A 242820-nucleotide genomic window follows, 5' to 3' on the forward strand; every position below is an offset into this window, starting at 1 on the left:
AACCACAATTGAGCCCAAAATTTCTGTTGCTAAGTGATAGATTAGTTAAGTGAGTTTCTTTCTTTCTTGCCAGAGTTGTTAACTGAATCACTGCAGTTATTAAGTTAGTAACACGGTTAAGTGAATATTGCTTTCCCATTGACTTTGCTTATCAGAGGGCTGCAAACACCACTCTTCGATTCTTACTATGTTACAGAGCCCCTGACTATGACATTACCCATGCAAATATGTTAACCTCACTGCCAACATGGGCTACCTCTTACCCATATCCTCTCATCTTCCTGGGTGACCTAAATCTACCTCTCATTAACTGGATAACTAATGAATGTACAACTGATCCAATCCATACTACATTATACAACGCTGTTACAAACCTAGGTCTTGAACAACTTGTAACTTACAATACAAGACTCAACAATTGCCTTGACCTCATCTTCTGCAACAACCCAAACTCAATTTATGGACTACAAATTAAAGAACCTTTTTCCAACAGTGACCACTGCATGATTGACTTTCGTCTCAATATATGTCCTTACTTAAATTGTCATAACAATAGTATTCCTAACTACAACTTCAAAAAAGCCAACTATGACCTTATAAACAACAATTTCTCATTCCTGGACTGACAAAATCTGTTCGCAACCTGTACAACTGCTGAAGACCATTATAGAGTTTTCCTACTTGAAATCAATAGAGTCATTAACCTATACATATCACAAACAACCACCAAGATCAGGAAAAGCAAACTACCCATATCAATAAAAAAGCTTCAATCAAAAAAAAATCCCTCTGGAAAAGAAACAAAAAAGGCTATATAGCAAACTTCAAAAACCGCTACAGGAATATATGCAACCAAATAAAAACTGAACGCACAAGTTATCACACCAAGCAAGAAGAGGATCTTCTGCGCACAAATTCCAATCGTGCCTTTTATAATTTTGTCAACAATAAACTTAAAGACTCAAGATCCATCCCACCACTAAAAGATTCTAACAGCAAAGAATGCAATGACGAAACAGTTAAAGCAAACCTCTTCAACATATTCTTTGGCTCAGTTTTTGTTAATAGCGATGACTCATATCCGACATTCCCAAAACGTACCAGCAACGAGTATGACGACTTAATACATATAGATTTCACAGAAAATAATGTTGGAAAAGCTCTTCATAACTTGAAACCATCGCTATCTATTGGACCCGATGGACTATGTGCATACTTCTTAAAAAAACTTTCCACTAATATAGCAGAACCCCTAAGCATAATCTTTGATAAAGCTTTCACTACCAGTTCCCTTCCTAAACTTTGGTCACTAGCCACAGTTATCCCAATCTTCAAAAAAGGTGACCCCAGCTTAGTCGAAAATTACAGACCAATCTCTCTGTGCTGCGTCACCTGCAAAGTCATGGAATCAATTATCAACCAATCCATCACCTCACACTTAGAAACAAACAACCTACTCTCTAATAAACAATTTGGTTTCAGGAAAAAATTATCATGCAACTTACAACTTCTCCACTGTAAAAACATATGGACTACAAATCTTGATCAAGGCAAAACAATAGATGCAATCTACATAGACTTCTGCAAGCTTTTGACTCAGTAGTACATGATAAACTTCTCCTAAAACTAAAATCCTATGGCATTTCAGGACCCCTTCACAATTGGATATCTGCTTTTCTGTCTAACAGACAACAAGTGGTCAAAATTGGCAATGCTCTATCAAATCCTGTTCCTGTCAAGAGTGACGTTCCTCAAGGCAGCGTTCTTGGACCAACGCTCTTCATACTATACATTAATGATCTTTGTGACCATATCTCAAGTAATTGTGTTCTCTTTGCTGATGATGTCAAACTATTTAACACCACAGACAATACATCTACCATTCAAAAAGACCTTGATCATCTAACCGCTTGGTCTAAAACTTGGCAACTCCAAATCTCAACCAGCAAATGCTCAGTCTTACATATTGGAAAAAAGAACCCAAACACTAAGTACATACTTGATGGACATTACCTTGCAGATGACACCCATCCTGTTAAAGACCTTGGAGTTTTCATGTCAAATGATCTAAGTGCCAAAGCCCACTGCAACTACATAGCAAAAAAAGCTCTAAGAGTTGTAAACCTAATCTTGCGCAGCTTCTTTTCCAAAAACACTACACTACTAACCAGAGCATATAAAACATTTGCTAGACCAATTCTAGAATACAGCTCACCTGTCTGGAACCCTCATCACATTTCTGACATCAGTACAATTGAACGTGTCCAGAAATATTTTACAAGAAGAGTTCTCCACTCCTCTGAAAACAACAAAATACCTTATCCCACCAGACTTGGAATCCTAGGCTTAGAAAACTTGGAACTTCGTCGCCTTCGACAAGACCTAAGTTTAACTCATAGAATCATCTACTGCAATGTCCTTCCTGTTAAAGACTACTTCAGCTTTAATTGCAATAATACAAGAGCAACCAATAGATTTAAACTTAATGTTAACCGCTTTAATCTAGATTGCAGAAAATATGACTTCTGTAACAGAATCATCAGTGCTTGGAACACTTTACCTGACTCTTGGTCTCTTCCCATAATCCCAAAAGCTTTAACCAAAAACTTTCTAATATTGATCTCACCCCATTCCTAAGAGGACCATAAGGGGCGTGCAAAGAGCACAAACGTGCCTACCGTTCCTGTCCTATTGTTTTTCTTTTCTTGTTCATATATATATATATATATATATATATATATATATATATATATATATATATATATATATATATATATATATATATATATATATATATATATATATATATATATATATATATATATATATATATATATTGTTGTGACAAAATAAATGAATAAATAAATAAATAATAAAAGGTGATCACATGACCCTGAGACACTGCAACTATCATAAATATAAATCAGTTGCCAAGCGTCCAAATTTTGATCACGTGACTATGAGGATGCTGCAATGGTCATAAGTGTGAAAAACAGTCGTAAGTCACTTTTTTCAGTGCCACTATAACTTCAAACATTAACCAAATGAATGATTGTAAGTCGAGGATTACCTATATTTATGTTCTAAAAACCCTAAAAGACTTTTCTAAATAATCTAAGAAAGTGTGAAGAAGTTAGAATGACCCCCTGATCTATTTATTGATAATAACATCAAATTTTTAAAAAAGCCAACTATTGGTTAAATACTGTTACGAAAATAATAGGATTGGAATGAGGCCTCTGGTGGCTCAACAGACTAATGCAGTCTGTTATTAACAGCAGCTGCCTGCAATTACTGCAGGTTCAAGTCCCACCAATCAAAGGGAACATTAGGACAGGAACGGTAGGCACTCCGGTGCTCTTATGCACACCCCTTCATCATTTGCAGTGATGAAGTTCTGTCTATCAATGTTTTGAATGAATAACTGATGAGTTCTAAACAAAAACAATTGATGAATCCAATTTATGCTTTCTATTCTTACTTTTTTCTCCTTGTATTCCTAGGAGCGAAGCAATTCGCTCCCTTTTCATTTTGAGATGAAATGAATAAATACTGAAATAAATATTATGGAGATTAACAACAAATCCCAGTGAGATAACTGAAGTTCAGTTTGAGGCTGGACAGAAAAAAAACCCCATATTTTCAAAATTACAGGCAGTATCTGCTGCAAAAACATTTTGAATAGTTGGCTATGATCCATCAAGGAAATTTATAAGTTTTAATGCTGTACCAAAAGGTTTGTTTCTGTATGGTGTATGCATAGATAGGGGAAAGAATAAAACAACCAAGAACCTGGTGACTCCGGGCCCATTTGTGCCAAGTCATTGATAAACAAATCTCATCTGTGTTGCCAATAAAAACAAATAAGGGAGAAAGCATTTCATCCTTTCCATATGTTAAATAGAAAACAATGGAAAAGATAAGGACAAGAACACAAACACAAAGTTGTCTTTACACACAAAGTGTTTAACAGATTTTTTAAAAAAGACTGCAGTTGGGCAGATATACTGAGGACTTTTTCCAAGAATCTTTCCAATATGAACTTACATATATGTTTAGCTAAATCTGTAAAAACAAACAACAGTTCAGTAAGTTTAATTTATCTCAGTCTTGATGAAAAGTTAAATACACAAAAGTTTACATTTAGAGAAAGAAACTGAACAATATATGTGTTCAGTTCCAAGTGGGGAGAAAGACACTGGAAAGATGGAGGCTGATTGGAAAGATGGTTTTATTGATGGACAGGACCACATAGGTTTTAGGTCCCGGGCAGCTGAACATATGGAGGAGAGAGAAAGAGGTATTTATATCCTCTCTTGGACCTTGCCCTTGAGCTTCCTGTTCCTGTGCAAGAAATGTTTTCTATTGGTTGTAGTCAGACTCCCATGTGGTGTCATGTTTGTCTGAATCAAGTTTGGTGGAACCTTGGACTGATGTAATGTCCTCAGGTGATTTCGCAATGCAGTGAGCCCTGCTGTTAGATGGGTAGGGGGCTAATCCTATTATGTCCTAAGGTCCCATCACCCTGGAGCTGGAGGACTTTTGTCTTGTGGATAGGCTGGCCCAGCCTTAATGTGCACCAAATATCTGCTGGGGGCAGGGAGCTGCAGGAAACTGCTTAGTCTTTAAAAATATGTTTATCATTTTCTCATCCAGATTCTGCCTTTTTAATATTTCCTAGAATATTTCATTCTTCTAGGAGAGGGGTGGGAGCTAACCTTCTACATATAACATTCCCAATGCCCATTATATCTAGTATATAAACAGATGTAGGCCTTTTTGCTGTTTAGTTATAGATTCTTGTCTCATATTGGCTAGCACAGGGGTCCCCAACCCCTGGGCTGCAGCTTGTTCGGAACTGGGCCGCAGAAGCAGTGGGCAAGTGTGCACAGCTCCACTTGCACAAGCAGTGGGCAAGCACACGCACAAAGCTCCATTTGTGTGAACAGTGGGTGCACATGCCCCCCACTTGTGCAAATGGAGCTGCATAACACATACACTCACCCCTGCAGAACCATTCCCTTTCCCCCCCACCCCACATGGTCCCCAAAGTCAAAAAGGTTGGAGACCACTGGGCTAGCATGATCCAAAGGAAGTTAAACACATTTTGTATTTTTATAGGCAGTATAATTCTGTTTTTATGTTCTTTTATTCCTTAGCTGTGTGCAATCAAGAACATCAAGAACTTACAATGCTTGTACAACAGTTCTGCTTCTCCCTTTTAAATTTTGATCTTTCATATATACCCCCTTTCTATAATAGAATAGAATAGAAATAATAATAATATGGTTATTATTTTCAGTTAAAGTGAAAAAGTGAATTTTCGCCATTTGAGAGGTAGTAGATTACAGAGAACATTCTCTCATTGCAGAAACTAAAGTATTTCCTTGATTTCCTTATAGTTTCCACACCAACCCAGGAATAATCTTGGGAGGCAATTGGGGATTTTCACAGTAAAGCATGGTGCTATGGTAGATATTCTCTTCCAAGATGTGAAGCATTCTCAGAAACCCTATCTCGGTGGCCTCTGTCTGATTTAGAGGATGAACATTGCCTTGCCCTTTGAACTTTAACTAACAATCGACTATCAAAACTGTTCAGATTTCTTTGAACATACACTGAATTTATGGTATATATGTATCCTCAAGGGCCTATGCAGTGGTGAAATCTAAAAATTATTGCTACCGGTTCTGTGGGTGTGGCTTGGTGATCATGTGTCTGGGTGGGCGTGGCCAACTTGACGTCATATACATCATTCACTGTTAGAGCCAGGAACTGCATATTCTGAAGCACATTCTGACCTTCTGAAGTCCCTAATGCTTTGAGTTTCCTTCCGCCACCTGGCTTGACTGCCCAAGCGAATCTCGGAGCCTTCTCTTGCCCCGCTCTCCATCCTGGAGGGCCATGCATCCCCTCCACCAATCCTCCATACAAACTGCTCACCTTGTTTCTTCAAAGGTGATCCAAAGATGGGAAGGGATGCTTCAAAAAAAGCTGCCTTCTACCCGTGTCTTCTGTACTGGCTTCGCAGGGCTTGGGGCTCCAAAGCAGCCCACTGGATTCCCACCCACCCACCTGCCTGCTCTATTTGACCGCCGGCACCACTCAAGGAACTCGGCCCATGGAGTCCAGCGCTCCAGGAGAAGGAGGCTCAGCCACATCACTGCTTACCGATGGCGAAGAAGCAGTGAGAGGGGCGGAAGCCTCCCATGCAGGGAGAAGGCCAGGCCCGGCCGTGCCACCACAGAGCCTGCAGTGCTTTCCCTTCAGCCTGGGTGGCAGCACTTACCCAGGCAGGCCAGTATGGGTATCCCTTCATCTTGGTGCTCTCTTACCTGCCACCGCTGTTCTTGCCGCCCTCCCTCTCCACCTGGCTGCAGATATCCACTTTCCCAAAGCAACCTCCCGAAGCAACCCCACCAACATTCACTTTCGTTTTGTGGTGGGAGAAGGAAAAAAGTGAACAGCGGCAGCATGGCAGTGCTCCGGGAGGGCAGGCAGGACCCTAGCAGAGGAAAGGCAAGCGGGCAGCAGTTGGCCAAAGGCCCCATGGAAGCTGAGTGTGCCAGGCCCAAAAGGTGAGCAAGCCTCTGAGGAGCCAAATGCAGCAGGTCTCCCTCCCCCCACCCACACCAACATTGGTCTTACCTTCTTGATCCTCTGCCAATGTATTCAGCATGCCCAATGGAGCCAGTGTGTTGGTAAGGCTGACAGTGGGCAGCCCTTGGTGGAGATGCAGCCGCTGCTTCAGGGCTGAGAGGGACGGTGGCACTGCAGTGGTGCTCCAGAAGGGCAGGTGGATGTCCTGGCCCCGGGGCTGCTGCACGTGTCCTGGGGCAGCACAGCAGCAGCATCTCCACCAAGGGCCGCCCACCCACCCACTGGCCAGGCTGAGCTGGACACCAACCTCAGAAGGCAAGTGAGCATGGCAGACTGCCAGGAAGGCAGCATGGAAGGCAGGCAAGCATGGCAGGGCTGTAGGGAAGGGAGTAGGCTGCTAGCTCCCTTCCCCATAGCACTGGCATGCTTGCCTGCCTTCCACATGGCCTTTTGCTTGCCTGCCTTTGCAAACTGGCCACAGGGATGCTGGGAAGGCCACGTGGAAGGCAGGGAAGCATGGCAGGACTGCAGGCTGCAGCCCAGTTCAGAGGCGTGGCCAGCCAGCGATTGCTACTCGTTCGGCGAACCAGCCCCAATATCCGCTACTGGTTCTCCCAAACTGGTTCAAACCAGTAGCATTTCACCCCTGAGCCTATGGCTATTAGTTGGCTCCAACCTGAGGATTTAAGAAGAGCCAAGAGGTTAGATTTACTCAGATAGGTACAACTAGGCTGAAGGTTAAATTAACTATATCCAATCAGTTGGATTGTGGGAATGGAACATCAAATGTATAAATATACCTCTATAACTGAATGGTGCTATTGCTCCCCTGGTAAAATAAAAAATGGACTCTTTAATTAAAAAAAATAAATCAAGGATGAGCTTTTAGAAATTAATACATAGAAAACACTAATATAAACAATGTAATCAAAGAAAGTTTCTTTCAAATTGGAAGAGGGATAATTTAAAATCATACTTATAGACCCGTTCTTCCAAGGAATCCCCAGTAAAAGTGAATTGCGATACTAGCCAGGCTGTACCTTCTGACATAAACTAATCTGCCTGGTTCTGGAGTACCTAGTCCTTACATAAAGGAACATCACTTCAGCACAGCTCTAGGAAAACAAAAAGTATGAAGCATTGTTTGCCCAGGATCTATAACTTAGTAAACCTTGTGCCAATCCTAAAACAAAAGAGATAGATGGCTATATACCTGTATAGTATTTCCTGTGGAGAAGGTTTTGTGGTTAATGAAACAAATGAAGCTGATCTCTGGATTTAAAAAATGGAGCTAACTGGGGAAAAGAGAAAAGGCAATAATGAGAGAAAGAGACAAAGAGTGGTAGATACCATGATTCTCCAAAACTAAAACCACCTCGAAAACAAGTCCCACCTGATTTTTTGCGGTGGGCCTCGTATAAGCTCTACCCTGAAAATAAGTCTGGGGGATGGGCGTGGCCAGCACAAGAGCTGGCCCCTTGGCACAGCAGAAATACAGGTAAGTCTGAGTGTAGAGGTAGAGACGGGGTGGGGGGGGAGAGGACAGACGATCCAGACATACTGCATGGCTGCCTGATTTCCAGGTGGCTTGCATGGTGGCTCTGGCAGCAGGCGGAGGCAGAGGCATGGGGGATGGGGGAGGCAGGTGATCCTGACACCCTGTGTAGGTGCTTGCTTGGTGTGGCCACAGGTAAGCCGTGAGATGGTGGGACAGAGTGGGTGGTACATCACCTCTGCCTCTGCCTGGCTCTGCTGTGCACTTTTCGCTCAGAGGAAGATGAAGCTTTGTCTGCTTGCAAAGGGGACACTTTGAAATAGAGCTAATCACTCCATTTCAAACCAAATGGGGTGTTTGGGAATGGAGCAAATCATTCCATTCTTGTGCACCATAGGCAACCAAACACCTTTTGCTTGAATGGAGAAATGATGGACACTCAAAAGCTTTGTCTGCTTGCAAAGGGGATAGTTTGAAAGGGAGCAATTAATCCCCTTTGCAGGCGGACAAAGCTTTGTCTCCCCCTGGGCAAAAAGTGTTTGGGCAGCTACCAGTGGACACCCTTACCATCCCACAGTCTGTTTGCCCGTGGCCTCAATTGGGGCCAAGCTCTTGGCACGCCCCCACCTCCCCCACGAAGAGCCCCCACAAGGTACCGCAGCTGAGAAGTGTCCCAGCAGCAGCTGGGCCAGCAGGCAGGACAGGTGGAGGCCAAGACATGCCAAGAGCTTGGCCCATTGCAGCCGCAGGCAAGCAGACAGTGAGTGGGATGGAGGGTGGGGCCAGCAGGAGCTGAACTCCCATTCCTGTCAGCCCCTGTACTTGCTGCCTCCTGCACTTAAAAAAAATGGGACTCAACTCCTTGAACCTTTTATATTTCAACATGGCTTTTATGTTGACAAAAGTAAACAATATGTAAGAAGTGCAATGGAAGGACTTTAATATTTAGAAGATTTATATGAAAGGATCATTCCTAAAGTGGATTAAATTACAAATACATCTGGAAAATTTGCTGAAATTTGTCACTACCCAGTTCCAGTTTCCTATATAACGTAATTAAATATGATTTTGTGTGTGTGTGTATTATTTCTATACATCTATATTGTGGATAGCTATATATGGCTCACATTTACACTGCTGGTTAAATTGTATCTCTAAAGGAGCATCTTAACCATAACTGAAAATTATAGTTATTCACACATTCCAAACCTATACTGGAAAGCTACTTTATAGTTAATTCCATTTTCTACCTGTGGCTGCAAAGCAGAACTGGAACAACCAAAAAGCAAGGCTGCCTCAACCACAGTATCATCTCCTTTCTCTTCCTTGATCCTCCCACCCTTGAATTAGGGAATAACAGGGTTGGAAGAGACCTTGGAGGTCTTGTAGTCCAACTACCTGCTTAAGTAGGAGACCTTTTACCCTTCAAGACAAGTGGCTGTCCGGTCTCTTCTTAAAAGCTTCCAATAAGAAGTACCCACAACTTCTGAAGGCAAGCTGTCTGACTGATTAAATGTTCTCATTAATAGGAAATTTCTCCTTAGTTCTAGGTTGCTTCTCCATGCTTAGTTTCCATCCATTGCTTCTTGTCTTGCCTTCTGGTGCTTTAGAACATAGGTTGACCCGCTTCTTTTTGGCAGCCCTTCAAATATTGGACTACTGCTATCATGTTGGCCCTAGTTCTTCTTTTCACTAGACTAGACAAATCCAATTCCTGCAACCATTCTTCATGTTTTAGCCTTCATCTTGCCCCTAATCATGTTTGTTGCTCTTTTCTACACTCTTTCCAAAGTCTCAAAATCATTTTATATTGTGGTGACCAAAACTGGATATGGTATTTCAAGTGTGGTCCTACCAAGGCCTTATTAAGTGGTACTAATACTTCATGTGATCTTTATTCACATGAAGCATTGCATTGGCTTTTTTGGCAGCTGCAGCACACTGCTATTCATATTTAAGTGATTGTCCTCTAGGACTCCAAGATCTCTCTAACAGTTATTTCTATTGATTCAAGTTTCACCCAATCTGTACCTGTACATTTGTTTTTTCTTGCCTAAGTATAAAACCTTACTTTTTTCTACATTGAATTTCATTTTGTTAGATAGGGCCCGGTGTTCAAGTCTGTCAAGATCCACCTGGATCTTGAGCCTATTTTCTGAGGTGTTGGCTATTCCTGCCAGTTCAATGTCATTTGCAAATTTGATGAATTCCCTTTCTATTATCCCATCTAAATTGTTTGGGTACCTTGTGGTACCCCACTGTTTACTTCCTTCCCTATAGCTGTAGTTTGTAGTCCATGCACAAGGGGGGATTCCTCCAACTGATTCGCAAAGACTCCAACTCTTGAATAGCCATCAAAGAGTTTATGAGATAATCTGGTGATGAACCAAAGGGGCAAATGGCTTCTTCATGCTTAGTATTGAACTTTGCTCAGCATATTGTGCAAACGTAACTTTTGTTTGGTAAGGTATACTGCCATCTACAGTCTCACAAATGATTTTTTTTATCCTTGCAAGGATTTACTTTACCTATTTTTTTTTTTGTTTACATTTATATCCCGCCCTTCTCCGAAGACTCAGGGCGGCTTACAGTGTATAAGGCAATAGTCTCATTCTATTTGTATATTTTTTACAAAGTCAACTTATTGCCCCCCCAACAATCTGGGTCCTCATTTTACCTACCTTATAAAGGATGGAAGGCTGAGTCAACCTTGGGCCGGGCTTGAACCTGCAGTAATTGCAGGCTCTGTGTTCTAATAACAGGCTTCTTTACCAGCCTGAGCTATCCTGGCCTTTCTAGGACAGATAGCCTTCAGTAGAGGTATTCTTGAACTTGGGACTCTTTCACAATACTAAGCTGGATCATTGCCCCAGAGAGATAACTTTGTCAGGTTAGTTGCTGAATCTTTTGTGTGCTATTTATGCCACCTGCATCTCCCTTGGTTGATTAATGGAATGCCCAAAGGGCAAATTTCTTGCAAAAATGATTGGGACTAGGAATGTAACATGAATATTTTCAGGAAAGTGCAAAGGAAATGTTTATTAGTGGCACACAGCTTTTTGTCACTAGTTCATTTCTATTTTTAATAAAGTTTTTTATTTTATAACATATAAAAATTCCATTTTCAATTAAACAGTATGTTGTCTGGGTACAAGTAGTTTTAGAAAATAATAATCAAAATGTTTACAAAAATGTTCATTACATTGATATTAGTTCTATAATAATAATAATAATAATAATAATAATAATAATAATAATAATAATAATAATAATAATAATAATAATAATAATAATAATAATAATTGTTATTAACAATAACTGGGAGCTGTGCCTAAAGACCTAGGCAAGCACTTAAAAGCAATTGGCACTGACAAGATCACCATTGGTCAGCTGCAGAAGGCCACCTTACTGGGATCTGCTCGCATAATTCACCGATACATCACACAGTCCTAAATGCTTGGGAAGTGTTCGACTAGTGATCTGTGATATGAAATCCAGCATAATTATCTCGTTTGCTGTGTATGTCATTTTGTGTAAATAAAATAATAATAATATTTGTTTATCCATTTTAACAAACTTCCCTTGTTTTATTAATCCTTTTCTTATATTTCCATATTTCTAACTTCTGTTTTTGTCAGCTAACCATTGATAAAATAAATCCCATGTCAAAAAGTATTTAGTTTCTTTTTTTTCCTTAAATGTAAATGTGAATCTATCCAGTTCTGCACATTCTAGTATTTTTTTAATCACATTTTCATCTGTAGGGACCTCTTCACTTTTCCATTGTTGTGTGAATATAATTCTGGCTGCAGTTAATACATGTAAAATCAGACATGCATTCCCTTTATTGTACTTATCCAGTAAAATGCCCAACAAAAATATTTCTGGTTTCAAATCAATATGTTTTACCATTTTTCGAACCATGTATGAATTTTTGTCCAACGTTTTTTTTTTGCTTTTGGGCATGTCCACCACATATGATGGTATGAACCAGGTGTCTGCTGACATTTCCAACATTTTGTGCACATATCTTTGCTATCCCACAATTTACTATCCCACAATTTATGCCATTTATCTAACTCTATTGTATATCTAAAAATTTTAGCCCATACTATCATTGTCTCCTTTACTTGCTCATCTTCCATCTTGATACTTAATAAATGGTTATATATTTTCTTTATTAGTTTTTTATCTCTTCCTGTTAAAATCTGATCTAATTCTGTTAATTCTTTATAAAAAACATACATTTTAGCATCCTTCTTATATCGAGATTTTATCTAGTTTTGTGGCCACCATGTTACGCCAATCCCTTGACTACTCAGTTCTTGTTTACTTCGAGTTCCTCCTTTTCATTCAAAATGTCTTTGTATAGTGTAATATTTTCCATATTGATAACATTTGGATGAATCAGTGCCTCCATTGTGGAAAGCCAGACTGGTATTTTCAAATAGTATTCTTCTTTAATTTTTACCAATACTGATAATAATGCATTTCTAATATAATGACTCACTGGAGAAGAGCCTAATGCTGGGAAAGACTGAGGGCAAAAGAAAAAGGGGACGACAGAGAATGAGGTGGCTGGATGGAGTCACTGAAGCAGTAGCGTGAGCTTAAATGGACTCCAGAGGATGGTAGAGGACAGGGAGGCCTGAAGAACATTGTCCATGGGGTTGGAATGGACATGACTTCGCAACTAACAATATAATGTCTTTGGAAATAACCATATTTTCCCCATATCATAAAAAGGCATGCCAACCGCCCTGAGTCCTTCGGGAGAAGGGCGGTATAGAAATATAAATAAATAAATAAATAAATAAACCCAGTTGGAGATCATGTCCCTCCAAAATCAGTAATCTTTTGTGCCTCAAACAAATCCATTCTGTCACCCATGTAAATACCGAGGCTGATAATACAATTCCCAATCTGGCAACCCAACGTCCCCACCCGCACCCCACCATTTTTAGAATTTTGCAGCATTTTCAAACTTATCCTTGCTTATTTCCCTTGCCAAATATATCTTAATATTATTTTATTTAATTCTTCAAAGTATTTTTTTCCAGCTTTATCGGTATTGTTTGAAATAAATATAATAATCACGGTACGTGCACTTCCAACCTGATAAGGAAGGTAAGTAGATTTCACTCCTGCTTTTAAGCGATCAAATATCTGTGTTTGTGTGAGAGAGCATGAGAAAGAGAAAGAGAAAGAGAAATGACAGAGGGGAGTAACAAGAATTGCAGGCAAGGCTGTTTGGAAGGCTTTTCTCTCTATTGTTTCTCTCTCTGTCTCTGTCTCTCTCTCTCTCTCTCCGTTTCCCTCTCCCTCCCTCCCCCCTCCCTCTCTGTGTCTCTCTCACACACAGACAATTGATCAGAAACAGTGGAAGGCAACCAGGTAAGGGGACTGACCCTCCCCCGCCTCCAGCTTGGCACCTGCTCAAGGTGGCACCCTGAGGCACGGGGGCACCCCAGCACCCCGAGGCACATAATCAACAATAATTCAAATATTACATCACCATTTCCACAGTCCTCAATCAATTTCCCACTTTTAAAAAGTATTATCAAAAATCAAACCACCACAAGATTCCCTTTTCTTTTTCCCCTCCTATTCTCAGTCTCCAAGCAGCTTCACACTCTCTGCCTTTGTAATTTAAAGAAGTTTATATGTTAGTCCCAAAGTTCTTCAAAAAATGTTCCCTTCTTCTCTTGATAAATTTGTAATACATAGGCCCACCAAAACCCAAAGTTCAGCCACAAAGGCTCATAAATCACCAGAAGGAGAGCTCAGGAGGTCTTCCACTTGATCTATAAATAGGTCCCTGCTATTTCCCAGCTTTTATTTATTTGTCTGTTTGGCTTCCATATAAATTCAAACAGCTACACTGTTTAAAAAATTGCAATGTTTCACTCTCCTTTGCTGCTATCCAGTTTAACAATTTGCTGGTGCAGGTATTATTTGTAGCAAACAGGCTAATCAGCAGTCATTCAAGGACAGTTCATTTCACTTACTTTCACTTCTCAATGTCTTTCTCCATCTGTAGATGTCGCTGTTGCATTTCTCTCCTTTTTCTCTCTTATTAACTTATAGTATATTTTCCAGTCCAAAACTTCTTAAGAGTTCCAGAGGTCAAAATTTCATATTCCAGAAAATTTTCCACTTAATCAATATTATAGTTGAAATAACCAGTCCAACTTTCCTAGCTTTAAGCTTCTTTCTCTCTCTCGGAGAGTTCTCTATTCCCTCTTTCTGGATCTATAGATAGCTCTCAAGCTTGCTAACTGCTCTTCTTGGGGGGGGGGGTGGAAAACAAACACTTCCACCTCCTTCTCTTTGAGTCCCACTTTCTTCCAGGCTAGCTTTAAGGGGGCAGATGTCTCAACAGAAGTTGGAAAAATCTCACCCAGATCAGCCACACAGTTCCTCAATCTTTTATGGTTGTTTCATTGGTTGGCTGTCACAGCCTTGAGAGCTTTCTCCAGATCAAACACTGAGTTTGTGGTGTCCTTTTGATCAACAGAGTGTCCTCTCTGTTTTCATCACCCCTCCAGAGTGACTTGGGTCCTTCGGAACCTCCTAGCAGGTAGAATTTGGCGTGTTTCCATGGAGCCCCATGAAAGCACACCGTCTCACCACAACATCATCCCCATCTCCCTGCTTTTTGTCACTATTTCTAAATTATCTTGGATAAGACCAATTGACTTTAACTTAAATTTTTGAGTGATTCCGCACCCCATAATACTCACTGTAATATACTCCAGTTGCATCTTCAGGATGGTTCCATCCTTAGCTTATTTTCCTGGAAAGTCAAACTCAGGTTTGCTCCTAACTTTTCTAAGATCCTTTCACATCAGGGGTGAAATCCAGCAGATTCTGAAAGGTTCTGGAGAACTGGTAGCGGAAACTTTGAGTAGTTAGGAGAACTGGCAAATACCACCTCTGGCTGGCCCCAGAGTGGGGAGGGAATGGAGATTTTGCAATATCCTTCCCCTGGAATGGGGTGGGAATGGAGATTTTGCAGTATCCTTCCCCTGCTATGACCACCAAGCCACACACACAGAACTAGTAGTAAAAAACATTGGATTTCACCACTGCTTCACATTACTTGCTTTTAATCTCCCAATGCTTGCACCATAATTACTTGGTGATTGGCTTAGCCTTAGAAACAGGCAGGCAGGCAGGCATGAGTTCATCCATCCATCCTGAAAAAAATCCAGGTGACCAGGAGAAGACAGCAAAAGGATACAGAAAACTATTGTCAACCAGGTATCTTTCAGATTTTTGCAGTTCAAATACATTAACTCTTCCCTTTTTATTGCACATTTTTAGATACGGGGTGAAGAGTGGTACATGAGTCCTTTCATTGCTAATAGATTCTCTCTGAGAAATTTGCTTTGCAGTTCTAAGTACTGTAAGCCCCTGAACATGCTTTATCCAAATATTTAACTTTAACTTAGTGTGATTATTAGTGCTTTTGGTGACAAAAATAGAAAGCATGTAAATTAACATATATACATGTAAAGAAAGGGCTGCCTAATTATGGTTGTCACTAATTCTATTTATTTTTGTTTTGGACCTATTTCAGAGATGCAGGGAAAGGTGATGATAAAATAAAGGGTGCAAAGAAACTGAATTTAGAGAAGTTTTGCTGGATGGGAATGGACTATGGCACAGGTGTCAAACTCAACGTCATGTTGCCGTCACATGACATTTCATGATGTTTTTTCTCTTCATGGAGCTGGAGTGGGCATGGCCTGCATGTGACACATCAGGCCCAACAGTTTGACACCTCTGGACTATGACAAAAGAGAACAGGTTTAGCGTAGGGAGATGGGGGATGGACAGTGAGAGCAGGGGAAAGAAGAAAATTAAAGACTATGATTGTATGATTCAGACAAAAACTTTGCATGGGACTGTGGTAATTATTATTGTTGCTACCCTTGGGAAATGAAAAAAATGTAGGAGAAAAACTGCATTGTTGGTAACTTCTAAGATGATAATGGGAGGAATGTAAAGGGACTCCATAATTAGGATCAGGGTGGGAGGTTTTCTCATGCTCCCATCATTCTCAGAACTGAGATGTCATTTTACTTAAAGTGACCAGATTTCAGCGATGGCAAAGCAGGACACCATTGATGGGGGGGGCTGCGCATGCACGCTGAGTCTTGCCACCTGCCTGAAGGCGGAGGAGCGGCTGCTGCTTCTCCGCTCTTCCAGGCAGGCTCGGCTCTCCTCGGCTCTCCTCTCGGCTCTTCTCTTCCTCTTGGGTGAAGTCAAGTGGCATCTCTCCTCCCTCTCGCGCCCCCTTCTCCACCACTCCCCCTTCTCCGCCGCCTCCTCTTGCGTTGCTGCCTCCCATTTTCAGAATGGGAGTGAAACAAAAAAAAATCGGGACTTTTTGGAATTGCTGCGGGATGTGGGATGAATTATTAAAAAGCGGGACTGTCCAGCCAAAAGCGGGACGTCTGGTCACTATAATTTTACTGTTGTTTTTTCTTGTAATTGTTCTTGTATTCCTTTCCAAAGTTATCTTTGCCTGCTCTATACCTCACCACCCACCATCAGAATCAGTGTTTTGTCCTATAGACAAATATGTAGACAATTGCAGACTTACTATTACTACTATAGTACAATTACTATCATTGTGCTGTTGCAGTATAAATTCCTATTGTGAAGTATTCATACAGAAAGATAAGAACAGTTTGTGGGGTCTTTTTTTTTTTTAATTTGCATTTTTATCCCACCCTTCTCCGAAGACTCAGGGCGGCTTACACTATGTTAGCAATAGTCTTCATCCTATTTGTATATTTATATACAAAGTCAACTTATTGCCCCCAACAATCTGGGTCCTCATTAAAGGTCATCCATCCAAACCCTGACAAATGAATTATTGCATTTTAATTCATTCTAGCAGATTTTCTGGTTGTCTCCCTGTTCCAAAACTGAGAGGGTCTAACCTAATGAGGCATGAGGGATTCAGCTTCCTACAGTGGATGGATTGTAACCTCCAAGAAATATTTCTTCCTCAAACAGATCTTCATTGAATATATGGTAGTTTATTTCAACTGGGAGAAACAATCTGAATAGAATACACATGCATACAGTTTATGTAGTCCACTCATGTATGCAGTGTTCTGGAATTCTCCTAATCTCTCTTTTAATTTCTTGGCTGCAGTCCCCATCTGCGGTGATCTTGGAGCCCAGGAAAACAAAATCTGTCACTACCCCATTATTCAACAAATAATAACTAAAAATGAACAACAGAATCAGAAAATAGAAATCAGAATAAACAGAGAAAAAAGTAGAAGAGATGGACAATAGACTTAAACAGGCAGATAAAAATCTTGAGAGAACAGTAATTACATTGGAGATGGCTAAAGCTGAATACTTCTTAAGGTTCTAGAACATCAAGGAAGAAAAAGGGGGAAACCTCACAGAGATAATGGCAGAACTGTTAGCGAATGCCCTGAAGGTGTATAAGCAGGAGATGCTTGCTGGGTTGAATGAAATATTCAGAGTATATACAAGATATGCGCCAAGGAACAAACTTCCTAGAGAGGTACATGTGAGATTTACTAAGAAGGCAATAAGAGCGGAGATACTTCAAAGAGTAAGAGATGAACCACTGAAATATGAAGGGAGAGAAATATAGTCCTGAAGCAGATCCCTAGAAGAGTAAGAGACACAAGAAAACAGTACCAATTTTTGACAAGACAACTAATTAAACATGAAGTAAATTTGAGATGGCTGATACCTGAGGGAATACTGCTGACCTAGATGGAACAAAGACATAGACCGGACTCTATTGGGAAAGCAAAGCAATTTTATGACCAGCAGTTTGGGTCATATGAGGAAAAAAGAAAAAGAGAGGAAATAGATGGTAAAAACAAGAGGAAGCATCAGGAGGGGGAAATGCACAACAAAAAGAAGACGAAAGAGAATGAGAGGATAGAGCAGAGCAAGAAGGTGCAAGGATAAAAGAACAAAGAGAAATAAGAGCAACTAGAACAACAAGACCCATCTACAAGTAAAGCTATGGAAGAAGAAATAAAACTGCTGTCAATCAACATAAATGGATTGAATTCTCCTATGAAAAAAACTTTTAATAAAATAGGAAAACTAAAGTTAGATTTAATTTGTCCTCAAGAGGTCCACATCAAAAAACAACAGAATAAATTATTGGAATACCCTAAAATTGGGAGTGACTGCAAAGTTGAATCCTTTGGAAAGGACATACAAACACCCATGAAAACCTCAGAAAACAAATATTGCACCTCTACGGGGAGGAAATCCACCATCTGACCAGGACCTATGAAAAACTAGAAGTCCAAAGAACTTCCATTTTATGTGACCTCGCATTCCTACGAAACTGCCAAGATCAAAATTTAATCCCCACATGCTTCCAATTGAAATTCCACTCCAACTCTGCAGCCACCAAACACATCCTAAAAAGAACAGAATTGGCCTTAATCAGAAATGAACTTCACACAAAAAGATTCCTCCTAGATCAAATCAACAAAGATCTCTTCACACTTCACCTCAAACTCAGCAACAAGATCCACCCAGCACTTTGGGACAAATCCAAACAACTCGCCATCCGGAGAGTCGAAACACAGACCATCCTCAAGACAGACACACACACCAACAAACTCCAAATACTACAAGAACGCCACAAACAAACCCCTCCCCCCCTCACAGCCACACATGAAACAAACAGTGCATAACATCTCAGATAGGATCCTCACCAAAGCTGAAACCGATGTCTTTCCAAAGATTCAACTTTGCAGTCACTCCCAAATACATCCCCACTGAAACCATTATATGCGGAGTTGAAACCAGCCTGACCAAAATCAACCCCGATGATGCTAACAAAATCAGACTCGAAATCTCCAGCATCCTCTGCACCAGCAAGCCACCCAAAAGCAACTTACCCAAAGAGGAACAGACAGCACTACTTAACCTGAAAAAAGACACAGCATAATAATCCTACCAGCAGACAAGGGCAACGCCATGGTGGTTATGAACACATCTGACTACCAAACCAAATCAACCAACCTACTCCAAGACCCTGCATACAAGCCCCTAAACACAGACCCCACCACCTACCTAGAAAAAACCACTAGATCCAAAATAAAAGCCTCCCCCATCAGCGAAAAAATCCAACAAAGAATCATTCCCAAAGAGAAATCATCCAGATGCCCTAAGTTCTATGGTCTCCCCAAGATACACAAAGAAGGAACCCCACTTAGACCCATAGTCAGTTCCATAGGCTCATCTCTACAAAACCTAGCCAAATTTCTTGCCAAACAACTACAGCCCTATGCAGAATCCATCACCTCACACGTAAAAAACTCATTCCAGTTCATAGAGATCATAAAGAAACAAAACTTACAGCCCAGTGACCTACTCGTGAACTTTGATGTCATATCCCTCTTCACCCAAGTGCCAATCAAAGAAGCCTTGACAGCTATCCAAAACAAATATAACCCCCCTCAAGCACATCCTAGATCTGACCAACCACTGCCTATCCAACACATACTTCATCTATAATGGACAAAATTACAAACAAATAGAAGGAGCACCCATGGGATCACCCCTCTCACCTGTCATTGCAAACCTCTACATGGAACACTTTGAAACCCAAGCTCTAGAAAAATCTGATCACAAACCCAAACTCTGGCTCAGATACGTAGAGGACACCTTCATAATCTGGCCACACGGGAAAGAAAAACTGGACAACTTCCTCACACACCTCAATAGCCTGCACCCCAAAATACAGTTCACCATGGAAACAGAAGTTAACAACCAACTTCCCTTCCTGGATGTCTTAGTCTACAGGAAACCCAATGGCTCCATAGGACACACCATCTACCAGAAGAAAACACACACAAACCGCTATCTGCACGCACTCTCACACCACCACCCAGCACAGATCAACTCCGTAGCCAAGACACTCATCTCCAGAACAAAATGCTTAGCTGACGAACAACACCTAAAAACCGAACTACATACTCTCACTAACGTACTAACATCCAATGGATTCCAAAGAAATACGATTACCAAGCTAATCCAAAAAGAACCCCCCACTAAAATCCAAGACAGAGAACAAGAAAACGGCACAGCCCTCCTCCCATATATAAAAGGCACCACAGACAGAATCAGCAAGATCCTCCACAAACACAACATCAAGACAGCATTCTGCACAAACCGAAAAATATCCACCATCCTAAGAAACCCCAAAGACAAAATTGAGTTAGAAAATCGAGTATATGAAATCCCATGCACCGTCTGCCCCACCACATACATTGGACAAACCAACAGAAGAATAAGTGCACGCATTGAAGAACACAAGAATTCAATCAAAATAGAGGAACCAACTTCTTCCTTGGTCCAACACCTTAAAGTCACAGGACATGATATTGACTTTAAAAAGACCAGAACTATCGCCAAAACTGAACACTTTAACAACAGAATAATCAGAAAAGCCATCGAGATAGAAAAACGCCCACACAGCATGAACAAACGAGATGATACCTCCCACCTACCAGCCATTTGGGAACCTGCCCTTATTGACAAACGAGTCCCTAACATGAGGAATGACACCAGACCCATACTCACGAGGTCCACACAGGATGTCACCACCGCACATCCACCCAGAAAGCAGACCCAAACCCACACTGATCATGAAGCACGACCAAGGACCCGAAGCCAGCCCACAGCTGCAACATTAGCCATTTCAAACCCCTCCAATCTATACATGCAGCAGACTGACACCCACTATGAAGATGTAGCACGACCACGAAGCCAAACAACAGCTATGCAGCTCACCAGCTCAAATTGACCTGCAACACAGACTAAACTGAGCACAACCAAGCCCCCACCCAAACAAGACACACCCCCATCCAATCAGAGCACAAACAACCCCTCATCCAATCAGAGCACAGCCAAGCTCCCACCAGATCAATTCAAACCCCCACTAGCAGTTAAAAGGAAGAAACAGCTGCGATCACACATTGCTCCCAGAAGCACGAAGCTGAAGCCTGAAGATGATGAATGAGACTTCGTCGAAACGTCACCAAGACACTTCCAATTTTACACGGGAGAAAACCCGAACAACCAAAGACCTACATACAAACACCTGTGAAAACCTCAGAATATATATATATAATAATAATATATAATATTATTATTACATGTTATAAAATAAAAATAAAATAAAATAAAAAACTGGGGGGGGGAATGCAAATTGCACTTTTATGCGATCCATTTATATTCCTTTTGCAGAGATCTGGTAACCCAAATAGTCCAACTCAGGGAGATCACTTTATCAAAAAGCTCATGTTTGCAAAGTTGCTCAAAGAACCCTGGATGTGAGTCTCATGCAAAGATGGGTCTCCTAAAAAGTCAATATAGCATCCAAGTACATCACAACATATCCAAAGTATCAGAAAAACATTTCATTCATGAATCTGGAGTAGACCATGCCACAATTAACACAATCAAAAGGCATGTCTGTATTCAATTTGCCACAACTGTTTTCAGAGGCGGTTAAATGTTTGTGTGAATCACATTTTAAAAAAAGTTTTTATTTTATTTTTTTTAAATATAAACATTCCATCTTCTCTTAAACAATGTCAACTGAGTACAAATATCTCTGTGCAATAACCTTCAGAATTTACAAGGAGAAACCAGAAGCATCATGGTGAGACCGGCTGGAAAAATAGCAGGCTCCAATGGGCTCTGCGAAAATCCAGCTGGACAAACCATTGTCGGGGGGTCTTCGGACCGAAACCATCCTGTAGGGATGGTGAAGAAGGAGAGGCATCTCGGACAATCAAGAGGAACAGGCAAGTTCCTCAATAGGTCAGAGACAGCTCTTCAGACTGGTGGCAGGAGTGTGGCCATTTTAAAATGACCTCTCTGAAGCTGGGGCAACTGGACTAAGTTTTTGTGCAGGAGCAGTGTTTGAACGGAATGCTGGAACCAAGTGAGTGATTGGCCAACTCACAGGTAAAAGAAAACTTTGAATTCAGACATTAAAAGGTGTCCTGGAGCTGAAATTAGCAGTTAATTGGCATTTGGGAAATTCCATGGAGGGAGAAGGACAAAGTGGAGGCTAAAACATTAAAGCCCAAGAAGATTTTTGCTCTTACAATTGGATTTGGAGAAATTAAAAATAATAAAAGAAAAGAACCTGTGGAAAAGTATTTATTATGTGGATTTAAAATATTTTTTGACAGTTTTGACAATTAGTTGCTTTGAGTGTATTGTGGATTTGAGAGAGCCATTGTCAGATATGCCTCCTTTCAGTACTCAAGAAAGAAAAATCCCGACTCCATTTTCATAGAGAAAAGTACTTTTACTGAGGATGAACTGAATGCAATCAAAAAAAAGCAAGGTCTGAGGTAATAGGCGCGAAAATTACATATAGGAAACATCCCCAAAGCCCTCCCCCCAAGGGTCCAGTCTGGATTATCCAATCCACATTCTCCAGGGGGTCATGTGGGGTGCAGCTTCAGATGGCCCCATCCTTCTGGAATGCCTGGATGGTTGACCTTGACTGGTTATCAGCACGCCTCCCAGCTGCAGAGAAAACACTGAGGGAAAATTCCTTCAACTTTAAAACATCTCCACCAGCTCGCTTCCCCCCTCCTCCATAACCAAGGCAACTCCCCCCTCCCCCCATTACAATGGCAGCCGTAGCAAGCAAAGCAATCAATCAATAAGAAGCGGAGATTGACATTCGGCCCTCCTGCAGAAGACATGCTAGTCCTACAAAGAAAACAGAATAAAAGGGGAAAATAGAATTTACACAAGCAGGTGAAAATTGCACATTTTCATAGAATAGAATAGAAAAGATTTTTTATTGGCCAAGTGTGATTGGACACACAAGGAATTTGTCTTGGTGCATATGCTCTCAGTGTACATAAAAGAAAAGATACGTTCATCAAGGTACAACATTTACAACACAATTGATGGTCAATATATCAATATAAATCATAAGGATTGCCAGCAACAAGTTATAGTCATACAGTCATAAGTGGAAAGAGATTGGTGATGGGAACTATGAGACGATTAATAGTAGTGCAGATTCAGTAAATAGTTTGACAGTGTTGATGGAATTATTTGTTTAGCAGAGTGATGGCCTTCGGGAAAAAACTGTTCTTGTGTCTAGTTGTTCTGGTGTGCTGTGCTCTATAGTGTCGTTTTGAGGGTAGGAGTTGAAACAGTTTATGTCCAGGATGCGAGGGGTCTGTAAATATTTTCACGGCCCTCTTCTTGATTCGTGCAGTATACAGATCCTCAATGGAAGGCAGGTTGGTAGCAATTATTTTTTCTGCAGTTCTAATTATCCTCTGAAGTCTGTGTCTTTCTTGTTGGGTTGCAGGTGCAAATGACAGACTCAATAATTCCTCTGTAGAACTGAATCAGCAGCTCCTTGGGCAGTTTGAACTTACTGAGTTGGCGCAGAAAGAACATTCTTTGTTGTCCTTTTTTAATGATGTTTTTGATGTTAGCTGTCCATTTTAGATCTTGCGATATGATAGAACCTAGAAATTTGAAGGTTTCTACTGTTGATACTGTGTTGTCTAGTATTGTGAGAGGTGGAAGTATGGAAGGGTTTCTCCTAAAGTCTACCACCATTTCTACGGTTTTGAGTGTGTTCAGTTCCAAATTGTTTTGGTTGCACCACAAGGCTAGTCGTTCGACCTCTCATCTATATGCGGATTCGTCATTGTCTCGAATGAGACCAATCACTGTTGTGTCATCTGCGAACTTCAGTAGCTTAACAGATGGATCATTGGAGATGCAGTCATTGGTATACAGAGAGAAGAGAAGTGGGGAGAGCACACAGCCTTGGGGGGGCCCTGTGCTAATTGTACAAGTATTTGATGTGATCTTGCTTAGCTTCACCTGCTGCTTCCTGTTTGTTAGGAAGCTTGTGATCCACTTACAAGTCTGTTCCGGTACCTGTAGCTGGTTTAGCTTAGTTAGAAGAATGTCTGGAATGATGGTATTGAATGCTGAACTAAAGTCTACAAAAAGGACCCTTGCATAGGTCTTTGGAGACTCAAGATGTTGTAGGATGTAGTGCAGAGCCATATTAACAGCATCATCTGTTGATCTATTTGCTCGGTATGCAAATTGCAAGGGGTCTAACAGCGGATCCGTGATGGTTTTCAAGTAGGAAAGCACTAGCCTTTCAAAGGTTTTCATGACTACAGATGTTAAAGCAACTGGTCTGTAGTCATTCAGTTCCTTGATGGTGGGCTTCTTCGGCACTGGGATGATGGTAGAGCGTTTGAAGCAAGAAGGAACATAACACATCTCTAGTGATTTATTGAAAATATGGGTGAAGATGGGGCCCAATTGGTCAGCACAGACTTTTAAGCAAGAAGGAGTTATCTTGTCTGGGCCTGGAGCTTTTCCTGGCTTTTGTCTGTGAAATAGGTCCTGCACTTCCTTTTCTGTGATCACTAGGGGTTGTGAACCCAATGAAATGGGGTCAGTTGTAGGAGGCTTGGCTGTTGTTGGTGTGTCTGAGATGGGGGTTGTGGAGATAGGTGGCTGTAGTTTCCTTTCAAACCTGCAGTAAAACTCATTCAGGTCATCTGCCAGTTGTTGATTACCTTCAGCCTGGGAAGGAGGTTTGCCATAGCCGGTGATATTTTTAAGAGTTTTCCACATGTTTGCTGGTTCATTTGCTGAAAACTGATTCTTTAGCTTTTCAGAGTAGCTTTTTTTTTTGCTGCTCTGATCTCCCTTGTTAGTGCATTTCTGGCCTGATTGTACAGCATTTTATCACCTTTTCTGTAGGCTTCCTCTTTGGAATGTCGTAGCTGCTTAAGTTTAGGTGTAAACCAAGGTTTGTTGTTACTGTATATTCGCAAGTTCCTTGTAGGTACACATAGGTCTTCACAGAAGCTGACATATGATGTTACAGTATCTGTGAGTTCATCCAGGTCTGCAGAGGTATCTTTAAAAATATTCCAATCAGTGCAGTCAAAACATTCCTGTAGCTTTAATTTTGATTCCTCCGTCCAGGTCTTCACTGATTTAATTATTGGTTTTGTGGCTTTAAGTCTTTGCCTGTAAGCAGGTACAAGGTGAATCATGCAATGATCAGAGTGTCCTACAGCTGCACGGTAAAGACCGATAAGTATCTTTTAGTGTTGTGTAGCAATGGTCTAGAGTATTCTTGCCTCTGGTGGGACAATTGACATGCTGAAAGTATTTTGGTAGCTCTTTCCTTAAGTTTGTTTAGATCTCCCAAAACAATGGCCAGTGAATCAGGGTGTTTGGCTTCAGCCTCCATGATTTGGTCAGCTAGAGTTCGTAATGCCTTGCTTACACAGGCTTGTGGTGGGACATAAACAGCAATTAGAAGAAATGAGGAAAATTCACGAGGCGAATAGTAAGGTTTGCAGTTGATAATTAAAGTCTCTAAATTGTTGTCACAGAATTTGTAAATTATTTTAAAATCTTGACACCAGTTTCTATTAATATATAGACATAAGCCTCCTCCTTTCTTTTTACCAGATGTTTCTGGAATCCTGTCTGATCGTTCAATCTGAGACCCTGGAATGTTCAGGCTGCTATTTTCAATTTATTTTATTTTATTTTATTTATTCGATTTTTATACCGCCCTTCTCCCGAAGGACTCAGGGCGGTGTACAGCCAAATAAAAAAGCACAATATATATATTAAAACAAGACTAAAACAAAACATATTGCAAAATGGCCAAAAATTTAAAAAATTTAAAACATTAAAATAGTTTAAAACCCTAAAATATAAATAACCCCAGTTAAAATTTAATAAAACATCTAGGCCAGTCCCGCTTGAATAAATAGGTGCGTTTTCAGCTCACGGCGAAAAGTCCGAAGATCAGGCACTTGACGTAAACCAGGGGGAAGTTCGTTCCAAAGCGTAGGAGCTCCCACAGAGAAGGCCCTAACCCTGGGGGCCGCCAGCCGACATTGTCTGGTGGACGGCACCCTGAGAAGGCCCTCTCTGTGAGAGCGTACGGGTCGGTGGGAGGCATCGGGTAACAGCAGGCGGTCCCGTAAGTACCCGGGCCCTAAGCCATGGAGCGCTTTAAAGGTGGTAACCAGAATCTTAAAGCGCACCCGAAAGACCACAGGAAGCCAGTGCAAACTGCGCAGGATTGGTGTTACATGGGAGCAACGGGTTGCTCCCACTATTACCCGCGCAGCTGCATTTTGGACTAGCTGCAGCCTCTGGGTAGGGCAGCCCCATGTAGAGAGCATTGCAATAATCCAAACGGGAAGTGACAAGAGCATGAGTGACCGTGCATAAGGCATCCCGGTCAAGGAAGGGGCGCAACTGGCGAACCAAGCGTACTTGGTAAAAAGCCCTCTTGGAGACGGCCGCCAAATGATCTTCAAAGGACAGCCGCCCATCCAAGAGGACGCCCAAGTTGCGCACCCTTTCCATTGGAGCCAATAACTCGCCCCCCACAGTCAGCTGCGGCTGCAGCTGACTGTACCGGGGTGCCGGCATCCACAGCCACTCCGTCTTGGAGGGATTGAGCTTGAATCTGTTTCTCCCCATCCAGACCAGTACAGCTTCCAGACACCGGGATAGCACTTCGACAGCTTCGTTGGGGTGGTCCGGGGTGGAAAAGTACAGCTGCGTATCGTCAGCGTACAGGTGGTAACTCACCCCGAAACCACTAATGACCTCACCCAGCGGCTTCATGTAGATGTTGAACAGGAGGGGTGAGAGAATCGACCCCTGAGGCACCCCACAAGTAAGGCGCCTCGCGGTCGACCTCTGCCCCCCTGTCAACACCGTCTGCGACCGGTCGGAGAGATAGGAGGAGAACCACCGATAAACGGTGCCTCCCACTCCCAAACTCTCCAACCGGTGCAGCAAGATAACATGGTCGATGGTATCAAAGGCCACTGAGAGATCTAATAGGACCAGGGCAGAGGAACAACCTCTATCCCTGGCCCTCCAGAGGTCATCTACCAACGCGACCAAAGCTGTCTCCATACTATGTCCGGACCGGAAGCCGGACTGGAATGGGTCTAGATAGACAGCTTCATCCAGGTACTGGGGGAGCTGCCATGCAACCACACTCTCTACAACCTTTGCCAGAAAGCGAAGGTTGGAGACTGGACGATAATTTCCCAAAATAGCTGGATCCAGGGAAGGCTTCTTGAGGAGGGGTCTCACCACCGCCTCTTTCAAGGCAGTGGGGAAAACCCCTTCCAACAATGAAGCGTTTATAATTCCGTGGAGCCAGCCTCGTGTCACTTCCTGAGTAGCCAGCACCAGTCAGGAAACACATGGGTCCAGTAAACATGTGGTTGCATGCAACCTCCCCAGCAACCTGTCCATGTCCTTGAGAGCCACAGACTCAAACTCATCCCAAACAACCTCAACAAGACGTGCCTCTGTCATCCCACTTGGATCATCGCAATTTTGGTCTAAACTATCCCGAAGCTGAATGATTTTATCGTATAGATAACCGTTAAACTCCTCAGCACGTCCCTGTAAGGGGTCATCCCGCCCCTCCTGGTGAAGGAGGGAGCGGGTTACCCGAAACAGGGCGGCTGGGTGGTTATCTGCCAATGCAATGAGGGTGGAAACGTAAGAACGTTTCGCCTCCCTCATTGCCACTAGGTAGGTCTTAGTAAAAGATCTCACTAGTGTCCGATCAGCCTCGGAACGGCTAGACCTCCAAGTACTCTCTAGGCGTCTTCTCCGGCGTTTCATCTCCATCAGCTCCTCAGAGAACCAAGGAGCCAGTTGAGATCTACGCTGGGTCAGAGGCCGCAAAGGCACGACACGGTTCAAAGCCCCAGTCGCGGCCCGTTCCCAGGCCGCAACTAGTTCTTCAGTCGTGCCGTGGGCAAGATCCTCAGGAAACGGCCCAAGCTCCGTCCGGAATTTCTCAGGGTCCATCAGGCGCCTGGGACGGAACCAACGCATTGGCTCCGTCTCCCTGCGATGGTGAGCGGCGGTCCGAAAGTCCAGGCGAAGGAGAAAATGATCCGACCATGACACCAGTTCCGTCACTAAATCTCCTAATTCCAGATCATTAATCCACTGTCCAGAGATAAAAATCAGATCTAGTGTGCCTCCCCCCGTGTGTGTAGGGCCATCAGTTACTTGAATCAGGTCCATGGCCGTCATGGAAGCCTTGAACTCCTGAGCTACCGTCGATGACAAGCCGGCTGGTGGCAAGTTGAAATCCCCCATAACTAAAAGTCTGGGAATCTCAACCGCCACCCCGGCAAGTACCTCTAGCAGCTCAGGCAGGGCTGTAGTCACGCAGCAAGGAGCCAGGTACGCGATCAACAGACCCAGCTGATTCCTATGGCCCCACTTCACAAGGAGGGATTCACAACCAGCTATCTGAGGCACAGTGGACTCCCTCGTCTCTAGGCTTTCTTTAATCACAACCGCCACCCCCCCACCCCTATCTTGGGCCCTCGGCTGATGGAAAGCACGGAAACCTGGAGGGCACAGTTCAACCAGGGGTACACCCCCCTCTGCGCCCAACCAGGTCTCCGTAATGCCCGTAAAGTCTGCGGACTCCCTCTGAATAAGATCACAAATCAATGGAGCCTTATTAACCACGGACCGGGCTCTAAGGATCCTGACCATCCAGGGAACGAGTAAGGACTGAGGGGCCGGAGCACGTGATCGCTTTTAAACATCGAACACGTGCTCCCAGAGAACGATACGGCCCCTTGCCTCCGCCATATCTGCCTCTCCCACTTACCATACCAATGGAATGACACTCTACGCTCTGAACACCCCCCTCCCCTCCTGTCTTCGGACCATATAAAGTAATGCCGTGAGCAGACGCTGGGACTGGACATACCCTCCCCGACGGGCCACTCCCCCTACCCGTCACTCCCCTCCCCCCTTTAAAAACCCCTTATTTAAAAACCTATTAAAAAAACCCCAAAGGTTCTTCTTCGATGCATGCCATCTCTCTGGGTCCCAAAACCCTTCATTGAGATAGGCCCCCGATAACGTAGAGGACCATTTCTGCGAGGCGGGGGCACCTCGTAGGCGACGGAGTTCCAATGAAGAATATCTCATATCTCATATCTCATATCGGGCATAGAAAGAGTTCATCCAATGTCACTGGTGATGGTACAGCACTGGTGATGGTACAGCAGTCATTTTAAGGGCCAAAACCGTGGAGCCCACAGATGATAAAGATGATAAAACAAGATGGTAGAGCATGGTAAAGATGGTAAAGCAAGATAACTGCTCTCAAGCAATCCTTGGGCACCATCACATCCGCAGGCCACCTAGGCGGAAATAGCCGGTCTGGTAACCATCTCAGCAGGTCCAGATGAAATCCTCCACTCCACGAGGGCCCATGGGGATCCCGGCGGGATGCTGACATCCGTTGCTTAAACCAATGTTAAGCCAGGATTCCTGAATTGTGTTGTTAGGGTCCAGTTCAAAACGACCCTCTTCCATACTGCCGACTCCGTCGCCACAAAAGGCCGGAAAAGCCAGAACAAACGCTGCCAGGGAAAGGGCTGGAGGACAGGCTGGACGATAGGCCAGACATCACCGCCCCACCCCATCGAAACCGCCGCCATTTCCCCGCCCCATCTCCGCCGACCCTGCTCTCCTACTGGCCCGGAACTCGGTGACCGCGAACACCTGAGGGCAAAACCCCACGCGGTCGCCGAGCAGATCACCATCCAGCTAGGCAAGTCGAGTCGGCCAGATCATCTACTGCAGCACAGCAGCCCCGGCAGCCGGCCACCAGGAAATCACTGCCGGAAAGGTAGGCCGGAGCCTCGCAGCCCCGCCCCAGCCGCCCCATCACCCTTTCCACCGACTCGGCTCCTGGCCCGGCACTCAGCAACCACAAGCTCCTTGAGGGCGAAAAACCCCTCGTGTGGTTGCCGAGTAGTTCACCCATCCGGCCAGGCAAAACCGAGTCGGCCAAGTCACCCATAGCTGCTTCCAGGCTCAGGACATCTCACCAACGCCCGCTCCGAGATATCGTTAGGCGTCCATCTTGGACATGCGCAGAAGAAGATCATTTAATTGATTCATTTAACCAGGTTTCAGAGAAGCATAGGACTGCTGAATTGCGAAAATCAGAACAGTATTTGTTTAAGAGGAGTATTTCATCCATCTTATTTGCAAGTGAGCGTATATTTGTTAGGAAAATTGAAGGCAGAGGAGTTTTAATGCGATTTCTTAGCCTGATTAAGATCCCAGACCGTTTACCTCTCTTCTTTCTCTTCCGTGGTTTGGTTTTTTTAGTAGTCCATGGCTCCGTGGGAATTGCCTCCTCCTGTGTTAGAATCTCCTCCGTGTTTGTAAAGACAGGTGGGGGTGCGATCAAAGAAAGCTGCTCCTTAAAGAAATGTTCCTTAATTTTTAGCAGATGGTCTCGTGAGTAGGAAATCCGTAGTGAGTCACAGAGAACAATTAGAAATAAAGAAACATTTCACCGAGGCAGCCTTCGTCAGTGCCATCTTGGTCAGTATAACTAAGTATAGTTATATAAGTATAACTAAGGTTTATTGAGATATTTGGAATAAAACAATTGCAGCTATTTCGGAGCTTTCACATTGTGCTTATTTACCCATTCGGCTTGAGCTAATGGAAAGTGTTTCCAGGCCACCAAAGTACTGTACCTTCCCCCGATGTTTTCTAGAGTCCAATATTTCTTTAATCTCAAAATGCTGTTCTCCTTAGATGAGTATGGGGACCGGAGGAGATTCTTGGTTTGGACGGAGGGAGGAAGTATGCTCAAGTTTCAGAAGGCTAACATGAAACACAAGATGAATCCTCCATAAGGTTTTTGGTAATTCCAAGTGCACCGTAACTGGGTTCACTATGTGTACAATAGGGAAAGGACCCACATATTTAGGTCCAAGTTTTTTTTTACTTTTGGCTAGTCTGTAGGTACTTGGTGGAGAAGAAAACTTTATCTCCTACTTCGTAATCCCTAGCCTGGATTCTTTTCTTATCTGCTTGTTTTTTATGGGTGCGGTGTGCTTCATCTAGGGCCTTATGTGTTACCGTCCAGGTATTATGTAGCTGTTCAATCCAATCAGCTAATGAAGGTATTTGTGGTTTCTCCTGAGACAGCTCTGGGATGGGTCTTGGCCGGAGGCTACCTTGAACAGGGTAAAGCCTGTGCTGCTATGAATAGAGTTATTATAGGCGACCTCTGCGAAAGGCAGCAGGTCCACCCAATCATCTTGCTGATAATTTATGTAACATCTAAGGTATTGTTCCAATACCAAGTTAGTTCTTTCACAAGCCCCATTGGTCTGAGGATGGTGGGCAGAACTTAACCCCTGGGCAGAGCCTAACAACCTTAGGAACTCTTTTCAGAAGTGGGAGGTGAACTGAATCCCTCTGTCTGAGATTATTCACTCTGGAACCCCGTGTAGTCTATACACATGTTGGACAAACAGTTTAGCCAGAGTTTTAGCAGAAGGGATTTTGGGACATGGTATAAAATGTACTTGATTGGAAAACAAATCAGTAACCACCCAAATAACTGTATTTCCCCCACACTCGGGTAATTCAACAATAAAATCCATGGATATCTCCTTCCATGAGGCTCCCGGTCTGGCTACACTCTAAAGTAACTCAGGGGACTTATCCGGAGGCTTCTTCATGGATGCACCTACAGGCAGCTCGCCACGTAGGCTTCTATGTCTTTTTCTAGAGCCAGCCACCAGAATTGTCGTTTAACTAGATGTAATGTCTTTACGAATCCAAAATGTCCAGCAACTTTACCATCATGGCCTTGTTGCAATATCACTCCCCTCAGGCTGGCGGGGACAGACAGCTTCACTCCCACCCAGGCAAGACCCTCACAAACTGTACACTCATTGGAGTGGGCTAAAAACCACTCATCAGTTTTTAATGGTTCTTTTAGCTGCTCAGTTAGGTCCCCAGGTACGGTTAGGTCTGCTTTTGCTCAGCCCCGAATGACTGCTGGGGCTGCCAGCTGTTTCGAAGGGACAATTGGATGAATCACTTCTGCCCAAGCACTATTGTATTGAGGTAGTCTTGAGAGGGCATTTGCCCCCCAGGAAAGTAATGCAGAGAGAAATTAAAACAGTTAAAGTGTTGGGCCCAGCAGACTTGCTTAGGTGACAACTTTTGGGGCGTTTTTAAGGCCTCCAAGTTTTTGTGATCAGTCCACACTTCAAAAGGGTGCTTCAGCCCTACCAGGAAATGCCTCTACGTTAACAGTGCCCAAAGCCAACTTGATGGCCCATCTTCTCTCAGTTTCAGACCATTCCTATTAGGTATAGGCACAGGGTTGCAACTTTCCCTCGGCATTGGCTTGAAGTAACACTGTCCCGACGGCCACATCACTGGCATCGGCCTGAATGACAAATGGGGCCTCCATGCCAGGGTGTTTAAAGACCGGCTCGATGGCAAACGGACGTTTCAGTTTTTCAAAAGCCACCTGACATTCCATAGTCCACTCGAGAGGCCAGGACGGTTTTGGCTTTGCCTCTCCTTTTGCTTTCAAGAGATTAATAATCAGTAAGGCAATCTTTGCGAACGAGGGGATGAACTGTAAATAAAAGTTAGCAAAACCCAGGAAGCTTTGTAGTTGTTTGCGGGTACGTGGAGGCTCCCATTCCATACTGCCCAGACTTTCTCTGAGTCCATTTCCTCCCCCAAGGGTCCAGTCTGGATTATCCAATCCACATTCTCCAGGGGGTCATGTGGGGTGCAGCTTCAGATGTCCCCATCCTTCTGGTATGTCCGGACGGTTGACCTTGACTGGTTATCAGCACACCTCCCAGCTGCAGAGAAAACACTGAGGGAAAGTTCCTCCAACTTTAAGACATCTCCACCAGCTCGCTTCCTTCCCTCCTCCATAACCAAGGCAACTCCCCCCTCCCCTCGTTACAATGGCAGCTGTAGCAAGCAAAGCAAGCAAGTAATAAGAAGCAGAGGCTGCTGGTGGAAAGAGAATACTGCAATACTTGGTGGAAGATAGAAGAGAAAGTGACCTTAACGACCAGAAAAGATAATTTGGAAACTGTGAGAACTTTTAAGGAGTGTTTGCCTCTCCACATGGCGTGGTTTTGATTCTCAACGGCTGTGGAAGATAACAAATTTTCAACTTGGAGTAGATTGGACAAATATTTGAATTGGACATTAGAATTTGAAAATAAAAAGAGACTATATGGATTTTAAGTTCCAATTAAATGTGACATTATTTAAAAATCTTAACAATCTGTTAAATTGGCAATATGAAGCTTTTTATGTATGAGGAATTATTTGAGATGTGAATCGGGTGGGTTCCAAATTTTTTTCATACTGGTTCTGTGGGCATGGCTTGTTGGTGGGTGGGCTTGGTGATCATGTGACTGAGTGGGCGTGGCCAACTCAAAGTCACTCACGGCAAGATGAGGCAGCACCTTGCTGTGAGTGACATCAAGTTGGCCACGCCCACTCAGTCACATGACCAATGCTGCAGAGACAAGGCGATTTCCTACATACCTCCCAACCGTCTTGGGCTGACAATATAAAATCCTACCTGCCAAGCAGCCTGAACTGAAAAATGAGGGTGACCCTTCATGTCTAGAAAAACAGCCTTTCTTTTAATCACCTCATCAAACCACAAACTCCTCTGATCAGGGCTTCGGTCTCTGAATAACAGAGGTCCCGGGCCCCCTGCATCTGGAGGGCTGCCATCTCTTGTATCCTGGAGGTTCCGGGCCCCCTGCATCTGGAGGGCTGCCATATCTTGTATCTCTCGCAAAGTGGATGAAACCTCACCTGGCCCAGATGTTGTTGTCTGTAGTTTGGGGGGGCGAAGACAGCCTGAGCTTTCCCCATCAGCCCCTGCAACTTCCCCACAAAGAGAAGATCCAGGTATTGGGGGGTCTGGGAGTTAAGGAGCCTCAGCACAGCATTTAACAAAGGCAGAAAGGGGGCTTTTCAGTCTCGGGGGGCAGTGCCCCTCAGCTCCCTTCCACAGGCTTCTTGGGAAGCAGCTGCCAGGCAGGAGGACGTCATGGTAGGAGTGTCGGATCAGACGAAGAGCGGGGAAGCGACTAAGGGGGGAAAGAGGGACAAAGTCCCCTTTATGTCGATGCAAGTAAAAAAGGGGTGGGATTTTGACAAACTTCCCCGCTAAGACCAAGAAAAGATTCACTTCCCTCCCCCCTCCCCCCCTTCCAAGAGCCTCCAACTTTGCAGCTGCTGCTATTCTTCGCCTCTCCTGTCCTGGGAATGGAACCGGACCTTGTTTCCTCCCCCCTCAATGGCTGCAACCTCGGAGGGAAAGATTGCACCTCTGAGGAAAAGAGGCAGTGGTGAAACCCTGTCACCCAGGAGAAGACCATGGAGGGACACATCACACATCGCCCTCGCTGCCGTTTCTTTTGCTGTCAGCTTCTTGGTGCTCTTAAAGTCAATCATGAAGAGCTGGAAGATGTTTTCTTAGATCGCTGATGCTCCAACAATGAGTTTGGTGAAGATCTAAGGAAACGTCTTCCAGCTCTTCACGATTGACTTTAAGAGTGCCGAGAAGCCAACAGCAAAAGTACTGGCAGCGGAGGCAACAGGGCAGGGCATGTGTGTGTGTCCCCCTCCGTGATCCTCTCCCGCGTGACAGCCAGGGCTTCACCACCTCCGCTTTTCCTCAGAGGGGCGGTGTCTGCCTCCAAGTCCTTGCGACACACACACAAACGCCCTGCTCTGTTGCCTCCACTACCACTTCTTTTGCTGTTGGCTTCTTGGCACTCTTAAAATCAATCATGAAGAGCTGGAAGATGTTTTCTTAGATCTCCATCAAATTCATTGTTGGAGTGTCAGCGATCTAAGAAAATGTCTTTCAGCTCTTCACGATCAACTTTAAGAGTGGTGAGAAGCCGACAGCAAAAGTAGTGGCAACAGGGGCATGTGTGTGTCTCTCTACAAGGACTTGGAGGATTCAGCTTATGTTTTGTTAATTCCATTTGGTTCTTTATATTCTTTTTTGTGGATCTTTTTGTAATTCTATCTCTAGTCTCATCTATTCTTCTTCTAGTATCCTTTAATTTTGTCTCTTCTTTTTGTTTTTCTTTCCCATGTATGTTATAGTTAATCCTCTAATAGGTAATGGTAAAGGTTCCCCTCGCACATACGTGCTAGTTGTTGCTGACTCTAGGGGGCAATGCTCATCTCCATTTCAAAGCCGAAGAGCCAGCGCTGTCCGAAGACATCTCCGTGGTCATGTGTCCGGCATGACTCAACGCCAAAGGCGCACAGTACGCTGTTTCTACTTGCATTTTTACGTGCTTTCGAAACTGCTAGGTTGGCAGCAGCTGGGACAAGTAATGGGAGCTCAACCCATTACACAGCAGCACTAGGGATTCAAACCGCTGAGCTGCCAACCTTTCGATTGACAAGCTCAATGTCCTAGCTCCTGAGCCAAGGCATGTAATCCTGTCCACCATTAAAACCATCTTTCCAAGTAGCCACCATGTTTCCAGTGTTGTCTTCTCCATTTGGAACTGAACCCAGAAGGATTTTTATTCCAACAGTTTGGCACCCCAGAGATGGGACTCCAAGCTAACCTAACCAATGGACCTGGCCCAGGTAAGCTTCCCTTGCCAGCAGCTGATCCATTGAGTCTTTGGGTGGATTCTTCCTGGACCTTGGCCATTTGGAACTAGGTTTTAAAGTGGTTTTGAGTTTTGAGCTGAAAGGCTACTTGGAAAGAAGGTGAGTATCTCTAAATTTTAATTTTAAAGCATGGAAAAGTGTGGTAAATATGTGCATGCCTGCATGTGTGTGAGTGAGAGGGCCCTTCTCCCAACCACAGCTGGATCTTGCTTCCTCTGTGCATTTCCTAACTGCAGAAAGACTAACAAGTTTGGAGAGCATGGAGGTTTGCCAGAGCATAAGACCTTTTGTTAGGGAAGGAAGAAGAGTGTGTGTGCATGTGTGAGTGGCTTCAGCCTTGGAAAGCAGCTGGATCTCATTTCTTTGTTTGATCTTTAGCCACACCCCTGCCTATTGCTAGCTTCTCCGAGCTGTGATGAACAGAACAGGGAAAGCAAGGGGGGCGGGATCATCAGAGTGTGGACCTTCTGTATAAAAGAGGGAAAGCTGAGTGGGCTGTGATTGAAGAGTGGGAACAATTTTTTTTTTTTGTCCTGTGAAAACCGAAAAGCAAACCTCATGATTTTAGGTAGTTGTGAAGTTGTGAAGTTGTAGGAGGTTCCCATATTCATCTGTGTTGGGGGCAACAGGTCCTCCCAGATTCACATTTTTAGAGGGGTCTAGTTGGTAGTTCCGTTAGAGAAGAGGTGCACATACTCTGTGAAGGAACTGGAGTCATCTCCAGACTTTTTTCTGAAAACTGGGAGTGATACCAGCCCAGTTTAATCAAAGTGAACCCTACATCAGAAAGGGGAACATGGGAAGTTTTAGCTTGGGGGCAGTGGTAGAAACCCCTTTAGGAAATTTGCTCGGGGCATGGGACAAGAGGCAGATGCCTGTCCTGGCTGGTATCAATAAAAAAGAAGAGAGAAAAAAATATGTAGAAAAAGGGCTTTGCTGAGGGGTGACACAGGAAAACAAATTTGGCTAAATAACGGTACTTATTTATTTATTTATTTATTTATTTATTCACATTTTTATACCGCCCTTCTCCGAAGACTCAGGGCGGTGTACAGCAAGTAAAACGACAATAATCCAAAAACCATTTAAAATACGATAACAAAATTAAAAATCTAATTAAACTGCTGTATACTTAAAAATATTAGATAAAAATTACAAAAGATAAAAAACCCTGTTAAGAAACCCGCTAAAATCCCAAATATTAAAATCAATCAATCAGGCCAGCCCCGCTTGGTGAAAAAGGAAAGTCTTGAGCTCGCGTTTAAAGAAACGGAAAATGTTGGGGTATTGTTTGTCTGTCTTCTATGCAAACACATGGTATATTTGTGCCTTCCCTAATTTAACTGAGATTTATGGTGGGAATGAGCAGTGTGTGTAAACCTGAGGGTTCTGTTTTCCTCTCCTTTTCCTCCTTGTTTTTTGTGTCTGTCTGTCTTAAGTATCTGTGCGCCCTTGAGGTAATTGTAAACTGTAAAATGATCCCTAGAGACAAGAATTTTAAATAGTTGGGGGGGGGGAAGGTTGACGCAATGAAAACTGGGGGAGAGATAGAGAGAAAAAAAGAAAGAGCCTTTGCCCTTTGTTTGTTGGCCAACAAGAACAGAGTAAGAACTTTTCATTTTATTTCTAATTTTTCTCTGTCTCTTCTTCCCTCTCTGTATCTTAAAATAACAACCCAAGTTTATGAGGAAATGTTTTAAGTTCATTTATAAGAGAAAATTCAGTCTTGCATTTATTGTATGTGTTTAAATGGTTTTACCTGTTCATCTCTTTCCTGAAGCATGTGAATCCAGCTCCCTTTTCTCATCTGTGATATCCCCATATTGTTACCAGTTTATCTGTTTAGTAACTGCAATACTGATGTGCTGTTATTTTTTCTCAAACCCTGCCTGCAAGTTATCTACCCCCCCAATCTCTAATCCTCTTACAATGCCTTTTCTGGTAAAATTACCAGTGAAGGCGGGAGGGGACCCTGTTCTCATGTCTTTCAGCCCTGCACAGATGACTGCAATCTGTGGAAGCAGAGCACATGGTTCTAGATGCTTCCTCCAGAGGAGACCTTCCATCCATTTGAGCCAAGAATTGGGTTTGGAATGAGCCCTCCACTAGAAAGTCATCACAGCAACCAGAGTGGACCAGACCTTCCCAAGCATGACTGACCAACTTACAACCAAGCATGACACCCAGCAGACATGAAAGAAAGGAACCCTGAGATGGACCAGTGGAGACTAAAGACTCTTTTTCAATCCCTGGAAGACAGCTGGAAAGACTATGGATGGAGGGTGGAAATTCATTGTAAAGTTTTCTTTCTTGTCTCATTTATATTGTAATTAGTTTAATGTACTAATCTAAGGATTGTATTTGAGAGTGGCTGGCACAGCAAGTTCTGAACACCTTATATTTCTGTCTGGTGGTGGGGAAATTTGTCTTTTGTATTGTTTGTATTGTAAAAGTAGCTGCATACACATGCACACACACAGAGACACACCATTCAGAATTAGACTAAAACTATCTCCTTTACTTACCTCCACACAAAGCTTCTCCTAGGTTGATTTTTGCTCTGTGGCACTAAAGCCCAAGCAGTCATAACTCCCTGCTAATTCCATGGAGGAGGGGCATCCCCCTCAGGCAATTCTGTCACTTGAAGAGATAGCAGAAAAGAGATGTCCAAAACTCAAGCCCTGACTATGACTCACAAATGAAGCTGCCCAGTTGCCCAGTAAAGTAGGATATGTTGCACTGGTGGTCTCATGAGTAGAAGTCCCAAGGCTCATTGTGTGTAATTTTAAAAATACTAAATAATCTAGATTGCATACTGACTAACCTCAATTTGGACTCACAAATCCTGGATTCACTAAAGTAAGAGTTAAGACAGGTTTATTAACCACCCCTTGGAAATGGACAGCCTGTAATTTAAAGGAAAACCATGGCTGTGAAGAATTTTGGGACTTGTGCTTGCTTGAAACCTGTCTGGAAGCTCACAAAGTGATATCTGACATCTGAAATTAATTGGCATAGAAAATTGGATACTGTAAATTTATTTCCAGAACTTTTGCCCTGGCTGCTAGACCTTCATGGTTGGAAGCCCTCCTTTTGGAAGCTACTGAAGGAATCCTTCCTCTGCTGCCTTTATCAATGCCTTCCCCTTTGCATCAGAAAAAATTAAAACCGCCCATCAAGCTTCCTTGATCTGATCAATTTTTAATCTTTTGCCAAGAACTTGTGTGTTCCACTCACATGTTCTGAAAAAAAAGAGGGATTGTAGGAAGTTAGCACCCACACCTCTCCTAGGAAAATGAGAGATATTTTGGGAAATATCAAAGGGGCAGACTATTTCCCCAAAAAGGGAGGCAGAAACTCAGCCCCCCCCCACCTTTGTTAATGGACCATTAAGGCCTGAGACAGTCCGTTCTACATAACAAAGACTGGATTAGCCGTCTACCCATTTAGCAACAAAACTCACCGATGTCACCTGGGGAGATTACACCAGCCAGCAAGGCTCAACCAAGCCTGGGAGACAGACAGCCTACAAAGTTAGCTAAGACCCCCAAACCCTGGGAGTCTGAGTGCATACCAGAGTGCATTTCTTACACAGGAACAGGAAGCTCTAGAGTGGGGCCCAGAGAGGGCATAAAACCAGGGCACTCTCAGCATCTCAACCTTTTTTTTTCTTCACCCAACATCTTCAAGGCATGTAATCCTGTCCACCATCAAAACCATCTTTCCAAGCAGTCACCATGTTTCCAGTGTCTTTTTCCCCACTTGGAACTGAACCCAGAAGGATATTTCTTCCAACACTTCCATATAACTTTTATTGGATTATAATTTACACAGTTACTTGTTTCTATATTTCTTGTATATTAGATTTTAACTCTGCTGACTGTAAAATAAATATTGGTTTTCCTTGGGATGTATCTCTCGCATTATGTATCATCTTGGATGTCTAGTTCTTCTACCATTTTAAAGAAAGCCTTAGGAAGTGTCCTCCCGGTTTTTTTATTTATCTTTCTAGTTTTGTAATCCAATTCCACATCAATTGTATTAACATATCTTAATATACGTATGTTTTCATACTCCAATTCTATTATTTTCTTGTGAAGCTTACCATAAAAGTTCTCTTGATTAGTATTTGGTGCATATATTGCTACAAAGAGTATCTGTTTATTATTCATTGTTATCTTCACCATCAAGATCCTCCCTTCCTCTATAAAGATTTGTTTAGCTTGTATATGACTTCCCAATTTTGGGATATTCCAATATTTTATTATGTTGTTTTTTTACTCTGAACTTCTTGCAACCTTCTGGGTCATCAGAATTCTTGGCTTCTGGGACATTGACTAGAGACAATAGGATAGGCATTCATAAGGGTTTTTGTTGTTGTTGTTGTTATTTAAATCAACTCTGAAGTTTCAGTGCCTCTGTAAAATCTTGTCTGTGCACATTGAGTCTTTGCACATTTTAATTTTTCTAATTCATTGAAAGTCCTTTTCCTTTTTATTGCCGAATTTAGTCCATTTATGTTAATTGACATTAATTCTGGTCACATTGTAGGTTCCTGCCATGTGCAATTTCATGAAACTTTGCTGAAAATGCTCAGCATATTTGAAATAAGAGGCAGTGAGTAGTGTTCTTTGATAGATTTCAGAAGTATATAATCATGAACAGTCTTCAAGGAATTACCTTTTCTGGCTATGAAAAATATATGCAGAAGTGGACTAGTGGAAGAGCAAATAAATCCTTTCTTCAAATTGTCAATCACAAACTTTTAAAGTGCTGAATTCCTGATGAGACATGGGATATTGTTTCCTAGCTGGAATGTGCAAATCAGGGCTCCATCAGAAAACTGCATAGTTTTCCGGCAAAGAAAGGGATCCAGAGAATGGAGAAGATGGAGAAGTTTGCAAATAGCGCCGTGGTGGCTCAGGCTGTAAGATAGCCTGTTATTAAAACACAGCAGCCTGCAATTACTGCAGGCTCGAATCCCACCAGGCCCAAGGTTGAGTCAGCCTTCCATCCTTTATAAGGTAGGTAAAATGAGGACCCAGATTGTTGGGGGGGGGCAATAAGTTGACTTTATAAATATACAAATAGAATGAGACTATTGCCTTACACACTGTAAGCTGCCCTGAGTCTTCGGAGAAGGGCGGGATATAAATGTAAACAAAAAAAAATAGTGCTATTGACATCTCTGAAACTAAAAAGAAATTGTTCCTTGCTCTGTATATTTGGATTATGGATTTGCAGTCATCAGTGCCCAGTATAATGGAAACACATTAGTAAATTACAACATAGGAAGAGTCAAAGTAAATTCTGCTCACAATGGTTTATTGTAGATTAGAGAATTTGGGTTAAGAGCAACGATCTAAAAAGGTAACCATTTCAACTTTGAACATGTTAACCTTGAAATTCAGTTACAAAAGTAGGGGTAAATAGAAATGAAGCTTAGAGACTAAGTGTGATACCTGACTGTATTGGGTGAACAAAAAATCATTGTAAGGAAGCTAAAAGCATTTAAGAGAATCCAGATTTGCCACACTGATCTATTTATTTTTAATATCTGCTTTTTGGGCCATGTATAGGTTTCTGAAGCACTCTCTAATCAGATTAAAAAATAATCCAAACCAATGAAACTAAAAACCATAGCCAATTAAAATATAAATTTATGTAGGTGGCAAACCAGTGAAGGACCTGTTTTGATTTACATTTGTTTGTTTGGATAAAGGGGACCTTTCCCCTCTATCTGAAAAAATAACATTCATTTTTTGTTCCTTTCTACATGCTTTGTGAATGGAAACAAGAATGTTTGTGAATGTTCCTTGGCTTTTGCAGTACAGATAGTTCTGTGCATCATCTTTACAACATGGTTCACATGTTGCTTTACACCATAAGGTGCCCAGGATCCAATAGAAGTGCTCACTTCAAACTAAGCTCCTGTTTATAGAGGTAAGTACTTGGACACATGCAAGAGATAAAAAACTAAAAGCAGACATTGCTCAGGAAATATCTCTGCCTTGTGCTCTTTCACTTCCAAGTTATTTTCCTGGCACAATACTGGTTTATGAATCCAGGTTTTGAATGCACACTAAGCTTTAGGCAGTAAAATTATGAAATGTGAGTAATGACCTCTCATCTAACTAACCACAAAGGAAGCACGGTTGTAAGTTTGAAAAGGTCAAAGGGAATCCTTTACAATTTTGTGCTAACACAATTACTGATTGAATCGGCATATCACACTAGAGTCGACCATAGTTGCTTAATTATAGCTCGTTAAGGAAAACAAGTACAGTGTTTCGAACATTAGCCATCAAATCAGATCTCGGGTTCACTTTCCAAATCATTTTTGCCCAATCGCTCTTTTGCTAAGGAATGATTTGAAGTGGAATGCAAAGACAGGCTTGTATATACTGCAATTAAGAAACACACATTCTTTCCTATCCTGACGCTATTTTTTTTTAAGCGGGGGAGTTTGATTTCTCCGGTCGAACATTTTAGTGGAAAGAGAGGAAGTTGGAAAAGAAAAAAAGAATACACCAATCGGACACCGCCAAGAAGAGAAGGCTATGATTGATGTTTATTCTGTTTAATCAAGCTTAAAGGTATTTCGAAATACCGTTGCCTTAGCCACTCAGATAACAAAATTTGGAGGCTAGAAATTGATTGACATAGTAGCTATCTAATAATATTAAAGCAGTTTCAGGAAGCGGGCTTGCAGGACAAGTGGTGGGCGGGCAATCTAAACTGCCTCAGCGTGTACTCTCAAAGTATCTTGCTGGTGGGAGGGTGAAGGAGCGCGTGACGAGATTCTAGAGTGACAACGATTGTATCCAATAGGGCTGGAAGCATCGAGCGAATGTGACCAATGGAAAAAGGGAACTGGATTGGCGAGGGCAGCGCGGTGACTGTGGGTTAGATAGGGTGTGAGAAGTTAGTGGCGCTGCTGCTGTGAGGGGACGGAGACGGCGTTCCCCCCCCCCTCCCACGGCTGAAGCTTGGATCAACGCGCGATGCTTACGGACGGCACAGCCGCCCCGACTCCCACCGGCGATGAGGAAATAGACTCGGTGACGCCCCGTGCTGCCCCGGCCGCCATCGTTGAGGCCTCCACGGCCGGGCCTAACCCGTTGGGGTTGCGGGCCGTGCGCCTCTTCGGAGAGGCTGGGCCCTGTGGGCCGATAGGCTCAGCAACAACTTCGGGAGAGGCCGGGGCTGCTGCCGCCGCTGCCGCCCTCGACTTTAAACTGGCGGCCGCTGTCCTGAGAAGTGGGGGCGGCGGTGGATCTGGCAGCGACGAGGACGAAGTGTCTGAGGTGAGAGAGGCCTTCGCTCCCGCCAGGCTATCCGCGAAGGATGGTCGCCGTCTCGAACGAAGCTCCCTGCCGCGCTGGGTGCCAGCCCCGCCCGTCAAGCTCCGGGATCCTTTCTGCAGGCCTTTCTGGTCGCATAAAGGAGGGTGGAGACCCAGCCAGACGCCCCAACACCCAAATCGGGCCCCGGTTGCGCCTCCGATTTTAATAGGAGGAGGGCCGAGGCCTGCTCTTGTTTCTTGATTCATTGTGTAAAGCGAGAGCAACTGGAGACGAGCCCTGCTCGCTCCTTATTAGCCCGTCTCTCTCGCCTTACCTGTTCAGGTCTCGATGATGGCGGAAGCGATCTTCGCTTTCTGCAGAATCTTCTTTCCCGCGCCTGCGAGGGTTTTATTGTAGAAAGTTGTGCTAATTGCTTTTTCGAGGTTGGCGAGAGATCTGTGAGAGTAATAAGACCTCCTTTTTTGTGTTAGTTTTAACGTGTAAATTTAATTCAGATCCCTTTGACTGGAATTGTATTTATCTTGATAGTTTTTTGTGTGCTTAGATGCAACTGAGGATTACTTCTCAATGTATGAGAGTCTTCAACTTCATCTTATAGATAAAAAAGAGTCTTAAGCTGCATGTATTTATTTTAAGAATGAATGCCAGAAAATTCAGATAAATGATAATCTGATCTGGATATTCATGGCTTCTCACATTCAAACTTAAATGTGCCTAACTAGACATGTAGGAGCATCATTTACAGTAGTTTGCACATAATTGTGTGGTTTATTTCCTGAAACGAATAATTGCTTTCTGGTATGGGGGGGGGGGGAACAGCAGGTACTATTTTCACCCTGGATATCATTTTTAAGGATGTATGCTTATGGTAATGGGTAATGTGTTTTTTGAAATTTGTTGCATTATTTAGTTTTTATTTGTAGCTTCACATATGAAGATATTATAAAATATTTTAAAAGACCACAGAATAATAGTGATCTTAATAGGAAATTCTGAAGGCATTTATGTATAGTATAAAGGATGCCATTAGAATTAAAAATTAATTGCAAATATTTGTTGCAAAATTCAGATGTGTTTTCCCAGAAGGATTTAGATAGGATAGCATTAATACATTTAAAGAAAAAGATTACAGGTAGTCCTTGATTTACAACCATTCATTTAGTGATTGTTAAAGTTACAGTGGCACTGAAAAAAGTGACTTAAGACCGTTTTTATACTTAACTACTGGTGGCGGTATCCCCATGGTCATGTGATCAAAATTTGGTTGCTTGGTAGGTGGTTCACATTTATGAAATTTGCAGTGTCTCAGGGTCCTGTAATTACCTTTTGCAACCTTCTGATGAGCAAAGTCAATGATAAAGCCAGATTTACTTAAATGTGTTACTAAACAAGTGCCATGATCCACTTAACTGTGGCAAGAGAGGTCCTAAAATGGGACAATTTACTTAATCTGTCTCGCTTAGCAACAGAAGCTTTGGGCTCAATTGTGGTTGTAAGTCAAGGATTTCCTATAATTCATTGTTCTTCAATCTAAGGTTTTTCAGAATTATTGAACTCTCATAAAGCCCCCCTGTAAAAGATTTTAGGAATTTTTGCACACATGGATGGCACTAGATTGGGCAAGGTTTTATTCTTTGGTTCTAGTGCTTGGAAGATAGAATAGAATTCTTTATTGGTCAAGTGTGATTGGACACACAAGAAATTTGTCTCCGGTGCATAAGGTCACAATGCTAATTGTGCATAATTGAGTACAAATTCTCAATTCCATCCATATGAAACAGAAAAAAATAGTTATAGAACAGTCAAGAATATTGTTACATGGCTCTCTACTTGATTTTTTTAATAGAAATTGATGCTAATTTCATGAAGGCCAGATTATTAAAGCTAACCAGATCTTGGTTTAGTTCTCTGATTTTTATAATAAGGAGCTACTGCAAACAATTTTTTTAAGCATTTGTCTGTTGAAGGGGATCTTCTCAGCAGCCTGGTGTTGGGTCTGTATACCGTTACTGTTAAAGAGAAATGATTATTAAAATATAGGCTATGTATGTTCAATTTACATGGAAGTAAAAATTGCTATGGCTGTACGATTTTGAAGCGGTCTGCAGAAAAAAGAGCATTGAAATCCAACTTTAGTTTCTATATCAAAAATTATTATTTTTGATATAGATATATTGATATTGATATATTGTTAATTATTTTGGACCCTTATCTTCATTTTTCATGTTTAGTATTCATGTTCTCTTAGGATCAGAAGCTATGCCATGGCCCTGTTTATATTTTAACTTATAATATTTCCTCTGTCAGCTTGCCTGTGAATAATCTGCATGACTGCTTCAGATTATTAGTTTGGGTATGATGTTTTACAGTGTCAATGCACATATATGATTAGATTTTTGTTGGGTCTGGGGTTTCATTATTACCTTACTTGGGGGGGTGGAGAAGGAAGCAGCTTTTCAGGCTTGCTAGTCAGACATTTGAATGTGAGCCATTGGTTAAAATTATGGCCAAGTCAGAATTTAAAATCACAAGTTGTAGATACGTTTTGTAAAAGTTTACTTGTTTTTGTAGGCCTAGATGACACATTTCACATCTGAGATTAATATAAATTTAATTTACCTTTTCAGATACTGAGGCTGGTTCACTCTATGCTAAACCATAAAATAATTCAGTTTTGAATCATAAATAATTCTTGTACAAATCCAGCTATTATAATAAACCAGGGTTTACAAATCTTAATTTAATACAGTGCAAAACTAAAGTACTAACAAATGACCATGCAAAGGTGGCTGATATACCAACATAATGAGTGACTAGTAAACTAGCTGATTGTAGTTTGCTATATTAGATGATACAGTATCCTTTACCTATAATTGCATGAATCAGTCTGGGTTGGTCTTGCACATTGTACACTCACTGAAATAATAGAATTTTAGGATTGGAAGGGACCTTAGAGGTCGTCTGGTCCAATCCTCTGCCCAATGTGGAACTCTGACCATCCCAAACAAATGGCTATTCAGTTCTAGGAAACGTCTAATGATGGAACACTAGTATCAGGAGGAGGCTGTTCATTGCTTCATAGCTCTCACAATTAAGAAATTCCTTATTTCAGGGTTGGATCGCTTACTGTAAACTGCCACCCATTGGAAGGTCTTATCTTATCTTTAGTTGCTCTGAAGAATACATCCACACTCTCTTCCCTGTGTCATTCCTTCATATGTATTGGAAGATTGCTGTCTTGTCCCCTGTTACCCTTCTCTTTTTTATGCTAAACATATCAAATTCCTTTTACTGTTTTTCATAGGATTTAACCTCCAAGCCCCTTACCATCTTTATTATTTTTCTTTGCACTCTCCAGTTTCTCGGCATCCTTTTGTCTTAGTGACTGTGACTGCGCACCATACGGTCATATATCAGTTCTCATGATTTTGTCATTATACCTCTTGGTACAGCCTAAAACTGCATGTTGTTTTAGCAATTGCAGTACATTGCTGTTCATGCAACGATGAGAAAAATACATGGGTGAGGGGTGTGTAGATAATTGGAGGAAGAAAGTTAATTGAATTCTTACTGTTCCCTTTCTATTCTTAAAAAATCACGTTGCATTTTATGGGGTAGTTCCCTGTTTAAAAGAAGATTGCAACTGGGATCTGCCACATCATCCACAAAGTGGAGTTTTTTTAAAAAAGAACAGTAAGGTGAAATCAACTTTTTTCTGCCAATTATCTACCTTCTCTCTCTAGATTCCAGCTGGGAGGAAGAGCTTAGAAAACAAACTGGGTAAGTGAGCCATGTGTGATGAGGCTAGGATTTACTCACCATACCACTACGAATTTGACCCACTATTAAATATGCAATTGTACACAGTCGTTTAAATGTCACTATCCTAGATTTGTTGCCATCATATTTGTATTATAGAAGATTCTTAAAAGCTTCAGTCTGGTTAGGAAAAGTTTATTCATTAAGGCAAAGACTTGAGTCAAACAAAACATTAATCCATAATGTGGTTTGCTTGTTTGTAACTGAAAGTATGAAACTAGCAATCGGCATTTCTAAACTCTGATCTGTCTTTAGTGATTATGTCAGGGGAAAAAATCTTCCTGAGCTCCCCACAAAATGTCAGGGTTCTCTCAGTGCATTTAGAAACCATTTATTTGGTGATTTGATGCACTTTTTTTCAATAACATGATTTAGCAAAATAATTATTGGATAATTGGGTTTGTGTTAGATGAATTCAAATTCTAAATACCAAACAACTAAACTGTTTATAAACACAATGAATGTAAATGTAATTGTGATCAAATCTATCTCTTCCTGAAACAATCAGTAGATCTTTACACATGCGATTACAGTAGTTCCTTATTTTTTATTATTAAATAGTTTTGTTATAAACCATATTTCCATTTCCACTTTGGTAGTAGCTGTATCTGAGCCACTTTGGTGGTTCAGGCTAGGCATCAGTCTAGAAACCTGAAGATCATGAGTTTTAGTCCTGCCTTGGCATGAAGCCAGCTAGTTAACCTTTGGCCAGTCATTTTTTTTCAGCCCTAGGAAGGAGGAAATGGCAAACTACTTCAGAAAAACCTTGGTGAGAAAACTGCAGTAAATTGTAAAGGCAGTATCTGAGAATTGGAGAACTTTCAATTTTTATGACAACAGAGATAGAAAAATGATCAGTATTAACTTATGAGGCACTGGTGAGCCAAGGGCCTGAATTTACTAGCAGTGGTATTGCTTGCAATATTTTCTGACTTTCTCATTTTTATGAATGTGAATTTTTATGACACCCCCCCCCCCAAATAAGCAAAATCTTTTTTTTTTTGCATAGAGGAATTATATGTTTTAGCATGGAAATCAAGTTCCTTGGTTCAGAATTCTTACATATTTTATTAAATCAAGACAGATTATGCATTTTATTATTTATGTATATGCTCCTTACAAATAATTCCAATGCAGGGATAAACATTTAAAATAAAATGTTTTAAAATCTACAATTCAAAAAAACCCAGTAAAAACACATATGTTTTACCCATAAATTCCTTAAGTATCTGAAACAAGGTAACAGCGCCAACAAAAAGCGCAGAATTTAATTAAGCTTAGGTGAACAGATACACTGAATAAGATGCCCTTTCTCATATTGATAATACAGTAAACTTATTGTCAGATGTGATTCTTTCAAGAAGGCATCATCATTGAATCTTTTAAGTAATGAGCAGGTGTCTCAGAGAGCAGGTGCTCCATCAAATGTTCCTAAATATTGTATTTGTATATCATCCTGAAATTAAATTAGTGGCTAACTAATAGCCTGCGTAGAATGCGTATGACATGACTGGTATGGTACGGTATGGTATGGTATGGGTGAGCATAGCCTTTGCATATTTTGTGTAGGCTATAACTTCTGGAATAGCTTGATCTGGTCTTGGAGCTTTGAAAGGATTAGTGTGGTCAAGTTATGCTTGGTCAACAAAGGCCATTATTTGAGCTGGAAGAAAGCACTTCATATTATGGAGTTTCACAAGCCTAAAATCTGTCCCTGTAGTAAAGCACAATACTTTGTCCCTTCATAAATGAGAATAATTGTAGAATTCCTGGGTAGTAATTTAATAAGGCTGGAAATAGGATTTGAATTTACAAAATCATTTTTAGCTTTTTTTTAATCAACATATACTAGTCAGAGACTTGAAAGGTGAAATTATTATTTTTACAGTCATGCTTTAATATAGTTTTAGCATCTAATGGCTTATTATTGTTTGGTCCATCTCCTTGAATATCAATAAGATGAGCATCGTACAATTCCTTACAAAAATGTAAAAAGGGTTTTAACAAATCTGTACTGTTCAAGATTTGTCTCTAAAATCCTAAAAAAGACTTTACTGCCAAACTAATCAAACAAGTTAATTTATATTTATATAAGTGTGCAGAGGAAATGATACCATGAAATTTAGCTTTTGTGTTGCGGGTGCTTGGATTGCTCTGATCAGTGACAAATTAAAGTCAACTTCACTTCCTAGCAAGCCTCGTACCAAAGATGCAATCAGAGCTATATAAATATTTATACGTAAGTGGCAGGGCAATAGAATATGAGCTGCCCGTTCCACCTTTATTCAGGTCAGATACATATAGGACAGAAAAGGCACCGTATTATATTAGCTTGGAAATAGTACTGAAAGAAGAACATTTACTTGAGCCACCTATATTTCAGCTCTATAACACTCAAGAGATAGGGAGAGATATGCTCTTAAGCACTTCTACATAGAAAATTTTGGAAATCAAATGTTTTCAGTTAGGTATTTCTATTTAACTTTTTCAGGCAAAAGTAAAGACAAACACAGAGGAAAACTAATAAGCTAGAAACTGCTTTTTCAGTGTCTTTTTACACATATAAACCATAATTAACAAAATAATCTTACTGCAGCAAAGATAAGTTTCATTTATGAATTAATCATGAACCAAAATCTCAACTGAAATTATACCACAAGGATAGACCATAGAACATCAGACTAAATCACCTTTTTAATGTGCATAATTCTTAAGGAAACACTGTAAAGCAGCTGACATGTTTTTACTTCAAAAAACAATACTGACATAGTTCAGAAACAAACACTTTCTGAGTATCTCCTACAGAGTATTTTGTATATGTCTTCTCAGGTGTTGAGGTTGAGAAGGCAACCACCAAGTACTTCAATAATCTTATGCATAATAATTTTCTATCCTTTTCCCATTTTTTAAAAACATGACTTAAGATTTTTATAGTTTTTTTAGAATTGCGTTAAGTGTAATTAACTCAAGTATCTTGGGAGTTTTTCTCAAGACAACAGATTTTTTTGGAGGATTACATCATCCTATGCCATGGTGTGTAGTGGTCTGCCAGGAAGCTTGGGGATGTACTTTGCTAGATCAGCAAATCTTATGATCAATGCAATTGTATAAAAATTAAATGCATTTATTCTTTTTTGAGTAGGTATTGCTTTAGACAGATTTCTTCCATTGGCTCTAAAAATTACACTTAGCTTTCGGATGTTATTGCACAGCTGTTGATCAACTAGCTGGTATTTCTTTATGGAGGGTATGCCAATTTCCTCTAGCTTTTCTCTAGATAAGAGAACAAAACCAGATTTCTTAAACTTACCACATGCTATATATGAATCTTCATATCTGAGATTATGTTTTTTCCAGATAGGTGCTGAAAAATTAAACATTGATTAAAATATTTTGGCAATGTCAATTCGAAGTTTATTAAAACCTAAAAATGTTTGAACAGAAAATAGGGCAGAATTATAATAATACATTAAACTTGTATGCTACCTGACATTGAGTCTGGATGGCTCACAACAATCCAACAAAGAAATAAAAACCAGTAAAGAATAGATAAAAAATAAAACATCCCAGGCAGTATGAAAGGGGTCCACTTCTTCAAAGATGTGAGTGAAAAGAATTCTTTACAGATCTTCTAAATGACAACAAGGTATCATGTGACCACAACAGACTTATGACCTCACTTTAGTGGTTGTCATTATGCAAATCACCCAAGATTGTTAAGCAAGACATCCTATGACTTTGCAATTTTACTACTGACTTCTCCATTGACATTGCTTATCAGAAGCTGGCAAGCAAGTGCACAAAGATTAATCGTGACTGTGGAACAGTGCAATGGGTTGTAAATGTTACTTAGTGGCGAAGTGCAAGGATTTCCTATATGTGACTGCAGGGATATTGTGACAAGCATGAAGTGCAAGAACTGGTCATAAAGTTTTTCAGTACTATTCTAATTTAAACAGTTGTTAAGCAGAACAATCATTACATGAGGACTACCTGTATCCTCAGGTCTGGATGGTCTATACACAGAGTCACTGACTCTTGGTAGAACTCAGTTGGAGACAGTTCCTCCCCATCCAAACCTGCATAATCCTTGTCCTGAGACTGTAAATATTAAAATATTGTAATGTAGATTAGCAGAATTTTTTGAGCTTGTATTAGCTGTTTCAGTGTTCCTAGCATAGAACAAAACAGATTGTTCAAAGATATGTTCTAACCTCAGGACAAAGTGAGAAATTTTCTTCAACATAAACTCTTCTTATATCCCAAAATTATTTTTTTAATAATTCAACATCATGGCGACTTGGAGCGCAGTGTGTAATGAAACATAGATTGTATCTTGTGCTATTTGATAATGCTATTTGTGGGCAAGGAGAATTAGGGAGAGTCAGTTAACTACATGTTCCGAGTTTGAGAATAATTTTGAACTGTTTGCAGAGAAATGTAAGATGGCTTGAAAATCTTGAGTTTTACAAATATGGAGTCAACTGTTATCTGCCCAGGCGTTCCCTGCCCTGTTTGCGAAAGTTGGTGATATAAGAGAACCAGTTTGGTATAGAGGTTAAAGTGATGGTGCAAAAACCAGGAGACTAGTCCCACCTTAGACATATAAAATCAGCTGGGTAATTTTGGGTCAGTCTTTCTTTCTAATTAAATAGGATTGTTGTTGTGAAAATAGGAGAAAGAAATATTAAGTATGTTTGCTTCCTTGAGTTATTTATAAGGTAATAAATGTAGGATTCTAAAATTCAATAAATAAAGAATGCATATTTAATTAATAATTATAGGGAGTATTGACAAGGGAAGAAAAAACCTTTTTATCCATACTTTCCGATAACAACTTAGGGATTAGAAAGAAAAGTTTCCTTTGCTTGATTCACAGCAAGATGGTAGTAAAAGATCCAGAATGCAGTTTCAAGGACAGTATTGTATGCTTTTGAGCTGGATATAAAAGATCTGTACCCATTACAAAACACAGATCAGCAGAGTTTAGAGAAGAGGCCTTGTGAGACTGCTTTAGCATTTGCATAGGCATCTCTCTCTCTCTCTCTCTCTCTCAGTATATGTGTGTGTGTGTGTGCACACACACATACATATATACACGCATGCACCCCCCCCAAGGGACGCGTTGGCTCGGCTAAGACACTGAGCTTGTTGATCGAAAGGTCGGCAATTCAGCGGTTCGAATCCCTAGTGCCACGTAACGGGGTGATTTCCCGTTACTTGTCCCAACTTCTGCCAACCTAGCAGTTCGAAAGCATATAAAAATGCAAGTAGAAAAATAGGGACCACCTTTGGTGGGTAGGTAACAGCGTTCTGTGCACCTTTGGCATTTAGTCACATACGGATGTATGTACATGCATGTGTGTGTGTGTGTATGTGTGTATGTGTGTGTGTGTAGAGAGAGAGAGAGAGAGAGAGAGGGGGGGGAAAAAAACAACACCAGAAAGTCCAATTGCCACTTGAAAAAGGACCTTTGGTTCAAGTTAGGACATGCAAAGTTTGTATTAATGCAGTTAGGTTTATGTCGTACCTTTCTCTCTAGAACACAAAATGGTATATGGTAATCCAGTTTTATCCTTATCAGAAGAATCCTGTAAAATAAGTACAATTAAATTCTCATGGAATAGCAAAGGCTTGTTCTACATTGACTTATTCGACATTTGTTTAGAAGCGTAAGTCACCGGGAAAGATGAATTTGTATGTAGGTTTTTTTTTCCGTAAGGAAAATTGGATTAACATTCACAGATGGAATATTCTTGAAAAGTTGTACTACACAGGACAAAAGGCCATTTTTTCCCCCATACTGGCCAACCATCAGATGCCTTGGAAAAATGGCATAAGCATGATATTATTCTAATATCTTCCCAGTTGTGTTTCATATCAGCTAGGATTTTATTTTATGGAAATAAAAAATAAAAAATCCTTAAAATAAATTAAATTAATTAAATGTTTGATAAAATATTTCTTTTGACTATTTTCCTGAATACTTGGGAAGTACAGTCCATGGGTTTTGCAAGACAAGTAGAGAAGGTTTTTTCCCCCCATATGTCAGATAAACTTCTGGCAGTGGGGAATCTTCAAAGAGGTTTCTCCTGGTGACTTAAATAACTAGACAGGTTCATCCTGAAAGAAACAGGCCTTAAGCAGTTTGGGGGTTTACAGGTTAACAGAAGAGCCTTAAATTGTGCCAAGTAAACAAATGGCAACTAATACAACTCTTTTAGTATAGGCATTTTATGATTTTATGAGCTTCCCATAATATTTGAAATAGGTAATACCTATTTGAATTATGAAAAAATTATGAAAAACAGAATGCTGGATTAATAGCCTTTTGCAGCAGAGTTCTTTTGTTATAAGATCTTCATCTTTCACTTCTTAACATTTATTAATATAAAGATAAATTAATTCAAAGGATTGACACTAGCGCTTTCATGTATAAAGCATATTGTAGCAATAGTTTCTTTAAAAATGCAGTTGCTGCTTAATCACTATATCCAGGGTCTTTTCAAGGGGAGCCCCATGTAAAGTGCATTATAGATATGGAGTGATGAAATTCCATTTAAAGATGAAGTTTTATTCAGCCAATGCAAGTTAATATTTTTATTTAAGAATATACATTAATGAAGAATTATCATAAACCTAATTGTTTAAAATATGCTGATTTTGATCCTGTCATTGTATGAGTTAACTCAATTCCTCCTCTCTCCCGCATTATCATACTTACTTTGATCTTTCATATTTTTTTCCTTATTTCTTCAATAGCAAAAACCAAAATATTTTTAAAATTCCCTAGAATAGTAGTGTTCTTTATTGTACATTAACTATTTAGTTTTCAAAATATAATGATTTTTCCCCAAATTCAAAACAAGCTTACCTGACAAAAAGTAATGCTTCATGAAATTGGTCTTTGTACAAGTTTATATAAAACGAATTTGCATAACTTGTTTTAAATTTTTACTGTAAAAGCTTGTCTAAGCTTATCTTTATATACTGTGTTTTCCCGAAAATAAGATTGTGTCTTATATTTTTTGCACCCCGAAATGAGCGCTTGGCTTTATCTTATTATTTTCGGGTGCATGGAGCAAGATGGAGCTCCTCTTGCTGTCTTACCTGATTTCCAGCTCTGTCTCCCTAACCCAGGGGTCACCAACCTGCAGCTCTGGAGCCGCATGTGGCTCTTTTACCCCTCAGCTGCGTCTCTGTCACTCAAAATATGCATCACAACCGCCAATGCGCAACACTCTCCGGCACGTGATTTATTGAGCTTTTCAACCCCCAGTAGGTCAACCATGGATAAATCCAAGAAAAGAAAAATTTCAGAAGAAAACAGAACATTTAATACAACTACATATGCTAGTTTTATGGCCACTCAAGAAATAGGAAGGGTTTTGTGGCTCCCGGTGTTCTCTTCGATTGCTGGGACAGCAGTCAGATTGGGGGGAGTGACTCCTGTCTGATGACAACTGAGTCTGCCGGTTGAGAAGCTCCTCCTCTTCCTCTTGCCTCCCATTTTCAGACTCAGTTCTGATCAGACAAGACACATTTTGCTGAGCTGCCCAGCAATTATTCTAGATTTAAAAAGAAAAAAAGGAAAAGAAAGAGACTAGAGGAGTAAGGAGTTTTTCCTTACTATCCTCAGAGGCTCCCCTATTTAACTGCTTTGGGGGCCTCTTTCCAGCGAGAAAGGCTCACGCCCAAGCCCGCTGGTGGCAGGCTTCTCTCTGATAGAGCTTGGACGTCTTTTTTTGCAAGGCTGCAGCCCTTTCACGCCTTGGAATCAAGCTCAGAAGCCGGCTTTCGCCCTCGGCCTTTCAAGGCCTCATGGGCAAGCCAGGAAGCTCTGCAGAGCTAATTGCCTGTTTCCTGGCTGCAGCGAAGAGAGGCACCAGCAGGGGCCGCTCCTGGGACCGGTTTTCGCCCCCTCCCCCTCCCCCGGCTTTCCAAAGCCTCGAGGAAGCTGCTCACAGCCTTCTTTTCAAGTTTCGCGCCAGAGCTGGGAGGGAGGCTCCTGCTGCAGCTGCTCCTGGAACCGGCTTCCTCCCTCGGCTTTCTGAAGCCTCGTGGGAAACAGGCCTCTTCTCCTTGGATTGAAAGGGGCCTGGAAACGTTGGAAGGACCTCTGGAGACTATTCTGACGGTGAGAAGCTTCTCTCTTGATTTTCCTTGGAGGGCACAGAGCTTAGGGGGTTTCTTCCTCATTCCCCCTTATAGCTCATTATTGTTATTTGTTTGGATTCTGTTTAGGGCCGCTTTAATCGGACAATTAGCTCCCTCCATTTTGGATTTGCCTCGTGGCTCTTTGAGGCCTAGTCCATATTTAGAATGGCTGACTCTGCCTCTCATCAATCACGCAAGAGAGGCCTTTCTTCAAAGGAATCTCCTGAGTCATCTCATTCCTCTAAGAGGTCCAAGTCCTCTAGACATCAAACCTCTAAATCAAGGCAATCTGTTCCAGCCCAGGATAAGGATGCCCTCAAACGCCATAAGGCCATTGAGAAGGCCATTGAAAAGGCTGTGCGACTTTCTGCCCTTCAGGAGGCCTCCCCTCAGCAGACCATTTCTGTTGCCACAGCCCAGCCATCCACTTCTGCCATTCAAAGTCCTGGGGTCCCCATCACTGAGCAAGATGCCCCTTTATCGCTTTCTCCTGATAGAGAATCTCTCTCTTTGGCTAAAGCAGGAGGGATTAATGAGAGACTTTTTGGCATGGCCCCACAGGAGGTTTCCTCTGATATTCCATCTCAGCTACCCCTTCCTCAGCAAGGTATTTCTGTAGGGGGGGAGGAAACAGCAGATCCCAGGGGTTCTAAAAAAGAACCAATTATTGCTCCTGAAATTGCCAACATGATTGAAGCAGCAATTCAAAGGAGTCTAGCTACAGAATGGCAGCGTAGAACAGAGTCCTGGGTGTCACAGTGTAATAGTGCATCAGAATGCCAGTCTCAATTGACTTTGGACCAGGCCCGTTCAGGGGCTCAAGTTCTCACTGGGGCTCCTCCTAGCCAGGCCTCTTCTGGAGTAGAGGATGTAAGGGATTTAGATTTATCTGAGGATGAAGACCTTTCTCCAGACCAACCTTCGTTCGTAGGTCTCTTTAAGCCTCAGCTGTTTAGGTCTCTCTTGCATAAGGCCAGGGATACCACTGGCCTTGCTGCACCAGTTACCTCTGATTCTGTTTCCAAGCCTAGTCAGTCTTCCATTCCTCTATTTGAGGAACCAGCTCTGGAACCTGAGGAGATTCCAGGCCCCAGGCTTTTCCAGGATGTTCTTATACGCCAATGGAATGTTCCTGCCTCGGGGCCCAACCCTTCAGCACTAGATAGAAGATTATTCAATTTGGCCCCCGAGGTTTCTAAATTGCTTCAGGTCCCTGTGGTAGATTCCCCTGTAGCAGCATTAGTTTCCCCTTCAGTCACGGCTGGACCTCCGGAAGAGAACCTTAAGCCAGAGGATAAACGTTCCGAATATTCCTTAGTTAAAACTCACCAAGCGGTTGCTTGGTCTGTCAAGTCATCTTTGGTAGCCTCCTTTTTCAATAGGGCTGCCCTTCTTTGGATCAAACCAATTACAGGAGCGTTTACCATCTTCTGATGTCCGCTCTCATCAGGACATCAATAAAATTGTGGCTTCCTTAGAGTACTCAGCTGACTCTACTATGCATGCCTCCCGTTTTGCAGCCAAGGCCATAGGGTCCACGGTGGCTTCACGCCGCCTATTATGGCTCCGTCATTGGCAGGCAGATGCTAAGAATAAATGGCGTTTAGCCTCTGCTCCTTTTCAAGGGGGTAAGCTTTTTGGTAACTCTCTGGAACCTTTACTCATTGAGACTAAGGATAAGCGTAGGGTTCTTCCCTCTCTCTCTCGCAAATCTGAGTTCCGTCCTTCAGCTAGCTCTTCCTTTCGTTCCTTTCGAGGTTCAGGTCAGGGACCTTCAGGTAACAGACCCCAGCGTTATTTCCCCTCCCGTCAGGGTAGGTCACAGGATAGGTCAGGTAACCCTAGTCAGAGGGGTCCTTCCAAGCGTCCCTTTCGAGGGGGAAGGGGTCGCCCATTCCATAGATACCGCTGACAAATCCGTGGATCTTTCCATTGGGGGCCGCCTGGCTTTCTTTGCCAGCCAGTGGGAGATCTCAACCACGGACTCCTGGGTGAGGGAGACGGTCCGGCTGGTCCTCTCTCTGGAATTTCTTTCCACCCCTCCGTCTCGATTTCTCCGATGACCCCTCCCACGGGATCGGGCAAAGCGGCTCCTGCTGGAATCGGCTATCGATCACCTCTTGGAAATTCGAGCAATTCAGCCGGTTCCCCAGGACCAGCAGGGGCAGGGGTTTTACTCTCGCCTTTTCTTGGTACAGAAATCTTCGGGGGCGTGGAGAGCGATTCTGGATTTAAAATCCCTGAACCGTCGTTTAGTTTATTGGCGGTTCAAGATGCACTCTCTCCAGTCCATACTGGAGGGCCTGCGCCAAGGGGATTTCCTTACCTCAATAGATGTGACGGAAGCGTATCTCCATGTCCCCATTCACCCAGCCTATCAGAAATACCTAAGGTTTTGTCATGCGAGTCGGCACTACCAGTATCGGGCTCTCCCATTCGGCCTTGCCTCGGATCCTCGAGTATTCACCAAAATAATGGCTGCTCTGGCAGGTCATCTTCGCACCTTGCCAATCCGAATTCAGTGCTATCTAGACGATCTCCTTATTCAATCCAGGTCAGTACATCTAGCCCTACTGGATCTGTCTATGACCCTTCGGGTCTTAAGGAGCCACGGGTTTTCCATCAATACAGGAAAGAGCCATTTGGTACCGACGACTCGCATCCAACACCTGGGGGCAGTCATAGACACATCCATCACCACAGTATTTCTGTCTCAGGAACGCCTGACCAGTTTGCGGTCACTGGTCAAGTCAGTCACGTCAGGGGACCCTGTTCCTCTGAGGTCTTTATCCCAGCTTCTGGGGAAGATGGTATCTTGCATAGGGATAGTCCCTTGGGCACGCCTTCACTGCAGGCCCCTGCAGTGGTTTCTTCTCCCGTTCCAAAGGAAGCTGCAGGGAGCCTCCCTTCGCAGAGTAGTTCTCCCCACCAAGGTTCGGAGGTCTCTTCGTTGGTGGATTTCTCCAGCAGTGAACAAGGGCACGGTCTTCAGAGAACCAGATCGTCTGGTCTTGACCACAGACGCAAGCCTTTATGGCTGGGGGGCTCACCTAGAGTCAGAAATGGCTCAGGGCAAATGGACCCCTCACGATCTATCTCACAATATCAATTGGCTGGAACTGAGAGCCATCCACCTGGCATTACGGGTCTTTCAGGACAGAGTTCAGGGTCACGACATTCTCATAAGAACAGACAACATGGCTGCAAAGGCCCATGTCAATCGCTTCGGAGGGACCCACTCTCGGCTCTTGATGAGGGAGGCGGAGAGCTTGGGCCTTTGGGGGGAACGGCACCTCAGATCGATAAAGGCAACTCACATCTCAGGGGTGGCGAATGTCCAGGCAGACAAGCTAAGTCGAACCACACTGGACCAGGGGGAATGGAGCATTCACCCGGATTTGTTCAAGGAATTGTCGAACCGATTTGGCTCTCCAGAAGTCGATCTTTTTGCCACACGGGCCAATGCCCAGACAGCGAGGTTCTTCAGCAGGTTTCCTTCTCCAGGGGCCGAAGGCGTGGATGCTCTATGCAGCAGTTGGCCTCCCGGCCTTCTATACGCTTCCCCCCCCCTCTCCTTAATTGCCAAAAGTAGTCAGGAAACTATTGGAGGAGCAAGCGGAAATCATCTTGATAGCACCTCATTGGCCTCGTCGGCCCTGGTTTGCGGATCTTCAAGCCCTATCAGTCCAACCTCCCTGGAGGATTCTGCCTCACAAGGTGGTTCTGACTCAGGGATCCCTGATACATCCGTCAGCAAGCTGGCTTCAGCTAACCACTGGGCGGTTGTCAGGCGCCTCCTGAGGGAAGTAGACATATCTCCTCGCGTCATCAGGACATTACAGTCAGCTAGACGAGCTTCCACGAACAAAATATACGACGCCACTTGGGCTAGGTTCGCTTCTTGGTGCTCCAAGAGAAACTTGGCTCCCACTGAGGCTTTCTCCAGGACGGTTTAGATGCGGGTCGCTCCCCTAACACCTTACGTAGGCAGGTAGCCGCCCTGGCCTCCATCAGGGTTTGCAGGGCTCGAGGTTCCCTTTCCCAAGTCCCTCTCATTCGGGAATTTTTACGGGCTGCTTCCAATCTCAGATCTTACACCGCTACCCTTCATGGGACCTTTCTAGGGTTCTTAATGCCCTCACCAAACCCCCCTTTGAACCTTTACGGGAGGTGGGCCTGAAATTCCTAATGTATAAGGTAGTCTTTTTGGTAGCGATTACGTCCGCCCGTCGGATTTCAGAGCTAGCAGCCCTTTCTTCTAGACCGGACCTTTGTGTTTTCCACACGGACAGAGTAGTCCTTAGATTAGATCCCACATTTGTCCCTAAGATCAACACTCCCTTTCATAGGGCTCAGGAGTTGGTCCTTCCTAATTTCTGTCCCAACCCGTCTCATGCCCTAGAACGTTCCTGGCACACCCTTGATGTTCGCAGGGCTCTCCAGATATACCTTAAGCGAACTTCTCCCATTCGGAGATCGGAGGCTCTTTTTGTTTCCTTTCAACCAATCTCTTTAGGTCAGAAGGTTTCCTCACCCACTTTAGGGAGATGGCTTAGGGCATCTATTGCCACAGCCTATTCCTCTCAAGCCCTTCCCATTCCTCGCCACATCACAGCCCATTCAACCCGTAGTGCCTCTACCTCTGCTGCCTGGGCTACGCAGGCATCCTTAGAGGAGGTCTGCAGGGCTGCCACATGGTCTTCTCCTTCACCATTCATTAGACACTATAAGGTGGACAGGTTTGCATCAGCCGATGCTGCCTTTGGTCGTAGGGTCCTCCAGAGGGTTATTCCACTCCCGGGACCGTCGGACTCAGTTTCTCATCCCTCCCTATAGGGTAGCAGCTTTGGCATGTCCCCAATCTGACTGCTGTCCCAGCAATCGAAGAGAAAGGGCGTTGGTTTACCTGAACGCATCTTCTGTCGATTGCAGGGACAGCAGTCAGCCCCACCCTGTCATTTATTCCTGGTCCTCCGGGGATCTGTTACAGGCTAGGCAGGGAGGGGCGGGACGGGGGGTCTCCCCTTGTTTTTTTCAGCTCAGCATGCCAGTCTGCCGTATCTCCTTCATCTGAAAGTGGGAGGCAAGAGGAAGAGGAGGAGCTTCTCAACCGGCAGACTCAGTTGTCATCAGACAGGAGTCACTCCCCCCAATCTGACTGCTGTCCCAGCAATCGACAGAAGATGCGTTCAGGTAAACCAACGCCCTTTTTCTGTGTGAAACTGGTTCAAATGGCTCTTTGAATATTTAAGGTTGCAGACCCCTGCCCTAATCAGACCAGTTGTACATGCATTTAAATATTTTGGAGGGCTTATTTTTGGGAAAACACAGTAATTATTCTGAATGATGTAAATAACCAGATAAAATTATTCTAAATGCTGTGTTATAAATGATGCATGGTTCGTTCAAATAATAACAAATTCACTTAGAGTAAGTGAGAAGCTTCAGTGGAAAAAAAGAAGTGATCGTGGTGGTATGTATAGCAAAGTTTGGGCTTAAACAGTAATGATAAGAGTAGCAAAATATGTATACTTCTATTGTTTCTACAGATTTCTTCCCTGTAGCCCTTTACAGATAACCAGACTCTTTATAGATATACTCATTTATAGCCACTTCACAGATACGACCACATACAAGTCTGCTCAGGATTAGATATCAGTTGGGCATAACTAGAAGTTTATAGAGTGGCATCTTGAAATCTCAGGATTCTTCTGAGCTTGTAGAATTTGCATAAGTTAGATCCTTATACTACAAAAACCCTGCCATCTATGCACTGGACCTATGGCTAGGGTTGGTATCGGTAGCTGGATATGAGACTTTTTAATGCCTCTCTGAGGTACAGTGATTTGATATTAGTGTTGTAAGATATTTTAATGAAATAATTCCTTGATCTAACCAGACTGGACAATGTCTGCTAACCTTGAATCCCTTGTTTTTGAGGTAAGTTTTTAAGGTGGTGGAGAATTAACTGACAGACTCTTGCAACTACCCTGAACTGAAAGTGATTCCTTCCAAACATGATTATCGCAGAATTGTTTTTAATAAGATTTACGGAAAAGAAAGAGACGTGGTTCAGAAATTCCAGGCACTAAATGAACAATTTCTCATTTAAAGTTAGTAGATCTCCACATTTGGGAAGAAAAATTTGGTCTTTTAAAAAACAGCCTTCTGAGTCTTTAATTTGCACCTGGCTGTTTTTCATAACGGTTTAATGACTGGTTTAATTCTTATAGCATCTTAATCCTCAAGTTTTCTTCCTCGCCTTCTTAGGGTCTAGAAAGTCTGTATTTCCATACTCCAGGAAAAAATCTACAGTTGAACATAACATCAACTACAAATAATCATTAGAGGAAATTGATAATCTAAATGGATGGAGAGAGTATGGTTTGATTAGAATATTCAATTCTGCTTGATGCCATCAGCCATTATGTCCTTCTGTCAGTTTCACTTTTATTTTACTGGCCAACTATCAGATAGTAATGGAGGAAAAGCAATTGAACCTGTGTTTCCTGTCTCCCAGGCATTAAATCACTGGGACAGGAAATTACTGTTAGGCATCCTCAGGTGTGCAAAATAAAGAAGATGACCTTGATGGAAATATGCAGGAGTTGCTGCCTAGGAATAAAGAGCTAGAGCAGTCTCTAAGCCCAGAATAGCTAGATAACATACGGAAGAGGCTCAGACAAATGCTGCCCTAATTCATTGAACTATATTGATGTCAGCCCCACTAAATGGGCCAGATTGCAAGTTCAACTCCACCTTTGAAAGTACATTATTGAAATTGATTATTATAACAAAATCTTACAAGTCTGATTGTCCAATACAACTGCCTTCTTTTATAGGGGTCCTTTGCCTAACTTCAGCTAGTGTGGGAGTTATAGCCCTTCTAGAATTGGGAGATGCTGGAGATCTATATGTAGGTAGATTGTTATAGCTTGCTCTGCATAGTAATTCCTTTGATGATGATAAGCAGTTACAAATGGACAGGCAAGATCCCAATGGATGAACCCCTCCATTACAGAATAATTGCTATTTTGTGACTACTGGAGTCAGTTTCAATTCAAAGTACTGGTCATTACCTGTAAAGCCTTACAAGATTTGGAAGCAAAATATTTTAAGGATGAGCTTGTTGAAAATGTTTCTACTGCATTTATGTTCTTCACAGGTCCCCTATCAAAATGGCATATGCTACCAGTGGATATCTTTGATGTTTCAGATGTCTAGTGGAAAAGGAATTTAAAAATTTACTACTTTTTATTCATATTTGGTTCATTGTACTTTGAGATTGCTCAGTTGAATTATTAGATTGGATTAAACCAATTTGATAAATGAATGAATTGATTTTTTTGGCATGGAGAAATGTCATAAGGTTTTAACATTTCAAGAAATCTTTATTTTTCTATTTTTTCTGAGTAGCTGAAATTGTACCATTATTGTTCCTTGGAAACATGTTTAAAATATATAATTTGAGAGCAGTGAAGGGAATCAGAGTATTACTTATGCATTTGTATTTTTATACAGATAGTCCTCAATCTATGACATAATTGAGCCCAAAACTTGTTAATTGAAACATTAGTTAAGTGAGTTTTGCCCCATTTTATAACCTTTTTTGTTGCCACAGTTAAAGTGAATCACTGTAATTGATAAGTTAGTAACCAGGTGGTTAAATGAATCTAGCTTCCCTATTGACTTTACTTCTCAGAAGGTTGCAAAAGGATATCACATGATCTTGGAACATAGCAACTGTCATAAATATGAACCACTTGCCAAGTGTCTGAATGTTGATTATGCAATCGTAGGGATGGTACAAAGGTCGTAATTGTGAAGAATGGTCATAAGTCACATTTTTCAGTGCCGTTGTAAGTTTGAATGGTCACTAAATGAGCTGTTACAAGTCGAGGACTTTTAAATAGTACAAATAATCCTCAGCTTACTATCACATTTGAGATTAGAATTTCTGTCATGAGGTGATGCAATCATAAAGTGAAATGCCATATGGATGCATCAGTGATCACAATCCCAGTTTTTTTGTCATTAACTGAGAGCCACCTTGTCTAAGCCATCTGGGGCTTGGCCCCTTCCAGCCCTGAGCCTCAGTATGGTAAGGGATTTTTCCAACTCACCTACCCATCTCTCCCCATTGCCTTGCAGGGTCACATAGCCCAGTGCCAGCCGCAATTGCCCTTGCAACCCTGCACTCAAAGCCCCCAGTCATCCTTGGCTGACCTTTGGAATCTTCTTTCTTCTGCTACTGACCATGCTGGACTGGGTGTTGGGCCTGGACTGGCCTTGACTTTGGCTGAGAAAAAAGCCGCTCCTTTGCAAAGACCTTCAGGTTCCAAAAATAAACCTCAAAGCAGTCCTCTTGCAAAGAGCAAGGATGGGGCTGATCAAGTTTTTTTTGTTTTTGGAACCCAAAGCTTAGCCCTGCCGAGAAGGTCTATGCAGAAGAACTGCTTTTTTGTTCCTCAGCCAAAGCCCAGCTCAGGCTGGCCCAACAGTCAGATTGGGCATCCTTGGCCAGCTGCGAGAGCAAGAAGATGCTGAAGGGCAGATGGATGGCAGATAGACAGGTAGGGGGAGCTGAAGTACCCCTGTAGTTGTAAATACAGGTGGTTGTAAGTTAAAGACTATCTGTAAAGAATTGGTATATTGATAAGTAATATGAAAATTCAGGATTTATATTTATTAGTAAAAATCTAAGTCATCCAGATGACTTAAACAACTGAAAAATAGAAAACCTTTAGACATACTAATGAATTTAGGAATTGTTTAGCAGTAGAATTGCATATTTTATCTGAAATTTTCCATTTTTCTAATGAAAGACCAGTTCTCCATATACTAATTTTTCACTTCAGAAGACCAAGCATAGTTTAGATACAGTATATCACAGAAGTGAGTACACCCCCTCACATTTTGTAAATATTTAATTACATCTTTTTATGTGACAACACTGAAGAAATGACACTTGGCTACAATGTAAAGTAGTGAGTATACAGCTTGTATAACAGTGTAAATGTGCTGTCCCCTCAAAATAATGCAACACACAGTCACTAATGTCTAAACTAGTGGCAACAAAAGTGAGCACCCCTAAGTAATAATTTCCAAATGGGGCCCAAAGTATCAATATTTTGTGTGGCCACCATTACTTTCCAGCACTGCCTTAACCCTCTTGGGCATAGAGTTCACCAGAGCTTCACAGGTTGCCACTGGAGTCCTCTTCCACTCGTCCATAACGTCGTCATGGAGCTGGTGGATGTTAGAGACCTTGCGCACCTCCACCTTTGTTTCAGGGTGCCCCAGAGATGCTCAATAGGGTTTAGGTCTGGAGATACGCTTGGCCAGTCCATCACCTTTAACCTCGGCTTCTTTAGCAAGGCTGTGGTCGTTTTGGAGGTGTGTTTGGGGTCGTTACCATGTTGGAATACTGCCCTGTGGCTCAGTCTCTGAAGGGAGGGGATCGTGCTCTGCTTCAGTATGTCACAGTACATGTTGGCATTCATGGTTCCCTCAATGAACTGTAGCTCCCCAGTGCTGCCAGGATTCATGCAGCCCCAGACCATGACATTCCAACCACCATGCTTGACTGTAGGCAAGACACCCTTATCTTTATACTCCTTACCTGGTTGCCGCCATTCATGCTTGACATCATCTGAACCAAATAAGTTTATCTTGGTCTCATTGGACCACAGGATATGGTTCCAGAAATCCATGTCCTTAGTCTGCTTGTCTGCAGCAAACCGTTTGCGGGCTTTCTTGTGCATCATCTTTAGAAGAGGCTTCCTTCTGGGATGGCAGCCCTGCAGACCAATTTGATGCAGCGTGTGGCATATGGTCTGAGCACTGACAGGCTGACCCCCACCCCCACCCCTTCAACCACTGCAGCAATGCTGGCAGCACTCGTATGCCTATTTCCCAAAGCCAATCTCTGGATATGACGCTGAGCACGGGCACTCAACTTCTTTGGTCGACCACGCGAAGCCTGTTCTGAGTGGAACCTATCCTGTTAAACCGCTGTATGGTCTTGACCACCATGCTGCAGCTCAGTTTCAGTGTCTTGGCAATCTTCTTATAGACTAGGCCATCTTTATGTAGAGCAAGAATTCATTTTTTCAGATCCTCAGAGAGTTTATTGCCATGAAGTGCCATGTCAGTGACCAGTATGAGAGCGTGAGAGCGATAACACCAAATTTAATACACCTGCTCCCCCTTCACAACTGAGACCTTTTAATATTAATGTGTTGCATGACACCAGGGAGGGAAAACAGCTACTTGGGCCCCATTTCTACATTATCACTTAGGGGTGTACTCACTATTGTTGCCATAGACATTAATTGCTGTGTGTTGCATTATTTTGAGGGGACAGCACATTTACACTATTATACAAGCTGTATACTCACTACTTTACATTGTAGCCAGGTGTCATTTCTTCAGTGTTGTCACATGAAAAGATACTTAAATATTTACAAAATGTGAGGGGGTGTATTCATTTCTGTGATATACTATACTTATTTTCCTCCTAGCAGGTCAAAGAATAATACTACCTATGTTAATCATAATTTGGAGGATCAGGAGCAAATACTGTGTAATCAGATAAATAATACATCAGATCCACCAAAATGTGTTTTGGACAAGCTATTCAAACATTTCATATCTATTAGAAGAATATCAACAAAATACATAATAATATTGGCCTTGTCTTACAAAAGCAGTGCTATTAAATTTTCTGGATTAATTGACCTTCAGCAACAACAATATGTTGACTTTTGTTAACATTTTAACTTTTTAATATTCTACGCACACACTGCCTAAAAAAGTTGCCATTGTTTTATAGCGAATCAGAGTTGGTTAATTCAGGAAGAACAGAAAGTCTATGTTTTTTCTGTATTTTTTTAAAATGCCATGAGTACTTAAAGCAGTACTACAGATAGTACAATTCATTTAGTGATTGTTCAAAGTTACAACAAACTGAAAAAGTGACTTATGACTGTTGCAGCATCTCTATGATCACGTGATCAAAATTCAGACATTTGGCAAATAATTCACATGACAGTTACTGTCATAAATTACTAGGGTTATGTATGGGGAAGAAATGTAGGTAGCGACAGATTTTATTTTCCTGGGCTCCAAGATTACCGCAGATGGGGACTACAGCCAAGAAATTAAAAGACACTTGCTCCTGGGGAGGAAAGCTATGGCAAATCTAGACAGCATACAGAAAAGCAGAGACATCACCCTGCTAACAAACGTGCATATAGTCAAGGTTTTCCTTGGCTATGGTTTTCCCAGTTGCAATGTATAGATGTGAAAGTTGTACCATAAGAAAGGCTTAGCGCCAAATAATTGAGGATTTTGAACTATGGTGCTGGAGAAGACTCCTGCTAGTCCCTTGGACTGCAAGGCAGTCAAACTGGTCAGTCATAGAGGAGATCAACCCTGACTGCTCTTTAGAAGGCCAGGTCCTGAAGATGAAACTCAAATACTTTGGCCACTTAATGAGAAGGAAGGACTCACTGGAGAGGTGCTTAATGCTGGGAAAGATTGAGGGCAAAAGAAGAACAGGACGACAGAGAATGAGATGGCTGGATGGAGTCACTGAAGCAATAGCTGTGAGCTTAAATGGACTCCAGAGGATGGTAGAGGGCAGGAAAACCTAGAGGAACGTTGTCCATGGGGTCATGATGGGTCAGATATGACTTTGCAAAGGGTTATGTGATTATCTTTTGCAAACTGCTGACAAGCAAAGTCAATGGGGAAGCCAGATTGACTTAACCATGTTACTAACTTAATAACTAGTGATTTAGTTAACAACTATCTCACTTAGCAACATAAAGTTTGGGCTCGATTGTGATCATAAGTTGAGGATTACCTGTATTCTATCTGAAATTTCATGCTTCTGTAATATTTATCTGGAAAAGTAAAATTCTTATGAGAGATGAGATAGGACAGTGATGGCTAAACTTTTTGCCATTGCGTGCAGGAGGGGGGGGGCTGAGGGGGGCATTGTGCATTGTGCACACCCATAATTCTATGCACCCCACCCCCAGGCATGTGCATGCGACACCCCACCCCCCGCTCCTGATATGTGATGGCCTGGTAGGCCCGTTTTTCTTGTCACCTGGCTCCAGAGCCTCTCTAGTAATCTGGGGAGGGTGAAAACGGCCTTCCCCACCTGCCGGAGGCCCTCTGGAGGCCAGAAACAGCCTGTTTGCCAACTTCCGGTCGGCAAACAGGCTATTTCTGGCCTTGGGTGGAGGGTGGGGAAGGCCATTTCCCCCTCCCCAGACTACTAGAGAGGCTCTGGAGCAAAAAACTGGCCTTCTGGTCCCACTGGAAGTTGGTAAACAGGCTATTTCTGGCCTCGAGGGTCTCCAGGGTGGGTGGCAGGAGGAAGGTCATTTTCCCCCTCCCCAGACTCCTAGAGAGGCTCTGGAGGCTGGGGATAGCAAAAATTGGGCCTCCCCCCACGAGGCCCTCCGGAGGCAGGAAATGGCCTGTTTACCTACTTCTGGTGGGCCCAGAAGGCCTGAAAAATCAGGTGTCTGATGCGCACCAGAGCTGAGCTCGCGTGCCCACTGATATGGTGGCACACGTGCCATAGGTTCGTCATCACGGAGATAGGATATTTTAGTAACATCTCTCAGTTTTATTATGTGTTAAAATCAATTTTTATATTCTTTTTCTTCAAATAGGTTGAATCATTTATTTTGGACCAAGAAGATCTGGATAACCCAGTGCTTAAAACAACATCTGAGATATTTTTATCAAGCGCTGCTGAAGGAGCAGACCTACGTACAGTGGATCCAGAAACACAAGCAAGATTAGAAGCTTTATTGGAAGCAGCAGGTAAGTTTTTTAAAATTGGCAGTAGTTTTTTTAGGATGAACTAATTGTTTTAACCTGAGGAAATAAATATCATAATACTTAGCAGTTTAACAACTTGAAATAAAAACTAGGAAGAGAAATTGAATTTCTGGAATTAAGCAATTTTTAAAAGAAGTGTGTTTAAGGAATGCAAGAAGTAGGAAAAAACTAACGTCGTAAATAGATTTTCCTAAAAAGAAGACATGGTTATCTCAATTAAGATGCAGATAGCATATTTCAAATAGTGGAAAATTCTAGGACCATAAAAGAGACATTTAAGTAATTTGGTAACATTCTTTTCTCAGTGCAAGGAAACATTGACAGGTGGCTGTTCTGCATCTGGTTGAAAATATCTAGTGAAAGGAAGCTCATTACTTCTCCTTATAACTACTACTACTATTGCATTCTAAAAACTTCTGATAATCTTTCTAAGATTTAATTAGAAAATACCTTTCTTAAATCCATAAGTCTATAAAGCAGCGGAAAGAGAACAGGAAAGTTGGGGAATGCAGAGACATGACTCAAATATGGTGAGAAGGTAGAAGGTGAACTCCGCCTCCTTGCAGTGTTTAAGACATATTTGTGTGTTCCCAAAAGAAGCCTTCCTCTTCTCCTTCCAGTGCTTTGAAAAGAGGGAAGAGGGAGTCAAACACATATCTCAACATAGCGAGAAGGAGAAAGGAAAGGTTTAGGAGTTGTTCAGCAAAATAGTTCATTTAATAACCACCACAGTTTACATCTTAATAGGCAGGTCCATTATGGTCATAAATAAATCATAAATCAAGGACTTATCTGCTAATATTTCTTTAAAAATGTAGGTTTTGTCACTCTGTTTTACTTAGCAAAATTAAGAGACAGATGATCATAATATTTTGTTAGTTAGTTGTAAGTTGTTAGTTACAGCTTGTCTGCCAGATAAAACCACAGCAAACACTACTGTCCTATCATTTGCTGATGTTTTGTTGTGTTTGGATAAGTGCTGGCTGCAAAAATTGTCATTCAGATTTGTAGCAAGAAAAAAGTGATAGATTTTGGTAGTATTGGTAACTGGACATTAATAATTGGTGAAGTTTGAAATATGGAAAACAGAGGAAGGATTAAAAGACAGAAATAACATAAGGAAACAATTGCTTAGCTTCATCCATAAAATATATAATGAAAAATGGACACAGTGGATTTGTTCATATTGCAAAGGAGAAATTGGAAAGTTCCTCCTCTATCATTGGAGATTTTTAAGAACAGATTGGACAACCATTTGTCTGAAATGGTGTAGAGTCTCCTGCTTGAGAAAGGAGTTGGATTAGAAGACCTCAAAGCTCCCTTTCCAATTCTTTTACTTTTTATTCTATTTTATTTATGCTATCATAAAGCATGGTGTCACCATTTAGTGACAATACTGACAATTCTATTACAGAAATATAACATAAAATTAACATAGTCATCAAGTCAGAAGTTGTGATTATGTGAGTTCCTTGCTTAATGATAGCAACAGGGAACCATCAGAATTCTCATTAAGTGGTACTATCTCATAACATCACACTTTATGACAGCATTAATTAGTAATAGAAATTCCAGTTGTCATTAACATGTACCTGTACAGTATATCTATTTTTAATATGTTAATTATTCGTATAGAACAGTGGTCCCCAATCTTTCAGGCATCAGGGACCGGTTCTGTGGAAATAGGTTTTTCCATGGATTGGAGGGGGCATGGTTTTGCATGCTGCCTGCATCCTGAAAGTGGGGCTTTGCTTGTTTGCGCGGCCCAGTTTCTGGCATGCAGTGGACTGGTGCCTAGGGACCCATGGTACAGAGTATTCATTTTCATTTATGGTTCTCATGCTTTAATTATATCATTTAATTAATTTAATTTAATTTAATTATAAGTGTACTTTTGAGGTATTATTTACGTGAGCTGCCTTTGAAAAGTTTCTGGAAACTAATGAAGAGTTGAAGAACTTGTGGTTCTTCTGGCTGCTGAACTTCCCCTCCCAATATTATTCAGAATTAACCATACTAATAGGAACTGCTGAGAATTGTAGTTCAATAACATCGATATCATACACACCTAATTCTAGTTTCACTTGTTTAGAATGCCATAATCTGCTTGTTGAATGGACCAACTACTCAACATGTGACTCCTGAGATATGCCTGCAAAAATGGAGTGTCATTTTATAACTGATAGTTCTTATTTTTAAGGTTCTAAAAGGCTTGGGGCTGTATAAGAATCGATAAACCTTCCCATGTGCATACCTGCATATTAAGATACTTTTCAAAACTTCTAAATTTTTTTTTTTTTGTTTACATTTATACCCCGCCCTTCTCCGAAGACTCAGGGCGGCTTACAGTGTATAAGGCAATAGTCTCATTCTATTTGTATATTTTTACAAAGTCAACTTATTGCCCCCCCAACAATCTGGGTCCTCATTTTACCTACCTTATAAAGGATGGAAGGCTGAGTCAACCTTGGGCCGGGCTCGAACCTGCAGTAATTGCAGGCTACTGTGTTCTTAATAACAGGCTTTACCAGCGTGAGCTAAACCGGCCCATAATCTGGTACCTGGGCTGTTTCTTCAGTAAATTTAAGTGAATTGAGTTCCTGATTGCATTTTGGATATAATATAGTGAATATAGTGAATTTTTAGTGAGGTTTTGGGGTGCCTATGTGCATTATTGTGGTTAAAGCTATGTATCTTATCCATTGTAATGTCCTGCTGATACTTGAAATTTTTTGAATCTGCAATCTGTGTCCCACATGACCCTTAAAATATTTGTAGGAAGAAAATGGTCATTGTAGCATATTGAGAGGAGCTATGTTGAGATGGTGAACATACTACAAACCAAGGGCAGTTAAAACTACAGGAAAGTTGATTAGAGGTAGTTTCTTAACTTTAAAAGGTTGCCTTTTTAACTGGTATGTTCCCCTTCCATAGAAATCTTCCAACAGGTGTTAAGTAAACATTTGTCCAAAATATTGTACTAGAATAGAACTTGTACTAGTAGGACAAGACTCCTACTCCAACTCCACTAAGCAGGGAGTTGGAAAAGCGGAGATTTAAGCTTTAAAACTTTAATATCCATTCTAATTCTTAATGGTTTTAAAAAATAAAGTGTTCTTATGTGCATAGAAAATAGAAAGAGAAGTAACAGTTTCTCCACTTCGGTGAGAAACGGCAGTCAGGAGAAGGGTTTGACTGTTAAGCTTGGAGGACCAAGTCTCTGCTGTTTGCAGTTCTGCAAACAGCAGAACTGTTTAAGCCCCGCCTCTTCCTGTTAGGCTCCAGTTTTTTGACTCGGTCCCAAGATGGACAAACGTGTCTTTCTCCTTCTCTACTAATTTCTTCTCAACTTATTGGATTTCCAAAAGATTTCTTCAGGACTTTTTCTGAAGGACTTTAAGTCTGACCCCGCTGAAGGCCGTGGAAAGGCAACGGGCTGCCAGCTGGCAGTCCCGACAAAGCAGCACATTTCTCCATTGTGAGAGCTGCGATCTCCCCGGAGGTTTATTGCTTCGCCCCAGGTTGACTTAGCTGGCTGCGCTATAGAAGCTTTGGCTTAGCAGCAGCTACGGAGAGATTTGGCAGTGCGGTTTTCTTCTCAGCTGAGTGGCGCTTATCTCTCCGATCAGGAAATTACTCTGGCTGCATTGTTTTTCACGCAGCTTGCTTCAGCATCGTCCTGGAAGATCTCTGGAGCCCGTAAGTCGCTGTTGCTGTGGGGGGTGGACCGGACTATTCTAGCTGAGACTTCTCAAGCCCTTTTTCCAGGAGCCGTTAGTCTTAAATGAGTTAGGCTTCTTTTGGCGCGAAAACTCTCAGTGCCATTTTGGGAAGGCCAAATTTCAATCCAGCTCAGATTCCTTCTCCTTCTGCATCTTTTATGGCTGATATACTCTCAATATTATAGAGGACAAGCCACAATTTCTCCTCTTTCTCCAATTTCAGTCCTGCTACTGCAGAAGCCATTTATTAAACTATTAGGGGTTTTTATTACCTTCTCAAGATGGCGGACTCCACACAGTCACAGCCAAAAAAGGCTACTTCCAAATGTCGCCATCTTCAAGACCCTTTAGAGGGATCCTCTGGGTCACAAAACCCCAAAAGAGGCAAAGGATCCAAACATTCTTCCCATCCACCTACTAGGGAAGAGACTAGGCGCCACAAAGCCTTGGAGAAGGTTGTTTTAAAGGCTCAACAGGCTTCTGAGAGACTTGTTCCTTAAGCCCCACCACAATTAGCTGTTCCTCCTCCTCAACAATTACCTGTTTCTGCTACTCCTCCGCCTAACTGGTCACCCAACCATCCTAGCTCAGATCCACCTATTGAAAGTGCATCTCTCTTTCAGGAACCGGCTATTGAGCCAGTGGTTTCTGCCTAAGCAGACAATACCAGAATAGTAACTGCTCAAGATCCTCCTTCAGTCCAGATTGCACAAGGAGATTTATTTAATTTACAATTACTCCCGCCTTTGGGGTTTTTTATTGCAGCAGCGATCAGGTCATGTTTAGCCCAATGTTTTCCCCAAATTCCTGTGCCTTCTATTTCGGGGGTTCAAGATCAACAAGACCTACACAGGTCAGACTACTCAGTTTCAGAGCATGGTGGGGCTCAATCACCGGACCAATCGGATCAGGAATCCTTGTATGATGAGGAGATCCCACGAGATGATGCCTTATCAGAAGGATTGGATCAAGACCAACCATCTTTCATAGGCCTGTTTAAACCACAACTCTTTAAATCCCTCCTATATAAAGCACAGGTTTCTACTGGCTTAGGAGACATGTCTACTTCTAAGAACCGAAATCAAACAGGGAAAGGTCCCTCAGGTTCATTGTTTTCTGAACCAGCCATCACCACTGATATGGTTCCTGCACCAAAACTATTCACAGAAGAGGTGCAATGAGAATGGGTGGTCCCGAGATCTTACCCCAGCAACATTGACAAATGTCTATATAACATGGCACCAGAGATGTCAAATCCCCTTCAGGTTACCACAGTCGACAGTCCTATAGTTGCACTTTTGTCATCCATTCATCTCACAGGTCCTCCTGAGGAATCCCTTCGCCCTGAGGACAAACGGGCTGAGAAGGTGCTAGTGAAAGGACATCAAGCAGCAGCGTGGTCAGTCAAAGCAGCGGCTTCCGCCTCATTCTTTAACAGGACTACCATCATTTGGCTTAAGCAACTTCAGGCGAGAACTCCCCCAGCAGATACAAGGTTGCACCAAGACCTTAACAAAATCATTGCAGCTCTAGAGTATTCTGCTGATGCTATGCTCAACGCGACTAGATTTGCCTCTAAAGCAGTGGGTTCTTTCATCACCTCTTGCAGATTACTGTGGCTCCAGAATTGGCATGCGGACAACCGGAACAAATGGAGATTAGCTTCAGCTCCATTTTCTGGCAAAAAATTATTGGGGAGTCTTTGGACCCCATTCTCATTGAGACCCGGGACAAGCGGAAGATTCTTTCCTCCCTTTCAAGACGCACAGAAGCACGCTCTCCTCCTTATCTACGTCAGCAGTCCTTTTGCCAAACAGACTCAGGCTTCTACCAGCCTAGAACACACAAACCCTTCCAACCCAGAGGAAATTTCTCACAGGATGTCCAGGTTAGATCAAATTCTAAATTTCCCCCCAAGAAACCCTTTCGGGGTGGCAAAGGCAGGGGTTTCCGCAGAACCAGATAGGTCTCCTTCTTCCCTTCCCATTGGTGGCAGACTCGCCTATTTTGCTGATCAGTGGAATTCCTCTATTTCAGATGCATGGGTATGGCATACAATTCATTTCGGCCTGTTTCTAGAGTTTCTTCCCCACCTCCCCACCCCGAGGATGTTTGTGCCATGTCTTGTATCCCGCAATAAGTCCAACCAGGCAGTAATGGAGGAAGCTATTCTTCATCTGTTATACATCAAAGTCATTCAGCGGGTTCCTCTCTCCCAACGGGTACAGGGATTTTATTCTCATTTATTTGTGGTACGTAAATCCTCGGGGGGTTGGAGAGCTATTCTTGATCTAAAATCACTCAACTGTTATGTTTCATACTGCAAATTTAAAATGCAGTCTCTTAAAACTATTTTAGAGTCAATTCGACCAGGAGATTTTCTCTCTTCCATCGACCTCACGGAGGCCTATCTCCATATACCCAAATCTCCTGTCCATAGAAAATTCCTTCGTTTTTCTCATAATGGTGAACATTTCCAATATGTCGCCTTGCCCTTTGGGTTGTCATCTGCTCCTAGAGTTTTTTTCAAAGTATTAGGGGCGTTGATCGGCCACAAATGTTCCATGCCCATTTGTATTCTATTTTACCTCCATGACATTCTCATCTTAGCACATTCAGAACAGCAGGCACATAAGGACCTTTCCAACACCATACACATTCTCCAACAGCATGGCTTTTCTATAAATTGATCCAAAAGCCATCTCTCACCTACCACAAGATTGCTTCATCTAGGAGCAGAGATTGATACTAATTGCTCCATGGTATACCTCTCCCAAGAACGCCAATCTAGTCTTAAAGAACTTACTGAAAGGATAATTTTTTCTTGATCAGCGTCTCTGAAGTCCCTTTCCCAGTTGCTAGGCAAAATTGTTTCGACATTTGGAATTGTACCCTGGTCTCGTCTCCACAGCAGGGATCTGCAATGGATACTCCTTCCATACCAGAAAGCCCATTGAGCCACTTCCATGTTTCAACTTCGTCTCCCACAGTCGGTTCTTGACTCCCTTCACTGGTGGACGACCGACTCCATTTCCAAAGGGAGCAGGTTTAGGGACCCCTGCAGGCTCATTCTCACCACCAACGCAAGTCCCTGATGGCACAAGGCACCTGGTCACAAGAGCAGACTCAGCAGCAACCTTCTGGAACTGAGGGCCATTCATTGGGCTCTCCTTCACTTCAGCGATCGGGTTTCCGGACACGATGTCTTAGTCCTCACGGACAATGTCTCCGCAAAAGCTCACATCAACAGGTGGGGAGGGACACACTCAAAGTCCCTCATGAAGGAAACATTCAAATTGAGTCAGTGGGCAGAACTTCACCTTCTTTCCTTCCGGGCAGATCATATTTCGGGGAAAGCAAATGTACGAGCGGATGCTCTCAGCACATCGTCTAGAACATGCAGAGTGGAACCTTCCCGCTGCCCTTTTCCTGGAGATAACCCGCCGTTATGGCACTCCAAGGGCAGATCTGCTCACGTCAGAAAACAACCATCAACTTCCACGGTTTTTCACCAGGTTCCCGTCCCCGGGAGCAGAGGGCGTGGATGCACTTCGGTCCCCATGGCCTCTGGGGCCAATGGGGTGCGAGGAGAATGAGTTCTGCTTTTTCTTCTAAGAGTTTCCGGATCACCTTGTTGATCAAAGGCAGTGGAGGAAAGGCATAAAGTAAATCCGGAGGCCATGGGCATCCAGAGCCCCAATGGTTACAACTAACAGTTTGGAATTGAGTGGGACATCCTAGTTCGTCTTAATATTCCTTCCAACGCTATCCCCACTATCCAGGCCTCTTGTCGCGCATCGACAATGCGAATTTATGAAGCCACCTGAAAGATTTTTGCACCTTGGTGCCGTAAGAAAGCAGTCATACCTACCCAAACGGAACTGGGCCATATCATTGGGTTCCTCCAAGACGGATTGGAATCAGGCTTGACACCCAACACACTTCTGCAACAGGTGGCGGCCATTTCATCAGTTCTCACCTGTTCTTCTTCGGGATCATTCACTACTCATCCTGTCATCCATCACTTCTTATGGGGTGCAGACGACTTGCATCCTCCTACAGTTCATAGATATCCCTCCTGGGATCTTAATAAAGTTCTTTCTACCTTAACGAAATCACCGTTCGAGCCACTTCGGGATGTTCCCTTTAGGCTATTGACCCTCAAGGTATGCTTCCTCATTGCCATCACGTCAGCCCGCCGCATCTCCGAACTTGCAGCTCTTTCCATCCGCAAGGACTTATGTATTTTTCACCCTGATAGGGTCGTTCTACAACTTGATCCTACATTTATGCCTAAGATTAATTCCCTTTTTCACCGATCTCAGGAACTTATCCTACCTAACTTTTGTCCTACACCAACTCACTAATTAGAGCATCTCTGGCACACATTGGATGTACATCGAGCTATCAAGATATATTTACAACGTACTTCAACTTTCAGGAAGATGGAGGCACTCTTCATCTCCTTCCTTCCAGTCTCCTTAGGCAACAAGGTCTCAGGCCCCACCATCGGCAGGTGGATTAGGTCTACCATTGCTTACGCCTACGATCTTCAGTCATTACCACGACCTTCAAATATAACCGCACACTCCACGTGAGGTGCAGTCATACCTACTTATGGTCCGCGGCATGGTCTACTTATGCACCTCTATAGGAGGTTTGCAGGGCTGCGACGTAGACTACTCTAACGCCTTTCATCAGGCACTACAAGCTGGATTCGTATGCCTCGGCAGACGCAGCTTTCGGCAGGAGAGTGTTGCAGAGTGTCCTTCACATTCAGTAAGACGGCGGCCGGCTGTCTCCCTCCCAGATGGACAAACGAGCTTTGGTATGTCCCTTCTCCTGACTGCCATTTCTCACTGAAGTGGAGAATGGGCATTGGACTTACCTGACACGCCCTTTCTCACGACGGTGAAAACAGCAGTCAGCCCCTCCCTAACCAAGGGGGAGGATGGTCACTAACTCTTTCTCATTTCAGAAAGAACAACGTCAGTCTGCCACAGCAACCTCACCAAAAACTGGAGCCTAACAGGAAGAGGCAGGGCTTAAACAGTTCTGCAGACTCGGTCCTCCAAGTTTGACAGACAGTCAAACCCTTCTGACTGCCGTTTTCACCGTCGTGAGAAAGGGCGTGTCAGGTAAGTCCAACGCCCATTTTACTGCCTCTGCCTATTAAAAGCCAATTGAGATGGCAGTAAGGAAATGCATAGGGGGATTGGGTGGGCTGATAAGGAAATAAGGTGATAAATGAGTCACAATAATAAAAATGAGGGACAGGTGGATTTTGGCAAACAATAGGAATGTGAACCTGAAACAGAAGTGGTTAACATACCGTACTTTTCGGATTATAAGACATACTTTTTTCAACCCTAAAAGAGGGTGGAAATGTTGATGCATCTTAAACACCGAATATAGCCAATTTTGGCCTCCTGAAAACCAACCCCACGCATCTCATTTTTGCCAAAAACAGGCCTGTTTTTGCAAAAAGGGGGCCTGCAGAGGGTTTGGGAGACCTGCAAGTACTCCTGGGGGCTGGGGATGGCAGAAACGCAACATATGGGGATTTAGAAGGCCAAAAACAGGCCCATCTCTTGATGTAGGTGTGAAGGGCTCTCCTAACATCCAAGGCCATCCCATTTCTTCAGGGACTGGGTTGGTCCTGGACAGAAGTCTGGCAAGATTATTTCCCGTGCCCTGTGGAACAAGGAATTCACCTTGGGAAGGAAGGAAGGAAGAAGGAAGGAAGGGCCCAATCGCAGAATCACCCTGTTTGGATGAAATATGCAAAGGTCCTCCCTTATAGAGAGGGCCACCAGTTCCAATATTCATCTGGCTTAGGTGATGGCCTTGAGGAAGGTTACCTTGAAAGTGAGGAAGCGTAAGCTGGCTGATTGTATTGGCTCGAAAGGCGCTAAGGAGAGAGCTTGCAGTACTTTAGGCAGGTCCCATATGGGGTACTTGTGTACTGGGGGGCGGGCTTTAGGTTAGCCGTGCCTCTTGCCTGCATATGGTATTAGGAGACAGGCCCTTGTCTAGCCCCACCTGAAGGAATTCCAGAGTCTGGGCTACTGAAACAGAGGTGGGATCAATGTGAAACTTGGAGCACCAGTCACAAAAGGTCCTCCAAGTTGAGTCTCAGATTCTGTTAGTCGAAGGCCTGCTAGAGGCCTGGATCATCTGTATTTTTTTTATTTTTTTTTATTTTTTATTTTTTTTATTTATTTATTTATTTATTTATTTAGATTTTTATACCGCCCTTCTTATTTATTTATTTATTTATTTATTTATTTATTTATTTATTTATTTATTTATTTAGATTTTTATACCGCCCTTCTCCCGAAGGACTCAGGGTGGTGTACAGCCAAATTAAAACAATTCAATATACAAAATTAAAACAACAGTTAAAATACATATTCTATAAGTGGCCGAGAATTAAAACGGTCAAATTGACCCATACTAAAATACCCCCATTAAAATTATTAAAAATTCAAAAATTTAAAAATTTAAAAATCAAGCCAGTCCCGCTTGGATAAACAAATACGTTTTCAGTTCACGGTGAAAGGTCCGAAGGTCAGGTAATTGGCGCAAACCGGGGGGAAGTTCGTTTCAGAGGGTAGGTGCTCCAACAGAGAAGGCCCTTCCCCTGGGGGCCGCCAGCCGACATTGCTTGGCGGACGGCACCCTGAGAAGACCCTCTCTGTGTGAGCGTACGGGTCGGTGGGAGGCATAAGGTAACAGCAGGCGGTCCCGTAAGTACCCGGGCCCTAAGCCATGGAGCGCTTTAAAGGTGGTAACCAACACCTTGAAGCGCACCCGAAAGACCACAGGTAGCCAGTGCAGACTGCACAGGAGCGGTGTTACCCGGGAGCAACGTGTGGCTCCCTCAATCACCCGCGCAGCTGCATTCTGAACTAACTGGAGCCTCCGAGTGCACTTCAGGGGTAGCCCCATGTAGAGAGCATTGCAATAATCTAGACGAGAAGTGACGAGAGCATGAGTGACCGTGCATAAGGCATCCCGGTCAAGAAAGGGGCGCAACTGGCAAATCAGGCGGACCTGGTAAAAGGCTCTCCTGGAGACGGCCGCCAACTGATCTTCAAACGACAGCCGTCCATCCAGGAGAACGCCCAAGTTGCGCACCCTTTCTGTTGGGGCCAATGACTGCTCCAACAGAAGGCCCTTCCTGGGGCCGCCAGCCGACATTGCTTGGCGGACGGCACCCTGAGAAGACCCTCTCTGTGTGAGCGTACGGGTCGGTGGGAGGCATAAGGTAACAGCAGGCGGTCCCGTAAGTACCCGGGCCCTAAGCCATGGAGCGCTTTAAAGGTGGTAACCAACACCTTGAAGCGCACCCGAAAGACCACAGGTAGCCAGTGCAGACTGCACAGGAGCGGTGTTACCCGGGAGCAACGTGTGGCTCCCTCAATCACCCGCGCAGCTGCATTCTGAACTAACTGGAGCCTCCGAGTGCACTTCAGGGGTAGCCCCATGTAGAGAGCATTGCAATAATCTAGACGAGAAGTGACGAGAGCATGAGTGACCGTGCATAAGGCATCCCGGTCAAGAAAGGGGCGCAACTGGCAAATCAGGCGGACCTGGTAAAAGGCTCTCCTGGAGACGGCCGCCAACTGATCTTCAAACGACAGCCGTCCATCCAGGAGAACGCCCAAGTTGCGCACCCTTTCTGTTGGGGCCAATGACTCGCTCCCAACAGTCAGCTGCGGTTGCAGCTGACTGTACCGGGGTGCCGGCATCCACAGCCACTCCGTCTTGGATGGATTGAGTCTGAGTCTGTTTCTCCCCATCCAGACCCATATGGATGACATACGTATCTGTATGACTTTGTTGGAGAAGTTACTTTGCCTGAGGATTCTCCACTCAAATGCCAAATGGTCAGTTGGAGCCATTGTATATCTGGATGAACTAAGGCCCCCTGACTGAGGGAGATTCTGTCCTGGGAAATCCTCCAGGGTCTGGATACCCACAGACTGACCAAATCTGCATACCACGGATGTCTGGGCCAATGGGGAACCAGGAGTAGGATCACTGCCCTCTCTGCTAGGACCCTCCTGATTACCCCTGGAATGAGGGGGAGAGGAAGAAAGGCATATAGTAGCCCTTGGGGCCATGGACTGCAGAATGCATTGACCCCCTCTGCCCCCGATGTTGCAAATCCGGTGTAAAATATTTGACAGAGAGGCAGACAGGTCCAGGATCGGAGAGCCAAACTTTTCTGACAGCTTCCTGAATAGCTCTGGGTGTAGGTGCCACTCTGAGTGGTCTACTGTGGTTCTGCTGAGCCAATCTGCCTGTACATTTGATGTCCCGGGGATGCGTTCCTCTCTGATGGATAGAAGATGTCTCTTTGCCCAGAGGCTAAGATGTTCGGCCACTTGCATGAGAGATCTGGAGTGGTGCCCCCTTGGCAGTTGATATGGGCCTCGGTGGCCACATTGTCCGTCAGAATGGGCACATGGTGTCCGGAGATAGTGTCCTGGAACCAACTGAGGGCCAAGTGGGTTGCCGTGAGCTCCAGCCAGTTGATGTTGTTCCTCAGGTCTGCCTGGGACTGCTGTCCTTGCACCATCAGGGACTGGAAGTGGACACCCTAGCCAAAGAGACTGGCATCTGTGCTGATGGTCATGCAGCTGGATTCCTTGAAAACACACCCCTTGGTTATGGCCTGGGACATCCACCACTGGAAGGATTGAAATACACTTGGTGGGACCTGACCTTTGGTAGGGCAGGAGGAACCACTGTAAGGTTCTAGTGTGCAGGCATACCCAAGGGACAATTGCTTTGCAGGATACCATTTTGCCCAGAAGTTGTGAGAGGAAGGACAGGGACACTGTTCGGTCTGCCTGGATCCGACACCAATTTCTTTATACTGACCTGATGCTCCTGGGATAGAAAGACCTTGCACGACCTGGTATCTATGACTGCCCCCAGGTGTAGCAGTCGGTTTGAAGGAGCCAAGTGGCTCTTGTCAAAATTGATGGAGAATCGGTGATCCTGGAGAACCCGGATTGTAATTCTCCTCTGTCGCCTGGAGGTGAGAGGAGGACTGTATCAGTATATTGTTCACATAACATTGGATGCGCACTGGAATTGCCCTGAGATGTGCCAACAGGGCTGCCAGCAACTTGGTGAAAGTTCTGGGCGCTGAGGATAGCCCGAATGGTAGGGCCTTGTACTGATAATGTTGGCCTGTATAGTGAAACTGTAGGAACCACCGGTGGGATGGCAGGATAGGTACATGGAGGTATGCCTCCGTTAGATCTATGGATGTTAGGAAGTCAGCCTCTCGAATGCTCTCCAGGATTGATTGGAGGAACTGCATCTTGAATCTCCGATAAATTAGATGTCTATTCAATATTTTCAGGTCCAGAATTGCTCTCCACCCCCTCCCCTAAGGTCTTTGCAACTACAAACAGGATGGAGTAGAACCCCTGTCCCTGTTGGTCCTTTGGAACCAGTTGAATGGCTTGGATGTCCAGCAAGTGTTGGACTGACACCTCCATGTGGCTTCTTTTTGTCTTGTCCCTTGATATAGGGCAACGTATGAAAAAACTCAGGGATGTGGATATAAATTCGAGAGTAAGACCTAGTCTCACCGTATTCAGAACCCAGGTATCCATTGTTGTTGCTTCCCATTGATTGGCAAATAGGCTTAAGAGCCCACTAATGGGAGGACTGTATCTGCCGTCACTTGGTGCGGCAAAAGAGATGACTGCCTGTGCCACGAAATGGTCACTTGCCTTGGAAGTGTTATCTATTTCTGTCTCTGAACCCGGATCTATCCGGTTGTCGGTCTTGTCTGTGGGCGTATGCCCTCTGGAGTTGAGAAGTGTCAAACCCCATGTCTGTGGGCCAAAAGGAAAGAAGGGTCAGCTCCGCCTTGTTATCTTTTGTCTTCAGAACATCTTCAGGATTGTTAGGATGGTGGAGGATGTTAAGACTGCCACAGGACCATCTATAGCTGGTAGTTGCAGTGTCTTGGAGAAGTCTGGGGCCACATTATACAATCTCTTGTCATTTCCGCTTGGGGGAGTATATACCCCCAGTTGGGCCTATAGGATCACGTTCCAGAATAGTTTAGGTGATGGAATTTCCTTGCTCTCCGGGTTTGGCTCTCAAAAGAGAACTCACTCGGGTCCTCTAGGTCTAATGTTGACTATTGTGGCTGGGTCAACTCCCAGGTGTGCTGTGGCTTTGGCCTTAAATAATAAGGATTTAAAAAGTGCTGGGCGAAAGAGCCCTGCGAAGACCGGGAGGGCTAGAGCCATCCCCTCATCTTCAGAGTTCCATCTCTTTTTGGTCCTCATCTCCTGAGAGCGATACCACGGTCTGCATGGAAGAAGAGGGTAAGTGAGACCTTTGGAAAGTTGCCAAATCTCTTTGATGCTGAGCAGCATACATTGGATATTCAGGTGGAACAGGAGCAGCCTGACATCCCTGCTGTAGGCCTGCAGCGATGCTCTGTGCTATGGCCTCTGAAATCATAATTTTCATCTGGTCAACAATTCCAGGCCCTTTACTCTCCTGTGGGCAAAGTCCCGCCGCTGTGGGTGTAAAGGTGGCCTCTGATGCAACTTTCATCGTCTTTGGAGGTGGATCAGCAAAAATCTCATTGCCTTCTGATGAAAAGGATGGTTGAGGGAATTGCTCCCTGGCGCCATCTGAGAACACAGTGGAATCTGTTGTTTTACATAGATTGGCTGGCTTAACTGTTGGGCTGGTAAAGCGTGGGAAAATTCAACCATTTCCTCTCTAGGGGGACTTTCCTCCCTCCCTCGCTGCACTTCATTCTAAGCCATGGCAATTCTTTTGTCAATGGCCTTCTGGCGCCTCTGGGTGTCCTTTTCCTTCGCTTTTGAAGCTCTTTGGGAGGAAAGGGCTTTTGCCTTTAATTTGGATGCTGCTCCTTTAGTGGCCAACTTCGGCCCTACGGAGCTTTTCGGATGGCTCTGGGTCTGAGCCAGCGATCCCTGGTCTTTCTCACTCACCTGTGGCATTCCTGGGGTCATGGGGTCCGCCATGTTAGCTTTCTGCCCCCCTGTTCTTTCCCCTCCCTTCCTTCCCAAAACAATACACCAGCCGAGGTGGTCTTCCAGCAATTTATTTATACTTGGCTGGGTTCCTTCTGGCAACAAAAGTTCTGGTGTGCCAGCCAAGTCCTTATCTTTTAGCAGCATGCCGACAGATCGTTGCCAGGGCAACCAGGAGTCTGCAGGATGATCTTAAAGCACTCACAAGTAATTCCAGCCTTCAGTCAAAGGGCCAGTAGTCTGTAACTTTGTCCAACACAAGGGCCTACGGAGCTCTCTCCCTGCTTTTATCCCCTGTGGGGTGTAGCTCCATGACTCAGCACTCCCTGGGCCTGCCCCACCCCCTCCTCTGCTGCACACACTTCTCTCGGCGTCACTGTTTCGCATCTGGCCAAGATTGATCCTCAGCAGCTGGTTCTTGGGGCATTGCCAGGGAGGAGAGGGGTCGGGGGAAAGAGGCCTTGTTAGCTCCTCCTCCTCCTCCTGGCCTGCAGCTGGAATCTGAGACGGTGCCAGGGAGGAGGAAGATCTGGGGCGGAAGGAGGCCTTGCCAGCTCCTCCTCCTCACTCTCCGAGTCATCCGGCTCCAGGAAGCCTGGCCTGGGGGCCGGAGCCACAACATCCCCCCTCCGACAATGGCAGGCTTGTTCTTAAGCGGAAACTTGCTGCCATGGCTTTTCCTGCCTACCCACTTCGGAGTATGCACCAGGCTTCAACCGGGCAGTGACTCCAGTCCTCTCTGATGCCTGTGGGACCTGGGTAGGGACCTTGGCTCTATTCTGGAACTGGAGCAATGGCGGCTATGCCGGACGGACCGGGGAGCCAGCTGGGATGAAGATGGCTGTACTGGACGGGCCAGGAAAGCCAATTGTGATGAAGGTGGCTATGCTGGGTAGACCGGGAAGCCAGCTAATGAACGGACGGGGTGGCTTTGCTGGATGCGGCTGACAGCTGGTTATGACAAGGGCAGCTATGCCGGGCAGACTGGGGGAGCCAGCCAATCGTAAAGGATGAGGCGGCTATGCTGGATAGACCAGGGGAGCCAGCCAATCAGAAGGGGTGAGGCAGCTATGCCGGACAGACCAGGGGAGCCAGCCTAGCCATTCGCTGTCTGCAAAAGCTTACACGGAGCCAGGACCTTACTGTAAGTTTCCAGAATCCAAGGAATAACTCTGTTCTTTGTTCTAAGAGCACTCTTCTGCACGTTTCCTCTGAGTCAAAACTGGGAATGCACAGACAAAGGAGGCATGACTAAAAGATTATTTTTTTAAAAAAAACAATTTTTTATTGATTTTTTTAAATTCCCCCCCCCCTTACACATATACATAGTTTATGAACAGAGTATTGGCCATATCATATCTTATAGGGTTTAACATATCCAAATACTTTTTACTTAATTACAATTTCTGCCAAAGTATTCTTTTTCCATATTTTAATCGTGTCTTAATATTTCCATGCTTATTTCCATGAATCACATCTTCTTTCCCCCTCAAGTTATAATTTCTCCATTTTTACTAATATTTATTCTCTTTTATTATTTTTTAGCTATTTCAGTTTTTATCCTGATATATTCAAACTATGTTCAGGGTTGTCTTTCTTCCATTTTACAGTAATCTTTCTTCTCCTTCTCCTTCTCCTTCTTCTCTTCTTTTATCCTTCCTATCTCTTTTCTCCTTTCCTACTCCTTCTCTACTTCCCCTTCCTTTCTCCCCCTCCTCCATTCTTCCTCCCTATCTAACCTTCTCTCTTACTCTTATTTCCCCTCCCTTTCTTCCTCTCCTCTTCCCTTTCTATTTTCTCTCCCTCCTTCCCCCTTTCCATCTCTTTCCTCCTTATCTCTATTGCTGTATTCATTTTCATTTCAACCCCGATTTCCCATTTATTGAGTAAATTTCTCAGAATTCCTGTCATATGTTTTAATTATTAACATTGTTTTCAATTTATACCATTTTTACCTTAAAAGGTAAAGGTTCCCCTTGCACATGTGTGCTAGTCGTTCCCAACTCTAGGGGGCGGTGCTCATCTCTGTTTCAAAGCCGAAGAGCCAGCGCTGTCCAAAGACATCTCCGTGATCATGTGGCTGGCATGACTAAATGCCAGAGGTTCACAGAACATTGTTACCTTCCCACCAAAGGTGGTCCCTATTTTTTTACTTGCATTTTTTACGTGCTTTTGAACTGCTAGGTTGGTAGAAGCTGGGACAAGTAATGGGAGCTCACCCAGTTACGCGGCACTAGGGATTCAAACCGCTAAACTGCCGACCTTTCGATCAACAAGCTCAGCGTCCTAGCCACTGAACCACCACATCCCCATTTTTTACCTTACAACCTTTTAATTAATACAACCTTCCACATCTTATTTTCTTTAAATTCTTAATCACAATTCAATAATTATTTTTCTCTTCCAGTAGGTTACATCATTTACTAACATTTCAATTTTATTCCATTTTGGATCTCAGTGTCAATTGTTTTCACTTACACACTTATACTGTCTTTCACATTTCATCTGCTGGACTATTTTTCTTAAACAATATGTTACTTCTTTTTTTACTTCTTTTCAGTTTTATATCTTAATTTCAATTAATTTCTTTATTCTTTTCTATATTTAAAATATATTTCTTTACCATCCATTATAATTCTCTCTCATTCCATGCATTCTCAAACAGTAAAACATATATCCCATTATATCTTTCACATTTCATCTACTTCACCATTTTGCATTAAACAGCATATTTCTTCTTTTTTGCTTCTTTCATTCACTTCATTTCAATCTTTCTTACTTCTCTTTTACAAATCTATATATTTCTTCTAATTTACATCTTAGCTAAAATTTCTACAACTATTCTAATTTCTTTTCTGCTATTTATTTTTCTACTCCTTTTAACCATTTTTTTCGGTCTCTCCAAAATTCCATTTCTTAATATTTTTCTCCCATTCTCTTATCATCTTCTTTTTCTCTTTCTTGTATCTTCCTTTCCACCTCCTTTCTCTAATTTTTACTCTTTTGATTTTCCCCCTCAATCTTTCCCCATTTCCTCCTCTTCTCTTTAGTCTGTCACTGCCAATCCCAGTGTAATCATCTATTTTTTTACTCTTTTAATTTTTCCCCTCAATCTTTTCCCATTTCCTTCTTTTCTTTTTTGAAATATCCTTCCCCCTTTCCATTTCTAGTCTGTCACTGTCAATCACAGTGTAATCATCTATGTTTTTATCTTCACTTATTTCCTTTTCAGCATTGTATTCTTGTTCTTCTTGTTTTTTCCTCATAATTTCTTCATCCTTTATTTTTTAATTTTTAGCCACTTCTCTGCTTCTTTATTCCCCTTAAACGATTCTCGCACCATTTGAAGCATCTCCCTTAATTCCTCATACTCATCCTCCCAACTCTCCATATTCTCTATTTAAGGAGAAAGGATTTTTAAATTTATTATTTTAACTTATATATAGTTCAAATTCAAGTCCAAATATTGTCTCTTTTTTTCTTTTCTATTTCCAATTAATGTCCAGTTCAGATGTTTCTTTAAGCCGTTCCAATTTAAATCTTTGATCTTTCCAGTCCTTTTTTGAAGTTGTACTGCAGCTGTTTAAACAAACACTCCTCCAGTCTTTCCCACGGTAGCCTAAGCAATGCAATGTTATTCTCTCCTCCAGCCGATGTCTCTCTCCAATTCACAAATCCCCGGCAACAAAATGTCACTTGTTAATCCACAAAGATAATTACTTCGTCTTCCTCCATTAGGTCCTTTTGTTAGTAAAAGATGCTTTCCCTCAATTTTCTTCTTATAGTATTTTTAATTTCTTCCAAATCCAGTTTTAAATCCAGATGGAAAGTTATTTCTTTTAGGGCCTTAGTCTTAGAATTTCTCTTTGCTTTTTGTTTCCCTTCACTTTAATTTGCTGCATGCCAATTAGCCGCTAATTTCAAGTTGGAAAATCTTTCCAGCTTTAAAAATTTTTCTTCTTACCTGTGAGTTGGTTAATCACTCACCCGGTAACAATACTCTGTTCAAATCATCGCTCCTGTTCAATTCTTTTGTGTGGCTGCCCTGACTTTGACAGCTCCTAATGGCTGTCTTTCCTCGCCGCTGGGTCAGAGGCTAATGCTGGGTCTCCAGGGAATTTGCAGCTTCCCTGTTCGCACCGGCTGGTGCCTCCCTTCTTTGTTGCCCTACAGGACAACTATGGTCCATTAAGGACCCCAAATCGGCTGGAATTTTGGCGTTTTCCCCAGAGCACCGGGATCCATGCCGTCCCATTGCGAGGCTGGCCATGCCTCCTCTCGAGGTATCACTAAAAGATTGATTGACTCAGTCTCCAAGCAAGCAGAAGAGCAGAGTTAACCCATTCCTTGGATTCTCTGCTCAGCACACTGGAGAAGCTCCATCATAACTTCCGTCAGACTTATGCTATGTTATTAATATATATCATAATAATTGTAGTATATTGATAATGTTTCCTTTTTCTTTTGGTTGGATATATTTCCAGGACTGAGAGAAGTAATGGGCAATCTATAGGTTATATTTAGTTCCCTAGTATTCTTAACAATTATATTGCCTACATGTAATGGCAAAATTATGCTATGATTCATAGAAGCATAGGTTTTTTAAAAAAATAGTAAATCAGAGAAGGCAACAATGATACTTAGCTGAATTTTCTTGAATCCTTCCACATCCTTTTCTGAGCTACTTTCATTCAATGGCAACAAGGATAGAATCTTTACCCGCTGTTTTATTGTCTAGTGTACTTTCTCTAATTTCAAGATTTCAATGAATGAATGAAGCAAGGTAGAATGAACATCAAATACATTGATCTAATTCAGGACATTTTAAATGGATTTTTCAAGCTTAGCACATTCTGTACACTTAGAAAAAGAGACAACACTCTCTGTTTGATATTTTCTATAAACATTGGAATTTCTTCCAGATTTGATAGCTAACTTGATAGCATGCTAGTAGTATGGACTAGAAGGAAATGTGGGATATTAGGAGGATTCAGGGTAAGTTGCCATTACTTGCCAATTGGCTGAATGAGGTGCGAAATAAAAAGGATATTAATTTTTTGGCTCCAACCATTTTATTTCATGAATCATATACATGCACTCCTTACCATACTTTGATTTGCTAGAGATAGATTCTAGTTTTGATCCTAACAAGGTTTCTGTATATAAATAAATAATTGCCAGCATACTTCATATCATTGTTTGAATATTTAAAAATATTCTTGCTCTAGGGCAACTTGAAATTTAGTACAATTCTTATATAAAAATTTGGTCTGGATCCCTTATGAGATATAAGTTCAGGCATCTCAGTGACACAATGAATTCTTTTCCTGTGGTAGTATCTTTCTTGAAAAGTTCCTTTTATTATGAGATGATCTACTGGGACCAATGGAAAATTAAAAACATTTAATTTTTAAAAAAATCTTAAATAATTTGTAATTGTTAAGTATAAAATAAATAACATTTGCATTAGAAAGATGTAACATCTATATTTCTCTACAGTGGAAAACTTAATAGTGGTACATGTATGAATGAAATAAATGTATCAATTAAGAAGGATAAGGGATCAAGGAAAATAGCTAACGTACTGCAAAAAAATGGATCCAAAATTAATTATCTTCAGTTTTTTGTAATTAATTACTACATAAAATCACATTAATTCCTAGCATTCACTGTAAGTATGGCTAATTCTGCATCCAACTCATAGTGATCTAAAATAGTTCTAATTATCTTAAACTTCTAGGAAATGGATTAATTTATATAGGTACATGCAAACAACTTCTAATTTGAATCCTCACCAGTCTTTGTACTACCTGAAAATTTGGGAAAACTGTAGTTAAAAGAATAATTGAAGCCTTACATTCCATGATCCTGAGCCCTTTTCCTTCTTTATTTGACTCTTTAGGATTAAATGTCTATGGAGATTCTCAGTCATCCAGGTCATGGTGATCCCAAAGGTGCTTTTTCAAGAGGCTGCTGGACTTTCTGGTTACCAGAAAGTCCAGTTGCCTCTTGAAAAAGCACCTTTGGGTCTTCAGGTCTAGGTTTTCCATAAAGGTAGCAGCTAGAATTATATGCAATGAAGATTGTTTTAGTCAGCTTTAGTAGTTTTTTAAATAATACATTTAAACAATTGAATATTAAGTTCTTTGGCATGTTTGCTACTGGTGCTAACTAATAATGCATGTGGTTGAAGTCTAAAATAGTGTCTCTGCATTTTTTGTGTGGCTTTCATACTAATCTGATTGATGACACACATACGCTGAAGGGATTGGTAAATTGTCCACTGCCGATGGTAAAGCCTTCGCAGATCCTGAGGTGCTCCGAAGATTGACTTCTTCTGTCAGCTGTGCATTGGATGAAGCTGCTGCTGCACTGACACGGATGAGAGCAGAGAACAATCACAATGCAGGACAAGTGGACAAGTATGCACATTTATTTATTTGTTTGTTTGTTTGCACGTTTGTTTATGTGTTTGGCAGGGAAAAGTAGCATTTTGATACAATAATTCAGAGTTTAGAATATCTTGTAACTTATGGTTTTGAGTTCAGCAACTTAGAACTAAGGCAGATATCTAGATTTGAATTTCAGAAGTATAACTAGAATTATAAACTGACTTAGTGGTCATGTTTATGGTTTCGGCCTATGCAGAAGATTTATTCCAGAATTGTATGTTTATTTCATAATTACAGTTGTGGGTTCTCACACTGCCACAGTGGCAATTATGAAAAGAGATGTCATCTTTACTTATCTAATTTATTTCCTCCTAACTCTTCAGTTGTTATTTCTTCTGTGTAATGTTTTGGGTTTTTTGACATAAATTGTAAAACAAATGTACACAATTTAACTATATATTTTTTGCAATAACATGATAGGAACACTTATTAAAGAACTCTTGAAATTATACAGTAGATAGTAGATGTAAGCGGACAGTCATCAGTATTTTTTATTTTGAAGATAATTCCACCTAGGAAAAGAAGTCAGTGTAGTTAATATATTTTTAGTATTACTGACTGCATACCTGCTGATTTTAACTATATTAAGCTTCTATAATCTTACAATTTTCTTTCATTCAAACAAGAGAATTTGAGTAATTTGAGAAATTCATCTAAAAGCGAGGTTATAGCAGGTGGTTATTTAGCTTTTGGTTGAGCACATTTAGCAAAGGGAAGCTCTCCACCTCCCTAGGAAATTGGTTATACAGGTAGTCCTCAACGTACAACCACAATTGAGCTCAAAATTTATGTTGTTAAGTGAGTTTTGGCCCCTTTTATGATTTTTCTTGCCACGTTTGTTAAGTGAATCACTGCAGTTGTTAAATTAGTAACACTAATTTAGTGTTAGTTAAGTGAATCTGGTTTTTCCATTGACTTTGTTTGTCAGAAGGTTCAAAAAGGATATCACATGACCCTGGACAATGCAACCGCCATAAATGTGAATCAGTTATCAAGGATCTGAATGTAAACCACATGACCATGGGGATGCTGAAAAGTCATAAGTGTGAAAAATGGTCATAGCTCACTTTTTTCAGTGCCATTGTAATTTTAAATCATCACTTAATGAACTTTTGTAAGTCAAGGACGACCTGTACTTCTGACCTTCTCTTTTTTAACATTTAATTGAGATCTGCCTTTCAATAATTCAAATCCATTAAACCACATCTTGCAACTTGGAATGATTAGTGTTAATCATCATATGACATCATTTGAAGGCAAACAAAAATACTTTCTTACAGTTATACATTCCAAATTTCTGTTTCTCCTCATAGGACTTTGTTTCTTGTTTGCTGATCATCTTTATTACCTTTCTCTGAACCTCTTATATAATATGTCTTAATTGTGCAAAGAATTAGATAAAGTGCATGGAATGGTGTCTGACCAATCTGGAATTAAAATAAAATAATCATTGCCTTTGATTTTGGAATTACATTAACACTGATAAAGTTAGTTCCATACTTGTGTTCACAAGTAATCTTATTAAGTCAGTTCTTTTCTCTTCTATATCTGTGCATTTGATTTTTACTTTCTAAATTCTTATTCTTCATTAAGAACCCCAAGCTAACTTTTTAAAATATCATATATATTTTGTGGGCTTCTAAGCCATACAACTATTAATTAAAATATTTCCAAATTGAATATTTTATTTACTGCTGCCATTGTTAAGTTTTAGGAAGGAAGGTACATTTCAGGAGAAGAAATTTATTGCTCAGTTTTGTTCTGCTTAGGTTTCACTTTCTATTTCCCTCTCCTAGCCCTTGCTTTTATTTATTTGTATCCCTCCTTTATTATTTTTACAAATGATTTAAGGCAGCGAACATATCAACACACCTACTTCCTCCCCCACAACCACCCTGTGAGGAGGGGTGGGCTGAGAAACCAGTCCTCTTTACCTACATCAGCTCTCCCAGCTTAAATTCTTCATATTGGTTTTGCATTTTTAGAAAGAGTCAGTTAGCAAATCTATCAACGTCTCTCCATTTTAGAAAGCATAATACAATGTAATTAGCAGGTACTTTAGAATTGTATATTATATTTTATACATTTTTTACAAAATATGTAACAAAAAATCATGTAAATTTAAATTTCGGATTTAATAAACAGCACCCTTTATTTTATTTTATTTGCTTACAAGTAACATTTGTTTTTTTAATTGTCTTATGTGTATTTGCATTATTCTTCCATTGCAAGATATTTTCTTCCTGAGAGTGAAAAAACAATAAATTACTTTCATGAACTTAACAGAATGAGCTAGAAATAAAGCTTCTTATTCAAATACCTTTGAACTAGAGCATTCTGAATGATGTGTAGAAATATAAATCTTGCATATATGATTGTGGGATATCTAAGTAAAGGCAAGTTCTTATTCTTCCCCATTTTAGATATTTCATTTTTTTTTCTTGAATAGTATAAAATGAGACACAATTCTATTTGGGACAGGAAAACATTGTCTGAGCTAATAGTTGCTAGGTTACTAAGCCTTTTTAAAAATGGTTCATTAACCAATTTCTTAAACATATCAGCTGTTCTTAAATTAAGATTAACAGTGACTAATTTTATACAATTTTATTACAAATATATCTTCTAGTCGCAGTTTGGCGGAAGCTTGTTCTGATGGGGATGTAAATGCTGTTCGTAAATTGCTTGATGAAGGAAGAAGTGTGAATGAACATACAGAAGAAGGAGAGAGTTTACTTTGCTTGGCTTGTTCAGCTGGATATTATGAATTGGCACAAGTGAGTAGAGTTTTCCACATGTTTTCTAGACTTTTTGGTGCAAATGTAGCTAGATTGCTAAAGGGGCAGCCATCGGAGTGCAGAATAACATCTATAATAAAGTTGCTGCATTGATTGCCAGTAGAATTTTGATTCCAATACAAAGAGCCTGTGGTTACTTTTAAAGCTATATACAAGTGCAGTTCTGGAATATATTGGCCAATGATTGGCAGAATTGAACCTGCCTGTCCACTCTGATTTTAGAGAACACTTATTCAGAGTCTATCTTCCTTTTGAGATACATGGAACATGGATAAGATGATAGGCACTGCCACTTTGTGGAAGACGCCTTCTCCAGAAGTACTTGCAATCTGAAAATAAGTTAAAATCTGTATTATTTCATTCAGTCTTCAGCCCCTGCTGATTGAGGGTATCTATTTGGAGATATTGATCATGACATTATTTTTACTTTGTTTTTGTTTTGTTTCATTTTGTTCAATGTCCTTTGAGATTGAATGGGCTATAAGTAATGTAGATAAATAACTAAATTGTAAATTGAAAAATTATCTGCGCAGACAAAGTCTATTGTGCAAATGACCAGCACAGACCTGATGTCTTACAACCTTTATTTGTAGTTAAACTTCTGATTCTTTTGAATCATTTAGAAAATAGCTAAAGTTTTGAGAATAGCAGGGAAGAAATGAGGCTAACATGTTTAATTTGTGCAGGTGTTGCTCGCCATGCATGCAAACGTTGAAGACAGAGGGAATAAAGGAGATATAACTCCACTCATGGCAGCAGCCAGTGGAGGCTATGTGGACATTGTAAAACTGCTCCTTGTTCATTGTGCTGATGTGAATGCCCAGTCCTCTACAGGTAAGGTTTTATAAAATAAATGAGAAACAATTAATTTTAGGTGCAAGTCCCAGTTTCCTATTTGCAGGCTTGTATTAGATTTCTGCTACAAATAGAATCATATTTTAAAAAGTAATGCTAAACTTGAGAAATAACTTGTCACCAGTGTTTTAAATAATAACTTCAGATAAAAGAAGAAGAAATTAAGTTAGTATTATCTAAAATATTTGAAAAACAGCATCACACATTTTGAGAAAAGATAAATGGATCTATTGAAATTTGTTGAATCCTATATTAAATTGGTCTGATTATGAAACATTTGAATAATTTCCAGATCTAAGAAACAATTTTCAAGTATAGACATGATATAGTTTGCTTGGAACTGAGGAATAAAGATATATTAAAATGCATTAACTGCATTTTAATATTTCTGCCAATTCAATCAGAGATAGTATATCAATGAAGAAATTGAAAATAACTTTTTCAAAAAATAGCAGGTTACTTTTTATTATTGGGACATTATTAATTAAAATAGACTCCATAAATTTTTTTCATGTAGTACCTGGAACAAGATTGCCCTTTGTTTCTAACTGATGTTGGAATACTTCCAGAAATGTAATACCCTCCTAGAAGGTGATTTATTTAAATTGTTGATACTATGGAAAGAATCAGCAGACAAATACTGTCCTCTATATCTATATATCCATTTTGCATATATATTATTTGCTCTTAACTCAATTTGTCTTTGAGCAGAAAGAAAAAATAATTACCAGTGTAAAAAAGATTTTTAGTTTATACATTATACATATCCCTATTTGTGACTGAATCTAAGTTAGATGTTGATTTTGACTAAGATTCATATTTTCTATATAAGAACATTTTCTATACATTTTTCTATAAGAAAATTTGCAGTATTTTTCAATCTCACCTGAATTTTTTTGAGCAAAAAATTTACTACTCTATGTTTTCTAACTCATTAACATTCTTTAATGAAAGGTAGAATTTTCAAAATTTTTTGGAGCATAACACTTTAGTCTCCAAGATTACAAACAAGAGGGCATTACATCTACACTGTGCTCTTCTACAAGTAAATAAAAGTTGAATTACATTATTTTTTCAGTTATCAAAATGCCATTTTTGCTTGACTATTCTTTATAGTTGAATAACTCTATTGTAGAGTTATTCTCTATTGTATAATGATGTATAACTCTATTGTAGAGTTATACATCAGTTGTAAGACTTGCCTTTCAAATATGAATAGTGTCTATAATAATAAATTCTGTGGCCAGAATTATTCTTCATTGGAAATTTCACTTATGGAAATGCTAATCTCTAAAGATTAATGTTGTTTGGCATCATATTAGTTATGTGCAGGACCCATTATTTTGGGAATGAAACTTTTAAAAAATCCGGTAACATTCTGTTTTTTTTTCGGTCCAGATCATATTGATCTGGTTGTTCTGAGAGTGATCTTCCAGTATGTTCTGGAAGTTCATCTTCTCAGTTCGGAAATAAACCCCAGGATACCTCCTCCTCCCCTCACCCACCCCCCCCCAAGAAAATCCAACCTGCAAACAACATCTTCTGAAGATCTGAAAAAATAGACTTTGTACATTCATAGTTCTATGATTGAAAGGCCTTGTTTCTTTCTATCTCAATTTTTCTGGTTTAAAATTGCTAAACTAGTATTACAGCATATTTGGCATTGGAAGAAAACTTGTGCTGATGCACTGGGTGGGAGGCCAGTTATGGGATTAATTGTCCAAGATTAATTGTCCAGGATTTTCAAACTTCCGCTTGATTTAATAGTTTGACAACTTTTAAATCTATTTTATTTATTTCATTGCAAGCTATCATGCCACAAGGTAATTTTGGGAATTATTATTCCAAAATTGGTTACTGTATTGCCACTGTAACATTGCTAGTAATTTTACATTTATTATTTTATTGTAAGCTGCCCAGAGTCAGCTTGGACAGTGAGATGGGCTGAATATAAATTTAAAAAATAAAGTTTCCAAACATTGGAAGTAAATAAGCTAAGGAGTATATTGATATTAATGGGGAGGGTACTATCAAACAAGTGGATAAAGAATTGTAGACCTAAACATAATTTATGATAGTAAAATAATGCAAATGTTGCTAAATATTCATGTTTTAAAATTGTAGGTATATAAAATACATTAAGAGTTAAATTTAACTCTTAGATGTTTCTTTCTCTTTTAGGGAACACTGCACTCACTTATGCTTGTGCAGGGGGATTTGTTGACATTGTTAAAGTCTTGCTGAAAGCAGGAGCAAATATTGAAGATCATAATGAAAATGGACATACTCCCTTAATGGAGGCTGCCAGTGCAGGTCATGTTGAGGTGGCAAGAGTACTTCTGGAATATGGTGCTGGAATTAACACTCACTCTAATGAATTCAAAGAAAGTGCCCTTACACTTGCTTGTTATAAAGGTATGGAATTTTGAAGAACTGTATATATTATAATGTTACAGATGTACTTTAATTGAATCTATAACAGATTTCCAATCTTTATAAAGAAATAGAGCACTTTAGGAATTTGGAGAGCCTATTGCAGTATGGTGATCAGCACGGTAAAAAAAAATCTCATCATTTACAACAAGGAAATTAGCAGTGTTTCATCTAGTAATACTTTCTACACCACTACTTATTTAAGTTTTTAAATGCCAAACAGAATTCTGGGCTGCAGCTTATTATTACTTATATTTTCTAAAAATGCTAATGGTAAAGGTAAAAGTTCCCCTCGCACATATGTGCTAGTCGTTCCCGACTCTAGGGGCAGTGCTCATCTCTGTTTCTAAGCCAAAGAGCCAGCACTATCTGATAACAATTCTGTGGTCATGTGGCTGGCATGACTAAACGCTGAAGGCGCACGGAATGCCTGTTACCTTCCCACCAAGTTGGTCCTTATTTTTCTACTTGCATTTTTACATGCTTTCGAACTGCTAGGTTGGCAGAAGTTGGGGCAAGTAACAGGAACTCACTGTGTTATGCAGTGCTAGGGATTTGACCCGCCAAACTGCTGACCTTTCTGATCGACAAGTTCAGCGTCTTAGCCACTGAGCTACTGCGTCCCCTTAGAAATGCTAATAAGTATGTGCAAATTTTCAGAAATAAAAATTATGGATGACATTGGTGCCTTAGCACCAAAATAGTTTTTCATATAAAAAAATAAAATAATAGTAAAAATGACAATGAAAAACTCTACAGCAGAGGTCTTCAAACCTGGCAGCTTTAAGACTGTAAACTTCAACTTCCAGAAGCTATACTGGCTGGAGAATTCTGGGGAATTGAACTCCATAAGTCTTAAAGCTGCCAAGTTCGAAGACCCCTGCTCTACCGGCACCAGTTTAGCGATTCAGGAATTTGTTCAGATGGCATGATTGGATTTCTTTGGCATGGAATTTATTATAGAATATACCTAGTCCTGAACATACATTGTAGCACAAACATTTTGTTTGTTCAATAACCTGCCTGTCTCATGCTTGTGATTCTAGGCAGCACACACATTTAAAGACCAAAAATCAAACAATACGATTAAAACCAAAACTATAATAAAAAAGGGGAGGGGGAGTACATTTTGAACTTAAACACAATTCAGCCACTTAATGGACTGCATACTTCCATAGGATCACCAGGCCCAATGGCAGAAGCATGTTTTTAGGGTCTTCCAGAAGACAAATAGGGTTCACCTCCAGAAATAATACAACCCTGTTTGAGCTAATTGACAGTCTTAGGATCAGAAAAGTACTCAAGCAAGTAATTGTTTAATAGTAATTTGGTTATGGAAGACTGCATAGTTAGTAAATCATTTCATCTAACATATTTTATAACTGAGAATGCCTCTATCATGTTGCTACTGATAAGCAGCTTTCAGGACTTATTGTGGAAAATATCTTTAAGAAATTGGTTCAAATTAGAAAACAGCAAAATTAATGCAAAATGTTAAGACATTATATCCTACAGCTAATGATTCATTTGTTTTTTATTTTGCATTTTGAAGGTCACTTAGATATGGTTCGTTTTTTGCTTGAAGCAGGAGCTGATCAAGAGCACAAAACAGATGAGATGCACACTGCTTTAATGGAGGCTTGTATGGTAAATCACCGATGAAATAAATCTATGTTGTTGAGGATCTATTCTCTATCTTTTCTTCTCTGCCCCCCACCCAAGAAGACCTGATTGGAAAAAATGTTTATGCAGGATAATTCTTTCACATTGTTCATTTATCACATGCATTTAGATTTAAATATACTGTATTGGAGCCATAGTGGCACAATGGTTAGAATGCAGTATTGCAGGCTAAGTCAACTCACTGCCAGGAGTTTTATCCTCACCGGCTCAAAGTTGACTCAGTCTTCCATTTTTCCAAGGTCAGTAAAATGAAGTCTCTGATTGTTGGGGACAATATGCTGACTCTGTAAACTGCTTAGAGAGGGATGTAAAGCACTGTGAAGCAGTATATAAGTCTAAAAGCTATTGCTATCTCTAGTATTTATTTTATTTTATTTATTTATTTATTTATTTTATTTTATTTTTTATTTTATTTATTGGATTATTTATTGGATCTCCCGAAGGACTCAGGGCGGTTTACAGCCAAGATAAAACGACAATAGTGTACAAATAAAACAATGAATTAAAAAACTTATTAAATATATGGCCGAATTAAAACATTTAAAATCATAAAAACCCCATAAAATTTATATCAAATATTAAAACTATTAAAAATCCTATGCCAGTCCTGCGCGAATAAACAAATAGGTCTTCAGCTCGCGGCAGAAGGTCCGAAGGTCCGGCAGTTGATGGAAGTCCAGGGGGAAGTTCATTCCAGAGGGTGGGAGCCCCCACAGAGAAGGCCCTTCCCCTGGGGGCCGCCAGCCGACATTTGTTTATATTTCTATACCGCCCTTCTCGTGAAGGACTCAGGGCGGTTTACAGCCATGTTAAAACAATTTTTACAAACACTAAAATAATTTAAAATGAAATATTTAAATTTAGGCTGACTCCTTAAAACCCATTTAAAATTCCCAATTAAAACTATCAGGCCAGTCCTGCACGATGAAACAGCCATGTTTTCAGCTCGCGTCAGAAAACCCCATTAAAAACTATTAGGCCAGTCCTGTGCGATGGAACAAAAAACGTCTTCAGCTCGCGTCGGAAGGTCCGGAGATCAGGGAGTTGATGAATACCTGGTGGTAATTCGTTCCAGAGGGTTGGGGCCCCCACAGAGAAGGCCCTCCCCCTGGGGGTTGCCAGCCGACATTGTCTAGCCGACGGCACCCCGAGGAGGCCCACTCTATGGGAGCGCACTGGTCGCTGGGGGGCCGTTGATCGCAGTAGGCAGTCCCATAAATAGCCAGGTTCCATGCCATGAAGCGCTTTAAAGGTGGTAACCAGTACCTTGAATTGCACCCGGAAGATCACCGGAAGCCAGTGCAGCCTACGCAGGCCTCGATTTTCTCCCTCTATCACCCGCGTGGCCTCATTCTGGACCAGCTCAAGCCTCTGAGTGCTCTTCAAGGGGAGCCCCATGTAGAGAGCGTTACAGTAGTCCAGACGGGAGGTGACAAGGGCATGGGTGACTGTGCATAGGGCATCCCGGTCTAAGAAGGGACGCAACTGGCGTATCAGGCGGACCTGATAGAAAGCTCCTCTGGCGATGGCCGTCGTTTGTTCTTCCAACGACAGCCGCGCATCCAGAAGAACGCCCAGATTGCGGACCTTCGCCGTGGGGGCCAATGACTCGCCTTCCACAGTCAGCGATGGAGTCAGCTGATTATACCAGGATGCCGGCATTCACAGCCACTCGGTCTTGGAAGGGTTGAGCCGGAGCCTGTTTCTCCCCATCCAGACCCGCACGGCCTCCAGACATCACTTCGACGGCTTCGTTGGGGTGGTTTGGGGTAGAAATGTACAGCTGCGTATCATCAGCGTACAGATGACACTGCACCCCAAAACCACGGATGATCTCACCCAGCGGCTTCATATAGATGTTGAACAAGAGGGGCGAGAGGACCGACCCCTGTGGCACCCCACATAGGAGGTGCCTCGCGGTCGACCTCTGCCCCCCCGCCAACACCGTCTGCGACCGGCCCGGTTGTTGTTAACACTATTGCTATTTTTCTTAGAATGGTAGATGCATTCTGTCACTTATACAGGTAGTTCTCAATTTACGAATGTAATGGAGCCTGCCAATTGCATTTGTAACCCAAGGTTTCGTAGGAGTGAATCATGTAACTTAATCATGATCACTTCCTGCTTTTGCCCATGCATTCGCTAATTGAATTTGTGGGTCATTAACTGCACATGAGGTATCTCAGGGTGAGGAAGGCCATGAGGGCACAGTGATGGAACAGGCCACCTGCTTCTGACCACCCAAGGCCTCCCCCGACCCCCTGGGATACCCATGCTTCCTCCCCAGGGTCCCCACAATTGTTCCCCCCCTCCATCCTGCTGTGTCGGGTCACTTATCTTGTGAAGATCTGTCTTCTCTTGTCTCTCCTGCGGTTTCTTTGCTTGCTTGCAGTCTTGGTGCGAAGAGCATTTTCAAGATGCTCTTTGGAATAGTGACATCCCTTGCTTGAAGCCTCCCATCTGCTTGTAAACACTCTGTGCCAAGACTGGGATAGTGCGAAGGGTGTTTTTGCAAGCCAATTTGCAAGCAAAATTTCTGAAACTGGTCTCCTAGGTGCCAAGCCATGAGGCAGCATGAAGGGACCCAGATATTGGCTACATCAGAAGCAATTATATTGGGTGGGGGGAATTGTCCTTAGGGCTATTAAAGCAGTGGAGAGACTCATAGGGACAGTCATTGCTTCTGGAGCAGGGATGGGAGAGAATGGAAAAATTAGGAGAAATTGTATTTCTGTATTTGAGGCTTTTCTTTAAAAATGGGGGGGGTGAAAATAGGTTATGAAATAATTGTAAATACTCTTTAAAATAGTTAATATTTGAAAATATCGATCTATATTTTTAAATTGTCCAGTAGTGTTTTTCTTCACTAATAAAAATAAATACATTTATGATTATTAACTAAATATGATTTGTTTGTTGGGGAGGGCTGTTTTTGTTTTTGTTTGTTTTCCAGAAATTTTTCTGGCACAATGTGAATGCCTAGGTTGCCATCAAAATGGATTCTGTCAGGACACAGAAACTAAAAATTGAGTTCCTGCGAGAAGTAAAACGTTTTGTTGCTAATTTTCATTAAATACCATGCAAAATTATATTACTGTTTTAAGAAGTAGTTCACAAATTGTGTTTGCAATTATGATTGAATATAGTCTTCTTTTTTCATTCAGATCATATAGAACAGTTCCTTGGAAGGATATTTGTGTCACCTTTAATTTTTTTTTTAATAGGATGGGCATGTAGAAGTAGCTCGTCTGTTGCTCGACAGTGGTGCTCAAGTGAACATGCCTGCCGATTCATTTGAATCGCCACTAACACTTGCTGCTTGTGGTGGTCATGTGGAATTAGCAGCTTTGTTGATAGAAAGAGGAGCAAATCTTGAGGAAGTTAATGATGAAGGGTATACGCCATTGATGGAAGCTGCAAGGGAAGGTCATGAGGAGATGGTGGCTCTATTATTGGCACAAGGTAAGAGAAGGTAACCTCAGGTATAGCTTAATAATTTTTTTGGTTCCCATTTTCAGTTTTTTAAGAAGTAATATGTCTAGCAAAATATTTTTGTTGCTAATACTTATTGTATGGAAGATACTTACTCCATTTGAATATAACTTTCAAATAAAGTTATATTCAAATAAATATATTTTATTTATATAATATATATATAAATATAAATATATGAATATAAAGTTATATTCATAAGAGCACAAACGTGCCTACCGTTCCTGTCCTATTGTTTTCTTTCATTATATCCAATTAATATAGTTACTACATGCTTATGCTTATATATATATGCTTATATATTATATAATTACTTTCATGATTATGCTTATATATACTGTTGTGACAAAATAAATAAATAAATAAATAAATAAATAAATAATGATATTTTAAAATTTTCTTTTAGCCTGCCTTTTATTATCATTTCTACAAATAACTTAAGGTGGCGAACATAATATTCCTTCCTAAATTTCCCAATGCAGTGTGTTTGTATAAAATTATAGCTTAAAGCATGGTCTGAATCCAACTATAGGTAGTATAATTGTAATTACCGAATAAGCTAATTGCACAGATAATTATTTGAGATTGGTTCGTTTTGTTAATTATAGTTAAGCTTGACCAGTGAGTCTGATGAATTCAAGCTTAAACAATGTTATACTATGATTTAATTTCTAAACTGTTCAAACTTGGGCCAATAATATTAACTTCTAATACTTTTTATTTGTAGTTTGAAGCCTAACACCATACCTTCCAGAAACTTGAATTAAAACGGCTATTAACTTTGCACAGAGATAAGAGATGGTCAGATATGAGGGTAAAAACATTTGTGTGGCAATATTTTCTACCCCGTTTCCCCCAAAATAAGACATCTCCTGATAATAAGCCCAATTGGGCTTTTGAGCGCATGGCAATAAGGCCAAGCGCTTATTTCAGGGTTCAAAAATTATAAGACAGGGTCTTATTTTCAGGGAAACAGAATATAAATGTGGGCTAGAAAAAGTAAATGCAGAAGGAAGAACATTGGAACTCGTTCAGCTGAAATGGAAATGCATCAAAAACTTTTGATTAAATTGTGTATACTATTGTGCCTTTACTTACACTGGATGGATTGGCATATAATAGTGCTGCGTGCACTATTCTGTTTGAAGGAATTATGGATTAGCAAAAGAGGAGGGTCTCTAGAGGGTTCTTTGCTTTGCAATTGGCACCTAGGTTGATGATAACAATTTAAGATAATGATTGACAACCTATGCCTATGGGCTGGATGTGACCTGTCACTTGAAGTTCCTGTGTTGTAGTCCCAAAGAGAAATATTACATCCACCTTGCCTATTGTGGCCCTAAAAAATGAAAGGCGCTACCTCAGCATGGACAGAACAAGTCCTTTATCTGTTTATTTTTTTAATTTAATTACTGTGTTTCCCCAAAACACTTATTATATAACACGGCCTTATTGCCGTGTGCTCAAAAGCCCAATTGGGCTTATTATCGGGATGTCTTATTTTGGGGGAAACAGGGTATTAAAATTTTATGCTGCCCAGATCCCAGATAAAGTGACCTTTAGCTATGATTCATGGGTGTGAACTCTGACATGGAGAAGAAAGAGGAAATTGCATCAGTGGTTACTCTTATTGCACAACTCACCTGAGGGGGTGGGGCCAAGCAAAAGACAGAAACCCACCTCCACCCAGTTTCCCCCTTCATAATCTTCCTGCCTATTTCCCTCCTTTTCTTCCTCCTGCCTGGAAAACGGAGGAGGAGGTGGTAACAGTCTCTGGCCAGTATATCTCTGAGTGCTGCTTTAAGATTAAAAACTTTGCTGGTGTACCTCCTTGTTTAAAACATTATACACATACACAAAACACACAGCCTAATACTTATAGCCACTGATAAAGAAGTAAAGAAGAAATGGAATGCAAGTGTTTTTATTTTTTAATAATTATATAATTATTGTTTCATAGGTGCTAACATAAATGCACAGACAGAAGAGACACAGGAAACAGCTCTAACTTTGGCATGCTGTGGAGGATTTTCAGAAGTAGCTGATTTTCTCATTAAGGCAGGAGCTGACATAGAACTTGGTTGTTCTACACCTTTGATGGAAGCAGCTCAAGAGGGCCATTTAGAGCTGGTGAAATACTTACTAGCAGCAGGTATGTTTGTAGGTACAATTCAAAGTCTTAAGAATGATTTCATGGCCTGGTGCAGTTTTATCGTTAGCACTATTCCTGGCATTTAGACATTTAGACGAGATGGGCAGCATGCAAATCAAATAAAACAATGAAATAAAATAAAATAAAATAATAGTTGTCCTATTATGGAAATAAGAATTTGGGCTTGATTAAATCATCTGAGAATGTACATAGGTATTTTTGTTTTGAAAGTTGCTTCAGGATTGTCCAGTAAAACTACAAAAGAGCTGGATTAGGATCTATTGATGGGGAGTGGAAAGATTACATGATTATTGTAATTATTTTCATTTTACGTTTTTTATTTCTCTTTAATCTCACCATTTAAAAAATCTGAATTTTTATTTCCTGATCTGGAAAGGTTCCTTGGAATGATGGTTGAACAATGGTCTCCAAAAAAGTCAGTTATGGCCTTAAATTCGAGCTTAAGTGTGTCACCCTATCGCCATGGTCCGGTGATCAGAATTTGGGCACTTGGGGTCCAACTGATATTTATAATCCATTGTAGCATCCTGCAGTCACCTGATTAAGATTTCACTAGTTTGTGGCAAAAAATGGCATCGGTTAAGCTGGATTCACGCTTACGACCACATGATTAGACTTACAGTCTTATGGCTCAATTTACGATCATGATAAAAATAGTTGTAAAATTGGGTCACATGATAACTTTATGACTGCAATGATTTGACAGAAATTCCAGTCCCAATTGTGATTGTAAATCAAGGATTACCTACAGTGGTGGGATTCAAATAATTTAATAACCGGCTCTCTCCCCTAATGACTATCTGGGTGGGCCATGGTGGACATGGCCAGGGGGTGTGATAGGCAGCACTTGGCCTCCTGCACCCCCCTGGGAGCAAAAATGGGCCGCGGGGGGGGGACGCACCGCAGCCCCGCCCACCCACCCCCGCGCACAGTTTTGGGCCTAGTAGGCCTCCCTGAAGCCTCCTGGGAGCGAAAACTGGCCGCGGGGGGACTCCTGGAAGGGGTGGGGTGGAGCCAGCCAGCAATTTAACTACCAGTTTGCCCAAACCGGCTGAATCCCACCACTGTACCTGTATGTATAATCAAATTGTTTTCAACTCTTAGTGAGCACATAGATTTATGTAAACTCCTACAGTAACATAAAACCTTTTCATCCAATTAATACTTCTGAAGAAAAAAACTCTTCCAAGAAAAGCAGTACATAATGGATGAATTGGAATAAAGCGTTAGAAGGGGTGCTTAGATAAAGTAATATTAAATAATGTTCCTCTGGACTTGCTGCTTTTCCAGTATAACAACAAATATTTTTATTAGATCATAGAGTTTTTAAAGATCACAGTGGTAGAACCACTGGAGAGTATTTCTATTTACATATCTGTCTGATTAATGTTTCCAAAATTTTTCTGATATTTTTAATTCTACAATAATGCTTAGTGGGATTGAGAAATGCATACATATATAATAGAGTACAAGAATATCCAGTAGTAATATTTAACATGCAGTCTACTATTAGTGATAACCTTAAATTTTTTTTATAATCTGACAATTTTTTTAAAAAAGTGGAATTTCTTATGTGTATTTGAATCATTTAGTACATTCTAGATGAAACCATATTGGTAAACAATTTTTATTTACAGTTCCTAAACCCATTCTGATATCAGTCCATTGATTTTCATTAGGTGCTAATGTCCATGCTACAACTGCAACAGGAGACACTGCTTTGACCTATGCTTGTGAAAATGGACACACTGATGTTGCAGATGTTCTTCTTCAAGCTGGTGCAGATTTAGTAAGATTTTAACATGTCTTCAAAATATTCTCAGTTTAATTCCCTGCCATTGCTCACATTTCTTTGGAAATAATATGCAGTGTATAGATGCAGTGCAAATTACATAGTTATCTAGAAAAGTAAATGAAATATCATCATATATTAACAACCTATGTTTTGCTGTGGCTTAATTTATCCCACAATATTCCACCAAATATTTCATCGTTTTGTAATCATTTTATCGATTTTCAAAATAGTATTGCTTTAGGCACATGTCTGTAGAGATTCTCAGTCATCCAGGTCATGGTTGTCCCAAAGGTGCTTTTTCATGAGACAACTGGACTTTCTTGTTTTTTCTTTTGAAGACACATGCAATTTATACTTTTTTTTCATTTTCTTATATGCATTGCCTAAAAAAATCAACAGCACATGTTTTATTATTAAAGTTTTATCTTGTTCCAACTTTTATCCATGTATATTGTGTTTTCTTGAAAATAAGAACCTTGTCTTAATTTTTTTTTATCTCCAAAAGAGGCATTAGATTTTCGATAGTCCTGCCCAGCAGGAGCCCATGTGGCCGCTGCCAACCCACTTCTGCAGCCGCTTGCTGCTGCTTGCGCACGGTGCACAGCTCTCCCTGGCCTCTGTTTTGCCATCAGAAGGCTTCAGGAAAGGCCTCTGCAGCTGAAAAATAACCTCTGATGGTGAAACGGAAGTCGGGTGGCCCCACATGCGTCAATCCAGAGCTGGTTTCTCAGCTGCAGCCGCCTTTCCTGAAGGCCTCTGAGAGTGAAACGGAGGCCAGGGTGACATGTGAAAGCGGTGGCACGCATCCGCAGAAGAAGTAGGGTGGCAAGGCGAGGCAGGTGTTGGGGCGTGGGAGGCCTGGCTGCAACTGTCCTAAGGTAAGTAGGGCAGCTCCACCACCCCCATCCCCACTTTAGCTTGATTTTTACCTGTGGGCCTCGCCCCACCTCATGCAACAGGTGCAATGGAGTGGGTAGGGTCTCAATTACGGTTTATTTTGGTGGTAGGGCTTATATTGAATGCACATGTAAAAAAATTAAGCTGGGTCTTATTTTTGGGAAAACACTGTAAATAAATCCCCTTTTCTTGAGATTGTTACTTTCTTTGTTGATATAGATTCAACAATAGTTAAGATTCAATCAAGATAGCAGTCTTATCTGTTCTTGGAACCATCAAGTGGCTCAGAGGGCAAGAATATTTTTTGTAGTAAACCTTAGTTTAAGGATTAGAAGGCTTCCCTTTTGCTGCTGCTTCTTTTTTTTTCCTGTGAGCTGCAGCAACAAAATGTGTACCAAGCCTGGAATTTATCAAATACTTTTGATCTGAAGTTCTAATATGGGTTTCCTATAGACATATTACATCATATTTAAACTGTTTCAAATAATGAAATATCTTCCGTCTCTTACATGGTGAATTTAAACCATTAACATTCCAGGATAGAAATCTAGTTGCCATTTTTGGCAAACGGAAGCTTTTGAAGCATCAGCTGCCAATCCTCCTGGATCTTCGACCTAGCTCCTCCCACTGCTTCTGTTTTAGTATCTTGTACTGCCTTTGGAGTTTGTTGAGTTTTTACTTCTTGTTGCATCCACTTGGTGGCAGCTCTAGTCTGCCTTTGTTCTTTTGGGCTTTCTGTAACTTGCAACAAATTTTCTCCATAACTATTACCATAGAATCATCACGTGCCTTCTCTTTCCCCTTCTTTGTCTCATCTCAGTCCCTTCTACTTCATCTTTCTGGTGATGATGGGTTTCCAGCTTTTAACACATTAACATAGTAGTCTCGTTTTCAAAACTGTATTAAGACGATGTACTTTCCCTGCTTGAAAAACTATTATACCAGCTGGAATATCCCATCTATATTCCAGTTGTCGTTTTCTGAGTTCATAAACCAGAAAGGCAAAATCCTTTCTACTACTCAACATTTTAGGAGGAATTTCCTTCAATATTAAAATTTCTTGACCAGCTACTTGTATTTTCCCTTTATAAAATGCCTGTAAAATTTGATTTCTGACTCGCCTGGTAGTAAAATATATAACCACATCTCTTGACAGCTGTTTTTGTCTCACAATCCACGAATTAAAACGGTAAATTTTGTCAATTTGAAGAACCAAATCTTCTGGTTGCTCCCCCAAAATCTCTGAAAAGGCCTCTGAAAATATCTCCTTTAGATTTTCTTGTTTATTCTCTCTAACTCCTCTTATCCTTAAAGCAAATTCCATCGCCCTATATTATAGCAAAACAACTTCATCATCTGTCTTCTCCACCTTAGTTTGAATTTCCTCCATTTTATTTTCCAACTTTAAATTAACTTGCTTAATTTCCTCCACACTTTCCTCTAACTGTATCATGTTTGATACCAAAATTTGAATTGCTATATTAATTCCTTCTCTTATTTCTTTGTTTCCTTTCTTAATTTCTGAAACCTCCTCTTTAATTTGAGAAATTTCCCCCACCATCTCCTTAAATTTCTCCTCAATAAGGGAAGCTTGTGAACCTAGAGACAATCCTTCAGATTGTCTCGTAATATCTCTAAATTTAATACTTTGGTTTCAGATGCATGAGCTGGGGATGCCCCAGCTCCTTTAGTAGAACTTGCTTTAATTTGTTTAGCTGCCATCTCTAAACTTATATTTTAATCAAAGTCAATAAAAATAATTAAAACTTCTTCAATCTTTCACCACTTTCAAAGTCTCTCCTTTTTCCTTTTTTTTTATTTGTTAAAAAACACTCCAACAGTCTCTGGTGACTCAGCACTTCAAACAATAAGAACTTTCTCACTTTAACTTCCAGCCTATTACTTCAATGGCTGCGTTTCCGTTCTTGTCTTTAGCAAAAAACAAAGTATCGGGAAGGTAAGGATTTGTTACTTGCCACAGCTCGGCCTCCTGCTTCTGCTCCGCTGGTAAAGATTCAATTTATAATCCAGTATTGGTCCTAGGAGTGGACGTTGTGATTTGTTCTTCTAGCCAGCAGAAAAGCCTTGGATCCGGAGTTTTCCCGGAGCTTCCTAGGGAGCCTTCCGCTCCGAACCCTTGGAATCGTTCCAAGGATTCTTGGGGCACTCTACCTCTGCCCCTTAACTCACCTGCCCCTCTTCTCACAAGGGGAAGGTTTTCTGAATCGCTTGACAGCTGATCGACACTGTCTTAGTGATTCTTACAAGATCCCAAGGCTGGCGGATGGCGCCATCACAAATGGCGCCATCCGGAAGTCTTCCCTTTTGCTTCTTGATGCCATCTTTTTTTCTTCCACATACTTGGAAGTAAGTTTTTGCTAGGTCAGTCTCTTTGAAAACACTTGAAACAAATGAAACATTGAGATGACAGCTGAGGAAATCTGAATGCAACATGTACTTCAAGAGGACCCAGGTAATTTTAGGTTTGGTCGTACTGGGTTTAAGGCATAAAATAGATAAATAAGGGTTATTTTTACAAGCATAGTTTCTCTTCCTTCTTCTAAAATATGCTTCTCCCAAAACTAGCCTTAAGGTTATTGTCCGATTTAAAAGATATCTCCTGGATAAAGTAGACGGCTTCCTGTGTCTTTTGAAAAATGAAAAAATAGGAATTTTCTCTAGAAAAGTTTTCACATGAACCAATTTTGTACATAGACCATTGTGTTGAAAAGTCTTTTGTTTAGAAAGAGACGTCCTATGGCAGAATTAAGTGATTATTATTGCATAGAGTTAGAGATCATACTGGAAAACAGTAAATATTTTTAAGCTCATAGTGGAATGCAATAATGTTTGTTAGTCTGGTTATACTTTTTTTGATATATATATATTTTTTTAAAATAGGAACATGAATCTGAAGGTGGAAGGACACCATTAATGAAGGCTGCAAGAGCTGGTCATCTATGCACTGTACAATTTCTTATTAGTAAAGGTTAGTAATATAAACTGAGGGATTGCTTGATATATTTGAAGTTTTTAAAGTTTTATTTATTATATTTATGCTTATTATATATTTAAAGATGAGGTTACTGTTTAATTTTGGTGTTTATTTGAGATAAGTGTAACTTGCTATTTTATGAATGGTATTTGATTATATATACCATAGTTATTAGATTATATCAAACTGTGCTTTATTAATGTTTTTCTTAACAATCAGTAACACATATCAGTCTTACAATCACTATATAAATATAGTATACAATTGAAAGTAAATATACCTATTTACTAAGTCTGCACTACTATTAATCTTCTCATCATTCACATCACCCATCTCCTTCCACTTATGACTGTATGACTATAACTTTGTTGCTTGTATCCTTACGATTTATATTGATACTGATTGTTTCCTGATTGCTTATTTGTAGCCTATAACTATCATTACGTTGTATCATTAAGTATTAAATTTGTACCCTATGACTATCATTAAGTGTTGTAAGCATTATACCTTAATGAAGGTATCTTTTCTTTTATGTACACTGAGAGCATATGCACCAAGACAAATTCCTTGTGTGTCGAATCACACTTGGCCAATAAAAAAATCTATTCTATTCTATTCTATTCTATTCTATTCTATTCTATTCTATTCTATTCTATTCTATTCTATTCTATAGAAAGTACTTCCCTAAGGCAATAGATTGGCTGAATGCATATTATTACAGGAGTTTCCAGAAGTGTTTGTGAAAAATCTTAACAATTTCATTATTGAAATCATTTTTCCAAAATGCCCACCTACGTTAAATCCAGAAAGAAGCCATTTCTAACCTGGCAATTATAAGACGACTTTGCTCTCTCCTAAGTAGCTCTGAAAATATTTCAGAATCAGAAGAGCTTACTGAATTAGATTAAAGTGCTAAAATCAAAAAAGGATTTAATTAAATTATTTTTTTTCAAAAAAAAAAAAAAGATATAATCTTTTCTGGAAGACAAAATTGCTCAACTTCATTCCCAGTTAGATGCCAGCATGGTTGCTGGTCTGGTGGGAGCCCCTAAGGCAGGTTCTTGCCTTGTTATCTGGGATTGTTTTGACCCTGTTGCTCCTGAAGCAGACAAGATTCTAGGGAGTATTCGCGCAAGCACCTGTGTTTTAGAACCATGTTCCTCCTGGCTTGTGAAAGCGGGTGGACTATGATGGTGATTAATGCTTCCCTACAGGAGGGGGCAGTATCCCAGCACTTTAAAGAGGCTCTTAAGCTATCGCTGGATTCCACCCTGTTGGATAATTTCCAATTTGTCTTCAATCTTCCCTTTTTGGGGAACCACCTTTGAGAAGGTGGTTGCACGGCAACTCCAGAGATTTCTGTATGAAACAAATTATCTACACTCCTACCAGTCAGGATTCAGGACTGGATATGGGAAAGAAATGGCATTGGTTGTCCTTTTAGATGATTTCTGGCAATAGCGGGATGGGGTAGTGCATCCATCCTTGCTCTACTTAACATCTCAGCGGCTTTTAATACTATCAGCCATGGTATTCTTCTGGAGCAGTTTCGGGAGATGGGAGTGGGAGGCTTTGTGCTATACCTGGTTCACTTCCTTCCTCTGAGGCTGTTCTCAGTAGTGTTGATAGGAGGGGAGAGATCCAGCCCTCTCACAGGGCTCTCCACTCCTATTCAACATTTATATGAAGCTGTTGGGTGAGATCATCCGTCATCATAGACTGAGGGATCATCGATATGCTGATGTTATTGAGCTGTATGTCTCAGCCCATAGTGAGTTAAGCGATGCTATGTCCTCCCTCTCGCAGTGCCTGGAGACTGTTAGGGGCTGGATGAGGAGCAATGGGCTGAAACTGAACCCTGGCAAGACTGAGTGGTTCTGGGCTTGGGGTTCTTTGGCCCATGGAGAAATACGATCTTTGGTCTTGGATGGGGTGGCACTACCTCAAACAAACCCTGTGCATAATATGAGGTTTTCCTGGACTTGTGACTCCTGCTCAAAGAGCAGGTGGTGGTTGTGGCCAGGAGGGCCTTTGCGCAACTATGGGTTGTGCACCAGTTACGGCTTTCCTGGACCAACAATCCCTACTCACTCATGCTCTAGTCACTTCCCGTCTTGACTCTTGCAACAGACTCTACATGGGGCTGCCCTTGAAGAGCATCTAGAAGCCCCAGTTGGTTAGTGGCCACATGGTTTTGTGCAGACCTTGATGTGCAAATATATCACCTCTCCTGCGGGAGCTGCATTGGTTATCGATTTGTAACCGGGTACAATTCAAGGTGTTGGTTGTCACCTTTAAAGCCTTTCATAGCTTGGAACCAGGTTGTCTGAAGGATCGTCTCTTGCCGGTCATATCTACCTGACCCACTAGGGTGGAGAGGCAAGGAATGTTGCAGGTCCCATCCCCTAGGAAGATATACCTGGTGGGACCCAGAGGAACGGCCTTCTCCATAGTGGCTCCTTCCTTCTGGAGCATCATTCCCCCAGAGATCTCTTCCGGAAGGCGCTGAAGACCTGGTTCTTCCAGTGGGCCTGGGAAATGGCTTGTGTGATCTATTGTCGCCAGGGTGAGGGGTGGGGGGCTATTATATTATTTTATTAATTGATTGTTTTTTTCTCAGTTTTATTTTTTATATTTGTTGTTTTTATATCCCTGTAAGCTGCCTTGAGTCGTCATGTACAAATAGGCGGCAATATAAATTTTCTAATAAATAAAAAATAATCTGAGGATAGGCAATCCAATTATTCATATATTTTTCTTTGGATCTAGGCTGCTTAGTGTAAAACTTCTTCTAAAATATGTAAAACCCTCCCTTCCTCCTTTCTGTTTTTATTTCAAAAGTAATGATTTCCTGCAAACAAAATAGTTTTAAATCTGAATGCTAAGATTACCTACACTAATTTATTAATTAGAACTTTCCTTTAATTGTATCTTCTGTCAAAGGTGCCAATGTTAATCGGGCTACAGCTAATAATGATCATACAGTGGTATCACTGGCATGTGCTGGGGGCCATCTTGCTGTTGTTGAGCTACTACTAGCTCATGGTGCCGATCCTACTCATCGTCTTAAGGTACGCCAAGTAACTCAGTTTATTATTAAATTTATTAAATATTATTAATTATCTAAGAAGTAAGCAATCTTAAAATATTTTAACTATAATACTGATTTGATAATATAATATTGAAAATTTGATGCCACAGTTTTCAATACTACTTATTTTCTTCTCAAATTTATATCTTAGGATGGCTCAACTATGCTCATTGAAGCTGCCAAGGGTGGTCACACAAATGTTGTTTCCTACTTATTGGATTACCCAAATAATGTTCTGTCAGTTCCAACTACAGACATGACACAACTCACACCACCATCTCAGGATCAGTCTCAGGTCAGTTTTTAACTTTGTCACTTGAAAACAGCTTTTTGCCTTTACGGATTGAGATTAATAAAAGTATAAATTTAAGTAAAAATAAATTAGATAAATTGAACTCAGTTAATTTCTGGATATCTTAAAATACATCTGCAATTTCTTATATCTCTTGACTCTGGAGAGAATTTGAGCCAGAGAGTATATGCTTCCACATGTTTTCTGTATTTTAACTATAGAGAGATTGAAGAGCCAACATAGAAGTAAAAGTAAAATAGGTTTATAAATATAAAAATGCAAATGGAATGCAAAAGAATATATTATATATGTATTGCATCATAAACTCCCAATTTAGCACAGTTCAGTTTAGCAGACTTTGGATTGAATAGACAAATCTATGTGCTATTTTATTCACCCATAAGTCTGTTTTTATGAATATATAGAATCTTGTTTCAGTATAATGGACTTTCAAATAGTGAATGTTTCTTTTTCCAATTGGTACATTAAAATGAAGAATTGTTATAATGATAACTGAAGGCATTGATAATATAATGCAAAGATCTTCCACAATCTTCTTTCCTTTACTAGCTTGTGTTCCTTTATGATGTGAGTTCAGGTACTGCATGCTCATTATAAAATATATAGCCTAGATCAGGAGTGGGCAACTACCACACCTTTACGACCTATGACATGGCTGGCTCAGGAATTCTGGGAGTTGAAGTTCACAAGTCGCGAAGTTGCCATAGTTGCCCACCCTGGCCTAGATGATCACTGCATAATTTTTAAAAGTTAGCTCTATCATTAAGAATATCTAAAATTGGGATTAAGTTATTTTGCAGTGAATAATATATATTAATATTTAATAGATGTTACAGAATGAAAGATAAGTAAAATCACAAAGAAACATATGGACATATCTGTGCTTTGGAAATCAAAGATGAATAAAATATATAGACTTACTCTTCACTTGATATTTAGGATTGTGATGGCCATCTTCATTTTACTTAAATTATCCTTTTATATAACAATGATTATTAGTAATCTCCTTCCTGGCTTATAGAAACATAAAAACATTTTAATGCTACTTCACAATTTCCTATTTAAAATCCTATTTATCTCATAGTATGTTAGGCGTGTTTATCATATAAGAAATAATAAATGAGAAAAAATATAGAGGTAGGTTATACAAAGACAGAAAAACTTAATTCAAATGGAGCAACTTTTATGATAGAAGTGAAGTGATGGAATGACTTTAGTACTGCTAAAAGCTAGACGAAGGGTTATATGAATAATACAAGTAAACCTAGAACTTTGTCTGAGTAGGACTGTTCTAAACATGTTGGACTAATGTATAAATCATAATTTACCATTGACATGTTGGTTTTCTCTTGAGTTGATTTTACAGGTTCCACGTGTACCAATGCATGCACTTGCCATGGTTGTACCTCCCCAGGAACCCGACAGAGCTCCTCAAGAAAATCCCCCTCCACTTTTGACTCTTCAAAAAGGTTAGTAAGTTATCTTTCTTACAGTTTATGGAATGTTAATATTCTGATTTGGGCAGTTAGGGGATGAATGTACTTCTATTTGAAACTATATTGTACAAATTTAACTTAACCATTAATAATAGGATGTATTGAAAACATAATGGCAGGATCCATACTTTAAATTGTACTAGCTAGGGACAATGGTAAAATAATTTATATTTCACTGCATAGATTTGATTTTAGAGGGTTTGTTTAAAGAATTTGTTCTACCATCTGTAATGATCAAAATAATGAAGTGTATTAGTAAAAAAGTGAAATGAAATCTGAGATCTGGCAGGATATATAAAATTACTTTCTACAAGAATAAATTAAAATTAGAATGTTTAAGAAACAAAACATGATGTGCAACAGGGTTTTCAGAGTACAGGACTAACAGTGACTAGTTGGGGGTTGAATAATCTAGAAGTACTTTTTAAGCATTTTGAGTAAAAGCTGTTAATAAAATATGGAAAAATTATATATTATTTAGATAATGTTTTTCTTAAATGCTTAGAATATTTGGCCAAGATATCCATACCTATATATTCTATGCTTGAAATCTGCAGTCATTTTTTCAAAGAAAAAATATATTTGGAATATGTAAATTCAGCATATTTCAGTTATTTATTAAATCAGTTTTATATTCTTTTCCCAATTTTAATACATATACAAATTGGGAGGGGGTACTATACTCAATTACTTGAGTATATAATTATTAATAACAGTCATATGGACTGTATATGGGTGAGCAGCTGTAATAAATTAATAATAATACTTTAGAAACACGGGTAAATACTACTCATGATCCTATATATTACTTTTTTACTTGAGTTCTGAAATCTAATGAAAATTGATGAAGAAATGTGATCTTTCCTAAAATGGAAAGGTTGCAACCAGTACACACTATTCTATATGTAAATTTATAATTTATACAGCATCTGATGTTGTTCTAAATCTGCAGATTAGCTTGGTCCTACATGGGCAATTAATATTGAGAGAGCAATGATTTAAGAAGATTAAATGAGCTTCCTGCTTGACTTCTATCTCAATCACTATGCTGCTGAATTTTTTTAAAAAAAATTTGCAAATTTTTTAAAATTAGTAATTTGGACAAACAAGTGTATTCATTCGCTATTGATTATCTGCAGCTTTAATACATAGTGCTATAAAGCACTGCAGTGATGTGTAAAAGTGGCATGAGCACCTACCTATTGTATCTTAAAGTAGCTATGGCTTTTCTGAGTAAACCTGCATTTGGTTTAAGGAGAAAAATACTATATTTATATTACCACATGCTGCAGAACTTTTTGCCCCTTTCAGATCTTAAGACCCTCTAATTCAGGAAAATAGTGGCTGAGTTTTGTTCTTCAATTCCAGCCTGATATATTTCCCATGTTAGAGATAATGACAATTGTAATTCAGAATATCTGAATTTTATATCTGAAAGAGCAACAAGCTGGGAAAGTTTGATTAAAGAAATGCATACTCTTTTACAATTGATAGCAGTCACTATATCTGAAGATCTTTTATGTTTTATTGAAGCAAGATTCCTTCCACTCCACCTCATCCTGTATGTAACTAAGCATATTGGCTAGCATATCTGTTAGATAACAAAATTTAAGCCAAGGTTTCCATTTTCACTGAGAGTTGTTGTTTTTTTAAAAAATTTAACACTTCAAAAAATATACAAACAAATATAAAAATAACATGAAAAAAAGATTAAAAAAAGAAAAGAATATCCACTTCAGTGTTGCTTAGATTTTCATAGGATAGAAGGTTTTATTTGGTTTATTGTGGATAAATGACCCATAAATACTTGGTAAACAGATATTTCTGTGAGGGAGATATGGGCTTTCAAATTTGATTTTGAAATATTTGGTTTTCAGCCAGATATATTCTTGTATTTCAGTAATTAACAAAAGTGTCAATATATATTATATTCTCCCACATCTCAATAGTAAGGTAAAGGCTACCCATAATGCAGTCCACCAAAAAATTGCCCAAGGTAATTATTATTAAAAACCTTTCAAAAATTTATTTAGCTAGCAATGGAATGCAATATTTTATGCTTTTTTAAGACTTTAATTTGTCTCCTTTTAATATGTTTATTGTTCTAATATTTTTGCTGTATGCCACCCAGAATCACTTTTTGAGAGACAGGCAGCCATTTGAATTTAATAAATAAATAAATCATAGTTAAACACAGATTTTCAACATCTGCTTACACAAACAGCCACAGATCTGAGTTCCTGAAAAGAAGCAAGAATAAATACATTTCATTATCTTACACAAATAATATAATAGAGGCAAATACCCACTTCTTTGCCTGTTGTCTTGATTTTTTTGCCTAATGCATCTGACAATGCCTAATTTTATATTTGGAAGATAAAAGTTCAAACACCAGGCAAAACAATATAATTTTTGCATTTGGCAGTCTGAAAATTCAACACCATAGCTGTATGCAAATGCACTGGAACAATGCATATTAGATTTTGAAATCTGCCATAGAAGAATAGCTTGTCTTAGAACATTCAAAGTTGACATATTACTGCTGGTGTTTTTTCTTATGTCCAAAATGGTTTCTAATCTCTGTAATATGATTAGTGATCCTCCATGAATATCCATTTCTCTTCTCAGTTGCAGTATGCAGTCAATTGTGTCACAGATGAAATCTTTGTGTATGATTTTATTAAGTTTTATTTTCTAAACTTTCAGTGCTTAAAAAAACAAAAAACCCAATTGTAAATATTAGAACATTGGAAAAGACATAAAATTAAATACCCACTTTTGAGTGTTTTTAGCTTAAAATTGTCAAAATGATTAATTCCTACTTAAAATTAGTACCCTATTGAAATTGTATTAGATACTTCTATAAATCCAAACATGGTGCTTTTTAAAAAAGTGCATTAAGTAAGATTATTGTGTCTTTGTTAAGATCACAGCAGGTGGCACTGCCTAATTGAGTTTGGCTAATCTTGGATAAAGCTACACTTATATCTGCATTGTACAAAGATGTATTCATTTCTTTCTGTATCTACCCAGAGAATTCTCATGTGCTAACTTAGATCTATACAAATGGATAGAGATCAAGAGAGCATATGGTCCAAGTTCTCAAACCTACTAAACTGAAAGTGATTCCATGCAATTAGAATGGTTCACTGAAAACAGTATGCACTACATTACAATAGTGCGCATATCATCAGGAGAATAACAGAAGGGATCTTGGATGTCTTCTAGTCCAACATCTTGCTCAGGCAGGAAGCCCTATACCAGTGATGGCTAATCTTTTCTTCACCAACTGCCGAAACCGGAGGGTCTGCCCCAGAGTGCCAGAACCTGGAAGAGAGCTGGCTGGTGCGCATGTGCGTGGCGTGCGTGCGTGTGCGTGGCGGGCAGCTGCTTATATGGGTTCTCTCGCGCAGATGTGTCCTGGCCAGCTGGTCTTCACACAAAGACCACTGTCCAGCGCGCATGCATGCAACAGAACCCGGAAGAGCAGGTGCCGTCGGTGCGCATGCCCACAGAGAGGGTTCTGCGTGCCACCTCTGGCACATGTGCCATAGGTTCGTCATCATGGCCCTATGCCATTTCAGACAAATATGTTTGTCCAGTCTCTTCTTAAAAACTTTGAATGCCTCTAAAATATGTCAAAGCAGTTGCTGAGGATCCCAAGATTGAGATTAAGATGCAGGGCAGGTGATAAGCCTTTGACTATTCTGAAGGGTTCTGCTGAACAACAACTAAAAAAGCAGAGGAGGTCACAGAAGAAGCTACTTTGGTCTTTGCTGCCATATGAATGGGTCGACTGTATAGGAATATGGCTGATAAACCATTTGCATTCTAACTATGTCATCCTTACAGTCCCCATCAGAACTGTCAGAAAACCAGGGAGAAGCCTGGGCTCTCCAGGCCTGATGTGATACTGGTTGCCTAGTAAGATGTCAAAATGTGATTTTTGTATTGAATTGTGCGTTGCAGCTTTTTAATTAGTGCTAATTCTATTCTCGTAAAGATATAGTTATAATACTTTATAATACAAAAAATAATTTGCTTAGACTACTGATGAGGAGTTTGTGACTATACGTTTTTGCTCTCTGAACTGGAATACAGGATAGCAGAACCTTAAACAAAAATCTAATTATAATGTATTTTTTTAAAAAAACAACCAGTGTTGGAAACAGGAACTAATAAAATATTTTGATAGACTCAAAATCATTTTTTGTTAAATGATTGAAGCATGAGAAGAATTCGCTACTTGGAGCCTTACATTTAATTAATTTTTCTGATGTCAACTATGATATAATAAAAAATGCTAATCTATTGTGTAATAGAAATACTTAATATACCTCTAACAGAAAGAAACCCACAGATAATGGAACATTGTATATGTTCCACAATTCTTAGAATAATTAACTAATGTTTATGAATGCGAGAACCACAAGTTATAAAGTGATTACCGTGTTTCCCCGAAAATAAGGCCCTGTCATATTTTTTTGAACCCTGAAATAAGTGCTTGGTCTTATTGCCATGCGCTCAAAAGCACATAGCTTATTGTCAGGGTATGTCTTATTTTGGGGGAAACAGGGTAATAGAACCAAAAAATTATCCTGGTTTTATCTTTTTAAATGTTATTAGAAATTTGAAAAAAAATAAAATGTTAATCATTAATAATAATGTAATTAGATAGAAGATGAAATGAGGTTGATGAGAGGAAGGTATATATAAAAAACATGGAAATATCCCTTACCATAAGTTTTCAGTGGAATAAAATAATACATTTTTTAAAAGTTGATCATCGTTGGGCTATCTCAGATAACTGGATTAGTACTTCAAGAATGTCTACAAAGAATAGCTGGCAAGATTGCTATAGTTACCTTTTATTTTAAATGATTTCATTTTAGATTTCTGCCAGATGTTGATTGTAGTTTTGGTACAATACTGTATTTGAATTTCGTGTCAGTTGTGCGAACCTTCTTTCTGTTCGTTAATCTCTCATGTACTTCTTATCTATATTGAAGAATTAGATGCTTATTCAATAATTTGGTGTATTGATTACTTTTCTGGATTATTCAAAGAATAAAGTGTGAGGTACTTCTTTAGAAGTATTTGTATATAATTTCAGATGTGAAATTAACTTTAGCAAAAGCACCTTTTTATTTTCATTAGTTCAGTATGCTGTATTTGAAACTGCTGGAGATTTTTTTTTTTTTAATAGCTCCCTGGTCAATGAGAAGACATTATTACTAAAATTCCACTATTTCTGTATTAGGTTTCCCAGTATTTTATAAGGGAACATCAGGAAACACCTGCAAGAGGTTCTCTGGAAGGGAAAAGAATGAAGCTGCACACAATCTGATTTCATTAGTGGGAAATTAATGTCTTGCAAGTTAAGGTTGTAGGAGGGATAGAAGAAGTCTCATTGCCTTGCCCTTCCCAGTGACACTTTTTCAGCATTCTGAAAGAGAAGACACAAGCTGCACGGGGAGGAAAATTTAACGCATGTGAACTATATCCTGGAAACCACTGCTATTTTAGGAAACAAAAATATTTACTTATTTTCAAGTTTCATAAACAAAGGATTAAACTTGAATTGTTTCTGTAGGTACCATTATTATATCTTGTCATAAATTAGCTTTTTAAAAGGTGAGATGTTAGTGACAGTCATTTCTCATTGAAAAGATTTTTCCTTTTTTAGCAGGTGGACGCAAAGAAAAGTAATATTTTTATAGATCATGATTCCTCCTGAGTAGTTAATTTTGCTTCAATAGATTTTTCTAAAGACTACCAGTATACTGATTGTGAAATAAATGTGCACTTCATGTTCATAATTTTGACTTGAAATATTCAGTTGAATTAAAAAGTTTGGGCAGCCCTTGTTAAATTGTGTTTTAGTTGATCCTTAAGTGAACAGAAATGGCACAATATTTACATGATAGAAAATGAAATACATTCTTTTGCAAATTTGAATATATGCTTATGGTTTGTGTGCAGTTGTTTGCAGATTCAGAATAAAGGAGTAATAAATATGAACTTTGCAGAAGTTTTGGCAGCCTTTTAATTGATTTAGTGCTACTTCTTTTAAACTGCTGTAAAGTTATTAATAAGATCCCACAAGATGACTGACCCTTTAGAGAAAACACAGGAGAAGAAATTTTCTGAACCTTGATCAACCAAAATTCATTCTAAGCAAGTGTGAATGAAGATAAATTCACCCTTCTTAAGAGATAGAAGTGATGTGGAATTATCAAAGTCAAAACCACAATTTGATAGAAAACTCTGCTAGAGCTGCCTGAAAATTGTTCAGATCTTCAAAAGAGAACTATAGACCTAGTTATAAACAAAGTGTTTGTAAAGGTTAGTTAATAGTGAAATTGCTGTCCACAGTGTGGCTTTTCTTACACAAGAGTTACGTACATGAGAGAATTTTCAGAAGGGTACCTTTGCTTCAGCCTCATGATAAAAGTAATAATCCAATATTTTCAAAAGAAAATATTGATATTCCTGAAGTGTTTACAAATAAAGTGTATGAAATGAAATTGAACTGTTCAGCTATACACAATACATTTGGAGGGAAAATGTATGAAGGATTTTAGAATAGAATAGAATAGAATAGAATAGAATAGAATAGAATAGAATAGAATAGAATAGAATAGAATAGAATAGAATAGAATAGAATTTATTGGCCAAGTATGATTGGACACACAAGGAATTTGTTTTGGTGCATATGCTCTCAGTGTACATAAAAGAAAAGAAAAAAGAAAAAAAATACCTTCATCAAAGGTACAACATTTACAACACAAATGATGGTCATAGGTTGCAATTTAACCCTTAATGATAGCAACCAAAAGTTACAGTCATACAGTCATAAGTGGAAAGAGATTGGTGATGAAAACGATGAGAAGATTAATAGTAGTGTAGATTTAGTAAATAGTTTGACAGTGTTGAGGAAATTATTTGTTTAGCAGAGTGATGTCCTTCGGGGAAAAACTGTTCTTGTGTCTAGTTGTTCTGGTGTGCAATGCTCTATACTCTATAGCGTCGTTTTGATGGTAGGAGTTGAAACAGTTTATGTCCAGGATGTGAGGGCTCTGTAAATATTTTCACAGCTCTCTTCTTGATTCGTGCAGTATACAAGTCCTCAATGGAAGGCAGGTTGGTAGCAATTATTTTTTCTGCAGTTCTAATTATCCTCTGAAGTCTGTGTCTTTCTTGTTGGGTTGCAGAACCAAACCAGACAGTTATAGAGGTGCAAATGACAGACTCAATAATTCTTCTGTAAAACTGGATCAGTAGCTCCTTGGGCAGTTTGAGCATTCTGAGTTGGCGCAGAAAGAACAGTCTTTGTTGTCCTTTTTTGATGATGTTTTTGATGTTAATTTTTCCATTTTAGATCTTGCGATAGGATAGAACCTAGAAATTTAAAGGTTTCTACTGTTGATGCTGTGTTGTCAAGTATTGTGAGAGGTGGAAATATGGAAAGGTTTCTTCTAAAGTCTACCACCATTTCTACAGTTTTGAATGTGTTCAGTTCCAGATTGTTACGGTCGTACCACAAGGCTAGTCGTTCGACCTCACGTCTATATGCGAATTCGTCATTGTCTCGAATGAGACCAATCACTGTTGTGTCATCTGCGAACTTCAGTAGTTTAACAGATGGATCGTTGGAGATGCAGTCATTGGTATACAGAGAGAAGAGAAGTGGGGAGAGCACACAGCCTTGGTTGGGGGGCTGTGCTAATTGTACAGTGATCCCACTTAGCATTACCTGCTGCTTCCTGTTTGTTAGGAAACTATTTTGGGTACACTTTGCTAACTTAAATAAGGGGATGTCTCTATTTTGCTTCGAGGATGTGTAACAACCAATGGCATGGGAAATATTGCTAAGGGTGGCTAGAAGTTAATGTCCCACAGTCAGTGGGGGAAAAACTTAAACTGTAAATCAGCTGCGTATTTCTTCAAGATTACTATCTGAAATCAGTCTTGAGGCATTTACAAGAAAAAAAGATAAAAGTTTTGGAATAATCTTCACAATCCTGGGATTATTGAAAATCTGGGGAATCTCAAAACATGCAGTATGTGGAAGGAGACTTAAGAATGCTCAGTTTTCTGAGTTAGAAGATTTCTGCAACTGAAGAGTGGGAGAAATAAAAAACAAGAATATATGGCTGACTACAAGAGAGTAAGTTTAGAAGTGTTACTACTGCAAGGTAAAAAAGGTACAGGGATCCCTATGGATTGTATTCCATTAGTCATTGCTGTCTATAGGGGGCAGTGCTTATCTCCATTTCAAGACCATTGAGCCAGTGTTGCCTGAAGATATTTCTGTGTACATGTGGCCAGCATGTTGTCACGGAGTGCTGTTACCATCCCACAGAAGATAGTCCTTATTTATCTACTCGTATTTGCATGCTGTTGAACTGCTAGGTTGGCCAAGAGCTTGGGTGAGGACTGGAGCTCACCACATCCCATGACACTTGGGTCTCGAACCTAGGGCTGCTAGCTTTCCAGCTGACAAGCCCTGCATTTTAACCACTAAGTCACTGCACCACCCTACTACTGCAAGAGAGTTTGTTAAAAAGAACTGAGTGGTAGTGTATCCAAATTATTTTGATTGCTCTACTCACTATTTCCTTCTTTTGAATCTGTAAACAAATGCACATAAATATGTAGTATAGCTTTAATATTAGAAACTTCAGCTGTAGTTTACATTGTAGGCAGATGTCTATATTTCAGTTTATCTCTTTACATTGTCAAGATCTTAGTGGAAGAAAGAATTAAGAGTTAAATGTGAGAACTGACATATATAAAAATATCCTGATTCAGTGAGGTTCTATAGTTTGAGTACAAAATTGTTCAGTTTAATTGTGGTGCAGCAAATCTAGTAATAGACTTTCGAAATCAAGAATGTTACAGGAAAAAGAATAGATTCATACAAAAGACAACTAGATACAAAAGACAACTAGGAACACAAAATAGCACATAATAATAGGAAGAACCATAGAAATACCCAATAGTCTTAATTAGATATAAGGATTTTAAGATTGCTTAGTTTAGGATATTTACACTTTTTTAAAAAAAGGAAAACTGTAAGAACATAGCTAATGGCAAAGTTTCTATTGATTTTGTATAATTAGTATTATTTTTTGAATATGAATTGTTCATTTTTTTAGAAATATGGAACTCAGTATCTATACATTGATACAATTTTATATAACCTTGGAGCAGTGAAATAAAATAGTATATATATTTGTCTTGTATATCTTCTATATAATAATATAATTTCTTGAATAGGTATAAAGGTCCTCCTAAAATTCTTTGTTTACTTTTCAAAATATTTGATTCATTATGAATATTTTTTTTTAATTTTGTATATTAACACCAAATGTATTAGCTTTTAAAAAATATTTAGAATTTGGACTTTTGAACAATAAAGCTCCTATACCAGAATGGCTTGTATTTGCATGGAGGTTGAATTGGCAGTAATTTCTTGTTAGATTAGTTTGTGTTGCATTTATAAACCTGCAACATTTTTCAAAAATACTATATTGTTTTTGCATTTATTTAGCACTTCTCTAAAAAAAAGATGGGTGAGAGAGTATTGCAACTGTTTTGCAAGTTTCGTTTGAGTTTCCAAGTGTAGTAAATGATTTTTTGGTAGCCTACATTTCAGACAGAATCTTCCTTTGAGTATTAAAAATTAAAGCAGGGGTCCATATTTAAATTCCCATCCAATGTTTTAATGTCTTTTCTGGTTTTGAGTAACAGCTTTGGTCTATTTTATCTTTAAATGATTACGTTTGGGTGGGAAAAGATTGTGGGAGATATGGGTGAACTGCAGCATGGCACTTTTTCAAACATTTTTCGTGTGCTTAGGTACATCCAAGCAGAAGTCAACTTCCCTTCAGGTAGCAGATCAGGAACTACTATCACCTTTTCACCCATACCAGCCTTTGGAATGTATAGTAGAAGAAACTGAAGGCAAGCTCAATGAACTTGGACAGAGAATTAGTGCAATTGAAAAAGCACAACTTAAATCGTTGGAATTGATTCAAGGTGAACCTTTGAATAAAGATAAAATTGAAGAGCTCAAAAAGAACAGAGAAGAACAAGTACAAAAGAAAAAGAAAATACTGAAGGAGCTGCAAAAGGTGGAAAGGCAGTTGCAGATGAAAACACAGCAGCAATTTACCAAAGAATATTTGGAGACCAAAGGTCAGACAGACGCTCCCCTTACTCAGCAGCAGCAGTGTCCACATGCAGGTGTTCTCCCAGAACTGGAAGGAAATGAGGGCCTTCCTGGGGATAACCTTTCAGGGTTGTCACAGGTTGACAGTGTCCTGCATAAAGATGAGCAACAACACTCTCCTTCATCTCCTGAGCAAACTGAGTTTGCCCCTCTTCAGCCTCTCGCAACACCACAGTGTAACTTTTCAAGTAACATAGGTTGTAATGGGACAGATTCTTTTGAACTTCAGAAAGTATTAGGTAATCAGCAAACTATAGGACAGCAGCAACCAATTGCTGGACATGTTCAGGGACTGTTAGTTCAAGAACCAGATGGATTAATGGTTGCCTCGCCAGCACAGACGCTTACCGACACTCTTGATGACCTGATAGCAGGTGGGTTGAGAAATGTACCTTTTCTTGAATAAATATGTGTGTTATTAGTTTCTTTTGTTCCCATTATCTTTCGCAAAGTTTTCTAGCTTTCCCTTATTGTTTTTAACAGTTTTTATTAGCTTTAATGTTGGCATTCAGTTATATCCAACTTTTTGGATTATTTAATCCAAAGCAAAATGTTTTGCTTTATTGGATTTTTACTGTATTGATCCATTTGGGTTTCATTTCTGGTGTAATAACTATTATGGGAATCTTTTTAAGAAAATATATCAGTTTATAGAATTGTGCAAATTGTTGATCAGGCAACATTTGTGAGAAGATAGTATTTTGGTGAATCTGATTCTTTGTAGGAGCTGTCTTCATAATTTCTAATTAGTGGTCTCAAGTTGACATTGTTTGATTTTTATATATCAATAGAACTCAATCGCTAATTACTTATTTATTTTATGTAGCTGTAGAATGTCATAAGCCTATAGTCAGTCATAAGATGGAATAGTTTTGAAAAGTATTACTCCACTAACTAAAGATAAAGATCAAAAATACTTGGAAGTGAGTGAGGGAGTGAGAATAGGTTATATTTGGTAATAAACGTGGGCTTGCTTTACTTACCCATTTTGTACTATTTGCATGTTGTCGCAATCATAGCTATCCCATCAGGGTAACACTTCAAATTAGGGTATTTGGACTCAAATGATAGATTAGTCCCTAGAGGTAAATAGACAAGCACAGAGTCTCTCCCCCCCTTACTCACTCACTCACTCTTAAACTGTGCTGAATAGAATCAAAATGCCCATTGATTAGCATATTTTCTCATAGTAGCCAACTAACATGAATGTGAAACTCCAAAGCAAGAGTAAACTCAATCCAGAAGTGGATATTGCAAGACTTGTTGCTTCTGTTACTGATAGTATATAGCTATTTTATCTGGCTAGCAATTGATAATTTTATTCTCCATAAAATTGATGAATCCTCTTAAAGGATACATACAACGTGGTGACATTACTACATATTATGGTATCAAATGGTAGTGCATTGTGTGCTAGGTAAAGAAAAAAATTATTTTATTTGTACTAAATCTATCGCCATTCTTTTTCACTGGATGACTTTAGAAAGAGCTGTTCCCAATCAAATTTCTTTGATTAGCAGTAGTTTAATCAGCTGCCCAAGGTAGGAAGGTGGTCCTTGTTCACCCATTAAGTCTGCCCCCAGCTGCTCACTTTCATGCATTGGTTTAGGCACTGCCACTCTTGCTGATGGGTTTTGTTCTAGAAAACTGACCTGAATAAAATGAAGATAGCTGTTGTAGGAGATGGATTAGTATGGCAGTGGAGGAGTCAGCTTTTAGCCTCAATTAGCTTTTATTTTTGGTCTGTCTTCAAAGTGGCTGATTGATTTCACCTAATGATAGGGGTTATTCTAATCAGTCTTATTAAATTATTGTATCTGTTAAGAGGTAATTCTGCAGGTTTTTTTTTAATGGTAAGCAACATTCCATATTTTGAGAGATTTTGTAACTGAAGAATGAAATTAAAAACTTATTAAATGAATCATTTTGGAAAATGGAAAAAATTCAGGTATACTGACAGATGGAGGATTCATAATTCCTTACATGAAAATGCTTTCATTGAATTCTATTCTAAGGTGTTTTTTTTCTGACCAGCATAGGTAGTCCTCCCTTAATTATGCTGATTGGGACCAGAAATTCTGCCTTTAAACAGCATTGTTGTAAGACCAAAAAAACCCCCTACATAACTGCACCACTTAGTGATGGCAGTTCTGGCAGTCCCGATTGCCATCATTAAGTGAGGGTTCAATAATTAGTATATCAAGTTACAATCACATGAGATTCTTGCTTAATGCATAAGTTCTTAAGCAAGTATCTCATGTGAACTTGATTTGCGGCTACTTGCCAGTTTCTACATTGACTTTGTTTGTCAGACACCAATAGGAAAGGTCACAAATCGCAACTCTCCAAATAATTAGAAAACCTTCCCAATTTACTGTTAGTTATAAGAAAACCTTAACTCAAAAAAAATTATAAAAAACTTCAAAAGTACTAGTGCCAATGAAAATCTACAAGGACTTTGTTGAATGCATCTGGTGAAAACTTGACAATTTATTCTTATTCACTAATTTCTGTTCAATCCCTTGTCTGATTAACAGCTGAATTTGATTTGGATGATTGGTTTTATCAAAAGCCTTTGTGTATCTGTCAGATTACCCCATCGATACTTCATTGAACCTTTCAAAAGAATAGTAAAGAATATGCCATGATTTAATTTACCAAACTTATGTTGGCTTTTCTTCAACAAGACTTAAATCTTTAAAATACTTTCAGTGGTCTCTTTTTAGCATTATAACATGTTCAACAATTCTAAAACAATTTACTTTCAGATAAATTTTAATTGAACTTAGATTAGAAAAACAATTCCATCTGTTGTCATTTTCAGATTCGGTCCCTCAAAATAATGATTTAGGCAATGGTTTCTTTTCTATTTCTTTCCAGCGAAAAGAATTTAAACAATTCTCTTATCTATGTTATTTAGTGTTTAGCCCTTTTTATTCCTTTAATATTCAGTAAATTATTTATTGTATGTGTGGGTTAATCTGGTGGAAAGTTAATAATTTTACTCCAAACCAAGTACTTAAGAATTATAAAGGTAGCATCTAAAAATATAGGCAGTTCCAATCAGGTTAGTTTAAAAAAAACCTGGGGTGTTGAAGTATGATAAATTAAATATTTCTAGATATTGAGAAAATCAAGGTATTGCTCCAAGGGCTCCAATAATTAGTATATAGATTTTTACCCCACATACATTCAACTTTGACCTGAAAGTCCTGATATTTTGTAATTTTTTTCCAATCATTTTTCCTCACTCCTAGCATCACCTGGAGTGGCAACACCAATGAACCAGAATTTATTTTCAAAAACTGTTATATCAGGCATGTTATAAACAAGATGCCTGTCTAATTAGATCTTAAAGGTCTCATAAGACCTTAACTGAATAATAGTAATTATTATTTGCTCACAAGAATGTGAAGTCATAGTTGCCAGTACTTTAGTTTGCATTGTCCTTCATACTTATCAAGTTCTTTCCAAGAACCTAGGATGTTGTAATGTATTGGTATAGTATATATTTGGATTCAAGCCTTTTATAATTGACGGGGAAATTTTGTCAATATGCAGATTATCCAAGTGCCATCCAAGATTTTTTGGTGTGGCATCCACTGTGCGGATAATCGCTGGGACCACCAAGGCTGGTTTATGCCATAATCTTTCAACTTCAGTTTTCAGATCTTAATACTTTGTGATCTTTTTCAATTCTAGTCTGCTATCCCCTGGTATTGTCACATCAATTATCCTTAATTTCTCCTTTTCAATCACAAACACATCTGATGTATTATGAGCCAAGACTATCAATCTATATTTAGAAAGCCCACAATATTTTAACATTTTCAACTAATTTTTCAACTGCATGTTTCCACCAATTTTTCATTACAAATACATGATAATTTTTACAGATGTTCCAATAAATCATTTTGATGACTGTTACACTGTTGCTTATAATCAGTTTGTGAAATCCTTTTGCAAGAGCTGAGCATATGACCTAATATGCTTCTATTTCTTTGCACAATTTGCACATGATTTTTCAATTTGCATTAGTTTGAAACTTTGCTTATGAGCACCTAAAATCATGCCTTCATTTCCTTCATTTCCTTTTTTTAAATGTTCTAGTTATAAACCATTGGCAGGTTTTATATTTATCTACTTTCCCCTCATTTTTTTTTGTAGAAATTGGCCATGTACTCATTATGGTTCTCAGTCAAAACAATCATGTTTTCTTGCCAGCATTCTGTTTGTATTTTTATTATGTTATTCAATATTCATTTTTTTATTTCCTCTGCATTTAGTAAATTCCAATTTTCAACTGGCATCAGTGGCTTTTTTTTCATAATTCTGGCTTTTTTTTCATAATAAATTTACACTTTTCTTCTTCAGAGCTTTGTTTGACTTGTGCCTCTATTATTATTATTATTGTTATTATTATTATATTGACCTTAATATTTTATTTTTTGCATTCCTCATTAGCTGGTTCCTGCATTTCTTTAGAAAACTTTCTATTTTATAAAAATAGAATTTCATTTTTATGGCATTTTGAGGTCGCTTATTAATCCTAATGATTTATTAGAGTTTTTCCTCAAATAAATTAAACTATAAACTATACATTATTGCTGAGGTATTATTGTGGATTTTCGTAACTCCCATTGTTGAGATTTTTATCCCTTGAATTTTTAAGTTCTATTCTGTTACCGGTAGTCTTTGTGTTACAACCATAATGGAGCGTACTCATTATGGTTCTCAGTCATAACAATCATAAAATGGGTCAATCACATGACCAACCCAATTTAATGTTTTTGTGGCAGTTGTTAAATGAGCACTACAATCTTAACTGTAAATACTGCATTCATTAAGTGAACTCATTGTTTGAAAACTGGAAATGCCAGCTTTCTGCAAAACTATAGTAAAACACAGTCTTGTGACCACAAGTCCCTGCAAATGGCCATGAATGTGGGGGATTCTTTAAGGGATTCTGGCTGCTGGTCTCAAGTTTTTACCATTGCAACAATGTTCTCATCAGAAAGTAGAATTATCACAGCTTCTTGGGCAAGGCCTCAAAATGTTGATTAGTTAGAAAAAAATTTCTTCTCTTTCTCCTGGCAGAGTCACAATGGGAACATATATATAAAAGATAACTCCTTCTTCCCTACAGACAAGAATAATTTCAGTAATTTAACACCTTCTCCAATATTTCAATAAAAAAGTATATCTCGTTCGTGATCAAAAATGACATTATAAAAAATCCTCATCATTCAATTCTAATTGGCAAAAGTCTCTTAAGAGCTCCCAGAAATAGTAATGTATATATTTTAACCCAATCAAATAAATCCATTTTGTAATCCAATTTATCACTTTCTTTAAGCAATAAATCAAAAGAAATATTTACTCATTTATTAACAGATTTTTAAAGTCTTGTCGTTCAGTCCTTGTCAAAAACAAATTTGAGTAGCTATGAGACAACATAACATATTAACCAAGATTGAATGAATCAAATTCCTTGCTTACCTTCCTGGTTCTTTAATCCTATCAGTGTCCCCCAATTATTTTTTATCATTTTCTCTTTGTCTCCTCTCCAAAACAGCTTGTTTAGTTTAACACATCCCACTTGTAAATCCAAAATAAGATTTTCTGAGTCCACTTCTCTGTTTTATAATTAATATATCCCCTTTAATTATATTCCCTTTAATTATTAAGACACCAGTTGGTTTTGTTCGTAAATCCATTGTGCCATTTTTCCCACATCAATCTTATATTGTAGTATTTTAAAATCCATTTTCAGATTCATAGCATCTTTTTCCATTTCACTTTTATAATCTTGCATTTTAAAAAAATCCAAATCCACATTCAAATAAACTTGACCTTCTATTGTTCTTCTATATCCTCTGTTACAGTATCAGACAAACTTGCAAGTAATTTCTGAGTATACTTAATTTCTTCTGTAATCCGATAGTATGGCACCGTTGAATTCATGTTTTATTTTCCTTTAATTGTAATTCTTAGCTCTCTCTGATTCCCTCTAATCAACCTTCAAGGTCCTTTTTATCTGTTTATCTTCCGATCAGCAAAGTTTTCCCACAAGAGGATTTCTTACAATTAATTTCAAAATGAATTTCAAAACAAATATATACATCCCAGTGTAATGTTGCAGGATGCAATCTGAGTTGGTCACTGGAACTAGGAACATTTTAATTTCAAAATCTTCAGATATTCCTTATAAAGTGTTAAAACACCCACAGGATCTATAGAGTCCATTTAGCCTCAGAATCAACATTCTAGCCCTCCTTTTTGCTGTTTAATCCTTAAACTTACATAACACTTATTTCTTTTAAGATAGGAGATTCTCCCAGTAAAATAAACCTTGTCCTTCCAAAACTTCTAAACATCTAGAAAAAACATAATCAGCATCTTCCTAAAGTAGTTAAGGGGAAAAAAGTTGTACCCAATGTCTTTTTAAAGGTGCTGAACTGCAGCTTAGGCAATGATTTTCCTTCAGTTTTCAGAGTTGTCTGGAAATCTTTATTTGCAATCTCTTGACATAGAGATTCTATATGAAGCAAAGTTATGGGCGAACCCTTGTCTTCTCAGTTCAGAGAGGAGTTCCAAGGTTCACCAGTTCCTCATTTGCTATTGTTGGCTACGTGAAATAGTATGCTTCTTAAAAGGGGAGCTCCTCATTTGGAACATGACTGTTCAAGTCATGTTCCAATTGAGGAGCTCCCCTTTTAAGAAGCATACTATCGATGCAAAAATATGTTCATTCCCTAAAGTACATTTCTTATAAGAATTATAATTATAATTATACCCAATTTTTCAGAATTAAGCCCTTCTTCTATGAGATTGTAATATTCCATAAAAGTGTCTCTTAATTGTCTTTGTTGGGACAAGAACATTTTCATAACATCTGAGATTTTGGATTGTATGCAAAATGGGTCTTGGATCCATACTTACTTTTATATTACATTTTGCTTATAGTATTCATTTAATAAGGCAAATTATATGCTATGGGAAAGCATGGTACATGACCAGATTTTAAAGTTTAAGGGAATCTTAAGGACAAAATGAGTTTTATAAGGCTTAAAGTATATAATTCGCTGTTTTAAAATCTCCAACCTTTTGAGGCAACTTTGAGGCAAAAGTTGACCCAACTTTGAAGCCTACCCGTTTTGGGAGTGTGACCCCTTAATATGCTCCATAAACAATCAAATTGATGAAAGTGGGTCATTGGTCTATGAAATAAGAAAAATGACTCACATCATTATCAGCCTCGATTAGTGATTTGCATAAGGCTATTCAGTCATTTTCTCCTTTTTTCTTTAATTATACTAGAAAGCAATAAAAGTGAGTATCAAAATTTCTCAGAACACAAACCTTTGTGGTCTCTGCATATAAGATATTTGCATATAATGTTGCAGGGCCTTTATTACAGCTAAAGATTGTTTTTAACAGGAAGGACATTATGTGGCACATGGAGTTATGTTGTGATAAAATTAAAAGTTTTACTGGTAGTCCTCGATTTATTACCATTACAGAGCCTGGCCATTAGAGTTGTAAGTTGTGATGCTCAGTTAATGTGATCACCTCACTTAGTGATCACCTCATTAATGTAATGTGATCACCTCAAATTCCCTGCTCTCCCCATTTCTGAATGCTGAAAGTGTGGCTGCCAAATGCAACTCCTTTTCTTTTTTTTTCAATACTCCTAATCTGGGAGCATTGAAATAAAAAGTGATCTCCAAATGCCAGATAGTTGAGTCAGCACGGATATTGTTATAAAAGCCTTATATTAACATCTGAACAGATTCAGGAACAGTTGTGTGAATAGAAATAACTTTTTATTTAGGCAGCCCATTTGTTTGCAGAACTTACTATTTAATAACAAATTTATTTGTATACCTAATATTTACTGTTTTTATGTTAATGTCAATTTGGGAAGTCAAAAATAAATTATCTAACACAGTTTTGCTTTTTCCCTGGTTCTTATCTTTATAAAATATGTGTTTGATACCATTCCCTTCAAATCCCTTGTCAGACTTCAGTTCAAGGGACAACCTACATAAGATTGATTGCAGTCACCTGTATTCATTAATGGAGAATATGTGGAAAATAATTCCATAAGAAAAAGTAATCCATCTGGCATCTCCAGAGTATTTGGAAAAGGGCTGCAGATTTCCCATTTCCCGAAGTGCAGTGAGAGAAAATAAAAAGAGGTGATACAATAAAACCGTGCTATTAGGAAACAGTTGTAACATAAGCTATATGCATTCTTATTATGTGAACAAGATGGGTTGAGAAGAATTCATAAAACAATAGATTAAGGAAAATAGTATGGAAGGCTTTAGTGGTATGTAAGCAAGTATCCAACAACCAACAACTCAATTGTCTGATGGGTAGGTATCAGTGATCTTAATTCTCCTTTAATAGTTTTTTATTCAAAACTTTGTTAAAATAGCTCAGTTTCTTAATTTTTTTAAGAAACACAAAAGTATTTAAATTTTAAAATAACTTGATTTAGGGATTTCAATTTTAAGATGTTTGTACACATTTTGAAATCAAATGTGTGATCCTGTAAACTAATTGGATTCTTAAGTTCAGCAGCATAAAACTCACAAATAGGTATCAGTTACACATTTAAGTTTGTCCTGTCAACTACTGTTGACAGCCAGTATTATGAATCTTGTTTGAGTATTTGTATATTAGAAACAAAAAAAAGATGTAGACATTCCTGTTATACTCTTACAACAAATCAGGTGTGCTATAATAGCAAATTTAATAAATAACATTTTGCTACAAACTAATTGGGGTTCAGTCATATGTGTTGTAAGCAAGTTTATCATTTATCATTTTATATAAACTAAGCTATTATGCTTTAGTTCAGTAAGCCATTGTAAAACAAGCTGTACTATAAAATAATGTGGGACCCAGATATTAACCTGCAGCTTTTCACATTATACAAGAAAAACTCTTATCAGTAGTGGCAAAAAAATAATAATCAGGAATCTGATAATATCTTTTTCAGGTAACAAATGAATAGCTTTTAATAAAATTTATTAATTGGAAAAAGTGCTGCGAGACTCCTGATTTTCTACACTAGTTGCATGACTTGGGGCATAAACTTCCTCTTAGCCACTTCACATAGTTGTTATGGGAAAAATAGAAAGCAGGAATATTAGGTATGGTTGCTACCTTGAGTTATGTATAAAAAAGCCGGAAAATAATAAAGATAGTATATCTTGTTTAGGAACTGCCTCATTTAGTGAACATTTGCAGATATGATGGTGATTAAAAGATAATTTTGTGACCAATCCTCATATTTATAACTTTTGCAAGTTAAAAAACCAAAGTAAGGTCATAAGTATAGCTGCACGTTTCACATAGCAACTGGTTCGCTCAATAGCTGAATTGCTAGTCCAACTTATGGCTTCTAAACAAGGACCACCTGTAAAGAATAAGAATTAATAGCACCTATTAATAATCTCTTTTAACTAGTTAAAATAGATCTTCCTTTTGTTAATTCAAGAATATAATGCTTTTAATCAGTGAATGAAGAAAGATTGAAGATTGGTTTCTTTAAAAGATTTGCTCTTTATCTCTATTTTAATACATTTTTAATGTTGACTTGGACACAAGATTATCTATAAAATGTGTTTAATAGAGTGTTTATAGTTGAATTGCAGTGACATTTGTTGCTTTTTTTCTCATGCATTCCACCATATTCCAGATGTGTTTTAGTTGTACAGAATTTTATGTCAGATTTTGAAAGAATATTTTCACAACTTTTGGGAGGAAGCAGTGGATAAGCAATTGACACTTTTGCTTTATCATGATTATTATTATATTAAGTTAAAATGATTCAGGATAATAGTTTCATCTAATTCAAACCCAAAAATGTGAACTATAAAAATCTCTGCTTAAATGAACTTTATTTAAGAAATAAAGAAAATGCTTTATGAGGAAATGCTGTGACTTTATAACAATTTGGACATAAGCAGAACTTTTTGATGTAGTCCTTAACTTATGACTGTTCCTATATTAAGACCCAAGCTGCCTAGGCAGATGCAGGCTTCAGTAAAGTCCTTTATTTAGCTACTATCCCAGACAAATGGCCCTACAACAGCCAGTAAAACTCCACCTCAAACTTTCCTGAAGGCAGCCCCCCACAGTCAGTGCAACACAGTCCCACAAACTAAAGCCAATAGTCACCAGAGCCAATTCGCAAAGCAAGGAGGAAATCCGTATTGAAAAACAAGATTCAAAGTTCACAAAACAAGCCCTGTAGTCCACAAGCAAGGTTAAAGTCCACAAGACAGAAACATGATCTGAAGCAGAATTTACAAAGGCCAGGGAAGTGTCAAAGCAAAGCAATCATTCCTGACAAATACATCCTCCCAACAGACTCTGATTAAATCATCTCAAGCCAGGTATTCCTTGTGAGGAAGGATAGGGCAGCCTCCTCACCAGAAGCCTTGCAGACCTTATCTCTGTGCCCTTGGATCCAGGATGTGGGGAGAGCTGTTCCTCATCAGAGGGAATCTGCTGCCTCATCATTACTGCCTACCTACAGCTGATCCTCCCCTGCATTTGTGAGGGCAAGCAGATGCCTGCCCAGTTGACTACCTTCCCAAAGCCGGAGGAGCCTTGGATAGCATCGTCCTCAGCTCCTGGACTCTCCAGACATTCCAGGGGAGACTTGCCATCCACATCAGATGGTCCCGGTTCCATCTCCTCCTCCTCTGTACTGGAATACAATGGGACTATTTGTTGTGACCTAGGCCCAAGTAGTTATTAACAGACACAATCAGTCCTAAACAAACATATTTTATTAGAACAGCTGAGAATTACTTCATTCTCAGCTTAGTCCAAATTAATTCCAAAACAAAGTCCTTCAGAAAAAGTCATTCGGCCTTATCACGAACCTTATCTTTGGCACGCTGCCAAAGGTTTTTCTTGGCAAGAACCCCACGAAGTTCAGAAACAGGAGATGTTGGCAAGAAACAATTGTAGCAACATTGCTTTCCTACAAAGAACCCAAGAGCCGCTGCTGCTTTTTTAAGTCTTATGGGAGGGGCCAATCATCTGGCCTTACTCCCAAGTTGTCCTTTTTGCTTTACCTGCTCTTGCCTTCTGGCAGCTTTTCGCATGCGTGTACTAGGAACAGGCTCCTCCTGTTCCTCTGCCTCTCTGCTGTCCGCCTCTGGAGGCTCCAGAGTCTGTGCATCTGACACAGAGCTCTCGTCTGGGCCTTCCCCTGACTCCAGGACTGGCCCATTGTCCTCCCCAGCCTCCTTTTTGTCTGACTCTGCTGCCAGCTCCACAGGCTGCTGGTGGATCACAACACTATGATAGTTTGCTTAACAGTGGTTCAAATTTACAATAATCTTGGAAAAAGTTACTTATGACTTTCCTTGAAGTTATGACTGTTGCACTAACCCCACAGTAACGCAATTGCAATTTGAGTGCTTGATAGCTGGCTTGCATTTATGATAATTTCAGCATCCCAATTGTGGTCATCAATTGAGGTTCACCTGTGGGTAGATGAAATAGTTTGCTAGTTTTCATTGATGGTACTTTCAGATATCTATTTATTGAATGCTTTGAAATAAAATGGTTCACATTATTATAATATATTGTAATTCTGTGTAATTCATCCCTTAGTCATATATGCAATATTTTTATCCTGTATCTGGTTTATACATTTTTGCTGATATACTGAGCTAAGTTCTTGCTTCATATGTGCCTGTGGTACTACAGGTAATGACAACGACTATTTGAAGTTATAATAGTGCTAAACGAAGGGACTTAATACAATTGCCCAACCTTGTGATTATTATAGCCTCTCTGCACCCATGGGATTGCAATCTGGGTGCTAACTGGATGCCAAGTGCCCCAGGATCGTGTGATCAGCATTTGTAGTCTCTTCCCTGCCAGCTTCCCCAAAAGTTCATTGGGGAAGCTGGCAGGGAAGGTTGTAAGCTGCTATTGCTGCTTGCTGAGAGAACTCCCTCATGTTTCTTGGGACTGGCTAAAAAAGCTCCATGCTGAAATCCAAGCAGCACTTTGGCACTGATGATTTCGGCCAACCCCCTGAGAACAAGAGGACTCCCTCTCATCTCTGAAAGAGGATTAGTCTTTTCCCCTCCCGACCAGCTCCCCCCCCCCCCATAGTTCACTATGGCAGACTGGCAGCAAACATGAAGTTCAAGCCTATGATGGCAGTTCTGACAAGGACAGTGCTGGCCTCCCAGGGCTTCCCTCACTCTCCTAAGGCACTGCATACTCCTTATCTGAAACTCCTCAGTGATGTGAGATCACTTAAAGACTGCAACTGGGAGTTTCATAATTAAAATTGTTAAGCGAAGCAGTCATATGAGATCTCACTTAATGACCATTCAGTGATGATACTCTGGTTCCAATTGGGGTCATGAATCAAGGATTATGTGTAGCTTTCTCAACCTGGTGCTTTCCACATATTTTGGAATCATCAAGTTTCAATGGCTCATTCAGGATTTATAACATTTCAGTTTTTAATATTTTCTGAAAGCGTGCATTTCATAGAAAAGTGTTTGGAAGTGCCAATGCTATGACAGAGAAACAGTGTCTAAGAGCTTACTCCAAAAAAGTAGGGAATGTTTAGAAAATTCTCTTTGGAACTTCATAGCAGGCAGGTCAAGACTGGATGAAAGACAATCCTGGAGATAACTCAGCAACAAGCAGGACTTGAACAGTCAAAAACAAAATTTTGAATTGCACATGAAAGCTAATATGCAGCTGGGATCTAGCACACTGATGTCAAATGGTCATAGTACCAACTATTACCAACATATGTACTGCTGCACTATGGACATTGAATTTTCTGAATGTTCTTCAAAAATATTCTAATGTGGCATATATAACAGCAGTCCAAATGGATGGTGGTGAGAGCATGAGACACTCTAGCAAAATCATTTCATTCTATATAAGGTTGCAAAGGGCTATAGCCTTAACCTGCCTATCTAGTTGTGAGTCCAGGAAAACTCTTTAATTTAAAAATTAAAGTAAAGTAAAATTAAAATTAAAAATTAAAATAAAGACCTGGTGAATAAAATAGTAATTCCATTTTACTTGGGGCCTGTTCAGGACCATTCAAACTCTGTGGAGTCCAGAAACTGGATCAAGGTCTCAACAGCATATGGGTATTATCAGCATAGCTATACCACGTAAACCATTAGAGAACCCCTAGTAGCCAGTTGGCCAATCTAAACAAGGTAATTTGGGTGATAACCTATCAGTGCAATGAGGGAAGATAAGTAGTTAGGCTTCTGCTTCCTTACCACCACAAAGCTCATACTCAGTTTGTACCATGCTCCTGGATTCATGTTCCCTTAGCAATACTCTAGGTGTGTCTTTCTACTGCTTTATTTTCTGGAAGACTTCATTTGCAAATTGCTATTTCTGGAATAAAGCCCCTGGTTATAAGCAGGATTCTTTTATTTCCATTTCCCCTTCCTAGTTGCATCTGATAAAAGGATTTGAAACCTGGAAAGAGAGATCTGTAAGAGGGAGAGATCATTGCTTTCGCCAAACCTGGTTTTAATAATACTAAATTTAAAATAAATGCACGGGCACAAGCAAGTCATGATGATGAGAGGTCTTACTGGAAACACATTTTCACATTTACTATCAATAATATCATTTTACTATCAATAGCCTGATTTGTATTATTTGCAGTAAGTGAGCCAGGAGTTGGAAAATAAAATAAATGAATGGCCACAGTGTTGTATATGTATAAAATATATTCTTTATCTGCTTGAAATGTGGACAAGATAGTTTCACATTCACTAAATATTAACAGGCACGGTCCAGATTTTTCTTATACCATTCACGCTTTTTAGGATTTCCCTGACTTTTTTATTTGGACATTTGATTTAGAGTATTAAATTAAGATTCCTTCTTACACATTTCAGGAAGAGGGTGGTTTTGTATTTTCTTTAACATGATTCATGAATATAATAGCAAAACATTTCAGTCTCTTGGAAAGATGTTCTTCATGCAAGAGATATTGAGCATGTCATTTTTCCTTCCCAGCTGTCAATAGCAGAGTGCCTACTGGTTCCAATTCCTCACATGTCATGGATTCGGCTACACCTGAGTCCTGTTCACAAACGCTCAGTATGACTTCTCAGTCTGTGGTTCCTACATACCCTTCTGTTGATATTGATGCCCATGTGAGTAATGTTGATTACTGATATAGCTACATCTTTTGAAAATTATTTTGGTTAAATGACACAATAATAACACAATTTAATACAATTGAAATGCATTTTTTCCAATCTTAAGACGGAGAGTAATCATGATACTGCGCTGACGCTTGCATGTGCTGGTGGACATGAAGAACTTGTCTCTGTGTTGATAGCACGAGGTGCCAGTATAGAACATAGAGACAAAAAGGGTAAGCTATTAACATGATGCTATTTATCATTGCTTTTATTTTAAAATTAGACATATCCAATCAAGCATCCCATTAGTTTTTCATAAATTTCTGATGACTTGCAACATTTGTGTTTTTTCCTAGCTGATGATAATTATTTGGGCAGCAAATATTTTTTTCTATATGCGATTTTACAACTTAATTAAATGAGTGGTTAGGGTTTCAAAAACACATTGCTTCTGTTTCTCCCAAATGTTCGATCACGAACTTAGAACTTTTATTTCAGTTTTGTACGTAGTGATCTTGATTGCTACTGTATTGAGAATTACTGATTTTGAAACACTCTGGTTTTACTGAAAACATAACTTAACTTTGATTCTTGTTTTCCAAATGGCTTCTAATAATAGAATCATTTCTGTTAGGGTTTACACCACTAATTTTAGCTGCAACTGCTGGACATGTTGGTGTTGTAGAAATACTTCTAGATAAAGGTGGAGACATAGAAGCCCAGTCTGAACGTACTAAGGACACACCACTTTCATTAGCATGCTCTGGTGGCCGTCAAGAAGTAAGTGTTAACATTTTTTAAAAGAACAACTTCATATATGTTTCTGTTTAACCGCTATAGTCATAGTTTGGAAAAACAGAATCTAGCATCCTGATAGTATGTCTCCTCATTTATTTATTTTACTGCATATTATAGTTATTGCATTTCTTAGATTATGAAAGCATATATTGATTCTCCAAACCCACACAGGTTGGGTGGACATCATCACCTTAGAATAATGTGATTCCTTAGGAATCTGGCATGCTACAACAAAAAACATGCTTTGAATATAAAAATGCTGGATGCAAGTTGTGTGTTAAGCTTCTAATTGTTTCCACTTGCATCCTCCCTCCAGGTGAATAGGACTGAAGGAGGGGGTTAGTCTAGGGTTCTCTAAAGTAGTCCATATTAGCCCCAAGGGACTATCCAAGGGGTTGATGTTGTTATTATTTATAGTATTATTAGTGTAGATAGTGTTTATTAAATTATTTTCATATAATAAACATTTGGGGATCGATGAACAACCTGAAATTTCAATAAGTCAATGAGCTGAAGAGATTGGAGACTCTTAAGGAATAGCAAGTGGCATTCTGGTTATTCAATGTTTTCTAATTAGTTATGGTCTCTGTGGAGCCGTTTTATGATTTAGCAATCAATCCCTCCCTTGCTGCCATATTGCAAGACTACAACAGTGAGTTCTCAAAATTTCAGATCTGCCAACTAATCCAAAAAGATTGGGAAATCTCAATTAATTCTGAAATTACATGGAATACATGAGCATTGTACATTCCATGTAATTTCTCAGATTAATATGAGTCTCCAATGTTTTAGGACTGATTTCTTGCACATATTCTTGCACCTATTTTAAAAAACAGACTGTCCTACAGTCCATTCTATAATCATGTAAATGTAAAATTTTATTCATAGAATGGGAATTCAGTAAGGCAGTAGTATAAAAAGTGAAGATTTTACCTTAACCTGTTTGTTTGTGTGTATCCTGCCTTTATTATTGTTACAAATAACTCAAGGTGGGAAACAAACCCAGCACACCTTCCTCCTTCTATTTTCCCTACAACAACAACCCTGTAAGATGGATTGGGCTGAGAAAGAGTGACTGGCCCAAAGTCACTTAGCTGGCTTTCATGGCTAAGGCAGAATATTAACTTACTATTTAATGTTATATATACATCATAATTTTTCAATGACCTTTTCCATACTTTTGTTATGCTCTGGAGCAGTTTGTTGCCAGATTTAAAACTCAATATTTATCCTGAGCACATTGGTGCTATTGTCAACTTCTGATAGTGTTAATAATATTCCATATTTCAGGTGGTAGATCTTCTCCTAGCACGAGGAGCAAACAAAGAACACAGAAATGTATCTGATTATACTCCTCTAAGTCTTGCTGCATCTGGTGGATATGTTAACATTATTAAGATACTACTCAATGCTGGAGCAGAAATTAATTCAAGGTAATTGGTTTATAAAGATTTTGGATTCTCTGATGGATATAACATAAAGTAGGGTTGAATTCCATAGATTCGTTGCTTTTATCCATTCAGACATACTGAACAAACTTCGTTATCTGTGGATGACCTTTTTAAAATAGTAATTTATTTTTTTAAATTACAATTACAGTAATAAAATATTAGTGCAAACTACAAACAAAGAATATGAAAGAAAGAAGAAGAAAAATAAAAATATATGAAAAATATATGGAAAAAATGAGTTTTCCCTTCATCACAAGTATAAATCATTTTAGTAACTTAAATGCTCTGAAAATAGAAAAAAATGATCTCTTATTCCCATATGCCATCTCTTATCTATAAACAAATCCACAAATCCTTGCATTTTAGTCCTAGTGTCAGCAAAAGTTCATTAAGAATTACCAGAGATGATAACATACTTATTTTAACCTTAATCAAATAAACCAATTTTATATTCCTTCCTTTTGCTTCTAATGATTTATTCCCTTCAAATAATATCCCAGAACTTGATTTTTTTGCCTCTTCTCACAAAATTCTTTGAAGTTTTAACAAGCCTCTTTTATAAAGCCAATGTAGGAAAAATTATCCAGGTCATTCTCTTGATTTATTATTTGTATATCCTTTTTAAGACATCAGCCAATTGCTTTTGTATGTTTAGTGCAACATCTTTTTCTATTTTATTCTGGAAACCTGCCATTTTCAAATCTATTTGCAAATCAATCTCAGTCTTGCCAGATAAAACTTGTTGTTCTTCTATTAATAACTTTTGGTCATGGGGGATTTCAACTTGCCATCGGCCGGCTTGTCATCAACGGTAGCTCAGGAGTTCCAGGCTTCCATGACGGCCATGGACCTGATTCAAGTAATTGATGGCCCTACACACATGGGGGGAGGCACACTAGATCTGATTTTCATCTCTGGACAGTGGATTAATGATCTGGTATTAGGAGATTTAGTGACGAACCGGTGTCATGGTCGGATCATTTTCTCCTTTGCCTGGACTTTCGGACCGCCGCTCACCACCGCAGGGAGACGGAGCCAATGCGTTGGTTCCGTCCCAGGCACCTGATGGACCCTGAGAGGTTCCGGACGGAGCTTGGGCCGGGTCCTGAGGATCTTGCCCACGGCACGACTGAAGAACTAGTTGCGGCCTGGGAGCGGGCCGCGGCTGGTGCTTTGGACCGTGTCGTGCCTTTGCGGCCTCTGACCCGGCGTAGATCTCACTTGGCTCCCTGGTTCTCTGAGGAGCTGAGGGAGATGAAACGCCGGAGAAGATGCCTAGAGAGTACCTGGAGGTCTAGCCGTTCCGAGGCTGATCGGACACTAGTGAGTTCTTTTACTAAGACCTACCTAGTGGCAATGAGGGAGGCGAAACGTTCCTACGTTTCCACCCTCATTGCATCGGCAGATAACCGCCCGGCCGCCCTGTTTCGGGTGACTCGCTCCCTCCTTCAACAGGAGGGGCGGGATGACCCCCTACAGGGACGTGCCGAGGAGTTTAACGGTTATCTATACGATAAAATCGTTCAGCTTCGGGATAGTTTAGACCAAAATTGCGATGATCCAAGTGGGATGGCAGAGGCACGTCTTGTTGAGGTTATTTGGGATGAGTTTGAGACTGTGGCTCTCGAGGACGTGGACAGGTTACTGGGGAGGCTACATGCGACCACATGTTTACTGGACCCGTGTCCTTCCTGGCTGGTGCTGGCTACTCAGGAAGTGACACTAGGCTGGCTCCGGGGAATTATAAATGCTTCACTGTTGGAAGGGGTTTTCCCCACTGCCTTGAAAGAGGCGGTGGTGAGACCCCTCCTCAAGAAGCCTTCCCTGGACCCAGCTATTTTGGGAAATTATCATCCAGTCTCCAACCTTTGCTTTGTGGCAAAGGTTGTAGAGAGTGTGGTTGCATGGCAGCTTCCCCGGTACCTGGATGAAGCTGTCTATCTAGACCCGTTCCAGTCCGGCTTCCGGTCCGGTCACAGTACGGAGACAGCTTTGGTCGCGTTGGTGGATGACCTCTGGAGGCCCAGGGATAGGGGTTGTTCCTCTGCCCTGGTCCTATTAGATCTCTCAGCGGCTTTTGATACCATCGACCATGGTATCTTGCTGCACCGGTTGGAGAGTTTGGGAGTGGGAGGCACCGTTTATCGGTGGTTCTCCTCCTATCTCTCCGACCGGTCGCAGACGGTGTTGACAGGGGGGCAGAGGTCGACCGCGAGGCACCTTACTTGTGGGGTGCCTCAGGGGTCGATTCTCTCGCCCCTCCTGTTCAACATCTACATGAAGCCGCTGGGTGAGGTCATCAGTGGTTTCGGGGTGAGTTATCATCTGTACGCTGATGACATTCAGCTGTACTTTTCCACCCCGGACCACCCCAACGAAGCTGTCGAAGTGCTGTCCTGGTGTCTGGAAGCCGTACGGGTCTGGATGGGGAGAAACAGACTCAAGCTCAGTCCCTCCAAGACGGAGTGGCTGTGGATGCCGGCACCCCGGTACAGTCAGCTGCAGCCGCAGCTGGCTGTGGGGGGCGAGTTATTGGCCCCAACGGAGAGGGTGCGCAACTTGGGTGTCCTCTTGGATGGGCAGCTGTCGTTTGACGATCATTTGGCGGCCGTATCCAAGAGGGCCTTCCACCAAGTACGCTTGGTGCGCCAGTTGCACCCCTTCCTTGACCGGGATGCCTTATGCACGGTCACTCATGCCCTTGTCACTTCCCGCTTGGACTATTGCAATGCTCTCTACATGGGGCTGCCCTTGAAGTGCACCCGGAGGCTGCAGTTAGTCCAGAATGCAGCTGCGCGGGTAATAGTGGGAGCAACTCGTTGCTCCCATGTAACACCAATCCTGCGCAGTTTGCACTGGCTTCCTGTGGTCTTTCGGGTGCGCTTCAAGATTCTGGTTACCACCTTTAAAGCGCTCCATGGCTTAGGACCCGGGTACTTACGGGACCGCCTGCTGTTACCTTTTGCCTCCCACCGACCCGTACGCTCACACAGAGAGGGCCTTCTCAGGGTGCCGTCCGCCAAGCAATGTCGGTTGGCGGCCCCCAGGGGAAGGGCCTTCTCTGTTGGAGCTCCTACGCTTTGGAATGAACTTCCCCCTGGTTTACGTCAAGTGCCTGATCTTCGGACCTTTCGCCGTGAGCTGAAAACGCACCTATTTATTCAAGCGGGACTGGACTGAAATTTTATTGGGGTTATTTATATTTTATATTTTAATTTGTTTTAAAATTTCGGCCACATTATAATATGCTTTTTAATTTCTCTTAATGTTTATATATTGAATTTTACTTGGCTGTACACCGCCCTGAGTCCTTCGGGAGAAGGGCGGTATAAAAATCGAAATAAATAAATAAATAAACTTTAATGCAGACTGTAGAAGCAGACACTCTTAAAATTAATTTGAGTCCATTGTTCAACAAGATTTTTAAAATGTCCAACATTAAAATGTTTTGCTTCATTCTGTTGAATTTGAATATTCTTTAATTGTAATAATTAGTTTCTTCATCTTCCTACTAGCGACTAAATCCAGTGTTTTTTCAAAAAAGAGAAGATTTTTTGGGAAAAAAAATTCCCCACAGGAAGGATTCTTCATAGTTAATCACAGTTTCTTATTTTAAATTTTTCTGAATCCTTAGTCCTTTCATAACTTTCTAAAATCAAAGTTTTAATCACCCTTTTGCTATTTATTCTCTCTTTTTTTTCCAAGTCCTTAGACTTATATTTAAAACTTCTGTATCTAAAAATGGAAGGAAATTCATCCGCTACTGTAAAACCTGTTGATCCAAAGGTTCCAAAACAGTTAACAAGTAATTTCCAAAAGCGATTAGAACAGAAAGTATGTGAACCCAGTGTCTTTTCCAAGACACGGATTTCAGCAAGATGACTATTGCAGTCTTTTGACAAGGAGTAACTAACTGCCTGTGTAACTCTGGGTGTTCTCTCCTTGTTCAAAGAACTACTTTTGAAGAACCACTGCTACTCACTGGCTCTTCATTCAACTGTTGCCCTTGATGCCACTTTCCATGGAGCCATCTTTAGTTGTGATTTGTAGATACGCTGTGCTAAGATTTTCAGAATTCCATCCAGCACTTGTATGTTGCTAGTATTCTTAGCATATTTCAAATACTTTTTGTTTTTCATTTCTATTACTTTATATTTTAAAATCTAGCTGATTTTTATATAGTGCACTTTCCAGCAGTGAAATGAGGATATATTTCATTACACAACACTCAGCTTTTCATAAAATAATTATACTGAAGAAATATTTTCCTCTACGTTTTGTCTAGATTATGTCATTGTTATATTTGTATTTATTGGCTTTCTTTTTTAGGACTGGGAGTAAATTAGGCATTTCTCCTCTAATGCTGGCAGCTATGAATGGTCACGTTCCTGCAGTAAAACTATTGCTTGATATGGGTTCTGATATTAATGCCCAGATTGAAACCAATCGGAATACCGCACTTACTTTAGCCTGCTTCCAGGGCAGAGCAGAGGTAGTCAGTCTGCTTTTGGACAGAAAAGCCAATGTTGAACATAGGGCAAAGGTAAGCAATCAATAGATTTCTTTCTCAATTGAACTTTGGTGACCATGAGCTTGTAATAAAAATTAAAATTGGGGATTGTCTAAAGGAAGCTGCCAGTCACTTTACCTGAGAGGTTTACCTGAGTGACCTCAGAGATATGGAGTGATCTAAACAAAGAGGACTATGGGTGGGAGGCCCATAGGCAGTTTACCCATGATATAAAACCCATAGTATAAAATATTAAAATTAAAATTACCAAAAAAGTAGCTAATATATAAAAGGGTGAAGGTGGAGTCTTTTCTTAATCCACTAACCATTCTCCAGTATGGCATGCCCTTCCCCCCATAAGAACTCAGGCCAATTGGTTGAGCCAAGTTTAAAGCCCTTCCAGAAGGCCCAGGGGTAAATTTCACTGCACAATATTCCAAAAGCCAGGAGCCATAGCAGAAAAGGCTGTTCTCCTGGACCCAACCAGCTGGAATTTTTTGACTGACAGGTTCTGCAGCAGGCCCAACAATGCACAACATACGCGTTTTTCATAGACGTCCTTTTATCATCTGTAGATGAAATGGATGGCACACAAATCTAATACATACATACATTATTTACCCTCTAGTAATATTCATGCATACTTATGGAAGGAGATTATGTATGCACTTTTAGCAGCAAACATTACTTGGAAATGCTTAGAAAACATAATAAAACATAGTGCTCAGAGCTCTACATTAGTTGAGAAGCAAAATGTTTTCATATTTAATTTACCCACTGATTCAAGATCCCAGGAGACTTCCTTCTAGGAGACAACATCTGGATTAAGGTCCAGCATTAAATGAAAGGCTGATAATTATATAATACTGCTTTTGGTGGAAAGGTCTATCAAGGTTCTGGCATTTTCAATACACCTAGGAGTATTGTCCGGGTATATACCCTGTTTCCCCAAAAATAAGACCTATTCGAAAAATAAGCCCTAGCATGTTTCTATGTGTGCACCTAGCTCTACCACCAAAATAATCCGTATTTAAAAGCCTGCACAACCAGCCACCTGCCCATTCTGTCTGGTTGCTTATAGTGCTGCAGCAGCAAGGCGGGATGGTAGTGGAGCTGCCTCACTCGTCCTGCACCGGTTTACCTCAGGGCCCCCACAGCCAAGCCATCCACATCTGACACTTGCTTTGCAGCAGCAGCACCAGCAGCCATGTGCAGCAGGAGCCCATATGGCTGCTGACACACTTCTGCTTGCTTGCGGCTGCAACGGAGCAAGAGATTGAGTGTTGTGCTGGTGCCGTAGCTGCAAGGCGAGGCAGGTATTGGGGCTTGGATGGCCTGGCTGCAGGGGCGCTGAGGTAAGCCAGTGCGGGGTACATGAGGCAGCTCCACTTCCCGCCTCACCTCGTGAACACGGTACCGGTGCATCACTTGGCCTCCTCTATTGAGGCCGCAAGCAAGCAGAAGAAATGGGCCAATGGCCACACAGGGTCCTGCTGGATGGATCTGCCAGAGCCGCCACTGTGAAGTGTGTGTGTAGTCTGGTGGAGGCCTTGAGGTAAGCCAATGCATGCGTGGTGCAGCTCCATCTCCCTGCCTCATGACGGTGGCACTGGCACACTGCATGGCCTCCTGCCCCGCTGTGAGCTAAGCAGAAGTGGGCCTCCTGTACACCGGCGGGGGGGTGGACACGCCCAAAAATAAGCCCTCATGTTTATATTGGGGCCCAAAAGAAAATGAGACCTGGTCTTATTTTTGAGGAAACATGAGTACTGAACTCTAGGAATAGAGGGATTTTCCTTAATTTGCTATGTAGAGGCCTTGGAAGAGTGATTTTTCTGTTCTGTGTTAGATATTCCAAAACAAAAATAATGTAGGTAATGGATAGAAATAAAGTATTATATATTATTTAGCTACCCTCTTTTAATGTTGATTGGACTGAAGTGCTTTTGGACTTGGAAGTGAAAAGGGTTAGTAGTAATTTATTCATATAAGTTTGAATTTCAAGCAAGTTATTTTAAACAGACTGGACTCACACCTCTCATGGAAGCTGCATCAGGAGGTTATGCAGAAGTTGGAAGAGTTCTTCTTGATAAAGGAGCAGATGTCAATGCTCCTCCTGTGCCTTCTTCAAGAGACACTGCTTTAACTATTGCTGCAGATAAAGGCCACTACAAGTTTTGTGAGCTCCTGATTAATCGGTATAGTATTTTCTGTTATATTAGAATTGTACAACTTGAACTACATGCAGTTTCCCCAACCAGTCTGATCTGGCCCTGCTCTTCCCTTCCTTCTACTGCTTAACTTCAGTGGCAAATTTGCATTTCTTTGTGTGTCCTCCCCCATGCTTTCTATCCTTGCCCTCATACGTTTGTCATTATTGCTGTTGCCTTTCTAGGTTTTGCCCTTTAATTTGTGTGTCAGAGAACCCTTACACCTTGGCCAAAGCAAAACGTTTTTCAGCAAGTATGTTCTTTGCCACCATTGGCCAAAAAATCATTTGTATAGGGCAAAATGCAAACAGATTTCTTTTTGTTTAGAAGTGAGTCCTTTTATAATAACGAAATTTGTGAAATTTGCCTCAGCTGGCCTATATTTGTTTGTTTCTGTGTTGTTGAAACTATTGGCCCTTCCCATTTAAGACCATTTCCCAGGTTTTTGTTTTCAATGTAATTTGTTTAGTGGCTGTTTGTTTTTTTCAAAGGTACAATGCATGCTAGATACTTTATTCCTCCTTCATTTATTCCATCTTTATTGACCTGCCTTATCTCCTCATTGAAGTGATTGATCATTTTAAGGAATTTCCCCTTGCCCAATTTAATTTAAAACTGAGAGATGGTAGAAGAAGGGAAAATCAGTTTTCGCACTTCAGACTAATGATCTCAAGTTAGGAAGTTGGGAACTGCTAAGTAGAGAAAATAAGCTAAATATTACCCATTCACAGTTTCAAATCCACAATAATTTTCCATTGTGGATATACAGAGTTCTAGAATCCTTTTTACTAAATAAGTTTTATAACTAAATGGGGATACTGAGAATTTTATTATAGGGAGATTGTAGGAGAAGTGGGTTATTCTCATAAATTAAATTTTCATTAAATCATACTCTTCATTCATTAATTTCACTTCCATAATCCCAGATCTAAATAATTTATCATAATTTACTTTTCATTTACATTCTAATATCCTAGTACTTTTTGAAGTATAGCTTAGAGACAAATCTGAATTATTATTTGTATCTTGCCTTTATTATTTTTACAAATAACTCAAGGTAACAAATATATTCAACACACCTTCATCCTTCTATTTTTTTCTACACCAACAACTATGTGAGATGGGTTGGGTTGGGCTGAGACAGAGTCACTGGCCTAAAGCCAGGATTTGAACTCACTATCTCCCACTTTCTAACCTGATGCCTTACCCATTAGACCAAACATGTGAAATATTCATTTCTAGTTTTCTCTTGTGGCATGTATATGTTAATAATTAAAAGCAATATGAAATTGTTAACTAGGTGCCATTGTTGTTTTTTGCAAGTAAAATTTAATTTCAACTGGTATCTGAATTATTTAATCTAATAAAATCTGATATCCTTTTAGGGGAGCACATATTGATGTTCGCAATAAGAAAGGAAACACACCACTCTGGTTGGCAGCAAATGGTGGTCACCTTGATGTAGTGCAGCTACTTGTGCAGGCAGGAGCTGATGTGGATGCTGCAGATAATCGGAAAATCACACCCCTTATGTCTGCATTTCGCAAGGTAATTTTATTTGATGGTTTTGAGATTGGAATATTTGGAATTGAGGCGAGCTGCAAATATTTGAATTATGGAATCTTAATTGCTCTTACACACTTCTTTTTAGGTCATTGCATACATTTTATTTCATATCTGATTGATTGTTAAATGTACAAGTAATCCTCAACATAAAACCACAATTGTGCCCAAAATTTCTGTCACTAAGCCAGATAGTTGTTAAGTTAGTTTTGCCCCATTTTATGACCTTTCTTGCCACAATTAGTAAGTGAATCACCGCAGTGGATAATTTAGTAACAAGGTTGTTAAGTGACTCTGACTTCCTCATTGACTTTGCTTGTCAGAAGTTCGCAAAAGGTGATCATATGATCCCAGGACATTGCATAAATATAAACCAGTTTATATGAACCAGTTGCCAAGCATCCAAATTTTGATTGCATGACCATGAGAATATTGCAACAATAATAAGTTCTTAGATACTTTGTCCATATTTATTCGGAAGGGGGAGAGGAGGAGGAGGAGAAAAGAAGAGGAGGGGAAGGGGAAAAAGGAGGAGAAGGATTGTGAAAGAAGAAATCAACAGTTGTACCAATAGTAATAGGAATCTTTGGAGCAATACCCCAGAGGTTGCCTAGATACATAGAAATTTAAAACTTCTTAGACCTGAATATTCTGACTGGAAAAAACTGCCTTACTTGGATATGCCTGCCCACTCAGTTGTTACCTTAGGAGCTCTTAGGTTCTTGGTTAGAACTTGAACTGTTAAATTGAATTGAAGAGTAAATCTTAAATAATAATAAATCTCCTCAAAGTTTTAATCAGGACTTTCCCCGAAATCAAAAGCTCTCCTATAAATTGAAACACACCTCTTACCATTTGTTTCCCAGTTAAATGTAATGTCCATTCCCCAATCTCCATCAGTCTTATTGAAAGAATCCATTTCATCAGTCATCAGTTCTGCTAACTTTGAGTCTTTAAGATCTATAGCGTCTTCAGTTATCTCCAAGCAACCTGCCTTCAAACCAGACTCCTGCTTCGGGTATGGAAGCAACAAATTAAGTTCCAATCCATCCTATCATAAACTTGGATTCGACAGTTGCTTCCATCTGAGTATCATCTTTACAATTGATTAAAACCATTGTTGCATTACTAAGCTTTTTGACTAAAATTTCAAATAGGTCTTGTAAATTGAAAAGCATTTTGTTTTCAAGGCTTCCCCAAATATTTTGTCTTTAAGATAATTTATTGTTTCCATTTTGTTTTAGTTCAAGATTCTTCTGTATTAAACTTCTATAGCCAATCATAAACAATTTTCAGATACAGGGGAGATACTATAGCAAAAGAGCTCAAATACCATTGAAAAGATCTCCCTGTAATAAAAAGATACAAGGAAAAATCAAAAATTAAAAGATTTACTTTTAGAAGTAAATAACATACAAAATCCCTGTAGTGAAAGTTCAATAGAAACACAAATCATTGCCAATCCCTGTCGCTACCCAGAAAAATAGCATTGCTTCCATGCTAACAGAGCAAAACTAAAATGATTTATGACAGTTATCAAGCATTAAGAGAAAGCACAGGAAATTCATTTAAAACACGGCAAGGGGTTAGAATAATACAGTATTCAATTCAGAGTAGAGCTAGAAAGGACATTGGAGGTCTTCTAGTGTAAACCCCTGATTAAGCAGGAGACCCTATACTTTGGACAAATGGCTGTCCAGTCACTTCTTCATCAGTGAAGAAGCACCCAAAACTTTTGTTCCACTGGTAAATTGTTCTCACTGTTAGGAAGTTTCTCCTTAATTCCAGGTTACTTGTCTCCTTGATTAGTTTCCATCCGTTGTTTCTTGTCTTGCCTTCTGGTGCTTTGGAAAATAAATTCTTTGTGGCAGCCCCTCCTATACTGGAACATTGCTATCAAGTCATTACTAGGACTTTTTTTTTCTATAGACTGGCCATATCCAGTTTCTGCAACCATTCTTCATGTGTTTTTGTCTCCAGGTCTTTAATCACCTTTGTTGCTCTTCTTACAAAGTTTCAATACTTCTTTTTTTAATGTGGTGACCAGAACTGGATGTAGTATTCCAAGTGTGGTCTTACTAAGACTACATTCAACCGGTATTTATAAATAATAAATTTATATCTGTTATTTAATACATTAAATCACACACCAATTAACATTTAAAAATAAAAGTAAAAAAATGTTAAATCATGCTGTTAAAACCAAGGCGGGTTTAAAAAACAGAAAGCTGAGAGGAAATGGTGCTCCTACCAAGAATTGCAATCAATTAAGATTCCTCATCAGGTAGGTCCACAGTCATCTAAGAGTCATTCCTAGTAGCTCCTATTTGATCCAGGGAATAATGGGCTGCAATCAAAGAAACTGCTTTTGCAGCAAAGTCAGCTGTCAACAGGAGAAAAAAACACTCCTGGCTGCTGAACAAACCAATTTGGGGAAGAATCCCACATTTGCTTGTCAGAAGATAGCAAAAGGACGTCCCATGACCCCACAATACAGCAACCGTTATAAATAGGAACCAGTTGCCAAGCATCTGAATTTTGATCACATGACCTGGGGATGTTGCAACAGTCATAAGTATGAAAAACAGTCATGTCACTTTTTTCAATGCCGTTGTAACTTCGAACAGTCACTAAACGAACTGTTGTAAGTTGAGGACAAAATAAATGCAACTGTGTAGCTGCAGATTTTCGAGCTATGTTGGTACTTTACTCCTAAGAGTATTGGGTGTTTGGATACCACCTTTGTTTTATTTCCCCAACCACTGCCTGGTAGCAGAGTGTATAGAGAGCGAATAACTACGTTTTAAGTTTACTTTATTGTCATTGCACCTCATACAACAAAATTAAATGCCTCTTAAATAAAAGTAATGTAAAAGTAGTCAGTCCTTGACTTACAACAGCTCATTTAGTTATAATGGCACTGGGGAAAAAAAGTGACTTATGACCGTACAACCATCACATCATCCCAATGGTGACGTGATTGAAATTCAGACACTATTATAATAAAGTGTGCAGAACATTCTATTTTGAGTTTGAACTTTAATAAAACATGCAAATTCATGTGCAAAATTGGTAGCTCAAGTGTGAAGCAGACTGATTCAAGATTTCCAGTATATTTCAAGCTCAAAATATTCTCAGAATATTTTAGTAGAGAATATTCATAGCTTAGTGTTGAGCTGTGGGGTCCTTAGTGTTCTCTGAGCTTGGTTGGTTTTTTTGCAGATATTTCATTATCAGACTGTAGTGCAGGGGTATTAAACTCAAGGCCTGGGGGCCAGATCTGGCCAGCGGGGTGCTTAGATCTGGCCTGCGGGGCCACCCTGGAAATCACAAAGGACTGGCCTGCAGTGCCTCTTCCAGTGAAAACGGAACTCCGTTTTCGCTGGCAGAGTATTGTAAGAGGCTGGTGCAGCCCGTTTTCTCTGGCAGAGCACTCAGGCCACCACAGGCACCCCTAACATGAATGACATCGAGCTGCCCCCCCAGCCCCCCCCCCCCACGTCTTAACACAACCCTGATGCAGCCCTCAATGAAATCGAGCTTGACACTCCTGCTGTAGTGCATCAGAACAATCTTTCTCGGATATTTCATACTTTTCATTTGAAATGTTTTATATATTGTTTTTATTTTATATTTTTATTTCATTTCTTTGGATATGTTTAACTTGAATTGTACTATAGGTAGTGCTCTACTTATGACAACAACTGAGCCCAAAATTTCCATTGCTAAGCAAGTTAAACAAATTTTGTCCCATTTTACTATCTTTCTTGCTATAGTTGTTAAGTGGCTCACTGTAGTTGTTAAGTTAGTATCATGGTTACTAACTGCAACCGTCATAAATACATGCCAGTTGCCAAGTGTCCACATTTTGATCATGTAACCCTGGGATTTTGCAATGGTTGTAAGTGTGAAAAACAGTCATAAGCCCCTTTTTCAGTGCCATTGTAACTATAGAAGGTCACTAAACAAATGGTTTTAAGTTGAGGACTACTTGTATTTAGTTCTTGTAAGTGTTTATTGTACTTTATTCCAGGAGCTTTATTTAAATAAATAAATAAATAGTGATAGACAAGCTGTCTTTTGGAAAGTATTATGTGCCAGTGTGACCTTATTATTGAGAAAATCCTAATACATCTCTGGATCTTTCATTGAGAATGTTTGTTATAGCACATTATAGTATTATGTCCTGATAATCCAATTCTATATAATGTATGCAGATACTCTTAATTTTGCATAATTCTCCAGTTCTTTATCTATTCAAGTTTCTACACATGTAGAACAAGAGACTTTAGTTTTCTATAAAGCTGATATGTTACTCTTGCAGAAAAAAAGTACTCAAAATAAAAGAAATATATTAAATTGGCACAATCTAGTATGATATAAGTGTTACAGAAAAACTCCTTCCAATTTCATATAATTAAACCATTCTTTTTTAGGGTCATGTGAGAGTAGTTCAATTTTTGGTGAAAGAGGTTAACCAGTTTCCTTCGGATATTGAATGCATGAGGTACATAGCAACTATAGCAGACAAGGTGAGTGCCAAGAAGCTAGTAATTGTACTGAGATAACTTGAGACTTCACTTGTAAAATATGCGTTTTTTGTAGTAATATTACTCATTGCTGCTATCATTTAGCTAAGATAAAAAAATAAAATCTGTTTCAAATGAAATAATAGAAGAACAGAGTTGGAAGGGACCCTGGAAGTCTTCTAGTCCAGAGGTCACCAACTGGTGGTCCATGGGCCACTGGTGGTCCGCGAGAAAATTTTGGTGGTCCACAGTGCACCCAGGTGGAGGAACTGCTATGGGATGACCAATGGGCCAGTTCTGTGACTAGAGCTCTGGAATATGGGACCGGCCAGGCAGCTCGTGGTGGGGCTGGAAATCTCCGCCGTAGAGGCAGGTACGTGCAACTTGCAACTTTGAAGGTGATGAACGTGCAAGGAGTAGGGCAGCCCTCGCTCGCCGGAACAAGGTAATGGTGGTGTTGCGGCAAGATGGGGTGGGGGTGCAGGCGGGCCAAAGTAACAGGTGTTAGCAACCTGCAGTTCTTTCGTCCCCCTGCTGTGGCTTCCTGTTGGACCACTAGCTGTCCCCGCCCCTCACCCTCCCAATCACTCCTTGCCTGGCCTGAGAAGGGAAGGGCGGGGGATGGAGATTCGCTCCATATTCCAGAGCAGGAGCAAAGCTTAATCTCTTGCTGGGTCTTGTGGAAGTTTCTTCTAGCCTTTGTTGGTGCTATATGTACCTTGGTCGCGCCGGAGAATCAGAATGAGAGAGAGAGAGAGAGAGAGAGAGAAATGAGAGACAGAGAAGAGAGAGATGAGAGGGGGGTGGAGATGAGAGAGGTGGGGGAGAGATGAGAGAGAGAGAGATAGACAGGAAAAAGAAAGAGAGACAGATGAGGAGACAGAAGAGAGAGAAAGAGGGAGATACTGAGAGAGAGGGAGAAAGATGAGAGAGGGAAAGAGAGATGAGAGATCCCGGTGTTTTTTGTTTTTTTTCTGTGGGAAACGGGTCCAAATGGCTCTTTTGAGCGTCTAAGGTTGCAGAAACAGGCAGCCAAGCTAAGTGCCTGAAGGACCCCATCCCATCACTGGGAGTCCAGGCGCTTCAGCGACTGGCGCGCTGGATTCATATTAGTGGTCTGCAGGATTTTAAAATTATGAATTTAGTGGTGCCTGAGGTCCGAAAGGTTGGTGACCCCTGTTCTAGTCCAACCCCTACTCAAGCAGGAGATCCTATACCATTCCAGACAAATGGCTGTTCAGTCTCTTCTTAAAAACCTCCAGCGATGGAGCATCCACACTGAAGGCAAGCCATTCCATTGATTAATTGTTCTCACAGGAAATTTGTCCTTATTTCTAGGTTGGTTTTTCTTGATTAGTTTCCACTCATTGCTTCTTTTTCTGCCATCAGGTGCTTTGGAGAATAGGTTGACCCCCACTCCTTTGTAGCAGCCCTTTAGATATTGGAACACTGTTATCATGTCTCCCCTTATTCTTCTTTTCATTAAATAAGACTCATCCAATTCCTTCAAGCATTCTTCATATGTCTTAGTCTCCAGTCCCCTACTTTTCTGCATTTTTTCTAGAGTCTCAACCTCTTTTTTATATTATGGCAACCAAAACTGGATGCAATGTTCCAAATGTGCTCTTAAGCTGGTATTATCACCTCACATGATCTTGATTCTATAGCTCTTTTATTGCAGCCTAGGACTGTTTGGCAGCTGCAATACACTGCTGGTTTATATTTAAATGATTATCCACTAGGACTCCAGATCCTTCTTACAATTACTGCTATTGAGCCAGGTACCGGCTATTCTATGCCTGTGCATTTGGTTTTTCTTGCCTAAGTGTAGAACTTTACTTTTCTCACCAGTATTCTTATCTCCTATGAGGGACTGCCACAAAGAAGAGGGGGTCAACCAGGGGTGAAATCTAAAAATTTTCCATACCGGTTCTGTGGGCACGGCTTAATTGGTGGGCATGGCTTGGTGGTCAGATGACTGGGTGGGCGTGGCCAATAACAATAAATAACAAAAATAATTAACAAAGTATAAAAAACAATAAGAGGTACCAAAAATCAACTTTCACACTTTACACACACACAACACAACACAACTGACTCACACACAATGTAAAAGCAGCTGCACTTCACACTTCACACAGCCACGAAAAGCTCAAAAACCAACTTTCACACTTTACACACACACAGCTCACACACACACACACACACACACACACACACACACACAAAATGCCACATACAGCTTTCTGAGATTTTGTGTGTTTGTGTAGTTAGAGTGAAACACTACAGAAACACACCAATTCTCAGAAAGCTGCACAAATATTTTATGTTATTATTTTATTTTATTTTATTATGGACTTCAAATCCCAGAGTTCCTCAGCCAGCAAAGCCAGCCAGTTGATCACCGAGGAAATAGATTAGCTAAGCAATTGATTCTGTCTGGCTGAAACGGAAACTGCTTTCGGGCTGTGGCCATGCGTTCATCAGTAATCAGGTAAGTGCCTTAGAATCTCTACTCATACTTGTAGAAAACATGTTTTCTACAAATAAGAGTACACGTAAGGTTCTGCTGATGAGGAACTCAGGTGAGATCGCCAGAGGAGACTTTAATTTTATTTTATTTTAAGTTTAAAGTCTGCCGATCTCAGCTGAGGGGCGGGATCCTCAAAGGCTTTTTTTTACTTTTAAAGGCATGTTTTGGCTGAAGCAAAACCGGCTTTTAAAAGTAAAAAAAAAAACCTCTGCAGATAGTGGGGCTCAGCAGAGGCAGGGGGGCGGGGCCAGGGATTTTTGCTACCAGTCCTCCGAACGAGCAGCCGCCATTGCTACTGGATCGCGCGAGCCGGTCCGATCCGGGAGCATTTCACCCCTGGGGTCAACCTATTTGCCAAAGCACCAAAAGTCAGGACAAAAAGCAATGGATGGAACTAATCAAGGAGAGAAACAACCTAGAACTAAGGAGAAATTTCCTACGGGTGACAACAATTAACCAGTGGGAAGCTTACCTTTAGAAGTTGTGGATGTTCTATCACTGGACGTTTTCAAGAAGAGATTAGACAGTCATTTGTCCAGAATGGTACAGGGTCTCCTTTTGTGCAAGGCTTTGGACTAAAAGACCTCTAAGGTCCCTTCCAACTTTGTTATTCTGTTCTGTCCATATTCATTTTCTTGACAACAATACAGAATTTGTCATTTTCTTTTGAGGTATTAATTTGGCCTACAACTGTAGAATTGCCTGGTTTTCTCCTGTACTAGTACTGATCAGACCATAACCTGTTTAGTTTCTATAGTTGGACAACAAGAGCCATTTCCTGCACAAAATAGCTTGTTAATGTAATTAAATTTAATACCAACAGAGAAAAATTGCCCATAAAATATGTTCATAACGTTTATAGATTTTCTGTTTGCATACACCAAACATTCTTTCTCACAAACTGCTTTCACACACCAAACCAAATGTACACACTTAGATTTTCCTTTCTTCTAGGAGAACAACACAAAAGAAGGTGGGGAGGGGGAGATAGAGATTTCTGATAAGGGAGAATATAGTAGAGACTGTATATGTCATTGGAAGGGACTATTGAACTTAAGCTAATGAGTAATGAAGACCATTGTCAACACAATATAAATTAGCTAACAAAATTGTACATCATAGTAAGTTCTTAACTCTTATTATTAAAATCTATTCTGACTTGGTTTAATCTCATAAAAACTGATTTATAGATTCTATAAGTAGGTAAATCCAAATTTTAGATACAGTGTGAATAAAGTGTAATCTAAGAATAGTTTCCCATTTGAGTTGAAATCTATGAGTGATTTACTTTTAAGGTAGAAAGTTATATCAGACATCAAGGCATATTCCCACAGCTTGGTTAACTATTCTTCCATTGAAGGCATCGGAGAACCTTTTCAGTGCATGTAATTTTGCTGTAGCATATATAGAGCTAATTCAATATACTTTCGGGAGAATTGTGGATGCTCTCTTGTTGGAGGTTTTCGAGAAAAGATTTGAAAACATTTATCTGGGATGATAAAATGATTCCTGCCTGTACGTATGTATGTATGTTCCAGCATAACTCTGGAACGTCTCAAGCAATTTCAACCGAACTTGATACACAGATAACTTACCCTCTGGAAACAAATACTGTTGGGGGGGAGACACCCCTGGTGTGTGGGTGTGGGTGTGTTCCAACATCACTCTGGAACGTCTGGGCTGTTGAGAGCGAGTGCAGCATCCTAGAGCAGCAATTGTTTGTGATGTCAGTTCCTTAGCAGTTGCCTCTGGAAAAGGAGAGCAAGTGCAGTGTCCTAGAGCGGCAATTGTTTGTGATGTCAGTTCTTTTGCAGCTTTTTCTGGAAAGCCAGCTGTGACGTTCGCCGGGGAAGGGGGTAGTGCCTGATGTTCCCTTGTGTTGGCAGAAGGCACCCCCTGGTGGATTTGGGGCAAAGTGCCAGGATAGTACACAGGGCAGGAAAGAAGATCACATGGGAGAGGGAAGGGAAAGGGCAGGGATTATGGTCATGGGAGTAGGGGGAAGAAAGGCCCCTGTAATGGCCCCTCTCAACGGCTCCCTGGTGGGTGGGTGGGTGGGTGGGTGTGTTCCAGCATAACTCTGGAACGCCTCAAGCAATTTCAACCAAACTTGGCTCACAGATGACTTACTCCCTGGAAACAAGTACTATGGGGGTAAGACACCGCTAGCACTCCTAGCGGTGTGTGTGTGTGTTCCAGAATAATTCTGGAATGCCTCAAGCAATTTCAGGATTGGGATAAAGAAATACCTGGGCAATGCCGGATTGATATTTTATTGGGTTATTTATGTCTTATGATTTTAAATGGTTTTAAAAATTTTGGCCACATATTTCTTTTTAACTTCTTTTTTAATGTTTATACACTGTATTTTTACTAGGCTGTACACCGCCCTGAGTCCTTCGGGAGAAGGGCGGTATAAAAATTGAAATAAATAAATAAATTATCAGCTATGATTCTATAAAACTGAACAATGGGTAAAGATAGGTGCCTCAACAAAGCAAGAAGAAAAGAGAAACCTTATTTTAAAAGTTTAAGCTTTTAGATCAAAATAAACTTCATGATTTAATGGATACATCCATGCAGTTTTCTTTATAACAGTGTAGACATGTTTTGCCATTATCTTTCTCCACAATGCTTTCTGCATGTGATTTTGCTTATAGCTTTGTATATTCCTTTGTAGTTCCCCAGCTAAACATTCCTCAGGCAGAATAGCTTACTTCCAAGAGAAAAGTTAGTAAAGTGTTATCATTTTATTAGTTTTATTTAGCAGCTATCATTTATAACCTTTCTGGAAGGGCTTAATCATACATCCTCATCTGTAGTTTACACTGAATATTAACATTCCCTTTTACAGTACAAGAATGAATTCTGTTATCCCTTCCAGCAGGGGTGTCAAACTCAAGGCACGCGGGCTGCATCCTGCCTATGATGTGGTTGGATCCGGCCCTTGGGGCTGTTCTGGAAAATGGGGCTGGCCCATGTTGCTTTGGCCCAGCCCACCCCATCCCGGCGGGCGCGCATGCAAAAACAAAGCATCAGGCCTACCGTGTTTCCCCAAAAATATGACCTACTCAGAAAATAAGTCCTAGCTTGCTTTTTACACATGCGCCCAATATAAGTCCTACCCCCCCAAAATAAGCCCTAATTAAGACTCCGCCCACTCCAGGGTGCATAGGTAAAAATTAAACTAGGGTGGGGATGAGGGAGTGGAGCTGCCCTACTACTTACCTTTGGATAATTGCAGTCAGGCCTCACCTTGCCCCATTTCTTTTGCTGCAGCCGGCAAGGTTTTGCTGAAGGCCTCTGTAGCCGATAACAGTAGCTCCGGATTGATCAGGAGTCATTGTCGGATAGAGAGGCCTTTGCTGAAGTCCTTTCCTGAAGGCCTCAGGAGTCATTATCGGATAGAGAGGCCTTTGCTGAAGTCCTTTCCTGAAGGCCTCTGTAGCCAGTAGTTATCGGCTAGAGAGTGTTCTGACCTAGGCTTCCTTAGACAGTAAAAAGCACACAATTAATCCCAAAAACCCTCTTTTTATTTCAATGGCGGTGAGTTATTGTTCATTCACAACCCATAATGAGTCACAAACAATTGGTAAAGAGTCCAACAGAAGTCTGCCACAGTCCTTCAGGATAAGGCTGATAATCACCCACCTTTATCTCCCTTGACACACTGCCAAAGACCTAATTGGCAATTAGCTTTGTAAGGCCACACGGAGCACAGAATCAAAATGGATTTTCAGCATTTAAACCAACCAGAACGAACAACATTGTTTCCTGCAAAGGCTCACATGCCTCTGCTTCTCCTTTATGTCTTATGGAAGGGGCCAATCATTTCCAATCCTTACTCCTGAGTCATCCCTTTCGTTTTAACTGTTCTTGCCTTCTGGCAGCTCTGCGCATGCACGCACTGGGAACAGGCTCCTCCTGTTCCTCTACCTTGCTGATGCAGCACATAATCCCCAGATGGTCCTGGCCCCCTTTCTGCCTCTGATGCAAAGCCCTTGTCCGAGCCTTCCCCAGACTCCAGGACTGGCCCATGTTCCTCCCCAACTTCCTCACTGTCCGACTCTGCTGCCAGCTCTGCAGGCCGCCAACGGACCACAACAGAGAGGCCTTCAGGAAAGACTTGCTGGCTGCAGAAGAAATGGGCCGAGGTATACATGGATACAATTATCCAAAGCCGAAGAAGTTCCTGAAGGCCTCTGACAGCAAAAGGGAGGTCAGGGGTGATGCAGGCAAGTGAGGTGAGTCAGTGGACGACATCCCCACCCCCAAAAATAAAACCTTGTCCCTTTTTTGGTGGCAAAAAAAATACAAGACAGGGTCTTATTTAAGCCCAGCTTAACCCATTCCGGCAGGCACTCATGCAAAAATGAAGCATCAGGTGAGGCTTGGCACTGAGGGAAGAGGCCCAGCGAAGAGATGAAGAGGCTGTACATGCGCAGGCTAGGTGAAGAGGTAGGACGAGGCCAACAAGCTGCAGCTGTTGCCAGGCAGACTGGCCCACCCACCCCCTCTTTGCCTAGCCTCTGTACACACAGCCTCTTCATCTCTTTGCTGGGTCTCTCGTCTCAGTGCCCAGCCTCACCTGATGCTTCATTTTTGCATGAGTGCCTGCCATGTCTTTGCCATCTGGCCTGGTCTCTGTGCCATCCACTGTCGTCTCTTCACCCAGCCTTGCCCCATGGTGGCACCAGCAGTAGTCTTGAGGAGGAGGTAAGCGGATGCCTCCTTGAGGAAGCAGGGCTGGACTGGGCTGTGGGATCCCGATGCTCAAGATCTGGACTGGGGGCTGCCCTCTGCTGCCCAGGGCTCTGGCATGAAAGCACAAAGTGGAAGGCTCCTTCCACTTTGTACTTTCACTCCAGAGCCCTGGGCAGTGGTGGGATTCAGCCTGTTCGGGAAAACCGGTAGCTAATCTTTTGTGTAGTTCGGCAAACCAGCTGAATCATGCCATGCCCAGCCCTCCCCTCCCAGCCCCTTGTCATCTTGTGCGCAAACAAGTGACTAATTTGTGGCTCAAAAAGTTCCTCCCCAAGCCAATCCTCCACCTCATCTAGGACATGATTGCCTCCCCTTCCTTGCTTCCTGTCCTCCCAATATCATAAGCCAGCTCGTCTGCTCTCAGATGAAGATTCAGCTGAGCAACTCCAGAATTCTGAATTCTTGGCAAGTCACGAGGTCAGGAAGAGGAGGAGGGGTGTTGGTGGTAATGGCAGCATCACAGTTTAAGGGAAACAGTACAAGCAGCCAGGTAGGCAACAGCACCACTTCCTCGATTGAGAGCAGCATCTCCACTCCCCGTACCTGAGAGTCTGAATGGTCCATTTCAGCTGAGGAGGGAAAGTGAGGAACAGCACTGTGCTCCTTGTCCCTCAGCTCCAGCTGTGGAGCTTGTGACACAGGGCTCCAGGTACAACTGCTGCAGGAGAAGAAACCACACACTTGGGCTTCCTGCCTCCTTTCTTGTTCGCCCCACTTCCTCCAAGGGATGCACTTCTCCTGGGATTCTCTCCCCAAACCAGCGCTCACCCAAGCCTGCCACCACACTTGAGGCACCCATACCAAAGTAATGCCAGAGCGTGCCTGCGCAGGGAGCCCTCTCGAGTCCCATGTGGCTGCCGACTCCAGGTTGCCATGCACTCCTTAATCGAAGCTCTCCTGCCTTTTGTGCATGTCCTTCCCCAGCCTGAGGGGGATGGCGGTAGCCTTGTGAGTACAGCACAGGCTGGTCCCATTCCCGTCTCTGCCAGGTGGATTATTCTTGGCTGCCCACTTTGCCTCTGAGTCGCTCGCCTCTTAGGCTTTGCTCATGCTGGGGAAGAAGGCTTGCATAATGTAATGACAGCCGAGGGAAGGGGCTCTCCTCCTGCAGGGCCAGCCGTCAAAGGAAGTGCCCATCCACGCCCCTTGGGAAGCCAGGCCAGCGAGCGGCCAGGAGGCAAGGTGAGGTAAAAAAGCTAGGTATCTCCAGATATTTTGCTGATAAACTGATTCACATACAGAGCCCCTCCTTGTTCATTTTGTAACTTTAGCATTTCCCAACATTGTCAACTTTAAGCTTAGTAGGGAGAATTCTGGAAGTTGAAATCCACATAGCTTAAATTGACCAAGCTTGACAAGCTGCTCAAGAAATGATCAGCTCTATCTGTCTGTCTCTCTGGATTGGGGCTAACAAGCCATCTCAGCTCTAGTCACATGACGCTGGCCATGCCCAGTGAACGGTATCAAGATGGCCACACCCAACCAGTCGGCTACGCCCAGTGAGCGGTGGTCAAACTGGCCACGCTCACCCAGTCAGCCACAACCACCCATCTCCTCACCCACCCACCAAGGTCAACCATAGACTTGATGTGGCCCTCCATGAAATTGAGTTTGACACCCCGCCTTAGAGAGACCAGATGTATATGTATATGTATATGAAATATATATGAAATATATAGTACTCTTTTAGTTACTAAAGATAATTTTGTTTTTACCTGACTTTCAAAACTTTCACCTAATCCCTTCCCTTTTGAAGGGAGGAGGGGGGCATCAAACATTCATATCTATGATGAGTTATACATACCTCCTTCCAATTCTACACACTGTAAGCCGCCCTGAGTCTTCGGAGAAGGGCGGGATATAAATGTAAATTTTTAAAAAAAATTCTTCAAATTGTTGACATATTTCAGTGGCTCTAAATAGCTTATTTATTTGTAGAGTTAATGTTAATTGATTTGAATTAATTATTTGATTGTGGAATTGAGTTTAATGCAAGTGAATTATGAATATATTTTGAGTACTCTGTCTTACATTTCTGCAAAACATTTTTAATTGAAAAGGAATTGTTGAAAAAGTGTCATCAGTGTGTTGAAACCATTGTGAAGGCTAAGGACCAGCAAGCAGCTGAAGCAAATAAGAATGCAAGCATCCTGCTGAAAGAGCTAGATTTGGAAAAGGTGAGATATACAATTACATCATCTTTCTTAAATAACATTCTATTTACAGATAGTCCTTGAGTTATGACTGCTTACTTAATATGGTGTGAATTGAGCAGGGCAGGGCTTCGGGAGGCCAAAAATGGCTGTATTTGGTGTATAAGACGCATCATTTCCACCCTCTTTTAGGAGGGAAAAAAGTGCATCTTATATGCGGAAAAATACGGTAATTCTTGAAGGATTTCAACTCCATGCTTGCTTGCACTAAGATGAAAGTCTTCAGCAAGCAGTTCTTTCAGCCAGCCCCCAAAGATTTGAGGGAGCCAAAATGCAAGCAGGATTTTCAGTCACTGAGCAGAGAGGCAGCTCAGTAAAGTGAGCACAGGCAGCCTCAGGATGGATGGAGAATGGTCTGGAGGCCTTATGCAGGCTGTTTCAGTGTCTCTATTCAGGAGCTGAAAATCCTGCTGGGTTTTGGCAGGAAGGATTTTCATCTCCTCAGCGAAAAAGCAGGTAAGCCATGTGAGGTACATCAGGGAAGGAGGGGAGGTCCTGTGCAGGACATGTGCAAGTATATTTCCCCTCATGGGCTGAAAATCTGGCTTGAATTTCAGCACAGCGGATTTTTAGCTCCTAGATGGAGAGAGACAACGGATAGCCTATTCTGAGGTACTTGCTATGAACTCCGGTTAACAACCCCAAGGTTGCTTAATAACTGCAACCAGGAGTATCAATATGTTTGTTGAACAAAGCAGTCACATGACTTTTTGCTTAATGTCTGCTTTGCTCAATGAATTGTGGTCATTTTCCTGAATAGTGAAAAGCCATTATATTTTGATACCATAGATGCAATAGAAAATCTGAGACTGAATAATGTATTCTTTTTCTGTATGCTTTATTCAACAAAAGTTATATTCTGCACTAATAGCTACAATGTCTCTTAAAATTGTCCCTAACAAAGAAAATTGTTAGATGGTTAATATTTTATTCATATATCTTATTAATTTACATGCCACCTTGATCACAAAATGACTCTAGACGTGTTATACAATATAATAAAAAAAAGACAAAAGAACAAACTTAACAATAGAGTACATGGCATTTATTGGGAAAGTATAATTAAATTTAAATTTTATAATGAATTTTTAATGGTTTTAGTTTTATATGTTCCAAAGTTTTAGGCCAATTATGTAATAAGTTTTTTAATTCGTATTTTAATTGTATATTGCACTGTTTGTTTTACCTTGGCTGTACACCGCCCTGAGTCTTTCGGGAGAAGGGCGGTATAAAAATCGAATTAATAATAATAATAATAATAATAATAATAATAATAATAATAATAATAATAATAATAATAATAATAATAATAAAAATATTCCGAACCTAGACATGAAGAAATATAAGAACTAAGACAGCATATATTATCAGTACCTTGATGGACTTTTATGAATGTCCAGCAATCAAAATTTTAAGCTGTAATTTTTTTGTTACTAAAAAAAGTAAGTGTGTAATTGAACAAATTTAACTTAAAATTTTTAAGCAAAACTTGATTATCTCAGAAAAACTGATTAAATAAGCTTCATTAGAATACAAATCTGAACCAATTCATAAACATATATTAATAAGTCCCAAGTAAATCCTGGGGCACAGTTTGATGGCTTGTACACACACTAACTTGAATTTCTGATTGTACAAAAGCATTCATTCTACCTCAAAATCCCGACAGCCTTATTATCCGTTATAGGCTCCAAGTTAGTGTATGGAGGCTAACAAAATTTTCTCCTGCACAGCCTGAACAAGCCAGTAACAAAATCAGAATTTTCTATAGTTGCTGCTTTAAGGGAAAAATATGAAATAAAATAGTGTTTCTCAATTCAGCAACTATCCCCGAAAATAAGACCTTGTCTTATATTTTTTTGAACCCTGAAATAAGTGCTAGGCCTTATTGGCATGCGCTCAAAAGCCCAATTGGGCTTATGATCAGGGGATGTCTTATCTGTGGAGAAACAGGGTATAAATGTGTGGATTTTGACTCCCAAAATTCCAAGAACAGCATGGGCAAATACAAATATTTCTTTATGATGAAAAACTGGATGTATTATTTTCAGTGAAAAAGTTTCATGTTATGAAATTGCACATTTCTGTCACTTTTATTTTGAATAGATTTAATTATTAAAAGGAAGTTTTTTATTTTTTTATATCCTAGCCTTAACTTGAATGAAATTGTTTTATTATTGAAGGGGAAATCACAGAAAAGATCTAAGAATTCCTAACTTAAGATATAGTCAGGAAGACTCGGATACAAATCCACTCTTAGCGATAAATACGTACCAATTGTTTCTAGGTCAGTCGCTATTTCTAAGCCCAAAAGATTACTAATGTTTATTTTTGTGGAGAAAGACTGGAAGTAGAAATTTGTGGGGAAATATACTTAAACAAATACATAACCTGTAACCAATACTTGAGAGGCTAACATAACTGCCGTATGGTTTGTTGAACAAAGGGAAATGGATGGGAATAATATCACACTCTTTGCCTATTTGTGTTTGCATTACATAGAAAACATTAAGAAACAATTCTTAGTATCAATATATACTATACATTGTCAATTTTTATAGTCAAGAGAAGAGAGTAGAAAGCAGGCTCTTGCCGCAAAAAGAGAGAAGAGAAAAGAGAAGAGAAAGAAGAAAAAAGAAGAACAGAAAAGAAAACAAGAGGAAGATGAGGAACACAAACCAAAGGAAACGCTAGAGCTTCAAGAGGATGAAGAGGAAGAGGAAAATGATGATGATGGTGAGGGTTACAATTCATACTCCCTTTAAATCATAAATGGAATTCTGATGTTGATGGACTGCAATTCCAAACATATTTCCGTTATTTGGAAACCAAATATTTAGCCCTTGGTTTAAATTATGTATTCTTAAATGTACCTATACACCCTGAGTCATTAGAATAGGAAAGCATATGTTTTGCATCATATTGCTTGCTAAACTATCCTCAGTTATATAGTGTATTTCTCATATTTCTTACATAAGAGTTGATCTAGGTCAGTGATAGTCGTTGCGTGCCAAAAGCGAGGGGAGTGTGGGGGTTGCGCATGCACGTGCCCACACCCATAATTCAGTGTTGTCCCCCCCACATGCAACCCCCCAGCATCCCGTTTTGGGCCTACCAGGCCTCCAGAGGCTGGAAACAGCCCGTTTCCAGACTTCCGGTAGGCCCAGTAGGCCTGTTTTTCGCCCTCCCCAGGCTCCAGAAGCTTTCTTGAAGCCTGGGGAGGGCGAAAAGGGCATCCCAGACGTGTTAAAATTTTTATGTGACCATAGTGGCTGGAAACAACCCTAGCATATCTTTCTATAGTATGTATAGAAACTTTACTAGTATAGTAAAGTGAATTCTTGCTGCAGCTCTTCTGAAATTCTAAGAACAAAGGGATGTTAGAGCAGTTTCCCATTTTGAACTAAGTTTAAAAAATAAATCCAAATAATGCTTTTTTCTCCCTGTTATGAGTTGTACCTTTGGCCCTAAATTTTCTGGCTTAATTATTTATTTCTCACGTCCAGTAATACAATGCATTTTAATTGTCAGTTTTCATTTTGTAAACTTTCACTTTGTTTTCAATTACTTACTCTTATATTGGTCTTCTGATAAATGTAAAACTAAGAAGCACCTTCTTAAGTAACACATTTTCAGAAAAATGACCTTTATGCTTTCCATTTCCATTCAAGGTCATATTAAAAAGTGAAGATCCCCCAAATTCCACTAAATTCTCATGGATACATCCATATCCCAAGAGTGTAGAAGTGATTTGCCATTGCCATATTTTGGAGTATTTGTTTTTTCAAATCAGCAGCCTAAATTACCATCTAAATTTGGTGGTCTCCATCCAGTTATTAACCAAATTCAGTTTGGTTTAGCTATTTCAGGATCAAGTACCAGGATCTTTAGAATCTGGTTTAAGTTAGAGAAAAATATTCCACTTCGGACATTGTGATACAAAACAATGCAGTCTGTATTATATTTCTAAAAGTAACTTTTCTAACTATCAAATGCCTAAGCTTTTATAATGTGCTTGTTTTAGTTGATTCAGAAATTCCTTTAGAGCCTCCAAGTGCAACTACTACAACTACTATTGGAATATCTGCAACTTCAGCTACTTTTACAAATGTTTTTGGCAAGAAGAGAGCCAATGTGATAACAACTCCAAGCACAAATAGAAAAAATAAGAAGAATAAAACAAAGGACACTCCTCAAAATGTGCAGATAATTTTGCCAGATCAGCATATAACTCTAGCACAGCAAAAAGCAGATAAAAACAAGATTAATGGTGAGCCAAGAGGTGGTAGTGCTGGTGGGAATAGTGATTCTGACAACTTAGACAGTACGGATTGCAATAGTGAAAGCAGCAGTGGTGGTAAAAGCCAAGAACTGAACTTCACTATGGACACACATTCTTCAGGTGATAAGCGATATGCCTCTGTACTGCTCCCTTCTCAGGAAGATAAGACTAACTCGTCAGTTTCCAAAGTACAAACCAGGTAAGTTAAAAATCTTATTTTGTCAACTTCCTTAATGCTGTAGAATGACTCTTTCTTCTCTAACCTTCAATGCATACCACCACCACCCCAAAAAAAAATAACTAATATTTTGAATGCTAGTAGTGAAATGGTTCAAACTTTATAGATCCCAACATGTTGATTATGGAATTTTACTTTGCCAATTCTTTCTGAGTATAAACAACACAGAAACTGTTGTTGACTAAGACAAAATGTGCCAAGTATATCTATTTTTGACTCGAAGAAAAGAAAGACTATCTATTATATAATAATAATAATAATAGTAGTAGTAGTAGTAGTAGTAGTAGTAGTAGTAGTAGTAGTAGTAGTTATTCAGTCAAGTTTTGACCTGACTCTTAGTTCTTGCTTCTTTTTCTTATATTTTGTTGTTACATTTCAAACCAATCTTTTCATTTGAGGAACCAATTAAGAAAAACATATTGCGATTCTTCTAACATAAGACAGCGTACACTTTTGCTGGATTTGGCCTAGTAAGCATTAAATTTAATCTTTACTGCATTATGCTAAGACTGAGATTCCCAAACATTCTTCATTCATAGCACTCTTAATGTCTCACTACACTGCAGTTTTGTGTAATGTCCAATAATTGTCCAATAAATGATAGTCCTTGATTTAACAACAGTTTGTTAAGTAACTATTTGAAGTTACAATGGCACTGAAAAAAGTGACTCATTTTTCACACTTATGACCATTGCAGCATCCCCATGGTCATGTGATCAAAAATCAAATGCTTGGCAACTGACTCATTTATGATGGTTAGTGTGTTCCAAGGGCATGTGATTACCTTTTGCAACCTTCTGACAAGCAAAGTCCATGGAGAAACCAGATTCTCTTAATCATGTTACTAATTTAACTGCAGTGAGTCACTTAACATCTGTGGCAAAAATGTGGAGCAAAACTCAACAACTGTCTCGCTTAGCAACAGAAATTTTGGGCTCAGTTGTGATCATAAGTGAGGACTACCTATAGTGCTGGGTTTGTCTTAAAATTTTAAATATCCTGGGGCACCACCATGAGTTCACTATACTGTCCTGTGATGCTGCAGAGAACCACAGTGCTTTAAAAAAAATTACAGATTATAATTACAATAGTAAAAACTAATTTATGATGGTTATGATGAAAAGAGTAAAAAGTAAAAGTAAAAAGGAAGAGGAAGAGGGAAGGAAGGAAGGAAGGAAGGAAGGAAAGACTTCCAACTTTCATCACACCTGTGTCCCATCATTTCAATCCTGGTGTCAGTAAAAGTCCACTAACAGTCTCCAGAAATAACAACGTATCAGACAATCTGTAATATATTTAGTCTATTCAAATAATGTCATAGAACTTGATTTATTTGTTACCTCTTCTCACAGTATTCATCCAAGCTTTAATAAACCTCTTTTGCAAATCTAGTATAAAAGAATTATTCAGGTCATTCTCTTGGTTTGTTACTTGTAATTTCTTTTCGATGTTTAAAGCATCAACCAATTTCTTTTATATATCCAATGAAACATCTTTTTCCATAGCATTCTTATAGCTTGTCATTTTAGATCCACTTTCAGTGTCAACTCTACTGCTTGTCAGATAAAATTTGTTCCTATTGTGACATTTCTTCCAAAATCTTTTGGACACAGTCCATAAAAGCAAACATTGCTATTAACTTCTGGTTCCATTGTTCAAAAGTATCCTTCAGTATGTCCAATGTTACAATATTTTGCATTATTCTGTAGCAGTTAATCTGCTGATTTGCTCAATACTAATTATCTGCCATATCCATGGGTGTCACTGTAATCTGTTGTATTGATTCAGTTGATGCTTAAGCAAATTGAATTGATAACTACTTAATCTAGTAAAAATTTCACTGTCAGAGTTTCATTTCTGCTTAGTATGTCAGTATTTGTGATACCTCTTTCAGTCAGACAGTACTTACTAAGGTACAGTCACTGTTCTGTCTACACCAGATAAACTTTCTAGGCAACCATAAATCATTTATGGGAAGAACAGAAAAAACAGAAATAGAAAATCATTTAATTAAAACATTTTTTAATAGTCATTTGGGCAAACATTATAGTCCTCCAGCTTATTTCATCACAGGTTCTTTGGTGATTGATATAATGCATTAAGGCCACTGTGCCAGGTAGTAACTACATAGTAGGTAGGAAGAGGCATGCCTTTCCTGCATGCCCTATGGTGGTAGAAAAATCTCAATTTTTGAATATTGTACAAGTAGACCTCAATTGAGCTTAAAATCTCTGTTGCTAAGTGACACATTTGTTAAATCCGTTTTGCTCCATTTTATGACCTTTCTTACCACAGTTCTTAAGTGAATCATTGCAGTTGTTAAGTTAGTTACACAATTGTTAAGTGAATCTGGCATCCCTATTGACTTTGCTTGTCAGAAAGTCACAAAAGATGATGACAGGTCCCTGGGACATTGCAATTGTCATAAATATGAATCAGTTGCAAAGCGTCTAAATTGTGATCATGTGACCATGGGGATGCTGCAACAGTTGTAAGTATGAAAAACAATCATAAGCCACATTTTCAATGCTGTTGTAACTTTGAATGGTCACTAAATGAACTTTTGTAAATTGAGGACTATCTATACAATGGTGCTTTTCACCAGAGAGTACAATTCACCTCTATGTACAATTACACAAATGATCATTTGAAGAAGAAAAGGTAAAAAGTAAACAATTCTATTACATGTAAGTAGATGTTTTAGAGGGTTTAGTTACAAATAGTTAATTACTGCATTATCTTTATGTTTAGAGTTGAAGGAGAAACTAATTCAAGCTTAACAAATTATAAATCGGTATCCTTGCCTCTGACATCTCCAAATATAAAACTGAATCTGACTAGTCCAAAAAGAGGCCAAAAGAGAGAAGAAGGATGGAAAGAAGTAGTAAGAAGGTATGTTTTCAGCTTCATGAAATGCAAGTCATATGCGAGTGTGTCATTTCATGTTGGTTGCATATTAGCTCGGTTTCTCCTGCTAGTGAGTAAACTTAAAATATATATTTAGAAGCTTAAAATATATACTTAGAATTATAAACTCACTCACTTCTATATTGAACCAGTGTTGCTTCTGGCTAGCCAGATATTCCTATAAGGTACAATGCAGTTGCATCCTGGGAGCAATGAATTCTTTGCAAGTTTTGAAGGAAGTCATTGCTACATCTGACCATATTAGGTAACTTTTGTTCTGTCTGCAGCCTTACCTTTCTAATTAAGATTCCTGAGGAGATCATGCTTTGAAGAATTCTGAAGGAAGTGGGTTACCTGGCCCCTTTTTGGTCTGGTTTCCCGCCTCCTGTTTTCTCCACATCAACAACCCTGTGAGGTTCATTAGGCGGAACGATAGTGACTGGTCCAAAGTCATCCAGATGGCTGTCATGCCTGCATCTGCGTTTTGAGATTAAAATCTGTAGCTTAGTTCTTTGTTACCTATGAAACTGCTTTTTTTATTATTTGACAGGCAAGTGGGCAGAGTTTTGAAAGAGACATCCCCTAGCAACACTCTACAGTCAACTCCAGTTGAACAATTTCAGTTGCAAAGGGGAGGACGCTGCTGTTCAGGAGCAAAAAGGTACATTGGGGTGCACTCAATTTAAGATTGCGTATTGGACTGTAAAGAGTTAAGATAAGTAAAAAGCAAAGTTATGATTGAAACATTGATGCTGTTTAGAACCCTAGCAATTATTGCAGTGAGAAGCATTAAGAGTCTGTTATCATATTTTCATATCACTGTATGAAAGTTAAGGAGAGTAAGAATTTGGAATCTATATGAGGAATAATTGGGAATTTTAACTTTTAAAACTGATGGAAGCTTTTAATATATTTTTTAAAAATTGAAATGAATAAATTATTGGAGCAAAATATCATTTCAATAAATGAGTAAAAGTAATATGAATACCTTTTAGCTTTGAAAATAAAATGTAAGTATTCCTGCTGCTGGCAGCGTGAGCAATAGCTACATAGGTAATCAAAACTGTTTATAGCATTGTAATTGTGCAAATAATTCTCTGAAATATGTCTAAAATAATTTACAGTTTCAAAATTTGTGTTTCCAGTTTGGTAATAAACCTTGATACCATAAGAAACTTCAGAGAATAAGAAAAACCTTGATCTGAAATGCAGAGGCAAAATTAGTGTTTGAAAAACTCTTAGAATTCTTGAATCACAAGGTTTAGGCATGAAGTCTAACTGACATCAATTTTTTTTTTATTTGCATTTATATCCCGCCCTTCTTCAAAGACTCAGGGCGGCTTACACTATGTCAAGCAATAGTCTTCATCCATTTGTATATTATATACAAAGTCAACTTACTGCCCTCAACAGTCTGGGTCCTCATTTTACCTACCTTATAAAGGATGGAAGGCTGAGTCACAACCTTGGGCCTGGTGGGACTTGAACCTGCAGTAATTGCAAGCAGCTGCTGTTAATAACAGACTGCATTAGTCTGTTGAGCCACCAGAGGCCCCTATCACAATATAGACTAAATCATCTCAGATAAGAAACTACCCTGCCCCTTCCATGTTAATCCTGAAACATCCAACAACCAGGAACCCAATATCTCTTTAGATAATTAGTTCCATGTTGGATCCATTCTTATTATTAAAAGGCTCACCTAGCATTCAGTCAAAATTTGCTTTCCTATAATTGTGAAATATTTATTGACCTAACTTATGGGCATTAAGGATCAAGCTGTGGTATTCTTTTACTTGAAAAGTGCTATAAAATTCCTCTTCCTTTGTACTTTTGCAGCTTCTGGTTTCCAGTCTCTTGATCATTATTCTTGTCCTATATAATCATATAGAAATGCAGTCACTGTATGTAGATATTTACCAGCTGTACAGCTTTCAAATTATATGGTACATACCATGAGATTTCGTTTAAACTTACAATGATTATGGAGTTTGATCATTAACTAAAAATCCTGGCTGGGAAAAAGAAGAGAAGTGAGATGAGCTAGTCTTCTAAAATTCAGTAATTTAAGTATGAGTTAACTTTAGTAGTAATCACTTAAAAAAATAAAATTAACTGAAGATTCAGTTCAAAATCTAGGAACATCTTTGATAGTAATTACTAAGTTAAAACAGCAGTGCTCTAAGTTTGGCTATGTAAATTTAATAGATTAAAAAGTTCAACAGATTATCCATCCTCCCTCCCCCATTGTGCATTATCTATAGTGCAGAATTTGTTAATAATAAAGCCTGACAACAATCATAATTGCAACCTTTAATGTTTAGGTCAAAAAAGCTGTCTGTTCCAGCATCGGTTGTGTCTCGAATAATGGGAAGAGGTGGGTGCAATATCACAGCGATTCAAGATGTTACTGGTGCTCACATTGATGTGGACAAGCAAAAAGATAAAAATGGAGAAAGAATGATCACCATAAGGTAGAGTTCATAAGATTTTGCTTTGATTTTCATTTGGATTAAATTGCACTAAACAAGAATTGTGTTTTACAAATGACAACTTTCTCTGTTTCAGGGGTGGAACAGAATCAACAAGATATGCAGTACAACTTATTAATGCCCTTATTCAAGATCCTGCTAAGGAACTGGAAGATTTAATTCCTAAAACTCATATAAGAACGCCTGTTTCCAGCACTAAATCAATCCATACCAATTTTTCATCTGGCGTCAGTACTGCTTCAGCTTCAAACAAAAACTCATTTTCTATTGGAGCTTCATCTCTTGTCACGTCTCAGTCATCAACACTATCTACTTTCCAGTCTGCTAACAAATTAAGCAAAAATGTCCCAGCAAATGTGCGCTCTTCTTTTCCAGTCTCTTTACCTTTAGCTTATTCCCATCCTCACTTTGCTTTATTGGCTGCTCAAACTATGCAACAAATTCGACATCCTCGTTTACCTATGGCCCAGTTTGGAGGAACATTTTCAACATCTCCAAATACTTGGGGACCATTCCCAGTGAGACCAGTTAACCCAGGCAGCACAAATAGCTCTCCAAAGCATAATAATTCAAATCGCATAGGTAACCAGAATGGTAGTATTTTACAGTCTGAACCTACAGGTTTAGCTTCTAGCAGTCCTGGTAGTGTCTCTTCAGCAGTTCCATCTTCTCAGCCACTTTGTGTGACAAATAATCGGACTCCATCATCAGTCAGGAAGCAGCTGTTTGCTTGTATTCCTAAAACAAGTACCATGACAACAGCAATCTCAACTGTGACAACAACATGTAGCACACTGCCTTCAACTTCTCCTGCACATGAAAGTACTGGGAATGTTCCCACTACATTTCTACTCTCTAATGTTCCACAGGCACAGCAATCTGCACTTAAACCAGATGCTATTCCTCCTGTTTCAGTACCCAAAGAAAAAGTATCGGCGCCAGAACAATCTGTTGGCATTGCATGTGTGTCATCATCGGTTGCTACTAGCAGCAATATAACATCTTGCAGCAGTCCAGGAGTCCTAGAGTCATGCACATCCAGCAGTCCTACACCTCCAGATAATATCCCAAATGAAACACTGCCAGCTAATATCCCTGAATTAAGTCCTCCCATAACTATGCCTTTTTCTTCAAGTTCAGAATCCACTCCATTAACTTTATCATCGCCTAGATCGGTTGCTTCAGAAAATCAGGACAATGGTAACTTACCTCAGTTAGCTGTACCAGCACCAAGAGTTTCTCACAGAATGCAGCCTAGAGGTTCTTTTTATTCAATGGTACCAAATGCAAATCTCCATCAAGAAACCCAGTCTGTTTTTGTTACAAATGCCGTACCTTTAACACCATCTCAAGGTCCATCTACTACAGTTCACTTATCATCACCCATGAACATTATGAATGGTTCTCAGATGCATATTAATCCAGCAAACAAGCCTTTGCCTCCTACCTTTGGGCCAGCAACACTCTTTAATCATTTTAGTAGTCTTTTTGATAGTAATCAGATGCCAGCTAACCAAGGATGGGGAGATTGCCCACTGTCCACACGAGCAGCAGCAGATCAATCTTTCACTGTCCAGTCTACTTTCTTAAGTAACTCTGTATTGGGGCACATGGAAAGTGTACATCCTGATAACTCTAAGGCTCCAGGGTTCCGACCGCCTTCTCAGAGAGTTTCAACAAGTCCTGTAGGTAAGTTGCTAAGTTTCCATACGTAAAGGAGAGTTTGTAGTCTCTGCAGTGTAACTGAAACGCTGTAGAGCAGTGGTTCTCAACCTTTATAGTGTGCAACCCCTTTAATAAAATTCCCCACAATGTGGCGACCCCTTAAATACAATTCCCCACGATGTGGCGATCCCAACCGTAAAATTATTTTTGTTTTGAATTTATCGCGCCTGAAGCCGTATTGGCTAGCGATCTGAACTGCTTGCGAGTGCCTTGAGGACGGAGGCATTAAAGCGGAGACTCCTCCCCTATTAAGTTTATTGCGCCTGAAGCTGAATTCGGCTAGCAATTTGAAGAGCCTGCAGCTGGCTTGTGGAGTCAACCATTGGAGCGTGATTCTTCGACTCGCAAGTGTACTTCCCATATTTCCGATGGTCTTAGGCGACCCCTGGCAAATCATCATTCGACCCCCCAATGGGGTCATGACCCACAGGTTGAAAACTGCTGCTGTAGAGATTCTCAGCCATCCAGGTCTAATTGTCCCAAAGGTGCTTTTTTAGGAGGCAACTGGGCTTTCTTTTTTTCTTTGAAAATGTTTCGCTTCTCATCCAAGAAGCTTCTTCAACTCTGACTGGATGGTGAGGAATGGAAGGATTTATATTCCTTGCAGACAGTTGGTTACCTGCATCCTTTTAGAGGGTCATTGAAGCACTTGGAGGTTTATCTGTGTCCTAAGGGTTACATGAATAGTGCTAATAGTTCCTGTATTCTGCAGTTTTTCTGGAAACCCATTCAAACTCCCATACCATTCGATGGGTGTTCATGGGAGTATGACCGGATTCCAGAAAACTTGCCAACTAGAGGAATCATTAGCACAACTCAGCTAACCCTGAGGAGACAGATAAACCTCCAAGTGCTTCAATGACCCTCTAATGAATGCAGATGACCAGCTGTCTGCAAGGAGTATAAATCCTTCCATTCCCCATATCCTGTCAGAGCTCAAAAAGCTGCTTGGATGAGAAGCAAAACGTCTTCAAAGAAAAAACAAAAAAATCCAGTTGCCTCCTGAAAAAGCACCTTTGTAACTGAAACTATTTGCAGAAAATTATCACTCATCCTGAGCCAAAGAAATATGGAAACAGGTATTATGCTGGATCTTTAGCTATTTTTATTTGGCTGATATCATTTAAGGTGATTTAATTTAATTAAAGGATCTGGGAAATAAGTTGAAACATAATAGTAAATCAACCCATAAATTGATGAAAATTTTGACTTGTTTTAGAAATTACTTAATTTTTTTTAGATTTGTATCTAACTTTGCTATTGCCTCTTCAGTCTGATTGTCATTCTCTACTTATACGTTTTGTTATTAGTGTTAAGCTCCCTCCCTTCCTCCAACTAGAGTTGTCCAGCTGCTGAGTAATAGTTTGTATCAGTGGTGGGTTGCTCCCGGTTCACACTGGTTCAGGAGAATCGGTAGTAAAAATTTGCCATCAGTCACAGAACTGGTAGTAATGGCTGGCTGGCCACGCCCCCGAACCGGTCCCCCAGTCACTGCTTGCTCGCCCCAGCCGCCATGTTCGTCGCCGCCATGTTCTTCATGCACGCACATCCCATTGCCTTGCAAGTCCAATGGGATGCACATGCGCGAAGAACATGGCGACGGCAGCAGCTTTTTCCATGGCTGCAAAGCTTGCCGAGCTGGGTGGCCCCCTCTCACCTGCCAGCAGCTCCCGAATCCGCCGCTGAGGCCGCTGGCTTTGCCCTCCCCGCCACCACTGCCCTCTCCTGCCAAGGCCGTTGCTACTGTCTCCTGCCACTGCTGTTGCCTTTCCTTCAGAGGCGCATGGAAGACCTAGAAGGTAAGGCCGACGTTGGCGGCGGGGAAGGGAGACTTGCTGCGCTTGGCCGAACAGGCGTCTCGGGGGGGCGGGGGACATGTGATGCTCACAGCTGAGCCACGCGATCGTCAGAGCCTTTTTTTAAAAACTTTTAAAAGCATTTTTTACAACCTATTCACCAGAACGATAAGATTATTCAAAGCCAAAATATTAAGACTTTTGCTGAATGGCACATAATAATGGCACAAACAGTAGGGAATGGGAGGGGAGGGAGGGAGGAAGGAAGGAGGGAGCTGGGAATGAGATGGAAGGATGGATGGAAGAAAGGAGATGGGAATGAGGGGAGGGGAGGGGAATGAGGGGAGGAAGGAAGAAGAATTGTATGTGGCACCAAATAACTTTTAGGAAGGGAGGGAGAAAGGAAACATTCTAATACATTATTACTAGTATGTTTATTAAGAAGAAACATTCAAATATTAAGAACTGAACACCTTTCTCTCTCTCTTTCTCTCTCTCATTCTTTTTTCTTTATTTCTTTCTCTACTATATTGTTTTGCTCATTTCCACATTCTTTAAAAAAAAAACTAAATTCTCTAAATGGGATCATTAATAGTCGAGTTAACGAATCTGAGCTAAACCTTTTGTCATGGAGTACAATCAGTTTTGAACAAGACTTCTAGAGGTCCTTTAGATGGACCTTGGAGGCCATCTAGTCAAACCCCCTGCTCCAGCAGGAAACCTTATATCGTCTGGATCAGTGGTCACCAACCAGTGGTCCGTGGACCATGGGTGGTCCGCGAGAAAATTTTGGTGGTCTGTAGAAAAATTATTTGCATTTTTATATTGCACTAAATACTATTTATCCTTTTAAAAAATTAATATTAGTGCTCCGCGGGATTTAAAATTATGAATTTAGTGGTCCCTGAGGTCCGAAAGGTTGGTGACCCCTGGTCTGGATTATTTTGGTGCCTCTTAACAGAGAGGAAAATTGGCAGAAAGGAGAAGGAGTTTACTAGGACAAGGCTGCCATGCAGAGGAAGGCAGAGATACTTACACAACTTACGACCACAATTGAGCCCAAAATTTTGTTTGCTAAGCAAGAGCGTTGTTAAGTGAGTTTCACCACATTTTACTCAATCCATGACCTCTCCTGGCTCTAACAATCATGTGCAAGCTAGGGAAGAACATCTGAATGCGTGTGTAATGTTCTAAATGTACAGAGGTTTTAGTGTGGACTCTGAGTGTTTTTTTCCAAATGTAGTAAATGAGGTTGAATGTTTTAGAAGAGCTGTATCTGTGTGTGTGTGTGTGTGTCTGTGTCTGTGTGTCTGTGTGTGTACATACACATACAGTATGTATAGTAGATAATGTATCTTTCTGTGTGCTTATATACTCTATACTGTGTAATATGTATGTACACATATGGCATATATACATAGAATTAAATAGTATATTTTGGATGTTCAGTAGTAGTAAATAAATAAGACAGGGAAATTGTATCTCATTGAGATCTTTGAGGCGAGGACAGGCCAGGCACCCTAACCCTAACCTTCGACATGAGTGACGTCAAGTTGGTCATGCCCACCCAGTCACATGATCACCAAGCTACGCCCACAGAACCAGTAGTAAAAAAAATTTGGAACTTACCCCTGGTTTGTATAGTCCTAGGAAGCAGTTCTTAGTGATTGCAGTAATAGTTTTAGTCTAGCTTGTCTAGTATGGGGAAGTGTGCTGTGAGACTGATTTCCTGTTTTAAAATTTTCAAAATGTGGGTGGAGGATAAAAATCTGCTGAACTGTTGCTGGAAAATGCATACATCACGATCATCTGAGATCTGTAAGAAAATGCTGCTGCATAAAGTGCTTTCATTCACTCCACTGATCATTCAACCATACTCTGCCTGAACTATATTCTTCTGTGTGATTTTTCATATTTTACACATGATTTCAGTTGTTAATAATCCTCTTGCAGAGAAGAATTATCATTTTGGCTAGTGGCACTGGAAATGGAACCGTGCCCTTGAAGTATTCTTTAGAACTGTATCCTTAGCAATCACAGTACTTTTCATTCTGAAAATTAGTTTGCACTTTCTAAAAGTATAGTATAATTTGTTTTGTGGAACTTCTAGAATATATGTTTTTTCATATGACTCAAACTTTGTTGATATCCAATTATACCAGGGGTGAAATCTACTTAACTTCCTTACCAGTTCGGAAGTGCACACGCACACATCACATGCATGCACAGACCTTCTACACATGTGCAAAATGCGAAGAAGGTAAAAAATACATGTTAAAACCAGGAAGTAATGACACCCGGGCGGGTGGGCGGATCTTTGCTCCGCCATCTCTACCAGATTGCCGAACCACCGGCCACAATCACTACCAGATCATGCGATCTGGTCCGATCCGGGAGCATTTCACCTCTGAATTATACCATTACAGTGTAAGTTTAGTGGTAACTATATAATTATTATAATGATAGATATAGCTGCACCATCTTTTACTTTTACATCAGATTAGATCAAATCTATTTACCTGTTAGGGGAGATTTTTTTCATGGGTTTATTTTTAGTATATATTTTTTATTTTTTAATTTAAACATTTCATCTTCCTTTAACAAGGTGTATTGTCTGGGTACAAATATCCCTGTGTAATATCAATCAAGATTCACAGTATTCATTACACTGATATTAATTCTCTAATCTTACAATAATAATAAAAATAATAAGCATAATAAACCTATTCATTTCTCCCTCTTAACATATCTTGCAATTACTGCAATTACTGCAGCCTGCAATTACTGCAGATTCGAGCCCGGCCCAAGGTTGACTCAGCCTTCCATCCTTTATAAGGTAGGTAAAATGAGGACCCAGATTGTTGGGGGGGCAATAAGTTGACTTTGTAAAAAATATACAAATAGAATGAGACTATTGCCTTATACACTGTAAGCCGCCCTGAGTCTTCGGAGAAGGGCGGGGTATAAATGTAAACAAACAAAAAAAAAATCTAATAAGAGTATAATAGTAATATTAGACCCAATAGTCTTATCAAACATATTAGCAAAAATCATATTGTTTGTCTTTACATATTTTCTATATTTCACTAATCTTCATTTTTTTTCTACCTTCTGTTTTTGTTCTCCAGCCATCCTTAAAATAGCTTCCATGTCGTACAGTATTCAGTTGGTTCTTTCTCCTGTATACCAACGTTAATCTATTCATTTCTGCACATTCTAATATTTTCCTAATCACATGCTCCCTCTTCACTTTTCCAGTTTTGTGCAAATACAATTCTAGCCGCAGTTAACACATGTATAATTAAATATGCATTCTCTTTACTATAGGTTTCGGGCAAAATCCCCAACAAAAATATTTCTGGTTTTAAGTTAAAATGCTGCTTTGTAATCTTTCCCAAACTCCTTTTTATTTTTGTCCAATATTTTTTTGCTTCTACACATGTCTACCCCATATGATAGTATGACCCAGGTGTCTGGTGGCATTGTCAATATTTAGCAAATTTATCTTTAAACATCTTTGCTAATCTTGCTGGTGCAAAACTGTAAAACATCTTGTACAAATTTTCTTTATATGCAGTTGACATTGTTAACTTATAATTCCTGTTCCATAACTTCTGCCATTTGTCTAGTTCTATTGTGTAACCAAATTTTTTTGCCCATGCTATCATTGTCTCCTTCACTTGTTCATCTTCCAGTTTAATGGTCAATAAATAATTGTACAGCTTTCTTATCAGTCTTTCATCTGTCCCTATTAACATCTTACCTAATTCTGTATATTCTTTATAGAAACCATATACCATATTTTTCGGAGTATAAGACACACTTTCCACCCCTAAAAGAGGGTGAAAATTTGGGTACGTTTTATACACCAAATGTAGCCCCACCCATCCGCTGGCCCCCAACCTTTGGCCTCTGCCTCCCAGCAATTTACCTCCTTGCAGCAAGCAGCAAACTGCAAAAAGCCCATTTCAGCTTCAGCACATCCTGATTAGCACAATCAGTTGATTGTCGGTTGGATGGGCCTCCCGACCCTCAGCTGCAGGGATTGCCATTGCCTATTGCCACGCGGGCCTCCTGTTTGTTGCAAGGAGGTAAATTGCTGGGAAGCAGATTTTCTTTTCTTATGCTAATCAAGCTGTGCTGAAAACGAAAATGAAACTAAAGCAGGCTGTTTGCTGTTTGCTACAACAAGGCAAATTGCTGGGAGGCAGAGGCAGATATTTTTTTCTTGTTTTCCTCCCCAAAAAATGGTAGGTGTGTCTTATAGTCCAGAGCGTCTTATACTCTGAAAAATACAGTAGTTTGGCATCTTTCTCATATCTAGAGTGTATCTGCACCTGCGCATACCATGGCATGTTGATCCCTTGGTTGCTCAATTCTTGTTTAGTTTTGAATTAGCCCTTTTCATTCAAAATATCTTTATATCTAACAATATTTCCCATGTTAACAACATTTGGGTGAATCAGTGCTTCCATTGTTGAAAGCCAAACTGGTATCCTCAAGTAATGTTGTTCTCTGATTTTCTCCCATACTAACAATAATGCATTCCTTATATAATGTCTTTGAAAATAACCATATACCTTGCTTCTCCCATACCACAAGAAAGCATGCCAGCCCAGTTGTAGGTCATGTCCCTCCAGAGTCATCTTGTATGTCTCAATGCAGTCCGTTCTTTCATCCATGTTAATACTGCTGCTTGGTATTCCCAATACCAATTCCCAATTAGGTAGTCCAAAGCCTCCTCTACTCCTTGAATCCTGCAACCGTTTACAACTAATTCTTGCTTTTCCCCCCTGCCAGATATATTTTAATACTATTTTATTAAGTTCCCCAAAATATTTTTTCCCAATTTTATCGGAATTGTTTGGAATAAGTACAATACTTCATTTTAATTGTAGCTATCCTTCCTATCAATGATAGGTGCAGATTTTTCCATTTTTCCAAATCTATTTTAAATTGTTGTATCAATTTATAATTATCTTCCTTAATTGTTACACATCTTGCTGTCAATTGAAATCCTAAGTATTTTACTTTCTTAGTAATCTGAATATCTATTCTCTTAGTTAACTCTTTTTTCTGCGTATCTGTGAGGTTTTTCGCTAAGATTTTAGCTTTCTCTTTAATTATTTTCAGTCCTGCTACTTCACCATATTCTTCTATTTTTTTAAATTAATTTAGGCCCTGTTTCTTGTGGCTCTTCCAAAATAAATACTAAGTCATCTGCAAACACTTGCAGTTTATACTTTTCCTTTTTCATTTCCATGCCTTTTAGCTCTGTATCCTGTCAAATATTTCTATTCAATATTTCCAGTGTCATTATAAATAACATGGAAGACAAAGGATATCCTTGTCTTGTACCTTTCTTAAAATTGATCTTCTCAGTCATGTTTCCATTTACCTTTGCATTTTGTTTATAATATATCGCCTTAATCATATTAATAAATCTCTCCCCAAAATCCATGTCTTTTAATTGTGTTAACATAAATTGCCAGTTCACATTATCAAATGTTTTCTGTGCATCTAGGAAGACCAACACCATTTGCTTCTCTGGATGTACTTCATAATATTCCAATGTGTTTAAGATTATTCTCATATTGTCTTTAAGTTGTCTCTTAGGTAAAAAGCCATTTTTATCTGAATGTATAAACTAATTTAAAAAACTTTTTAGTCTTTCTGCAATTATTGAACCAAATATTTTATAATCAGCATTCAATAAAGAGATCAGTCTATAGTTTTTTATCTGTTGCAGATTTGCAGATTTGAATCTTATTTTCATATGAGAGTAATATATGCTTCCATTCATGAATTTGGTATTTTGGCTTCTAACAGTAGTTCTTTAAATACATCCAACATTGGGGTACTTAGAGTGTCCTGTAAGTCTTTGTATAGTTCTGCTGGTAGTCCATCCGGGCCTGATGTTTTACCATTCTTTTGTCTCTTGATTGCTTCTGTTAATTCCATCATTGTTGTATGTTTGTCTAACATTATTTTGACTGTTTCAGGTATTTTAGGTAACTCCGCTTTTTCTAAATACTGTTTTATTTTGTCTTCTGAAATTATCTCCTGATCATATAGTTTCCCATAGTAATTTTGAATCACTTTCTTTTTATCTTCATTTTGGTATTGAAGAGTCCCTTCATCTTCCATTAACTGATATACCAATTTCTTTTCTTTCTCCTTTTTCAATTTATATACCAACCATCTTCCTGGTTTATTTGCATTTTCAAAGAAATGTTGTTTAGTGCTTTTAATTTTATGTGCTAATTCTTCATTATCTATTAAATTCAGCTTATGTTTTATTAATTCCATTTGATTTTTTATGTTCTTCTTTTGTGGTTCTTTTTATAGTTCTGTCTCTAATCTCTTATATTCTTCTTCTAATATCTTTTGGTTTTGTCTCTTCTTTTTATTTTTCTTTCCCATATATGTTATAGCTAGTCCTCTAATATATGCCTTGGCTGTATCCCATACATTCTGCTGTGATGTTTCTTCTTTTCTGTTCTCTATAAAGAAAAAATCCAACTCTCTTTCCATAAATTGGATAAATTCCTTTTCTTTTAGTGTTGATTGGTTCAAGGTCCATCTTAATTTCCATTTTTGTCCCTTCCATATAACTTTTATTGGATTATGATCTGCCCAGTTGTTTATTTCTCTATTTCCTGTATGTTAGACTTTAGCTCTGCTGACATCCATATCATGTCTATTCTGGACCAAGACGTATGTCTATTTGACTCGAATGAATATTGATTCTCCTTGAAATGAATCGCCATACATCTTGAACGCCTAATTCTTCCGCCATTTTAAAAAAAAGCTTTTGGAAGTGTTTTTCTGGTTTTTTTTGTTTGCCTTTCTAATTTTATAGTCTTGTTCCGCATCTATAGTTGCATTGAAATTTCCTACTACACATATATTTTCATAGTCCAATTCTTTTTTTTTATATGGGGTTTACCATAAAAATCTTCTTGATCGTTATTTGGTGCATATATTGCTACTAAAATGTCTGTTATTCATTGTTATCGCCACCATCAAAATCCTCCCTTCCTCGTCTGTGTAGATTTGTTTAACATTTATTGTCTCTTTTACATAAAGCGCTATTCCCATTTTCTTTTGTTGTGATAAAGAGGGTATTCCAGTGCTTTATTATGTTTGTTTTTTCACATGAACTTCTTGCAGGCAGTTATCTATAATTTTATAAATAAAGTTATATCTAACTTTAATTTTTCTGATTTCTTAAAGGTTCTTTTCCTTTTTATTGTTGAATTCAGTTCATTTATGTTAATTGACATTAGTTTTACTTCTTCTTCCATGGTTTCACTTGTATATTGGTTTTGTTGTACTAGTCGCTTTTGTCTCTCTCGGCTCTTGGTTTCTCTCCTTCTCTCTCCTCCAAATCTCTTTAGTCTTCTCTGTGTTGTATACTTCTCTCTCCTACAGCTTCTTCTTGTCATCTATCCTCTCTTTATCTCTCTTTCCTGTTTCCTCCCTTGTTCCCTGTTCCTCTTGTTGTCCAAAGTAGTGTTTGTAGAATTGTTCTGCTTTTTCTTTGCTCCATCCAGATCACCAGTATTCCCTCTGGTGTCAGCCATCTGAAAGTCACTCCATTTTTAATTAGTTGTTTCGTGAATTGGTATTCCCTCCTTGCTTCTCTAACTCTTCTCAGAATATGTTTTAGAACTACTACATCTTTCCCTTTGCATTTTAAAGGGTTATCTCTCACTCATAGAATCTCTCTCTTCATTGTTTTTTTAATGAATCTTACATGTACTTCTCTAGGGAGCCTATTTCTTATCGCATATCTGGTATGAATTTTAATCTTTCATCAATTCCATCAAGTATTTTATATTTAGTCACCTCTAAGGCTTCCCGCCAGCAACTCTGCTAGAATCTCTAGTAGATTCTCTCCTTTTCTTCCTCCAAGTTCTGAAACCACAGGGGAGATTTTTTTCATGTTATGTACTTTCAACAGTTCATGCTTTTACATTAATGCAGTACATGGTGCTAGATCCTTCCTATATCTAGCCTTGTGTTTCTGTAAATAATTTTTCTGTTTTACCTCCTTTTTTGTGCAGGTATATTTTAGGTGAATATTATAATAGCATAATAGGATGATCGGGGTTTTTTTGAATTTCAGGAGGGAAAAGCTCAGATATTTCATTAACTTTTAACTTTTAATTTAAACACATGTACAATATTCATTTTCATGTTTGATCAAAAACACTTGATTTGCTGTCTGTGGCTTTTCTATTCTTTTGATTTAAAAGAATTGGTTTGTTTGTATATTACAATATAGGCTGCCACATCTACAAATAAACAGTTTATAAATTAATGAAAACACAGAATAAATGTAAATTAAACAATTATAAGCAAACCCAAGGTAGAAGCAAGGCCAAAATGCCTTCCAGAAAAGCTCTGTTTTGAGCAGCTTCTGATGGCAGTCAAGATGAGTTCCACTCCCAAGTTTCCTTGGGAGGCCATTCTAAAGGAGCACCATAGCCGCTCAAAAGCAGTATCATCAAACCTTGGTCAATCAATCTGAAGTAAGTCTCTGGTAATATTGTTTCCAAGTTAGATCATTCTTTTGTGGTTGTCTTCTTTGTGGTCTAGTGTATATGGATGAATAACAAGCTACATTTTCTGGCAAGGACAGATGTATTACATGAGAATATTGTCTTTGTAGATGATTCATATGAGAGATAATATATATCTTATTAAACAGAAGAAAAAATGATTTAGCTTGAATTTAGGGATCTAACCAATAGTAACAGATAAATGGTGATGTTTGTAACTATTTCTTTCCCAGTCTGACATATCAGAATTCTTTGTTTGAATTCCTTTCTAACCAAAGCAGTAAAAATATAGTATTGATATATTGATGAACTAATTGAATTATTTCAATCATCTACCATTCTGTCTTTTGTCAACAAATCAGAGAATTATTCTTATAACCTGAATAGCATAAAAATGTTGATACAACAGTTTGTTCTTATTGGAAGGCAAAAACCTTGGCATATTTAATAAGAAAAGAAAGAGTCAGATGTATGGTGGTAAAGATGTGGATCAAACAGTATATAACAGACTTCTGTTTTTGGCCTTCTGTTTTTCCCATGGAATTTCAAAAATAGATTTGTACAATCTGCATCTGCTTGCAAACCTAACCTACATAATAGTTACCAATGCGTGAATAAACAAAACAGTTTAAAAGATTTGTCTGTTAACATATTCGCGACTACAAAAACATTCCACAGAATAATTATGTGATTCTTGGAGGACATATAGTGGGCATAAAAAGTCTATACACCCGTGCTAAAATGACATGTTTTTGAGATGTTAAAATATCAGGCCAAGATAAATCAGGGTCTTACAAACATTAAAGGGATAAGTTAAACAATTCAATCGAAAATAATGAAATTATTTTTTCCCAAGTTTTTTTAATAAAAATGTCAAATCAATGTGTGAACAGTGCGGCACCTGGGCGCCATACATTCCCAATACAAATTAAATTGATCAGATTAAGCATAATTATTACATTCAATCAGTTTACGTATTTCTAATCACAATACACATCTGTGTTAGGTTACAGTCTATCATTATTCAATTATTCCACATTTTCTCATGTATACATTAATATTCCCTTATTTCTATCACTTATTCTAGCTTTTATTATGAAACTTTTTCTTTCTTTCCTGTCTAGCTTCTAATCATGTCACCTGTGTAAAGAAAAAAAAAGAATACAGAGAGGGAGAGGGGTAGAAGCAACTCAATACAGCAACAAAAAAAGAAAGTCATCTATCCATCATCTCTTACCCGTTTCATACTTTAATTGCTATGCTTTAAAAGGAAGAGGGGAAGGCAAATCAGAACAACAATAAACCAAAAAAAATTCTCTATCCATCGTCTCTTGCCCACTTCAATATTTTAATTGTTATGCTTTGTGGGGGGGAGGGCTTGCCTCCCAAATTCCTCTCTTAAATTTCTGTCTATGTTTATTTCTTGGATGTCCAATCTAAGTATTCCCCCCATCTCTAACTTCTTCCACTGCCTAATTTCTAGAATTTAGATCCCTGCCTTCATTTCAAACATATCTTCCAACTCTTAATATGTTTTCCCCCTGGTTTAATTCATCAATCACTATTATTTTCATTGTTATCTCCTCTTTGTTTTCTTCCTTCTTCATTTCTTCTTGTGACTCCTCCCTTTTCTGGGTGCCTTGGTCTGTACTCATCATCCCTTGTATGGCATTTTCCATTTTTTCCATAATCTCCTTAAATCCTTTATCAATAATGTCTTTTGTATTTTGAAAGAGTAAATGCATCTCCTGTGCAATTCCACTCATTTTTTTCTTTTTAAGTATCTTGTTTTTTGAAAAGAATGATTTTTATCCAACAGTTCAAGAACTATTTATTCAATCTTTGAATTACCCTTTAAGGAGTACACTAGTCCCAGTTCTTTATGTCTCATAAGTTAACAATCAGTTCCATTTAAGTAGTCCCAGAGGTTATCAAAAGCCCCTTTATGTCCTCTTTGCAAATTCAATCCTCTAGTATGATATTCCAATGTCTCTTTAATTGAATCACTTCCTCATTTTCATATTTGAATCTCTAGTACTCATAGGATAGTTAAAAATAATCCAATCAAATTTTCACTTTCACTGTTTTTCATATAAGTAGAAAGCATGTAATTTTCCTTTTTGTCACCAAGTGGCACTCTTCACTTAGATTTCAGTTTACTAGTCCCTCGTCATTTGGTTATAAAACACTTTTGAAAGCAGAATAAGTGCCTTTCATTTCCAGTTAGATATTTCTTCAGAGTACCCCTAAAATGCTTAAACACCACTTTAACACATAGTTCTGAGTAAATAATTCTGAATTGTTTCTTAGCATTAGATTTAAAGCGAAAGAAAAATCCTCTCCCCCAGTTCCAACACGGCTCACCTTCTTCTCTCCAGCACCAGTCTTAGCTGTTGTTCTTCTGTTGTCCCAGCTTTGTAGCAGCCATCTTTGGGCTGCTGCTTCTTGTCATGACTGAGAGGGAGAAAAAACACCGGACAGACAGGAGAGTTGTGACTCTCCCCAACCTCACAGGGTGCAGCTCTTTGCTTCTTTGCAAAGCTGCCTCACAGGGCAGCTTTGGCTCCTTCCGGAGCCCACAAACAGGAAGAATTCAGCACAGGGAATGCAGAGACCCATTCCTCTGTGTCTGTACCACCGCAATGTCAACCGGAAATCACAACCTGAAATTCTTACAGAGGAAAAATAAAAAACTTTCAATACCATGGTTGCATAAATGTGCACTTCCTCTTATAAATGGGAATGTGGCTGTGTTCAAAATCAATCACATTCGAACTGATGTTAAATAGTAGTCAGTACATACCTGCTATCAATTAAAGTGACTGATCAAGCCCATATAAAGTTCAGCTGTTCTAGTAGGACTTTTCTGACATTTATTCAGCTGCTTCTTACAGCAGAAATCAAGGTCTTACAAAGGGATCTCATTGGAAGATACCAGTCAGGAGAAAGGTATAAAACATTTCCAAGTATTGGATATAACGTGGAACACAGTGAAAACAGTGATCAACAAATGGAGAAAATATGGCACAACAGTAACATTACCAAGAATTGGATGTCCCTCCAAAATTGATGAAAAAACAAGAATAATGGTCCAAGAGGTTGCCAAGAGACCTACAGCAACATTTAAAGAAGCTGCCAGAATTTCGGGCAAGTACTGGTTGTGTAATATATTTAACAGTAATCTCCCATATCCTTCATGTGCCTGGCTGTGGGGTAGGGTGGCAAGACAGAAGCCTTTTCTTATGAAGAAAAAGTTCAGTTACATTTACAAAAATCTACATTAAGTCTAGCAGAAGCATATGGGGAAATGTGTTATGGTCTGATGAAACCAAGGCTGAACTTTTTAGCCATAATTCCAAAAAGTATATGTGGCACGAAAACAACTCCGCAGATCACCATAAGTACACCATACCCACAGTGAATTATGGTGGTGGCAGCATTATGCTTTGAGGCTGTTTTTCTTCAGCTAGAACTCAGGATTTAGTCAAGATGGAGAGAATTATAATCAGTTCCAAACATCAGTTGATTTTATACAAAACTTTCAGGCCTCTGCTGAAATGCTAAAGATGAAGGGAAAATTCACCTTTCAACCCGACAGCCCAAAGCATACTTCCAAATCAACAAAACAATGGCTTTACTAGAAGAATATCAAAGTTCTGGAGTGGCCCAGCCAGATCCCGCATCTGAATCCAGTTGAAAACCTGAAGAGGGCTGTGCATAGGAGATACCCTTGCAAACTGACAGTGTTTTTGCAAGGAAGAGTGGGCAAATAGGCTCCTACCCCAAAAGACAAAATGCTGCCATTAAATCAAAAGATGCTTCAACAAAGTATTCTTTAAGCTGTGCACACTTATGCAGCCACTTTATTGTAACTTTTTCATTGTTTTTCCCCCTAAAATATTTCAGTTTGTTTTTCAATTGAATTGTGCAGCTTATAAATTATATTGAAGGTGGGGAAAAATTCTGAAATGTTTTATCTTGGTCTGATTTTTTACATCTTAAAATCCTGCCATTTTAACAGGGGTGTGTAGACTTTTTATGTCCACTGTAGATTACAATAACCTTCAGAAAATGCCTAGCAAACAGGATAACCAAAACAGATAAACCTGTGATTTAAAGGTAAAATGTTGCTAGATAAATGATGTGAAGAAAATAGCCTAGCCTCAGATCTGGTGAACATGATTTTGCTGCTTTTGCAGGCAGAACCTTCTATGGCCTCCATTGTATAAAGAACAAATATCAGAATTGTTTGTATTTCACCCACATTTTAAATGGGCCCTTTATAGGCTGCTTTTTTCTGAAGTTTCCCCAGTACGCAGATATTCTCTGTGGAATATCAACATTGACAGTCATGAATTCTCCAATGGATTCCTTGGCAACTCGTTAAGTAAAACAAAACTCTATTTCCAGCCAGAAATTGTTTGAATTGTTGAGAGTGGTATTTTTCACATGGATGGAGCAGTCCTGCTTCACTCTTCTCAAGTGTTTTACCATACTTACCATACCAATATTACCATACTTAAAAGAATGTGGTTATTATAGGCCAGTGATGGCTAACCTTTTCCGGACCAAGTGCCCAAAGCATGTGGCTGAACTCCCAGAATGCAATGTGCGTGCGGGGGGCCCGCATATACGTGCACGGCCCTCCCGCATGTGCCCTGCACATGTGTGGCAGAGACCCGACGACTAGCTGAACTGGGGCGACTGCTCGCATGCCCACAGAGAGGGCCCTGTGTGTCACCGGTTCACCATTATGGTTGTAGGCTGTAATATACCGTATTTTTCACAGTATAAGACACACCTTTCCCCCACCCAAAAAAAAGATGGTGAAAATCTGGGTACGTCTTAAACACTGAATGTAGCCCCATCCACCCGCCAGCCCCCACCCTTCAAAGGTTGTCAACCTCCGCGCATCACATTTTCTGGCGGTTCCAGGCGGCAGGCATCCTTACTTCCACTTGGATTTTGATAACGAGCAGCACAGATCTTTTTATCCGTTTAAAACAAACCTTATCACTCTATGTGCATTTAACTGGAGTGGGTGGGGTGGGGTATGATTTTCATGGGGGCAAAAGAGTGATATGGCACCAAAGGCTCCACTCTCGAGATCCCCCGTCTTCCTACCTATAGCCGTAGGCATTGAAAGCCTGGCTTTCTCGCAGCAAGGTCCGATAGAGATGCAGCATTTAAGTCCTCCTGGACGCTGCCATCTCATAAACACAGTGCTTCCCGGCAAGCCCCTGTACCTTTGCTGCCTCAGTCAGAGCCTGATTCTACAAGCAGCCCAGGAAGTGCTGAGGTCGGGACTCATTTGGCGAAACAGGCACTTCTGTGTGAGAGGCATAAGCCTTCTCCATATGACTCAGGCGGAGGGCAGTCGGCTTCTGCTCCTGGCCCAGGAGACGGATCTGGCCAGGAGGAAGGAGAAAGTAAGTCTGTGGAAAAAGGAGGAGGGCATGAGGCTCTGCGAATTGCATTGGGGAATGGGGGAGGAAAAAACTTCGCCTCCATGCATCGCATTTTCCGGTGTTTTCCTCCCTGATTCCCCAATACAAACAAGTATCATGTTTTTGGTCTCTGCACGCTGGGAGATGGGCGGTGGAAGCGGTTAGGGTGCTGCTTGGAACCAGTCAAACCACCACCGTCACGTTTTCATGAGGGCACACAGCTCTGCAAATTGCATCGGGGAGAAAAACTCTAGAAAACGCGATGCATGGAGGCGATGCTCTTTTTCCTCCCCGATTCCCCAATGCAATTCGCCGAGCCTTGCCTTATTTCCCCTGCACTACCATCCAAAAACACTTTCTTCCCCGATTTCAAAAACAGGGTGTCCGGGGGCAAAAAAAGAGCATCGCGTTTTCAGGTAGTTCCAGGAGGCGGAGATCGCAGCAACAACGTTTTTGGTTGGTGGTGCCTTGCCTTACACCTCCTGCGCAGCACCCGCTTTGCCAACCGAGTCCTGGCCTCTGTGCTTCCCCAGGCTGCTTTCGGAATCAGCCTCCAACCAAGGCAGCAAAGGGGTAAGGGGCTTGCCGGGAAGCCTGGCACCATGTTTACAAGATGGCAGGACTGAAGTGCTGCATCTCTATCAGGCCTTGCTGTGAGAAAGCCAAGCTTTCAACACCTGCGGCTATAAACGGGGGCATCTCGAGAGTGGAGCCTTCTGTGCCAAGTCCATCTTCTGCCCCTATGAAAATCATCCCCCACCCCACCCACTCCAGTTAAATGTGCGTAGAGCGAATAGGGTTTGTTTTAACTGATAAAAAGATCTGTGCTATTCATTAACAAAATCCGAGTGGAAGTGAGGACACTGCTGACCCTGATGCTGGTAGGCAGAGGCAGAATTCTTGTTTTCCTTCCCAAAAATTAAGGTGCGTCTTATAGTCCGAAAAATACGGTACATTGAATTTTCTCTAGATAGGGCACAAGAGTTGGGGAAATCTGAAGCAATGTTTATATATTTTTTCAAGAAAGTCAAGGAATACTAAGATTTTCACGTCTGCTTTTTCTAGTCAATTAACTATGCCTAGTCTTGTCTTATTAAGTCATGGACAAATAGCCACCAGTGGTTAATACTGCTTTTATATTTAGGAAAATGGCAACTATAGCTGCCTTCCAAGGTGATTTTCCTTTTTAAGATGTTTAGGGAGTGCTTTCTTGGTTCCGAAATGTTTCTTGAGCTTCACAGGCGGTATTTTGATTCACCACTATTCGTCCAAGATCAGCTTCAAGAAACGTGTGGGGAGAGAAAGTTTCTGCCATAGTTGTATATCTACAGGTAGTACATTTGGGAATTGTCCTGGAATTTTTTTTCCTATGAGCCTAACTAACTCTTTTTAAAGCTTTAGACAGCTATCTTCAAACTGCATACATAGTCATGTTTTAAGATAGAATTTTTTTAGAAGATTTGATAGTGGAGTTGAGCTGTCCTGCTTTTCCAGTCTGATTATGGGAGGCAGGATAGTTCCTTCCACTGAACAGGCAGTTGTGGACCATGCCTACTACTCTTTCCAGTAGAAGATGCCGAAAATACCCTTTGTGAGTCTCAGAAAATTAGAATTTCACAGTAAGTCCAAATGTCTGTTTTGTTATTTACTCTTCAGTGATTATAGGATGGTAGTGATATCACTGAAGCTATGGTTGAATACATTGTTGTTGTTTTTAATGAGTGTGCAGGTGTGCTTTAAAGCAGGAATTGGATATTTTAAATCTTGAGGAAATTTATATATTTTACCACACGATCATCAATAAAATAAAATAAAATTAGTTTTCTAGCTATTTTCATAGAACCATATTAGTTTACGGTGACGAAGAGTTTGGTAGCACTTTTTCTAACTAACAAATTTATGGAAAGGCCTTCATGAGCTTCAATTAATAAGATTTTTTAGTTGGAAAAGATGTCACTAAACTGTTATGCTTCAGACAGTCATTTTCTGTATTCTAGTAAACACAGAGTTAGAATTGCCCTGGATAAGATTAGAGGTTACAGGAAGCCCTCAGAAATTTTGATGAAATGTCAAGAAAACCACTGAATGCAAATAAATTTTCAGAAAGGAAGAATAATTAATCATTGGTGTGAGGAAAAAGTACAATAATACTTGAAAATGGACATGTAAGCAATTACTATATATTCTTGAAATTCTAGGATAATGATACAAAGTTTTCTGGGACTTAGTAATGACTTGATCAGATGGAAATATAAAAATAAGCAAATCTTGAGGTCTCTACAAGCAGACTTTTTGTGTAAAATTACCCAAATACTAACCAATATTTATAATCAGAATCTAGTGATTTTGTGATGGTCCTGACAAACCTGCAGTTACTGTTTTGCCCAACACAACAAGGACCTAGAGATATAACCACAATAAAATCATTGTATATATTCAGGAGCTGTTATGTGATAACATAAAGCTTTGTTGACCGTATAGACTTGCACTATACCATTCAAAAGATTCCAAAGATATCTTTCACTCCACTTTCAAAACTTTATTTTAGATACATGAAAATCATCCATGGATCTATGTTACTCTGTTGTGTCTTGTCCGCTCTCACCGCAGCCGGGGTCTGCTTATCTGCTCCCGAACACAGAGGAATGTATGCCTCCCGGCCCCAGTTCTGGCTCCATGCCCAGACAAGCTGCAGAGGAGGGGGCACCTCCCGGTCCCAGCCCTGGCTCCATGCCCAAGCAGGCTGCAGAGGAGGGAGCATCCCCCGGCCCCAGCCCTGGCTCCATGCCCAGGCAAACGGAGCAGCTAGACCCCTCCCCCTCCTCCACAGCATGTGAGCCTGAGGAAAGTTTACTTCCAACAACAGCTGATTGGAGTGACCCTCGCATCAGAAGATTGGATAGGCGGAGGCAACAGAAGGAAGGGAGGGGCAGGCCTTAATGAGTGCTGAGTCATGGAGCCACACCCCATGGCCTATATAAAGGATCTGCTTTCTGGCAGTCTCTGAGTCAGGCAAAGTCGAACTTATCTTGCTGAAGTCACTTACTGGTCTCCTGCCTGCTCTGAGGACTTTGCTAGGACTTTGGGCAGAGCTGCAGAGGCAAGCCTGATTCGGATTTCCCTGACCCGGCCGTCAGCGGAGGAGTGGGACACAACATCCTCCAAAATTTATTTGACAGTTATAGTATGTCTGCCTTAAGTCAGAATTTTGAGTTTTTTCCCCAACTTTTAGCATGAAATCTTGATCTGGACCATGAAAGTTAAATTCCTTATTTCTGAAGTGAATCAGATTCTAGAGTTTTCGGTTTATTTATTCTGCAGACCGCCAAGCCATTTCAGACTATGATAATCACTGTTGGTTTGGTATGAAATGTTTTTGGTGATAGTAATCAATTTTATTTGCTAAATCAATGAACAATGTGCTTGATCCAGTTTTTCAAACTGTTATCAAGACTCAGAGCTGAATTTTCTTTCCAGAAATTGGACTCCTCTTGTGTATAACCCAAGAAATTATCCTTCTCATATTGTATAGATGATGCACAACAAAAGCTTCACCACTTAAATGTTTATCATATCCTTTTTAGTCAGATCAAATCTTTTTGCATGTCGTAGCATTTGATCATGTTTTTGTTCCATACTAGAAAACTAATTCCTGCCTATTATTTTCCTTTGGTTATGGATACAAATAAGTAGGTTACCTTCTGATGCATTAGTTCCTTCTGTCTATGCTTAAGAGCCATTCAAAGGCAGCTATTATACATGCTGCCTTTGCCAAAGGTGTATCACCATAATACATCTCCCAGGCAGCTGTATGGAATTTTCCACCTTTTTTCATTTATCACTATTTTATAGCTGTCTATACAAGCACTACTGTTTCCTTTAATAAAGACATTTGCTCTTGATCTTATTATATATTCCATTATGGAAGCTTGCTATCCTCTGATGTATGATCTCCAGAGATCATGAAAAATAATCACAAGTTAAATTTCAATAACTGGTTCTTCAGCCACTCTATGTAATCATTGTTACAGCGGTCAATTTGTTATCCCACCATATCAGTATTGGAACTGAAATAATTGCTATCTCTCAGGATCATGCCAGACTCTTAAAACATTCCTCAATGTTGGTATGTGCAGCCACAAAGCCTTATGTAAACTCATGTTACTTTAGTGGCACAAACTAAACCTTGAGAAAGGACAGGAAACCGGAATTAATGCTTTCAACGTCTCAGAACTGAGGTCCTCTTTGTAGAAAGTTGTCAGTGTTTCATTCCCAGTAGCATGTGAGAGGCAAACAGATAATTATTGTTCCTAAAATGTAATAGGCCTTATTAATTATGTAATTCCTTGTATGTGTGTAGATAGCATGTGTATCATACACAGTCTTCCTTTTTGAATCACAGTGAGTACTTCTATAAATGCATAATGAAGTGAATATATCCATATATGACTCAAGTAAAGAAGACTTATGTACACATTTCCCAACTAAGCTTGATGTAATTCATATAAAGTAGAATTGCAGAATTAATTCAAAATCTTTCTAACATTCACCTTGTGCTCATTTGCAGATAATAAAAACAAACAAACAGCAAACTGCTGAAAATTAGCCATTTAGAGATTATTTGTTTTTGGTTTAATATGAAAGCAAAATTGTCACATATTGATTATATTTAGCACATTCAGGGACAAGAAGGTGCACTTTTGGGGGTCAACTTCCGGACCTCCGAACCTTCCGTCGCGAGCTTAAAACACACTTATTCATCTGCGCAGGACTGGATTAGTTTTTAAATTTATATTGGTTTTAAATGGTTTTTATTATTTATATTTCTTTTTAATTCGGCTTTGTAGAATAAGTTTTTTAACTGTGGTTTTAGTCTGTATTTATATGTCTTTTACTTGCCTGTGAACCGCCCTGAGTCCCTCGGGAGATAGGGCGGTATATAAATGTGATTAATAAATAAAAATAAATAAATAATCCCCCTTTTCCAAAGGCCAAATAATATAGACACATTCCTTGCAATTATGTCAGAGCTCACTAGATTACTTTTGGTGGTCCTTTGTGAGATTGGAAGTTGAGTTGCAGCTCCCAGCTTCTGAAATAATGTCTGCTATACCATTTTGAGCAGATCTTTCTCCATATGCCCTCTGTAAGATTATTATTTCTATTAACTTATTAATATATTGTCTGACAAATGTGAAAGTATGCATCAAAGTATTCACAGTTAGATCTGACTAATATTGCTGTCCAACTGTGAATAAAAATTAAAATTGCAAGTTGCATATATCTGTCTTCTCAAGATCAATGGTTATTTTAAAATTTTGACTGCAAACTTGATAATGCCAGTTTATTTTTTGTATTTTAGCTTGCCATGTATAGTTTTGTATTATATACATATATTTCTTTTTCTATCTTAAATGTAGCTATGAAGGATATAGTATTTTGGTAATAAACAATTCAGAGCAGGATGCTTCTTAAATATCTTTCTAAAAGCTCTTTAATTAATTAAATTAAATTTCAGTGAGAGAGATTAAATTTGTATGCCACCCATCTCATTGTCCCAAGATTTGTGTTGTGTTCTCTGAATATTTTTTTCCTGAACTTCATGTAAGGTATACAACAGATAATGTATTCTTGATCTCTGGATTTCTTTTCTCAAATATACTTGAACTAATTTTAGATTTCCTTTCTTTAGATCCATCCAGCAATCCCTCAAATTCTTCTTCAACACCTATGGCAGGTTTTTCTGCAAACATTCAAGGAGCACGGGTTTATCTTCAAGGACCTGTTGGGACTCCCAGTTTTAACAGGCAACATTTTTCTCCCCATCCTTGGACAAGTGCTACAAATTCATGTAGGAGCTTTGATGGTTTGTCTAATTCAGCCTATGAGTTCTTATATAGCCTGTTCATATAGCCTTTTTGCTTGTTGTGTGATTTTGTTTGATTGATGAGGGAAACTGGCAGCTAAAAGAGAGATTTCTAAATAGAATTAAACTGTTATCCTTAAATCTGAACTGTGCATGAGATTGAAGGGCTAAAATTAAGGATAGTTTCAGGTTTTCCCCTTAGTATTTTCTGTCATACACAATTTGTAGTACTAAACCCTTCTCTGCAGTAAAATAAGGGGTAGTGCATTACTTTTCTCATATTGGTTATTCTAATAGTAAATTATACATTTGAAGGAAAAATCCATAGAATTGCACATCACTTTTAGTTTTTAAAGCTTTAATTATCCTGCAAAAAAGGATAATTTAAATATATCCTTTATTCTTTCAAAGACAATATTTGAATAAAGTAAGTCATTTATTCAAATATTGTGTTTGAAAAAAATAAAGGGTATGTTTACTTAAATTATCCTTTTTTTGCAGGATAATTAAAGCTTTAAAAATTAAAAGCAATGGGCAATTCTATGGATTTTTCCTTCAAATTTGGAAGTTACTACTGGAGGAAACTTAATCTTAAAGTTATACATTGAACCTATGAACTGAATCTCAAGTATCAACACACTTCAGATATTCTTGTCATTGAAGAATGTATAATTAAAGATATAATAACGTGAATCTGAAGCAATCTTTGGCTTGTCAACCACCTCTTCCTTATTCTCCTGTTTTGCTCAGTTATTATTCACTGACCAATTACAAGAAAAGGAGGGGTTAAAATCTGATATTACCATGCACAATCGTAAAGAATTGGTGAAGAGGAGGGGCATCTGTGCTAGCTTAGTCTACAGCCCCATCTGCTACTGGCATTGAAATTAAATCAAAACATAAAAGCATAACCCCTGAAATAATTCTTACAACTTTATTGCATAATAAAAGCTAGTTTAACAATAAATTGCACTGTGGAGACCTGTTCCATCCATTAAACAGCTTATCCTTATGTCTTCTAAATCAGAATTAAAAGGGTTTTTCTCATTTCTTTCAAAATGCTTCAGTACTAGCAACAGTTATAAAATACATATCTTTCCCATAAGGAGAAAATTAAATATTCTAGATAAGCCTTCATATTTAATAAAGCAAAAGAACTATTTTTCCATCAGGTGAATCACCTATTCCATCAGTTTCCTCGGGATCATCTTCTCCTCTTTCAGCTGTATCTGCACCTTCTAATCTGGGACAGCCAAAATCAGGGAGCACAAGTCAAGATCGAAAGGTGCCACCACCTATTGGAACAGAACGACTTGCTAGAATTAGGCAAGGAGGTTCTGTAACCCCTACGCCCCTGGGAAGCAACTTCACAGCTCCTGTAGGACACAGTGGCATCTGGTCATTTGGCGTTAACAATGTTTCAGGTGAGATCATATTTCAGAGGACGAGAAAGCTAATTTGGAGACCTATACAAGTAGTCCTCAACTTACAATCAAAATTGAGCCCAAAATTTCTGTTGCTAAGTAAGATATTTTTTAAGTGAGTTTTGTCCCATTTTCTGATCTTTCTTGTCATAGTTGTTCAGTTGTTCAGTTGTTGCTAGTAACAAGGTTGTTAAGTAAATTGGGCTTCCACATTCACTTTGCTTGACAGAATGTTGCCAAAGGCACGAAAATGGAGGGACACTTTGATCCCCACAATAGACTAATGACTATAAATGGAGTTAGCTGAGAGGGTTAAATTGACTTCTTTGTTTCTACTTGGAAACCGCTTCTGGACTTTGTGCTTGAGGTGGAAAAAATTAAACTTTGGTTTTAGGTTTACCGATTAGACAGGTTTGTTGATATAGATATTATTATGTAAAAGTAAAAAGTTGAGTTTTGATTTTACTATCTTATTTTACTGCAGCAGAGGGAGTCAGAAGTCAATGCTTTTTCTTACTTTTCCCTTCTTTTCTATTCTCTTCCTTTCCTTTTCCCTCTCCTATTTTTCCTATTGTTTGTTTTTGTATTTTTGTATTTTATACTATAAACTAATAAAAGTATAAAATTGAAAAAAAATATTTAAAAAAGAATGTTGCCGAAGGCAATTACATAATCCTGGGACACTGCAAGCATCTTAAATATGAGTCAGTTGCCAAGCACCTGAATTTTGATCACATGATTATGGGGATGCCACAATTATTGCAAGTGTGAAAAATGGACATAAGTCACTTTTTTCAGTGCCGTTGTAAATTTTGAACAGTCACAGAATGAAGTGTTGTAAGTTGAGGACTATTTATACATAGAGAACCAAAAATATCCTGAGGATTTTTAGCTTTTTCTGTAACTAAGATACAGTAAAGATGTTAATCATCTTTCAGGGTTTGATCATATTCACTTGCACCATCTCTTCCCAAGTATAAAAAGGTGGTAAAAATATCCCATAAGAGAATAGAGGAGTGCTCCTCAGAAAAAGAGTTGCTGAGGTGGATGAAGAAATATAATTGTACGCTTATTTAAGTTAGCACACAACTGAAGATGACACAAGGAAAAATACTTTGGGGGATGGAAGGAAAACCACATTTTGAATTTTTAGATATGGAAAAAGAAGGAAGACATTGTTTCTTTGAGGTGCAATAAAGTAAGATGAAGAAAGATCTATCTGTTGGTAGCTGGATTTTTTTTTTCTTGACTATTGCAAACATTTTCATGAAAGAGACAAATTACTATGTCTCTTAAATAGCATATGTGCTCCTTGGCAGAAAAGATTACTGCGTTGCTTTAGCAAAATCAAGCTGTTTTTAGCTGCTAGTATGAAATTCTCTGGGCAAAGACTGGAAAAAGTGACATTTCTATTTTCATAATAAGATTACATAAAAGGATTTTCCAGGCTTTTGTCCAATTTTTAATAAGTGCTTTTTTTGTCTTTTTAGAAGGCCTATCCAGTTGGTCCCAGCCTGTAATGGGAAATCACGCAGTGCATCAGCAACTCTCTGATCCAGGCACTTTTTCCCAACATCAACCAATGGAGAGAGATGATTCTGGAATAGTGGCTCCCTCAAATATTTTCCAGCAGCCTATGCCAAACAGTTTTGTGGATTTCTCTAAAGTACATTTTAGTGTATTTTTCAATGTATTTTAATGTACATTTTCTCACATACATGCTGCATTTTCTACAAAATTTCTACAGTAGAGTTAATAAGTTTCATTTCATTTCCATACTTCTTGCGAGAGTATTTTCATTGAAATTTTCTATCTCGGACACTTGATTTGAAAGTTTCAAAATCCTTGCACAATTACCTAAATAAATTTTAAACTTTTTCTCCAGTAATTATACTTAACAGTATTATTCTGTTTCACTCAGAATAGTTGCTATTAAATCAAGTTTAAACGGGCAATCAGTTTTCAGTGATATATGAGTTAATTCTAAGAAAAGACAATATTCAAATCCAAAGTGGGCAAGGATGCTCAGAAAAATAGGTGTGTATCTAAGAATGTACTGATGAGTAATGACCATTCATTGCTGTCCTGTTCCCAAAAGTGCTGCAATTCTCCAGAATCTGTTTAAATTATTATTAGAAATAAAATATAAGTTACAAAGGAAGCTTTGGAACCTTAGATTAAAGGAAGGAATTTGGGGATCAGACAAATAAACAGGACTTTATTGAGTTATATTAGTTTCACATAAATGAAAATAAATTGGCCCTATATGAAAAATGCATCTCCATCCGAAACAGGTTTAAAATGTATCTTTAAATTGTATGAAAATCTGGGGAATACTCTTATGCCTTTTTGAATGTTTCCTAACCTTTTAGAATGTTATAGACTTCTTCCATTGTCTCATTCTGTTGTATTGCAACAAATAGAAAATGCTTTGGAATAAGCTTCTATCTTTTTATCTTTACTTACTACTTATAAACAATTGTAGGCCAGGTTCTGTCCTGCTAGATGTAAATTATTACTCCTTTCCTGTTCCAGGGCCTACCAATTTCCATGTATGGAGGCACTATAATACCCTCTCATCCTCAGCTTGCTGATGGACCAGGTGGTCCTCTTTTCAATGGACTCCATACTCCAGATCCAGCATGGAATCCCATGATAAAGGTTGTTCAAAATTCAGCAGAATGTACTGATGCTCAGCAGGTGCAGTAATCATCTTTTAAGTTCAAACTTTTGTCTGAAATAATAAAATTGAACATGAGAGCAGAGATTATTTCTGTTTTCCAAGCTCATGCAAATTAGTACAAATTAAATGTGAGCCTATGAGATAAGAAACTGAGAGACTTTATAGACCAGTGGTAGTCAACCTGGTCCCTACCGCCCACTAGTGGGCGTTCCAGCTTTCATGGTGGGCGGTAGGGGTTTTGTCCGATACTGAAGCACTTTCCTTTTTTTTAATTTAATTGACTTTTTAAAAAAATTTCATAGCATTATTTAAAAACATTTTCATTAGGTTTTCATAAAATTCTCCGTGACAATTTAAATTTCTGAAAATATACTATTTGTATCGCCCACGCATAAGTTTAGTTCCCGTTACATAAGTGAAACCAAATGGTGCTATAGTGCGACCGCAAACAAAAGAGCCACGTCCCAGAATAGCTCGCACATCTCCCTCCATACCACCCAGCTGTAACAGACAAGCAGAACTGGTAGCTGGTGCCTCCTCCCCCCCCCCCAAATCCAATCCACGATGTGCGAGAGGCATGCGCAGATGACAATACACGGTGCAGGCTCTTTTGTTTGCAGTCGCACTGGTCAGTAAGCAGTTAGATTTGTGAGAGTGAGCATGAACTGGTGGGCGGTTAGAAAATTTTATTACTAACAGAGATACAAAAGTGGACAGTAGGTATAAAAAAGGTTGACTATCCGTGTTATAGACAATTCCAGCTTGATGCCCTTGCAGCAGTCCCTCTCTGTCAAACTTAGGAAGCAGGCATTGCCAAACCAGTTCTGATTGGTCTAGGTAGTCACTAAGAATCAAACCTGACTCAAAGACGTGCATGTGCCTGCGTGCACATATAGCTTAGATCATTCCAATGTGATCATTCAAATTAGATTTCTGGATAAATTACTGATAAATAATTTATAAATTATTTTATAATTTATAAATGATAAACTGATAAATTACTTTTAAAATGAAGTCATACTAAAGCGTAACAGCTGGTAGGAACTACTTAAAAGTGAAATATTACTTTATGATGATTAGATTTCTAAAATCTAGTCACTTTCCATAGTAACAGAGGGTTGGAAGTCTTCTAATCCAACCTCCTGCCCAAGGTAGGAGTTCTCAAACCATCTCGGGCAAATGGTTGTCCAATTTTTTCTTGAAAGCCTCTAGCAAGTGAGCACTCAAAACTTTGGAAGGTAAGCTGTTCTGCGTAATAGTTCTTATTTTCAGGAAATTCCTTCAAATTTCCAAATTGGTTCTTCCTTGACAAACTTTCACTCATTGCTTCTTGTCCTACTCTCAAGTGCTGTAGAGAATTAATCAACCCTCTTTCCTGTTGCAGCTGTTCAATTGGAAGGCTGTTATCATGTCTTCCCTCAGCCTTGCCTTCATTAAGCTAAAAATACCTAGTTCCTTTAACCATTTCTCATAGGATTTATCCTCCAGACCCTTTATCATCTTTTTTGCTCTTCTCCGCACTTTTTCTAGGGCCTCAGTACCTTTTTTATATTGTGCTGACCAGATCGGGATGCGAAACTCCAAGTATGGCCCCACCAATGTGAAATAGAGTGGTACTATCACCTTCCGTGATCTTGATGTTATCCCTCTGTTGACACAGCCTAGAACTGCATTAGCTTTTTTGACAGCTGCAGCACACTCATACTTAAGCAGTGCTGCATCAGGACACAGGACATCCCTCTCATAGGCTCTACCGTTAAGCCAGGTGCTGTCTTATCCTGTACCTTGGTTTTTCCTGCCTAAGTGAAAAGTGACCTTACTTACCTTGCCACTGAGTTGCATCTTGTTGGATAAGGCCCAATATGTAAGTCTTTCAAGATCCTTCTGAATCTTGAGTTGATCTTCCAGAGTGTTAACAGTTCCCCCAGCTTTATGTCATATGCAATTTGATGAGTTCCCCTTCTGTTCCTTCATCTAGATCATTTATGAAAATGTTAAAAGTGTACTGGGCCTGACAGAACCTTGAGAATTCCAACTGCATGCTTCCCTACATTTAGATATTTTTTTCTTTGAGAACCACATGCTGAGTGCAGTTGATCAGCCAACTGCAGATCTATCTGTTGGTGTGGTATCTATCCCACACTGTTCTATCTTGCCAAGAAATAGGCTGTGTTCTACTTTTTCAAATGTCTTAAATATTAACTACACTGTATTCATAGCATTTCCTTGGAGTTTTGAATTGGAATCAAGCTTAATTAAGCTAGGTGCTTAGGTTTGGGATCTTCTAATTGTAATTTTCTTTAGTTCTTTGCAGTGTTGTTCCAAGTATTCCATGAAATTAATACTCTTGTTTTATGTTGTTTTTCCCATTGTAGATTTGGCCTGGTACTTGGGCACCTCACATTGGAAACATGCACCTCAAATATGTCAACTAATCTAGGAGGGCCTATATTTCCTTTCCTTTTACTTTTTTTAAAACTTTGTTTGGAGAAGTCTCTGACCTTGGAAGAACTTGGGATTTTTTTTAATGTGCCTAACTAAACTATTTTTTCCACTGTGGGCTGTTACAAGGGAAACTTGTTAGCCCATTGTTATAAGAACAAAATGAGTTACCTATTCAGCTGATTCTGTTCTCCAGTTAGTTTAGCCATTTTGAACTCAAATCGGATAAAGCTAGTGCTTTTGGCTAAACACTACTGAATGCTACTTGTATGCAACAGAGAACTAGGTGATTACATGATTTCAACCTTTTAGGGTGGTAAATACATGTATAATTGTTTACATACTTAAAAGGAAAATGTTGAGTAAATTTCATGTCGTATAGTGGCTCTACTTTATGTAGCCTGTATTAATGTGAAATATTTACCTGAATATTCAATAAAAAGATGAACATTACAAGATTTTGTGTACTAATCTTAATAATATATTGATTGAATGCTAATACCCAGTGGTGTTGCATTTGAATCTGAGAATTAAAACATTTTACTTTTTTAACCTGGATAAATTAATATAATATTCACAAATTTCTTAAAGGCTTTCCCTCAATTCATCACTGTTAATTATATTAACAATTATTGGATCTTGCTAATTGAAGTCATCAGATTGAACTATGAGTAAAATATATGCAGAAGTCCCTCTTTGTTTAATAACATAATTCTAATGAAAGCATTGTTATATTCATCAGGAAAAGATGAATAAACAGGTACTCAGAACACTGAAATATTTCAGATTAAGGTGCTTTTGAAATGAAGTAAAATGACAATTATTTTAAAATATTTCTCATATTCATCTTTTTAAAAAGCTCAGTTCATTTTATTACATGTAGACCACTACACAATGTTTACACAGACATGATGCAATCCACTTTACAGTGAATTCAATGTAGCTGCAAGACTGCCATGGCAAAAGTAATCACACTGTTAGATTTCGAGAATATGATAAAAAAACATTTTTGTACTCAACACATCTAAAGCATCTGATCCTGCATAGGGAAACAATCTAAACTTTAATCTGAACTGGCATCATAAACTATTTTTTGTGCAACAGTATCTTCTATGGATCACTGCCATTCATAGTTCAAACTGTGGGGTATGACTGCAAATTTTTTGGTGAGAATTTTTTTATTCATGACAATGCCGGTCTCAGAACTATTAAGGTGGTTATATCCTCCTAAAGTTTCGTGTAGCCACCTTGAAGGTTTTCCCAGGTTGTCAGGGCATGCACATGCATATGCAAAAAAAAAAATGTTACCATTGGAATAAGTAGCAAAGCATGACTTCAGCAATAGTCCAGGCAGTCTTCTGTGCATTCATAGCTACAGAATAAGAATGGCCAACATGTCTGACTCTAGGATCTTTTATTGTTCACCATTGGCCATGCTAGTTAGAGCTGCTGAGATCTTGAATTTCAAAATAGCAAATTTCATAATCAAACTATAAAATGATGCTTCTGCCAGAAGTCACATGGTGACTGTTGTACTGCAGTAAAAATTAGAAAAATTTGTGTGCTAAGGGACAAAATTATAAATGAAGATCTGTTCCTTAGTTTTTAATTCTGAAACAGTAGGTTTTTAATCCATAAAAGCAGCTTTGAAATAAAAAGTGCTTTGATTGCCCTAGTGAATGACTTGTATTTGAGGAAAGAGAAAGTATAGCTCTGCCAATTCAGATTTATAGTACATGGGGATTTATAGTACTTATATTAAGCTGGGTTCATTCATTCATGTCAGAACTAAATCACTGTCACAGCTGTAAAAAGACTAGATGGTCAAAACAATCTAAATTTTAATACTTTAGCTAACTAATAGTAGTACGATAGCTGTTCCACAGTGTGGAATACAAGACTGAAGAGGTCCTGATGTTTGAGAATGTGAAAATTATTCATTTTAAAATGCAAAATTAAAAAATACCACTTTTATAACTTATTGTTACGCTTTTAACATTAAGAGTTGCCTGAACCGCAAAACTGACAGCAAATAAATTTGAATAAATAAATCTATCCTTGTGTGAATATTTAAGATTCTTTGATGTTCAAAGGGAGAAAACTACTGCCTTTGTAACAGAATAAAAATGTTTCTGCTGTCAGATCCCAAATGTTTTCTTGATAACTTTTGCTTCATAATGCCAGTAAGCTTGGAACACACTCGGTCAAATATGAAATATGAACCTTACGCTCAACTAGGTTTTTGAAAATTTGCCTATGTTGCACAGGTTAACTTTTTTTTTTTTTTTTTGAAAAATAAAGTTTGTATACTATTTTATTCTGGTTCCTTTCCAAAGGAAGAATGGAAGAACTCTATTGACATGTCCATTACCTCTGTAGTGTGGCATAACTACCTTAGACTGTTCTTGTTCACTCTTGTTAAGCCTTGGAATTCAAAAGAATATTTTCACATTCTCAAATGTCAGGACCTTTTCAACATAATTATTTTTTTAATCTTTTTGGATTAAAAAGATTAAAGATTTTTGCTTAAGTTAAAAAAGATTTTTAACCCCTTTTTGGAGGGGGTTATCCAAAAACAGAGAACCTACAAGATAGGTATAGGTTCCTTCATTTTTTAAAATGTTGATCCTAAATCATATCAAGCAGTTCGCCTCAGATTATGGTGCCAGCTGCAACTGAATCTCCTTCCCCTGTGAGCAACTAGGTGAGGGAGGAGTTAGGAGTGATGAGTAAGGTACGGATGAGTCAAAAGATTCAGATTTGTAACTAGAAAGGAATATTTTGCTTCTAAAGAAATCTCATATAGAATTTGAATGAATGCACTCATGATAATTTCAGTTCAGAAACTGAACACTAACACTTCCGGTGTTGGGTGTTGAAATAGGTGGCAAAACCAATGCCTGTCATTTGTTCCGAATACAAAATTTATAACACCCACACTCTTCAGGATGAAAAAATAGTCACTTTGTTCCTCAGTAGCTTAGTACTAAAAACTGCATTAAAATATCTGCATTCACAATGAATATTCATCATATAATGTGAATTAAATATATATATCTCCTGTGAATCATGAAGAAAATATGAATCTGAAAACTAAAATGAGAAACCACAAAAATATTCAAAAGCAAGTAACAGCTTATTGAAAAACCAGGGACCTGGATGTTTTATCAAGTCAAGGAATGGTATCAGCAGAGGAAATTGTCCCAATAACATACCACGTTAATTGGATAAACAAGTGCTGGCACAAGGGGACTGATAAAAAAAATGATTAAACTGAATCCTGGAGAGGAAAACCAATGTACTGCACTGCTGTGTAGTGGTAGTATTGTTGCAGCAGCCACTATTAAATCACCATTACACAGAACTAACAAAAGAGATGGAGTTGCATTATACTGTATATAACACCGCCCTGAGTCCTCAGAGAAGGGCGGTATAAAAATTTAAATAATAAATAAATAAATAAAAGATTACATCTCTATAGAAATAACAAAACCAAGGATGAAAACCTAGAATCCATATGGGTCAATATAAAAGGGGGGGACTATTGCTATAGGCGTATACACCTAACCAAGCAGAAAAAATAGGTGAATTCTTTGCTAATCAATTAACAAATGTATGTAGGAAACGTACCACAGTAGTAATGAGATACTATATCCTGATATCGACTCGGAGACAAGCTGCAGCAAGTGGGAGATTGAACAGATTCCTAACCAACTTAGCTGAAAATTTTGTCATCCAAAAGATAGAGGAGGGAACTAGAAAAAAAAAACTATACTGGACCCAATTCTTACTAATCAAGAAGTGGTTGAGGGAGTTGCCAGAACCTTGGGTGAGTGATGTGATACTGGAATTCAATATAATGCAAACACAAGCAACAGAATATAATTCAACCAGTGTCTTAAACTTCAAAAGAGCTAATTTTAACAAACTCTGAGCCTAAGTAAAATTTCATGGATAAAAATCCTAAAGGGGAAATAAGAAGCATGGGAAACACTGAAAAATATGATCCTAAAAGCCCAGTCCAACACAATATCACTAAAAAAAGAAAAACAAGAAATCCAAGAAGAAACCAGTATGGTTGCAGTTTATCGCTGATAAACTAAAAGACAAAAAAGGTAAGTGCAAAAACCGGAAAGAGGGACACATAATTACCTATAAGATATTACATAGAAGATGCCCTTTACCCCCCCCCCCAAAAGAGGGTGGAAATTTGGGTGCATCTTATACACAGAATGTACCCCCGCCCATCCACCAGCCCCCACCCTTTTGGAGCTTTTGGAGGCTTCAAATGCAGCCTCCCAAACAGCCTCCAAGAGGTCCGTTTGAGAGGCTGCCTTTGCAAAGAGAAGCTCCTTTGCAAATGGAGCTTTTGGAGGCTGCAAATACAGCCTCTCAAACAGATTTTTTTTTCTTATTTTCCTCCCCCCCCAAAATAAAATGTGTCTTATACTCAGGAGCATCTTATACTCCGAAAAATATGGTAAGTCAGAATATCAGCAGGTAGCCAGAATCTGCAAAGACCAAGTCAGGAAAGCAAAGGCTCAGAAAGACTTGCAACAAAAGTCAAAGGTAATTAAAAAAGCTACATTTAACATAAATAACAAGAAAAAAGTAAAGGAAACAGTTGGTCCACTAAAGAGAAAAATGGCAAGGAAGGCAGTAGAACAGGCAGTAGAGAGAAAGAGCGTTCTGACCCAGCTCCCCAAACACCACACTTTGATGTGAACTCAAAAGATTCCTTTATTAGGAGTGCTGGCAGCCCTGGCAAAAAGTTCCTCTCACAGGGTAACAAGGCTGGCCAGCCAGAAGATGAATAGTTGTCTGCCACATCTATTCATCTCCGCCCCCTGCCTTTTATCCCCAGAGCTAGGGTGGGCCTTAGCTAGCAGCAGTGGCCCTTCTAAGGCAGAACCTCCCCAAAAAAAGCAAAAACAGATTGTTCTGTAGATAACAGAAAGAGGTGAAGAACAATGTTAAAAGGGCAAACCACGATTTCAGTATCGAAGTAACACATTATATCAGTATTGAAGTAACCACACATGCTGTAACCACTTACTATGCTGCAAAGTAAGAAACAAAGCAGGAAATGCTAGCTTCCTGTCAGAAGAAGGGTGGGGGGAGCAAGATGTCTAAACTGCTTTTTTCCCCACATCTATATGAACCAATAATTGATCTAGACTGAGATGATGCCCTTATGATATATGTTTCCGTGTTTTTCCGAGTATAAGAATGCTTGTTTGTCCTTAAGAAAATTGTCCAGGTTTGGCTTTGGCCATATCAATCTGGATCTATTTTGTTTGCGCAGACAAAATAAAACTACCTTTGCTTCTGAGATTTTGGGACTCGTTATTTCCTGCAACATTTCTGGTGCATTGGCCGGGAATCCAAAGCAATTTGTTGCTGAGGGCAGCACGGACCAGCCGGTGCCTGGTAGGTGCCGTCTTGCTGAACCTTCAGGTGCCACGGATGATTTATCCGGAAGGAGGCAGACGGCCCCGAGGGGGTATTTGTTGGACATCCTGCTGATCCAAGAACCTGTCCGGAATCAAAGGTAACCACAAAACCACGCCAGCTGAAAAGGAAGACGCCTGCAGGCAAGTATTGTTTTTGTAGACCCACTCCTTTGAGAGTGGAAGAGGGGGCCTGATCACTCCCCTGGATTCGGGATTGGCATATCCTAAGGAAACCCTAGAATTGTGTGGGACAGTTAAGCCACTGCAATTCCTGTTAGTGACTGTCGGAACGTCCAGGACTGCAGGTCAGTGGCAGTGTCTTAGAAATGGTTGGGGGAGGAAGTGTCCCCAAGACACTTCTTCATTGTATCTTGAATAAGTTCAAGAGAACTTTTAGTGGAAATTATGGAGAGGGAGGATACTTTGGCCATGTGGATCCCAGAGGGGGGCGAGGCCAATTTCAAGGAGAGATAGAAGCCATAGGTCTGGCAGCAGCAGAACCGTGGTCTGAGGACTGAAGGGGACCGGGTTCAAGTCAAGCCCCCACCCCCCGAACCCTTGGTCCAAATGAATATAGGGGTCAATAAGGTGACCTTTTTAGTGGATACAGGAGCCTCTAGGTCTGTAAGTACTCAGTTATTGGCTCTCTGTTCTAAAGATGTTATAAATGTATACGGAGTTGATGGCTCTGTGAACAGCCACCCTTTCTTAAAGCCCCCGAGATGCTCCATAAATGGGAGCAACCTTATCCTTTAGTGAGAACCGCATGGCACTAATAATGAAACACCCCCCAGATGAGATGTGGGGTGTAATGGTAGCCCATGAGGTTCAGGTCCTCAATACCTGGCAGGAATTTGAAGTCCAGGAAAATGGGCAGAAGATAATCCCTCAGGCCACGTAGCCTACCATGCACCCTTAGTCATTCAAGTAAAGCCCCTGGCAAAGCCTATTCATCTCAGGCAGAGGAGTTACTTTCACCCCTTGCACGAACAATTCAGGATTATATAACCAAATACTTAAAGGCTGGCATTTTAAGAAATATTCAATCCCTTGTAACCATTATCAGGGATTGATCCTCCAGGCCTTAGAACAGGCAGAGAAACCACCAGTGAGATATCCAAGCCCTCTTTAATGATCATAAGAGACTGATGAGAGTCCTGAAAATGCCCATATATTAGCAATGCCCTTCATATCACAAAGTGCCCCGATAGTAAAAAGAAGCCTCAGAAACAGGAAGGGGCATTGGGCATGACTATGAGTCAGTTGATGGAAATTACACGAAAAGTCTACGTGAATAGAGAGAATATGGAAGAAAAGAAGAAAGATGATAGGATGCAACGAAAGGCTGAATTGCTGGCAGCTGCACTGTCAAGTAGGTCCAGAACTTGGAAAAGGAACCAGTAGTAGTTTGAAAAATCACATGGGGGACTTAAGCCAGATAGGGACCACATAGCTGTGTCAAATGGTGGGGGAACTGAAAAAGCAAATATAAGAAATCCAACAATATTGTGTGTCCCTCAGTCCACTTTTTTTGACTACTCCCAGTCATAATATCCGCGTAGGAGACAGAATAAGGGTAAAACACTAGAAAAGGGAAAACTTGAAACCTAAGTGGAAAGGACCGTGTATTGTGGTTATATGTTCTCCACTTGCAGTAAAAGTGTTGGAATCCAAGTCCTGGATTCACTGCACTCCAATTAAGCCTGCAATTGATGAATAATGGGAAGAAGAACAAGACAAAAGTCGTCCTTTAGTGGTGCACTTAAAGAAGCGCCCCCTATAACTGCCCTACCGGCAACAGGTAGGCAACGTACGGGGCAGAAGAAGCCTTACTGGTGTCACTCTGGAAGCTGACCCTCTACGTACGGTTGAAGAATTTGGATGAGGAAAACAGCGTGGGAAGATTAAATATATTTTTGGAAATGATAGTCCGAACATATGTAGCTATAGCAGCAGTAGTTTTGGCTATAGTAAGTTTGATTGTACTAATTGTGATCTGCTGTGTAGGACACTTGTTTTTCTGGAATCACCCCTAGTCTAAAGAGACAAGTGCTGTACCTAAAAACATAGGCTGCAACCAGGGACAGAGTGAATCCCCTGGAGATACTGATGTTTGAAGAACCTTGGGAGTGGGTCCTTTATAGTATCTTAGGAATTCTGGGACTGTGGGTACTATATTAGCAAATGAGACTTGGCTTTGTGGAAAACCCAAAACTGACCTTGAGCCTTCCCAAATCACATGAACTCCCATCCATCTTCCTGACGTGGTAATCCCTATAGTTGGGAAAGGTTCATTTTAAATTGACATGGGGTTTCTATGGCTTGGGTTATTGCTTGCCAGTGGCCTGCTGAGTGGCAGAACTGTGCCCAACAATTCCAAATGTTATAAGTATGACCATTTAACTTCTCTTACTCCTGAAGAAGGTTCTGGGAATGTTGAAAATAGCAAAGAGCAGGAAAAGATTAAGGTCCAGGGTTGGGGTCCTCGGAGATAATAGGCAAGGAGGAACTGGAACAAGTTCTCTCCCGCCAATGCTGCCTTATTTCCAGATGGGGACAATTTATTTATTTATTTTATTTATTTATTTTTTTATTTATTAAATTTTTATACCGCCCGTCTCCCTAGGGACTCAGGGCGGTGTACAGCCAAAGATAAAAACATAAGAAATATACAATTAAAACAACAATTTAAAACCAAGCATATTAGAAAATGGCCAATTAAAAATTTAAAATTTAAAATTACAACCCTAAAATAATAAAACCCCGGTTAAAAGATTTAAAAAATTTAAAAATTATTTAAAAATATTAAGCCAGTCCCGCTTGTATAAATAGATGTGTTTTCAGCTCACGGCGAAAGGTCCGAAGATCAGGTAATTGACGCAATCCAGGGGGAAGTTCGTTCCAGAGCGTAGAAGCTTCCACAAAGAAGGCCCTACCCCTGGGGGCCGCCAGCCGACATTGTTTGCGGATGGCACCCTGAGAAGACCCTCTCTGTGTGAGCGTACGGGTCGGTGGGAGGCATTCGGTAGCAGCAGGCGGTCCCATAAGTACCCGGGCCCTAAGCCATGGAGCGCTTTGAAGGTGGTAACCAAAATCTTAAAGCGCACCCGAAAGACCACAGGAAGCCAGTGCAAGCCGCGCAGGATCGGTGTTATATGGGAGCAACGAGTTGCTCCCACTATTACCCGCGCAGCTGCATTCTGGACTAGCTGCAGCCTCCGGGTGCACTTCAAGGGCAGCCCCATGTACAGAGCATTTCAATAATCCAAACGGGAAGTGACAAGAGCATGAGTGACCATGCATAAGGCATCCCGGTCAAGGAAGGGGCGCAACTGGCGAACCAAGCGTACTTGGTAAAAAGCCCTCCTGGAGACGGCCGCCAAATGATCGTCAAAGGACAGCCGCCCATCCAGGGGGACGCCCAAGTTGCGCACCCTTTCCATTGGGGCCAATAACTCGCCCCCGACAGCCAGCTGCGGTTGCAGCTGGCTGTACCGGGGTGCCGGCATCCACAGCCACTCCGTCTTGGAGGGATTGAGCTTGAGTCTGTTTCTCCCCATCCAGACCCGTACGGCTTCCAGACACCGGGACAGCACTTCGACAGCTTCGTTGGGATGGTCCGGGGTGGAAAAGTACAGCTGTGTATCATCAACGTACAGATGGTAACTCACCCCGAAACCACTGATGACCTCACCCAACGGCTTCATATAGATGTTGAACAGGAGAGGCGAGAGAATCGACCCCTGCGGCACCCCACAAGTGAGGCACCTCGCGGTCGATCTCTGCCCCCCTGTCAACACCGTCTGCGACCGGTCGGAGAGATAGGAGGAGAACCACCGATAAACGGTGCCTCCCACTCCCAACCCCTCCAACCGGTGCAGCAAGATACCATGGTCGATGGTATCGAAAGCCGCTGAGAGATCTAATAGGACCAGGGCAGAGGAACAACCCCTATCCCTGGCCCTCCAGAGGTCATCCACCAACGCGACCAAAGCTGTCTCTGTACTATGACCGGGCCGGAAGCCGGACTGGAACGGGTCTAGATAGACGGCTTCATCCAGGTACTGGGGAAGCTGCCATGCAACCACACTCTCTACAACCTTCGCCACAAAGCGAAGGTTGGAGACTGGACGGTAATTCCCCAAAATAGCTGGGTCCAGGGAAGGCTTCTTGAGGAGGGGTTTCACCACCGCCTCTTTCAAGGCGGCGGGGAAAACCCCTTCCACCAAAGAAGCATTTATAATTCCCTGGAGCCAGCCTCGTGTCACCTCCTGAGTAGCCAGTACTAACCAGGAGGGACACGGGTCCAGTAAACATGTGGTTGCATGTAACCTCCCCAGCAACCTGTCCACGTCCTCGAGAGCCACAGAATCAAACTCATCCCAAATAACCTCAACAAGACGAGGCTCTGTCATCACGCTTGGATCATCGCAATTTTGGTCCAGACTATCCCGAAGCTGAACGATTTTATCGTATAGATAACCATTAAACTCGTCGGCACGTCCCTGTAAGGGGTCATCCCGTCCCCCCTGATGAAGGAGGGACCGGACCACCCGAAACAGGGCGGCCGGGCGGTTATCTGCCGATGCAATGAGGGTGGAAACGTAAGAACGTTTCGCCTCCCTCATTGCCACTAGATAGGTCCTGGTAAAAGACCTCACTAGTGTCCGATCAGCCTCGGAACGACTAGACCTCCAGGTGCTCTCTAGGCGTCTTCTCCGGCGTTTCATCTCCCTCAGCTCCTCGGAGAACCAAGGAGCCAGTTGAGATCTACGCCGGGTCAGAGGCCGCAAAGGCACGACACGGTCCAAAGCCCCAGCCGCGGCCCGTTCCCAGGCTGCGACTAGTTCTTCAGTCCTGCCGTGGGCAAGATCCTCAGGAAATGGCCCAAGCTCCGTCCGGAACCTCTCAGGGTCCATCAGGCACCTGGGACGGAACCAACGCATTGGCTCCGTCTCCCTGCGATGGTGGGCGGCGGTCTGAAAGTCTAGGCGAAGGAGAAAATGATCTGACCATGACACCGGTTCTATCACTAAATCGCCTACTTCCAGATCATTAAACCACTGTCCAGAGATAAAAATCAAATCTAGTGTGCCTCCCCCAGTGTGTGTGGGGCCATCAGTTACTTGAATCAGGTCCAAGGCCGTCATGGAAGCCTGGAACTCCTGAACCACCGTTGATGACAAGCCGGCCGATGGCAGGTTGAAATCCCCCATGACTAAAAGTCTGGGAATCTCAACCGCCACCCCGGCAAGCACCTCTAGTAGCTCAGGGAGGGCTGTAGTCACGCAGCAAGGAGCCAGGTACGCGATCAACAAGCCCATCTGATTCCTATGGCCCCACTTCACAAGAAAGGATTCACAACCAGCTATCTGAGGCACAGTGGACTCCCTCGGCTCTAGACTTTCTTTAATCACAACCGCCACCCCCCCACCCCTACCTTGGGCCCTCGGCTGATGGAATGCGCGGAAACCTGGAGGACACAGTTCAACCAGGGGTACACCCCCCTCTGTGCCCAACCAGGTCTCCATAATGCCCATAAAGTCCGCGACCTCCCTCTGAATAAGGTCACAAATCAAGGGAGCCTTATTAGCCACCGACCGGGCATTGCATAACATCAGTCGAAGACCCAATCTCTGAGGATCCTGACCATCCGGGGAACGAGTAAGGACTGAGGGGCCGGAGCACGTGATCGCTTTTGAACATTGATCACGTGCTCCCAGTGAACAATATGGCCCCTTGCCTCCGCCATATCTGCCCCTCCCACTTACCGTACAGATGGGATAACACTCTACGCTCGGAACACCCCCCTCCCCCCCTGTCTTCGGACCAGATAAAGAAATGCCATGAGCTGGCGCTGGGACTGGACTTACCCTCCCCGACGGGCTTCTCCCCCTACCCGTCACTCCCCTCCCCCCCTTTAAAAACCCCTTATTTAAAAACCTATTAAAAAACCCCCAAAGGTTCTTCTTCGATGCATGCCATCTCTCTGGGTCCCAAAACCCGTCATTAAGATAGGCCCCCGATAACGTAGAGGGCCATTTCTGCGAGGCAGGGGCACCTCGCAGACGACGGAGTTCCAACGGAGAATATCTCATATCTCATATCGGGCATAAAAGAGTTTGTCCAATGTCACTGATGGTAATACAGCAGTCATTTTTAAGGGCAGAAAACGCGGAGCCCACAGGAGATAAGATGATAAAACAAGATGACAAAAGCAGGATAAATGCTCTCAAAGCAGTCCTAGAGCATAATCTCTTCTGCAGACCCTCAATGTAGAAATAGCCGGTCTACTAAACAACCCAACGGCCCAGATGACATCCTCCACTCCACAGGGCCTGTGGGAGACCTCGACGGGATGCTGAAAAATCCATCGCTTAAGCCAAAGTTAAGCCGGGTTTCCTGGATCAAGTAGTTAAGGGACAGTTCAAAACATCCCTCGTCCATCCTGTCGGTACCGTCGCCCCAAAAGGCCGGCAAAGCTGGAATAAACACTGCCAAAAAGCGGGCCAGAAAACAGGCCAGAACGATAGGCCGGGCATCACCGCCCCATCCCACCGAAACCGCCACCATTTCACCGACCCGTTTCCGCCGACTCTGCACTGTTCCTGGCCTGGAACTCGGCGACCACCAATACCTCGAGGGCAAAGCTCTTCCATGGTCGCCAAGCAGATCGTCCATCCAGCCAGGCAGGCAGGGTCGGTCAGATCGATTTACAGCAGAATACCAGCCTCGGCAGTCGGCAATCCGGGAATCTCCGCCGAGAATGCTGGTCGGAGCCTCACAGCCTCACAGCCCCGCCCCAACAGAGCCGTTGCCATTTCGCCGCCCTTTCCGCCCTTTCCGCTGGCTCGGTTCCTGGCCCGGCGCTCAGCAACCGCAAGCTCCTTGAGGGCGAAAAACCCCTCATGCGGCTGCTGAGTAAATCATCCATCCGGCCAAAACAGAGCCGAGTCGGCTAGGTCGTCCAACGCTGCTTCTGGACACCAGGCATCTCCTCAACACCCGCTCCGAGACCTCGTCAGACGGCCATCTTGGACATGCGCAGAAGAAGAGTCCCTGGGTCATCCCCAAATCCTACCACCACACATGCTACTCCTAAGCTACACTATGGGGTAGGTCAGAGGAGAGGGCGGGGGCTTTGCAATAATTGAGAGAAGGACATTATACTTAAAACATTGGAATTGGGCCAGACATTGATAAATAAATCTGATTTTGCTATAGGCCAAAGATGTTGGTTGTGTTTATCTGCCTCCCCATCCGCTTATAATGCAGTTCCAGTCTCACCAGACCTTTGGGTAGAAACTAAGCCACCAAAGCTTTTGAAAAAAGATGCCAGGTGGAGAATTAATACTGTAGAGGCAAAACTACATGGTGATTTCTATAACACTCCAGAAGATAGGCTCATGTCATGTCCCATTCCTCCTCTGACAGCCGGGTCTGGGAAGTCTGTATCAAGCGTGGCCACGAAGCCTCTGCAGCTTTGCCAAATTCCTGTCAGAGTTCTCAGGGCAGGCAGGAATCCAAGGTGTGACTTAAGCAACCAGATGAGACTTCGCTTGACTCAAGGAATGCCAAAAAGCAGATCCTTTATATAGGCCATGGGGTGTGGCTCCACGACTCAGCACTTATCCAGGCCTGCCTCTCCCTTCCTTTTGCTGACGTCACCTCTCCATTCTCCGGAAGTGGGGATCTGTCCACTGTATCTTTTCGTCCTCCTGCTCTGCTGCCGGCAATTCTAGCTCGTGGCTGGCTTCATGCTCACACGCTGTAGGAGGGAGGTTTGTTTGCTCATTCTGTCCGGGCATGGTGCCAGGGCTGGGGGCTGGAGGCATGCCAGGCCATTCTTCTTCACTATCAGTCTCTGGCTCAGATAGCAGGAGATGGGAGGGGCCTGGCTGAGGAGAGGAGGGCGGACGAGGCACAACAGCTCAAGATACAGAAGGATCTTGACAGACTTGAACACTGGGCTCTATCTAACAAAATGAAATTCAATAGTGAACTGTGAGAGGGACCTTGGAGTCCTAGCAGACAACCATTTAGATATGAGCCAGCAGTGTGCAGCAGCTGCCAAAAAAAAGCCAATGCAGTTCTTGGCTGCATAAACACAGGGATGGAATCAAGATCATGTGAAGTGTTAATACTACTTTATAATGCTTTGATAAGACCATACTGGGGATACTACATTCAGTTTTGGTCACCACGATGTAAAAAAGCATGTGGAGACTCTAGAAAGAGTGCAGAGAAGAGCAACAAAGATGATTAGGGAACTGGAAGCTAAAACATTAAAAAAAAATGGTTCCTGAAACTGGGTATGTCTAGTCTGATGAAAAGAAGGACTAGGGGAGACATGATAGCAGTCTTCCAATATCCCGCTGCTGCCACAAAGAAGAGGGAGTCACCCTATGCTCCAAAGCGCCTGAGGGTAGAACAAGAAGTAATGGGTGGAAATTAATCAAGGAGAGAAGCAACTTAGAACTAAGGAATTTGAACTAAGTTCAAATTTCCTGACTGTTAGAACAATTAATAAGTGGAACAACTTGCCTGCAGAAGTTGTAAATGCTCCAACACTGGAAATTCTTAAGAAAATCATTTGTCTGAAATGGTGTAGGGTTTCCTGCCTGGGCAGGGGGTTGGACTAGAGAGCCTCCGGGGTCCCTTCCAACTCTGTTAAGACTGTGCAGCCGTCCTTCCTGTTGCAGAGCAGAATAAAAGAACAAAGAGTTTTGTCTCAAGGCAGTATCCCTACTCCACCCGCCTCTTTCTGCAGTGAGAGAAGACAGGAAAGAGCAGAGTTCTTAATTGATTGTTGTAAGTTAAAGAAATGAAGACTAAGAGAAAAAGTTTTATCAGAATTCATATTCCTCACTCTCATGTCCATGGCTCTACATGAAAGGATTTTGTTTCCCATTCCCCTCTGGGAATGAAAGCTCCCACTACCTCCTTGAATACTTAAGGGAAAAAAACCCAGAGAGACCCTAGACAAGAGCTTCCACTGCAACCATTGATAGCAGGGACTTTGGGGGTCTGGAGTAATAAGGGGAACCATTGAGTCCATGCCTTTTCCATTAACATGGTAGTGTGGTTAAGAGAAAATGGGGTATTCTTATGTGGGCTTGTGTATGTGTGCTTACCTACTAACTGGACAGGGATATGTCCAAGGTACACCTCTTCCCAAAGATGGGTGTAGTCAGTGGGGAACAAAGTCTTCCTGTACCCCTCATGGGACACATTCAAAAAGGGTACCCCCCATTCTACAATCCAATTTAGACTATAAGAAGAGTTGTAACAAAGTCTGAATCAGATTCCTGGGACTCTGGTTGAAGTCCAGGATCAGATAGGCTCCTGAGCAGCAGTGGTCTTGCAAACACCAGCTTTCCATAGACCTTTTGACAGCTGGGAAAGGTGGTTTATGTCTATTCTTGGGAGAAGAATTTTGTTTTTACATGAACAAATCAGGAGTGGTCAGAGAAGTGGCAAAGGATTTACAAGGGGGAGGGGCATCCAGGATTGGACAGAGTACAAAGTACTGATATCAGATCTGTCAAAGAAGTAACAATTGAGAAGGAATTGGTAGTGATGGAAGGGCTGATAAGAAATAAGTTTGTCCCAGTTCCCCAGTTGGAAAATGGAAGTCCTGATGGTGGACAATATGTACGGATTGGACCCTGGGATTGGAAGAAGATGAAATTTGGGAATAATCATACAAACTGTTTTTGCTTTTCTGATCAATTGCTGTTTTATAGTAAACTACTCTCAGAAAGTAAAAAAGGTGGGGGACAGTTTAACAAGTATTATCTGTGCTATATGTTATGCTTCTTAGCTAACCACAAACAGTTGGTAGCAAAGATGGTATCTTGCTGCAACGGTTGGGGGGTTTGGGAGTGGGAGGCACCGTTTTATGGTGGTTCTCCTCCTACCTCTCCGACCGTTCGCAGACGGTGTTGACAGGGGGGCAGAGATCGACCGCTAGGCAACTCACTTGTGGGGTGCCGCAGGGGTCGATTCTCTCACCTCTCCTGTTCAACATCTATATGAAGCCGCTAGGGGAGATCATACGTGGTTTCAGGGTGAGTTGTCAGCTGTATGCTGACGATACTCAGCTGTACATTTCCACCCCGAACCACCCCAACGAAGCCGTCGATGTGATGACTCAGTGTCTTGAGGCCGTTTGGGTCTGGATGGGGACAAACAGACTCCAACTCAACTCATCCAAGACGGAGTGGCTGTGGATACCAGCGTCCCGGCACAGTCAACTAACCCCATTGTTGACTGTGGGGGGCAAATTGTTAGCCCCCAGGGAAGACCATCTGACGGCTGTCGCCAGGGGAGCTTTTCATCAGGTTCGCCTGATTCGCCAATTGCGCCCTTTCCTGGATCGGGACTCGTTATGCACAGTCACTCACGTCCTTGTTACTTCCCATCTGGATTACTGCAATGCTCTCTACATGGGGCTCCCCTTGAAGAGCACCCGGAGGCTCCAACTGGTACAGAATGCGGCCGCACGGGGGATTGAGGGAGCACCTCGTAGCTCCCATGTAACACCTCTCCTGTGCAGGCTGCACTGGTTGCCGGTGGTCTTCCGGGTGCACTTCAAGATGCTGGTTATCACCTTTAAAGCGCTCCATGGCATGGGACCGGGATACTTACGGGACCGCCTGCTGCCGCCAGTTACCTCCCATCGTCCGGTGCATCCAGTCCGCTATCACAGGGAGGGCCTCCTTAGGGTGCCGTCGGCCAACCAATGTCGGCTGGCGGCCCCCAGGGGAAGAGCGTAGACAAAATACAACTACCTTTGATTCTGAGATTTTGGGTCTCGTTATTTCCTGCAACACTTCCTTTCCCAGGATCGGCCCATGGCTTTCCACTGCTCTACTCTGCCTTCTGCACAGACGCACATCAGGAACTAGACCCAACTACTCCTCATCATCAACCACTTCCAGAACTGGGGGCTGTTGACTCTCCATCTGAGGGCTGACGGATGGCCCAGGCTCTGCCTCTGTCTCTCTCTCTGCCAGCTCCATTCCTTCTTCTCCCTCGGAGCTTTCGGGTTGCCCTGATGCCGACCCTGACTCCCATGCCGCCGCCTCCTCTGATTTGGCTGCTGGAGGGGCTGGTGGCTGATAGGCCACAACACAGAGCTGCCTAACTCATTCTTTGCATCAGTCTTCACACAAAAAGAAATTATACCCTAACTTACCAAAAACAACTGTAAAAGACAGACTAGAACCGTGATGGCGAACCTATGGAATGTGTGCCCAAAGTGACACGTGGAGCATGTCGCCTGGCATGTGCGGTGGCACTCGTTCCTCTTCTGGGTTACTGGTGCGCCTGTGCATGTGACGATCAGCTAGCCTTTGTGCTTGTGTCAAGAGCTGGTCTCCCATTTTCCAGCGTGAGCATGTGCGTTGGCCAGCTGATTGGCGCATGCACAGTATGTCTGAAGACTTGCTGGTCAGCGTGCATGTGTGCGCTGGAAACCAGAAGTATATTTTCCGACATGCGCTCACCAGCTGATTGGTGCGTATGCATGCACAACTATAATCTGAAGACTTGCTGGCAGTAAAGAAGAAGAAACCTGAAGAAACTGCAAGTACATTCTCTGGCATGCACACACCCCTGGGCAACTCGTATTCCTGGTCATGGCCCAGATGAACTGCTCCCTTTTTGGCACGTGGTCCCCCATGTGCAGTGTCAAAATGTTCACCATCACTGGACTAGAAATAAAATTTGAAATAAGCAAGAAAATGGCAAGAGAATACCTGTCTGACCTTGATGAATATAAATCACTGGAACATGATGGATTACATCCCAGAGTTCTGAAGGAGCTGGCAGATATTATCTCAGAACCATTGTATCATATCTTTAAAAAATCTTGGAGCACTGGAGAACTACCAGAGGATTGGAATAGAACTGAAGTGGTTCCCATCTTCAAAAAAGGGAAAAAAACAGATCCAGGAAAGTACAGACCAATCAACTTAACATCAATACTGAGAAGAAACAGAAAAAAATCAAAAAACATATGTGAACATCTAGAAACAAACAAAATTATAACTGGAAGCCAGCATGAGTTTGTTAAAAACAGATTCCAAACCAATGTCATTTCATTCTTTGACAAAATGACTAAATTAGTAGATCAGTGAAATGCTATGGACATAGTATATTTAAGACGTCAGGAAGGCATTTGACAAAGTAGACCACAACTTACTTCTTGGTAAGTTAGAAAAAAGTGAGATAGACATCACCACCAGATGGATTTGTAAGTGGCTGGCAAACCGTACTCAGTGAGTAATCCTTAATGGTACTACATCTACATGGAGGGAAATAAGCAGTGGGGTACCACAAGGTAGTATTAGGCCCAATACTCTTCAATATCTTCAAAATGACTCAGAGGGAATAGAAGGGAAAGTCACCAAAAAGATCTTGAACAATGGGCCTTATCCAACAAAATTAAATGAAATGGAAGAGGGTTTTACACCTGGGCAGGAAAAACCAAATGTACAAGTACAGATTAGGCAAAACCTGGCTCAAAAACAGTAACTGTGAGAGGGACTTTAGAGTCCTAGTGGACGATTACTTAAACATGAGTCAGCAGTGTGCGGAGGCAGCCAAAAAAGCTAATACAATCCTTGGTTGTATAAACAGAGGCATATAATCAAAATCACATGAAGTATACTACCGCTTTACAAAGCCTTAGTAAGACCACACCTTGAATACTGCATCCAGTTTTGGTCATCGCATTACAAAAAAGATGTTGACACTTTGGAAAAAGTGCAAAGAAGAGCAATAAAATGATTAAAGGCCTGGAGACTAAAACATGAAGAACGGCTGAAGGATTTGAGTTTGGCAAGTCTAGAGAAAAGGACTGAGGGGACATGATAGCAGTATTCCAGTATTTGAGAGGCTTAAATTGACAAAGGTCAATTTATTATCCAAAGCAGCAGAGGGTAGGACAAGAAACAAGGATGGAAACTAATCAAGGAGAGAAGCAACCTGGAATTAAGGAGAAACTTCCTAACAGCGAGGACAATTCACCAGAGGAACAGCTTACCTTCAGACGTTGTGGGTGCTTCATGACTGGAGGTTTTTAAAGACACTGGACAGTCACTTGTCTGAAATGGTATAGAGACTCCTGCTTGAGCAGAGAGTCCTCCAAGGTCCCTTCTGATTCTGATTCTGATTCTGATTCATAAAAAAAAAAAATAATCATGGGCTTTACTGTATGTAAATGCTAAGAATTTGTGAATGAATGCCATGCCTACTGATCTGAGGACAGTAAATGTCTTTATCATCACCAGAAAAAGAACCCAGGTAATTTCAGACTAATCGATCCAACATCAGTATCTGGACTGATTTGAGAGCAGAAGATAAGCTCATAACTACAATAACTGGACATTGTACAGAGCTGTTGCCAATCAACTATCTTTGACAGTGAAAATGATTATGATGGTAGGTACAATTCAGGTATTTAAGTTGGAATGCAATCTGTCACTGAATTTAATTTGAATTCCTGCATCAATAGAAGTTCTGTATTTCAAATATGATCAAGGGAATAATAGGTTGAGCAAAGTAGAATGACATGATAAAACTAATATATATTAGAACAACAATATAGCTCGGGACAGGGGTTATTCCTCTGCCCTGGTCCTCTTAGATCTCTCAGCGGCTTTTGATACCATCGACCATGATATCCTGCTGCGTCGGTTGGGGAGTTTAGGAGTGGGGGGCACCGTCTTTCGGTGGTTCTCATCCTATCTCTCCGACCAATCGCAGACAGTGTTGGCAGGGAGGCAGAGATCGACCGCTAGGCGCCTCGTGTGGGGTGCCACAGGGGTCGGTTCTCTCGCCTCTCCTGTTCAACATCTATATGAAGCCGCTGGGTGAGGTCATCAGTGGTTTTGGGGTGAGATACCAACTGTACACTGATGATACTCAGCTGTACATTTCCACCCCTGACCACCCCAATGAAGCTGTCGAAGTGTTGTCTCGGTGTCTGAGGCCGTGCGGGTCTGGATGGGGAGAAACAGGCTCAAGCTCAACCCCTCCAAGACTGAGTGGCTGTGGATGCCGGCATCCTGGTAGTCAGCTGCAACCGCTGCTGACTTTTGGGGGCGAGTCACTGGCCCCAATGGAGAGGGTGCGCAATTTAGGCGTTCTCCTGGATGGGCCGTTGTCCTTTGAAGAACACCTGACGACCGTCTCCAGGAGAGCTTTCTACCAGGTCCACCTGGTCTGCCAATTGCGCCCCTTTCTAGACCGGGATTCCCTATGCACAGTCACTCATGCCCTCGTTACTTCTCGCCTGGACTACTGCAATGCTCTCTACATGGGGCTTCCCTTGAAGAGCACCCGGAGGTTCCAGTTGGTCCAGAATGCAGCTGCGTGGGTGATAGAGGGAGCCACTCATGGCTCCCATATAACACCTATCCTGCACAAGCTGCACTGGCTCCCTGTGGTCTTCCAGATGCACTTCAAGGTGTTGGTTACCACCTTTAAAGTGCTCCATGGCTTAGGACCGGGATATTTACGGGACCGCCTTCTGCTACCACTTTTCTCCCACCGACCACTGCGCTCCCACAGAGAGGGTCTCCTCAGGGTGCCATCAGCCAAACAATGTCGGCTGGCGACCCCCAGGGGGAGAGCCTTCTCTGTGGGGGCACCTACCCTCTGGAATGAGCTTCCTCCAGGACTTCATCAACTTCCTGACCTCCGGACCTTTCGCCGCGAGCTGAAGACGTAGCTATTCTTCCGCGCAGGACTGGCATAAAATGGGTTTTAATAGGATTTTAATTGCGGTTTTACGATGTTATGTATTTTATATTTAAATTATAGGCTAAATTGAATAAGTTTTTTAATTCTGCTTTTATTGTGTTGTATGTGATTGTTATTTTATCTGTCCGTTAACCGCCCTGAGTCCTTCGGGAGAAGGGCAGTATAAAAATTAAAATATTATTATTATTATTATTATTATTATTATTATTATTATTATTATTATTATTATTATTATTATTATTATTACTACTACTACTACTACTACTACTACAGTTTTGAAACAGTGATGCATAAGGTTCAGCATGGAAAGTACTGTTGCATCAGTAAGGTTACCTTACATGACAAACCTTAGCTAAAGATCGGCTTCACCCATTCTGCAACAGCACCATTTCACAGCTACCCCAATTGAGGCAACAAACTACCTTCCCTGACTGGCATTCTCCTTGAATGTCCATAGTGGGATCCTGAAAGCACTGCCAGTTCCCAGCAGCCCTATGATGATTTCCCTGTAATGGGAATTGGAATAAGCTACAGTACCAAGCCTGAAACAGATTCTAAAAACGAAAAAGAGGATCATAAACTGCCATCGCCTAACTGCATGTTTGGTACTGCTGCTGGTCCAATACCAGTCCTGCCTTTCTTTATTAATCAGAAGTGCCTGCAATGTTGGTTCCAATACCAGTCTGTCATTCAGTCCCTCATTTTATCAATCATATATGAATGCTGCCAAATCTTCATGACTTGTGGCAATTTACAGCACACCAAAATATAGTAAAAACATCCAAAGAATAAAATATTAAAATGTAATAATTATTGTGCGGAACAAAAATAAACTATCAGAATCTTGCCCCAAAGACTCCTCTGCAAAAACCCAGTCTTTAAAATCTTCCAGAAAACTGGCCTACTTTTTTAGAAATAGGCTGTGCCATATTGTAGGTGCCATGACGCCATCCACTCCCAACACACTCCAAATCACAGGCATGCATTATTACAAGCAATGTCTCCTAGAATAAGCTCCTTCCTTCAGCTAAATCTAGACAGAGTAGGTTTGTATCTACTTATAGATCTTCTAGAATCACAGTTCTTATAGAATCTTGTAGTTCTTACAGAATCCAAGGCACACCTTAGAGATATTCTAGTCCAACTGTATGGCCAAACCAGGAGACCTTATTCCATTCTGGGCAAATAGCTGTCCACTCTTCATGAAAATCTCCAGCAATGACACACACAATCCAGGAAGCAATTGTTTCTATTGGTTAATTGTTCTTGCTGTCAGGAAATTTTAGTTCTAGATTGGATCTCCCTTTAAGGAATTTCCACCCAGTACTTCTTGTCATGCCGATGTGCTTTCTAAAATAAGGACCTGAATTAGTTTGGCACGATCCATTTTTAAGAAACATACTGGGCTTTAGTGATCACTTTGTTCATTTCTAAGTTCTCACAAATCTATTGCTTGATTATCTTTTCCAGGATTTTTCCAGGTATTGATTTTGGGCTATTTGGATCTAATTTCCTGGACCCATATTTTCCCCCTTCTTGAAAACTGCAACCACATCAGCTCTTTTCCAGACCTCTGGAAGTTCCCCTATGCTGCAGGAGCTCTGAAAGATTTAGTTCCGTGGTTCCATGTGGCAGCTCTTTCAACACTCTGGGATGCCATTAAGTGAAGGACACCCAGGAATCAAAGAAGCCACATGGAGTCAATTCTGTCAGGGGTTTGATTCAGTTTCTGTTGCCTTAGGCTTATCATGTCCTCAAAAAAACTGTTTTATCAGATATTTAGGAAGAACCCGAGTTGCCTTCTGAAAATAACAGATCTATGAGGCAACTGAGGTGAACTTACTTAACAGCTAAATCGTGCACTCAGATGGCAGTTAATCTTAATTGGATCAAGGAGTAATATGACCACAGTAACTGACTAGATAAATGATGATCTGAATATGAAGGGCACTATAACTCCTAGGAAAGCATAACTGCACGAAAGTCTTCTAGCACAGATTACTGGAGACAAGCCTATGGAAGCCAAGACTGGAGTATTGCTAGAAAAACAACTGAAAAATGTATTTATAAATCAAAAAGAATCCAAGAAATGATCCAATCATCTAAGAATGGCAATAATCCATTTTCATTATTAGAAATTTATCATATACCTTGCAACTGTAGATATATATTTGAACTACAAAACATAGTATTCACACTTGGCTAGAAAGAACATGAAAGATACTACTGGCTAGAACAGGAAAAAAACAACAGTAGCCGTACACTTACTGATATGTAATGGGCGTAAAATTACATTTATAAACACACAGTCTACGCATGACTGAAAGAAGCTACTGAGATTTATAAACATTTGAACAAGTTTAACAAGAAGGAAGGGAATATGAAAATTAAAAAGAACCTGGTTTCCAACCTTGTTATACCAAAATGAAAAAAAAAACCTTGTTAATTAACCAAGTAGGAGGAAGGTATTTCAAAAAAGATCAATAAAAGTTACCTCCTTTGGAACTTCTTTGAATCAAACCAATTACAAATTTACCAGGATAAAATACTGAAATAGAAACTAGTTTTCAGAATTCCAGTGACATGGCCCAATTAGAAATCACACTGATTATAAATGCAAGACATACACACATACAACCAAGCGCACTAACCTCTCTAAAACGTTCACAGTTTAACAAACATTGATACATGCTATTATTTTATATTAAAAGCTACATGCCAAATACAGGAAAAATCACAATATCAAAAATGTTGAATGCTGGCAAAGCAAAAAGCTGTTGACAGCATCCCTCCATAAAGCCCCATAGAATGCAAGGGGCAACGAGGCCCTCAAGCATCACCAGCTGTTCTGTGTAGGGACCCATGAAATTTTCATGAATTTCTTTGCTGCCTTTTAAACTTGTCTCCAGATATTTTATAAAATAGTAAAAATTATTTCAGGGTTTTGTTTATGATATTTTAAACAAGAAACACAAGGCAAACAGCAACTATTCCTGTTCCAGTCTATCAGCTACAAAAGAAAAGATATCAGAGGCAACTAGTTAAATGAAGAATAAAATGAAAAATAGTTTTAATACAGCCATATAAAATAAATAGGAACAAAGTCTAGCAATAAAAGGATTTCCTAAAATTTATTTTAACATCTGTTCCTGATTTTAGTAAACATCTGTTCCTCTTTAGTACTGAGCCCTGCTCAAGAACAGAAAACAGGTTTTGTTATATGTTTTGTTTTTTTCTTTTCAACAGGCACACTTTAGAGAACAGAAGGTGGAGTGAATTCTGCAGGCAAACATGGAACAACATACTTATCCAGAAAAGAAAAATAAACAGGAAGACTTTAGAGTAGCTATATGAAGAAACTGTTTAGATTTAACACCAGTATGGCACTTAGGATTCATTATACAATTTAAAAGTAGTATTTACAACATTGTTATTTTTGTCATCTTCAAAAAGTTGCACTTTTTAAACAAGTGTTTTTTTAATTCAATCAAAAAAATGTTCATTGATTATTATGTGATCAAATTGGAAAATGCAACTTTGATTATAGCTGTTAAGAAGTCAAATCTCCCTGGACCAGGTTGCCTTTCAGACAGGGTCCATTTTCATATTGGCCAGTTCCTGGGCTCAGGCAAATCTTATAAGCATTCAGATCCAAACTCCTTGCTCATGCTCTATTGCAGTGGATCTCCTCCAGGCAAGTTCTTTGTTTCAGCAATAAGCCTTTTGACTCCAACCATCCACTGGCTTACTTCAGTAACATGGTCCACCATTAGTGAACGATGAATCTCATCAGCTTCATCCCAACGCTGACTCTTGAGCTCTGAAAAAACGTAAGAAAGCATCCCAAATCTTATACAGTTGGCTTTCAATCTATAAAATATAACCATAAATATTCCAAAACAATTTTAAAATGACACATCATACTTGGAATTTCTCAAATGCACATAATTGCATCACCAATGACTGGCTGACTCAACAGCTTGGCTCACTGCATTAGAGAAGAACCAAGTCTTCAGCATCTTACGAATGACCATCATGCCATCCCAATCTCAGAGGATAGGTTGTTCCAGAAGACAGGTGCCATGACAGGAAAAGGGGCATTTCCTGGGTCCCATCAGATGACACTGTTTGACAATAGGGACCCAGAATACACTTGCCTTGTCAGATATTGTGGGATGTGAAAAAATGGAAGACCATTTGTTAGGACCAGCAGTCCTAACAGCTTTGTAGATAATAACCAACAGCTTAAATTGCTCCCAGAAGATACTGGAAGCCCATGCAGCTCAGAAAATATGTTATATGGGTGTACCACACATACGGTATTTTTCGGAGCATAAGATGCACCTTTTTCCTCCAAAAAAGAGTGAAAATCTGATACAGAAGATACAGAATTGACACTGTTTTAAAGGCAAAGGATTTTCTTTCTACAGTCTTGAAAGTTGAAACAGAAGTGATAGAAAAACTTCAAGAGATTCAAGAAGGCGTGGTGATCCAAGAGCCTTTATTGCTGCCAGTATTAGAGGAACCACAAGAGCAAAGGGTGACAAGAGGAGCTCTTAAGCGTAAAGAAGAGCAATAGTCTCAAAGTAAAAGTCAGGACCCCAGTATGGAAGCTGTGGGAGGAGCCAGACGGAAGATACCGGAGGAGGATCTTCCGTTGTCGGCTTCAAAGCTTCAGGAGGCCAGTAATGGCAAATAGAATTTTGTCATGGAATGTTAATGGCTTGAATTCAGCTCAGAAAAGAAGGAAAATATTTCACTACTTGAAACAATTTAAAAATGATGTGATTTGTTTGCAAGAGACACATATAAAATTATCAGACCAAAAATATTTAATTAATTCAAAATTGGGTAACCATTTTGTTGCATCAGCTTTGGAAAAGAAGCATGGAATTGTTGTATATATCAGGAAGGATATACCGGCTAAGTTAATTGAGGCAGATACTCAAGGAAGATTTATTGCTATTGAACTGGTGATAGATGCAAAAAAGACTTTGCTGATAGGTATTTATGCACCTAATCAGCAACAAGAAAAGTTTTATAAAATGTTACACGAGAGGTTGATCCTCTGGGATTATAGTTCGTTTATTTTATTAGGAGACTGGAATGGAGTAATTGATACAAGAAGGGATAAGAGAACCTCTTCCAAGAAGATACCTATACATGCAAAATTACCAAAATCCTTTTTTGAAATGATGGAAGACTATGAGTTTAGAGATATATGGAGGTTACGGAATCCAGATGAGAGAGATTTTACTTTTTTTCCCCGATAGGCACCAATCTTTCTCATGTATTGATTTTATTTTAATTTCTAATGACTTGCTTTCTAGGGTGAAGAAAATGAAGATATTTCCGAGGTGTTTAACTGACCATAGCCCAGTATGGATGGAATTATTACAAGGGAAAAAAGGTGGTAGAACATGGAGGTTGAATGAAAATCTGTTTAGATATGAGGATAATGTAAATTATTGTAAGAAACAGTTGAAAGAATTTTTTGATTTTAATATGTACAAAGGGACACCTATAGGAACTGTGTGGGAGGCGAGCAAAGCGTTTATTAGAGGGATATTGATTTACTTGGACAATAGGCAAAGGAATAATAAACAAAGGCAGCGTAGGTATTTGGAAGAAGAAATTCAAAGGAAGCAACAGTTATTAATTCAAAACCCACAAGATCATAAACTTAAAGAGGCTATAAAAATATTACAGAGTCAATTTAATATGTTAATGGCAGACCAGGTGGCAACGAATATACAATATGCTAAACATAATACCTTTTGTAATGCAAATAAACCTGGGAGATGGTTGGCATATAACTTAAGGAAAAAACAGAAAGCACGTGTCATACAAAAAATAGAATATAAAGGTAAAGAGATATATCAACAGGATAAAATTAAAAAGGCATTCTCAGAATTTTACACTGCACTATATGCAAAAGATAAAATATTGAATAGGGACATTTATGATTATTTGAAAGATTATAAGGTTAATATTCTAACATTAGAACAGAGGGAGGAGCTGAATCGGCAGATAGCTACTGGAGAAATAGTGGAGGCAATTAAACAACTAAAAATGGGGAAAACCCCTGGTACAGATGGTCTTACAGCAACTTATTATAAAAAAACACAGGATGAAATATTAGGCCCACTTAAAGAATTATTTAATCAGATACAATTAGGAGTGGGAATACCCCCGTCATGGAAAACATCTTTTATTTCACTGATACCAAAAGAGGAGCAAGATTGTTCTAAACCCGCTAACTACAGGCCGATTTCACTTTTAAATAATGATTATAAGATTTTTGTAAAAATAATAGCAAATAGATTAATGTTAGTTTTACAACAAAGAATTCATACTGATCAATCTGGTTTTATAAAAGGGAGGCAGATGAGGAATAATGTTAGACAGATTATTAATATATTGGAATATTTGGAGAAGAAGAATACTTCAGCAGCACTTATTTTTTTGGATGCAGAGAAAGCCTTTGATCGATTGCATTGGGATTTTTTATTTAAATTAATAGAGAAAATGCAATTTGGAGATTGTTTTGTTAGAATAATCAAAGCGATTTATGGAGAGCAAACAGCACAGATTATAATAAATGGTAGCTTGACAGAAGTTATTAAGATTATGAAAGGAACGAGACAGGGATGTCCCTTATCACCATTATTGTTTGTTTTGACTCTGGAACCATTATTAGATAAAATACGAGAATTAATGAAAATAGAGGAATTAAGATTAGACAATATGAGTATAAAGTTAGAGCTTTTGCAGATGATGTAGTGGTTACTTTAACAAATCCTATAAATTCAAGTAGATTTTTGTTGGAAGTAATTGATAAATATGGAAAGGTATCAGGATTTAAAATAAATCAGAATAAAACAAAAGTGATAATTAAAAATATGTCTATACAACAGAAACAGAAACTAGAGGAAATGTCCGGATTTGAGGTATTAAAAAAGCTTAAATACTTAGGGGTTTATATTAGCTCATCGAACAAGAAACTTTATAAGAATAATTATGATCTGCTATGGCAAAAAGTTCAGAATGATATGAGTGTCTTGGAAAAATTGCAGTTATCGCTATTGGGAAGGATTGCGGCTATTAAAATGAATATGTTACCTATTTTTTGTTTCTGTTCCAGATGATACCAATAATTAAAAAGGATAAAAACTTGGAAGATTGGCAGATTGGGATTAACAAATTTATATGGCAGGGTAAAAAGGCGAGGGTTAAAATGAAAATAATACAGGACGGGAAAGAGGTGGTTTACGAATGCCTAACTTTAAACTATATTATGAAGCAGTAGCCCTTTCAGTAATAAGTGACTGGTTTAATTTAACAGAGGAAAGAATTTTGAATATAGAAGGTTATGACGTTATATGGATGGCATGCGTATTTATTTTATGAAAAAAAAGTGGATAGGGCTTTTAAGAATCATGTGTTGAGAAGTGCTCTTTTGGTCTGGAAAACTATTCCTATAAATTAGATTACCAGCTTCCTATACGGCCGAGCCCTAGACATGCAATAGAGAATATAAATATAGAACAGAAACAGGAAATGATTACTTATAAAGAACTTTTGTATGCTGAAGGAGGTAGATTGCAATTAAAATCATTACAGGTATTAAATGAAGAAGGGAGGAATTATACTTGGTTTCAATATGGGCAAATAAGTGCTAGATGGAAAGAAGATCAAAAAATTGGTATAATGCAAAGGGAGGAAAATTTAATAAAGCAAATTAGAAATCAGACCCAGGAGCATATAAAGAGATTGTATAATGTGTTGCTTGAAATAGATTCGGAAAAGGATTTGGTAAAGGATTGTATGATAAAATGGGCACAGAATATTCAGGAACCAATAATGTTGGAAACATGGGAGAAAATTTGGGTTAGAAATGTTAAGTTTACACAAGCACAGAATTTAAGGGAAAATTTTTATAAGATGTTTTATAGATGGCACTTAAATCCCAAAAAATTATCATGTATGTATCCAGATATGCAAGCGAAATGTTGGAGATGTAATTACGATGCTACATATTTTCATGTATGGTGGACTTGTAAGAAAATTAAGTCTTTCTGGATAAGAATCTGGTGGATTATTCAAAATGTACTGAAGAAGAAGATAAAGTTCCTGCCACAATTTTTTCTTTTGGGAATTATAACGGATTGTACAGGGATTGAGACTAAATTGATTCTGAATTTAATAACAGCAGCAAGACTGTTGATTGGACAATACTGGAAGAAAGAAGAGATACCTACAATAGAAGAATGGATACTGAAAGTTATTAATTTGGCTGAGATGGCTAAAATCTCAGCTTTTTTAAAAGACAATACGCAGGAAAGATATTTAATTGAATGGAAAAAATGGATTGATTATCTACAAAATAGATATCAGATTAAGAAATATCAGATTGCCTTTGAATAATTAGAAAGTTATTTTATGTAATGGGGAGGGGGTTGGGAGATGAAAAGCTTTGGATGTGGTTATTTGGATTGGAAGGGAAAATTTTATTCTATGTTTGGTTTATGTATAACAATACCTTGTGATTGACCCGGGAAGCCGGGGGAGGAGGGGAAGGGTTTTTGGGAGGGGGGAAAAAAGGGGGAAAAATGTTTTTGTTTTTTAAAACTCTTTCAATAAAAAAAAAAAAAGAGTGAAAATCTGGGTGTGTCTTATACTCTGAATGTAGTCCCGCCCAGCTTCTCAAATGGAGGTTTCAGAGGCTGAAAAAAGCATCAGAAACGGAGCTTCAGAAAAAAAAGCCCCAAACGGAGCTTCAAGGAGCTTGAAAAAAAAAGCCCCCAAATAGAGCTTCAGAAAAGAAGCTCCCAAACAGAGCTTCAGAGGGTTTTTTTCTGAAGTTCTGTTTCGGAGGCTTTCAGAGGCAGAAAAAAGTTTTTTCTGAAACAGAATATCAGAGGCAGGAAAAAAAAGCAAGGCGCAGAGCTCACAACCAAGGAACCTGTTGCTAAAATTCACCTCTGGGAACAACTGTTTGGGGGTATTCCGGGAGGCCAAGCCACGTGCCAATCAGCTTTTTTCTTATTTTCCTCCCCAAAAACTAAGGTGCGTCTTATACTCCGGTGCGTCTTATACTCCGAAAAATATGATAACTATCTGCACCACTACATTTTGGAGCAGTTGCAGCTTCTAAGTGGTTTGCAAGGTCATGGCAGAAGGTGACCAAGCAAGCATGACCCCATGAATAGGACCTCTCTGTCTAAGAACAGGTATACTTTGCACACAGGAGGATTCTGTACAAAAACAGTAATCCTTTCCTCTGGGACCCTGTGAAATTGTAATCTGACCACCAATTCAAAAACCTTCCTCTAAAAGGGAAGGCTGGAGATGAGATTAAAGAGATTAAAGATGAGATGAGATTAAAGAGATTAAAATTATCTAGTATCATTGGGTCCAGCAGTGGTTATTTGAAAAGCAGACAGATCAGACCTCCTTAAGTATGGCTGGGACTAGCTCCTCACTATTGCCTAATTGTATATTGTCTCCCATTAAGTCTTAACTAGGCAGGAAGGATATGGATCTAAAACACATGAACCAAACCCTAAGGATTCTGACCACTTCCTTAAGATCAAGTGGTTCAAACTCTTCCCAAATAACTAGATAAGATCAATCAATTTCACTGCTCAGGGCAGTCCTAAGTGACTTTTTCCATCAGATGCCCTCAAGATCTTATATCTGCCCTGAAGGTGTTTCCTGACCACTCTCTTCCCCAAAAGAATTGGGTCAACTAAAACAGGATCTCTTAACAGTAATTGAGGAAACTGAGTAAGAGTAGAAAAAACTAGTAACATTTCCCTGCTGTTTTGGCCACAGAAAGGGTTACTAAGGGCTCTTATCCAACTTCACTTGTATTTACTTCCTCCACTGGCATTCTGAAGCCACAGTGGTACAGTCTGAGCCAATGCTACTGTTGCCCTTCGATTCCAAACAATGACAAGTTGTCCAAGAGCTTGAGCGACATTCCCAAATTCTAAAACCCAAAAAGGTTCATTAGGAACCTGAAGCAGAGTAATAAAATAGGTTCTGCCTCCACAATAATCAATAGCTAAAAATAAACAAGAAAAATTATCCTAGTCAACTACCCTCTAGCATCATCACACATTGCTAAGAAAACTGTTTTGGTTTAAATATGTGCAGAGTTCCCTACAATGGAATTTGGCCAGTTCTATCAAAGCTGTATTTCTGCTACCTCTAGCACAATACACAGCTGTGGCTAAAGATTACAAAAAGAAACCACTACTGTGGTATAGCAAGCCATAGTATAATCCTTACCTTCTGTTAGAATTCCCATCCTTTTTCTTACAGGGGAAGATAATTTGCCTTGTGTCCACATTTCCTGCAGAATTACCAAGCGTTTATGGATATCATCACAAACCTGTTTCTGAAAACACAAGCAAATTCTTATCAAGTATCTATTTTGGGGATCATATTTACAAATTCTAGCCACAGCAGAAGGCCATTCTCATGGTCCTTTCCTAAGATGCAGGAAAAGCAAAGCATTCAATAATGCTATGATCCGACCAAATCAAAAACTCTGAAATCATTTACCCTCTCAGCTAATCCCACTGCAGCCTCCTGATGTACAGCCAGTGCCTAAAGCTTATCTACAGAGACTTTATGACAAGAATTAAATTAAAACATTGTAAAGATCTAAAAAAAAAATTCATGTTCCATGCCACATTTTAAACCAGCTGTCACAAGTTTTGAGGAGATGTGGGTTTCTTTAGAATTTTGTAAATATGTTTTTAAAGAATAGATTACTTTTTATATAACAGATAGAAAAGGCTCTCTATTGAGCTGCAAATACTAATTTTCTGAAAGACTGATAGCAATAGCACTTAGATTTATGTACAGCTTCAGAGTGCTTTACAGCCCTCTCTAAGCAGTTTACAGAGTCAGCACATTACCCCCAACAATCTGGATCCTCATTTTACCCACCCTTGGAAGGATGGAAGGCCAAGTCAACCTTGAGCCTGGTGAGATTCAATCTGCCAAACTGCTGGCAGCCGGTGATCAGAAAGAAACAGCCTGCAGTACTGCACTCTAACCACTACGCCACTGTGGCTCTATTGGATATTCCAATATAACCCTCCTCTAAGGTCATATAAATGAACTTTGGTTTTGCCTTAATTGCAATAATCTCTTTTAAAGATGAAACTCACATAATCAACGATATTGCAAACTTTGGGTTACAAAAAGAAGGAAAACATTATTTTAATAGGAAAACAACTACAGAAAACTTTAGGTTAGCTCTCCAATGGCAGAGAATGAAATGGAGATGGCATGAGGACATCTGCCTTAAAAACAGTTACAGAGACATCTTAGTAAGACATGATGATAAGACACAAACAACTTCATTCTACAGTAAAATCCTCGAAAAGCTGGTAGTTCTCTCACCTGCACAAAGCTCCTACAGTTGTTCAGAGCCTCATGCAAAGAAGAAAGCACATCCTCTATCTCATATTCCTTGTCAGTCTCTACAACAGATGGTGTTGTGGCATCTGCTCTCTGAAAAGAGGTTGGTGGTCCAGAAGGAGGCAGGTTCAGAGACTGTGGGACAAGTAATCCAACTGAGAGAGTAGACATAGATTGTGTTAAAAGAAAGATGTGTACAGCATTAATCCACTTTCGTGAATAGAGAGAAAAAAATGGGCCTTAAATTAAAAAGTTGGCAGATAAATTAAGCATAGCTGCTGTGGCAATACTAACCCCCTTAGAATCAAATACATTTACCCCAATTGGCCATTCTTGGGAATTGCACATAAATAAAAACATTGGAATGGAAACCTCAGGGCTGTAGACAAAATTAGGAAATAAGAAAATAATCTCGAAAGAGGCACTGGGAGGTGTGTACCGCTGCCAAAAAAAGCTACGTATGTTCACGAAGTCGCAAAGAGTTATTTCCAGCATGATCCGGCAGACCGAAACCAAGAATCAGAACAAAATAAAGAGAATGGGAAAAGTAATCTGCTCTCTCCAGGCACAAAAAGCGATGCACACTCCTAAAAATAAAATAAAATACAATTATAGCGCAGTATTTTTACAGTTTTACAAACCGTCACCAACCTGGGCTAGAGGCAATGGGCGGGAGCGGCACCGTTTCGGGCTTCTTTCCTTCACTCGCCGCCGCTGCCGCCGCCACTCTTCTCCGGAAGGGACCCCGCTGGGTCAAGCCGCTGGAAAGAGCCGGACGCTGCTGCAGCCCGTAAGAGAATTCCGGGGGGTCATTCCAGCCGCGCTGCTGGTTCCCTGCAAAAGAAACAGACGATCAGCCGCCAGCCTCCCACAACAAGCACCACTTTGTCTCCGCCACGCAGCTCACCGGGCTTGACATAGAGCTCCGCCATCACCGCACTTCCGCCCGGCACGCTTGCCTGACTGGCGAGCGGCTCTCCTACAGGCCATTTCCCGTCGTCCGCGGTGACGTGGCGGCCTCTTGTCAGTCTTGGGGGAGGGAAGTTAACGGAGGAGGAGAGAGGGCGTGGCGGTTGATACATCCGGAATGGGGCTTGGCGTGTCTGAAGGTCGCAGGCGATCTTCTGAGGGGCGAAGACCCTTTTGGAGGAAAAGACGGAGCGAGAAAATACTTTCATCCATTTCGTTCCGTTTTTCATATAAAATGCAAAACTTGGTATCAACGGTAAAACAAATAAGCATTTTTTTACATTGTAAGCCGCCCACCCTCACTTGTGGTAAGATGGCTGACCAATAAATTTTACAAATAAATAGGAATAAAATACAAAACAGAGACTTTAGCTTGTAAGCGTGGACCTGAAAAAAAGTCAAATGAGACTCCACGACCAATCCGTCGGTTGCCTCTTTTCTAAAGTTAATAATCTTTTATTTATTTTATTTATTTATTTATTTATTTATTTAATTTTTATACCGCCCTTCTCCCTAAGGACTCAGGGCGGTGTACAGGCAACAATAAAATACAGACACTACAGTATACAATTTAAAATGCAAGTTAAAAAACTTATTATAATTAGCCTAGAACTTTAAAAATTTATAAAAACCAAAACCCCATTTAAAATTAGTAAAAAATTTAAAATCGATAAAATTTATGTAATTTAAAATTTAAGCCAGCCCCGCGCGAATGAAAAGATGTGTCTTCAGTTCGCGGCGGAAGGTCTGAAGGTCAGGTATTTGGCGTAAGCCCGGGGGAAGTTCGTTCCAAAGTGTGGGAGCCCCCACAGAGAAGGACCTTCCCCTGGGGGCCGCCAGCCGACATTGCTTGGCGGACGGCACCCTGAGAAGACCCTCTCTGTGTGAGCGTACGGGTCGGTGGGAGGCATACGGTAACAGCAGGCGGTCCCGTAAGTACCCAGGCCCTAAGCCATGGAGCGCTTTAAAGGTCGTAACCAACACCTTAAAGTGCACTCGAAAGGCCACAGGTAGCCAGTGCAGTCTGCGCAGGAGCGGTGTTACGTGGGAGCTACGCGAAGCTCCCTCTATCACCCGCGCAGCTGCATTCTGGACTAACTGAAGCCTCCGAGTGCACTTCAAGGGGAGCCCCATATAGAGAGCATTACAATAATCCAAGCGAGAGGTAACGAGCGCGTGAGTGACTGTGCACAAGGCATCCCGATCAAGGAAGGGGCGCAACTGCCGAACCAGGCAAACGTGGTGGAAGGCACTCCTGGCGACGGCCGTCAAATGGTCTTCAAACGACAGCCGTTCATCCAGGAGGACACCTAAGTTGTGCACCCTATCCTTTGGGGCCAATAACTCGCCTCCAACAGTCAGCTGCGGCTGCAGCTAACTGAATCGGGATGCCGGCATCCACAGCCACTCCGTCTTGGAGGGATTAAGCTTGAGCCTGTTTCTCCCCATCCAGACCCGTACGGCTTCCAAACACCGGGACAGCACTTCAACAACTTCATTGGGGTGGCCCGGGGTGGAAAAGTACAGCTGAGTGTCGTCAGTGTACAGCTGGTAACTCACCCCAAAGCCACTGATGATCTCACCCAATGGCTTCATATAGATGTTGAACAGAAGGGGCGAGAGAATCGACCCCTGCGGCACCCCACAAGTGAGGCACCTCGCGGTCGACCTCTGCCCCCCTGTCAACACCGTCTGCGACTGGTCGGAGAGATAGGAGGAGGACCACCGATACACGGTGCCTCCCACTCCCAATCCCCCCAACCGGCGCAGCAAGATACCATGGTCGATGGTATCAAAAGCCGCTGAGAGATCTAATAGGACCAGGGCAGAGGAATAACCCCTGTCCCTGGCCCTCCAGAGATCATCCACCAATGCGACCAAAGCTGTCTCCGTGCTGTATCCGGATCGGAAGCCGGACTGGAACGGGTCTAGATAGACGGATTCATCCAGGTACTGGGGTAGCTGTCGCGCCACAGCACTCTCTACAACCTTCGCAACAAAGCGAAGGTTGGAGACTGGACGGTAATTACCCAAAATAGCTGGGTCCAAAGAGGGCTTCTTGAGGGGTCTCACCACCGCCTCTTTCAAGGCGGCAGGGAAAACCCCATCCAACAAAGAAGCATTGATAATCCTCTGGAGCCAGCCTCGTGTCACCTCCTGAGTGGCCAGTACCAGCCAGGAAGGACACGGGTCCAGTAAACATGTAGTGGCGTGAAGCCTCCCCAACAACCTGTCCACGTCGTCGGGAGCCACAGGGTCAAACTCATCCCAAACAGGCTCAACAAGACGTGCCTCCTCTCCCTCGCTTGGATCATCCCAATTTCGGTCCAGACCATCCCGGAGCTGAGCGATTTTATCGTATAGATAACCACTAAACTCCTCGGCACGTCCCTGCAAAGGGTCATCCCGCACCTCCTGATGAAGGAGGGAGCGGGTCACCAACCAGGGCGGCCGGGCGGTTATCTGCCGACGCAATGAGGGTGGAGGCGTAGGAACGCCTCGCCTCCCTCATTGCCACCAGGTAGGTCCTAGAATAGGACCTAACTAGTGTCCGATCAGCTTCGGAACGACTGGACCTCCAGGTGCTCTCTAGGCATTTTCTCCGGCGTTTCATCTCCCTCAGCCCCTCAGAGAACCAAGGGGCCGGACGAGATCTGCGCCGGGTCAGAGGCCGCAAAGGCGCGACACGGTCCAGGGCCCCAGCCGCAGCCTGTTCCCAGGCCGCGACTAGTTCCTCAGTCGTGCCGTGGGCCAGATCCTCAGGGAATGGCCCAAGCTCCGTCAGGAACCTCTCAGGGTTCATCAGGCGCCTGGGATGGAACCAACGTATAGGTTCCGTCTCCCTGCGATGGTGAGTGGCGGTTCGGAAGTCTAGGCGAAGGAGAAAATGATCGGACCATGACATAGGTTCTGTTACTAAATCACCTAACTCCAGATCATTTAACCACTGTCCAGAGATATAAATCAAATCCAGGGTGCCTCCCCCCATGTGTGTAGGGCCATCATTACACCATGTGTAATGCCTCAAATTGATCCATTCTTTCACCCATTAAGTTCAATTCCCAATCTGGCAGCCCAAAGCACCCTCTTTTTTTGGAGTCTTGCAACATTTTCAAACCTATTCTTGCTTTTTTCCCTAACCAAATATATCTTAATATTATTTTATTTAGTTCTTCAAAATATTTTCCCCCAATTTTATAGGAATTGTTTGGAATAAATATAATAGGCTTGGTAAAATATTCATTTTTATAGTAGTTATTCTTCCTGTTAATGACAGTTGCAGGTCTTTCCATTTCTCTAAATCTACGGTGTTTCCCCGAAAATACATCATGTCCTGAAAATAAGGTCAAGCCTGATTTGTGAGGTGGGCGTAAATATACCCCCTCCCCTGAAAATAAGCCCTCGTGAAGGGGTGGGCGTGGCCAGCAAAGGAGGCAGCCTTTCCCTTACCTGGTCAGCTAATGGCAGATGGGCATCTTAACCATGACTATGAGCTGATCGGGAGCTGCCTCTCTGTTTTATCTCTCCCCAGTGTTCTTGGTGCTCACCAACCTCCCATCCATCCATCCATCCATCCATCCATCCCTCTTGCCTGCAAACTCCCGCCCCACTCACAAGAGAGCAGCCACCCAGCACCTCTTGCCACGTAGTGCCCACCTAGTGGACAACCCCCCTCTGGCCGGGCAAAGCGCCACTCACTGACCCAGCGGTAAGAGGCCAGTCGGGCCAGCCGCCTGCTGCCAAGTCTTCCAGGAGCAGGGGCAGAGAGTCTTCTGGCAGCAGCCACTCTAGCAATGTGCTTCCCACTCTATGGTTCCAGCTCCATGCGGGGCTGCGGCTCTCTTCACCCTTCGCTGCCACTCTGTCCCGGCTGCCAGAAGACATGGCAGCAAGAGGCCAGCCCAACTGGCCTCTTCTCCATTTCCAGCGGCTTCCAGCCAGGGTTTATGTCTTGCAGCCCACCCCATACCCTGCCCCACCTGCCACCCCTAGATTGCACCTCACCACGAGACGTGCATCTTACTGGAGACTGGCAGCTCTGTCGTGTCTCTCAGCCAGTCTGTGTAGGAAAACACCTTGGTAAAGAAAACACATGGTAAAGAAAATCTTCTTGTGAGTTTGAGAAGTTGTTAATTGCTTGCACTCATGAGAAGTTTTTCTTTACCATTTAAGGTGTTTCCCTGCACAAACCGGCCAAGAGACACAATGGAACTGCCAGTCTCTGGTAAGATGCGCATCTTGCAGCCAGCCCTGCCCCACCCTGCCCCATCTGCCACTGTTGTGACTCCAGCTCCCAAACCTGGCCCCATGCTCGAAAGTGACTCCGAGAGTTAGGGGGAAGGGCCAATAAGGCTTACCTTAGGAGGACCGATGCCTTTGGCCCGGCTCCAGGAGCCAGAACCAGACCAGTCGGAGGATGTAATGAAGCTGTCATCCCCTGATTCCTCCTTTTCTCAGGCTACGCCTTCAGACCCAGCTGATAATAATAATAATAATCAAGCTTGGATTAACCCGTGCTTCAGAAGATTAGAGAGGCGGTGTCATCAAAAGGAAGGGTGGGGCAGGAGCCCCACCCTACAGGATATATAAGGAGCTTTGGGACTGCTTGCACTCCACAGGGAGCAAAAGATTAGCTGAACCGTTTCAAAGAGAGCTGAAGTCTTACTCTGCGAGTCATTTGTTTGAACCTTGGCAAGCAGCTGTGATTTCTCTGCCAGGATTGATAAGAGCCATGAATCCACTGGCTGAAGACCAGCTCGTTACTCCGAGGTGGGGAAGGAGACAGAACATCCACCCCCAAATTGCACCCCACCATGAGACATGCATCTTACCAGAGACTTGCAGCTCCATCGTGTTCCTTGCCATTGTGTCCAGGGAAACACGTTGTAAAAAAAAACCTCACAAGTTTGAGAAGTTTGATTGAACTTGCGAGAAGGTTTTTTTTACAATGTGTTTCCCTGGACACAATGGCAAGGAATGCAATGGATCTGGAAAGGTAAGATGCGCATCTTGCTTCTCACCCACCTCACCTGCCACCTGCCAGAAATGCCAGAAATGAATCTTTGTGAGATTCGTCGTGCCATCGCCTCATGGGGCAGGACTCTGCAAGGCTTGTTGTGCTGTTGCACGCACAAACGGCAGTGCTACCATGAAGTTCAACCTACCGGTACAGCCGTGAGCTGCAGGACACCAACTGTGCCAGTATGATGAAACACGCAGTGGTGCTGAAGTTTGTGTGTGCAATGGCACAAGAAGCCTTGCAGAGTCCTGCTCCATGAGGCAGCAGTGGGACATACCAGGTGTTGTATCTTTGCCCCCCCCCCCGAACCTGGCCTCCTGGCAGAAAGTGACTCAGAGAGCGAGGGGTAAGAGCCAACAGGGCTTTCCTCTGTGGAGCCTCCTTCTCTGGCTCCACTCCAAGTCCCAGAGGCAGGCCAGGTGGAGGAGATGACGAGGCCTTTGTCTCCTGCATCTCCTCCCTCTCAGGCCATGCCTCAAGACCCAGCTGCTGACAATCAGTTTTGGCTGGACCCCCGGTATCGCAGACAGGAGAGACGGCAACATCAAAAAAAAGGATGGGGCAGGCCTAGAGAATGCTGAGTCATGGAGCCACACCCCACAGGATATAAAAGCAGGAGGGGTTGCCCTGTAGTTCTTGTGACGAACAAACAATTGACTGTTGAAAACGTTGGCTGTACTTTGGCTCCTGGACTCTGTTTCATTTCCTTCTGAACTTTGGGATTGTTCCAGCTCGGACTGCAATCGCTCTGATAGATAAGAGGACTTGGCAAGAATAAATTGTTGGCACATGTAGTCAGTTTGCATTTATAATTGATTGTGGTTGGGGGGACAGAACACCAGGGCAGCACTGGCCAGCGGCTTGGCTGCTGCAAAGAAGAGGGAGGGGAGGGGATGGTGGTGACAGGACATCCAGTCCCGCACTTGCCGCCTCCTGCATCCCCAAAATAATAAGACCCCCCAATAATAAGGCCAACTTTTGACCCCCTTATTAAATTACTAAACATAGTAATTTAATTTGTCACATCAGTTTCATATAATTGTCCTCTTTAATTGTTATGCATTTTGCTGTTAATTGTATTCCTAGGTACTTTACTTTTTTAACTATTTGTATATCAATTCTTTCCATCAACACTCTTTTTTGTGTATCTGTGAAATTTTTAACTAAAATCTTTGTTTTGTCTTTATTTATTTTCAATCCTGCAACTTCCCAATATTCTTCTATCTTTCTGATTAACTTCGGTCCAGTTTCTGATAGGTCTTCTAATATAAAGACCAAGTCATCTGCAAAAACCTGTAGCTTATATTTCTCTTTTTTAATTTCCATTCCTTTTATATCATCATCTTGTCGAATATTTCTGGCTAAGACTTCCAGAGTCAGTATAAATAGCAAATGGGACAGAGGATATCCCTGTCTGGTGTGTTTTTTAATATCAAAGTTCTTTGTCATGTCCCCATTTACCATCACCCTGGCTGATTGTTTGTGGTATATTGCTTTAATCATATTAATAAATCTCTCCCCAAAGTCCATATATTTTAATTTTCATAGCATAAATTGTCAATTAACGTTATCAAACGCTTTCTGTGCATCTAGCAAAATCAACCTCATTTGTTTTCCAGGGTATGTTTCATAATACTCCAATGTATTTAAAATCATTCTCATGTTATTTTTAATCTGTCTCTTTGGCAAGAATCCATTCTCATCTAAATGTATAAATTCATTCAAAACCCTTTTTCAAAACCCTCTCTGCTATTATCAAAGCATATATTTTATAATCCGCATTCAGAAGAGACATTGGTCTGTAGTTCTTTATCGGTGTTAAGTCTGAGTTGTCTTTCAGTATAAGAGTAATATTTGCTTCCATCCATGAATTTGATACTTTCGCTTCTAGCAAAACTTCATTATAAAGTTCCAAAATCACTGGTCCTAATATATCTTGTAATTGCTTATAAAATTCTGCTGGTAGCCCATCAGGCCCTGGTGTTTTATCTTCTGTCTCTTAATCACTTCTGTCAATTCCATCATGGTTATTCATTCATTCAGCATAGCTTTAACTGATTCAGGTACTTTAGGGAGTTCAGATTGTTCCAAATATTGTTGTATTTTATTTTCTAGAATTTTCTCCTGATCATACAGTTTCCCATAATACTCTTTTATTATTATTATTTTGTCCTCATTCTGATAATAAAGGGTCCCTTTCTCATCTATTAATCTATGTATCATTTTTCTTTCCCTCTTTTTTCAGTTTATATGCCAGCCATCTTCCTGATTTATTCACATTTTCAAAAAAGTTTTGTTTTGCACTTTTGATTTTTTTGTGCCAGTTCATCTTTTTCCAATAGATTCGTTTTATGTTTTATTAAGTCTATTTGATTTTTTAATTTCTTTTTTTGTGGTTCTTTCTGTAATTCTGATTCTTCTTCTAGCATTTTCTTATTTTGTTTCTTATTATTACTTTTCTTCCCCATGTTAGTTATAACTAGTCCCCAGATATACGCTTTAGCAGTATCCCATACAGTTTGCAAGGAAGTCTCTTCTTTTCTGTTCTCTTTGGGAAAAAAGTCAATTTCTTTGTCCATATTTTGTATAAATTCTTTATCTTGCAATATCGCTTGGTTCAATATCCATCTCAGTTTTCTTTTTTGTCCTTTCCATACAACTTTTATCAGATTGTGATCTGCCCAAACATTGGGTTCTATTTCTATCTCTTGTACACATGTGTTCAGTTTTGATGACATCCATACCATATCTATTCTAGACCAGGATTTATGCCTATTTGAATAGAATGAGTACTGATTTTTCTTGGGGTGTGTTTCTCTCCATACATCTTCAGTTCCTATTTCTTCCATCATTTTAAAAAAGGTTTTAGGGAGTGTTTCCCTAACTTTTTAACCTGTTTTACTGCTCTTATAGTCAAGTTCTATATCTACAATTGCATTAAAGTCTCCTACCACACATATATTTTCATATTCCAATTCTATAATTTTCTTATGATGTTTTTCATAAAACTCATCTTGTTTATTATTAGGTGCATATATCATTATCAGCAATATCTGTTTTTGATTCATTCATTCATTCACCATCAATATTCTCCCATCTTCATCTGCAAAGATTTGTCTAGCCTTTATTGTTTCTTTAATATAGTTTGACAGAGACCCCCAACAACTGGGATTTTTTTCTCATGCACATGCTAACCTACATGTAGGAGTA

General features: G+C 40.3%; 2 protein-coding genes and 1 long non-coding RNA gene across 7 annotated transcripts; 2 read left to right on the forward strand and 1 right to left on the reverse strand.

The window, feature by feature from the left end:
• The first annotated feature begins 42605 nt into the window (after positions 1 to 42605).
• Positions 42606 to 202415, forward strand: ANKHD1 (ankyrin repeat and KH domain containing 1). Of its 5 annotated transcripts, none has more exons than XM_058178201.1 (35): positions 42606 to 43011; positions 67680 to 67833; positions 88887 to 89043; positions 91703 to 91850; positions 92558 to 92705; positions 94908 to 95141; positions 96712 to 96806; positions 100067 to 100304; positions 102295 to 102486; positions 104187 to 104296; positions 108101 to 108188; positions 111138 to 111265; positions 111437 to 111580; positions 112965 to 113067; positions 122959 to 123705; positions 137387 to 137526; positions 137639 to 137750; positions 138152 to 138297; positions 139606 to 139748; positions 144096 to 144309; positions 146299 to 146474; positions 147872 to 148034; positions 152486 to 152581; positions 161936 to 162052; positions 164650 to 164824; positions 166113 to 166569; positions 169360 to 169500; positions 170066 to 170176; positions 171840 to 171989; positions 172084 to 173696; positions 195235 to 195408; positions 196581 to 196832; positions 198323 to 198498; positions 199368 to 199532; positions 201891 to 202415. In XM_058178201.1, the coding sequence occupies exons 1-35, from the start codon at positions 42709 to 42711 to the stop codon at positions 201948 to 201950; spliced, it is 7770 nt and encodes a 2589-aa protein (XP_058034184.1). In that variant the 5' UTR covers positions 42606 to 42708; the 3' UTR covers positions 201951 to 202415. The 5 variants fall into 5 exon arrangements, with proteins under 5 accessions (XP_058034184.1, XP_058034187.1, XP_058034185.1 ...); XM_058178204.1 differs by having other exon boundaries at positions 199419 to 199532; XM_058178202.1 differs by having other exon boundaries at positions 195235 to 195393.
• On the forward strand, positions 175887 to 191359 carry LOC131195908 (uncharacterized). The gene is made up of 2 exons (XR_009154574.1): positions 175887 to 177549; positions 177720 to 191359. It is a non-coding gene; the product is annotated as an uncharacterized LOC131195908 (long non-coding RNA).
• Positions 202416 to 225223: 22808 nt separating the features above from the next.
• On the reverse strand, positions 225224 to 234648 carry SRA1 (steroid receptor RNA activator 1). Its single transcript, XM_058177775.1, has 5 exons — positions 234529 to 234648; positions 234273 to 234455; positions 233604 to 233776; positions 232479 to 232587; positions 225224 to 226002 (listed from the first exon to the last, which is right to left on the reverse strand). Exons 1-5 carry the CDS (start codon positions 234551 to 234553, stop codon positions 225854 to 225856), a joined length of 639 nt encoding a protein of 212 aa, XP_058033758.1. The 5' UTR covers positions 234554 to 234648; the 3' UTR covers positions 225224 to 225853.
• Between the last annotated feature and the right edge of the window lie 8172 nt (positions 234649 to 242820).

The sequence above is a fragment of the Ahaetulla prasina genome, chromosome 3, assembly GCF_028640845.1.
Source record: "Ahaetulla prasina isolate Xishuangbanna chromosome 3, ASM2864084v1, whole genome shotgun sequence".
Classification (NCBI taxonomy): domain Eukaryota; kingdom Metazoa; phylum Chordata; class Lepidosauria; order Squamata; family Colubridae; genus Ahaetulla; species Ahaetulla prasina.

What these genes read in the sequence shown, in the direction of transcription:
- ANKHD1 (XM_058178201.1), top strand. Translation starts at nt 42,709, where the DNA reads ATGCTTACGGACGGCACAGCCGCCCCGACTCCCACCGGCGATGAGGAA. An exon ending in GGAGCAGAAATTAATTCAAG is followed by an intron (nt 139,749 to 144,095) that starts GTAATTGGTTTA and finishes TTTCTTTTTTAG; the next exon opens with GACTGGGAGTAAATTAGGCA. An exon ending in TTCATGTAGGAGCTTTGATG is followed by an intron (nt 195,409 to 196,580) that starts GTTTGTCTAATT and finishes TTTTTCCATCAG; the next exon opens with GTGAATCACCTATTCCATCA.
- SRA1 (XM_058177775.1), bottom strand. Translation starts at nt 234,553, where the DNA reads ATGGCGGAGCTCTATGTCAAGCCCG. An exon ending in GCCCATTGCCTCTAGCCCAG is followed by an intron (nt 233,777 to 234,272) that starts GTTGGTGACGGT and finishes CTACTCTCTCAG; the next exon opens with TTGGATTACTTGTCCCACAG. An exon ending in ACTGTAGGAGCTTTGTGCAG is followed by an intron (nt 232,588 to 233,603) that starts GTGAGAGAACTA and finishes TTGTGTTTTCAG; the next exon opens with AAACAGGTTTGTGATGATAT.